This window comes from Tenrec ecaudatus, chromosome 2 (genome assembly GCF_050624435.1).
Source record: "Tenrec ecaudatus isolate mTenEca1 chromosome 2, mTenEca1.hap1, whole genome shotgun sequence".
Taxonomy (NCBI): Eukaryota; Metazoa; Chordata; class Mammalia; order Afrosoricida; family Tenrecidae; genus Tenrec; species Tenrec ecaudatus.
The window spans coordinates 118,157,290-118,445,647 of NC_134531.1; the positions used below are offsets into that span (position 1 = coordinate 118,157,290).

Below are 288,358 nucleotides of genomic sequence, written 5' to 3' on the forward strand. Positions count from 1 at the left end.
CTCAATAATGAGATAAAGTGAAATGTACACAAAAGTGAAAATGTGTGAATATAGTTCCTTGCATCATCATGGAAGGATCTCAAAGCAAATCTCCAAATGAAAAAGCACATTACAGAAGAGGAAACACAATGTGTGTAGGGATACATATGTGTGTGGCATAGATAGAAGATAAACAAGAACATGTTATAACATCAAGTGGCGCCTCCTCTCAGAGGGGAGGACACAGGGATACAGTGGGGAGTGGTGTGGTGAACACTTCAAAGCCGTCTTCCTTTTTTTTCTTTCTAAGTTGTACTGTAGGCCTACAGAGTTTGTTTTAGTCTTTTCTGTTGCATGTATGTTTTGTATACTTTTGAATGTATGGTAGTTCACAGTTTTATGTCATATGGCATGACACGGGTATTCCAAATCAACCAAGCCCATTGCCATCAAGTCTGGTCCAACTCATAGCAACCCTATAGGACTGAGTAGAACTCTCCCTTAGGAATCCTAAGACTTGTCATCTTTACAGCTCTTTCTTCTACAGAGCAACTGTGGCTTTGACCGTCAACCTGTCACTTAGCAGCTGAGCAATTCGTTCCTGCCCCAGAGCTCCTTCTTTGGTGTCTAGGACACATACACTCTGTGCCTCAGTGTCCTGGCTAAGGCACAGGACTGTTTGGTGAAGGCAAAGTGGGGAGCATCTGTACTTGTTCTGAATTACTTTCAGGACCACCCACTCTTATTCCCATAACCAAAAGCCAGTTGCCATCATTTGGATTTGTATTCATGTGGCCCCATGTGTGTCAGTGTAGCTCTGTACTCCTCGAGTGTGTTTTCAGAAGTAGATTGCAGGGCTTTCATCTGATGTGCCTCTGGGTGGGTTTGAACCTCTGACCTTTTGTTTAGTAGCCCAGTGTTTACACCACCCAGGGACTTGTCATTCCCATAAGAGATTTTAAATTTCCTCTCTCAGTGACTCTTGAATTTCCTGGTGGGGTAGGGGGTGGCGTGGCACTTTAAATGTGAATATTCCCTGATCAACACATTCAAAAGCACTCTAGCTAAGGTGTGATCATCCGACAGGAAGCGTGTTAATCGGATCATGAGCCTTAACCCCTCCCTTTTAATTAGGAAAGCCGAGAACATTGAAAGGCATTATGTAACTGAAGTAGAAAGAGAGGAGGTGTAATCTCTGGTTCGAGACCAAGAATAATTTCGCCATACTAGCATAGGCATCTTTTCTTTCAACTGATAATAATGGATAAAAGTTGTCAGAGGTGTTTTTGTCATTCTGAGCTTTTCAGACCGCTCATTTTTATGTGTTAATGATTAGCATGGAGAATACATATAATGGGACATTTGCCATCTTCACAGGTTCAATTCTGTGACTCTAATTAGGTTTACCACCTTGCGTAACCATCGCCATCACTTGTCTGTGAGAATGTTGCATCAAACCCCCAAGAGAAACTTGGTACAAGCGGCTCAGTTTTGAAGGGTTTATTTTAAATGGGTTGAGCTTGAGAGGTGACAGGTTTCTTGTGAGAGCTGTCTGTCCTCAGAGCTGCTGTCCAGCCCGAGCCCGTGAGCTCCTCTGCAGCAGGATAGCTCGCTTTTGATGTGTGACGGTCATTTGGTTTCTCACACCACATTGGGCAAAATCCACAACCTGAAAGTAATGGAAGGCAGACGCCCGAAGACTGTTAGCAAGGGAGATTAAAAGCTAGTACTTAGGAGTTCATGGCTCCAAGGCTTCTCTTGAATCATTAAATAACATAATTGTATACAGGATAGCACTTTTGAGAAAAGAGGGGGGGAAAGAGAGCAACTTATTAGGGAAAGAATCCACCAAGAATGTTTAAATTTGAAAGAGAAATCTGGGGCATTTGTAGGAGGAAAATTGCTCATTATTATTAACCTAGACAGAATATGACATTCTCCAGCAGGGCTGGGAGGATGGCGCGTTACTGCCCATGACAAGCCTGGCTGCGTCGGAAATGGTTTGCTTGTCTGAACTTCCCACGACCTCAATGTCACATACGATTCTGGAGTGTTGCGAGAAGGATTGGGTGTATGACATTGGGTGTATGACATTTGCTTCACACTCATTTCTTCTCCGTGTCAAGGAAAATTGCACCATCATGTCAGCGTCCTTCTTTTTCTTTGCAGGGTTCTGAAGAAGTATGACAGAAGTGGCAGGCTAATCTGCAACGACGTGGACCTGTGTGACTGCCTGGAGAAGAATTGCCTGGGCTGCTTCTACCCGTGTCCCAAGTGCAACTCCAACAAGTGTGGACCCGAGTGCCGCTGTAACCGCCGGTGGGTGTACGATGCCATTGTCACGGAAGCGGGCCAGGTTATCAGCACGCTGCCATTTGATGTTCCCGACTAGAAGCTGGTACACAGGGCCAAATCGTCTTCTTCTTCTTGGACATATAAGTTGACCTCCTTGTCTTGGGTGAATTTTAGGGCTCGGGGAAAATATCAAAAAAGCCAATATGTGACTGTTTTCTGAAGCAGTAGAATATCATGGAATGGCAGTAATTCTACAACTTTCTTGCTGTGTCTCCTCCTTGTGACTACAGAGTATGGCAGTGGATGCACTTCAGGATTTCTCATCGGCCTCTCCACCCCCAGGTCCTACTCTACCCTCAATAGGGGGGAAAAAAAAAACCTCCCACATCTTTTCTGCTGAGAAAATATAGTTTCAACATTTTCAGGCTTTTGTAACAGTCAGTAATTTCCATCAGGGCTTTGAACTGGTTTATGGTTCCTTCTGACTTTGCCTCCTGCTGAGAACTTCTCTTTTCCCTCCCAGAATCTACATATCAACAAGATTCTTTTGTGCACATAAGAATTACCTGTGGGCCTATAAAAATCACGTGGGGAATCTTGTTAAAATGTAGATTCTGGTTCAGTCTGTACCCTGGTGGGAGAGTGTCAGTCATGGTTCAAAATCGTCCCTTACCCTCATTTGCTTCAAGAGAGAAAGATTTCAATTTGGGATAGCTTTACTCTATCGTCAAAGACAGCTATGAGGTGGAATTGACTCCCTGGCATTGTGCTTGGTTATTGTTTTTGATTCAGTGCATCTGAGACAGATATTCAAATTCTCTGCAGGGATTCCGACAAGAAGGACCAGTTCAAAGCCCTGATTGCTCTTACACAGAACACAGAACCGTAGCATTTACAATGTTCAGCTACTGGTGGTATCTAAACAAACACCATCGTAAATCTGCATTGCATGTGGATCAAAAACACAACAGCAGCAACAACCCTTCTGGACGTGTACTGTGTGGTCTTAGCCTCACTTCTATTGTTAATGTCTTAATAGCATCAAAATCAGCTTGGGTAATATTCAGCAATACTTTGATGATTTGAAACTTGTGGTTTAGGTATGAGGTTGATAAATTAAAACTTGAATGTCCTCAAAGCCGGAGGTCTGCCTATTTTGAAATTTCAGGATCAGTATTTCAGAATTTTTTTTAAAGGGAGAAACTTGTTAGACAAAGGTGTGTTTACTGTACATTTGTGTGAGGGTAGTCATAAGCAGTTGATTAGACGCATGAGGTAGGTTTTTCAATTCTGACACATTGTAGGATGTTTCATGGAAAGCTGGCCTCCTGCCCTCCTTTGAATGTTTTTGTAACAGAATTTTGTTTACTTGAAGTCAGTAGTTCTCGTGCTTTAGTGCACATGAGAGGATTTGTTCAACAGGTTGGGGACCCACTCTCAGAGTTTCTGGTTCACTTGCATACTGCCACCACTGGTCTGGAAAAGACACTTGGGAGAACCACTAGCCTGCATGTAGGCTGTATTAGGTCTATAAGGAAGTATGTGAGTTTGATATTTTTTAATAAGTAGTAAGAGTGTTTTGGTTTCAAATAAAGTTGAAATGCCACCTAATGTCCAGTGTCTATTTTTCTCCACAATCAGATTCAAAGGCCACCATGGAGTGTGGGCACCAGCGTTTGCTTCCCTGTGGGGTCTAACTGCTGCTTTGGTCGGGATTTGTGGTGAATTAACTTGCCTTCACGATTTTCTTCTGAAAGTTAGAGATTCAAGTACCTTTTATTAAAGTGATTTCAATAAAAGAGAATTCAATAGTCATAAGAAAATAAAGAATGGGCTAAGAATGAAGATTTTTAAAAGACATACTTTTAAGTATCATGTGTTATCGTTTCCTTAGTAGTAAGATAAATAAATCAATAACAATGACACAAATGATTGATTCATTTGTAATTTTAAGCCAGAAGAACAAGAGTGTTTACTAAAGAAGAACTAGGCTGAAACGTTCTTTTGAGTTCCAGGGGGAAAAGCAAGATAACTCGTTCCACTGTATTGCCACTTCCAAAACATGGCAATTACTGGCCACCAGCGCCAAAAGCAGCACAGCAGAAAAGCCGGGATATTCATTACCACGTACCCTGGAATTTAGCTACAGGAGCACGACTGTTCCACCCCACCCACCTCTCCGAAAGTATATAATATCCCACCTTTTGTCCATTCGGGAGACAGTCCTTTGTCAGACTAGATCCCCTCTGCCTCCTGGACTAGCATATGCAAATAAACTCTCCCTCTATCCTCTCTGCCCAGCCGGCTTGTCAATTGGCTCACTTGTGGCAGGAAGCCCCAATCACAGTGTTGCAAGAACACTTGTGCCAGGAAAGCTTCCTGAGAATCCTGGAATTGCTACTCAGTTGTAAGTTTCAAGTCTTGAAAGTAACGCTATTACTAATCCTGTTGGTGTAGCAGAATCTTTCACAGGCTTCGGGTTCTTTCTTATCTAGAAGGTGCCTGAGGGCACTCAGTAGGGTGAGCGTTGGCTACTAATCCTAAAGTCCAGAACTGCGCCTCGGGAGAAAAATGAGGCTTTCCACTTCCAACAAGAGTCAGTCTTGAAAATCCACAAAGATCCTGCCCTATAGGGTCTGCAGGAGTCAGAATGGGATCAGTGGCAGTACATTTGGGTTTTATTTGATCCACAGAATCGACTGGGTTGCCAGATTCAGCACACGTTTACTGAGCATCTACTGAAACGTTGTGCTTAAAAAACAAAACAGCACCTCCCTGCCATGGAGTTGATGCCTACTGAGAGTGACTCTTTGGCACAGGGGAAAATAGCTCTGTGAGTGTCCGAGACTGTAACTCTTTAAGGGAGTCGAAAGTCCCAACGTTACCCCACTGCGCCACCCAGGCTCCTGACACATTGTGCTGAGTACTTCCAACTTATTACCTTTAATTGTCATATCCCAGGGAGGAAGGTGGGACCTCAAATTACCGCATCACATCTTTTGAAATATTTGCCAGGAATAGACAGCGCAAAAACAAGAAGTGGGGTCGTTTTTTGTTTGCGAATTATATTTTGTTTTGTTTTTGGAATAACACTGATCTTTTACACGAATTATTTTCTTATTTATGTGTTCATTTTAGTCACACAGTTCTGAGTCTGTGGGAGCCCTGGTGGTGTAATGGTTACACGTTGGCTTGTGATCTGCATGGTCAGCAGTTCAAAACCACCAGCAGCTCTGAAGGAGAAAGACTGGCTTTCTACTCCCATTAAAGGCTACCGTCTCAGAAACCCACCAGGGGTCACTATGAGCCAGCATTGCCTTGATGGCAGTGAGGATTTTGCATCTACAGAGCCTTTCAGGTTCTCTCAAAAATGAGTAATAACCATTTGCTGAGAGGCTGCTGCTCTGAGCCAGCCTCCAGGTTAGATGTGGAGGAGGATGTGCTGTTGCTGGATGTTATGGAGACAACTCGAATGAGTGGCGACCCCGTATTGAAGCCAAGGAAATCGTGTCCAGTTCTGCACCATCTGCATTATCACGTGTGCTGGAACCCACTGTTCCCACCAAAAGTGCTTATTCAGTCCCTGCCAGCCAGGGGCTCATCTTCCAACGTGAAGGGGTAACATTGGATCCATAAGGGTTTCACTGGATAATATTCGGAAGTCAATTGACAGCTCTTCTAGTCTGTGTTCATCTGAAAGCGCCTCTGAAGCTTGTCTACCATGAGTAACTGCTAGTATTTGAAATGCCATTGGCATAGCTTCTGGCCTTATAAGATTGTGTATGACAAACTGACAGACGGGATACGATAGCAGTGAGAAAGATGTAGCTGATGCTTGTCTTTGATGGAATTTAGGAATGAAAACCAAAGGTTTTGTGGTTTTTTAACGTGTTTTTTATTAGATTTTTTGTAGTAGTTGAGAAAATACACAGCAGAACATATACCGATTCAACCGGCAGCACAATTCAGTGGCATTGATTATGTCCTTCAGGTGATCGTTCCCAAACTCCTTTCCTGAGCTGTTCCTCCCCCACTCACACACATGCTGCCCCTTACATTTCCTGTCTGCTCTTTCCAGGTGCTGTTGTTAATTGGATCCCAATTTAAAACCTTGATAATTTGGTTTCTGTTGTTGAGAATGTACACAGCAAAACATAGACCAGTTTACCAGTTTCTGCACATACATTTCAGTGGCATTGATTACGTTCTTCACGTTTGGCAATCATGCTCCTTTTCTGACTTGTAACCTCCAGCATTAACATAAACTCGCTATGGCTCTGTCTGATCTTTCCGTTGCTGTTGTCAAGTTGAGCCCATTTAGACAGTTCTTAAAGCAGCATAATGCTCAAGGTAGACCTCCTTTGCTAGCACTAAATTATTTCCCATTTTAAGAAGTCTTCAGGGAATATTTTGGGTTTAAATTGTAAAGATTATACTAGGGCTATAGTTATAGGGTTTATCTGGTCCCCATGGCTCCTAAAAATGTAGATTCCAAAATATTTGAAATTGTGTTCTAGATTCTTATCCTTTTTCAATTGGGATCCTTCTAAAAAGTCTGTGGTGAAAATTGGGATCCTTCTATAAAGTCTGTGGTGCAGCCAGGCACCACCCAGTTCTTCTCTGTCTCCTGGTAAAGGAGACCGTTGTACATGAAGGCAATTAGCCACACATTCCATTTCCTCATTCTGTTTTGGAATCTCCTTCTGATCTTGGTCCAGGGGAATTGTTCCTGTTTTCCTTTGTTGCTTTGTGTTTTCACAACTGAGGCAACTTAAGACTCAGTGAAGAATAAAATAACTGAGTCAAGGACGCAAAAAAGAGTTGGGACACTGCTGTTTTGAACCCCAAGCTCAGGTCAGTGTTCTTTCCATTCTATTTCCTGAGTTTGCCTGAGCGTAACATGCAATAATGTACATTTGCTGAGCCCACCACAGAGCTGAGTCCTGTTTGCATTTTAAAGCAGCATCCCTGGTAAGTGTCAAGATGAGCTAAATTTGAGAAACATTATGTAACTAGTCCTAATTGTACACTATGAAACAATCTTCAACCCCCCAAATTCAGTACCATGGAGTCGATTCCAACTCATAGCCACCCTATGGGATCGAGCAGAACCTCCCTGTGGGCTTCGGAACTGGTACCTCTTTACTGAAGTAGAAACTTTCTCTTCCTCTGAGGTGTGGTTGGTGACTTTGGACTGCTGACACTCTGCTTAGCAGACAAATAAATATTAAAGTCCCCTTTCCTTCTCTCTCAGCAGTTAGTCTTAAACATTAGGTGAAATAAGAAGTAAGATCTCGGTTTTTAAATAACATGTTGGCAAGTCCTGGAGTACCTGTAGTGCAGAGGTTAATGTGCTTGGCTGCTAGTGCAAGGTTGAAAGTTCAAGCCATTGAAATGCACCCAGAGATAACTATGAAGAAAGGCCAAGTGGTCTACTTCTGAAAAACCCACAGCTCTAGTCTGAGCCACGCACTCTGCTCTATTTATGAGCCAGAATTGATTAGCAGTGTGGTGGTGGCGAGTTATGTTGGTCAATTCTCTAAATTCAAGGGAAGTTAAGTAAAAAATTGAATAATTACTAAGCAGACATTTCCTATCAGTTGATAGAAGTCTAATCAAACACTTGATAAGGTGCTTTTGTTGGAAATCAGATGATTTCAACTTGATCAAATGCCAATTTAATGCATTTTTTAAAAGCTTTCTGCACTAAATGATTATTGCAAAAGTACATGCATATGAATTGTCAAAAACGAATTTTGCAAGTGTCTAATTTTTAAACAATGTGAATAAAGCTCTTTAGCTATTTGAACTAAATTCGGATGAACAAGGAAGGCAGCTGTATTAATTGATTACATTAACCCAGGAAGTTGTCTTGTCGGTGTAATAGGATTTTCCTCTTTCTGCTTGGCTATCTTTCAATGCTGACAGTGAGTCTTTATGAATATGCATAGAATACATTTCACAGAAGGTCATTTTAGTATAAACTGGTACATATGGAAGAATTTAGACAAGTCCCCTATGCCTATTTATGCAAAGACTTCCAACTGGAAGGACATATCCCATCAATAGATATGATAAACCTGACTCTAAATTTAAATGTTAAACAACATCCACTTTGTATTTGATATAGTCATTCTTTATCCCCCTTCCTCAGTTTCTTGGATCCTACAACATCCTGAATCCATTAAAATTTTACAAAATATACTCTTCAAAATTTACAAAATATATTTGTATCTTTTTTAAAATTACAATTTCCCTAACTTTTATTTTGAACTTTTCGATCCTGTAGATCTTCAAGATTCACCCATTGCAACCCTTTGGTGCTGTTTGTCTCTCTATGTATACAGTTTCTATGAGTCAATAGACTTGATGGCAGTGAGTTTTATATATTTATTGAAGGGGGATCTGAACAAGGCAAAAAGTTTTATATATTTATTGAAGGGGGATCTGAACAAGGAAGCTGACCATGAGCCAAGGAACTTAGGCAGATGCTAGATGTTAAGAACATAACTCGGGAGATGGCCAGCAAGAAAATGAGGACTTAATTCTACCGCTGTAAGGCACTGAACGCTACAATCTGAATGGCTTGGAAGCAGATACATTCCCAGAGCCAGCAGAAAGGAAGGCAGTCCTATCAACTCCTTAATTTTAGCCTCGAAACCTGGATCTGAGAACAAGCTGAGCCAGGCCGGATCTGGACCAAAGAACCCTGCCACCTCCCATGTTTTTCTTGTTGTTCTGGTTTTTAGGCCTGTGCCTGCAGTTATTTGGGCTGATGATTCAGGAGCTGCAAAGATTTTCATCAGATAGACTGCATCAGCTCCAGTTTCTTAGATATGATGCCCCACTCTATTGTAAGCTGAGAATCTACACAGCAGAGCACACAGCAATTCAACAGTTTATACAATTCAGTGACACGGATGATACTCTGTGAGTTGGGTACCCATTCTCACCTTCATTTTCTGAGCAGTTCCTCCAAAATTGACATCAACTCACTGCCTCCTGTGTTTTCTATCTAATCTTCGCAGTTGCTGTGTCCATTGGATCCCAAATAGAGAGTTCTTTAAAGAGCATAATGCTCAAGGCAGACATTCTGTGGTAGTCAAACTAAATTGTTTTCCAGTTTTAAGAAGACTTCAGGAGATACTGGGTGATTAAGGTTTAACGATTTCTCTCAGGGCAGTTGTTTCAGGAGTTCATCCGTGCTCCTGAGAAGCCATGAAAACATGTAATTCTCTTCTGTCATTTATCTCTTTTGATCAGGATTCTTCTTTGGGATTTTTAATCAAAATAAGCAGTAAAGGTAGCAGGTTCAATCAGTTCTGTTCTTTTGGCAAGTGGTTCATGGCTGCAATTAGCCACACATGGCACACCCCCCTCCTATTCCTAACTCTTCTTCTTCCTCAGTTGCTCTGGGTGAAGAGAGACCAAGTCTGTATTGAATGACCTCTTGCAAGCTTTTAAGACCTCAGACTCAATGCAAAGTAGAGGTAGAACAGGACCTCTAAAAAGGGGATTTGGACAATTAACATGGCTGTCCCATGAAACCATGACCCCGAAACTCCAAACTAAGGAATCAAATCCCATGAGGGTGTTGGGTTTTACATAAGGAGCACTAATAGCTACTTTTTATTGTTATTTTTTTGCTTATCATTGTAAATGTAACACCATTTTTCCAAATCTATTTTCCACAGGGTATAAACGGATTGCCAGCAATTACTGTAATAAGCTGTACAATCCCAACCTCACTGTGCTTTTTCCACTGTGACTAGCCCTGTTTCTCCCTCTACCGCTGACCCTGGTAACCACTCATAAACTTTGGTTTAGATACATTTGCCTTTTCTTGGCTTTTTATATAGCAAGAGCGTACAATATTTGTCCTTGTGTGATTAGCTTATTTGGCGTAGCTTGTTGTCTTCAAGAGACCATTTTTTTCTGGGTGAAGATTATGTGTATGTTCTACATTTTATTTATCCATTGATGGGCACTTACATTGTCTCTGCCTTTTGACTATTGTGAATAGTTCTGCAATGACTATTTGTATAAATCTGTGTTCTTTTAGCTGCCAAGTGGTGGCAAATTGCCTGAAAGCAATAGAAAACTCATCTGGGAGATTGTGCACTGTAGCACAGAGGAACTTAAAAAAACCACTTTATTGGGGCTCATCACAATCCATACATCCATCCGTTGTGTCAAGTGCATTTGCACATTTGTTCCCACCATCATTCTCTAAACATCTGCTTTCCATTTGAGCCCCTGGCATCAGCTCCTCATTTCCCCCCTCCCTTCCTGCTCCCCCCGCCCTCAGGAATCCTTGATCATTTATAAGTCATTATTATTTTGTCATGTCTTACACTGTCCGATGTCTCCCTTCACCCACTTTTCTGTTGACCGACTCCCGGAGAGGGGGTCACATGCAGATCCTTGTCATCCACAGAGGAACTTTTTCAGGTGACAGAATTATTAAGATCTGGACTGAGAAGGTGGTTTCAGGTGTATGTATATGTTTTCAAAACTCATCCAACTGTTCACTTAAGATGAGTGCATTTTACTGAAGGAAAAGAAATACCTCAACAGTGCAAATTTACTCTAAAAGAATAAGCTAAAAAAAGAAAAAGCAGCTACCGTGACACTGTCCTTTCAGATGCTTCTGCAGGTACTGTCCACGAGCAGGTGTATGAGCATTCATCTACAGAGCCACCGTATTGTTATCATACCCAGTGAATTTAATAAGGATGCAATATTTAATATGAAGTCCCTATTCAGATTTCTTCAATTGTCCCCAAATAGGCCCATTGAAATATCATTCATTATTAAATCCCAGACATTGGACATTTGCTTATCCATGGATTTTGGTCCTCTAATTTAGGAGTCACATGATCTCCAGCAGGCCATAACCTCTCGATATCATTTTGCTAGGGAAGTGAAGCTCGAATCTTGAGCAAGTGGTCGAAGCTAAGCCGTGCCTGATGACTGCACAGGGACAAAACCACTAGGCGCTCCTATTGGGAACATCCTAGAATTCACAGGGATTTCTGAGTTGGCTGAGGCTGTAAGTCATGTCCCCAACATTTCTCTAAACAAACCAATGCCATTTCAATACACGCTCTTCTCCCTTAACTCAGAATTGTAGTCTCTTGTTTATAAACAAAACACTCTCACGAATGAAGGCATCACCCACAAAATCCAGGCATTTCTATTTAGCTGCAGCAATTAAAAAAATTCCCCCAAGAAATGAGCTCCTTCCTTCCAATTATGCATCGAAGGCTTGTTTTGGGAGTGATAAGCCACAGGCTCTTTTTAAAATTTTAATGCCCTAGGAAAGGAGAGCATATTGATATTCAACTCATAACATTTTCCAACTGAAATGGACTGCCAATTACCTGCTGTGGGGGGAGTTACTCTAAATAACTTCAGTGGAGTGGCAGCGAGAGAAGGAAGTAAAGAAGAATGGCTTTAAAACATTAAAACTAGATTCAAAATCCCATCTACTACATTTGATTAAAATTTTATTCTATACAGCATATGGTAGAATTATAGTATTTCCATAATTCTTGCATATTTTTGGAAGATACCAGTCATTTGAATGTTATAGTTTTAAAAATCCACTTCCCTAAATTCTCTCTCTCTCTGTATAAATACACATCTAAACTAAACTACTCCTCTGGATGAAACAAAATTAAATGTATGATTTGGGCTCCCTCTGCTGACCATTTGCATGTACTTTAAGCTTCACATGGAATAAAACCAAAACAAGTATTGTTAAAAATAGATTTGTTATTTTTTCCCATTATGATTATTTGTGAGTGATTTCAATGAGCTTTTCCTCCTTCTTGGACTAGACAATTATTTTCTCCAAAGTTCATTTTAATTTTTTAACTTCATGCTTTAAATTTATAACTGACTTTCAATCTGGATCATGTATTGTCATTTTGGTACTTTACACTTTTTGAAATTGTAATTTAAAATAAGGAAACTTAACAAAAAATAAAGTTTAGAAAAACATTTAATAGGCATGTTTTAGATAAAACATTTGGCTTCATGGTGTCTCTTTCAGGCTGAGAAAGGTAGCTAGTCACACAGACTGACACCTATTCAGTCAGATCCAATCTTGAACTTAACCCTCAGCGGGCTCTCAGGCTACCTGGCCATTGTTCCTTGGGCCCATTCAACTCTGTAGCCATTATCCCATAAACTGTCTAACTTAATCTCTTCAATTCACCTCCTCCTTCATCCTCTTGGCAGATTACCAGTATTGTGCCTTCTACAGTAAACACACTCAGTCACTTTTAAAGAAGGGACTTGACCATGACCACATGATGGTCTTCAAGTGAGGCAATAACCGAAGAGGACTGACAACGAAGAGCTGTCGTCTTCATCGTTTTTAGCAGCTGGAAGAAGACATCATTCCTCCCTGACTGGGGATAGAGGTTGTGCAAGACAGCAGCTAGAGAGTCCCCACGGTATACTTGTGCTGCTGTAGGAGAGCAGAAAGGTGATAATTATAAGGTCTATAAATATCGTTGTGAAAACAGTACTTCCTTTATGATGTAAAGATTTCCAAGTGTTAATCGATTTTAAGCTGAAGTTAAGCCCGAGATAAAATACTAAACAATTTCCTAGTTTACCATTTTTGCCTATTTACCTGTTTACCATTTACTGATTAACCAAGAACAAATTCTGCCTTAAAAAATAAAGAAATAGCCATGAGGGGATTAAAAGACTAATCTATAGACACATTTGGAAGGAGATATTTGAATATCACTCTTATTGGATGTGAACGCTTTGTGAAGTATTTTGAGCTTTGGAGAAACCACTATAGCACCATGAACGTGCAGAACATTTTGTGTGAGAAGAGGCTCCTTTGAGTTCAGTTACGTGTCAGCTTCCAACAAAGCTCACTTATGTAACAAGAGAGCAAACCAAAGGGGGGGACATTTTAAGAGCTACTTCTTTGTGGCTACACACTATTCCTCTGCGATTTTAGAATTCACAGATTTTTCATGTCCTTAGATATACCATCTATCAAGATTTACTTTTCCAGTCCCAAACTTTTTTTATAAATGATTATAGGTTAATTTAATTGTGGCATACTGGGTATACCACAAGACTTTGCATGATGAGGTCTGAGGAAGAAAAGGCTGTGTTTTAAAACGTGGCTAATGATTCACAATGAGGCGCCTGTTCAAATAGAAGGGAGGGATACTGCGTGGCTTCAATGAGGAAAGGTGTGTGGCAGCGTTATATCCTCTCATCAGACTTATTCAATCTGTATGCTGAGCAGAAACCTCTAAGAAACTGCAGTATAGGTAGAAAAAATAGGCATCAGGATTGGAAGAAGGCTTATTAACAATCTGCAATAAGCAAATGACACAACCTTGCTTGCAGAAATGAGGAGGACTTGAAGCACTTGGTGACGGAGATCCAGGACTGCAGCCTCAGTAGGGATCACAGCTCAATGGAAAGGTAACAAAATCTAACAACTGGACCAGTAGAGAACATCATGAAAAAACGGAAAGATTGGATTTGTCAAGGATTTCATTTCACTTGGATCACTGTTCACGGAAACAGTCAAGAATTCAAGCAACATGCAGCACTGGAAAAACCTGCTGTACAAGAGCTTTTTAAAATGTTAAAGATCAATGATGTCACGTTGAAGGCTTAAGGAGTGTCTACCCCAAGTCATGGTATTTTCAACTACCTTGTCTGCCTGTAAAATCTGGACAATGAATAAAGAGGGTCACAGAAGAATCAATGCATTTGAATTGTGTTGGTGAAGAACGTTGATTAAATCAGAGACTGTCAGAAGAACAAACAAATCTGTCTTGGAAGAAGTGCAGCCAGAATACTCCTTAGAGGCAAGGTTGGTGAGACGTCTTCTCACATACTGTGGACACGGTATCAGGAGAGATCTGTCCCTGGAGAAGGGCATCGTGCTTAGTAAAGTAGAAGGACAATGACAAAGAGGAAGACTCTCAACAAGATAGATTGACCCATAGCTCTAATGGGCTCAAACGACAATTTGAGGATGCACAGGACCGAGCAGTGGTTTGTTCTATTGAACATTGAGTTGCTATGAGTCAGAACTTAACAGTGACAATAACAATCATGAAACTAAGCATATATGATTAACTTGTAAATAATTTCTTCATATTATAAAACCTCTGAAAGTCTAGAGAAGAGGGTGATTCGGTGACTCGATTAGATGGCAGTTGGGGCTAAGTTGGCTCTAGAAGGTTAGACAAAGGTGTTTCTCTCCACAGACCCTGTTGACCTTTGGGGTGGACGACTCAACATTGTGTGAGGCTGTTGTGTGCATTCCAGACTACTTAATACCAAGAGTATTTAAAGCCCACTTGCCTGCCAATTTGTCCTGCTGCTGTGACTTGCATGTTGCTGTGATGCTGGAAGCTGTGTCACCTGCATTTAAAACCCACTGGGGTCACCCATGGTGAACTCTTTTCAGCAGTTTCCAGTTTAAGAACAGAGTAGAAAGAGGTCCATTCCCGAGGAACTAGTCCCAGAAAACCTTACGAGTAAGAACAGAATATTAGCTGACCTATTGCTGGAAGATGAGCACCTCGGGTTAGAGGTCACCCAAAATAGGACAGTGAAAAACTGACTCCTCAAAGTGGAGTCCACCTGGTGATGTGGATGAAGCCAAGTTTTCCGACTGTCCTTTGCTGATGGGCCACATCTCAAAATGAGAAACAGCTGCAAATATTCTTCAATATTCAGAATATGGAATGTATGAAGTGTGAATCTAGGAACACTGGAAGTTGTCAAAATGAATTATAATGAATAAAATTCCCTGTGCTAGGCTATTTCAGTGAGCTGAAATAGACTAGTATTGGCCATGTGAATCAGACAAACATATATGACTTACTATGCTAGAAACAGCAAATTCCAGAGAATTTGGCATTGCATTCGTTATTAAAAAGGATCTTTCAAGATCTGCCTTGAAGTATAATGCTCTCTGTGGCAGGATAATATCTATAAGCCTGCAAGGAAGAGAAGCTAATAGAAATATTACTCAAATTTGGGTACCAACCACTAAAGCAAATGATGAAGAAATTAAATAATTTTAACAACTTCTTAAGTCTGAAACAGATCCAACATACACCCAAGATGCATTGATAATTACTGGTGCTTAGAATGCAAAAGTTGGAAGCAGAGATGAAGGATTTGTAGTTGGAAAATACAGCATCGGTGATCGAAATGAACAGGAGATGGTATGATAGAAATTCGCAAGACCAATGGTTTCATTGCAGATCCATTTCTCAGCAAAACAAATGGTGATTACATGTGGTCCTCACCATATGGAATGCACAGCAATCAACTTGACTACCTCTGTGGGAAGAGAAAAGAGAGAAGCTCAATATCATGAGCCCAGAGTCTGACTGTGGCGCAGACCACCAATTGTTCATATGCAAGTTCAGGTTGAAGCTGAAAAAACATTAAAAACAAGTTCAAGATAGCCAAAAACCATCTTGAGCATATTCCTTCTGAATTTAGACACCATCTCAAGAACAGACCTGACATTAAGAACACACTGGTCCTTAATGACTGATGAACAGATGAGTTGTCACCACGAAGAAAGCAACAGATCATTACAAATGCAGAAAATAAAGGAAAGACCAAAGTGGATGTCAGAAGAGGCTCTGAAACTTTCATTTGAACATAGAGTAATTAAGCCAATGTGAAAAGTGATGACATGAAAGAACTGAACAGAAAATGTCAAAAGGCATCCTGAGAAAATTAAACATTATAATAAAATGTGCAAAGGACCTGGAGTTAGAAAACCAAGAGGAAAGAAGATTGTCAGCAAATCTCACAATGAAAGCCTTGAAGAAAAAAAATCAAGCCTAGAGTTGTAATCGTTAATGATTATGTAGGCAAATATTACACAATGTAGGAAATCAGACGGAAGAAACACAAAATCACTGTATCAGGAAGAATGAGTTGACACCCAACCCTATCAGATAGTAGCGCAAGATCAAGAATCAATAGCATTAAAGGCATAAATCCAAGCTGTACAGAAGGGAATAGCAAAAAATAAGGTTGCAGGATTTGATGGAATACCAATTGAAGTGTTTCGGCAAGCTGATGCAACACTGGAACCACTCACTAGAAAATTTTGAAGACAGCTACCTGGAAGAGACCCACATTTGTACTCATTCCAAAGAAAAGTGACCCGATGGAATGTGGAAAGTATTGAACAATATCATATGCAAGTTAAATTTTGCTAAAGATAGTTTTAAAACGGTTGAAGCAATCCATAGACCGGGAGCTGCCAGAAATTCAAGCCAGCTTCAGTGGAGAACATTTAACAAGATATAACTGCTGATTCTCATGGCTCTAGGCTGTAAGCAGAGAATACCAGAAAGATGTTTGTGGTTTCTTGACTGTGAAAAGGTACTCAACTGTGTGGGTCATAACACTAGAGATGCAAATTCCAGAATACTTCATTGTGCTCATGAGGAACTTGTACATGAATCAAGAGGCAGTTGTGAGAACAGAACAAGGGAATACTACATTGTGTAAAAACAAGCAGGAAAGGTGTGCATTAGGATTGTCCTCTCACCACACTTGTTTAATCCATATGCTAAGCAGATCATCAGAGAAACTAGATTATGTGACGAAAAGTGTGGCATCAGGATTGGAGGAAGGTTTATTGACAACCTGCAATATGACGATGATACAACTTTGCTCACTAAAAGTGAGGAGGATTGAAGCACTTGCTGATGGAGATCAAGGATTGTAGTCTTAATGTAAGGAAGACCAAATCCTCACAACTGGACCAATCGGTAACATCATGATAAATGGAGAATAGACTGAAGTTGTCAATTATTTTGTCTTACTTGGATCCACAATCAATGCTCATGGAAACAGCAGTCAAAAGACAAGCTGCATTAATTCAGCCTCTTTAGAATATTAAGGAGCAAGGATCTTACTTTGAGGACTAAGGTCCACCATCTCCAAGTAATGAAATTCTCCATTGCATTATTTGCATGTGAAAATTGGACATTGAGTGAGGAAGACCGTAGAAGAATAGATGTGTTTTAATTATGGTGCTGGAGAAGAATATTAAAAAATACCATGGACGGTTAGAAAAGGGCTCACAGATCTGTATTCGCAAAAGTATGGCCAGAGTGCTCCTTAGTGATAAGGATGGCAAGACTTGGTCTTACATATTTTGGACATATTGTCAGGACGGACCAGTCCCTGGAGAAGGACAGCATGGTTGGTACAGTGGAGGGGCAGTGAAAAGGAAGGAGGCCCTCAGCGACATGGATTGATAGTGGCCTTCTCCATGGGCTTAGGCAAAGGAACAATTAGGTATAGGATGGCGCAGGGCCATGCAGCGTTTCATTCTGTTGTGCACATGTGGGGCCACTATGGGTTGGAACAGTCTCAAGGAGCCTAACAACAAGAACTACCAGGAGAACAAATACATCTATCTTGGAAGAAGTGTGGGCAGATGGTACTTTGAGCCATGGGTGACCAAGCTTTGTCTCAAGTACTTTGAACATGCTATCAGGATAGAACAGGTCCTGGAAAATGATATTATGGTAAAGGGTCATCAAACAGGGGAATGATCCCCCCCCCCCTAGGAGATGGATTGCACAGCAATGGGCTCAAACATAACGGTTGTGAGGACAGCAAAGGACTGAGCAATGTTGTCTTCTGTTGTACACTGGCTCGCTGTGGGTGGGAGCTGATTGGATGGTGTCTAACAGCAACAAGAGTGTTTTCAGAGCACTGTAGTGATGAAAACAGCTGCAGATGAAAACCCTCCGAAGAACAGTCCACCCAGAAGGAATCGCCAGACTGCACTGGTGCCGTTTCCCAAACTTGTTTGACCTACCACTCCCTTTTCAGAAAAAAAAATGTACCCAGTGCCCCCCTGGAAATTAAAAAAAGTATAGGGATCTGCTTCTGTAACCCCTCTGGGTCACTCCAGTGCCCCTCACAGGACAGTCTCGCCCACTTTGGGAAACAGTGCTCTAGACCCAGAATAGAGAATGGCCATGGCGTGTTATTAGAGCAATGAGACTATTCAGATCGAGTGAAGGAGTCGAAGAAATTCTGTGCTTCTCATGAGGCAGGTCAGGACTGTGCAGCTCCGGCTTCTTAGAAAGTCCACTGTACTGCACTCATGCTTACTAATGGTGATCTTGAGGGGGAAAAGGAACTGTGTCGATCTAGTCCATTTACTAATCTAAAGCAAACAATAAAGAGAAAATCATTTTCAATTCTCCATAAATAAAATATGAACCATTTTAAAAGGGACTTCTCTCTTTTCAACTGTCGTATTATTAATAATTTACATTGAACTTTTCCCTTTAACACACACATCTGCAGGCAAAGCCTTTGTTTTCATGGTACCAATTAATGAATTTGTATTATTACCATTTGTCAACCATGAGAATGATGTTAATGTTTTGGGTCAAGCATGTTTATTGTTATGCGATATTTTAACAGTGAATATGAAGAAAGCTACACAAGCCTAACTCATTTTGTTTTCAGTATTTTTAAATAATAACTTCTTGTAAAAAGTATATGCTGGGCAGTGAGTTATTTCATGTGGCTCTTCTATGCACAGTCTCAAATGAGCGTCTACTGTGTGGGTATGGGAAAGAAGGTGGGGGAAGACCCTGACAGGATATGCTGTGGGCTATTGCTAACAGGATTTACTCTTTTGGCCATCCTGGTGGGTGTAAACTGAGCCCTCGAAGGAACAGGAGCGGGGACTTCACCACCTGCCAAAGCCAGGAGGGTGGTGCCTCCACTGGACCCTAAAGTCCCTGAGCAGTGAACCAGAAGACAGCTTTGACATCTGAGGAGTGGCACCAGAGCAGCATCAGAACTAGGAGTCAGGTCATGAGAAAGATGGGTGGGCTTCCTAGCTCCAGAGCAAGTACAGCTGAGTGGGGGAGCTGGGCTTACTGACCCACACAAGTGGAGCTGAATACGTTCCGGCGCAGGATTACTGGAGTTTGAGCTGAATGCCTTCAGGTTGAGGTGGACAATAGAGTGATGTGTTAGTCTGGGTAGACTAGAAAAACAAATCCACAGAAACTCATATGTATATAGAGAGAATTTTATATAAAGGGTAAGTGTACATTATACATATATGTGTAAATTTTATAAAGGGTAAGTTAGGAAAGCATCCTAACCCAGTGCTATTCAAGTCCATAAGTCCAACATTAACCCATATGTCCAACACCAATCTACAAAGTTCTCCTCCATCTCACAAAACACATGCAATGGCGCCAACTGCAGGAGGAAAGCTGAATCAGTGAGCGTGTAAGCATCTCAGCGCTGGTAAGGGTCTCCACATGGCTGCTCCACCACCCAGGGATGCATCAGGGTAGGTCCATGTGGCTTCTCCTCAGGGATGTCTTGCAGGAAGTGACCCTTGCCAGCTGAAGCAGGGAACTGGCTAAGGCAGCTGCACCCTGGTCCGATCATCACAAAGCAAGAGACCTGAGAACTTGAAAGGCCAGGCTCACCGAGCCATTTCTCTCTCGTCCCTTCAATTAATCCCACATGTGTTTATTGGCTAGGTTGGCACAATAAGCCTTAACTATCTCAAGTGGCATGCCCTTTTGGCATTCATTGATTAGTGGGTCTGAAGGACCTTTTAAATAACTGTATCCTGAGTATTTCTTGCCCTCGTTGTAACCTATTAACTTCCCTAATTAGTCCACTGATCATGAATATTGTCTGGTAGTTCTGTGTGGTCATTTCAATGAATTTTATAACCGATAATATAAAAGTACAGAGTGTAGTGTCTTGACAGGACACAGTAGGCCTTCTTTTTGTTGGCAATTTAAGCAAAACAGAGATGAACAAAGTAGGAGATTTAAAAAGTTACAGAAAATCTTAGCAACTCAGAATGGCATTGTGAATGTTAGCCAATCGTAATTCCAGATTTAGAAATGCATGTAAAATATTTAACATATGTTATACTTAGATAAGTAGAAAATAATTTATAAACATGGGTAAGAGAGAGAAACTGAAGAAAATTCTTTGTTCTTTATTCTTATAATTAATTTAGAGTTAAAAAATAAACAAAGGGATGATATTAATGTATAAAATATTCCTCTAAGGCAAAACGAGTAAACCGAGGTTTCTTCAGCAGTCAGTAACATAATGTGCTGCAGAAGGCTGATGCCACACACTGGCCCCAGCGTCTCCGGGGCTTCATGCACTTCATGTCTGTCTTTGATTTAATCTTGTTTTAGAATTTATGATAAATCACCACACCTTTGCTGTTTTCTCTTTGGACATTAGAAATTAGCCCACCGCCATTTAAAGAACAAAGCTCACTGACAATACCAGCAGTAGGAATGTGGACTTGATCCTTTAAGGAGTCAGCGGAGGCGTAGACAGCCTGTCTCAAGTCAAGTCAAGTCAAGTTGGATTGCTCCAGAAGATCCCTTCCCCAGCCTTAACCCTTGACCTGCAGCTTGAGGAAGCAGATTTTGATGGCCCAAGTCCACTCAACTTAACTCACTGCCACCAAGTAGATTCAGACTTCAAATGACCCCGCAGGGCAGGGCAGAATTGCCCCTTTGAGTTTCCAAGATTTTAAATTGTGACATGAGTAGACAGCCTCATCTTGCTCCTGCAGAGTGGCTTGTAGTTTCGAGCTTCTGAGCTTGAGGTTAACAGCCCAAAGTGTAACCCAGTATGCCACCTGGGCTCCCTTGCCACCAAGACCCAAACTCACTGCCATCGAGTTGAATCCGACTCATAGCCATCCTATAGAACAAACTGGAACTGTAGGTTTTCAAGAGTGTGACTCCTTTTGGACGTAGAAAGCCTCACCTTTCTCCCGTGGAGCGGCTGGCGGTTTGGAACTGCTGACCTTGTGGTTAGAAGCCCAACACATAACCGTCCGGGCTCCTCTGCCACTCAAGAAATAAGCTCACTTTCCCTTTCGCCACTGTGCCATGAATTGACTGCGGGAAGCACAAGCGCTATGCATTCTGTGAAAAGGGTTGGTTGGGTTTTTCGGGTCACTGGTTTCTCTTTCAGGGACCCTTTGGGGTCTTTCAGGCCCCTGCCTATCAGTAGTGGAGCAGTCACTCAGGGGAAAACTTTCCCTTAGCACCCAAATTGACAGGGGCCCCTATGGGCACCTATCCACCTAGTCTACTGACAAGGTAGAGCAAGACTGGTGATCCGGCTTTAAGTCCAGGGCCCAAATAGATAGGGCTGATTGGTTCAGGGCCCTCATGATTTAAGTCATATATGATTCTTGTTCCCTTGGCTGGGGTTCTTGACCCCAGAACTTGGCGTGTGAATGGGATTGTGTGTGTGTGTGTGTGTGTGTGTGTGTGTGTGTGTAGTGTTAAAATTGGTCTGTTTTATGTGTTGCTAATGAGCCCAAGAAGGGAACATATTTAACTGAGAAAACCTTTAGTTTGGAGGTGTTTTTTCTTTGCTACCGCAATTGTATTGTAAGTGTGCCTCATGACCTAGGACCATGCATGGAAAATAAAAAGTTCTCTAATCTGCTCGCCAAAGAGCCAGTTTACTGTGCGTTGAGGAAACATGGTGTGTGTAGAGCACATAGTCAGGTACTGGAGGACCGTGGTCTGTCGGGTTTGAATAACAGCCGTAAGTGCTTAGAAACGGGACGTTCCTAAAGGAGAGCTAGAGTAGTGTCAAGGGGGTCCTGACATGTTACCAGCCGATGTGGAAAACATAATTCAAATATTTTTGGCAAAATAAAGAGCAAAGCTTAAATGTACTTTTATTTGTGCTGTATGCTACATGGTTCATATTGTTTGATATCTGTAAACTTTCCTAAGCTCCCCCACCTTGTTTAGTGATTTCGGTGTGATTAAATGCTTTAGGGAAAAGTGGTTCAGTGACTGTGTTAGGCTAGAGTTTTCAAGAAAAACACAGCCAGTGATTTAAACATTCATGTACATATAAAAGAGACACTTCTTAAAAAAAAAGTGGCTCACACAGTTGTACAAGAGGTTAAGTTCTATGTAGTTCAAGTCTGTGTGTCAGATATTAAGCCGGCGGCTTTTCCTGACTTGCATGACTGTCTAAGCCTGAGAAGCCAGAAGATCATAGGACAGTGGAGGCAGTTCAGATGTTGTACAGACTACTGATAGCTCCTCAGATAGGCAGACAATATGGTGGGGCGTGGCCCAAGTTCTCTGAGCTGGAGATGGTTGAGACAGCTGCAGGATCCACAACAGGGAGAAGAGAGAATGCCCATCTCCCACAGTCTATTTTTAGATATGAAATAAGTCACTCCCCCAAGGAGACATCATCAAGCTTGGACCTGTACTTTATGAAGAAGCCCTTACTTAAGCCACACTCTGGAGGATCCTAGCCCAGCCAAATCGACACAAAGCCTAACTATCACACTGCTAAAGTATATTAATGTGTGCCTTAATGATTGGTCCAAGAACAAAAGTCAGATTTGAGTTATCTTAAGTCCTTTTAAATTTAAACACTTGATTTTAGAACAACCCTGAAGAGGAGCTGAGAACATGAAGAAGTTCTTAAAAAGTTCTAACAGGTTTCAGAGAATTATTAGGAAATTTGACAGAAGATAGAAGCAAAACAGCTAAGGAAAAACGGTTAGTTTAGGTTAAACCCTTTGCCATTTTGAGTTGATGGCAACTCAACCGGGTGGAGTGGAGCTACCCCTTGGGTTTCCAAGGCTCTGTTGGCTTTCCCGTTTCTTTCCCATAACTTGTAGCAGAACAGCCGTTTCCCATCTTTCATTTATGCCACTCCTTCAGATAAAGTAATTTGACACCCCATCCCAACTCCCACCCCACTCCACCCACCAAAGAAACCTGGTCGTGTATTTACTCAGTTTGGTCCGAAGGCAAACTTTGGGTGGGTGGGCAGTGCAACTCCCTCTAAGGGAGGTTCCTGTGAGTTTGAATGAAGATGAACAACCCCAAGGGATGATGTTTGTACACGCCACTTTTCTTCCTTTGATTTGTATATGGTTCCAGGAAAGACTGATCAAATTCCACCAAGGTTTTAAGTCATCAAGCAAAAAGGGAGTACAAGTTATAAGTTACAAGACTAGACCCTGTGGTGCACACAGCCCCTCCCAAATCTTGAAGGCAACTTTGAGACTTTTTAAGAAGGGCTAGATTCTGCTGAGTTTAAATACCTAAGTTTGGACAGATTGTCAGACCCCTTCATAAAGGTCTTTGAGGGTAGGAATCAGTCCCTTCTTGTGAACTCTGAAGTGCCAGAAGGCATTTGACCAAGTCAAAAGCAAGTCACTCACTGTCTCTGCTCGACACGTGACAACTTTTGGACTTTACTCATACATGGGAGGCAGAGACTGTGGATGGGAACCCTGAGTTTGAATGGACATACCCAGAAGACCAGTAGCTTACCTGAACAACCAGGTGGGACCGTCAAGGGATGGCTGTACACACTCCAAATTGTGTGTTACCCCCTCCTTGAACAAAAAGGTGGGCACTTGCTAACTGCAAAAAGGAAGGGAAAAGACCAGGTCATCCTTTTAGACAACCCAAAACTCTAAGTTGCAGGGAGTAAGCTCCCTTAACTCAGTCACTCTCCCTCCTGCAACTAAAGGGTCTGAGTTAGGCCAGATTGTCTAGAAACAAAGCCAGTGCCGCTCATCCTATATGTAAGACAGAGTTTTATATCAAGAAATAATTATATATCAAGAAGGCATCCCAGACTAGTCGAACTCAAACCATAAGTCTGAAGCGAGTCCGCAGGACCCTCTTAGAGCCACGCAGCTGAAGGCCTGTGGTGTAGAAAAGTGAAGCAGCAAGCAGGAAGAGCACAGGCCTGGGGGTGCAGCGTGTCAGGGATTCAGTGATGGTGGAAACGTGGCAGGGTGTGGACTGCTCGTAACCTTGGGCAGCCCGCATGGGCTGATGCTGGAGGCAGGCAGAATTCCAGCAGGCAGGAAGAGGGAGGCACAGAAGGAAAGGGAGGTTCTCAGTTTCCATGCTAATAAGAAGACAACACATCCAAGGAGTGTCATCACTGTGGGCCCTGATTGACAGGTTGGATCCCACCCCTACACTTTCATACATCTTCAAATTGACGGGAAGTCATCAAATTCCCACGGGGACTTATCCATCATCCTGTAATCATACCCATATTACTCACGAAGTTATCCCAGTAAGCCAGACTGTTATGCTGGGTTGTCTAGAGAAACAAATCCAGTAACACTCATCTGTGTAGCAGAAAGAGCTTTATACCAACAAGTGACTATGTGTGCAGATGTAACTATATAAGCAGATGTCCCAGCCCTGTCTGACTTAAGTTTATAAACCTGATGCTAGTCCATAAGTCCCACTTCAGACTCATGGAACTTCATGCCGGTGACACAGAATGAATGGTAAAGCAGGGAGATCACAGGCTGGTGGGCTCAGAGCCACTGGACCCAAGGCCAGTGGGCACATGGTAAGGCAGTGGCAGCTCTCAGTGTGGAGTGGCCCACATGAGGCCACCCCTCGAGGCAGGCAGAGTGCCAGAAAGCAGGAAGGCAAAGTAGCAGAAAGGGAATTCCAGGGTGCCTCACTCTTATACAAAAGGCCACCCCGCCACCACTATCAAGGAGGGGTCATCAAGCTACTACTTGATTTCTGGGTTTGACTCCCCCACTAGCCAGGAGTGTCTCGCTGACATAATCCCTAACTACCATGCAGACCTAATAGACAAGCGCCCCCAGTGACTCTAATGTGGTAATGTTCACTGATGGAAGTGGCTTCATGGACCAGGACATCGAGAAGCAAGTTATATATTGGCAATGCTGACTGAGATTTAGGAGGCTGCCACCTTACCTCCTTTTGACTTCTTCCCAAAAGCCCTAACAAGAACCTCACCTCTAGGTGAAAGTAAGTTTATGTATTCTCTGTACTGCATGCACACAAAACTATTCAGAAAGGTAAAGGGCTATGGATGATGGACCAAGAAGGAAATCGAGCACAGTCTGAAAAATCTTGCAACTGCTAGACACAGCCAAAGGGCCTGCCCAGTTAGTTGTCATACTCTTCCCAGGGTCTCAACAGCCGAGACGTTGAAGGCCCTGGGAACCGCTGAGCCCATTTGGCAGCAAAGACAGCTTCCGGATCCTATAGTTGATAAGCCTTGACTATGGCCCATGATTTAGAATTAGACTCTTTTGATCCCAATACACACCTGAGGACATAGAAAAAGTTGAGTGAATACTTAATGTCTGCCAAAAATATCAGGGATGATTTTCATTGAACCTCAGGAGAACATATTTGTAACTTGCAGGAAATAATTTCAGTCCCTAACCACCTGAAGACAGATACAATATTGGCTTTCCATCGTAGCACCCATTATAGAAGGGGTGGCACTTTTGCATAGCTCAGAAAGTAGTATATCATTGAGCCCAACATGACCAAGATATGTTTTAGTCTCTCTGGATACCTTCAGCAGATGAGTAGAGGCCTACCTGTGTAAAACTGTCATGGCCAAAAAAGTCATAGAAGTGTTGAAGTGCTTCTGAAGGGATTCATTCATAACTGTAGACTGTCTTTATCTATCCATAGTGATAATATGAGTGTTTATTGTGTAAGTTACCCAGGACATCAGACAATCATTAAAACTCACATGGAAATGCCACTCATCTTGAAGGATACAATCTATTGAAAAGACAAGGAAGATGAACCACAATTGGAAAAGACTCTGGCGAAGTTGTATTGGGAAACGAAGTGAACTTTGGAACATTATGGTCTTATTTCCATTGCTTCCTTCACCTGAACGATGTGTTTGTCTTGTCTTTGTCCTGTTCGGACGTAATAAAGGGACTTCCATAAGGAAAAAAAAAAACACACCTTTCTGTGTATGTTGTGTTTTATGTCAATTTGACTAGGGCAGGATTCGCAGTGGTTTCTCAGTTGAGGCCTCAATGTGCCCTATGACGTGACCTAACAATGTCTGTCATCAACTCACAAAGTGATGTGAGAAGCCAAGCAATTGTAAGAAGATTAGAGTGGAGTGAAACTCCCTTATTTTGGTCATACCCCTAACGCAACTGAAAGGAGATGGCCTAGAAAGTGAGATATACTCCCAATGTATAAGTAGATGCTGTGGAAAACCTGTTGGCTTTTTGCTGGGTCTAGATCCTGGATCTGATGCATCAACCTCTATTTCTTTGTACATGAAACTATATCCTGCCATATTGTCTCCATATCCTGGGAGGCATCTGACTGCCAAATAAGAACATCTTTCTGATATTCTATACTCTGAGCCAGACCCATCTGACATCAGCAAAACTAACCCACATTATACATCAGCAAAATACATCACAATGCCTACAGTTTTTAGAAGAGTTCATTATTCTAGCCAAGATGTGATTCAATTATGAAAGTTAAACTCAGATTATCTGAAACATGACTGCATTCATAGTTTTACTATGTTCTTTGTGGAAAATAGTTAGGTCAACTAAGGGATTAATAAGAAATAACCCAGGAATGGAGATACTGTGACAGATGGTAAGTTCTCTAAAACTAAGATTTATTTTTAAAAGAAATGATATTTGTGTACTTTAACAGGAATGTCATAAAGTTTGATACTATAATATTAATCTATAACTAAGGTATCTGATAAAAGGTGCACAGAGTAGGTAATGTGTTAGGCTGGGTTTTCTGGAGGAGCAAAAGCAGTGACATATATATGTTAAAAATATCATGCACTGCCCAAAGAAAAACCAAATCTGTCTTGGAAGAAGTACAGCAGGATGCTCCTGAGAAGCAAGGATGATGAGACTTGCTTTCAATTACGTTGGCCATGTTGTCAGGAGAGAACAGCTCTGGAGAAGGACATCATGCTTGGTAAAGTAGAGGGGCAGCAAAAAACAAGATGGATTGACAAAGTGGATAAAACCATGGGCGTAAACATAAGAACAATTGTGTTTTTATGGTGAAGGACTGGCCAGTGTTTTGTTTTGTTGTGTACGGTTGCTATGAGTTGGAACCAACTCGATGGCACCTAACAACAACAACAACAACCTGAATTGGAATGGACTCATTCACAGTGGGAGTAGATGCTTGACATATTTGGAGTTTAGTGATTTTACCAGAATTTGTCCCCATACCAGTATTTATTATTATATCTTCCTAGGAAGTAGTATGTTTTTTTAATTAATAAATCTTTTTATTGGGGCTCATACAACTCCTATCACAATCCATACATACATCAATTGAGCAAAGCACCCTTATACATTCGTTGCACTTGTCATTCTCAAAATTCACCTTCCACTTGGGTTCCTGGAATCAGCTCGGTTTCCCTTTTTTCTCCCCTCCCCCTCCCTCCCCGCTCCCCCCTTCCCCCTGGTCCCTTAATAGTTTATAAATAATTATTTTATCTTATCTTACACTGCCCGACGTCTCCCCTCACCCACCTCCCCATTGCCCATCTCCCAGAGAGGAGGTTACACATAGATCTCCAATATCGGTTCTCCCTTTCTACACCCCCTTCCATCCTGGTGTCCCCACTCCTACCGCGGGTGTTGAGGGGTTCGTCTGTCCTAGATTCCTTGTGTTTCTAGATCCCTACTGCACTGCTGTACATCCTCTGGTATAACCAGGTCCGCAAGGTAGAATTGGGATCATGACAATTGGGAGGGGAGGAAGCGTTCAGGAACTAGAGGAAGGTTTTGAGTTTCATTGTTGCTACACTGAACCCCGAGTGACTCGTCTCCCCACTACCCTTCTGCAAGGGATGTCCAGCTGTCTACAGATGGGCATTGGGTCCCCATCACGCACTCCCCCTCATTCACGGTGATGTGATTCCCACCACCACCCGGCCTTTGTTGTTTGAGACCTGGTCTCCTCTGCCCTTCGCGATCACCTATGTTGGTGTGCTGCTTCCATGTGGGCTTTGTTGTTTCTGGGCTAGATGGCAGCTAGATGGTTTGCTTTCAAGCCTTTAAGTCCCCAGATGCTACATCTCTCAGTAGCCGGGCACCATCAGCCTTCTTCACCACACTTGCTTATGCACACTTTCGTCTTCAGCGATTATGTGAGGAAGGTGATCACACAATGATTGTTTTTGTTCCTTGGTGTCTGCTACATGGTCCATTCAACACCTTGTATTCGCTTAGGCCGTGTGCTTCTTCTCTGTGGGCTTTGTTGCTTCTGAGCTAGATGGCTGCTTGTTTGCCTTCAAGCCTTTAAGACCCCAGACGCTATATCTTTTTCATAGCCGGGCACATGGCCCTACACGGGACAGCACCTGAGACACAGTGGGGGGTGTGCGACTGAGCTGACCCCACCACACTGAGGCAAACACTGGGGGCGTGCAATGGAGCAGCGGGGGAAGCAGAGTATGTTCTTTCATTCAGCTGCTGATTCAGTTTTTCCAGCACCTTAGGGAAATTACCTTCTGTGGTGGGATGAAGCCTCCGTCCAGTGTTTGGTTCAGATGTTGAAGTTGATGGTAAGCAGCATACACTAAAGAGGGTACAATAGGTTGGATATACACATGGTGGCTTTCTGGGGAGAATAGGGCAGTCTCCAAAGCAAGTCTAAAAGTACACGAGAAAGACCAGGGAGTTGAAAGATCAAGTGAGCTGGGGTTTTCTGATAGTTAAGGTGTGCGGTGAGCTGAGAGTGCCCTCAGGTGAGCTTGGACTTGCATAGTTTGAATTTCTTCCTGTTGCCTAGGAAGTTTCCCCGGGAATACCTGGGCTTTCTTTACGCTTTGTTTCTTTTAATTTGGCCAGATATGAAGCAGAAGCAGAAGAGGGAGTATTGGAGCTTGAAGGTTGCCAGCAAACATAAAAATTTAAGTCAAACTTTATTACAATATTTGAATGGATTTTCTGTGTATTAATTGGGTTATTTGCCTTGGGACACAATTTACCTTTAGGTTGGATCTGCTTTTCTAATATCTATTTTCTGTTTGCCTCTTTCTTTGCATTCATTACGGATATCCTTCAACTCTGTCAATATGTGCCTAGTCTGTTTCTTGCTAATTCTAATTTATGTATTAGTTACACACTGGTGTGATTTCACTCCTCAATTTCTTTCTTTGGCTTTCCAAACCATGTTATACATAATTATGTCTTTTATCAAGTTGTCTTTTAGTTCTTGTTTTACTGAATTATTTTCTTATTACGTTCCCTCTGAAGGAGCACTTATGGGGGATTTTTTTCTGTCTCTTAATTTATACTTTATTCCAGATTGAAATTTTATTTGTTTGTTTGTTTACATGCTTTGATAGTTGGATGCTCAGGGTTTGGCAGTTAGCACCTCGTAATCCTCCATGATTTGATTTAACACAATGTGATCAAAGCCAATCAGTTATAAGCCTCCCTAAGAGGATCAGATTAAAGTGGAATGCCACTCTTGCACTTTGGTCATGGCTTTGATGCATGTAGGTGTCCCTGAGGGTGGGGCTTAATTCTTTGTAAATGGACTCTTTAGGAAAGTTGGGTCTGGAGCCTACATCTGGCTCCTTGTCCTCCAGCTGTTGAGACTTGTGCATTTTGCCAGCTGCCCAGAGTCATCGAAGACACTTCCCTTCTAACCTGCCAATCTAGGATTTACTGGCCTCTGCAGCCACCAGCCTGTGGTCTTTCTGTCAATTCTGAGTTCCTCAGTCTTCATAGCTACTTGAGTCAGGGGATGCCTCTGACCCATTTGGAACCTAACTGGACGTGGACTTGGCCCGTTTCTACAACTATGTGACCATTTTCTTGATAAAATTTATTCTCTGTCTTGCGCATGTGCGTGTGTTTATTCCTAATCTTTGTGGTTTGTTCTGCCTCTCCCGCTATCTTTCTGTTAGAGTATTTGCCAAGTCTATTTGATTCCTTCACCTGTTGATGTGAGATCTGTTTATCTTTCTATCCAGGATGTCAGCTTGATTCCACAACGCTGCATCCTATCTATGTTTTTGCATAAGAATATTAATGGGAAGGATGGGGAGAAGCCAATTGAAGGGGAAGGTAGTTGGGTTGACCTTTACTTTCGCACCTCATATTCTAATCAGAACTCACTCCTCTTGGTAGGGACAAGTCCAGTCCCTGGTAGGGAGGCATCTTTAGGCTTCAGGTCAGCCCTTTATTTGTTGTGTTCTTCTAAATCAGTCCCGGTTGTTCACTCTCATATCCATTCCTCTAGCCCAGACTCAGCATTGGGAAAGAATTTGAGTGTCTGTGAGTTTCAGCCAGTGTTAATCATGGGGAGTGGGGAAGGTTGAGGGAAGGCAATTTTCACGGGGACATCAATGAATGTACTTTTTAGGGTTTTTGTTTTACCTCAAGGGGTCTTTTCTTCTTTCTCTTTTCTCTTCATATTTGCTCTCTATCCGTCCTTTGTGATCAATAGATGCAGTTTCATGTTTTAAGTTTCCCTTCTTGTCATAGGTTGAATTGTGTACCCCACAAATGTGTGTCAACTTGACTGTGATTCTCAGTATTATGCAGTTATCCTCCATTTCGTGATATGATGTAATTATCCTATCCTAACATTTCTCATGTTAACGAGGCAGGATTAGAGGAAGGCTGTATCTTCAGGATTAGATTGTATCTTGCAAGCCCTCCTGAGCTATAAAAGAGTGACTAAGCAAGTAGAGTTCAGATGGACCTACTGTCATCAAGAAAGAAGAGATGGGAGTAGAGTGCATTCTGTGGAACTAGGGTGTCTATTCAGAGAAGCATGAAGACCCAGGGGAAGACTGATGACAAGAACCTGCTCAGAAATGACAGAGAGAAAAAGCCTCTCCCTTAAAGGTTATGTTCTGAAGTTAGACTTTTGATCTCCTAAACTGAGTGGATACATTTGTTTGTTAAAGTTATTGACTTGTGGTATTTCTGTTAGTAGATAACCTAGACACTATTCCCCTTAGTTTTCTCCTCAGCCAGAAAGAGGAAGGGGACACGCGCCAGCGGTCCTCCAGTCACCAGAGTCCTGGTCTACAGGGACTTACATTCCCCAGCGTAGCCTAAGACCTTCTCTTGGCTAACTCTCTATCTCCCCATTCCACTCTTCTCCAAACTGGGGAATACGAAGAGAGTTCTCATGGTTTTGTAGACACCTTTTCCTCACAGTGTTTCAGCTTATTGGGGGCCTACATTTAGGCGGCAGACAGATGCTTCTATTTCTTCTCTTGGCAAATACTTTTTCTAAATGTGTGATTAAGCTTGGCTTCTTTCCTTGTTTGTTTGCTATTGGTGGGTGGATTATTCCCCCTTTTCTGTTTGTCTGTTTGAAGTTTTTCATTCCCTTTATTCTTGTCACTGCTGTTGGTTGACATCAAGTTGGCCCTGACTCCGGGTACCCTTATGTATAGCAGCAAGAAAGGCTGTTTGGTCCAGCATCATCCTCATAATCACCAGCACATCAAATCCATCATTCTCTTTATTAGTCATCTGGTGAAAGGGAACTGTAACCTGGCTTCACTCTCATAGATGTTCCCTCCATGGGAACATAGGGAACATATGGAAAAGTTCTTTTCCCACTCTATTCACTGATGGAAAGCACTAAAGAAACTAGTTAGTGTCTTACACAACCTATGCATAAATATCAATCCTGGGAATTAGAATGGAGGAAACTAGGCACAAATTCAAATGACTGGGTGATAATATGAGATGATTTCCTGCTCAAAATAATTGTGGTTAATGTAAAAGGAGTCTGCCCATAAATCATACATTTTTGATCTCAAACCAAACTCACTGCCACTGAGTGGATTTCAACTCATAACGCACAGAGAACAGAATAGAAGTGCCTCTGTGTTTCCAAGACTCTCATGCTTTAAGGGAATAGAGAGACTCATCTTCCTTGTACAGAGTGGCTTCTTGTTTTGAACTGCTGACCTAGTAGTCAGCAGCTTGGTATGTAACTCAGTATTCTGCCAGGAACCCTCTTCCTACTTCCTCCCAAGCCTCCATTTGGTTAAGAGTGGATAAGCGTAAATAATACTTATATGGGCAAACATGGCCTGTGACCTGGATACTGGGTTTTTGTTGTTGTTGTTTTAGAACATTGATGCTCTGATCTAACTTCTTGCTTCCTTTCTACATCACTGCCTGGTATGCCAATATTCAGAAAACAATTGTGTTCCAGCATTGTTTATTCCTCACGGATCAATGTTAAACAAGAACATTGACACATCCAATTCATTAAAAATTAGGTCATTTAAAAATTGTATCCCCCTGGGAATCTGGGGAGGATATATGGAACAAATGATTATGTTCTCCAGTTGATTCTTTCACACCTATGAGGCAAGCGTTGTCTACAGAGCTAAAAACAGGGTCAGAAACTGCGACTGAGAGATGGTGTGGCAAGAGGAGGAGGTGTGTGCACAGTATGGTGCTGAGAACAAGGGAAACTGGGCCAGTGGCTTCAGTAAGCGACTGTGACAAACCAAAAATGCGTCTTTTTGTATTTTATATTTGTCTGGGGGCAGGGCATGGTTAACAGAGCATCCTTTTGGCATCTGCCTTTTTTGACTCTAAACTACCCTTAGACATTGGAACCTGGCAGACTACAGATGTTGAAAACATTAAGGACATGGGCCAGACACTGAGTCCAAAGCACTGACGAAATAATCAGGGCTACAAAGGAATATTCTTGCACATGCAACTCAAGCTGACAAAAGTTTATAGAGGTTATGGGTCATTTGAGCCTGACTGGTGGATAGGAAGGTGCTCCCTTTTGTCCAGTAATAATTTCTATTGGGGGCTGGGATGTTTGAAAAGAGCGCCTTGATTTATTCAGAGTTTCCATAGCCGTGGAAACTTCAGGGGGGTGGGTGTGAAGCCAACCTCTGGCTCCTTTTCACTGAGTATGAAGTATAAATCATAGGTAGTGGGGAGATGGTGTGCCTAGCCTGCAGCTCTATTGGAGGGAAGAAACCCACCAGGAGAGGGGCTGGAAGGATACCAAACTAACACTCAGAAAGGAGGGTTAGCTTCCGAGCTCCCACGAGGAAGGTCACAGGACCGCACTCCAGACTTCGCCCGGTTACACTTTGGGACAACAACTAGATGTGTATGACCTGAAAAAGGGACAGCAATGAAGCGCTGAAGCTCCCATGCGCTGTCTCAGGTTGCTAGTGTCACTGTGATAAGACAAACCACAAGTGCTGGCTTTAGAGGATAGACATTTGTTGCATGCCCTCCTCCGAGTTCTGGAGGTCTTTTATGTCCTTTTATTAGAAATTATTCAACATTATTTAGGTTTAGGCCCACCTTAATGTACCAGGGCCTCATTAAGGTAACAGAACCCTTGTTCCAATCAGGGGCATCTTTACAAGGATAAGACTTTCATGTGTCTTTCTGAGGGCAGAGGCAATCCCCAGCAGGGCCCGGGCAACTGCCGTCCTGTGATCGCACTGAAGGGCCGTGACTGTCTACAACTTGTGCACCTCCCCACACAGGCCCCGCTCGACTACCCCTCCGGGCTTCATGGTGCTCGGCTTTCAAGGTAAAGCGCATCTTACAGACTCTGACCGGTTCCTGTGGTCTTAACATCCCTGCCACGTTCTTGCTCACCACCATCCTGCCTCTGAGAAGTGGGGCCAGGGGACGGTAGGAGCAGTGTTTGGAGCATGGCCTCCCTTCTACCTGTCGCTCCGGGGACCCATTTCCTATGATACCAAATCCATGGGCATTCTGCCTCTCCAGTGGCTGCCTGGCAACACACCAGACAACACACCTCAGGAAAGCAGCTGAGAGGATGTAACCATAGAGAAGAATTTTGACCAATAAGAGAAGATTGGAAGAGTCTGCAGATAAATGTTTTTTGTTCCCTACTCCCACCTCCAGGCTATTCAAAGACAGCAAAGCAAAACAAAACAAAACAACCCAACTAACTGCCCCTGAGACAGTTCTAACTCACAGTGACCCAATAGGGCACAGTAGAACTACTCCTTTGGGTTTCTGAGCCTGTACATATTGGCAGAAGCAAAAAACCTCATCCTTCCCCAACAAGGTGGCTGATGAGTTTGAACCACTGACCTTGTAGTTCATAGCCCAGGAGGACTCCTTATTCTTAGACAATAGTCTCTCTGGAAATACCTCACTGCTCCCCCCTTCCCTTCTGTTCCTTCTCTTTTTCTCTTATTCTGACTGGCAGTAGCAGGCAACTCAGTTTCAAACCCTTATATTCTGCTAAGAAAAACAAATAAACAAATGTGGAATTGGTGGAGGTCTGAAATTCGTGGGCTCTGAGTCTATCATGAAGATGGGTTTATAGGTTTTAGGGGAAAAGTGAAATGGAATGCTGTCTCCAGGGGTACACTTTTGTTTCATTTTTTTCTTTTCATTTTTTTGGGTTAGTTCAACTCATCACAATCCATACATACATCAACTGTGTCAAGCAGATTTGTACATTTGTTGCCATCATCATTCTCAAAATGTTTGCTTTCCACTTGAGTCCTTGGAATCAGCGCCTCATTTTCCTTCCCTCCTCCCTCCCCGCTCCCCCTTCCCTCATGAACCCTTGATAATTTATAATTATTATTTTATCATATCTTACACTGCCAAACGTCTCCCTTCACCCACTTTTCTGTTGTCCATTCCCTAGGGAGGAGGTTAAATGTAGTTCCTTATAACCGGTTGCCCCTTTCCAACCCACTCTTCCTCCATCCTCCCAGTATAGCCATTCGTACCACTCGTCCTGAAGGGATCATCTGTCCTGGATTCCCTGTGTTTCCAGTTCCTATCTGCACCAGTGTACATCCTCTGGTCTAGCCAGGTTTGTAAGGTATAATTGGGATCATGATAGTGGGGGTGGGGGTGAGGGTGGGATGAAGCATTTAAGAACTAGAGGAAAGTTGTGTTTCACCAATGCTTCACTGCACTGAGTGACTCCTCTCCTCCCCGCTACCCCTCTGCAAAGTGAAGTCCAGTTACCTGCAGATGGACCTTGGGTCTCCACCTTGCCCTCCCCCTCATTTATGATGATATGGTTTTTTTGTCCTTTGGTGCTTGATACCTGTTTCTCTAGTCAACCCGGACTAATACACACATCAAGTCTTTACAGTAACAAGTGGCAATAAGAAGTAATCCACTAGTGTTGAAGGGATCAGGGAGCATTCACCAAAGAACAAAAACCATCATTGTGTGATCACCTTCCCCACATAAACGCTGAAGACCAATGTGTGCATAAGTAAGTGTGGTGAAGAAGGCTGATGGTGCCTGGCTATTGAGAGATATAGCGTCTGGGGTCTTAAAGGCTTGAAAGCAAACAAGCAACCATCTAGCCTAGAAGCAACAAAGCCCACATGGAAGCAGCACACCAACATGTGTAATCATGAAGGGCCGAGGGGACCAGGTTTTAAGCACCAAAGGCTGGGGAAAAATCATATCATAAATGAGGGGAGCGTGTGATGGGGACCCAATGCCCATCTGTAGACAACTGGACCTCCCTTGCAGAGGGGTAGTGGGGAGGAGATTAGTCACTCAGGATAGCAATAATGAAACTCAAAACCTTCCTCTCGTTCTTAAACACTTTCTCCCTCTAACTATCATAATCCCAATTCTATCTTGCAAACCCGGTTAGACCAGAGGATGCATAGCGGTACAGATGGGAATATTGGAAACACAGGGAATCCAGGACAGAGGAGCCCCTCAGGACCAGCAATGAGAGTGGCGAAACCAGGAGGGAAGGGGGGGGGGGAGTAGAAAGGGGAACTGATCACAAGGATCTACATATAACCTCCTCTATGGGGGATGGACAACAGAAAGGTGGGTGAAGGGAGACACTGGGAAGTGTAAGATAAGATAAAATAATAATTTGTAAATTATTAAGGGTTCATGAGGGAGGAGGGGAGCAGGGAGGGAGGAGGAGGGAAAAAAGGAAAATGAGGAGCTGATTCCAGGAACCCAAGCGGACAGCTAATTTTGAGAATGATGAAGGCAACGAATGTGTAAATATGCTTTACACAATTGATGTATGTATGGATTGTGATAAGAAGTGTATGAACCCCAATAAAATGATTTTTTAAAAAAGAAGTAATCCTCTAGGCATGAAAATAAGAATAATTCTAGAGAGAGACCTCTGTATTCACTGGAGAATCTTTTGCTAAAGTGTCAGAAGTTTGTGCTTTGTTTTTGTTTAAAGGAGTGGGTCTTGTGTCTGTAAATGTCTTTTTAAAATTTTTAAATTGTCACCACGACTCAGAGGAGCCAGCATGGGGCTCACAGCACGTTATAGATCAGCAATGGAAGGCTCAGTGAGGTCCAGGGCTTTTCCCAAGGTTACAAAGACTCGGCACCCAAAGCACCTCCGTGTTCTTTTGCTCAAAAGCCCAGCTATGTCTTTGAAGGCAACAGGGAGAACTTCCTTAATGATTTGAACCAATCTTTGCTGGTTAATGGCTCTAAATCAGGCACTATATCTAAACAAAAGGAAAATGATTGAAAAATGGAGGGGAATGGGACCCTTTTAAAATTGTGCCAAGAAAGGTAATCTGTGTTTGGATCAAAGACTTATAATTTATGTAGATTCACACATCTTTTCAGATACTGCATACATTGGGGAGTGTGTGGAGTGTTGTAGAACTAAATGTATGTGTTCAACACACTGTATAATTGACTCAATTATCCATGTGGGGATTATTCACTTTTAATTTGCAATCTGGCTTCGCCTTTCAGTTAGGATGTTTTGGGCCTGCTCTAGGAATGCCAACTAATTTAAATAATAATTTAAGTAAAACATAATTAGGAAGGAAAATTAAATTCAATCTTTTGCCAACTCTTAAAGATTCTACCGCTGAAATGTAACTGTAACTAATCCACCATCCACTATCTTTGCTTTCCCCAGTGCCTTTTTACTTCCCCAGGATTGTACTGCTTTCTGCAGATGACTGCAGTAGGTGCCTGTCCAGCTCTCCTGCTTGCCTCTTTCCAACCCCATCATCATTCTGCAGACAGTCATTGAAAAAAACAGAAACCAACCCTCATCACAAAATTTCTTTGCTTAAAAACGTTTAATAGCATCCATTTCGCATCAGATTAAGTGAATATGCCACAGTCCACTACTCCAGGCTTCTTCTAGCCTCATTTCCCGACTCTTTTCCCAGTTCTGCTCAAAAGGTCCCATACACCCCAGCTTTGCTCACTCTCCTTCGGCACCTTGATACCTCCTTTTGCCCTCATCTCTGCAGGTCCGCTGCAGGTTTTCCTGAACCTACTTTCCAGGGAGGCCTATCATTGCTCCCACCTCTGAATCCCTATACATGCTATTCTCTAAATTCGACCAAGCAGTTGTGAACCATTGAGCAGTCCTGATGGCTGCATCACAGCTGGGCTATGATCTGAATGGTCGGCAGTTCGAAACCAAACACGAGGTTGCTACTCCCTTAAACAATTAGTCTTGGAAACCCACAGGGGTGGGGGTAACTATGAATCAACATTGACTCCATGGCAGGGAGTTTGGATTGGTTGTTCCTGTTACAGGATACTATAATTATAATCTCCTTGGCTATTCATCTGCCCGCTCATGCATTGCCTAGCTCTATAGTGTGTCCAAACCTGAGGTACACCCCCAGCACCTGCTATTGGAGAATGAATAGATGTACAAACTGTCAAGCCTGAGATGATATCCTGCTGAGCTCTGACCATGGCAGACCCACGCACAGTACCTGGGATGGAGCTGGTGACGCTATCTCCCCTGAGCCCTGGTGTTATAATGGTTTCCATAAGGGCTGTGATCCACACGGTCAGCAGTTCAAAACCACCAGCTGCTCTGTGGGAAACCCAGGGGGCTTTCTACTTCTGTAAAGAGTTACAGTCTTGGAAGCCTACTACACGATTGCTCATTGATCGATGGCAGTGAGTTAGGTTTTGGTTTGGACAATGCCAGATACTCTTGGCACACTGGAGGAAGTTCCATGCCTTTCCACCCTGGCCTTTCTGCAGGGGGTGGGGAGGGGCTTTTATAAACTCCCTCTCTTTTCTATTAAAGGAGCTTAGCTCTGCTCTGAAACTCATGGAATTCGCTCAGTAGCAACTGCTTTTTAAAAGTCCTTATTAAACAATGGCTCATGTTTACACACACACACACAATGTGCGAACATATATATGTGATATTATCAGGAAAGGCAGAGGTCTGTGTGCATGGGCACTCACTATGTGGTGCGAGTCGGAGTTACCAGGGGCCCGGGCGACCCCTTGGCTGCTCACTGGAAAGGAGCCCACTGGGGTCTGCCGGAGGCACGAGAAGCCCCGGGCAGTTCTGTTGTCTCACGGGGTCTCTGACTCACAGCCCAGTTGAGCACAGCCAACAAAACGACACCTAGTTCTAGGCCGTTACAGAGACTGGGCCCTCCCTAAACGCCCGTTAGTAGGGGCCCGGGCCCGTCAGGGCCGCCTCCCGTCGCGGCTTGAGCCTTCCGGCTTCCCGTCCGCCGGCGCTGCCATTGGCCGCGCCCCGCCAGCTGACAGTCGGGGCCGGCGGCCGGGCGGGGAGGATGGCGGCGTCCTCGGCGCTGACGCTGCGGGAGACCCCCAGGTGGGCGCCAGCGGGGACCCCCGGACCGGGCGGGCGCCCCGAAGCCCAGCCGCCCGACGTCTGCGCGGCGAGCGCGCGTGGCCGGGAGCGCGCGTCGCGGGTCCGGAGGGGCGTCGCGGGCGTCGCGGGCCGGGGGCGCGCGTCGCGGGGTCGGGAGCGCGCGTCGCGGGGTCGGGAGGGGCGTCGCGGGGTCGGGAGGGGCGTCGCGGGGTCGGGGGCCCGCGGGGCGGGGGTCGGGGCGGGGCGCGCGGGGCTCCCCCCGCCGTCGCGTCTGCTCTTCGCGGGGGGCTTCTCGCCGCGCCTGGCAGCTGAGCTCGCTGTGAGGGCGGTTGGTTGCAGGGTGCGAGCAAAGGTGCTCGGTTCCGACACTGGGCAACGCTGGATCCCCTAGGAAGGGACGTGCCTTCCCCTTGGACAGTCTTCCTTCCCTCGGTTTCCATAAAAACGGCCCCCAAGGCTGCCAGCGGGCCTTGAACACGGCAGCACGTGTCCACAACTTCTTTACGTCCACATGGAATTGGCCCCAGGCCCAGAATTTTCAGCTGGCAAGTATAAGTGGCCAGATTTTTGGTAATATTGGTTTTGCATCTATTGGGGTCATTTTCTATTTATGGTAGGACATGTTGGCCATGCAACAAAAAGCCCCCTTTAAAAATGAAACCAAGAAAAAATGAACTCAACTTAAGCATATTCATGGGTGTCTCGACTTAGTTCTGACTCATAGGAGCCCTATAGGACAACATAGAACTTCCCGGAAGGTTTCCAAGACTGTAAATCTTTTTGGAAAATAGACCACCAAAGTCGTTCTACTGGTGAATTCCAATCTTCAGTCTTTGGGTTAGTAACCAAATGCTTGACCACCGGGGAACTCTCTTAATGAAAATTCATTAAATAGTAATGTAGCTGGAGGAGCCCTAGTGGCATAGAGGTTAGGAGTTAGGCTGGGATCCCGAAGGTCACCAGATCAAAACCACCAGCTGCTCATTGAGAGAACGACGGGACTTTCTATTCCCATAAACAGTTACAGTTTTGGAAGTTCACACTATGGGTTAGCGTGGTTTGATGACAGGTTTCCCCCCTCCCCCCAACCCCCTTTGGAAAGTAGCTCATATTTGGTTATGGAACAGATACTAAAGCCTGTGGGTGAGTACTACATTGGAATTATTTACCCCCCCCCCTTTTGCATTTGGATTCAGCAGGAATCTTCCAGGGGAAGAGAGTTGTCCATTTCAAATTTTTCCTTTCTTCCAGGACTTCATGAGTTCTGACCTGCATCTTGGGTACCATACACTATGCCAGTAAATTATAACCAACATAGTGCAGTAGAATTGTAGACTGCATTATTTAAAGTTGATTATAACAACTCAAGCAGTGGGCTTTTTTTTACGTAAAAGAAAATATTAAAAAATTTAATTGATATGTAATCCACACATTATACAATTCAATGGTTAATCATATTAAAATCTTGCACTCATTATTATTAGGTCCCCATTTCCCCATAACCACCCCTGCCATAAGCCTAAGAAACTATTAATCCAGTTACTGCCTCCATAGCTTTACCTATCCAGGATTTCATCTGCAGATAAAAACACCCAACACAACAAAGTAAAACAGAGAATTCCCCCAATCAAAAAGAAAGCAGAAAATAATAAACACTAGAACAAATTAAAATTTGTCAAAAGGGAGACCAAATGATATGGTGTTAAATTTTAACCTAACCGCCAGCCGCTCTGCAGGAGAAACACAGGTCTTTCTAGTCCCATGAATATGTGCAGTCTCAGAAGCTCAGGGGCAGTTTACTCTGTCCTACAGGGTCATTAGAGTTGTCCTCAACTTGATGGCAGTGAGACATCTGCATCAATCCACTTGCGAACCCTGCAAATGGATTTTGGCCTTTCACTGCCATTCATGGCCTTCTGCAAACGGGCTCAGAATTTAGGCTCCAATACCGATTCACTCCTCCAAACTTGGATTTTGTTATGTACAGTCACATATACGCTTCTTCCTTGTGACTTAGCTGTCACCTTACTTAGATGACCTATTATTTTAAGACAACCATTAAGACCCCAGATTTCTGGTAGTTGGGGACCATCCGATTTCTTCACTACATTTTGCTGTAGCACCCGTATCCTCAGGATCTCTTCATGAGAGCAACTCTCCAGTAGGGTCACATCATAAAGACTAATTGTTCTTAGATTAGGGCTATGATTAAGTGTGAACTAAAAGTCCATTCCTATATTTATGGTTTATATATGTTCCTGGTTTACTTTAGTGACATTCTCAGCATTTTGTTTGGGAACATTAAAAATTATCCCATGGGACATATGGTAATTCTATTGATATTATTAATTCAGCCAACGATATAAAATTTAAAATATCATTGAGGGAAGGAAAGTATACATGCTGAATGCAGATATGTAGGCTAAAGTACATGGGCTGTTGACTTGTACAGATTATAAACTTAGGTGACTGGACAGTGCAAACAAGGCAGGCTGCAGCTAGGCAGAGCTTGTCATGACGCTCACTCACAAGGCAGACCCTGCCTGCCGGGCTACGGCGTGTCACAGAAAAGTAGAGTATGAAAAAGAAAGTCTGGAGTAGGTTTTCATTGCTTTCTTTTTAAGGCACCTTCAAAGAAATATATTTGAATCAAAGTCGAATGACTCCCAACTCCGTAAGGTTGAGAAGTATTTATCTAAGACACAGTTTTAAAACAACTCTGTACTTCGTGATCCCCAGTAATTTTGTGTGTAGTTGATGTATTTGTTTATTTATTTTTCATTATTTGCCAAGTTGTATTTTTGGGGGTGTAATTGTCCTCACATGCCCTTCCTCCCATACCTTTTAAAGTTCCATTGAGTTAAGTGGATACTTAACTACCCATTGATCAATTAATACCATTGTGTGAGAGATTTTATTGGTCCTTTGCTTTGCCTCAAAGAACGAAAAGTAGCCAACTGTATCTTTTCAACAGGAGTGCTTTGGGGGGATATCTTTTTTGGGAAATGTTTAAAATTGCCCACTTCCTTTGCTGTTAGAGTGATTGAAAGGAAAACTATCGCAAATAGAGTTTAACATGGAAAACTCATTTTGAAACTTGCTTCTATGAATTGTTTAGCATGAAAAAAGCCGTGTCTTTGATAAATGCAATGGATATGGGGAGATTTCCACGGCTGCTCACCCGGATTCTTCAAAAGCTTCACCTGAAGGTTAGTATCTGTGTACTTGGGCAGCTTGTAATGCTTTCTTCTGAGCCCACTGACACCTGGTTTCTTGTTGGGGAACGTTTTGTGAAGTGCATTACTCCCCAGTGTGTTCTCTGGACTATTTAGTCTCTGGAAATGTGATAAGGTTCTATGGTCAGATGTTTGGAAAACTGCCTAAGTAAAATGTTACGTGGAAAATTTCCGAGTATTTTGCAGGCTGGTGTTTGTAGTGGGAGGCCTGGTTATGTAGTAGGTCAGCCGTTTGGAATTCCCGATCTTTCCTTGGGAGAATGGCGGGGCTTTCTACTGCTGTAAGCAGGTGCAGTCTCGGACACTCACAGGGCAGTTCTACCCTGTCCTATGGGATCGCTATGAGTCGGCCATGACTTGACGGCAGTGAGTTTGTTTTTTGCCTAATGTTTCTAGATAATGCCTTAGAGTGAATGTGGCAGCAACATTTCTAAATGTATTTCACCCTGGCATTGTTTTTGTCATGACATATATTTTGGAACTGTTTTATGGAACCTGCTTTGGGAAAATTCTTATTTCATTGTTTTATTTTTCCTTTTAAAAGTGATTTTAAGATGATTCTGTGTATATATTATTAACCAGTGTTCGTCGTTCACTTAATTTTGTTTCTTCTCCACTGTAATTTCAAAGGTGTGGCTGCTGTGGACTTTTCCTATTTAGTAATTTACTGGTCATCTACCCAACTTACTTTTTTCAGATTATAGAAATGAAATATGATCCCACACATCTACCAGCTAGTCCGCTTGGTCGCAGGCATCACCCTCTAACAAAGTGGTTCTCAACCCAGGGGTCGCGGCCCCTTTGTGGGGGTCACCACAACATGAGGAACTGTATGAAAGGGCCGCGGCCTGAGGAAGGTGGAGACCCACCACTCCAACAAGAGGGGGTCGCTTATTCTTTCCCCTGCTTTTTCCTGGCCTAGAGCCAGTCTCATTGCTCTGCCATTTTCCTCTCTGAGATATCTCTTAAATCAAGTCCTAGTCACAGCCCTAGTTTAGATCTCCAATATATTTCCGTTGACCTACTGTCTACTTCCCTCTATTGCTTCTTCATAATCCCATTCTGATTATCTTTCTAAAGATTTTTAAATGTAAAAATGGGGGATTTGATCATATGACCTTTATGATATTCAAAAAACTATTAGTGACTATCGATTTCCTTTTGGAGAGGAGATCAATTATTTTGTGTGTCTGTTTATTGTCAAGTCCTTTTCACCTGACAGCAGTCTCACGTGGCAGTAGAAATGCCCCTAAAGGGTTTCTTGGCTGTAAACTTCTGTCCTGGAGGAAGTACACCTAGGATGCTCCTTAGAAGTGACGGTGGCAAGACTTCATCACACTTTGGACCTGATATCGGGAATATCAATCCCTGGGAAAGGACATTATGCTTAGTAACGTACAAGGTCAGCAAACAAGAAAAAGACCCGAAGGAGACGGATGGCCACGTTGGCTGCAGTATGGCCTCAAATGTGCACATGATGGTCAAGAGAGGGCAGTAGTTTGTTCAACATACTGCTTTAGGGTCTAAACCAACTGTGAGCCTGAACCAACTCAATGGCACCTAAAGTCAACCAACAATGGTTTGATGGGCTAGATCTTTCTTCTATAGAGTAGTTGGGTGGGTTCAAACTGCCAACTTTTTGGCTATCAGTTGAAGTGCTTAACGTATCACCAGGTCTCCTGATGTGAAAGAACTTCCAAAAGTGTGGGAAAATCCCATTATCTTTAAAGTCCATTTTTCCCCATGCGCTTTTTGAAGCCCTCTCATTGTGTGTACTGCCCACTGCAGTAGTATTTTGTGCATACTGTCCACTTATAGGAGTCCTGGTTGAATTGAATTGCTAACCACAAGGCCAGTAGTTTGAACCCAGCAACCACTCCACTGGAGAAAGACTTGGCTTTCTACTCTTGTAAAGAGCTACTGATTCAGAAACCCAAAGGGGCAGTTCTATCCTGCCCTACATGCTTGTTATGAGTCAGAATTGACTCAATGGCAGTGAGTGGTTTTTATAGAAATCAAAATTTTTCCCATCCCAAAGAACGGTGTCCAGTAGAAGTGGAAATGGTTGAACAATATTATTACTATCCTATGCAAATAAAATTTTGCTGAAGACAACTCAGAAATGATTGCAGCAGTATGTTGACAGGGAACTCCCAGGAAATTATATATTTTTTATATTGTTTTTTTTAATTGAAGGTTCCTAGTTGGCCCAAACAAGTGTCTCGCTGTGACCAAGCGGGCGTGGGGAGCAGCCGGCATGGGGAGGGTCGTCTTAGTTGCCCTTTAGACACAGTACTAATGAATAAGCACAGACTCACTCCTGCAGTTAGAAGTCAGAAGTCTGGAAAAGGGGGTGGGGAGTGGTTGTTAAAAAATGCAGCCCCCCACAACTGTGGTGCCTGAGGTGGGGGGTGCTCCCAGAAATTTAGGCTGGTTATTGCTTATGTCAGATGGATTGTGGCTGAAAGCAGAGAATACTGGATGTTTACTTGTGTTTCATTGACTGTGCAAAGACATTCCACTGTGTGGAGTATCACACACTGCGGGTAGCCTTGACATGAATGAGCATTCCAGAACATCCCATCGTGCTCAAGGGAAACCTGTAATGCATGCATCAAGAGGCAGTTGGGTGATCAGAGCAAGGGAATGCTGACTGATTTGAAATCTGGGACTGTGTGTGACAGGGTTGTACCCCTCACCCTATTTATTCAATCTATGTGCTGAGCAAATAATCAGAGAAGCCAGATTATATAAAGAAGAATGTGACCTCAGGATTGGAGAAGTCTTATTAACAAACAGTATGATGCAGATGACACAACCTTGCTTGTTGAAAGTGAGGAGGACTTGACGCACTTGCTGATGAAGGTCAAGGACGGCAGCTTTCAGGATGGACTACAACTCAGTGTTAAGAAAACCCAAATCCTCAAGCTGGCCGATAGACACCATCATGATAAATAGAGAAAAATATCCAGGATTTCATTTTGCCTGGATCTACAACCAGTGCTCATGAAGCAACAGGCAAGTAATGAAAGGACGTATTGCACCGGGCCGGGCTGCTGCACAAGGCGGGACAAAGGAACACCCGAGCCAAGCCATAGTATTTTTAGTAGTCTCAGATGCAGCACAACAAATAAGGAAAACGGCAGCGTAATTGGTGTGTTCGAATTGCTGTTAGCCAACAATATTGAAAGTACTGTGGACTGCCAGCAAAACAAGCAAATATGTCTTAGAAAAAGTACAGACAGAATTTTCTTTATAAGCAAGGATGGTGAGACTTCGCCTTGTGTACTTTGGACATGTTGTCAGGAAAGCCCAGTCCCTGGAAAAGGACCTCACACTTGGTAAAGGTCAGCTAAAAAGATGCAGGCACACAAAGCACTGGATTGACACAGTGACTGCAGTTTATTAAAAACTCCCTGTCGCTGAATTGATTTTGACTTACAGCAAGCCTATCAGATAGATTAGAACTACCTCTGTGGGTTTCCCGGGCTGTACCTCTTTCCAGGGATAGAAAGACTCTCTTTCTCTCAAGGAGAAACTGGTTGCTTCAAACTGCTGACCTTGTAGTTAACAGCCCGATGTGTAACCACTGTGCCACCAGGGCACCTTACAACATGATTGGTAAAATCTCACTAGTTTTGGTAAATGGTGTGGTCTTCACAGAAACTCTGAGACTCTTTAGATCAGTGGTTCTCAAACTTCCTAATACCGTGACCCTTTAATACAGTTCCTCATGTTGTGGTAACCCCCCAACTGTAAAATTATTTTCGTTGCTACTTCATTACTGTAATTTTGCTACTGTTATGAATTTGGTGACCCCTGTGAAAGGGTCTCTCGGCCCCCAAAGGGATCGCAACCCACAGGTTGAGAACTGCTGCATTAGATGCTCTTGAGTTAAAAGTGAACAGAACAAAGGACTTGGCTTTCCATTTTGGAGGAAGGAGCTACTGAAAATGTTATGCACAACTTTGAAACACTGTCATATGCTGAAGGCCCAATGAATGGGAGCAGGACATTGTCAGAGGTTGTACAGCAGGATGGGCCCTGCAGGTCCTAGAGCACTTGAGATGTAACTGCAGACGAGCTACTTTCTTATAGTGTAGTCAACCAGGCCACATGAATGGAACAAAGCATGTAGGAATGGTGCTTTCAGGATCTTCATTTGTGGATGGGGCACAACTTAAGGTAAGACAAAATAGCTGCAAAAATCTGCTAATGATCCAGACTTGGAATGTGTGCAATATGAAACTGGGAAAATTGGAAGTTGTCAAAAATGAAATGGAGCACATAAAATTGATATCCAAGGCACTAGTGAGCTGAAATGGATTGATGATTTTGAAGCAGAAGACCATTTACTATTTACTATCATTGACTATGCTGGGAATAACACAATCAAAGGAATGTCAAAAAAGATATTGCAAAATCAATCTTGAAATACATTGCTGTCTGTGTTAGGATTATGTCTATCTGCCTTCAAGGAAATCCAATCAATGTAACTACTATTCAAATACATGCATCAGCCACAAAAGTTAGTGAAGAAGAAATTGAAAAATTCTACCAATGCCTTCATCAGAAACATTAAATCAGAATGCATTGATAATTATTGCCTGCTGGAATGCAAAAGTTAGAAACAATGAGGAAAGAGCAGTAGTTAGAAAATAGGGGGTTGGTAAAAGAAGCAAAGCTGGAGAGTGCATGATAAGAATTTTGCAAGTCCCACGACTTATTCATAGCAAATATCTTTTATGAACAAAAATGCATGTAGACTTCTTCAAATGGAATACAGAGAAATCAAATTGACTTCATCTGTAGAAAGAGATGTTGTAGGAGCCCAATATCATTAGCTAAAACCAGGCCAGGGGCTGACTAGAACCGACCATCAATTGCTTATATGTAAGTTTAGGATAAAGTTAAAAAAAAATGAAATCAAGTTCACTAGAGGCAAAATACAACCTTTTGTCTATCCCACCTGAATTTCGAAAACATCTCAAAAGCAGATTTGATGCATTGCATACTAATTACAGACGCCTGATGAACTGTGGGAAGACATCAAGAACATCATTCTTGAAGAAAGCAAAAAGTTATTAAAAAGACAAGTAAGAAAGATAGGATCAAAGTCGATATCAGAAGAGACTCTGAAACTTGCTCTTAATCATAGAGTTGCTAAGGTAAATTGAAGAAATGATCAAGTCAAAAAGCTGAGTAGAAAATTTCAAAGGGCAGCTCAAGAAGACAAAGTCAACTTTTATAATGAGATGTTCAAAAGCCTAGAATTAGAAAACCAAAAAGGAAAAGCATGCTCAGCATGTCATAAACTAAAAGAACTCAAGGAAAAATTCAAGCTTTGAGTTGTATATTGAAAGTCTCGGGTAAAAATTGAATAAGGTAGAAACTGTCAGAAGAATATGGAAAGACTATGGAATCACTGTACCATAACGAACTAGTCCCCATTCCATGTTTCAGGAGGTCGCGTCTGAGCAAGAACCAACGGTGCCGAAGGAAGAAGTTCAAGCTGCACTGAAAGCATTAGCCAAAAACAAGGCTCCAGGAATTGATGGAATGCCAACTGGTATGTTTCAACAAGCCGATGAAGCCCTGGAGGCACTCACTTGTCTATGCCAGGAAATGTGGAAGACAGCTTCTTGGCCAACTGACCAGAGGAGATCTATAGTTGTACCCATTCCAAAGAAAGGTTGCCCAACAGAAGGCTCAATTTATACAACAATATCTTTGATATCAGATTCAAGGAAAATTTTACTGAAGAGCCTCTAACAATGGTTGCAGCAGTATATTGACAAGGAGCTACCAGCTATTCGGGCCAGATTCTGAAGAAGACGTGCAACAAGGGATACTATTGCTGATGTTGTGTGGATCTTGGCCGAAAGCAAGTAAAAGATTTACTGTGTTTCATCACTATGCCAAAGTATGTGACTGTGTGGATCATAACATACTATGGAAATCTTAAGAATGGGAATCTCAAACACTACATTGTGTTTATGTGGAATCTATACATGGATCAAGGGACAGTTGTGCAAACAGAACAAGGAAATATTGCATGGTTTAAAATCAGGAAAGGTGTAAATACAAAAGGGGCACAGGGAAAAAGCTATTGTATACAAACACTCTAGGGGTGAGGTCCAGGTAGTATGGCAGGGGCCAGACCAAATCCAGGGGAACATATGGTAGCCAACTAAAAAGGGGGTAGGGAGGAAGGAAAGAGGAAAGAAAAAAAAAGATGTGTGATGGGGGAATAGGGCACTGACCCACCCAAGGGGAGGGTATTGTTTGTGTCTCCACAGGGAAAGAGGGACCAGATATAAAGCCAGTGCCAGATGAATGCAGTCTGCCGGCAAGGAGTGGGGAGCCAGTGGAGGGGCCTGAGGGTTTGGCCCCCATACCAGCTATGTGGACCATTGCCTCTCACCCCAGAAGAATTTGCTGGAGAACACAGCACTGAAGCTGCAGCTAGGGGAGTGGGACATGTTCGATCAGAGCAAATGGGAACAAAGAAGGGGGAGGAAGAGAGAGTGGAGCACATCCTGGCCCATCAGGCCTGAAGGACGATATCCCTGCTCTAAGCAGCCAATGGACAGAGTGGACAATATGGCTGATCCCACTATGAGACACACCATCCCTTAATGGCCCAGGGCCCTAAGGGGGACAACACTGGAGATTTAGTGTTGGGACTGGCCCAGACTGACCCTGTGACACCGAGCAACCGTGGGAGCAGAGCAGGAAACCCCTAAGGGAGTACAAAGGACAGACTCTGGGGCCAGACCATGGTAGCCCATTGGACCTGACTGAAGGACACGCCTAGAGATCAAAAATCAGACCTAGATCTATTTATAGGTTTTTCTTTCTTTTTAAAAACTTTTATTTTAATTAAATTATTCTTCTATGAGTCATTGGGTTCCTTTTTTGTTGTCATCGCTGTGTTCTCACTCATCGCCTATCTTTCTATGGCTTGATTTTTGGTGCATATTGCCTCTACAGATCTATCTAGATAAGATAGACTGGATGAATAGTCTGGAGGAGAAAACAATGGGACCAATGTTCCCGGGGGGATACGGGAGAGGGGGAGTCAGGGGTAAGGAGGTGGTGCTGACCAACCCAAGAACAGGGGAGCAACAAGTGACAAAATCAGTGACAAGGAGGGTGAGAGGCCTGGTAGGGATTCAGCAAGGGCAAGGTAACCGAGAGAAATTACTGAAACCCAAATGAAGACTGAGCATGATAGTGGGACAAGAGGAAAGTAAATGGAAATAGAGGAATTAGGCAACAAAGGGTATTTATAGAGGTCTAAAGACTGGAATGTACATATGTAAATATATTTATGTAAGAATGTGGAGAAACAGATCTATGTGCATATATTTATAGGTTTAGTATTAAGGCAACAGATGGACATTGGGCCTCCACTCAAGCACTTACTCAATGTTAGAACACGTTCTATTAACTGGCATTCCAGGATGCACACCTTCCTGACACGATTGCTGAAGAAAAATGTGTGCATAAGCAAATGTGGTGAAGAAAGCTGACGGTGCCCAGCTATCAAAGGATGTAGCATTTGGGGTCTTAAAGGCTTGAAGATAAACAAGCGGCCATCTAGCTGAGAAGCATCAAAGCCCACATGGAAGAAACACCAGCCTGTGTGACCCACAAGCTATCTAAGGGATCAGGTTTCAAGCATCAAGGAACAAAAAAATCATATCATTGTAAATGTGGGTGAGTCAGAGTGGAGATTGAAAGCCCATTGGTAGCCAACCAGACACCCCCTTACCGAAGGGTTATGGGGAGGAGAGGAGCCAATCAGGGTGTTGGGTAGCAACGATGAAACATATAACTTTCCTCTAGTTCTTAAATGCTCCCCCCCCCCAACTATCATGATCCCAGTTCTGCCTTACAAATCTGGCTAGACCAGAGGATGTACATTGGTACAGATAGCAACTGGAAACACAGGGAATCCAGGACTTATGACGCCTTCTGGACCAGTGGTGAGAATGGCGATGCCTAGAGGGTGGAGGGAATGTGCATAGAAAGGGGGAACTGATTACAAGAATCTGAGTAGTATAGCCTTCTCCTTGGGGGATGGACAGCAGAGAAGATGGTGGGGGAAAATGTCTGACAGTGTAACATGACAAAATAATAATAATTTATGAATTATGATGGGTTCATGAGGTAGGGGGAGTGGGGAGAGAGGGGAAAACGAGCAGCTGATATTAAAGGCTCAAGTACAAGGCAAATGTTTTGAGAATGATGATGGCAACAAATGTACATATGTGCTTGACACAATGGATGTACGTTTGAATTGTGATAAGAATTGTACGAGACCCCAATAAAATGATTTAAAAATTTTTTAATAAAATCAGGAAAGGTGTGCATCAGGGTCGTAACCTTTGACCATACTTGTTCAATCTCTATGATGAGCAAATCACCAGAGAACTGGGTTATATGAAGAAGCATGTGGCATCAAGGTTGGAAGAAGTTTTATTAAGAACCTGCAATATACAGATTACAGACCTTGCTGGCTGAAAGTGAGCAGGACTTGAAGCACTTGCTGATGAAGATCAAACATTGCAGCCTTCAGTACAGATTAAGATTCAATGAAAGAAGACCAAATTCTTACAAATGGCCAATAGATAACATCATGATAAGTGGAGAAAAGATTGAAGGTGCCAAGGATTTTGTCTTGCTTGGATCCACAATTAACATAAGAGACCAAAAGACATGTTGCTTTGGATAAATCTGCTGCACAAGACCTCTTCGAGGAAGACTAATATGCACCTGACGTAAGGCATGGTGTTTTCAATTGTCTAATATGCATTTGAAAGTTGGACATTGAACAAGGAAGGGTGAAGAAGAATCACTGAATTTCAAATATGGAGCCGATGAAGAACATTGAAATTACCATGGACTGCTTAAAGAACAAAGTGGGCTGTCTTGTAAGAACTAGTGTCAGTGTGTGCAAAGATGGCAAAACTTCATCTTACAGACTTTGGACACATTGTCAGAAGAGACCAGTCCCTGGAGAAGAAGGCAAAGTGGAGGGGTAGTGAAAAAGAGAGAGGCCATGGACGAGATGGAGTGATTGACACAGTGGCTGCAATGATGGGCTCAGGCCTATAAACAGTTGTGATGATGGGGAGGGACCAGACCGTGTTTGTTCTGTGGCAGATAGGGTTGTTAGGAGTCAAAACTCACTTGATGGCACCTAACAGCAGCAAAAGCATTTTCTGACAATGAAATTTCTAAGATTTATCAGTTTTTTATTTTTCTAGGGTTACATACTCTGAACTCTCATTCCAGAGGAATCTTTTGTTGAGTATCTGAGTTTTGAATATTTGAGTATATGTTTATAGATTTCTGTTTACATTGTAGACTGAGAGCAGTTTCAGCGAAGAAGAAGAAGAAAAACTGCAAGCTGCATTTTCTCTAGAGAAACAAGATCTTCACCTTGTTCTTGAAACAATATCGTTCATTTTAGAACAGGTATTTTTATTGCTTTAACTCTTCCAACTTTGTTTACTACATATTTGTATTACTATAGCTTTCACATTCCTTTTTGTAGAAGAGGTACAACATAGAAATTTTGGCTATATTTTAGACAAGGATTTCAGTTCAGTTAAACATGTGAATGTACTCATGATTGTATACCTCTGCATGATACACAAGGTCCTTGGTGGTGCAAATAGTTAAGCAATTGGCTGCTAACCTGAAGGTTTCTTATTTGAATGCACTTAGCTACTCCTTGGGAGTAACCCTGTGATTTACTTCTGAGAGAGCTTCAAAAAGTTCTTGGAGGAATGGAGTGGAAAGATAATGGAAATTTTCCACAGACTTTTTTTAAGCCTATGCATGTGTGAAACAAAAGTGCAAAATAATGCTGTAGTTTGATGAACACTAGGTGAATGTATATTTAATAGGAGGACAGGGCACCTACTACACACAGCTGTAAGCAGATGACAGATCTTGAAGGTGGCTGCAGTTCTTACTGTTGGTGGGCCTTTAAAGGAAGGAAGGATCATTGATTAGGACAGGGTGAAACATTTTCTGGAATCATGTCCTAAGCATAACTTCAAGTATCACTGCTAAAAATATAAATTTTTAAGTAGCATCACTGAGGGAGAAAAATAGGTAGTAATCTATTAGGAACTTGGTAGATGAAAGTTGTTTCGAAAAGTATTGCCTAAAAAATATTGTTAATTGAGATAAAATAAACAATACCAAAAAAATCATTGTATATTTCCCTGAAAGTTTAATTTTAATTAGTATACAAGTAACATAGCCAAAGCAAAAGAGCTTTTCAGTTGTTAAGTAGATTAAGGATTATAGAGATCTCAGACAAAAAATGGAAAAAAATTAATGTGAATATTTTGTGATTATTAATGTGAATAATTCATAGAATCCTGAATCAGATCTTGGTTACCTGTGAGGGAACTTCAAAAAGTTTGTAGAAAAGGGGAATTAAAAAAAAAAAGAAAAGGGGAATTAAAATTAATGTAATTTTTCCTTATAATATTTGAAGCTCCCTTATATGTAAAACATTTTCTGCAATAAGAGTATGAAAGTCTCAATTTAATCATTTAAATATTTTTATATTTGATTATAGTTCTAAGTTTGTACACATTAGAGCTTCTAATTACATGTTAGGACTATATGTAATTTTTTCTTTCTGTTTAATAGGCAGTGTATCACAATGTGAAACCGGCAGCTTTGCAGCAGCAGCTAGAGAACATTCATCTCAGGCAAGACAAAGCTGACGCATTTGTCAGTACTTGGTCTACGATGGGTCAGGAAGCAGTTGAAAAGTTCAGGCAGAGGATTCTGGCTCCTCACAAGGTATAGAATATACTACTCTAAAGATATTTTCCAATAACATGAGATAAATTGTTATAGCTGAATATTTTTAAAGTGACAATATTTTATTGAGAGGTAGTGTCACAGTAAAGAAATCTCTATTGCAATATATGGCAGTGGTTCTCAAACTTCCTAATGCCTTGACCCCCTGAATACAGTTCCTCATGTGGTGGTGTCCCCATATGTGGGCATATCTGCATGTGGGTGGACCCTCTTGGAGTTAGATAGTGGAGTGGTGTATCCGTTCCTAAGACCATTGGAAATATGGTCTTAGGCGGCCCCTGTGTAAGGGTTGCTCAACCCCCCAAAAGGGGCCGCCACCCCCAGGTTGTGTGCCGTTGATATATAGACTATTCTACCTTTGACTGTTATTGAAGAATCTTGCTGTGAGCATTTGCATCTTTGCTTGAATACCTTTTAAGAATTTATGAAGCTATATTCCTAGGCATGGAATTGTTAGGTCATATGCTAATTCTACGGATCCCTGGTGGTGTAACGGTGTAGTGGTTATTTGTTGGGCTGCTAACTACAAGGTCCGCTGTCTGAAAACAGCAGCTGCTAGGTGGGAGGAAGCCTGGGCGTTCTGCACTTGTAAAGTGCTACAGTCTTAGAAACCCATGGGCAGTCCTCCCTTGTCCTGCCTGGGGATTATGAGTTGGCATTGACTCACTGGTTATGCTAATTCTCCTTTTAGGTTTTGAGGACCCACTAAAGTAACTACGCCCACAGTAGCTGCATCATTTTACATTCCTGCCAGCATGCGATGACGGCTCAGTTTCCCCACCTCTTTGCCACCACTTGCTATTTTGTCTTTTGATTCATACCCGTTCTACTTGGTGTGATTTGTGGGTTTAACTTGCTGTGATGCGGTGGAATTACTTGGAATGCTTCTTCTGTTCATGTCTTTGTAACCCCTACCACATGATTGGGTGGACCATTCAAATAGAATGTGGGAAACACTAATCGAGGGGATTATAGTGACTATAATATACAGCCACTCTCTTCTTATATATAAGAATGAGGCATTTCAGAAGCAGAAGGAGAGAATATGGGACCATCAAGAAAGAACAGCCATAAGCAGAGCAAATGAGAGATCCCTGTCTGAAGTAGCAGAGGCGGCAGCAATTGAGGCATGGGGACCATGAGAGAGAGCAAAGGCCCCATACCAAGAGAGCAGGCGAGCAGTGCCAAAGCAGCGAGGCAGAGCATCTGGTGGGCTTTCTGGTCTACGGAGGCAGAGGCAAGGCACTGTGTGATTGAGAGGCTGAGGACCAGTGAGAGACTTGACTGTTGGCTAACAAGAGGTGCTGCTGTGTACCAAAGACTATTCTTAACCCTTTCTGAGCCTGACTTGTGGTATGGGAACCTGTTAACTTGCTTAATAACTTCCATACTCGTGAGATTGTCTGTGAGTTTTGTGTGACCCTTGCAATGGTTTATTGAACTGAGTAGAGAAGCAGTGCTATGGAAGGAATGGCTGGGATGAAAAAGGTAAAAGAAGGGTGGAGGTATGTTTGACTTGTGCCTTGCGGCCATCGACCTTGGACTATTGTGGAACGGATTCTCCTCCATGCCCCATTCTCACTTGCATTCTTTAGTTTTAAAGTGCTTTAGTATCTCTTCATGGACATGCTGACCATGTTTGGACAAATACCTGTTCTGACTCGTCCCATTTTTAAATTGGGTTGTAAGAGCTCTTAATTTACTGAGTATTTTGAATACTCCATCCTTATCAAATATGTGATTTGCAAATATTTTCTCTCATGCTGTGAATTTTCTTTTTTCTCTGAAGTTTAAAATTTTGATGAAGTCTAATTTATGTAGTTTTTCTTTGGTGGTTTTGGTTTCATGTCTGAGAAGGGTTTGCCTAGCCCAAAGTCACAATGGCATTCCTCATATATTGTCTTTCTAAGAGTTTCATAATTTTGACTTTTAGATTTTTTTTTGAGATGCAAAAGTGGCAAAAGGAGTTTCTTAGTTAGCTCGCACTAGGGCTTCCTCCCTGTGCTGTCCGGCGTAGCGGGGATGCAGCGTCCAAAGGGAGTCGGCCATCCCTTTTGCTGCATTGTTTCCCTCATAAGGTCTATGACTCCAAGCAGCAGTCCACAATGTCTTTCTGTGCTGGTCAGTGTCTGCTTCTTCTGTGCATGGCATTAGGTTCAGGACATCTGCCATTGGCGTTTGTTTCTCCTGTGTACTTGTCCAGGTCGTTGGGGCTGATTGCTATTGGAGTTGTGTTGTTTTAGAGGAGCTGGGTGCCATTTTCCAGGGAGCCGAAGAGCACTGGCTCTCCCTGGGAGACCCATAGGAGTGCTTCTTCGAACTGCCTGCAGCTGATTTCACTATGGAATTAGCCTGACACTTTATTCTCCTGTGAAGGCTGGTGGGTTGCCTGCTTCGGTGTAGAATACCGCGAATGGTGGGCGGAATTGCCCTGGTCACGTAGATCGTGAAGTTGGGTAGACATATGTGCAGCAGCATGGAATGTTGGCAAGAGTTGACCCAGCTACCTTAGACTGGGTGAGGCACTACGGTAGGTGGGAGGAAGGTCCCTCACTCACATTGGCCCACAGTGGAAAAATAGGAGCTCCTCCAGCCACACAGGCAGGAATTCCCCTTGAAGAAGTTGGGGAGAGTATCCCCGAGTGAAGCCTGGGTGGGATTTCCCCAGCCTCAGGCTATGCTGCACAGGGTGGAGCTCACCTAACTGCTTGGAGTTCAGGTGTAAATGCCCTGGGCTAAGGGGAGTGGTCTGGAGTTGGGCAGTGCAATGCAGAGAACAGGGAATAGACAAAGATGAAAAAAAAACCCAACCCTGTGATTGGGGCAGGGAATGTATGGATGTGCTTTATACAATTGATGTATGTATATGTATGGATTGTGATAAGAGTTGTATGAGTCCCTAATAAAATGTAAAAAAAGAAAAGAGGAGAAAAAATGATTAGGGCAAAGACTGTACAGATGTGCTTTATACAATTGATGTATGTATATGTATGAACTGTGATAAGAATTGTATGAGCCCCAATAAATTGTTAAAAAAAAAAACCAACCCTGCTGAGACTGTTGGGGGATAGAGGGAAGAGGGAAACATAAGTAACAGTATAGCTGAGCTCCCCTCCCTCCCTGTGGGGCTGCAAGTGTTTAATCCAGGCCGGAGGGGGCAAGCTGTAGCTTTGTTGAGATAAAGGCCCGGCGCTGGTTCTAAATGGTCGCAGCTTCTGCAGAGACAGTGGCGGCCTATGATCCCACCCTAGCCGGCCTCCACTGTGGGAAGCAAAAGCCCCCAACCCCTCAAAACCTAGTGGATCTGTACCTACTTATCTATATGATGCTCCTCCTGCGACCCGGCAGTATTGAATTTCCCTCTTAGTAACTCTCCTGGGCTGATTTCTGCAGAGCCCCTCTGCTATGTGTAACTCAGTCGCCTTATAATAATAATATATTTATATATGTATATATATATATATATAGTATGACAAGACACACACAAAAAGAATAATATACAAATTTGTTTTAAACAGAGGGTGAATATATAGGTCTTAAAAATCACACAGCAAAATCAATACCAACAAATGAACAGCTAGACTTTTCCTGGGGGAAAATCAGGATTGTGTGGGACAGAGGTGTTTTGAGCAATTTGGGACAGCAAGATGTTTTACTGCTTTGCTGTCCTTTAGGATGGCAGGGTAGGGTTGAGATTAAAGCCAGAGGAATAATGTGCTTGGTAGGGTTAAAAGCCCTGTATTCTTGTGATTTAGTTTAATTATCTTAAAGGAATAGAATTCTGGTGGGCCAGAAGGGAGGGGATGGATTTGTTTTTCTAGGATCATGTAGGTGACCAAGTAGGGTTAGGAGAATGAGTCTATCAGTGCTGCCTATCTAAGTGGTCTGGGATGTATGGGTGAAGCACTAGCTTACTGAGAGGGCAGGTTGCTTATCTGAATGGGGTGTGCTTATCTGAATGGGGTGGGGTACCGACCTGGGTGTGTCATGGTACAGCTTGCTCAGTCTCCTCAGTACCTCAGCTTTGAGTGGCCTCTGGACCCTAGGGCTTATTTTGGTCCTTGTCTCACACTCAAATCCCTTGTTTGTGCTTTGTGAAACCAGTGGTGTAGTTTCTACATGCATTGTTATGCTAATGGGACAGGCGTGTTTTCTGCTAACAAAGGGGGTTTGATGTAAGGATCCAGAGTGTCTCAAGACAGGGCTGTGTGTAGCTGTATTAAAGGAGCCCAGGATTAGCTGGTCTGCGTGGCTGTGGAGCTTCCTGCGTTTGTGTGAGGAGTTAGCTTATTACGATTACACCTGTTCCTTGTAGCCTTATCCCTGCACCTTGGCTAGGTAGGCTGGGCTGCCCTGTTACCATGGTGGTACTGCTATGTGGGGTCTGAATGGATCTCCCCTGACTTGGGCTGAAACCCAGCCTAGTTTGCTTCTTTTGGCCCAAGCTATTCATGCAGAGCTATGACCTGGCAGCGTAGTTGGTCAACCACCCTGGCCAGCTCAGGGTCCGGGAAAAGGGGTAGGGAGAGTTGCTGAGCTGCGTGTCTCTGGCTTGTGCCGATGGCCAATGACAAAGGCAAATCTATTGGCAGATGTTGCTGTTCTTTTTTTTTTTAAGTGCATTTGTGTCTACGTATCTTTATGCTGAGCATCACACTGTCTGGAAGCATAGGGTATCCCTTCCGATGGCCCTTCTGTGCTGCTTTCTGCTCAGTCCCTGCTGCAGGTGTCACTTTGTTGCTCTCTTCTCCCAAGTTTGCTTTTAAGATATTCATTTTAGAGTTTTATGACATTTCAACTCTGTTCGATATTCTATATGGTTGCATACTTTGGGCCCTAAATGGGACATTTTCATTTTTATCATGTATTTGAAGGAATTGATGTTTCTTATTGCATGATTCTTTGTTGTGTGACTGTTAACTCATTATTATTTACACAATGCCATAAAGACCAATGAAAATTACAAATCTAAACGTATTCTACCACTCCTCAAACAGCTACTGTTCATACTGTAGTTATTAGGTTCTGTCGATTTGGTCAGGACTCGTAGCAACTCTGTCCAGCAGAAAGAAAGTCCTCCAGGTGTGTGCCACGCTTGTTCTTTTTTTAAAAAATTTTAATCATTTTATTAGGGGCTCATACAACTCTTATCACAATCCATACATATACATACTTCAATTTCATAAAGCACATCCATACATTCTTTGCCCTAATCATTTTCTTTTTTTTTTTAAACGTTTTATTAGGGGCTCATACAGCTCTTATCACAGTCCATACATATACATATATCAATTGTATAAAGCACATCTGTACATTCTTTGCCCTAATCATTTTCTTTTCTTTCTTTCTTTTTTTTCCCCCTTTTCTTTTTTTACATTTTATTAGGGACTCATACAACTCTTATCACAATCCATACATATACATACATCAATTGTATAAAGCACATCCATACATTCCCTGCCCCAATCATTCTCAAAGCCTTTGCTCTCCACTTAAGCCCTTTGCATCAGGTCCTCTTTTTTTTTCCCCTCCCTCCCTGTTCCCCCCTCCCTCATGTGCCCTTTGTAATTTATACATCGTTATTTTGTCATATCTTGCTCTATCCGGAGTCTCCCTTCCCCCCCTTCTCTGCTGTCCCTCTCCCAGGGAGGAGGTCACATGTGGATCCCTGTAATCAGTTCCCCCTTTCCAACCCACTCACCCTCCACTCTCCCAGCATCGCCCCTCACACCCTTGGTCCTAAAGGTATCGTCCACCCTGGATTCCCTGTGCCTCCAGCCCTCATATGTACCAGTGTACAACCTCTGCCCTATCCAGGCCTGCAAGGTAGAATTCGGATCATGGTAGTTGTGGGGAGGAAGCATCCAGGATCTGGGGGAAAGCTGTGCTCTTCGTCGGTACTACCTTGCACCCTGACTGACCCATCTCCTCTCCTAAACCCCTCTATGAGGGCATCTCCATTGGCCGACACTTGGGCCTTGGGTCTCCACTCTGCACTTCCCGCTTCATTCAATGTGGTATATACATATATATATATACACGCATACATACATATATATACATGTACACACATTCTTTTTTTTTTTTTTGCATGATGCCTTATACCTGGTCCCTTTGGCACCTCGTGATCGCACTGGCTGGTGTGCTTCTTCCATGTGGGCTTTTTTGCTTCTGAGCTAGATGGCCGCTTGTTTATCTTCAAGCCTTTAAGACCCCTGTCACTATCTCTTTTGATAGCCGGGCACCATCAGCTCTCTTCACCACATTTACTTGTTCACCCACTTTGGCTTCAGCAGTTGTGTCGGGAGAGTGAGCATCATAGAGTACCAATTTAATAAATGAAAGTATTCATGCATTGAGGGAGTGCTTGAGTAGAGGCCCAAGGTCCTTCCGCCACCTTAATATTAAACCTATAAATGTAGACAATTAGATCTATTTCCCCATCCTCGTATATATGTTTACATGTACACGTCTTTGTCTAGACCTCCATAAATGCCCCTTGACTCCAAGCTCCTTCCTCCCTCTCCCTTGACTTTCCTCCTGCCCCACCACCATGCTCCGTCCCCACCTGGGCTACAGCTATACTTCTTCTCTACGCAACCTTACCCTTGATCGTTCCCCATCAGGCCTGTCACTCCCCCCTCACTACCATTTTGGGTCCCATGTTGTTCCCTTGTCCCTGTGTTTATTAACACCACTTCCTTACCCTCCTCCCCCTCCCCCACCCAGATCTGTCTGTCCCCCCAGAACTGTCTGTCCTATTGTTTTTCCTCCAGATAGTTCATCCAGCCTGTCTTATTCAGACAGACCTGTGGAGACACTAACATGCACGAAAACAAGACAGAGGAAAACAAAGCAACAGTATACAACCAGACAATAAAACAACAAAAACAAACCACTGACAAAGAACAAAACAAAACACTTCACAAAAGAAAGGCTTGTAGTTTGTTCAAGGATCTTTTGCTGGCCCTTAGGAGCGTTTTCCAGTCCAGTCTGTTGGGGCACCACGCCCTGGCCCCAAAGTCCACTTTCAGCATTCCCTGGGGACCTTGCCACTCCATTCCCTTGCTGTTCCACTGCACTCCCCCAGTGCTTTGCCTCGGTGTGGTGGGATCAGGTCGCCACTGTTGTTCTTATGTTCGAACCCATTGCTGCAGCTACTGTGTCAGTCCGTCTTGGTGAAGGCCTTCCTTTTTTCACTGCCCCTCTGCTTTACCAAACAGGATGTTCTTTTTGATAATATATTGATAACAGATTCAAATCCTCTGAGGTGAAACAGAACCTTCCCTTCCAAGGAGCGTTCTGGCTGTACTTCCAAGCTTCCAAGGCAGGTTTTCTGTTTTGGCAGTTCACGGTACTTTCAACATCCTTTGGCAGTTCACGGCACTTTCAACATCCTTCATCAGCACCACACTGCAAACTCATGGTTTCTTCTTCGGTCTTCTGAAACACGGAAGCAACAGTCCATGGTTCAAGAGACACATGGCATTGAGTAAACCTGCTGTTCGAAACCTTAGCGTGTTAGAAAACAAGGATGTTACTCTGAGGACTACTTGTGCCTGACTCAAGCCATGCTCTTTTCAGTTGTCTTATATGCATGTGGTTTTTTCCCTCTAAATAGCCTCATAAACATGTGGCTTTAAAGGACAGGAATTTACTTTCTCTGGGTTCTGGAGGCTAAGAGTCCAAATCAGAGTGTCAGCGTAGTCAAATTTTTCCTTGTCAGTGTTTCTTGGTTCCTTGGATTTTAGATGACCCTCACATCGCATATGTCTTGCACAGTGTATATGCACATCTCTGCGTCTTTACTGCACTTTATACGAGGACAGGGGGATCAAAAACTTCATGGAAATTAGAATGAAAAGATAATGGAGTTTTTCTATAAACTTTTGAAGTCCCCTCAGAAATGCTTAGGATAAGGATCCTTCTGTGATGACATGAAATTTATTAAGGTGCCATTTCTATTCTTGTATTTGTAACAGTCAGTGATTGAGTGGAGCCGTGCAAATAAGGTGTGTGGTGGAACAGTGTAGACTAGTGGACATAAGACTGAAACGTCTCAGAAGCAGGAGAGAATTCTTGGGACTACCAGGGAAGAAGAATCAACAGCATAGCATGTTGAAAACTTTCTCTGAAGTAGAAGCAGCAGCAGAGACCCTCCCATCCTGAGAGCAGAGACCAAGGAAAGAATGCCATGAGGCAGAGCAGATGAGCATAAGACGGACTATGAGACTGTGAAGCCAGCAGGGCAGTGAGAGGCCAACGTTCTGTGTGGCTGGGAGCCTGAGGACCGGAAAGAGATACTTGGCAGCTGGCTAACGAAAGGTTTTATTGTGAACCAATGACTGTAACTTACCTAATGCATTTTTATCTGGGCTTGTGGTAACCTTTTAACTTTCCGAATGAACTTCCATAATTGTGAAGGTTGTGTGTGAGTTCTCTGTGACCATTGCAATGCATTTTTCAACTCACCAGAGAAGTAGTATCATGGGAGGAAAGGTTGGTGTCAGAATAAAATAAAGAAAGGTGGAGGCATGCAGATATTTGCCTTGTGTCAGTGTGGAGATAGGTTTTCCTCTCTACCGAAGCTTGAGGAGGTCACATGTGGCCTCACGCTATTTTTACACTGCTCTGTACTGTTCAATCTGTGTGCCAAGCAAGTCATCAGAGAAGCTGGGTTATATGAAGATGAGTATGGCACCAGGTTTGGAGGAAGGCTTATTAACAACCTGTGGTATGCAGATGACACAACCTCGCTTGCTGAAAAGGAGGAGGAATTGAAGCACTTGCTGGTGACGATCAAGGATTGTAGCCTTCAGTGTGCATTACCATTAAATGTAAGGAAGACTAGATCCTCACAACTGGACCAATAGGTAACATCATGATAAATGGAGAAAAGGTTGAAGATGTCAAGGATTTTGTCTTAATTGGATCAATAATCCATACTCATGGAAATAGCAGTCAAGAGATCAAAAGCTGTATTGGATTAGATAAATCTGCTGCCCAACACCACTTTAGAGTATTGAAGGGCAAGATATTACTTGGAGGACTAAGGTGCGCCTGACCCAAGCCTTGGTATTCACCATTGCATAATATGCATATGTGGTAGTTATATAATCATTTGTCAATTTGAGGACTAAGAATGTAGGGGTGGAGTCTAGCTTATCAATCAGATCATAGCCAATGAGGCCTCTGTGTGGACATGGCCTTCTGAGAATTCTGGGGGAATTTGGTATCTTCCTCCTAGGAGGCGGGAGACACTTCTCTCTGTCTGCCACTCCCTGGGAGACATTGCAGCTGATGAGAAACATGGAACTACCCTAGTGCCCTAAGTTGGAGAAGCCACATGAACCTACCCTGATGCAACCAGACCTCTGAAGCCAAAACCACATAGAGAGCCCTGCCAGCGCTGAGATGTTTCAATGCCACTGGATCCAAAGACTTTCTACCCACTGGCCCATGATCTTCACATTCGGCATCATTGCATGTTTCGTGAGTCTGAAGAGGACTTTATAGATTGGTATCGGACATATGGCCTAATATCGGACTTATGGACTTGACCTGGACTGGGCTGGGATGTTTTCTCAATGTTCAATTGCTCTTGTATATAAATCTTTTTCTTATACACCTCTGTGTGTCCACGGATTTGTTTCTTTAGTCTACCCAGACTAACACAGCACGTGAAAGTTGGGCATTGAATAAGGAAGACTGAGAAAGAAGTGATGCATTTGAATTGTGGTGCTAGAGAAGAACATTGAAAGTACCATGGACTGCTGAAAGGACAAACCCATCTCTTTTGGAAGAAGTAAGGCCAGAGTGATCCTTAAAGGCAAGGATGGCAAGACTTCATTTTACATCCTTGCGTCATGTTGTCAGGAGAGACAGTCCCTGGAGAAGGCCATCCTGTTTGGCAATGTGGAGGGCCATAACAAAGAGGAGGGCCCTGGGTGAGCTAGACGGACCCCGTGGCTGCATCGGGGAGCTTGAGAATAGGAACAGTGGTGCGGATGTGGTGAGGAGGAGACGTGTGGCGTTTCGTTCTGGTGTGCATGGGGATGCTGTGGGTTGGAGCGGACTCCATAGAAGCATTCTAGTTCCGTTTCTTCCTAGGAAGGATTTATTCATTCTTCTGGGAGTCCATGGTATATGAAAGATTCTTTGCTAACCATAATGAAAATACATCACTTCTTCTTTAGCCTTTCTTCTTCATTGTCCAGCTTTCCCATACTTATGAAGTGATTGAAAATAGCATGGCTTGGGTCCAATGTACCTTAGTTCTCAAAGTGACATCTTTGCTTTTTAACACTTTAAAGATAATATTTGCTGTGGATGTTCAGAGAAAGGAAAATATCGATATTTATGCAAAGTTGTTGTTAGGTGCTGTGAACTCAGTTCTGACTCATAGTGACCTTATGCGCAACAGAACAAACCACTGCACAGGCCGGCGCCATTGTTCTTGTGCGTGAGACCATTGTCGCCCCACTGTGCCCATCGATCTTGTTGAGGGGCTTCTACTTCTTTGCTGCCCCTGCACTTTTAGCAAACATGATGTCCTTCTCCAGGGATTGGAAAGTAAGAAACTAAAACTTTAGGAAGTTTCAGTAACATTACCATCTTGTCCTTAAGTAGTCCATGAAAGAGACAAGGTAGCAATTATCTCTGTTTATCTCTTAAAACATGTTATTTCTGTTTATTCCATTATTTGTAAAATGATGATCAAAATAGACACATGTGAAAATAGATTGCGTCTTTCAAATGGTAATAAAACATGTTCTTCACATGAGGAAAAAAGGTGTATATAATTGTTGTTAAATTGGTTATTTATGGGTTCACCCATGTGAACTCTGTGTAGTGCTTGCCATGAAACATGTGTGGGTAGTAGTTAGAAATTCAAAGAGTAATTTTTAATTAAATAGCAATTTAAAATTCAAATAGTACTTATTTTACTAATTCACACATTAAAAAAATACTTTTAACATCTGTTATTTGTTATTTAACAATCACTGGCCCAGTGGATCATAGCAAACTGTGGACAGCTTGGAGGAGAAAAGGAATTCCAGTCCACTTGGTTGTGCTCACGAAGACCCTGCACACGGATCAAGAAGAGGCAGTTGTGTGAACAGAACAAGGGAATACGCATGGTTTAAAATCAAGAAAGATGTGCATCAGGGTTGTATCCTCTCACCACACTTAATTCAGGCTGTATGCTGAGCAAATCATTAGAGAATCTGATTTATATGAAGACGAATACTGTAGCAGGATTGTAGGAAGGCTTATTAACAAGCTGAAATATGCAGATGACACACCTTGTTTGCTGAAAGTGAGGAGAAGTTGTATGCTATACCTGAGAGGAGAAAGATATCACTGTTTTGGAGTGGAAAAGGCATGGCTGATAGAGATTAGTAGGAGGCCAATGCCTACTGCGAACATCTTGTCCGAGACCCCATGTCATGTATGCATGTACGTAAGATACAGTGCAGGGGTGGAGAATAGATGATTATATTTGGGTGACATTTTAGTGTACCATGTAATTCCCACCAAATGACTTTTCCCTGCATGGATCTGGTAAGAAGGTGGGGTAAGATACTGATGGGATTTGCCTGTGTGTAATTGTGAACAGAATTCCCTGCATTGCCATCCTGCTGCCTATAAAATGAGCCCACTGAGAAGTGGGGTGTGTGATCTCATCACCAGCAAGGGCCAGGAGTGGTCACTGCATCTGGCTGAATCCTATCTGACCTTTGGATTTCAGACCGTGCAGCACCCATCACCACTAAGTGAGACGTTTTCTTGAGCTTTCATGAGTTCTGTGAGACACTGCAGTGATTCGCAACACCCAACGAGATGAGGGAATACACTCCAGGGAGGAACTGGGGGAAATGGAGTAGACTATCATCTTGCAAGAGTTGGACTTGTGGGACTTTTTCAATCTCCAACTAGTTGGGACTAGTTTGGTATTATTTCTTACAGAAGTAATTATTACCATGTTACTATTTCTCGTAATTGAATGTCAAGTTCATTTTTACTCATAAAATTCAGTTTAGAGTTCATTTACCTATAATTCTGTCTTAAATATAAAACAGAACCACCAGTATATCAGTAGGGGAAAGGAAACTTGTTAGCAGGGGATCAGACCAGAACTGATTCAAAGTCCTCAAATGCTTTTGACACACACACACACTCATTCACACGCGCACGTGCATGCAGATCATGCTTATTTCTGAAATCTCAGGAATTGTGTTCTCTTAATATTTTACTTTTTCTAATTTTTTTTATATTTTCACCCTCACTATATTCTTCATTTAACAAGAGATAAGACAGTGGGAGTCTATGAAAAGCATATTAAAGTGCTTCTGAATAGCTGCTGCTTTAACGGAAAATGGCAGTGATTAAAAAAATGAACTTCGATGTTTGTAGACAATTTTCAAATATAAAACATACTTATATTTGTGTAAAATATATTTAATATGATTTTTCTGTTAAACAAATTTTTAACTTTGCAAATTACATGACAAATTTATTCATAAAACTAATTTTATAACAATCAAATTTCATCTATGTACCCTTGGGTTGTTGGAAAACCTACATTTAAAAATGGATTCCACTATCTTTAAGCCATTTATGTCCCTTTAGTATTAAAAAAATATAAAGGTAAATTCTGTTGAAGCCATATTGGAAGGTTTTGCTAAGCATAGCAACTAATTACTTTAGTTGTTAAGCTCATGTCTTTAATACGGATTATATGAAATGATAGAAATTTGAATTTAGCATCTGATAAACTTACTGTGTTTGTTTGCTTTATTATTGCCTTAATGTTTGTATTTCATTTCTCTGGGTTTCTAAGGATGAGTGAATGATTGCTTAGTGTAGAGATGATGGAGAAAGCATGCTTCATGCTGGTGAACCATGAAACACAAGTGTATAACTCAGTTAAAATCTGAGTACTTCTTCAAAATTTATTTGGTTCTAAACATTATGGTTTATATTTATAGAAATGGTATTTTGGGAGCCATTTTCACAATAAAAATATAACATCGTAAAAAAAAAAGAAATGGTATTTTGTTGCAGTCCTATCTGCATACAACTCAAATTTCTGCGTTCTTTTCCACTTTTTAAAAATCATTTTACTGGGGGCTTGTACAATTCTTATTACAATCCATACATATATCCATTGTGTCAAGCACATATGTACATTTGTTGCCATCATCATTCTCAAAACATTTGCCTTTCACTTGAGCCCTTAATATCAGCTCCTCACTTCCCCCCTCTCTTTCAACTCCCCCCACCCTCATGAACCCTTCATAATTCATAAATTATTATTTTGTCATACCTTCACTGTCTGACGTCTCCCTTTACCCACTTTTCTGTTGTCCATCCCCAGGGAGGAGTTTATATGTAGATTCTTGTAATCGGTTCCCCCTTTGTACCCCACCTTCCCTCTACCCTCCAGGTATTGCCACTCTCACCACTGATCCTGAAGAGATCATCTGTCCTGGATTCTCTGTGTTTCCAGTTCCTATCTGTACCAGTGTACATGCTCTGGTCTAGCCAGATTTGTAAGGTAGAATTGGGATCATAATAGTGGGGGAAGAAGCATGTAAGCACTAGAGAAAAGTTATGTTTCATCATTGTTACACTGCACCCTGACTGGCTCATCTCCTCCCCACAACCCTTCAGTAAGGGGGTGTCCAGAGTCTCCACTCTGCACTCACCCATATTTTCAATGATATGATTTTTTGTTCTTTGATGCCTGATCCCTGATCCCTTCTACACCCCGTGGTCATACAGGCTGGTGTGCTTCTTCCATGTGGGCTTTGTTGCTTCTGAGCTAGATGGCCACTTGTTTACCTTCAAGCCTTTAAGACCCCAGAAACTATATCTTTTGATAGCCTGGCACCATGAGCTTTCTTCACTACATTTGCTTATGCATACATTTGTCTTCAGTGATCATATCGGGAAGGTGGGCACCCACTGATATGATTTTTGTTCTTTGATGTCTGATACCTGGTCCCTTCTACACCTCATGGTCACACAGGTGTTGTGCTTCTTCCATGTAGGCTTTGATGCTTCTGAGCTAAATGGCTGCTTTATGTAGGATGGTGGGGAAATAGATCTACGTGCATATATTTATAGGTTTAGTATTATGGCAGCAGATGGACATTGGACCTCCACTCAAGTACTTACTCAGTGCAAGAACATGTTCTATTAAATTGGCATTCCATGATATACCCCTTCCTCACATGACCGCTGAAGACAAATGTATGCATAAGCAAATGTGGTGAAGAAAGCCGATGGTGCCTGGCTGTCAAAAGAGATAGCGTCTGAGGTCTTTTCCACTTTTAACTGTTGGTGTGGTATGAATCAAATGTAGAGACTTTCTGTGTGCCAGAATTAAATGGTTGTGAGGTTTACATGCTTCTCTGTCGTACTTTTAAAATCTTTTTTATTGAGATATTTCTTACCTGAAGTCAAATGCAGAGATTTAAAATACTAGGTTTGATGATGTTGGAAAATTGCAAGCACTTTTAAAATAATTCCTCATTGGAAAATAGAGAAAATTTTCATTACTCTCCAAAGTACTCAATTTCAGTCAGTTCCCTGTACCCTTACAGAGGCAACCACTTTCTGATTTCATTATTTCCATGGATTAATTTAGTCTATTCTCAGACTTAATATGAATGAATGCATAAACCATGTATCTGAATTCTATTACTCAATTGAATGTTCTTTTGAATTCATTCATATTGTTATATGCCAATAATTCTTTTATTGCTAGCAGTTATATGAAATATAAGTGAAATAGAAGTATAGACATATGAAAATATATTTTATCCATTTTGCCGATGGACATTTGAGATATTTCTAGTTTCTAGCTATTATGAATAAGATAATCCTGAACATTTATTTACGTGTCTCTGTGTGTTAATGTCCATGTATGTTTTCATTTCTTTTAGGCAAATACCTAGAGTTTGACATATGCTTAATTTTATAGAAACTGCCCCAAAACTCTCAGAAAATGATTGTTCTATTTTTCCTTTTACCAGAAATGTATTACTGTTTAGTCACTCCACATTCTTGCTAGTATTTGCTATTGTCAGTCTGATTTATCTTAGCCATAGTATGAAATGCTATCTCTTCAGATTTTATTGGTATTTTCTTGATGACAGTGATGTACTTATTGGCTACTTGTATGAAACTCGGCTATTTTCTTATGTGGCCATTTATAGATCATTCTTTTTGAAATGTTCAACTATTATGTCCTTTTCTTATTGTGGTATAATGTCTTTTTGAGTAGGAGTTACTTACTTATTGTGGGCATATATCCATTGCGTTTTATATATAAACCTACCAACAAGTGACATGACGTGTTTGTTCATAATAAATTCATGGGATTTGAAAATAAAAGTACTAAATCAAATTAATTTAATTAGTCAGGTTGAAGAATACATCATAAATCAACTGTTTTCTATAAGTCAACAGCAATCAACAGTATTCATTCTGTGAGATGGTCTCTGTGTATTTCAGTTTGACTAATTTCTATTAATCTGTCTTCAAGTTCACTGGTCCTTTACTATTTTCAAGTCATTGTTGAGCTTATCAAATGTGCTATTAATTAGAATTAAATACATAAACATTTTTACCCAAAATATTCTGAATTATATTATACTTGTACTCCTCATAAAATTGTATATAAAAATTCAGATGAGAGGATCCAAACTAACCAAAATGAAACCAGAGAGATATACTTAGTGGGAATGAAATAGGGAAATTAATAAAGGACATCTTTAAAAATGTGAACTATAAAACTTTCTGGATCCCTAAAAACTTACATGCATTCAATTTTATAATGAGACAATGTTAAAAGTTAAAATAAAAAAAGCCCTGAAAGTGATAATGAATTTGCTGCCCTCTGTGAGTAAGAGGTAGTGCCTTTTGGAGGCTCTCTGGCCTTCCTTCTAAAAGAGAGATTTTATGACTTCAAGGAAAATAGAATACATACGTTCAAAAAGTCCGAAGTGTTCCATTTGGTTGTTGTGAGGTGCTGTCAAATCAGCTCCGACCCTAGTGACCCTCAGTCCAACAGCAGGAACCCTGCCGGGGCCTTTCTCCCAGGTGTTGTGCTGGAGGCCCTTGCCTCAGCCTCTGTGCCAGCCAGCCCCCTTCATCAGAGGGCCTCCTCCTTCAGGGTGCCTTTGCTTTTGTCCAGGATGGTGTCTTTTTCTAGGGCGGGCCTCTCTGGTTATGTGACAGAATCGCATTATCCTCCCCTTTAAGGAGCAGATTTGACCTTGTGAAGCTGTTAAAATCCCTGCCTCTGGCTCTAGGGTCAATGTCAGAGAGTATTCCCTGTCAACATGGCAGTAGCCCTAGCTTTAAGCTGCCTCTTTGTTTTGGGCATCTCGGTATTTCCTTTTCTTCTAATTGAACTCAGTTATATGTTTAAATTATTTTGTTGTATTATATCCATGTACTCGTAGAAGGGGTGCTACACAAACGTAGGTGCAATGTGACTATGCAGCCTGTATGTATGACTATGTCTAGTTGGCACTGTGGGTTAGGCATTGACTGGCGAGTTTCACCCGCCTCTTCAGTGGAGAAATAGGTGGCTGACTGCTCCTGTGAAGATTTACAGAACCCTAAATTGTTTAGAAGAGAGAGAAAGATGACTTGCAGAACAAGCAGCTGTAAGGCAATACATTTCCCAGTTACGTTTTTAAAGCTTTGATAAGAAAAGTATGGTCACGAGATTAAGAATACTCATTAACTGCTGCCTCTGCTGCCGGGTTCCTCTTGCTGTTTTTCTCCTTCTGTTCATCTTCCGGTCTCACCATTACTTGCATTACTCCTGTGTAGGTCTTAATACTTCACGAGGAAGAGCTTGCATGTATAGTACACAGAGAGTTAAGACAAAGAAAGGTGTGAATATTCCATTTGCCTGGAGGTAAAAAAAAAAAATCTACTTTAGAAGGAAGTTCAGAGAGCCTCTGAATGGCACTATCTCTTTCTTACTCACCGAGGACAACACATTCGTCATTGCTTTCATGTCCCCCCACCCCCTTTAAAAATTGACTGGTATCATTATAAGATTGAATGCATATAAAGTTTTTAGGGTATAGTTCACATTTTTCATAAAAGAGGTCCTTTCTTATTTTTTCTAGCTCATTCCTAGTTCCAAGTGCTTTGCTGTAGTTTTCATTTTGGCTGTTTTGGATTTTCTCAAATGTAGAATGACATCTCAGCCGATTCCCTTGCTTTCTACTTCACTGTAAAAATAAGAATCTATCAGAAAGGAACCTTTTTTTCTTTCCTTAACCACATCTGCTACTAATCTGCATTTGTGATTTTTACTGTCTTTCCTGTTCCTAAAGAGGAATATTTTTTCTTTCTTTCTTCTTTTTAAATAATTCATTTTATTGGGGGCTCTTACAACTCTTTTTAAAAATTTTATTGGGGGATCGGGCAAACTCTTATCACAATCCATACATCCATCCATTGTGTCAAGCCCATTTGTATATTTGTTGCCATCATCATTTTCAAAACATTTTCTTTCTACTTGAGCCCTTGGTATCAGCTCCTCACTTTTTCCCCTTCCTTCCCCACTCCCTCATGAACCCTTAATAATTTATAAATTATTACTTTTTTTATATCTTACACTGACCATTGTCTCCCTTTACCCACTTTTCTGTTGTCCATTCCCCTGGGAGGGGGTTATTTGTAGATCATTGTGATCGGTTCCTCCTTTCTCCCCCCACCTTTCCTGTACCCTCCTGGTATTGCTACTTTCAGTATTGGTCCTGAGGGGTTTAATCTGTCCTGGAACACCCCTCCCTGTGTTTCCAGCTCTTACCGGTACTTGTGTAAATGCTATGGTCTAGCCAGATTTGTAAGGTAGAATTGGGGTCATGATAGTTGGGGTGAAGAAGCATTAAAGAACTAGAGGAAAGTTGTATGCTTCATTGCTGATATACTGCACCCTGACTGGCTTGTGACCTTGTGACCCTTCTGTAAGGGGATGTACAATTATCTACAGATGGGTTTGCATTTCTACTCCACACTCCCCCTCATTCACATTGATATGATGTTTTGTTCTTTGATGCCTGATACCTGATCCCATTGACACATCATGATCACAGACTCGTGCTTCTTCCATGTGGATTTTGTTGCTTCTCAGCTAGATGGCTGCTTGTATATCTTCAAAGTTTTAAGACCCAAGATGCTATACCTTTTGCTAGCTGGGCACCATCAGCTTTCTTCACAACATTTGCCTATGTACCCATTTTGTCTTCAGCAATCGTGTTGGGAAGGTGAGCATCACAGAATGCCAGGTTGTTAGAACAAAGTGTTCTTGCATTGAGGGAGTACTTGAGTAGAAGCCCAATGTCCTTCTGCTACCTTAATACTAAACCTATAAATATACGTACATAGATCTACTGTATATACTCAAGTATAAGCCGAGTTTTTAGCACTTTTTTTTGAGTTTGAGCTTTTTACTTTTTCCCCCTATTTTTTCTTTTTTAACATTTTATTTGGGACTCATACAACTCATCACAATTCATACATACATCAATTGTATAAAGCATATCTGTACATGCTTTGCCCTAATCATTTTCAAAGCATTTGCTCTCCACTTAAGCCCTTTGCATCAAGTCCTCTTTTTTCCCCCTCCCTCCCTGCTCCCCCTCCCTCATGAGCCCTTGATAATATATAAATTATTATTTTGTCATATCTTGCCCTATCCGGCGTCTCCCTTCACCCCCTTTTCTGTTGTCCATCCCCCAGGGAGGAGGTCACATGTAGATCCTTGTAATCTGTTCCCTCTTTCCAACCCACTCACCCTTTACCCTCTCAGTATCGCCCCTCACAGCACTGGTCCGAAGGTATCATCCGTCCTGGATTCCCTGTTTCCAATTCCTATCTGTACCAGTGTACATCCTCTGGTCTAGCCAGACTTGCAAGGTAGAATTCAGATCATGGTAGTTGGGGGAGGAAACATTTAGGAACTGGAGGAAAGCTGTATTCTTCATCGGTGCCACATTGCACCCTGACTGACTCATCTCCTCCCCTAGACCCCTCTGCAAGGGGATCTCCAGGGGCTGACAAATGGGCTTTGGGTCTCCACGCTGCACTTCACCCTTCATTCACTATGGTAAGTTTTTTTTCCTGATGATGCCTGCTACGGTATCACTACTCATTGTTAGTCATCAGGGGTTTCTCTATCCTGGATTCTGTGTGTCCAGAGCTTTTATCTGTATCAGTGTACCTGCTCTGGTCTAGCCTGATTTGTAAGGTAGAACTGGGATCATGATAGCGAGGGTGAGGAAGCATTAAAGAACTAGAGGAATGTTGTGTGTTTTGTTGATAACATTCTGCACCGTGGCTTGCTCTTCCTTGTGACCCTTCTTTGAGGGAATGTCCAATTATCTACAGATGGGCTTTGAGTCTCCCTCCCGACCCCTCTCATTTGCATTAAATGTTTGTTTTGATGCCTCATACCTGATCCCCATCTATGCCTCGTGACCACAAGGGTTGGTGTGGTTCTTCCATATGGGCTTTGTTGCGTCCATGCTAGACGGTCACTTGTTTAACATCAAGCCTTCAAGACTCCGGACTCTTTATCTTTTAATATCTGGGAACCATCAGCTTTCTTCACATTAGCTTATTGCACCCATTTTGTTATCAGCGATTGTGTCAGGAAGGTGAGCATCACAGAATGCCAGGTTATTAGAACAAAGTGTTCTGGCATTGAGGGAGCAGTTGAGTAGATGCCCAATGTCCATTTGCTACCTTAATACTTAACCTTTAAATGTATGTACGTAGACCTATATCCCTATCGTTATGTAGTAATATAGTTACATATGTGCATGCCTATGTTTATACCTCTTTAAATGTCTTTTGCCTCCTAGTCCTTTCCCTTACTTTCCTCTGTCCCTCTGTAAATGTACGGCCTTCATCCGGCTCTCTGCTTCCAAAGAGGAAGATCTTGAGCTCTTCCTAAAGTGTTCTCTCTGTTCATTGGCCCCTCCCTTCCAATCCACTTTAGGGAGCTCTCACTTCCTTGCATCTTCTGCTACTCCCTCATCATTTGTATGACTGTGCTTTAAATTTTTCCTGAAAGAAAGATGCTTTCAATTCATGATTAGCATTCTTCTCATTCATCCTGAAATAAAGAATTTCTTTATTCTGACGCCACAGTCGTCTCCCATTTATCATCTCATTTCTGCTATGTGCCACCCAGTTGATCCCGACCTGAAGTGTCCCCATGTGACAGTGGAAGTGGCCCGAGGAGTTTTCTAGTCTGTAGTTTAGGGGAGCAGATTGCCTGGGGTTTTCTCCTGTAGAATTGCTGGCATGTGGTTAGCAGCCATAACTTAACCTTTATGCCACTAGGGAACTTTTCTTCATTTCTGGACCTCCCGACAGAAAACTCTTTAACAGAAGAGACTGCAGTGATTGTCCAATTCCTTTTCCATTTTCTCCTGATCCCCTCTACATTTGTTTTTTTTTTTTTTAATCTCAACTCTATACTTAAAACCATTCTTGTTAAGGTCACCAGTACTTCAATCCTATTAAATAGAATGGTGAATTGTTGCTTCTCATTTGACTTAACCCATTTCCAGCATTTAATATTATGGATTGTTACTCATGGGAGCACGTCTTTACCTATGTCTCGGTGGCTGAGCTTTTCCGTGCTCTGAAGAGTATCGAATTTTTGACTTGTTGGGTGCTGTTGAATCAGTTCTGACTTATCGAAACCCTATGTATAATAGAACGTAACAGTGGTCTGTGCCATCCTCTTACTTGTTCATATGTTTGGGCCCCTTTGTTTGCAGCCACTCTGTCAGTCCATCTTGTTGAGGTTCTTCTGCTTTTCTGCTGACTTACTTGCTCAAGCATGATGTCCTATTCTAGGGACTGGTTCCTCCTAATTTCACGAAAAAGTACCTAAAATGAAACCTCGCCATCCTTGCTCTTAAACCACCTTGTGACCACACTTCTCCCAACACAGGCTCGTGTGTTCACCTGGTGGCCCATTGTATACTTAATTTGCCAACAACCATAATTTATAGGCATACATTTTTCTTTGGCTCTTCTTATTCATTGTTCAACTTTCACATGCATAGAAGGCTTTTGAAAATATCATGGCTCAGGTCAGCTTTATCTTAGCTTTCAAAGTGACATCTTTGCCTTTTCACACTTTAAAGAGAGATTTTTGCCTCAGAGTTTCCAATACAGTATATTGATTGATTTCCTGATTGATGCTTTTGGAGCTGTGGATTGTGGATCTCCAAAATTGAAATCCTTGACAACTTTAGTTTATAATGATGTTGCTTTTACAGGCACAGTTACGAGTGTTTTGTTTTCTTCAGTTTCTAAAGTTATTCTCCATATTGAAGGCATTCCTTGATTTTCATCAATAAGTGCATAAAATGCTCTTTCCTTTAGCAATCCAAGTTGTGACACCTGGATATTGATAATTGTTGACAAGTCTTATTCCAGTTGTTGTGTTCTGTTCATTTTAATATATGAGGGGATAACCCCCCTCCCCCCCCATTGGAATTGTGCTGGGCGGAGCGGAGCACAATTTCCTGCTAGGCAAGCATCCAGCAACTTGCTCTGAGTGAGTGCACCCGTTTGCTTTGCTTTGGATGATTTTCTCTGGTCACAGTGGATTTTTTCATAAAAGCAGTTTCGCTCAAGCCTTGTGTGTGCGTGCGCGCGTGCGCGTGCGCACGCTGGCCAATTTAAGTGAACATCATGTGGCTTTGAAATTTTGTTTCCTGCTCAGGAAAAATGCTTCAGAAACTGTTGTGATGTTGAACACAGCTTACAAGGACAGCACTATGGGAAAAACTCACGTATAGGAGTGGTTTTCTTTTTTCTCAAAGGTGAAATATTGAGTACACTTGTTCTGGACGTCCATCAACTTCCTGAATAGAAAAAAAAATGTTACTCCTAGTGCGTTTGGAGTTCATTCCACCAGCCAGACTGTTCATCGAGCCTTCCCTTGAGAGGTTCTGAGAAGACTGGTTTTTGCCACCATGACAATGCACATGGTCACATAGCCCTCTCGGTGCACCAGTTTTTGGCAAAAAACGATGTGCCTCTCTTGCCCCTTGCACTTTACTCACCTGACCTCTTTCTGTGCGACTTCTTTTTGTTTCCATGAATGACGAGAGACATGAAAGGGCAGTGATTTGAAGATGCACAAGAGGCGACGAAAACACACAAGGGAACCATCAAACAGATGAGCTTGAAAAATGTTTCCAAGAATGGAATAGCAGATTTGACCAATATTTAAGTGTAATGGAGAGTATTTTGTAGTGATGAGGTGGTTTAATAAAATATTAAAATACATAGCTTTGAAAAAAATTATTTTATAAAAAAATGTTGTGTGGGTTAGGGTTACCCTCATATAGTCCAGCTTTTCAAGTTTTTGCGTAGTAGGTAGTGAAATTACTAGCATCACCTTAAGTGTGAGGAATCCTGGGTTTAGATTTTCTAGTGTAGGTCTGTTTTGGGTTTTTTTTTCCTTTTAGTCTTAAAAAGACAGTCTCTAGTCCTATGGCAAGCTCTTTTGGGTTTAATAGTAAGCTGGAGATGTTTACTAAGTATCATGGTTGAACAAAGTTTCAAATACTTTTTTCTAGGAACAGCTGCTGAAATGTCTTGTTTTCTACCTAGCTTTCCATTGGCTTTTGCATCCCCTCAACATTGTGTATTTTAGGGTGGCTGGTTGAAGGGTATCTTACCTGTAGATTCACCTTTCTCTTCTATGTGACCCTTGGGTTCACGATCTCTCTCCTTCCTTTTTAGTTTCTCTAGCAGGCCTTTCTCCTTTTGACTCATAAGTACTTTAAAAAGTCATCTACAACAAACAGGAACAGGCTTCAGAAGTTCAAAAATAATCTCATCGAGGTGAAGGAGAGGGGTAAAAGTATAGACCCAGAGTCCATCCGGGGAGAATTGGATATTCCCACTCAGAGGGGCTTGCAAAGTACGAAATTCAGGGTAGACAAGCCCCCTTAAAAACAGTAAAGGGAGTAATGATTCTGGGAAAGTAAGGGAAAGGACCAGTGTGGAAGAGGAGGAAAGGAAACAGATAGCAGTGATGTCAGATTAACCCCCCTTGAGAGGGATGAATAGCAGTAGAGTAGGTGAAAGGATAGAATGGGTAGTGGAGGCTATGTATAAATAATAATAACAATACTTAATATACAGGGTTCAAGGGGTGGTAGGTTGGAGAAGAGGGGGAAATAAAGAGGAGCTAATATCAAAAGGCTCAAAAAGAAAGATGTTTTGAAATTGTTGATGCCCAAATTTGTACATCTCTGCTTGATATAATGGATGTATGGAGTGTTATAGTGGATGTAAGAACCCCCAATAAAATTATTTATTATTTAAAAAAAAATTCATCTACAAGATCAAATGGTCTACAACTACTTTACAACAAAGATGGCAGTGTGATGGAACAGGGAAATGAGATCAGAATGAAATTAATTAAAAGTTCAGATATTTTTCAATATGTAACCAAGGTCACTGAGCAATAGGTGTAGAAATTGTTGAATAGGAACCTAAACTGCTCACTGAAAACACAATATAATACTATCGTAATTAGAAGATATGGAGAAGAGTGTAGTGAAAGGTTGACTATGAACTTGAGGACACACAGATAGTGCTCTTACAATTGGCAATGTCTGACAAAGTAAATGAACTCTCTTTTAGCAAGTACCCTTCTTGAATAGTATAAGAATAATGTTGCTAACAGCACGACTTTGGCGGTAGCAAAATCTGTTTTCAATGGTTCTGATTTTGTGCAATTAGTTCCGAAACAAAGAATGTTTACCTGTTTCATACAAGACTGATCAAGGCTCTTCTGATCTAAAGAGCTTTTAAATACTTGATTGCTACATCAACAACTAAATTTATCACTATTTTTCTTAGCGAATTTTCAGCTGCTTCAAACAAAACCAAAATTTCCTGTCAAAATTCCCACTTTCAAAAAGAAAAAAAAAATCAATGATTGAAATCTATTACTCCAGCCAACTCAAGAGTCATAAAATAAATGAACCACAAAAGGCTTAAAGTACAGTCTAAAAGAAAACCACAAAAGGAAATACAAAATATAATCTATACCGTTTTCACTTTTACGTTTTTTTTTCTCCATCAATAAAATATATTCCTCTTTATTAAAAAATATAGATTGAACTTCAAACAACACAATTTTTAAAGCAGAAATATTGGCCATTTATTCATTCATCAACTATTGAGAAACCACAATCTGCCAATGGCCATTTAATGTAGTGAAAATGCAGCAATGAACAAAACAAAGATTTCTGCCCCTGTATAGCTTATATTCTAGTTGCAGAGATAGAGAACACAGCAGTAAATGAAGAAAATATATAATCAAACCCGAGCCATACCCTCTGCTGTTGAGGTGATTCCTATGCATAACAAGCCTGTAGGACAGAGTAGAATGGTCTGATCGGGTTTCTGAGGCCATCTGTCTTAAAGGAGACCGTCACACCTTTCTCTGAAGAGCGGTTGGTGGTTTGGATCATTGACCCTTTGGTTAGCAGGCAAGCACTTAACCAGTGTCACCAGGAGATTTTATACACCTACAAATGCATACATATGCTCAAAGTGCATATTATGGAGGAAATTCTGTAAAAATGTGCCTCCCCCATGGTATTTTTAATGAAGACGCGCAGGGAACGATGAATCCCAGATAATGCGGTGTTTTAGCAAAGATCTGAAGAGGGTAAGGGAACCAGCTATGTGGATACATAGTAGAAAGGTTTTGCGGTACACAGATTTGAAGGATTTGGAGCATAGGAAGGATAGAATAAGATCAGGACTTCATACCATTTCCTAACACAGTCATGGCCAACAGTCTGTACATGTTGCATAGCCAACATTCCTCTTTACATGTAGGATTTTGACTTTAATAGTAAACAAGGAAGTGGTGCCCCACTCAAAAATGACAGGTAACGCGCATTCAAAGCAGCACCGCCAGACGCCATCTATTTCCTAATCCACTCCCACTGCCACCAAGTTGATTCTGAAGCTGTGAATTTTCCCAAGAAACCAAGGCTCTTTGTCCAAAAACCAAACCAAACTCACTGCCATCTAGTCAATTCTGACTTATAGCCAGCCCTGTAGGCCAGGGTAGAATGGCACCTGTAGGTATCCAAAGCTATAAATCTTTAGAGGAGCATTGAGCCTCACCTTTGTCTACCAGAATGTCTAGTGGTTCTGAACTACAGACCTTGTGGTTAGCAGGCCTGTGTGTAATGCACTGTGCCACCAGGGCTCTATCTACTGGAATCGAAATCCCACATCCAGGAGATTTGGTTGCTATGCAATCACTGAAGCGTTGGGGATGGTTTCAGAGACCTAACTAAAGCTTATAATTTAAAGGATTACTTTTGGAATTCTTAAACTAGTAATGATAGGAAGTAGTTTACATTAAATATTTTCACCCTGATATTTAGCTTCCAGGTGACTTACGGGGTTATTTTCAGTTCAAGATTTGAAGAGTACCTTATGGCAGTAGTCTCAGGGAGTTTTTCATTTTCAACCAATCCAGTAAGTCTGGTTTTGTTTTTGCTTGCTTGTTTGGTTTTAGTACATTTGGAACATTTCTCTCTCATTCTGCTAGTTTCCATGTTTTGTGGCCCTGAATAGAATGATTGGTACCGATAGTGACCACCATATAGTTTTTCTGATCTCCAGGTCGATGAGGCCCCTTGCATGTTTGTATCCTGGCATGCCATTAGCGTTTTATACATATATATACATACTTGGGCATGCCACTAGCGTTTTTTATACACACATACACACACACACATATAATTTATGTGGGTGAGTCCTGTGTGACAGTGACAGCAGTTGCTTATTTTTGGCTTTAAGGAATATGAATCTGCTTTCTAACATGCGGAGGCCCTGTAAGAATCAGGGTGTAGCCTGTGCTGAATCCTTGCGTGGGCTTTTCTTTCCTCTGGTGCCCACCAGCACGCCATAGTGTTTCTTTGCTTAGGCGAGGTCCTCACATGGCATCTCTATTCCCCTTGTGTCTGTGACTTTGTCTGTTTTACTCTTTTAATAAAACACCACTTAGACGTGACTAGGGTTAGGAACCACTCTACTCTGGCTGACTTCATTAAGTTAATAAAAGAAAACTGCTATTTCCCAACAGGGTCATATTCATAGGTAAAAGGGTTAGCACTTCAACGCTTTTTGGGGGAGTGGGAGGTGGGGAGAGACACACAATTTATAATATATAATTATGATTATGAATGCTATTTTAGATTGCTGTTTATCTCAACATTGTTAATTTCTCTTTGCTGAGGAAAAGTTTAATATTTATAAAACTAATCTCCTGTAAGACCTTTGGTCCTACTTATTTGTGCCTTACTGCATTATGTTTTGATTATCCTCTAAAATCTGCTTTTGCGCATGTTAAGGCTTCATGTTGTAGTTTTGTTGAGGTTTCATAGCTGCCTGTGGAAGAATTGCCTATGCCGTCACTTATGACTTGATAAAGGAGCCCTGGTGGTGCAGTGGTTAAGCTCCGCAGAGATAGATGTGGCAATCTGTTTTTCTTAGGTTTGCAATTGTGTTTCTTACAGCCTTGGAAGCAATATAGGTCATTTTACTTTGTCCGATAGCAGTAGTTCTCGACCTTCCTAATCCTGTGGCTCTTTAATTCAGTTCCTCATGTTGTGGTGCCCCCAACAATAAAATTATTTTTGTTGCTATTTCATAACTGTAATTTTTCTACTGTTATGAATCATGATGTAAATATCTGATATGCAGGGTGTATTTTCATTTTTACAAATTGAACATAATCAGGGCATAGTGATTAATCACAAAAACAGTATGTAATTTTATATTGTGAAATATTTATTTCTGATTACAAATAAGTGAAATTTTGTCTTGAAGCATTGTGTAGCATGGGTAACAGTCTTAATATAACAATAGTAAACTACATTGCTATATTTTGCGACAGTGTGCTTTTAAAAGTCAATGTCAGTGGGAAGGTTGAGATCGCTTCTTTCTCACCAGATCAGAAATTTTCAGGGCAGTCTTTGCAGGAGCACAGCGAAGATCATCTTCCACAACACGTCTACTGCCGTATTTAGACTTGATAACCAACAAGCTGGAAAGCCCTGTTTCACAAAGATGTTGTTGGAAATGGAAGAAGGCGCAATGCAGTCTCAGACAGAACAGGATATGACTGCCAACACTCGATCCAGGATTTTGTAACTGACATTGGGTCAGTTCTCACTGCATCGCTGTTAATAAGTTCAATGAACCCCTTTTGTGCTGTCTCAGGAACATCTTCAACTTTCTCTGTGAATGTGCTTCTGGCAAGTGCAAATGGGGTGTCAGGTCGATTTGGAAAGTCCCATGAAATTTCATCTGCAAGCATGTGCACGTGTTCTTTTCAGAGAAATTTTCATCGTAATCCTTTTATCTGGTTCAATGTCATGTTCCTCTAAGAAAGCAGATGAGGTAAGCAACATGTAAACTTTATTTTCATCCAATTTTTTTTTTGCCAAAGCTGAAGTTTCATTTAGAATGATTGGATCTTTTCAGACAAATCGAGGCATGTTGCATTTGGTCCTTGCAGTGATAAATTTAACTAATTCAAGATGGCAAAGATGTTGAGTAAGTAAGGTTTTTTTTGCAGTTTACTTGTATCACTGAAAAGTGCTTTGAACTGAAGTCTTGCTTTTTGATGAAAAAACGTTTTGAGTTCATCACGAAGCTCCAAAACACCCTTTAAAACTTTTCTTCTCAACAACCGTCTCACTTCAGTGTGAAATAGCAGAGCATTATTTGGCGCATCCAACTTGGTGCACAGTTGTGAAAGCAGTGCTCGCCTTTACAAAATGGCAGAACTTACGATGCTTTTCATTACTTCTTGTAACTCTTGTGGCAGCATCTTCATTGCTAATATTTGCCAGTGAATCATACATTGAGTTCTGATCACTTTTGGTGACTCATTCAGTACCAAATGTTGAAATCCAGATCAACATCCCAGCATAGCTGGAGCACCATCTGTGCAAATACAACAAACCTTTTCCAAAGAGATCTTGTGCTCTTTCAGAAATGAACCAACTGTCAAATACATCACGTGCAGTAGTTTACATTTCAAGAGGTTTGCAAAAGAGAAACTCATCTTTAAGGTCACCATCATTAATATACCTCACATAAACCAGTCACTGAACAGTTTGCAACGTCTGTAGATTCATCAGATTTAATATCCTGGATTACTTGATCAAGAATATCAGCAGACATGTCATCTATTCTTCTGCTGACAGTGTCATTAGATAAGGAAACTGTACTCAATTTCGTAACAAATTTGTCTTTGATCATAACTCGAACAATGTCTTTGGCCACTGGCAACAGTAAATCCTCAGCAATTGTGTGAGGTTTCATAGCTCTGGCGATTCTGAGTGCCACCAAATATGATGCTTCAACGGCTGCTACGTTTTGTTTGTGGGACTTGCCACCAGTGTCAAGTCTGACTTTCTTGAGTCCATCAGCTTTGCTTCTAAAATAGTATCCTTGTCGGCAAAGCTAGGCTGCCTCCTATCAAAATGGCATTTTAGTTTGTTTGGCTTCATAGATTCTGCTGATAGAACTTCACAACAAATATCACATTGCGGTTTCTCAATTCCTGCTGTAGTTATTTAGGTAAAACTATACTGTAAAAAAAAAATCCTCACTGTATTTTCTTAACTCTCTTCTCTACACAATCCATTGTCATGTGTGCTAATGAAAATAACATATAACAATAGCTATAATAATACCAAAGACGATACATGGCATAGTTCAGTCAATACAGTTCATTAAAGTTTCCCATGATTTACCATTCTGTGTTGTTTTCCTTTACATACCTGTTACTGTCTCAAGGGGGCAGTATTCACAGCAACCACTGCTGAATATAAAAAGACTCATGGTACAGATATATATATATATATATATATATATATATATTTCAGTAGTTGATGATTTTACAGTGCATGAGCTTACATTTACCCAGTAATTACAATTCATGAAGTGTCGTTTTACCTCCAATACTGCTGCTTTCCACACCCTCGTTGCTTTCTACACATGTGTGACTGGTCTGCATGAGTACATTATAGTGCCAACCCCGTCACATACACCTGTATTTGTACGGGGTGTATGTGATGGGGTTGGCGCGATGATGTCATCATGCTAGGTACTCGTATGTGGGTGTTTCTGCATGTGGGCAGACCCTCCTGGAGACAGGTAGAACAGTAGTGTCTTGGTTCCTAAGATCATCAGAAATATGTGTTTTCCGGTGGTCTTAGGCGACCCCTGTGAAATGGTTGTTTGACCACCAAAGGGGTTGTGATCCACAGGTTGAAAAACCACTGTCCTAGAGGATTGCTATGAGTCAAAATTGACTTGGTGACGAGGGGTTTTGGTTTTCATCTCTTACTAAGATGAGAATCCAACTTCACATCTACTCAAGCACGATTCCTATGAGGCTGAGGTCAGAAATGCCTCCAAGCACCATCCTTTTTTATCCTATACTGATACCAACTGTTCCTCCTGTAACATTATTTTTCTGGTAAGTTTGATAATTTGTTGCAGTGGCCACACAGAATGCATAGATAGTACACACAATTATGGAGTTTATTAGAGAAGGAATCAGGTTACCATAAGTCAGAAATAGAAAATATTAAGTATCAGTCTTTATTTTTTCTGGGATAAAAGGGTAATTTTATTATTATTATTTTTTGTCTGAACCTAATTTAATTTGGTTATATTCAATCTTATTTTTTTAATTAATAAATCTTTTTATTGGGGCTCATACAGCTCTTACCACAATCCGTACATACATCAATTGAGCAAAGCACCCTTATACATTCATTGCACTCGTCATTCTCATAATTCACCTTCCACTTGGGTTCCTGGAATCAGTTCGATTTCCCTTTTTTCCCCCCTCCCCCTCCCTCCCTGCTCCCCCCTTCCCCCTGGTCCCTTGATAGTTTATAAATAATTATTATATCTTATCTTACACTCCCCGGCGTCTCCCCTTACCCACCTCCTCATTGCCCATCTCCCAGAGAGAAGGTTACACATAGATCTCCAAGATCGGTTCTCTCTTTCTACACCCCCTTCCATCCTGGTGTCGCCACTCCTACCGCGGTGTTGAGGGGTTCATCTGTCCTAGATTCCTTGTGTTTCCAGATCCCTACTGCACCGCTGTGCATCCTCTGGTGTAACCAGGTCCGCAAGGTAGAATTGGGGTCATGATAATTGGGAGAGGTGGAAGCGTTCAGGAACTAGAGGAAGATTTTGAGTTTCATTGTTGCTACACTGAATGACTCATCTCCTCCCCACTACCCCTCTGGAAGGGATGTCCAGCTGTCTACAGATGGGCATTGGGTCTCCATCACACACTCCCCCTCATTCTCGGTGATGTTATTCTCACTACCACCCGGCCTTTGTTGTTTGAGACCTGGTCTCCTCTGCCCTTCGCGATCACCTATGTTGGTGTGCTGCTTCCGTGTGGGCTTTGTTGCTTCTGGGCTAGATGGCTGCTTGTTTGCTTTCAAGCCTTTAAGTCCCCAGATGCTATATCTCTCAGTAGCCGGGCACCATCAGCCTTCTTCACCATACTTGCTTATGTACACTTTCATCTTCAGCGATTATGTGAGGAAGGTGATCACACAGTGATTGTTTTTGTTCCTTGGTGTCTGCTACATGGTCCATTCAACACCTTGCATTCGCTTAGGCCGTGTGCTTCTTCTCTGTGGGCCTTGTTGCTTCTGAGCTAGATGGCCGCTTGTTTGTCTTCAAGTCTTTAAGACCCCAGACGCTATATCTTTTTGATAGCCGGGCACCATCAGCTTTCTTCACCACGTTTGCTTACACACATGTCTGTCTTCCATGATCATGTCGGGAAGGTGGGTATCATGCAGTGACCGTTTAGTAGGGCGAAGTGCTATTGTATTAGGTGATTATGCATGAGGAGGCCCAATGTCCATGTGCTACCCTACTACTGAACCTATAAATATATGCACATAGATCTATTTCCCCCATAATCATAAATATATTTACAGATGTACATGTCTGTAATTAGGCTTCTCTGTATGCACTTTGCCTCCTACTCCTTTCCGCTATTTCCTTTCGCTTTCCTCCCGTCCCACTACCATGTTTAGCCTTCATTCTGGTTTCAGTAATTCCTAAGTATCAGTCTTAAGGCATGCGACCAGATTTGCCTCTTTCAGTTTCTCTGTCTCTTTCTTGTTCTCGCCACTCAACCGTGAGAACCCTTGGCCTCTGCCTTACTGGGGCAAGGACTGCATAGCTGGGAGATGCCCAAAGGGCATCCCATCCTGTCAGCTAGCCTCCTGCTCAGAGGCATTCAAGTTTACCTGTGGGCCAGCAGCTTTGCCTCAGGGTTCTTCCACACAATTGTGATGTTCCGCTGCTCTGTCTCATGGTCTTGATGCTCTTCCTTTGCTCTGTATCATGGTCGCAATGCTAATGGCCTATTGTTTTATAACATGTTGTTCAATTTGTGTTTTTTGTTTGTTTCTCTATGATCATATTAGGTTATACATTTTTTATAAGATTGTTACATAAGTGTGTGACCTTTAGTGTATCATGTCTGGAGGCATGTGATACTGATTTGCCAATTGTTGGTGATGCAATTTTGATATCTTGATTAGGTGCTTGTTTTTCTATTATAATTATTATTTTTCATTTTATAATTAAAAAACTGTGCATAGATACATAGAGACTATGTAATTATCCCATTCCTCCTCATACTTTCTCCACTTAAATTTAGTGTTTATAATTACACCTGAATCAATTTTTATGACTTTTCATTTTGATACAATTGCAAATTTAGAAAATTTAAAGAATAAATCATGAAACTTGTATTTAGCTTTACCCAATTAACCAATTTTCACATTTGCCTCATTTACTGTGTTATTCTTTCTCATCCTTATGTTTTCCTTTTATTCCTCTCTCTTCACACGTATGTACATTTTTACGTTCCATTTTTTTCCTGATCATTTTGAGAGTAATTTGGAAACATTGTAACTCGTTCCTACTAAGTAATCTAATGTATTTTTCATAAGAACAAGATCATATTGTTTTGTAACTAGCACCATTATCAAAATTAGGAAATTAAACACAGATGTAAAATAATTGTATAATTTATGGTGTATATTCAAATTTCAGTAATTATTCCAATAATCTTTATATAATTTTTCTTTTATTAGGATCAAATATGTCTTTAAATATCTTTAAGAAGCTATTGTAGTTCCTCAGTGTCCTGTGTTTGTTGACACTGACATTTTTGACATTTATTTTGTATAATTCTTCTTAGTTTGGCTGAGGTCTCCCTTTTTAGGGGGACAGCAAGGTCCTTAAGTTGATAAATTTAAAAAAATTATTAGCTCTTTATGCCATATTGTTTTAATATTAGTAACAAAGGGTCTGCTGACATTGATAAGGTGTTGGTTAGGTTTGTTCATTGTAGAGTTAGTCTTTATCTTTTTGTAAATAATTTGGGGGATACACTTTGAAATTATAAAAGCACTGTTAATTTTCAATCATTTATCTACCAGCTTTGGCATACATTGATAATTTTTCTGACTCATATATCTATACATACATATTGAGAATCTATCAGGAAGGAATTTTACTTCTTCATTTGTTTACTTATTCATTTAACTTTTTATGGCAATGTGGACTAACAATCTTATTTTAGCCAATATGTTATACTATTAATAATTACTGTATATACTTGAGTATAAGCTGAGTTTTTCTGCACATTTTTAAATGCAGTTTTTATGGTAAAATTAGGTGCCTCTGCTGATACTCGGGTTGGCTTATACTTGAGTACATACGGTATCTCTGTCCATCTCATACAGCAGGTTTATTGAGTTTTAATCTATGTACAGTAAAGTCCACCCATTTTTGATGTGTAGTATGATGAGTTTCAACAAATGTGTATATTTGTCTAGTCATTTATCCATCACTGCCCACAAGGGCAGTTCTACCCTGTCCTATCGGGTGACTGTGAGTCAGCAACCACTCAATAGTTAGAAGGCTTCTTTTATTCTTTTGGGTCTGTTTGTTGTAAAGATAAGGAGCCCTGTTGAAGCAGTGGTTAAATTACTTGACTGCTAACCAATAAGCTGGCAGTTCAAGTGCACCTGCCTCTGTGTATGAGAAAAATGTGGTGCGTAAAGGTTTACGGCTTCGGAAACACTTTAGGGCAGTTCTGTGCTGCCCAATGAGAGCCTGATTGCTTCGTGGGTTACATGTTGGGCTAGTAATCTCAAAGTCGGAAGTTCAAAATACCTGTTGATCCGCAGGAGAAAGATGAATCTTTCCTTTTTCTTCAAGATGGACAGTCTTGGAACCTGCTGGGGCCGGTCTACTCCATCGCACAGGGCTGCTGTGATTCAGAAGCAAGTTGATGGCAGTGACTACAGAGCAGTGTACTCTAATAAAATTGCTAAAACTTGGAGTTAATTTGGTCTAAGTGGATCTGGTCTTAATCATATTTGTGCTGCTAACATGAGTACTTAAATTATTTTTACTGAACATTGAACAAATATAAAAAAACCATACCCAAATCACTGCCATTGAGTCAGTCTCAATTCATCTTGACCCTACAGGACAGTTTAGAACTTTCTCCTGAGGGCTTCTAAACCTGTAAATCTTTACAGGAGTAGAAATCTTCATCTTCCTCCCATGGACTGGCTGGTGGTTTCGAACTGCTGACCTTGTGGTTAGCATCCCAACTCGCAACCAACTTTGCCACTAGTTAAATGTGTTAATGATCAGTACATCAAGGATCCTTACTTAACATGCCCCATTAAATTGATTTTTTACTTTTGGCATTATGGATCATGTCTCCACAACATCTTCTCCCTTTATACTCATAACCTCTAAAAGGCTCAATGCTACAGCGAACAGAGTTCTGTCTTTATTTTCTCATTTCATCCTTTCTTGAACAGATACTACTTTCATTGCTCTCTTTCCAACTTGGCCGTGAGTCATTGCCATGATTCTAGCTGTTGAAAGTCTTTCAAGTTAAGCAATTAGTATTCTGGTCCAGTACAAATTGTGCGGCTGCCATTCTCATGCAGTCTAGCTAAGGTGGCTTTACTAAATTCATTATTAAGGTCATGTTGTTAGAGTCATATGACAATTGCATTTCACAGAATTTCCTTAAATATTGACCGTTCCAATTCACAGGAAACTAAATCTGGAAACATATTCTCAAATATTTCTGAGGTTGAGTAAACAATCAGCTGTCAAGTACAATCAAACCACATTTATATTTCTTGATTTTTTAAGAGAAAACTTAAACTGTTTTAATTTTTCTTTACCCTTACCTGATTTAATTTTGCCATTGTGTTCATTATTAAGTTCAAACTTGTAATTAGTTTCTGTCATACTGGGAACCGTAGTCAGTCAGTCAGTGCTTTGGAAAGATTGATAGTCTATTGGGTACCACCTGCTCACTAGAAGATACCAGTTCACTGCCTGGCTCTGTTCCAGTCACACTCAGTGTGTTGAGCTGTGTGAGCCTTTTGCCATCTGGGTACTTTAGTTCCTTTCAAAAAACTGTTTTTAAAGAAAAATTGTTACCTGTGCTCCACATAATGCAGCAATTTTTGAAAGACACATCAGAGTAATTAAAATGCTTTGCATCAACAGATGTGATTTAGTAGTTGAAGAATATAATGTTTTAAAATAATTTTCTTTAAAACACTGTATTTCACCACAGTAATTTGCCTTGCAAAACTACTGGCTCTTATGGTGTGCTTCATTGCTTGATTCCTTAATTTTTGTGTTTAGAATTGAGTATATTTAAAGACAACTTTTATTGTTTGACTTGACAGATGTGGCAAGAGACCAATCTAATGGACCCAAGGGATAATTTACCCTGTATGCAGGTTAAAGGAACTTGTAAGATCAAGTTTTCTTGAAGTCCAAGCTACCTTTGTTTATCCCTGTTGAGTGGAAATTTGTGTCAAGGTGCCTGTTTTTTGTGCTTCTGTACCATCTGATTTCTGTTTGCACTTGTCTTTTATAGCTAGAAACTGTTGAATGGCAGCTGAACCTTCAGATGGCTCATTCTGCTCAAGCAAAACTGAAATCTCCTCAAGCGGTGTTACAACTGGGGGTGCGCAATGAGGACTCAAAGGTAAGAATGGCAGCACGGTGGCATGATGCATTTTATTTGTTAGGTCTTCTACTTCATTGTTTGGGCATTTCAACCAATTAGGTGGCTAATCACTAGCCCAAAGGTTGGGTGTTCAAACCCACTGAGAAGCACTTTGTAGGACAGGCCTGGGATCTGCTTCTGAAAGTTTACAACCTTGCGAAGACCGTGGTGCAGTTCTCCTCTGTACATGTGGGCCACCATGAGCCCATTCGTGGTTGCACTTCTTTAAATGTTGGTCATTAACTTGGGTATTTTCATATCTAACTTATTTAAATCTATCATTTCATGTACATTTTTGCTAGAAATTTAGGGATTTAAAGCCAAGCTAGCAAGTATATTGATTCAACTTGACAGCAATTAACAACGAATCCTCTTTTATTGTTAGTAGAGTTCTTGCTTTCTGGTTTGAACATTTAAACATGATTCATTTAATTTAAGAAAAAAGTATTACCAAAATGACAGATCTTTATTTATGACAGGTTTTGGTCTCAGATTTAAATATCACTTTGTGGTGTACCTGGAGAAGTAGCTAGTCTTGCAGGAGATTTCATGTCTTCTTTTATGTTCTGTAATGGGAAAAATTGGTGGGGTTCTTAGAAAATATACTTTAAAGGCTTTATATATTTGTGGATGTTTTGTTTTTAAAGGTACATTGAGGTATTATTGTTTGTTGTCCAAGCAATGCCAAGAATATGATGAGGATATGAATTGTGTTCATGTATGTGATAGTATGTACATATGTGTTTAAATATCATCTCTTGGAAAACAAAGTTTTTTTGGTATTAATTTCAGAACATCTTGAAAATGGTTTTCAAAGATCACAGAGTTGCCTTAGAACAGTTTTTCTTACTGTGATAGAGAAATGTGTACTTTAGGTATCACTGAGAACAATTTATTATATACGTGTCATTAGTTATATCTCTATAGAAGAGAAAAGTGGGAAGCAACCTTTCTCGTCTCATAAGACAGAGTTTTGAGTGAGGCTTTATGAAGATCTGGGAAAGAACGATTACTCTGTCTGAATACATTTTGAGAAATCATGCAATCAATGTTACTTATACCGGCCATGAAGGAGGGTACTTTTACTTCTGAGCACTGTCATTAGTGCTCATGTTCCCATGTGCATCTCTGTTCTCCTGAACAAAGTGGCACTTCTTGAGGGCTGGGGCCAATGCCCATCCATGGTTACATGTCTTAAATGTCATGTCATTAACTTGGGTATTTTCATATATAAGTTATTTAAATTTATCATTTAATATACATTGTTGTTAGAAAATAATAATTTTTAGGGATTTAAGCCAAGCTAGGAAGTATATTTTCTCTTCCCTGAAAATTTAGTAGCTAACCTTGTGCAAGTTACCTAATCTTTGTGAAATTTTCTTTGTCTGCAAAATTAGGTAATAGTATCTATCTTACAGAATTGTTAGGAAGATTAAATAATTCAAATTACTATATGAAATGCTTAGTCCAGTGCCCATTATTAAGGTAAATGTGCAGTAAATGCTAACTACTGTCACTATTATAATGATCAGTGATGTGGGTTTTTTTTTAATTGAATGAAAAGGTAAACTCTTTTATTTTATGCTGACATACTGCCATTGAGTTGATTCCGACTCATAGCAACTCCCAAAGACAGTGCCACTGCCCTTGTGGCTCTCCTGGACTACAGCTCTTCATGGGAGTAGAAAACCTGTTTCCTTGCAGAGCAGCCGTGGTTTCAAGCTTGTAGGCAGCAGCCCAGTGCATCATAACTGTTCGGCCACTATGGCTCCTATAGTTTATGTCAGAGCCGTCATTGAATTTATTGCTTGATAAAACTGGCCCTTTTTTCTTTGCCTTTATTCCTTCCATTTATTTCTTGCTCATATTTTCCATACTCTTACTGACGAGGAATTGGGAAAGGAAAGGGCAGCTTGGAAAGCCCCCTTTTCTCCTATGGCCTAGAGAAGCATTCCTTAAGGTGTAGATATGGAATATACAAGATTACTTCACAAATGAAAATACATATATGCATATACACTACAATTAGTGTTACCTCATCTCTTTTGTGTTTCTCACGTATTTATTTCCAAGTTTATTTCTAATTGCTTGTTTCCCAGCTTACCTTTGTGAAAAATGACTGCAGGTCTGTTACACTTTTCAAAAATTCACTCACTGCCGGTCCGATGAGTAGATTCTGACTCATCTCGCCCCTCTAGAACAGGGAACAACTGGCCCTGTGGGTTTCCTGGACTTTAACTCTTTACGGGAGTAGAAAGCCTTGTCTTTCTCTTGAGGAGAGACTTGTGGTTTCCAACTGCTGACCTTATGGTTAGCAGCCCAAAGTAACCACTCTGCCACCAGGGCTCTTGGTTTACACGTCTGTCTAGGTGTGGAATGAGTAACAGCTCTACTAGACCAGCCATGTTGTTCGTTCATACTTTACTGCACAAAGGCAGTGGACATGTAACACTCAGCCCATCGGAGTCATGGACTTTGTGTTTGCATGCTGCTGTCTTGATAGTTTGAATAAATTGGTAGATGGATTGATCAGCACATTGGTTTGGTTTATAATTTATAGAGAGCTGGAACATAATTTTCATTGCCAAACAAGCAGGAATATTTTCTTTTCATGTTGTATACAGAGTTAAGTCAGCTTCTTTCTCTGTACTTCCTGTGTCATCTATAGCATAATGTGGATTCAGTCTCTCAATTTCTATTACCTCCTAATAAGTAGCTCCATGATGGTGTCTGAGTATACAACGACCAGAAGCCCGAACAGAAGCATGCCATCCCCAAGTGGTATGAGCCCCAGCTGTGCCAGAGAAGATTCCTACCCCTCTCTCTGGAATCAGTGACAGGCTGCAAACACGACTACCTGAAAAGGATTTTTCTTTTGTTTACATTCTCCCAGGTTTTTAAAATCTACTCTTTATAATGTTACTTCATATGATCCTTTGATGAGAATTTTTAAAATTAACTCTTGTTATTAACGACCAGAGACTACTTTTACATCATATATTTGCTCTATTCTGAAATGAGAATTGAGAAGAATTCTAGACAGGTTTAAGTATTATTAAAACATTTGAAGAATATTTTAAAAACCAAATTTGTTAAAGAGCTTTTATTCAAAGGATGCTTAGGAATTGTTCAGTTTACAATGCAAAATACTATAAAGTACCAAGCTGTGATACTTAGGTAAAATTGGCATTTAAGACAAGAAAATTGGTGTTCATTTCTTAAGTGTATGTCATAGTAGAGTTGCCTTTAAACACACGTATATTACAATTTATTCTGCAAGGATTAGAAGTTGCATAATTTGTGAGAGAATGCTTTGATGATACGCAATCTTGGGCTGCTGACCTGAAAACTTACTGTAAATTCACTGAAAAGTCTGGTTTGTGAAAGCTTTTTCTTCTTTTAGTTCCAACATCCACATAAAAAGTGCAGCTTGCAGCGAAGTTTTAATTGCTATCGCCTTAGATAACATTGTTTTACTTTGGTCTCCTCTCTCTTAAAACATTTGTCTCAAGGCTTTCCTGTTTTGCTACTAAGTGTATCATGAAAACGGGCGATTCTAGCTTTTCCTTCTGTATTTTGATATGTGTTCTAGGTGTTTCCAGTGAATTTCCAGTGTGTTGGTGTTTGTCTATTGCATTAGGAAAGTAAGAGTATTTTCCTGTTTCACAGAACTCACAAGGACTTTTTGAGCTATTTTCATGATTTATTTTGCTTGATTTCATTAGGGGGCAGTAGAGCTCTTTGCTTTCTCTGGCATTCACAGTGTTGTTTGAAATAACATTGAAAATAATTTGTGAAGTCAGTAGCTGTGGGAAATGCTAAGTGTTTATATTTCTAATCTGTATATAACAATAGAGTCCTCTTGTTTCCATCAACAAAATTAATGCTTATTAATCTGATATGTATAGAACAAATAAATGAAATCATCATGATTTCCGCATTTGTTAATTTGTGTATGTTCAATTGCCAACATGAGATTTATTAAACAGTCTTCCACACTATGGGCTTTTTTGGGGTTTTATTCTGTTACTCATATTAATCTCTATATGAGAAACAAGGGTTATATTATCCCCAAGAATTTCATGGATCTATTAGGTTATAGTGCAACTGTTTCTAGTCTAAACACAGAATCTGTTGCACTAATTTATTTAAAAGGAATAGCAATGTCATATGTAACAAATATGAATCATTCGATAATGACAGTACCATTGGAATTTCAAAATATTTTAAAAGCTTAAATACCTTACTTAAAAAAATCATTTTATTGGGGCTCTTACAATTCTTATCACAATCCATATAATACATCCATGTGTCAAGCACATTTGTACATTTGTTGCCCTCATCATTCTCAAAACATTTGCTTTCTACTTGAGCCCTTGGTATTAAGTTCCTCATTCCCCCCCCCTCCCTGCTCTGCCCTCCCTCATGAACCCTTGATAATTTATAAATTATTATTTTGTCATATCTTACACCATCCAACGTCTCCCTTCACCCACTTCTCCACTGTCCATCCCCCAGGGAGGAGGTTATATGTAGATCCTTGTCATCGGTTCCCCCCTTTCTACCCCACCCTCTCTCCACCCTCCCGGTATCACTACTCTCACCACAGGTCCTGAAGGGCTCATCTGTCCTGGATTCCCTGTGTTTTGTTCTTCATCTTGTATTATTGTATTTTCTCCAATAAATTTGATCTTCCAGGAACATATGAGGTGAGTTCAAAATATTCATGGAAAAATTCTTTTTAAAAAAAACTTATTTTACTAGGAGCTCATACAATTCCTGTCACAATCCATGCATACATCAGTTGTGTAAAGCACATTTGTACATTAATTGCCCTCATGATTCTCAAAACATTTGCTCTCCACTTAAGCCCCTGGCATCAGCTCCTCATTTTTCTTAGCTTTAAAAAAAATCATTTTATTAGGAGCTCATACAACTCGTATCACAATCCATACATACATCAATTGTCTCCCATGTCCCCACAGAACTATCGGACCCGTTGTTGTTTTCTCCTCCAATTATTCATCCCGCTTATCTTATTTAGACAAGACCTGTGGAGATAATAACATGCACAAAAACAAGACAGAGCACAACCAAGCAACAATATAGAACAAAACAGCAAACCAATGACAAAAACAAAAAGCAAAACAAAGCACAACAAGAAAGAGAAGCTTGTAGTTCGTTCAAGGACTGTTGGCCTTTAGGAGTATTTTCCAGTCCAGTCTGTTGGGGCACCACACTCTGGCCCCAAATCACACCTTCAGCATTCCTTGGGGACCTCACTGCTCCATTCCCTTGCTCTTTTGTTGCACCCCCTTAATGTTTTTCCTCAGTGTGGTGGGGTCCGATCAGGTGCAATTCCCTCACTGTGGCTGTGGTGGGACCAAGCCGCCCTACAGGCTCCAAATGGTCCCTGCTCCAATAGAGACAGTGGTGGGGCCACGGTCAAGCCCCAGCTAGCCTCCACTGAGGTAAGCCAAAAGTCCCCATCCCCTCAAAACCCCTTGGGTCTGTGCCTACTTATCTTTATGATGCTCCTCCTGCGTTCCAGCAGTGTTGAATTTCCCTCTAAGCAGCTCTCCTGGGCTGAATTCTTGGGAGTTCCTCTGGTATGTGTTACTCCATCGCCATCTTGCTGAATGTCCGAAAAATTCTTTAAAAAAATATATCATTCTTCTTTAAACTTTTTGAAGCCCCTTTATAGACAGTCACCTGGTTACTAACATCTGATTTACTAATAGCTCTTCCAAAATAGCAAACACACTACCATCAAGTCAATTCCGACTCATAGTGACCCTATAGGACAGCCAGAACTGCCCCTGTAGGTTTCCGAGATGAGACTGTGACTCTTTCAGGAGTAGAAAGCATATCTTCGTGTGCCTAGTTGTTTCACACTGTTGACCTTGTGGTTAGCAGTCAAGCTCCTTACCCGCTATGCCACCAGGGCGCCTCTTATTACTTTCCCTTTAATGTTGTATTAAAGCAGCCCAGGGGCCATAGTGGTTATCGCCGGGCTGTTAGCCACAAGATCCGCCATTCTAAATCACCCCTTAAACCTCAGTTTAAAGCTACCGTCTCAGCCTCATAACCCACAGGAGAAGCTGTATATATTTATTTATTGGGGTGGGGGTGCCCTATAGGGTTACTATGAGTTGGAATCAATTTGATGGCAGTGAGTTTAGTTTTTTTTTGAAAGGACCATCCAGAAGACTTGAAGTATTTCCTGATTAAGATCAAAGAATACCATCTTCAATCTGGATTACAACTCAATTTAAAGTAAACAAAAATTCTCATATGTGAACCAATCAACACCATGATAAACAAAGAGAAGCATTGGAGTGGTGTCAAGTATTTGATTTTATTTGGTTTGAAACCATTGTCCATGGAAGCAGCCATTAGGAAAATAACTTATTGCAAAAGTGTTAAAGAACAAATATGTCACTTTGAGGGCTCAGGTGTGTCTCCACCTGTGCATGTGAAAGCTAGATGGTGAAGAAGGAAAATTGAAGAATTGATGCATTTGCATTACAGTGTGAGTAAAGAGTATTGAGTATACCATGAACTGCCAGAAGAAACATAGGCAGAATGCTCCTTAGAAGCAAGGATGAGGAGACTTTGTCTCATGTACGTTGGGCATGACAGGGGACACAAATTGTTGGAGAAGGATATCGTGCTTGGGAAAGCAGAGTGGCATCAAGAAAGAGGAAGGGTCTTAAGAGGTATCGAAACGGATGCTGCAATAATAGACTCACACACAACACTTGTGAGGATGGTGCACGTCTAGGCATGGCTTCATTCTGTGATACATAGGGTCGCTGTGAATCAGAATGGACTTAACTGCACCTGACAGTGGGATTGAGTAAAACTAACCCAGAGGGCTTCTTAAGCTGCTCTTTTTCCACTTTGAGAAGAAACAGCTGCAGATATTCATTAATAATTGAAATGTGGAACTTAGGATATATGAATCCAAGGAAAAGTGGAAGTTGTCAAAATAGATGTAATGCTTGACAATCTATATCCTAGGAATTGCTGTGCTGAAATGGACTAGTATTGGCCCTTTTGAATTGAGCAGTCATAAGATTTACTGTGCCAGGAAAGGCACAGTGAAGAGGAAATATCACATTCATCAACACAAAGGACATTTCAAGATCACTTTTCAAATACAAAGCTGTCAGATAGGATAATATCCAGATGCCTACAGGGAAGACCAGGTAATACAAATATTATTCCAATTTGTACACTACCCCTAGTGACAAATATCATTAAATTTACTTTTGTACCCACTTTGGCAGTCTAAAGGTGATCAAAAGTGCGATTAAGATGCATTGATTATTTCCTACTGATTACAGTAGTGAAAGTTAGAAACAGAGAGAAGGGATTTGGAATATATGACTTTGGTGATACCACCTGATAGATAATTTTACAAAACCCGTGGTTCTTAATTGAAAATCCATATTTTGAACAACATAAATAGCAACTATGCACCTGAGTCCCACCAGACAGAATACGTAGGAATCAAATCGACTGTATCTATGCAAGGAGAAGCCTGTTACCTTGGTCAGAATGAGGTGAGGAGCTGAACATGGTACAGACCATCAGGTTTCATGTATAAGTTCCATTTGAATATACCAATTCCATGAGAGCCATTATATAACCTTGAGTGTATGTCCTTTGAGGTTAGAGGTCATCACAAGAATAGATTTGACACATTGAGCAGTTATTACTGACAACCAGAGAGTTGTGGGATGACATTAGGAACATCATATATGAAGGAAGCAAAAGATTATAAACAGACAAAACAGCTTAAATACCAGAAGAGACTGTACACGTTTCTTTTGAATATGGGATAGCTAAACGTGAACAGAAAAAACCCCTGAAAATAACTGAACAGAAGATTTCAACAGGAAGCTTGAAAAAAGGTGATGCAATATTTTCAAGTTGAAAGAGTCGAAGAAAAAACTGAAGCCCATCTTTGGAATATCGAAGAATTATGTGGGCAAAGCAAAATTGAACAACACAGGAAACATCAAAAGAAGAAGGAAGAAATAGTCACTTTTCCAAAAAGAACTGGTAAATACTCAAACACTTTAGGAAATAATGTATGATTAAAACCAAACGGTCTTGAAGGAAGAAACTCAGTCTGTTTTGAGCCATTGATGGAAAACCAAGTGAGAAGTTTCAACAAGTTGATGCCACACTGGCAGTTCTCAGTTGTCCGTGCCAAGACATTTGGAAGGAAGACACCTGGCTAACAGATTTGTACCCATTTCAAAGAAAGGTGATCCAATGGAGTGAGGAAATGATCACACCATTTCATTAAAACACACATGAGGAATATTCTGTTGGAGATACTTAAATATGACTGTAGCGTAACTATTTGACAGGACATTTTAAGAAATTAAGCTGAATTCATAAGAGGACTAAGCCTATCATTGTTGATATCTGGTGAATCTTGGCTGAAGTGAATATTAAAAAGATCTATGTTTTATTGACTAATTAAAGACATTTGATTATGTGGACCATACCAAATTATAGATTATGTTGCAAAGAATGAGAATTACAGAACATATATCCAGTTGCCTTATGTTTATGTGATGGGTGGACAATGAATAAGAAAGACTGAAGAAGAACTGATTCTTTTGAATTATGGTGTTGGTGAAGAATATTGAAAGTGCCGTGAATTGCTAGCAGAACATATAAATCCGCCTTGCAAGAAGTACAGACAGAACGCTCTTTAGCAGGGAGGAAGGCAAGACCTGGTGTCATGTACTTTGGACTGGTTACTAGCAGAGACCAGCCCCTGGAGAGGAGACAGCATGGTTGCTGTAGCAGCGGGTCAGGGGAAAAGAGGAAGACCATCAGTGAGATGGACCGACACATTGGCTCTGACAAATTTGTTTAAACATAACAACAGTTACAAGGATGGGTAATGCTTGCTTTTGTAATAGGCTTGCTATGACTTTGAACCAACTGTATGGCACCTAACCACCACCATTTTGGACATCATTTAAGAGAGAAACCTGGGTGCTTTTTTTTTCTCTCACAAATAGAGTAAAACCACCTCGCCAACAGAAATTTCATTTATTTTAATGTTCAGTTGGGTCTTACCTATGCTGTTTGCTGTTGTTAGGAATATTGAGGCTGTTCAGATGTGCAGTAGAACAAAACGCTGGTCATGTGCTGTCCTCACAATTGTTGCTGTGTTCGAGGCCATTGTTGCAGACACTGTGTCAATTCTTGTTGAGAGTCTTCTTTTCCATCTACCTTCTACCAACGATGATAGTGTCCTTATTTATTGTTCAGCTTTCACACGCATATGAGGCCATTGGAAATACCATGGCTTGGATCTGGCGTACCTTAGTCCTAAAAAAGACGTCTTTACCCTTTAACACGTTAGAGTGAGTCCTTGTACAGCAGCGTTGTCCAGTATAATACAACATCTGATTTCTTGACTACTGCTCCCACAAATCTTGATTGTGGATTTGAGGACAATGAGATTCTTCACAACTTCAGTCCTTTCTCCATTTGTCACGGACATGCTGGGATGCGGAATGAAAGGTCAGCATTTCAAAACCACCACCCACCCTAAGACGGGCTTTCTATTCTCATCAAGAGTCACAGTCTTAGGAGCATACGAGGGCTTTTCTACCCTGGCCTAGAGGGTCACTGTGAGCTGGCATTGGCTAATGGTAATGTGTTTGGTGTTGTTTTTGGAGTTACAGCCCCGTAACCCCAGAGTGGCAGTTGTATTCCGCCCTGTAGGGTTGCTGTGGGTCAGAACCGACTCAATGGCAGTGAGCTATTAGTTACTTATTATGTTGTTAATGCATCCTGTGTGCTGTAAAAGGGACTTTATGGACAAGTAATTATGTTTTGGAGTGACTTTAGGTGGTTTTAAGTTAAATTTGATTTGATATCTTTATTTTTTTAATTTTTGAAAAATTGTATATTTGGAAAAAGTAAAAGAATTTTAAAGAGATTTTTAAAACATCCTCTCCATGTATTTATTATTATTATTTTATAGGGAAGCAGAGAACTAGGACATGTAGAAGTTAAACTGTTTTCCCAGGTTATGTAACTAATAAACAGTAGAGCCGGGGTTTGAAACTAGCCAGTTTTATTTGAGTTCTCTGCAACATTCATCGGTAAGATATTGTTTTATTTTATCTATTTAATAATTGAATAGTTGATTCTCTAATATGTGTATGATAGGAACCTGAAAGCTATTCTAAAATTCAGTAACTTATTTTTATTAAGAATTTTTTCTTCCTTCAGAGAGTGGATCTGCTGAGGACGAATTCTTTGGGATTTGGAAAAGAAGTGGGCCCTTGGCTAGTCTAAAAGACCTGGGAAAAACGTGGAGCTAGACTTTATATTCTGGACTTCATGTTCTGTTAGTGGCATACCCCCCCCCCCCCGACGCCCCGCATAGGCTGGCTTTCTGGAAGGTCTTCTATGGACTGGGCTTCTGTACTATCCCCTCCTCCTTTCGGGTACATAGCTTCTGGTATCCCAGCCCTCCAGCACCTCAGACTTCACGTTGTGCTCTTGTCTCAGACTCAAAACTCAAGAGGCTGTTCAGTCATTGTGAGGCATTGTGTGAACATCTTGTCTTTCTTTCCCCGGCTGGCCGTTTCATTATCTCCATTAAGCAGTCTCATCTATTGACAAGGACATGTGCTTTATTCTGCCCTTCCCCTTCCTTTGTGCTAGAGAGGTATGTGCAGAAGCATGTCTCCATCTCTCTTTTGTGTTTAAGATTCTTGCCAGTTTCCTTCTTTCTATCACCCTTTTTCCTCTTGCCGGTTTCTGACTAGCCAATATCACCAGGCATGACACACTTTTTCAGGGACTGGTGGCTAATGACAGCAGGTCCAAAGTATGTGAGCTGCAGTCTTGTCGTCCTTGCTGCCAAGGAGCCTTCTGGTTGCAATGCCTCCAAGGCGGATTTGCTCATTCTTTCGACAGCCGACGGTGCTGTCAGTATCCTTCACCAGCAGCACCGTGATTCAGATGCACCGATTCTTCACAGCCATCCTTACATGCACGTGGGAGGTGGACATTGACGGAGCCATTGAAAACACTATGGCTTGGGCCAGGTGCACCTTAGTCTTGAAAATGACACCCTTGCTTTTCAACACTTTAAAGGAAACTCTTGTCTAGAAGAAGAGGCGCATCATGTCCTTGTGATAGTGAAGAGACACACGGTCCACAGTACACATGGCCGGGTTGGATTTTGTTGGGAGGGGACATGCTGGTTTGTCATAGTAGGACACAAGGAAGCGTGTGGGGGAAAGCTGTAAATGTCTGATTGCTTCTGTCTTCTCAGTGTAGTCATCAGCTTGGGGGAGTGGAAAGGCCTAGGAGGTCGGAGAAGAGACAAGAGAGTGTGGAATAGTCATTTGGAGATTGGGAAAATCAACAAGCTACTTATTTTAGGGTATTTAGCACTGTTATTGAACCGTGCTGATTGCCCATTTGAGATTTGTTACCATGAATCTGAAATGAGCTGTGAGGAGCTTGTTCATTTTCTTCATCCATTTTTGCGGTACTGTGCAGATGTGGAGTAGGTGGATAATTGAGTTTAATCAGGGTTTTTTCTTTGCCAGGTGTGAAGGGTGAGAGGGACAAGGGTGTGGACTACATTATAGAAGGGGATGATTTTGGTAAACTAACTTCAGAATCTAAATTGAGCCTGGTGCAAAGTGAGGACATGCTGACTGTAGAAGTGGAGTTTGCTAGTGAGTGAGACTCTGGCTAGAGGGAGAATTGGAACTCTAGGCAGAGTCTCACTCGAGTAATTTCTGGCATAGAAGAGGTCCCAGTGGTTCTAGTCCAAGATCACTCAAGGATTTAAAAGGTTTTAATCCTCAGAGTTCTGATGTGTGTATTATATTTTTTTAAGTGGAGGAAGTAGATACACAAAAATCTGCTATCAGATCTGCTTTGAACCCTTTCAGGAAACTTGCAGCCAGAAATGGTGTAACTATATTTGAGATTGGTTACCATGAATCCTCATAGACTCACTGCCATCGAGTTGATTCTGACTCACAGTCATCATATGGGCCAGGGTAGAATTGCCCCTGTTGGTTTCCGAGACGAATTCTGTACAGGAGTGGAAAGCCTCCTCTTTCTTCCTTGGAGCAGCTGGTGGTTTCAAACTGCTAATCTTGTTAGTAGCCCAACACCTAACACACTACACTTCCAGGGCTCCTATGTCTAGATCTTAGGAGTATGTAGCCAGTGGCTACTCACTGATCTGAAATAGAATTGGCAGAGCAATGAATATGTACTTTATTTTATGATTTATCCTGCCCCCCTGCTATTAGCAAAAAGAAGAAATAGATTAATCAATTTTTTACCAGAAAATTAGGTTATATTAATCTGCTCTCTTCTTTTTGCTAGTAGCCAAAAGGAGGAATGCCCTCAATGAGGTGGGCTCACACAGTGTCTGCATCAATGGGCTCCAACAAAGGAACACTAGTCAGAAAGGCTCAGGACCGGGCAATATTTCATTCTGTTGTGCAGAAGGTCGCTGTTGCTTGGAACCAACACGATGGCACCTGACAATAACAATTTTTACAAAGTTGGATACCTTGTTTCAGAGAAATTTTTATTCCTATGTATAACCAAAGGAGAAAAATACATTATGTGCATTTTTAGATGTCATATTTTGTGTGTGAGTATGTTTTGCTGTGGTTGAGAATATCCACAGCAAAGCATGCCAGTTTCTTCATGTAGAGTTTAGTGGCATTGGTTACGTTTTTCGAGTAGGGCTACCACTGTCACCTTTTCTTCCCCATTCAACATAAACTCACAGCCCTCTAAAGTTCCTGTCTCATCTTTAAAGTTGCTATTAGTAATTCGACCCCATATAAATTTTAAAAGCGTACAATGCTGAAGACAGAGTTTTTTGTTTATTAGTTACATTTTGTTTGGTTTTAAAAAGACTTCGGGGAACGTTGATGGCTTAAAGTTTAATTAAAGATGATCGGAGGCAGTAGTTTCAGGGGCACTACTAGTCTCTATGGTTCCAGAACATCTGACTTCCAGGAAACATTGAAAATGTTTTCTACAGTATCCCACCTTTGGTCAAGATTCTTTTGTAGAATCTTTCATCAGTATTCAGTAGTGGTAGCCACAAAATACCCAGTTCTTTGGGTCTCATGGCAAAGGAGAGAGTTGTTCATGGAAGTGGCTAGCCACACACTTCCTTCTATTCTGGACTCCAGAGAAGACCTGGTATGTAGTGGTTATGCTTTGGGCTGCTAACTGCAGATCAGCAGTTCAAAACCACCAGCCGCCCCTTAGGAGACAGAAGAGGCTTTCTATTCCTGTAAAGAATAGCAATCCTTGAAAGCCACAGGAGTAGTTCTACCAGTTCCGTTGTGTCACTATGAGTCAGAATCGACTCGATGTCCGTGAGTTTTAAAATTTTTCATTCTTTTAAAAAATTTTATTCTCCTCCTTTCTCTGTTGCGTTAGGTGAATACAAACCAATTGGTGTCCTTTGTATGGCCTCTTGCCAGTATATACCACCCCGGCACTATGAACTAGGTGATAGAACAGACATGAAGTGTGTGATTAGGTCAGTGAAATCATGACTGTGAGCCTCCAGCTTCAGGAATCAAATACTATGAGTCTTTGGTTGTACATCAATAATAGCTTCGGTAGCTATTTCATTTTTCATCTCTGGTATAAATACATATATCACACAATTTTGCCAATTCAATTTCTCACAGGTGTACTACTTACTGACAGCATCTAACAGTAATCAGCTGGGCAACCTTGCCCTTAATATGATTTTTCTAATGCCATAAACTAAAATTTAGTACTCTATAAACATATTTAAAAATTATTTGTTGATATTATCTATAGTTTATATAGGTTATTTTCTTGTGCTTAACCTTGCTGTGTGATTGTCTCTACATGTACTTTTAGGGGACAAATTACATGTACATTAACATATTATATACTGTGGACAAAGAAGAAATAAAATGCTAAATCAATTTTCATAAATGTAATTTTTAAGAAATCTTGGTTTTATCTTTTATCTTGTTCTAATATAATTATCTAAAATTATAAAAATAGTTTACATAATAGAAAATAGAAGCGAATAAAATCCCCTGCTGTTTCCCTACAAAGAGAAAATAATTTTGAAAGGCATATTTAATTGCTATAGCATCTTTCCAAATCTAGTTACTGTAGTTCAGTGGTTGTTGCTTTATCCCCCCACATAGAGCATTAAATGAGAGGCCTTTGAAAAGTTTTGGGGAAAATGGAATGAAAAGAAAATGGAATATTTTCCATGGAATTTGAGAAACTCCATTGAGTTGTCAACATCTTTCATCGTCATTAAATGCACTTCCACTCGGCAAAATCCTTTTAAGTTGTTACAGAGTGTTCTATTACTTGTATGTTCCATCTTCACTTATTTCTCTTTTGGTAAATATATTTTTGTGTTTCCTGCTAGTAATTCTGTAGCAATACATTAGCTTTAAAATCATACTTAAATTACTTGATAGATACTAACATATTAACTACAGTATGGGAAATAAATCTAGGATATACTATTCAAATAACTTCTGTTAGAAGTCTAGTAACTGCTAAGATAGATATTACTTATTTCAGGGTTCACAACCTTTCCTAGGAATTGCCATGGTTGAACATATGATTTCAAGTGTATTTTTAAAACTGTATGTATGTTTATTAAGGATCCCTGTTCCCAATGGGAGATACGTATTGGGATGCTAACCAAAGGTCTGTCATTCAAATCCAGCAGCCTTAGGGAAACGATGAGTCAAGTCTCCTTCTGTAAAGATGAACAGCTTCAGAAACTGTGGAGCAGGGGGCTGGTGGTTTTGCTTGTTTTGTTTTTGTTGTGTTCAAGAATTCACGGAGTTCGCAAACCAAGAGGTTTAAGCCCTTCCCTTCTAGCCCTTCTCTTCCTTTTTCTTCTCTTTCTTCCTTCTCTATAATGGAGTAGAAATGCGTCTTCTTTTGGACACGAGGGGCATCTGCTCTTCTAAAGATTTTCAGTCTCTGAAACCTTATATGAGTCACTAAGAGTCAGAACCTACTGGATGGCAGTGCGCTTGGTTTTGGTTTTTATGTGAAGAAGCTAGTCCACACAACTTAAAAGAGTTCTTTTATCTAAATTTAAAGTGCTGCCTGCCACTTGCTTGGTAGAAGGCAACACCATAATTATCCCCCCAAATCTCTTCTTGCATTTCTGGTCTTTAAGAAAGAATAGAATTGGACAGGTACAACTGCTGTATGGAATGAACATTTTCTGGCCGAAAGAGACTTTAGAAATTCTCTCTCCCTCTATGTTTACAGATGAGAAAATGGAGCCAAGTTCGATTCAGTGCTTTGTTAGTTCGCCGCCAGATGAGATACATGGAGGGGATATGGGGCTTGGTGTGTGTGAGGCTGAGTCCACATTCTGGGCCGGATTTGTTCTGAGGCACATTTCCTAATTTGAAAATGTGGCTGGAAATACCTTTCTCATAGAATTTTAAATAGTTATCTGTTTAGCATCTACTTTAACAGTCTCATATAGTGGGCACTTAATGTTAATATTAATTGAATTTAAATTTATCCTGTTATAGTTTTAAGATTATGTTAGGAACATAAATTATTCTGGAAAATTATTTTTTTTCAGAATTGCACAAAAACTCTGTGTGTGTGTGTGTGTGTGTGGTGTTCATATATGACCTCCCCTGGCTTCCCTATTGCCATTAGGCTGAGGTCAGAAATGCCTCTCTCCTCCATCCTTCTTTCCCTGTTCTAACAGCAGTCACTCTCCCCACGACGTGCTGGCTTTGATAATTCATTTCTCACAACAATACTAGAAGTTAAGGGAGTTTTTTTTTTTTTTAGGGAAGTTAGGTTAGCACAAGCTAGGATCAGACACATCAAGTCATTGATTCACACAACACCTCTCCTCAAGCAGCAGCTAAGTCTCTGTCTAGTTATCAGTCCCCATAGTCTCTTGACCTCTGCCTTTATGAGTCAAGAAGCTGTCCTGCTGCTCTTTCTCACAGTCGCATGGTCTTAGTGCAGTTCCTCTCTACTGTTCTGTCTCATGGTCTCCTTTTTTGCTATTTGGTGCTTCTGGTCTCCATCATTTCAGTTGGAGATCTCAAACATGCTCACCTGATGGTCCTGCCATTTCTCTCTCTTCTTTATGAGATGGCTCATAATGATAGCAGGGGAGTAGCAACAAAAACTGACCAGCATTATTGATGCTATACATGCCCTCAGCATAGTGCCACCCAATCATTTGATGTTAAGTCAGACACATGTATCCAAAATTCCAAACTCACTACCATCAAGTTGATGCTGACTCATCCCTAATGTTTAGGACAGAGTAGACCGGCCTTCTGGGTTTCTATGATTGTTACTCTAAGAGAAGTAGAAAGCCTCCTTTTTCTTCCTTGGAGCAACTGGTGGTTTCGAACTGCTGACTTCGCAGTTACCAGCCCAATGCATAATCATTATAACTATTGGTGTCCTAGAGATACGGATAGAAGAGTTATATTAAGAAAACACTGGCATGGTGATTTATGCAATAGTTTATACTTTAAAAAATATCGTTCACTAGAACAACGACCCACTAATTCTACTCGTAGGCATACATCTGAAAGACCTGGAAGCAGTGGCACGGGCAGACATCTCTACGGCAGCGCACACTGCTCTGCCCTTCACAATTGCCGAATGATGCAAACAACTACAATGTCCATCAGCTGATGAGTGGATAAACTCAATATGGGATACACTGAGCCAGAAAGAGAAATGAAGTCCTCATGCCTACATGACATCATGCTGAGTGAAATGCATTAGTCACCAAGGGATACATACTACATGTTCTTACTTTACTTATAGCAAGACCGGGCAGTGTTTCCTTCTGTTGCACATAGGGTCACTGTGGGTCAGCACTGGCATGATGACACCTAATCACATCACATATGTAAGGTGAACAAATAGAGAGAGACAGACCATTGGTGTCTTTGCCTACCAGAAGCAGTAGGAGGCAAGAAATTGGGGATTGTGCAGGTGGGTTGCTTAAAGCTCATTGGGTATGTATTAATGATGGTGCGATAATTTGAAAATGGTTGTACAACTTGAATATAATCACCATCACTGAATTGTACATGTAGAATTGATGAACTGCTATTGTGTTTTGGTGTGTGTATCTTTGTAATAAAAAATGTTCAGTGGTACGTTATTCTGCCTTTGTAACTAGGCTACTAGAGTTAAGACTGAACTGTCTGCAACCATCACTTTTAACAAATGAATGCTTTTCTCCTAATTAATAGAAATGGTTCCCAAATGAATATCAAGGAAGAATACTACTTCCTTAATTACTGATTTTGCATTGTAGGCTACTTGAACTCCCTTTGGGACTTTTGGCCTCTGTTTCACCCACAGTGACCTTTCATAGAATATGTGCTCTGAAAAAAGAGGCCTGCCAAGCTTATATGACAATATATAAATTTTAGATGTAATGTTCTTTTAGAATCATCTTGCTTTCATATCAGTGGCTTCAATTATAGTACTTAGTATTTACTTAGCAGCTTTCAGCTACAGAAATGAAAATTCTTAACAAATAATAAAATCTTGTAACATTCCTTTGAAGAACATTACTGTAATCAGTTGTTAAGAGATTCTGCTACAAAACAAATATAAAATACCATTTAAAATGGATCCTAGTCATGAGACTAATGAGGGCAATGAATGCACAAATGTGCTTTACACAACTGATGTATGTATGTATTGTTATAAGAGTTGTATGAGCCCCCAATAAACGATCTATCTATCAATCAATCAATAAAATGGATCCTAGTTAATAGTAATTCCTGATAAAGATATTCTTCAAGTCATTTCCGGTGACATTTTATTTATGCCACACAGCAAACAAATATTGTTCTTGGCTGTTATTGAGTTGGCTCGGACCCATGATGACTTGATGTAGAACAGAAGGAAACACTGTCCAGCCCTGCACCATCCTCACAATAGTTCCTAGGCCTGAGCCCATTGATGCAGCCACTGCGTCGAGCCGTCTCATCCAGGAACATCCTCTTTTTTGCTGCCCCCACTCCCACCCCCACATTACCAAACATGATGCCCTCCAGCAGGGATTGGTCTCTTCTGACAATATGTCCAGAGTCTTGCTATCCATGCTCAAAGGAACACTCTGGCCTTATTTCTTCCAGTACAGACAGGTTTGTTCTTTGGCAATCCATGGTACTTTCGACATTCTTCTCCAGCACTACAATTCAAATGTTCTTTTAGAATCATCTTGCTTGCATATCAATAGCTTCAATTATAGTTTTCCTGTGGTCTTCCTTGTTCAACCTCCAAGCAAATATCTAGTTGTCTTATGTCAGTTAATGTGCATGAGGGCCCATATGGAGGCTGAGGGGCCATCTGATATCTTTCTAATAGTACATACAGTTTGGAGGTGGTTGACACACCTCCTTGTCTGCTCTACAAGTGCCACTGTCTCTGTACTTGCGTTCTAGTCAGCCTCACTGAGTGGGCCAAGCAAAGCTGACGGTATGTCCGTGGACCACATATGGGCTTCCTTATTTTGTATGCTTTTATCTTCTATGTCTTTGGACCCTTGGCTTTAGTAAGTGGTGAGCTCCTTCTTTTATTGGCCCAGAAGGAGGTTTGGAATAAGATACTAACTGAATAAAATGGCTACTATGCTGCTATCGTGATTATTTTGCCACCTATCTAAGTGCGATCCATGGCTTGTTCAGAAGGCCGGTTCTCATTCTCTGCATGTATATTGCTCATAATCATTTTGTTGTAATAGCCCTGGAACTCTCCTGAGGGTGGGTGATTTATTTCCATTTGCCAAATGTGAGGCCCAAGACAATAATCTGATAAAGGATGGGGTGGAGAATACTTCTGCTTTCCTTTATTGGTCTTTATAATAGTTTCGAGCTGGATAAAAAAAAATCAGGAGTAAAAATAGAATCAGTATCAGATATTTCTAAAACTGTTACTCAATTGAGGAGTACATAGGTAACATATCAGCTGGGTTATTGATTGTCCTTTTTAAACCTTGAGGCCGCCAGGCTGTATCTAGGGCAAAAGGAATTCCTAGTCTCAAGCTAAGTACAGAATACAACCAGTATAATTACATAGCCCAATACCGTACTTTTTTCTTCATTGAGTTTTGGTTTTTTAGGCCTGTTCATGGGCTTATTTGGGCACTGATTCAGAAATTTCCCATGGATAGACCGCGTCAGCTCTAGTTTCTTAGATATGGTGTTCCATTATATTTTCAGCTATTATGTTATGCTAATTCATTAGCTTATCATCCTAGTTTTAAATATGAGAAGAATTTAGACCCACAAATTACAGGATAAGACAAAAATAAGAAATACTTGAAAATGAATTAGATATTAAGAATCTTCAAGGGAAGCTGTATATGGATCCATGGTGGCTAGTTGGTTACACATTGAGCTATTCATCATAAGGTCAGTGGTTCAAACCCACCAATCACTCTTCAGCCTTAAAAAGAGTTAAAGGTTTAGAAACTCAAGGGACAGGCTTCTCTGTCATGCAGAGTCACTGTGAGTTAGACTCAATTAGGTTGCAATGATGTTTTCTTTTTGGTCTGGGAGGCTGTGTAGGATGTACAGAGACTATAAGCTAGGCACTGCAAAGCCAGAGCACAGCTTGAGAAGAGTGGGAAATGTAAAAGAACATTGAAAAGGCACATCCACGGAAGACAAGAGGGCAGATTAGAGTGCCAAAAATGTAAGACTTCATAGCAATTTGCATAAATATGTTGAAGATCTAAAGTTTTCTTCAAGTTATACAATAAATATTTCAGAATACATTTTAATATATTGAAGTCAATGGATAATTTGTGTTAAATATTTCGGAGGTAAGGTTGACTCCAAGCTTCTTTATAAGAAAAAGTCTAACTTCTACGAGTTTCTGGCACAGGTAGAGAAATTGCTGTCTTATAGCCAGGCTAGAACATTTTAATTATAATAAAGGAGTTTGAACTCTAACAAACCCTTCTCATGTGTCAGAACATTTGAATCTCGATTTATTGTGCCAGACTCACTACTGTCAGTTGAATAAGACTCCTAGTGACCCTAAAGGACAGGATAGAACAGCCCCTGTGGATTTCCAAGACTATTCATGGGAATGGAAAGCCTTTTTCCCCTGAGGACCAGCTAGGTATTTTGAACTGCTGAGATAGTTAGCAGCAACAATGAGGAACCAATATGCCACTAGGGCCCATTGGAAGCTTATTGTTAGTGATCTCAAACTTTAACTGCTGTGATTTGCTTATTCATAGACTACTTTTGTGTAAAAATATAAGCAGTTCCTGATGAGTATGTCTCTGTTAATTGTGTTGATTGACAGGCAACTGACATTGATTGGAGGAGAAACATGACTTATTATATGAAGCACTTTTTGCTTGCCTTTGAATCTTTTCATCATACTTATTCAATGTCTATGTTGAGCAAATAATCCAGGAAGTTGGGAGATATGTTGAAGAATGCAGCATCAAGATCGAAGAATCTGTAACCACCTGTGATTTGTCTTAACACACTCTTGCTTATTGAAAGCAAAGAAGACTGGAAGACACCAAAGATCAAAGACTACCACCCTCCATATGGATTACACCTTAAGATAAAGAAAACAAATATCTTCACCTTTGGACCAGTAATCACCATTATGATCAATAGAGGCAACATTGAAGCTAGGAAGGTTTTCATTTTAGTTGGATCTATAGTCAGCACTCATGGAAGCAGTAGTCAAGAAATCAAATAGTGTATACCATGGGCAAATTTGCTGCAAAATAACGCTTTAAAGTATTAAAGAACAAAATGTCACTTTGAGAATTAAGGTGCACTTGACTTAAGCCATAGTATTTTCTTTTTTTAAAAACTTTATTGTGATTTAGATGAAGGTTTACAGAGCACATCAGTTTTTTCTATTCAAGATTTCATACACACTTTGTTTCATGTTATTGTTTGCAGCCCCACAATGTAACCACTTACTCTACCCACTCCCTGTGTTTTCTGTTTCCATTATTTTTCTTTTTGAATCCTTCTGAACTGTATCCTTTGGCAAATAATGCCCTTTTGATCTCAAATGGTTAATAAGCTGTAAGTTATGTGTGTCTGTCCAGTGTTGTTTTACCCCTTATGGACCAGTCTTTTATTTCCAAGCCATGGCGTTTTCGATCATCTCATATGCATGTGAAAGGTAGACAGTGAATAAAGAAGACTGAAAAATAATTGATGTCTAGATTATGGTAATTTGCAAGACTATTGAATATAGCATTACCATGGCTTGCCAGAAGAATGAACAAAATATGTCCTGGAAGAAGAACAGTCAGAATGCTCCTTAGAAGCAATAGCGAGACTTCATCTCGCATACTGTGCTATCAGGAGGGAGCGATCCCTGGAAAAGAACATCATGCTTGGTAGAGGGTCAGAGGAAAAGAGGAAGCCCTTCAACAATATGGGTTGACCCAGTGATACAACAGCGGCTTCGATTGTAGTAGTGACTGTGAGGAATGGTGCAGGGCCGGGTAGTATTTCTTTCTCTTGTACTTAGAGTCGCTATGGGTTGGAACAGATTCAAAGGAAACAAGCACAATGAGTAGACTGCAGCAGAGCTTAATTACGTGCATTGGCTCATCTGTCCATAGTCTTTGTAACTGCCACTCAGTGACTAGGTTTCAAACTCATTCCAAACTAATCGTCATCGATTTGATTCTGACTCATAGCGACCCAATGGCACAGAGTACAACTCCCCTGTGTGTTGCCGAGACTGTAACTGTTTACAGGAGTAGAGCGCTTCATCTCTTGCCAGCGGAGTGCCTGGTGGTTTTGAATTGCTGACCTTGTGATTAGCAGTCTACGGATAACCACTATGGAAAGTGGCTGACTAGCAGTTTCAGATACTTTAGGCAACACATCATTTGTAACTTATTAAGTGATTCATATAGCAATTTCACCCAAATTTACATGAAAATGTACCTATTTAGTCCCAAATAGTCCTAATCTTCACTTCTGCCAACTTCGTCCACAAATTATTTCTCTTTTTACACCTTAATAGTAAAAAATTAAAACCTCTTTACATGCAGTCAAATCTCATCTTTTGGAGGTATGTGATTTAGGGTCTAACACCAAGTGGATAGTGGTAAGGTCACAGTGACAAGAATATCCTTGGGTGTAAGACTCCTGGGACGTACCACATTGGATCCCAATGTAGCATTTCTAAGTATGTCCAATGCAGCCTTACTTATACTATTTTTCTTCGGCAAAGAGCCTGCATGTATACAAAAGGACTTCAAGAAGTGTATGGAAAAGTTTCATTGGATTTTTAAAATAAAAATCAATTTTCCAAGAGATTTTAGAAGTCCTTACCAGGGGCTGAATTGGCATCAATTGGATGGCAGAGTTTGGTTTGAAGGTATCTTTTAACTATACTCCCGTGAAGAGTTATAGTCTTGAAAACGCACAGGGGCAGTTCTACATTTTCTGTGGGGTCGCTCTAAATTGGCATTGTCTCGATGGCAGTGAGTTGTATTTTTGGGGACCATTAGCATACACCAGAGCTAGCACCGACTAAGGAAACAACAGATTCACATTTTCTACAGCTCTAGGGCCGACACTCAGGGACATGTGTACTTTTAAAAAAAATTAATTTAATTTAATTTTTTTTAACAATTTATTGGGGCTCATACAATTCTTATCACAGTTCATACATATACATACATCAATTGTATAAAGCACATCTGTACAGTCTTTGCCCTAATCATTTTTTCTCCTCTTTTCTTTTTTTACATTTTATTAAGGACTCATACAACTCTTATCACAATCCATACATATACATACATCAATTGTATAAAGCACCTCCATACATTCCCTGCCCCAATCATTCTCAAAGCATTTGACATGGTGTACTTGTTCACATAGTTCAATTGTTCTGTCTCTGCTTGCAATATGTAGAGTTAATATCATGTTACTCTGCAGTATTAACTGATGACTTGGCTGTGCTTTGTTCTTCTGGTGTTTTACTTATTTTTGATTTCAGAATTTTAAAATGTTCTCTTGTTTCTTACAATTTAAAAAATCTCCTGCCTATTGCTCTTTCCTACTTATTTATAGGATCAGAACCTGCTAGGGGATAGAAAAGGTTCTGAAATGTATATTCACTGATAGTTCTGTATTTGTTACATGTCTATTCTTATAATTTTTTGTTGAAAAACAGGTATCCTGTGTGATATAGTGAAAAAAGGAAGAGATAAATTAGTGTAGATTGTAGGTGCTAATTTTTAAATAGGGAGCAAGAGGAAGGTTAAGTAAATTCACCTAATTTGAAGAATTACAGTTCTAAAATTAGTGTTATTTTCCTCCCAATATACTGAATCAGTTCTGTTGATACCAGCCACAGAACTTGATTTAGATCAGATGTGACTGTCTCTTATGGTTTACATTCCTGTAGACTTTACTTACAGTTGGGTTTGCCATTAATTATGTTAATGGTATTAATCATCCATTAATTTTTCATTTCAAATCATGAAAATGTGATCACATTTATTAGTACAGGAATAAATGATGAAACTCAGTTAGCTTAAATTAAGATCCTTAAAATTGTGAGAATGCTCACATTTATTATATTTTAAGAAGACCTGACTAGATTTAAAAAAAATTTTATTTTAGTGTTAATAGTTTCATTGTAGAGGGTGTTTACAGAGGGCTCTGTGCCAGGGACAAAGCATTTCACCTCTCTGATCTTAGTGCTTTCATGTACAGATAGAGGCTTTGAGCTAAAGCGATCTCTGTAATCCAACTCAAACATAACTGTTACATTTTGACAGATAAGAGAGAGTAAAGTGAAAGACTGTGAAGGCGGGTTGGTCTGTCGTAAAAACTACATCGGCGTTCCCCTTCACGCAGCTGACTGTCTGAGCTTGGCTCATCGTGGCTGGGCTTGTACGTTTGCTGTAGTTTGCTGGGAGCAAGTTGGCTTAAACGGGCTTCGCTCGATGACTGTTGGCTAGGGTGGCTGTGCTACATGTCCCTCATCATCCAGCAGGCTAGCCTGAGCTTGCTCACCTAGTAGGCACCATTCAAAGGGAGGGTTAAAGCATGCAAGGTCTCCTGAGGCCTACCCTCAGAACAGGCACCCTGTCACTTCTGTCACATTCTATTAGTGAAAATGCCAGCTAAGCCACTGCCACTGAGGCAGTGCTAACTCACTGTGATAGCGTTTCCATGACTACATCTGTAGGGGGCAAGCAGCCTCAGCTTTGCCCCATAGAGGGACCTGTAGCAGCCCAGTGCTGACCCCATTACACACCACGCCTCCTGCTTACTGGTTAAAGTAATTAAAAAACCTGGGCTGGATTTTAAAAGTCGGGAAGTAGTTTCTAATTGTTGATGGGAAATGCTTCAAAGTTATATTTTAAAGGTTGTGTGTATTAGGAGGTGTGGGCTGAAACACACAGTTTTACCCTAAGTAATGTGGCCTTTATGTTTGATTCCAGATAAATAAAATTACAGTAATCAGAGTGCTTAGGTCTGGGTTCAGGCCACATTGCTGTATTTTATTTAGCTCTTAAATATTTTTCCTTAATGATATTATATTGCATTTTGCCCATAGGTCTTTTATCTATTTACTCATACATTTTCTGATATTATCAATTGAATATTTAAAAAAAAACATTTTGTTTTCTCACCATTTGCTTTTGGTATATAGAACTGCAACCGATATTTCCATATTGATCTTATATCCAGCAACCTTGCTAGCCTTACTTATTTCAGTAATTTACAGATTCTTTTGAATTTTTGCGTGTACAATTTAATCTACCTATTTTATTCCTATGCTCCACCTACTTCCTTGTTTTCTTCATTTTCTATCTTTCGTGAGTGGTCAAGGACATCTAATACAATATCAAATAGCTGTGTTGATAGTGGGTGTCTTTATAATATTTCCAGCCTCAAAGGGAACATTTTTGATATGTCAACATTAAGTATGATATAAATCATTTCCATGTTAATTTACTGTTTTAATCGTGCACTAATACTCAATTATATTCTTTTGCTGATTATTATTTTTGTGTGCGTGTGTGTTTATTGCCAAATTCTAGAAACTAAGGCCTTGCATTAATGATACTCTTTTCCAGAGAAAATCCACCTTTGCCTGCCTTTGCTGTATGTCTGTGGGAATTGGCATTCATGGAACTGAGATAATTCAAAATTGAACTTGACTTCTTCGTAGGGTGCAGCCTTTTGGGGTAACTAACCAGTGCAAGAGGGCTTCACCATGGCTAATAACCCTTTGTGATCACTGAACTCCATTTTTTTATCATAGTCCTTCTATTTACATTTTATTTGCATCTAGTTTACATATCATAGAATTCAGTAGTTCAGTCACCCAATCATATTACGGAGAATTGTGTAATCACCCCAACATCAGTTTTAGAGCATTCCCCATCCCCCACGGTCAAATCACCTTTAAGATGATCCATGCAAACACAATCCATTCTAGCGCTCCCTCACCCCTCCTGTCTCCTTTGTTACCCCAGAAATACCCTTTTCCTCCCTATCTCCGCCCCCCCCCCACAACTTGTATGCCCTCTATATCCCGTGTATGCGTTATTATCATTATTTATCCACTCCTCCTGTGCTCCACAGCTGGGAAACCCAACAGCAAACAATAGAAAACAAAATCACACTAAAGTATTAAGGGTAGAAACATACAGACAAAAATATTAATAATGAATAAGAAGGCAAGGAGTGGATCTGCCAGTGGCTCAGTCTGACTAGATACTCTGTCGATGGGTTTGGGGCTCTCTGTCCCCCAGAGCCCTCCACAAATTGGGTGTTCATAGTTTTGGCTCTGATACTTTTCTACTCACCATATTCGAGTTTTGTATTTGTCATCTTTGGAATCACACAAGCTGGTGCGCTTCTTCCATGTGGACTTATTAGACTCTTTGGTCTTTTAAGACTGTCAAAAATACGTGTCAGCGTCCCAGCTTCCCAGCCTCCCAGTCTCCCAGTCTCCCAGACTCTTTTCCTTCCAAAGTTAGCACGCCACGGAGACTGTAGGGTGAAGTGGAAGAGAAGGCAGAAAAGCAGCGCCACAGGCTGAGTTTATCCCTGCTGACGTGCGATAGCTCCTAGGGTCGCTGTGAGTCGGAACTGACTCAGTGGCAGTGAGTTTCATGTTTGTATGTTTTTAACATGGCTCTGAGATCCTCGCCATAAACAGTGTTTCTGCTGTTAGCACTCTAGTACTTTCAAACAAGTGATTTTAATTATATTTCATCAAGTTTTTCTAGTTAATCCTCAGCTGATATTAGTCTTTCAGTTTTTGAAGTCATTAATTCATTTCTGTCTTTGCTGTTTAATTCTCATAAATTTGACAGATTTGGAGATCTGCATCTAAAGCTTTAAGAATTAATCCGATGGAAAGGCCTTTGAAAATAAAATGCTGTTTGCCTTGTAAGCAAGTGTTTTCCTCCCTGAGGTTTTGATTAATTTGTTGATAACAGTTTTATTTGACAGGTAACAGGTGCTAACATCTTTGGCAGTCTTGTCACAGGGGATAGGAGGTCTAGGTCACTAGGTCACTATGTTTGCTGATTAAGTCCTGTAAATTTTATTTCTCCTGTGGCCAAGTGTTTACGTTTGATATGAATCTGTACTCTGTGCCTCTGGTTTTCCAGCTTCCACTTCCTTCACTCTAGCCCATTTTTCTTATAACAGTCCTGATTTTACACGCAATTCAGATTGTGTTATTTCTCTGCTCAGTTTTACTCTGAGGACGTTACCTCTGACTCAAAGTATCCAAAGCCCTCAGCGTAGCCTGTAAGATCCTTCATAATACAACCCCATTGTGATGTTAGATGTATTGTGCCAACGAGGTCTCCATAAGAACATGTGGGTGAGTTTGATCAGGTCACAGCTTGATTGGAGGGCAACTGAGATAAAGAAGGCCAGCATCCCATCTCTCTCTCTTCCTCCCTTGGGATTGGACCAGCTTGCTGCTGCTTGAGCTAGGGTGCTACACTACCTGTAGGCCAAGCCTCGTGGATCCTGTCGCTTGAGCCTGAGACTCCTTGGAGACTTGCTTCACCAGCTGCTATTGCATGCCTCACTTGAGTTCAAGATCCCATTGAGGCCTGCTTTGCTAAGCTACTGTGCTGCTGACTGCTAGTGACCCACCCTGCTGCCTATGGGCAGACTCTGCCTCTCTTGCCTGAGGGAAGACTCTGCTGTCTGCTTCCTTGACCTTGGGCCAGCAGCTGACTTGAGTTGAAGGACTTCCAGTACATTAACTGTTCCACAAAAGTTCGTTCAACTGAGCCCTCTGTACTGCTGTGTGGACTAATTAGCTGTTGTATTCCTTCTCGCTGTATAAACATCTCTCTCTCTCTCTCTCTCTCTCTTTCTCTCTCTCTGTGTGTGTCTGTCTGTCTATCTGTCTATCTATCTAATCATAGGTATTCCAGTTTTGTTTCTCTAGAGAACCCTGCCCAGCACACCCATGCTGCCTGTTTGATGACATCTCTTAACCAGTGCGTCCCTGTGAACTCTGCCCTTAAAGTAGAAGTCATCCGATTCTCCTTGGGATGCTACACACGTGCTTCTGCTTCTTGCCCTTTGTCATCACTCTCCCAGGAATGCTTTTTCTCCTGGGATCCAGGTGGTTAGCTATTTCACCTCCTTAGCCTTGTACTCATGTGCCACCTTAGAGAGAAGCTTTCCGTGAACAACTTACAAAGAATTGCAGCATCCTTTTTGTCATCGCGCCTTATCTTTCATCTCATTTTCTTTTTGTTTATAACCCTGTCATATCCTACCGTATTACGTGAGTGTTTTTGTTTACCTTCTGTTTCCTTTTCCTAGAATATTAAGTCCATGAGAGCAGATACTTTTGCATCTTTTAGGCCCCACTAGAGCTCTATACTTGGCATGTGGGAGGCCCTAAGTTATTTCTGTTATTTAATGAATGAACCTTAGCTACTGAAACATTTTTATTTCACTACTATAAGCTGTTCTAAAATACTTATTTAAGTAGCTAAGTTGGACAGTAAGCTTTTACCAGCAGAAATGATTAAGATTTTTTTTTGACGTACATTTGAGCCCTCCACACATCTGGCCCTGGAGGTAATGGTAAAGATAGTTTTATTCATGCAATAGCAGTGATGACTAGGCAGTACCTTATTAAAGCAATATTTTAAATACCAAGACCAATTATGCATTGATTTTAAGGGGAAAAAGTTGGCCACATAGAAAAATACTTTGGTTCATAAAGTGGGTATTTTAACGAGATAGAGAATTTGAACTTGACATTTAACCAGTTCAGCATATGACTTTTTTTTTCAGCATATGACTTTTAATAAGATTTAAAAATAGACGTTTCTACATATAAGATTTAATATTTTTAAAATCATTTTATTGGGGGCTCATACAATTCTTATCACAATCTATATATTCATCCATTGTGTCAAGCACATTTGTACATTTGTTGCCATCATCATTCTCAAAACCTTTGCTTTCTACTTGAGCCCTTGACATCAGCTCCTCATTTCCCCCCCCTCTCTACTTCCCCCTCCCTTATGAACCCTTCATAATTCATAAATTATTATATTGTCATATCTTGCACTGTCTGACTTCTCCCTTCACGGTAGCAATTTCTGTTGGAAGACAGAATATCATAGTCATCTAGGGATATTTTCCCAAATCTGTAGGCTTGTCCCTTATTTTCCTTGCTCTTCAATCAGTTTAAAAGAAGCCATCAGAGTGGCGCATGAGGTATAAGTTAGTTTTAAGAGGTGTACAGTTTTATGCACAATTCCATAAACACATTTTGTTGAGCAGCGCCTGCATCCCAGAGAGAATAGTTTTCCATTTCCTGATTGTTTAGTATGCACTGATGCTTAAAATATGTAATTTAGTCTTCCCAGTAGCTCTATCAAATGTTGCTGTTAGGTGCCTTCTAGTGAGTTCCAACTCATAGTGACCCTGTGCACAACAGAGCAAAACACAGCCCATTCCCGGGCCATCCCCACAATTGTTGTTAGGTGTCTAGCCAGAGTTGCCGGCACTGTATCAACCCATTTTGTCAGAGAGGCTTCCTCTGTTTTGCTGCCCTGAGTCTGTACCAATTACGACATCTTTTTCCAAGAACTGGTCTCTCCTGTGGGAGAAAGATGCTAGGCATTCTACTCCCCAAAAGACCTAGAATCTTGGAAACTCGCAAGAGCAGTTCTGCTCTGTCCTGTAGGGTTGCTATGAAATGGAATCAACTTGATAGTGAGCTTGGAGTTTTGGTGGTTTGTTTTTGTCTCCCCTGATAGCACGTCTGAAGTATGTGGGGTAAAGTCTGGCCATCCATGCACCTAAGAGGCATGTTGACAGTAGACATGATCTATTATCCCTCATCCAAGGAGCCCTGCTGGGGCTTGCCGTCAGGGAAGTACTGGATGGCTTACCACAGCTCAGCAGTTCAAACTCACGCCAGTTCAGCTGCACGTCAGGAGAAAAATGAAGTTGCCTGCTCCGTAAGGATTGACAAAGCTTGGGAAACTCTGTGTTGAGTCAGGACGAGTCCGAATTGATCCAGTGGCAGTGGATTTGGTTTTTAAAAAAATTTTATCCCTCTTCTACACATGAAGAAACTGGTCAAAACCATACTCTTAGCAGTAGCTTAACTGGAGTTTGAACACAGGACTGTTTGATTCACGTAGTACATAAATTGTTTAGTGAGTATCTTTTCTGACTGAAAGACACAATTATTTTCAACAATTGATTGTTTTTCTATAAATTAGCATGGAAAAGTCAGGGTTGAAGAGATGACATATGGAAAACATTAGTGCTAATCAATAATTTAATACCTTTTATCTGTAGAAGAGAATCAAGAATTACTTTTCTCTTTAGCATAATAAAATTTGAGGATGCTGATCAAGGTGTAGTTTTTGTATTTGGGGCAAATATAATGGAAAATACTGTGTGCTCTTTTTTTTCTCTTTTTTTTACATTTTATTAGGGACTCTTACAACTCTTATCACAATCCACACATATACATACATCAACTGTATAAAGCACATCCGCACATTCTTTGCCCTAATCACTCTCAAAGCATTTGCTCTCCACTTATGCCCTCTGCATCAGGTCCTCTTTTTTTCCCCCTCTCTCCACCCAGTCAAGGAGTATTTGTAATTCCTGCATTTAACATTTGAATGCTTACTTTCTTCCTGTGTGCTCATAATAAAGTATGAACATTGTTTTAACACCTGTGTACCACTCTGTGCTATGCTCAGAGCCAAGTGGATAAAAATGGATATTAAGTTTCCTGTTCTAGACAGACTCACATTGATGTGGGAGATAAAGGCTTAGAAACCGTGCAACTAGCTGGCAATATGTGAAGCCCCTAAAGAAATGCCTGACACAATAGATGCTTCTAATGGTAACGAGATCAAGAGGTTTGCTCAGAGTGCAGGGTGAGCACACATCTGCATGGAAATACATCATCCAGAAAGACATATTTGAGGGAAGTCTTATAAGGGTTTACCCCCCTCCCCCAAAATGCAATTTTTTTCAAAGCTATGTATGTATATAAACTTTTTTTTTTTTTTTAACAAAACAGCCTTGTCACTTTCAAAGAACACTCCATTACACTTGTCAAATCTTTGATCCATTCTTGGAAACATTTTTCAAACTCATCCATTTGGATAACTGCCTCCCTCATTTTTCTTCACTTCTTCTACATCATCAAATCACGGTCCTCTTCATTCACAGAAACAAAAAGAAGTAGCACAGAGTGAGGTCAGGTGAGTAAGGTATGTGGGGAAAGAGAGGTATGCTGTTTTTTGCCCAACACTGAGATGGCTACATGAGCAGGTGCATTGTCGTGGTGGCAAAACCAGTTCCTATCTGCTACAAATTAAACCTTTTTTTGTCATACACTGTTATTCAGATTTTTTAGAACCTCTAAATAAAAAGCTTGATTAACCCCGTGCATTGAACTCCAAATAAACTACATGTTGACATTTTTGTTCATTCAAGAAGTTAATAGATGTTCAGAACAAGGTTTGTAATCAATCAACAATTCACATTTTTTGAAATGAGAAAACCACACCTACACTTGAGTTTTTCCCTTGATGCTGCCCTTGTAAGCTGTGTTCACCATCACAACAGTTTCTGCGGCACGTTTCCTGAGCAGGAAACAAAATTTCACAGCCACACATTGTTCTCTTAAATTGGCCATCACAAAAACGAGGATCCAGGGAAACTGCTATTAGGAAAAAATTCACTATAATTGGAGAGAACCTTCCCAGGCAATGCCACTAGGTGCACTAATGCAGAGAGAACTGCTTGATGCTCACCTAGTGGGAAAAATGTGTACTATGAGAAAGCTCAAGTTTTTTTTTATTTGTAGGGGGTGGGGGTACCCCTTCGTACAAAACAAGTGTAAAAGGAATGAATAGTCCTGGACAGGGGAAGAATATATGGACTAAATTCAGAAAGATTGAAGGCTAAATACATTGCCCAGAATAACGTTTAGTTCATCTTTCTTGAGCTTTTAAAAAAAATTTATTGGGGGCTTGCACCCCACTTATCACAATCCATCCATCCATCCATTGTGTCAAGCACATTTGTGCATGTGTTGCCATCATCATTCTCAAACGTTTTCTTTCTACTTGAGCCCTAGGTATCAGCTCCTCATTTTTCTTAAATCCAAGGAATAATTTCATTTGCAATAGTCTATCCAAAGAACATTATAAATAATCTGACCTCAAGAGGAATCAGTTACAAAATCTAAAGTATCTGTTTATTTTGCCATTTGAATTGACCTTAAAATGATAAACACATATACCATGTATAATATCGTGTAATACTCGTGTATAAGCTGCGTTTTTCAGCACATTTAAAATGCAGTTTTCGTGGTAAATTTAGGTGCCTCAGCTGATAATCGGGTCAGTTTATACTCAAGTATATATGGTAGATCAGTTAGGATACTGTTTAGTCTTTAACAGAAATAATTTGTTAAGTATGTTGGTCAGAAATATTTTATAAAGCCATGAAGTTTATTTCCAGGTGACCTTTATAAGCTCTGGGTATCTAGTAAATTTGTTTTAGACTGATAAAAACTGAAGAAGGAATACGTGATATGCCAGGAATCGGAGACTAAAAGTCCTTAAAGGGGTACCCGATACACTATTAAAAACAAACAAACTGAAACAAACACCAAACTTGGTGCCATCAGGTCAATTGTGACTCATTTTGGGCCTCTAGCACAGAATAGAATTGCCCCTTTTGCTTTCCCAGACTGTAAATTTTCATCGGAGTAGAGCGCCTCATTTTTCTGGAGTAGTGGCTGGTGGTTTTGAACTGCTCACCTTGAGGTTAGCCATTATGATGCTCACAAATGGTAAGGAGTTTGGTTCCAAGTTTTAGTCTGCTGGTTTGTTTCCTCCGGTAAACCCTTGGTTTTATCCTTTACCTAGAAAGTAGTTGAAACTAAAGCTAGATAGAGATACAGAAGAAACTACGGTATTTAGCGATATATACTTCGGAATTCACATGAATTTTGCTGCTGTTTACTCTTATGAGGACAGGATATGGTTTTTAGAAAGTAAAATTTCTGAAAATTTAGCTCATATTTATTTATTAATAGTGAACATCTGTCCTGTGAAATCCAGTTGTCTATTGGTCCTCACTCAGTTGCTGCATTAGAACACGAGGAAGGCAGTGTCCTTACTCTTCTTAATTAAATGTGAGAGACACGGCTAGAAGGACAGGACAGCGACGGAAGATGAAGGTGTCTCTTAGGCACAAGGTAATAAATAGATGGACACTTTGCAGCAGCTGTTTCGATTACACCAGATATAGCTTTTACTTGAAGGAAAAGCTTAAGGAAGGATTTCTATTTGTGAAAAGACACGGCCGTACTGAAATGAACACAACTGTGGACACTGTAAGCTTCCTTCACTGATGGTTTTGTCTTTATAAATTTCCTACCTTTAGAATCTTGGCATGTGAATTTTCATATAACCCATGGCTTTCATCAAGGCAGTACACATCACTTCAAGTCAGGTGTTATGTTCTGCTTCTCTTCTGGGAAACAGTATGATTCAGGCCCAGGATCTGTTTTGTTTCTGTCATGAAAATGCTAGTATAAGGTTGTCAACCTATCCCCCCTTCTCCCCTCCCCACCCACCCCTAGGTTCATTTCTTTTTCATATTAATTCCCTTTAGTTAATGGTAGCAAATGAAGTCTTCACTCCATGAGATCCACTGGTGTGTGTGTGTTTGTGTGTGTGTGGGGGGGTGGTATAGATCCATGAAATCTGTACATTTGGTACTCTGGATCTAGTGGAAAGATCATAGGCTGTGGATTTAGCCAACCTAGTTTATAGTCTTGCTCTGCTATGGTTCTTTGAGGTCTCAGCTCTAAAGTGGGGATTGGGATCCCTATCTCCCAGGGTTGTGAGGATTGAGTGAGACAATATATACAGTTAGCCTTTGAACAACATGGACTTTGAACTACGTGGGTCTACTTATCTGAGGATTATTTTTTAACCTCATGTGATGCTACTCATTTACACATAGCAGTTTGTTTTTCCAGTTAATAGCCTATCACAACATAAAGTGATCTCATGGTTCTGGCATATTTTTCCAAGTGCTCAGTGGACTATTGTAAGCCTTAATTAGTGTCATGTGACCCAGATGAACTGCTACTAGTTAGTGATGGCAGAAGTGCTCCCAAGAAGCAGAGAAAAGTTATAACCTTGCGGGAGAAATTGGAATGCAGATACATACCACAGGGTGAGGTCTGCAGCCGCAGTTGTCAGCCATTTCAGGATCAATGAATTAGTGTTAAGGATGATTGTTTTTGAAGGAGAGGAAGTTTGTGAAGTTGTTGCTGTTCCTGTGCTAGTAGGAAAAACAACCTTACACTTTTTGCAAAATATCTTTTTATCTTATATTGAACATGCAGTTTTTATGAGTGCTCACTGCCATTGAGTCAATTCTGATTATACCAAAATATGTGTTAATTGACTATTATATTAGCAGTTAACACTTAGCTATTAGTAGTTAAGTTTTGAGGAAGTCAAAAATTATATGTAGATTTTTCAATTATGTGGGATCTGTACCCACTCATAACTCCTGCATTGCCCAGTGGTCAAATCTAAATAATGAGCTAGCACCAGCCATGCAATAAAAAGTTGACTAAATTAAGTTTTTTTTTGTTGTATGCTAATGATACAGTAGTGGTTTGGGCAAAGAAGGACACTCAGGTATCTCAAAGTGTAAATTCCAAGAAAGAAAAAAAAATGAAAGAAAGAATTTAACAATTTACCATTTTTATAAACCTTCTAAGTAAGGGATTATGTATGGTGAACTGTGCATATTTTGAACTTAATAAAAATTGATTTTAAATTATTTAAAATTGTATAAGGGAGTTAATATGAGAGTCATATAATAGAAATATAAGTTCAATATAGAGAAAAAATTTAAGATTTTAAAGTATAGTGTTACAGCAAAGTGAATCAGGCAATGAATAAATATTGTGATGGTGAATCAGCATTATTTTATGCTAAAAATCACTTTAACCAAATACTAAATGTATGTTTCCTAATCTCATTATTTATACTTATAATTTTAATATATGCTAACCCAAATGAGTCTCACTATGAGTAGTATATAGAATGCATGGGAATTTTTGAAAATTCTTGTCATTTTGCAGATTAGAAGAAAGTGAAGTGAAGATGATTTAAGTGGCTAGTCTAGTGACTGACTGGTTTATAAGACCCAAATCTTGATAACTGTGGTAGATACACAATCTGTTGTCAATTTGAGACTTAAAAGAGCAAAGGGGTGGAGATTGTTCTGTCTATTAGGTCACAGCTTGATGACCTCATTTGGAGGCACTAAGGAGATAAATAGATCGCTGGGGGCGGGACACATGCTCACTCCCTGAGAGACATTGCAGCTGACAAGACACTTGTGCCCTGAGCTGAAGGAGCCATGTGGAGACCCCTGCAGTGCTGAGATGTCTACAATGCCACTGGATCCACAAGACTTCCCACTCACTGGCCTGTGATCTTCCTGCGTTCAGTATCATTGCTTGTGTTTTGTAAGTGTGAAGAGGACTTTATAGATTGGTAGCAGATATCTGAACTAATATCGGACTTATGGACTTGATCTAGCCTTGGATGTTTTCTTAATATACAATTGCTCTTTGATATGAAGCTCTTTCTTATACACAATGAATTTGTTTCTCTAGTCAACCCAGACTAACACATTGTGGTACCTTGGGAGTAGGGTGCTAGAGAAGCAAATCATAAACAAATCATCATGACCTCTGCCTCATGGTAGTTTTTCTTCTTTGGCTAGCCAGAGGTCAGATATGTTCATGCAATTCACTGTGTTGCTTTCTGGAAAGAATATGGAGATTTAAAGTTTCAATTCCTAGAAATTGTCTTTGGTTAATCCTGTCTGAAATGGTGACAATGATTGTGATAAATGCGCATCTCGAGCTTAGTGGCAAAATAGCCGCTTGAATTTCTCAGAGCTGCTTTGGGAAAATGGCTGACAGAAGGTCACAGTGGCTGGCAGAAAGCCTGGCTCTGGCTTGATGCTGTAAGAGACCTAATCCCATATTTTTGTATCAATAGAATAGTTTAGATAAGGGTTAAATATGCTAAATAAGGATTGAATTTAACTGTTTTAAGAATTGAGATTAGTATCTGATTCTACATTGTTTATACTGATACCTCCTGCTTATTGTTTATATAGTGCTTGATAGAAATAATCATTGGGAAGTATGAAAATAGAGAGTTTTTAAACCCACTTGGCTTGAGCCATTAACATTTGCATCTTTAAATGGGTTAGGACTCACCTGCAAAGAAGGCTCTGAAAAGATAAGCCCCACCCAATGCTTTGGAGTACTCAGGATGTTTGTATTCCAAGAGATCTGCCCAGGGGATTGCTGACAGAATGAAGATAAAAGAAACTCTTGGGCTTTTTAAATTTTGAACTAGTGGTTTTTGTCAGGAACTGGAAAAAATATGGAACCACGAAGAAAACTCTTTTCTAGAACTGTCCATTAAAGGGCGCACAGCAGGCTGAAATGCTTGCTAGTTGACCATTTGGATCCACTTGTTGAGTGGAAGTGGGAGAAAAACAGCAATAGAGAGACAGGATGAGTCTGACCAATCACACCTGTGGACCTGGTTTACAGGTACTGTGAGAAGATGAGAGTGAATTGACTGGTTTGAAGTTCATGAGTTAACCAAAGGGGGCTGGGCTTGTTGAGAATCTGTGACGAGCCCATGGTCTAAAGGCGAGATGACCAGTGGCCATCCTGGTATGGCTATGTGAGGCAGCCCACATTGAGTTGACCAGAACCTGACCAGATGAAGAGAAGACTTTTCAGCCTGTGAACTGGTACGTATTGCTGCAGACTTTATGGATGACCTGTCCTGATTTGACTTTGCTTATGGATGTGGGTTTCACAAGGTTCCTACTGGAATGAAGATTTTTCACGTCAAAGAATATGATTGTCTTCTCAGAGTACTGGGTTGATGTCAGTGGGCAGTATAGAAATGGGATACCCAAAATTGGGAGCATAAAGGCATGAAGTGGTTGGCTTACAAACTTCCATAGGTAGGGGAATATATTCATAGGCTTATAGGATTAAGGTGTAGGTGTTACTTAACTGCAGTTGTTAGGCATAGGATATTTTTGTTTGTTCACTTATAGAATGTTTTGTTTAATGAGGGTGGCACATACTGAATTGTATGCATTTTAGTTTCATCCTGTTAGGTACAGATATGATTTTGTTATTGTTTGGGAATTATATATGGCTACAAAGTTGTGTGAAAGTGTCAAGTTGACAAAGGGTGGTCTGTGGTAGTTACATAATCTGTTGTCGGTTTGAGATTTATGAGTGAAAGGATGGAGTTTGTTGTGTCAGTTAGGTCGCAGCTTGATGACCTCATTAGAAGACACTAAGAACATAAATAGCTCACTGGAGGTGGGGCACATGCTCACTCCCTGTGAGACATTGCTGCTGACAAGACACATGGAGCTAAGCTAGTACCCTGAGCTGATGGAGCCACGTGAAATCCCCTGCCAGCGTTGAGATGCTTACAACACCACTGGATCCACAAGACTTCCCACCCATTGGCCTGTGATCCTCCTGCATTTGGCATCATTACTTGTGTTTTGTGAGTCCGAAGAGGACTTTATAGATTGGTATCAGACATATGAGCTAATATCGGATTTATAGCCTTGATCTGGACTGGGCTGGGATTTTTCTTAATATACAATTGCTCTTTTATATAAAGCTCTTTCTTCTACACATATGAGTGTCTATGAATTTGTTTCTCTAGTCTACCCAGACTAACACAATGACTATTTTAAAGAAGCTAAAAATTTTCTTGGAAAAATTCCATTATCTTTTAATTTCATTTTTTCCCATGAACTTTTTGATGCCCTTCATGGGTCTTTTGTTTTGTTGGGTTTTTTTGTGTGCTGATATTTGCAATGAAGACAACTTTTTATTAGGACAGAGTATATTTTAAACATGTTACTTTTCTCTTTTGCTTCCCATAAAACACTTTAATTTGTATTCTTATAGGTGGGAGTTTTATAAAAGAAAAAATGATTTCTCCAAGGTCACATTGACCTTTTAATTCTGAAACAGAATATAGCTAATCAAGAATCTCCCTTGTTTGCACTGCAATCCAGTGACAAGAATTGTTGCCATGGCAGTTAGATAGAGTCATGCAAATGAAATCTTCCTTAGTGTAGACAGAGTAGAAGACCCAGATTTTTCCAGGTTTGTGAACAACTGGGTTTTGAATTTATTTTAGAGAGTCTTTATCAAGCTGATTTATGATGGTTTGGAAATTTCCATATAAATTAATTAAAATAGTCAAATGCAAAACAGCTCCCATTTAATGTATATATGTGAATTTATATATACATACACATAGATATATATTTACCTATATATGACTTCATGATTCCTATATATACTTTATTATAAAACTATATAAACTCCCCCCAAATATATATTATGACACATGCATATATCTTTACATAATATTAAAATATCATATTTATGTATTATAAACATGATCTATGAGGGCTCATCAAAAATTTAATGGAAAATTTGTAACATGAAAAAATATTCATACATTAAAATTTCTTTTGCACCCTAAACTCATCTAACTTGCTATCACATATCTGAACAGGATTTAGACTGAGGTTCTTGGTAGAATAAATCATCAATTTGAAAAGAACACCTATCAGAGCAACATGAATTCCACTCTTTAAGCAAGAACAAACACGAAATCTTTGGTGACTCGTGGACGGAAAAATTCTTGGTGAGATCTTTGATGCTTTACAAACAATATATGGGGCCAGTGCTCCAAAGACATCAGCAGTTTCTATATGGATCAAACGTAGCAATTGTGAGCATAATGCAGGAATGGGAAGGATTGCATTCTGTTGTCCATGGGTCACTCTGAGTCAAAATTCACTTGATAGCACCAAACAACAACAATATATGGATAACTCACTTTAAGAAAGGACAATAGTGTTGAAGGGGAAGTTCACTAGACACCATCCACACCAGTTTTTGAGAAAACAGTCTCGTTCATGCCTAATTAAAGAGGACCAGTGATTAACAGCAGAAATAATGGCCGACACTATAAACATTTCAACCGGTCAGCTTCCCCAATTATGACTGAAAAATTATAATTGAGCAGACTTTCAGCTGCAGACAAGAGCATAGATTTCAATTGAAACTTTATAGAAGGGAGATCAAGATGGCAAAGCCGTTCTTGGAAAAATTGTAACAGGAGTTGAAACAAGGCTTTTTACCACTATGATTCTGAAGACACAGCAAGTTGAAGAAATGGCTAACAACAGGTTGAAGTTGTCTAGTCAAGGAAAAGGTGAATTGGTCAAGGGCAAAGCTCATGGCAACATTTTTTTTTACATCACTTTATTGGGACCTCTTACAGGTCTTATAGCATTCCATACATCAGTCGCAGCAGGCACATTTGTACCTGTGTTGCCATCACTATTTTCTAAACATTTACTTTCTGTTTGGGCCCTTGGTATCGGCTCCTCTTTTTTCCCTCGCCTCCATCCTTGTGACCCGTTGATAAATTTATAAATTATTGTTGTTTTGATATCTTACAACATTGTTTGCTGTCTCCCTCCACCCATGTTTCTGTTGTTCATCCCCCTGGGCGGGTGGTGGGGGGGATGGGAAATGCGTTCATCAGTATGGCAACATTTTTTTTGATGTTTGAGTAGTTTTACTTGATTTTCTGGAAGACAAAAGAAAGATAACATGTTTATGAGAGTTGTTTTGAGAAAGTCGGCCAATGCTTTATCAGAAAAATGCCCAAGACGGGTTCACCAGAGCACTCTTCGCCCTAACAGTGCTCCTAATTATTCCACTTTGTACTTCCATGGGCTTATTCAAAGCTCAGTAGGTTTAAACATGTCTCTGCAGTGAGGAGTATACTTGTCTTAGGCTCGTTAGGGAGCTTTCCGAGAAGAGGGCCAATCCAAAGTGACTAAAGTTTAGCTCAGAAAATTATAAGAACTGTTTTTTGAAGGTGTTTAAAAGGTGTAATCCTGTTGGATTTTCTCGAGGGACTCAGGACAATCATGAAGAGCTTCTCGTGAAGATTAAAGAGACACTGATGTTCTACACCACTTCTTGTACGTTTACATAGAAAAGGAAGAGTATTCATTTAAATACATGCTAAAGGAAAACCAATCTTTTACCTTAGTGAAGACTTAAAATAAATTCAGCAGTGAAATAGATATGATAATGCTTTTCAGAATAAAACAAAACTATTTTAGTACCTAAATTTGCTTAAATCCTTTTAAATTATCTTCCTAAAGTTTATGTGAAAGATGTTGGTTTCTTTTTCTGCTTTTGGAGAATTTTATACATAACCCCCCAAAAGCACAGAAGGAAAGATTTCTTACCGTTTTGTGACTAGTTCATAGTGTATGGTTGGGTTTGTCTTATGGCCTTCCATTCTTAAGTTTCTTATTATTGTAGTATTAAACACCAAACTATAATTAAAAAATTTTTTTTCATCTAGACAATTTCTTTTTAAAAAGTGATATGTCTAATTCATTTAGAAAACTAAATTCTGTGAAATAAAACCCTACCCAGTTTCTATTTCAGTGAAATTTAGGTGGATTTAAAAAATATTTTGTAATAAGAAATGGACATAGTTTCTTTCCTTTACCCCCTTAGTTTAACTACAGTGGGGTGACCATGCTTAGTGTAACTATATTTTTTTCTAACCAGTGGAAACAAACTCTGAATTAATCTCTATTTTGGATTACTGGTTAACTTCTTCCCTACCATGAAGTAAGTCTGGGTAATCAGATATAAGTCAATAGCACAGAAAAACAATTGATAATTGCACAAAGCTTTGGATTGATCCATGATGACACTTTTATCAATGTAGCATAAATCCTCCTGGAAAACATGTCTATGTTGTCAAGTCTTCATGGCCTTACTGCTAATGAAAAACAGATGTTAAGCTAAAGTAATTATTGTCTTGACTTTCAGCACTTATTATAAAAGCTAGCTATCATGGTTTACAAATGACCATATATATTTGTTTCAAAGACATACTAAGATACATTATTTACTTAATATAATAGGTGAAGTAGTGAAAACAGATTTTGAAATCTCGATTTTCAACACTCAAGATTGGACTTCCTATTTTTTTAAGTGTATGTATTTTTTCCTCAGGAGGCTGTACTACCCACACAGATCAAATACAGTGTTCTAATCTATTATGTACTTTTGGCAAAGTAAATGAAGAGAGATTATAGTCAGAATCCTGGCATCTGTTCTAAGTTCTTGGAATCTGGAATAAAACTCCCCCCAAAGACTTGAAAGTTTGGCCGAAAGGGCCAGCACATGTAAACTACTTCTACAGGCTCATTTCTTGACTCTGGCACTTCTAACTTTGTGGACTTCAGTATTTTTCGGAGGCCGTATTAGACCTCTTCCGGTTCCTCTCATGGGAAGGAGAACCCAACTCTATATCTGCCCAAGGATGATCCCTCTGAGGAAACAGCCATGAAGACCTCAGCCTTCTTAATTTTTTCTGTTCTAACGCCTGTCGTTCTCTTCCATGCCTTCTTTGCTGGCCTTGGTAATCCATGAAGTGGCCACAGAAATCACAGACTGTACTAACAATTATGGGATTTATTAAGGAGGCTAACAGGTGATAAAATGTTAAGGATAGAGATTTTTTATATTTTGCCCACAGCATCTGTTCTCAGCCATGCTGGTAGGCCTGGCCTCTCAGCTATGTGGCCTTTGGCCTCTGTGGGTCAGAAGACCCGCCTGCCTTTCTGCCCCATGTGGAACGGTAGCCCTACTGCATCTGCTGCTGTCACCGCTTCACACAAGGCTCTCACAGGAATCCTTCATTGTTTGTAGTCCACTGGTGGCTTTTTTTTTTTTTTTTGCGTGATCATGAGACTCCTTTTTCTGCTTCTGTAATGGCTCACAGTATAATGCCCAAACTGACCACTCCTTGAGTTAGACTTTTCTAAATTTTAAACCTGCTTATTTATGTTACAAAGAATATGAATAGACATGTCACAATAAGAAATTTTACTTTACTTCAGTGTAAGAAGACAGAGGTAGTAATTGCTCCAGAAAGTTTTTAGTGGTGGTGATTCTTAAAGGGAAAATATATTGTAAAATACAAAGTAAGTTATAAAGGTTATTTTCTTATAATGTAGAGTATTATTTTACTGTTATTTGAAAAAAATTAAGGTTTTTTTAAGTCCAAGCTTAGGACTCCATAAACAGCCAAACATGTCTATTCCCTATGATGATTATAATTTTATATGGGGAAGACTCTGGGCCATGTCCCAGCATGTTTATGTGTGCCATTGTAGTGCACATAAGCGGTTGTGTGAATTGTCACACCTGAATTCAGCTGTTGCTGGTTGACATCCCAGATAAAATATTTTGCTTAATTCTATGTCTAGAGATTATAGAAGGATGACTCAAGACTGGAAAATTGCGTCTTCAGCCAGCGAGTTTATATATTGCATACTAAGGAGTATGTAAATGGTTAAGACATCCTCTATTTGCTGTTGGGTTCTTGTTAATATCAAAGACTAGGTGGAAGAGGCTAGGGAAATAGAAGAGCTTTAGAATAGTGCAGGAGAGGTGAGGATCCAGTGTGCACTGCCTCAGGGATCGGAATGATGGAAGAGTGTGGAAGGGTCGGGAGAGTGGGAGCAAATAAATAACTGCTTTATGTTAATATCAGTTGTATTTTACAACAGTTGTGATGCTGCTGCTATTTCCTCCTCTAAATGTGTTGCCCTGGATTAATGGCACCTTTAATCTTCTTTTTTTTATATATGTAGAGAAGTGTAAAGCATCCCAAACTCGGACTATTTCCTCAGGCGTTATGGTATTACTTATTGTATCTTCCTTTGGTATGAGGAGCCCTGTTAGCCTAATGGGTTATGTGTTGGGTTGTTAATTGAAAGGTCACCAGTTGGAAACCTCCAGCCACTCTATGGGAGAAAGATAAATCTTTCTACTCCTGTAAACAAGGTCTCAGAAACCCACAGGTGCAGTCCCACCCTGCCCTATCGGGTCACTGTGAGTCAGAATCAATGAGGTAGCAGTGAGTTATTTTTGGTTTTGCCTTTGGTAGTGTTTTGGGCTGAGACAAATCCAAAGGCATTTTTTTTATGTATAAGATAGAATTTTATATCAAGAAGTAATTATATACCAAGAAGGCATCCCAGCCTAGTCCAAATCAAGTTCATGAGTCCAATACGAGTCCATAAGCCCCTCCTCAGACTCAAATAGCTACATGCAATGATGCAGCATGCCGATGGGTACAGAATCATATGGATCCAAGGTTCATGGAAACATGGCTGGGCACCAGCGGCTCTCAGGGTCAGCGCAGACTCCCTGTAAGCAGGAAGGCAGTGGCAGGGGGAGGTTGTCACTTTCCCCTGGGTGATCAGAAGGCCATGCTCAGGCATCATCAGGCTGTGACTTGATTGACAGATTGGATTCCACCCCTACTCTTTTATATTCTTCAAGTTGATATAAAATCATTTAACGACTACAGGTAGGAAATATTTATATGTTTGTCTTCAATCCTACAGCGTTTTAGTTTAACACCTTAGAAAACAGGCTTGAATTCCAGGTTGAGGGAAGATTTATACAGTCTTGTGGTGACATACCTTTAGGGTGTCCTACCCCCGCCCCCCCCCGGCCCCCCCGCCGGGCAATAGCTTGAACAAGGCCAGGAAACTCGGGGGGAAATAGCACAGAGATCTGTGGTCCTGAGTCATGACCATCCATATCTATATGGGTTAAAATGAAAATATACTTTCCTAACTTCAATATAATATTGAGTTTTGTTCCCCCAAATATGTGTTAACTTAGCTAGGCCCATGATGTGATCTGATCTGATTAGCTAACCAGTTATAATATTAAGGTGGGATGAAACAGAATGAATCAGGGCCTTAAACAGATCATGGCCCTGATCCAAAGTAAATGGAATCTCTCTCAGGCGTGGCTTGTGTCGGTTTTTAATCTTTAAGAGTTAAGGGAGAAAGGAGCAGGAGAGAGCCTTCAGCAACACCGAGAAAGCATCTTTGGGAGCAGCGCATGTCCTTTAGATCAGGGTCCCTGTGCTGTGACCCTCCTAGACCCAGTGAAGACTGATGTGAGAGACACACAGGAACCTCCAAGGGATACCAAGCCCGCAGATGTTGAGAGACACACACGGACCTCCGAGGGATGCCAAGCCCACGGATGTTGAGAGACACACAGGGACCTCCGAGGGGTGCCAAGCCCGCGGATGTTGAGAGATACACAGGGACCTCCGAGGGGTGCCAAGCCCGCGGATGTTGAGAGACACACAGGGACCTCCGAGGGGTGCCAAGCCCGCGGATGTTGAGAGACACACAGGGACCTCCGAGGGGTGCCAAGCCCGCGGATGTTGAGAGACACACAGGGACCTCCGAGGGGTGCCAAGCCCACAGATGTTGAGAGACACACAGGGATCTCCGAGGGATGCCAAGCCCACAGATGTTCAGAGGACGCAGGGCTTTCCTCCAGAGCTGGCAGAATTTGGTATCCTGAATTTACACTTCCAGCCTCCTAAACTGTGAGGTAATATTTGTTAAAGCTGCCCAGCTGTGGTATTTCTGTTTTAAGCAGCACTAGATCACTGAGACACTGAGTCACTCTTCGCATTAGTGATGAAAGTGACTTTGGGGTTTAAAGAGTAGTCATTTGTTGTGATGATGCTATTGCTCTTGTAAATACTTGAGTAATGCAAGGATTGAATTCATATGAAAGGACATCTTGAACAGTTTGATGATATAATCAGGTGTTTTACTTTTACTCCTGTGAGCTTTGTAAATTTTAAACTACATAAAATTATAGCAGTATTGTCATCTTCCTTTAGGTTTAAATAATGTAAATTAAGATATATAACTCTTTTGCGTCTAATAAATTTTGTTTTTTCCTAATATTCAATAAAATTATTTAGATAATGAGTTATGGTTAAAGTAAAGCCATGAAATCTGAATTCATTTACGAGTTGCTTTCCTATTCCTCATTTACTCTATTTTTACAGTAGTTTGCAAGTGAAAAAGCCAGATTAATGCCTTGGCATTAAACTCTATTTCTTTGAAATTAGGAAATCCATAATTATTATAGTTCCTATAGCAAGTATATCAGCATTATTTCTATGTGTGTAGCAGTGATTCCCCTTCCCCTGTTTTATACATGTCTTTAAAATGCTATATATGCCGAGTTAAGCAAGCATTTATTACGGTACAACCATTTACCTTGGAATTTCCTGACTCTTAACATTTTAACTTCCTATTTTACTTTGGTGCCTAGATAATGCAATTTAATTTATATAGTTAGTGTAACTATATTTACATTTAAGGAGCGAGTGGAGATTTTCAACCAACACACTGTGAATGTCTTAGAGGGAAAAAAGACTAATTTGCTTACTCTGAGTAATTTTATTTCATTCCACTTTTCCAAGCCACCCAAAGCTACTATTGACTATCATTAAAGATCTCCTAACACGATCTTCTGCTTCTTTTCCTATGTTGTCCCCTCCGCTGTCCCGGTTCACTTTCCTGCTGGGACATGATTTGTTTTTCACAGTTGTCGTGCTTTCTCCCTGCTGTCCAATTCTTCCTCGTGGCGGTGCTGCTGTCACGTGGAGGGCACGTCAGTGTGTCCATCTCTCTTATGGCACAGAGGGACAGTCTGGTCAGGCTGTTTACCCTTCCCCCAGTAGTGTTTAATGTTCCACACACCACGAAGTGGGGGCTCAGTAAATGTGAGGTAAAATAGATAAAATTCATTTATGCACGTTTGGCTTAATGTATTATTCAGGTAACATGAGCATCTGCCACAGCTAAAAAAAGATAGGGTTTAGGTCAATAAGAGCTACTGAAACTCTGTAAGTTCTATGTCTATAAAAGAAATAATATTTTAATTTAAAATAGTATCAGTCTCTCAAGTTCTATTTTCCTAACTCTATAATTTATATTGATCAGTAGAGCAAGGTAGAGATAAGGAAAGTGATTTGAAAATGAGCCAGCTCCTTAATTACAAGTCTTGCAAATGAGTGGTGGCAGCTGAAGTGAGACACCACTTATTTATTTTTCAAATAGAGTCCTCGTGGTGCTGCGGCTAAGTGGTCGGTTGCTGACCACAGGTCAGCTGTCTGCACCACCTGCTGCTCTGGGAGGAAAGTATGGCACCGACTCTGGAACGATGGCAGTATGGGTGATGCCCCTTTTGTGAGTTACTGTCCCTTCAAATTGTATCATTCTAATATCTAAATTTGCTTAAAATTATGATATAGATAAGATAGTTTTACTATACATATTAAATAAAACTTTTCTTTAAAAGCTAAGCTCTTTGTTTGGCACATGCCACAACAAACAAACAAACATACAAACTGACTGCCGTGGAATCAATTCTGACTCATGGTGGGTGGCTCTGTAGAATAGGGCAGAACTACTCCGTAGGGTTTCCAAGGCTGTAAAACTTTATAGGAGCAAACAGCCGCACTGTTTTCCTATGGGGTGGCTGATGGATTTGAACAACTAGCCTGTGATAAGCATCCCAACAATTACCCCACAGCATCGCAAGGACTCCTTTGGTACCCTCAGTAAATGGTATGTGATATTTAGTACCATAGAATCTATAAACAAAAAGATGTTGTGTATTCTGTAAATCAAAATAAAAACTATTTGGCAACATCTAAAAGATACTCAGTTTAAAAAAAGAGGTTCAGTTGAATTCAATAAACAATTTTAGAAAATTCATTCTTTTGAAAATTCTCTAATTCCAATGCTGCTGATTGAGGGACCATTTGAGAACCACTGTTCTATAATACGGGAGAACCATACGATATCAAGGTGAGTACAGGAAGCAAGATTTTTAATTTTTAAATGTGATCTTCTGGGATCCCTGGTCTGCTTATCACGGTAGATACGTGTTATGAAACTAAGTAAACTCTTGGCATTTCTTCATGGGAACATTCTAGTATATTTATTCTTCTATCCTGTGCTCATTAAACATCGAACGGGCTCGGTATGTTGAAGGAGCCCCTGTGTGGCACAAATGGCTAAGTGCTTGACTACTGGCTGCAAGGTTGCTATTTGAACCTGCCCACATGCGCCTTGGAAAGCAGGTGGCTGGAAACAGGACCTAGCCCTGGACATCCAATGCAGCAGTTCTGGGCTCATGGGCTCGCCGTGTCTCAGATGGATGCAAAGGCAGTTGGTAACAACAACAGCCAGGAATAGATTGTAAAATAGACCCAGGTCCTGAACTCAAGGAACTCACGTTCTCTTAGGGGAGATATGAACAAATACAGGTAAAATGTTGTGATAAGTCACATTATGCATACAGAAAATGGAGGAAAAAAATCACGGAAGATCAGAGAGGATGCTGTTAGATTAGATTTGGTGTACTCTGAGGAGATGGCATCTACTTACGACCCGAAGAAGACAAGGAATGAGAGGAGACAAGAGGAGTATTATTTTAGTAGAGGCAATTGAACAGGTACTCAGGAAAAAAAGATTAAACAAAACATTTTAGAAAGGGAAATGATTATGGTTGGGGGAGAAGAAAGAGGTGAGGAGAGGATGGAGCGGATAATCATTAGATTGTTTCAACTGGATGGACATTAGAATTTAGTTGAAAGGGGTAGAAAGTGTGTGTGTGTGTGTGTATGTGTGTGTGTGTGTGTGTTTTGTGTTTAAAAACGCTTGTGTTTTGAGAGTGTGTGGCCAAAGAAAAGGATAGATGAGATGATTAAAAATGTTATATTAAGATAAGAATCCACAGAGAAGAAGCTTTTTTTAACCTCTCGTTTTATTTATTTATTATTTTATATCATTTTCTTAGGAGCTCATACAACTCTATCACACTCCATGTATACATCATTTGTGTAAAGCACATTTGTACGTTCATTGCTCTCATCATTCTCAAAACATTTGCTCTTCACCTAACCCCCTGGCATCAGCTCCTCATTTTTTCCCCTCCCTCCCTGCTCCCCCCTTCCCTCATGAACCATTGATAATTTATAAATTATTATTTTGTCATATATTTCCCTGTCTGACGTCTCCCTTCACCCACTTTTCTGTTGTCCGTCCCCCAGGGAGGTTATATGTGGATCGGTTCCCCCTTTCCAACCCACCCTCCTTCTACCCTCCCAGTATCACCACTTTCACCACTGGTCCTGAAGGGATCATCCATCCTGGATTGCCTCTGTTTCCATTTCCTATCTGTACCAGTGTACATCCTCTGTTCTAACCAGACTTGCAAGGTAGAATTCAGATCATGGTTGTTGGAGGGGGTGCGGAGGAAGTATTTAGGAACTAGAGGAAAGTTGTATTTTTTATCGTTGCTACATCGCACCATGACTGGCTTGTCTCCTCCCCGAGACCCTTCTGTAAGGGGATGTCCAGTGGCCTTTGGGTCTCCACTCCGCACTCCCCCACTCATTCACAATTATATTATTTTTTTTGTTCTGATGATGCCTGATACCTGATCCTTTCTACACCTGGTGATCGCACAAGCTGGTGTGCTTCTTCCATGTGGGCTTTGTTGCTTCTGAGTTAGATGGCCACTTGTTTACCTTCAAGCCTTTAAGACCCCAGACGCTATATCTTTTGATAACTGGGCACCATCAACTTTCTTCACTACATTTGCTTATGCACCCATTTGTCTTCAGCAATCGTATCAAGGAGGTGAGCACACAATAATATGATTTTTTTGTTCTTTGATGCCTGATAACTGATCCCTTGGGCACCTCATGATTACGCAGGCTGGTGTGCTTCTTCCATGTGGGCTTTGTTGCTTCTGAGCTAGATGGCCTCTTGTTTACCTTCAAGCCTTTAAGACCCCAGATGCTGTATCTTTTGATAGCCGGGCACCATCAGCTTTCTTCACCACATTTGCTTATTCTCCTGCTTTGTCTTCAGCGATTGTGTCAGGAAGGTGAGCATCATAGAATGCCAATGTAATAGAACAAAGTATTCTTGCATTGAGGGAGTACTTGCATGGAGACCCAATGTTCATCTGCTACCTTAATACTGAACGTATAAACATATGCACATAGATCTATATCCCCATCCTCGTATATAAATATATTTACATATGTACCTGCCTTTGTTTAGACCTCTATAAATGCTCTTTGCCTCCTAGCTCTTTACACTATTTCCTTTCACTTTCCTCTTGTCCCACTGTCATGCTCAGTCTTCATTTGGGTTTCAGTAATTCCTCTTGGTTACATTACCCTTGATCAAACCCTACCAGGCATCCTACACCCTCCTCACCACCGATTTGAATCACCTGTTGTTTCCTTGTCCCTGGGTTTGTTAACACCACTACATTTCCCCCGACCTCTCCCATGTCCCCCTAGAACCATCAGTCCTGTTGTTTTCGCCTCCTGATTGTTCATCCAGCCTATCTTATTTAGACAGACCTGTGGAGATAATAACATGTACAAAAACAACATTGAGCAAAACCAAGCAACAATATACAACAAAACAACAAGAAACCAATGACAAAAAAATAAAACAAAACACAAGAAAGAAAAGCTTGTAGTTAGTTCAAGGACTGTTTGTTGGCCTTTAGGAGTGTTTTCCAGTCCAGTCTTTTGGGGCACAAAGCCCTAGCCCCAAAGTCCACCTGCAGCATTCCCTGGGGCCCTCCCCGCTCCATTCCCTTGCTGTTCTGTTGCACACCCTTAGTGTTTTGTCTCGGTGTGGTGGGATCAGATTGGGCGCAATTCCCAACTGTATTTCTGGTGTTGTCCCCTGTAGGGCTATGGGTCAGCGAGGGATGTCGTGTCTCATAGTGGAGAAGAAGTTTTTTAGTAATTAATTTAGGAGATTTCTCAGATGAGTTATAGAATTAGTGAAGTAAACAGTGTTGTGGAGAAAACATCACACATTTTCTGGACATTCAAAGAAAGTGCTTTATTTGGGGGAATTTAAAGGGATAGTAACATCCACAAACATTAAAACATAAGAAAGCCAAGTTAAAAAATGATTGAAATTCTAGCTAAATGCAAAAAATGCAAAAAAGGGGGGAGTGAAAATGATAATTATTTAACATATGTAATCATGAATATATTATTCAGGAAAGCTACCAATGGCTCACTAGAAAATAAATTACTGTGCATGTAGAACAGCTACATTATAGGGGACATATAAATAAATTGTTAGTATTCATGGGGAAGACTTGACAGACGTACCAGAATTAAAAGAAAAGCAGTTTCTAGAAGATCTAGAAGATCTTAGCAAATTTCTTCAAAATAAAATTAAAATTCCTGTCATGGGTTTGAAATTTTGGGCTTAGCTAGCCCCCAAATTTTAATGATTACTTATCATATTAAAGTGAAAATAAATCTTTTTATTTTAATGTGAATTTTTGCACTCTCCATGGAACTATTGAAAGGAATTAAATAATCCATATCTTTATGAAAGTGAATTATAGCCTAGTTTGATATTAATAAGGGTAAAGACTTTCCAAGTAGTATTTGACTTAAACATAGGATTTTTCTTTATGTTTTCAGAGAATGCTGTTTCTTTACAATTGAAAAATATTCTTTTTTTAAAAAAACATTTTATTAGGGGCTCATACAACTCTTATCACAATCCATACATATACATACATCAATTGTATAAAACACATCTGTACATTCTTTTCCCTAATTATTTTCAAAGCATTTGCTCTCCACTTAAGCCCTTTGCATCAAGTCCTCTTTTTTCCCCTCCCTCCCCGCTACTCCCTCCCTCATGAGCCCTTGATAATTTATAGATTATTATTTTGTCACATCTTGCCCTATCCAGCGTCTCCCTTCACCCCCTTCTCTGTTGTCCGTCCCCCAGGGAGGAGGTCACATGTAGATCCTTGTAATCGGTTCCCCCTTTACAACCCACTCACCCTCTACTCTCCCAGTATCGCCCCTCACATCCCTCGTCCTAAAGGTATCATCCACCCTGGATTCCCTGTGCCTCCAGCTCCTATATGCACCAGTGAACAACCTCTGCTCTATCCAGTCTTGCAAGGTAGAATTCAGATCATGGTAGTTGGGGGAGGAAGCATCCAGGAGCTGGGGGAAAGCTGTATTCTTCATCGGTGCTACATCGCACCCTGACTGACTCATCTCCTCCCCTAGACCCCTCTGTGAGGGGATCTCCAGTGGCCAACAAATGGGCTTTGGGTCTCCACTCTGCACTCCCCCCTTCATTCATTATGGTAATTTTTTTGATGATGCCTTATACCTGATCCCTTTGACACCTCGTGATCACACAGGCTGGTGTGTTTCTTCCATGTGGGCTTGGTTGCTTCTGAGCTAGATGGCCGCTTGTTCACCTTCAAGCCTTTAAGACCCCAGACACTATCTCTTTTTATAGCCGGGCACCATCAGCTTTCTTCGCCACATTTGCTTATGCACCCGTTTGTCCTCCTCGATTGTATCATGGAGGTGTGCAGCCCATGATAAGACTTTTTGTTCTTTGATGCCTGATAACTGATCCCTTCGGGACCACGTGATCACACAGGCTGGTGTGTTCTTCCATGTGGTCTTTGTTGCTTCTGAGCTAGATGGCAGCTTGTTTATCTTCAAGCCTATAAGACCCCAGATACTATCTCTTTTGATAGCTGGGCACCATCAGCTTTCTTCACCACATTTACTTGTTCACCCTCTTTGGCTTTAGCAGTTGTTCTGGGAGGGTGAGCATCATAGAATGCCAATTTAATAGAAGAAAGTGTTCATGCATTGAGGGAGTTCTTGAGTAGAGGCCCAAGGTCCTTCTGCCACCTTAATACTAAACGTATAAATATAGACAAATAGATCTATTGCCCCATCCTCATATATATATAAAATGTATATATTTACATGTACATGTCTTTGTCTAGACCTCTATAAATGCCCTTTGCCTCCTAGCTCTTTCCTCTGTTTCCCTTGACTTTCTTCCTGCCCTATTATGCTCCGACCCCACCTGGGTTACAGCTATACCTCTTCTTTACATAACCTTACCCTTGATCATTCCCTACCAGGCCTACCACTCCCCCCTCACCACCAATTTGGGTCCCATGTTGTTCCCTTGTCCCTGGGTTTGTTAACACCACTTCCTTACCCCCCACCGCCCCCTATCCCACGTCCCCCCGGAACTGTCAGTCCCATTGTTTTTCCTCCAGATAGTTCATCCAGCCTGTCTTACTTAGACCTGTGGAGATAATAACATGCACAAAAACAAGACAGAGGAAGACAAAGAAACAATATACAACCAGACAACAAAACAACAACAACAAACCACTGACAAAGAACAAAACAAAACACATCAAGAAAGAAAAGCTTGTAGTTCGTTCAAGGATCATTTGTTGCCCTTTAGGAGCGTTTTCCAGTCCAGTCTGTTGGGGCACCACGCCCTGCCCCCAAAGTCCACTTTCAACATTCCCTGGGGACCTTGCCACTCCATTCCCTTGCTGTTCCGCTGCACTCCCCCAGTGCTTTGCCTCGGTGTGGTGGGATCAGGTCAGGTGCAATTCCCACACTGTGTCTCCGGTGCTGTCCCCTATAGCGCCATTGGTCACTGAGGGGCATCATGCCTCATAGTGGGGCCAGCCATGTTGTCCTCTCTGTGGACTGGCTGCTCTAATCAGGAACATCATGTTTTTTCACTGATTAATTCACCATGCTTATTTCAATACTAGACACGGATAGCGAAGTGGCATGGAATACTTGGTCTTTTACTATCCTCATAACCACTGGCATGGTTCAGAGTGCAGTTGATCCATAAACAACATGGCTTGCAACTGTGTAGGTCCATGAATATGTGGATATTTTTTAAGCCATGTGTTGCTAATAATCTCTGCATGAGCAGTTAGTCTCTCCAGTTAATTAAGGATAGCAGGAAAAAGCGATCTCTGACAGTTCTTCTTTATTCTGCATCGTATTTGGAGGAACACCGTACACCCTGAATAACACTCTAAGATCCATATAAAATGCCACTAGTTATGTGCTCCCCCAAAACAGAAAGGTCAAGACATTACAAGATTGTAATCATTTGTTATTGGATAGACATAATCATTGACAAATAATCATTTGTTATTGTTATTGATCAAGTGTGGACTATTAGTAATTCAGTTTGGGGGAGTCAAAAAATTCATGGATTTTTAACTTTGCATTCTACCTCTGCGTTGTTCAAAGGCCAACTGTAGATTCACCAAATCTTGTGTCGAGTCTGTGTTCATCGGTGGCTGAGCACATTACATGCTGCTCTGCCATCTGCACGGTCAGCTCACCAGCAGCTCTGTGGGAGAAATATAAGGCTCTCAGCTCCTGTAAAGATAACAGTCTCCAAACCACAAGGGCAATTCTGTTCTGTCCCATAAGGCTGATGAGTCAGATTTAAGGCAGTGGAAGTGGTTTTAGGGTTTTTTTCTTGTTTATCGCTTTTTTTGGGGGGGGGGCAGCTCTTATCTGGAAGATCTAAAATTATCTACCATGGGTGACATTGCTGATATTTGAAATAAAATATCTACCATGGGTGATATTGCTGATATTTGAAATAGTGGTGGCATTGCTTCCAGCATCACACAGCAACACACAAACGACAACCTGATGAACCAGTAGTGAACAAGACATACAGTACTAACAGTAACTTCAGCTTCATGTTGGCGTGGACATGAATTTTATTATTGGTGGGGTAGCTGATATTCTGCAAAGCAGTTCATTTCAGTACTATAGATGATTTCTGTGTCATTTCTGGATTTGAGTAACAGAGAGTAGTAGGACCACACCAGAATAGTGCTGATCAAAAAAGAGCCAGGCTATTTTTGTTATATTTTATTTTACGCTGTCTATTGCTTTTAGTTTCTGTATGGGAATCGGTAAGAATCATATGGTTAAAAAAAAGAATCACCTGGTATACATTCAAAACACTTGGTGATTCATAAGAATGGCCTTGAATATGTCAGAATCAGTCTAAAGCCAAAGCCACTGCCATTAAGTCCATTTTGATTCATATCAACCTTACATAAGGTCTGAACCCATAATTTATTTTTTTTTCCTGTTGTTCAACACCTGACTCATATTCACACCAGTACTAGGCACTTAGCCCATACAGTCACCAATTAGGTAGAAATGAAAATTTGCAGCGTTGAACTAGAATGACTGGTATGCAGTCCAAGTCATGGCTTTATTTATTTACTCTCTAAATATGTATCAAATCTTTCTTTTAATTTTTTCTTAGTTATTGGTCATCTTTTCCTTAAACTCTTGATTCATTCTTTAGAATAATTGGGACTTACTGGGGTTCCTGTTTCTCATGATCCTGTTACTGAGTAATTAGTTTGTCAAATATTTGTTTCCATGATCATTTATTATTTATAGAAAGACGTGTTTTCATGGTTATCATTTTCACTTCCAGCCAACTTTGTGGCTAGCTGATTGATGCTGGCTAAGCCGTCCCGCTTAGGCTAACACTGGCTAACTAGCCTTGATTCCATCAGATGGAAGTAGATTAAGGGTATAATGAACACCAACTCTTAAGGCACAGCATCAACCTTTTCTCCTCTTTCAGGTTTTACAACTTATTGTATGATTTTTTAAAAATGTGCATTTCAATAATTAAAAGCATTTGAACAACAAAAATATGGCTGCTCCATTAAATACCCCAAAGAAACTGGCTTTTATGCTTTTGGTACAACTTGGAGACGCTCTGGCCTCGTTCTAGTGTTTATTCTTGTAGCCCCACCGGCTCTTTCCTTCACCAGCATGTAAACGTCTTTTCCTTCCTTGCCAGCCTGACAGGCTGATGGGAGCAGCAGGTGCTTTTGTTGTCAGTAGTTACGGTTCTTTGATGTGAACGGGGCAGCACAGTCATTGAAACCTTAATCCAGTGTCTTTGCACCTCACCAAGTTGACGAGCTCCAAGAAGAAGAAGGCAGTGCTTGTGGAGCTCGCAGTGCATGCTGGCAGTGCTGGCTCATTATGGTTCGCCTGCTTGCTTCTCCTGGGGCATCTTTCTTTGGAAGACAGTGGACTTTTCTGTGAGTTTTCTCATGACCTCGGGACGTTCTCCACCGCAGCCATATTGGATTTGTTGCCGAGAGGCAGCTCGTAAGATGCATGTGAGCAGAGGCAGAGCGCCTAGCGGCAGCATCAACTTTCTGCCCAGCAGAAGAGAGGGAGTCAGGATTTACCACAGGAAAACAGAGTCAGCACTAATCCGCTGGAGTGCCTGTGCTATGCACTGTTATTGTGAAACGGCTTTATGATAATTCTCAAGGGCCGAGCTGCTTTTAATTTTATATGTGAGCAAACATTGTGTGGGCTTTTGGCCAGAGAATTTTATACAGAAATTATAATGGAGAAACTGTGCACGTAGGAACTTAAAGGCAAAGACTCTGGGGCTTTCAGCTTAGGTGACAGAGAGTTAGGCAGCTTTGTGAGTGGGCAAGCTGGTTGCCCTTCCTGGGACTCAGCATCCTGTTTTGTTAAGTTGAGATTGTATAACTTATGGACAAGAATTTTGAGAGGATTCAATGCAGTTACAGACACACAAAGCTTAATGAAACTTTTGGCAACTAGCCTTTTTTCTCTTTAAAGAAGGAATATGGTTGTTGGGCACCGTGAGGTTGGTTCCAATCCACATAGGTGCTGAGTGTCTCAGCATGCCGCTGCCCGGTCTTGCGCCAGCCTCACGATCATCATTGAGCCATTGTTGCAGCCACTCTGTCAACCCAGCTCTGCTACCTTGCCACACATGCTGTCCCTTTCCAAGGCCTGGTCTCCTGAAATACAGCAGGGATCTTAATAGCATCACGACCAAGGAACATTCTGCCAGTATCTTTTCCAGGCCAGGCTTTTTCGCAGACCCTGGTATATTCAGTATTTGTCAATTCTTCAGTTTTCTTCATTCATGATCCTGCTTTCAAATGCATGTAAGGTGGTTGGAAGTACCATGGCTTGCGTTAGGTGCACTTTCGTCTTCAATGTGACATCTTTGCTCTTTAATATCCTAGAGAGGCAGGGTGTGATAGGCTTGCCCACTGTAATTCGCCATTTGACTTCTTGACTGCTGCTTCCATGTATGTTGATTCCTAAGTAACTGAAATTCTTGACGTCAGTCTTCTCCATTGACTGTGACGTGCGTTTGGGACAGCTGTGAGGATTTTTGTTTTCTGTATGTTGAGCTGAAAGGTGTAGCCTTGATCTCCATCTGTAAACATGGCAAGGCCGTTTCACTTTTAGCGAACAAGGTTCTATCATCTACATATTGCCGGTTGTTAATGAGCCTTCCTCCAAGCCTGATGCCTCAGTGTTCTACATATGATCCATTTTTTCTGATTATACTGGTCAACACACATTTTGGTCCCTTATGCTTATTTCTGGATGTATTTGACCTGCTGATTCCAAAATAGTACTATTCCCATCACCCCCCCCAAGCTCTAGTTTTTGAGATACATAACACATGCCATATACTTCTCTTCATTGCTCATAAACGCTCGGAGTTGCACTGGGCAGAGTGGCGCTTTCATGGTATGCATTTTTCCTGTTGGTGAGCACCGAGCAACTTGCTCTGAGTTAGTGCACCCTGTGGCGTTGCCTGGAAAGGTTCACTCTGGTTACAGTGAATTTTTTGTAAAATTCAGTTTTGCTGGAAACTTTTTTTTTTGGTGATGGCTGATTTTTTTGGCGCAGCTGTGAAATGTTGTTTCCTGCTTGGGCAAAGTGTTACAGAAACTGTTGTGGCGTTGAACATAGCACAAAGACAGCACTATGGGAACAACTCAAGTGTAGAAGTGTTTTTCTCATTTCAAAAAAGGTGAAATGTCGATTGATGGCAATCCAATTCTGGGCGTCCATCTACTTCCCAAACAGACAAAAATGTTGACTCACAGTGCATTTGGAGTTTGTGCCACCAGATCAGACTGTTAATCACTATTTCTATTTAGAGCAGTGGTTCTCAACCTTCCTAATGCTGCGACCCTTTAATGCAGTTCCTCATGTTGTGGTGACCCCAACCATAAAATTATTTTCATTGCTACTTCATAACTGTAATCTTGCTACTGTTAGGAATCAGGCAACCCCTGTGAAAGGGTCGTTTGATTCCCAAAGGAGTCGTGACCCACAGATTGAGAACTGCTGATTTAGAGATTCTGAGAAGATTGAGTAACTGTGTTTGACAAAAAAAAGGCTTGATTTGTGGCAGATGGGGGGCTGATTTGGTCACCACGACAATGCACCTGGTCACGCAGCCATCTCAGTGCACCAGCTTGGGCAAAAACCAGCATGCCTCTCTTGCCCCATGCACCTTGCTCACCTGACCTCCGTGCCACTTACTTTTGTTTTTGTGACCGAACAGGGACATGAAAGGACAGCAATATGACATCATAGAAGAGATAAAGGAAAAAATGAGGATACCATCCAAACAGATGAGTTTGAACAATGTTGTCAAGAAGGGATTTGCAGATTTGACAAATGTATTAACTATAATGGAGTACTTTGAGGGTGAAAAGGTTCTTTTGTAAAAACAACTGAAATACATAGCTTTGGGGTAAAAAATTCTGTTTTGGGGGGGTTCCCCCTCACACATCTTTCCTCTTTTAAACTATGATATCTCTACTAGTTCTGTTTGAACAACTGCTGCTTTTTTGGTCTAGGCAGAGGTTCTAGAATGATCATAATTCACATTATTATCCACAATTTGTTATAATCCATACAGTCAAATGTCTTTGTATAGTCAATAAAGTACATAAACATCTTTCTGGTATTCTGTGCTTTTAGTCAAAGTCTGACGTCAGCAATGATGTATCTTGCTTTACATCCTCTTCTGAATCCAGCTTGAATATCTCCAGTTTCCTGGTGATGAATGGCTACAAGTGTTTTTGAATTATCTTCAAAAATTTCCATGTGATATTAATTATATTTTCCAGTCATTACCACATTCTGTCTGTCTGTCTTTGGAATGGACACACATATGGATCGCATACAGTCAGTTGACCAGGTGGCTAGTTTCCATATTTCTTAGCATAGCTGAATAGTATTTCCAGGATTTCATCCATTTGTTGAAACTTCTCAAGTAGTATTCCATAATTTCCTGAAAACTCCCCCCCCCCGATGCTTTCAGTGCAGCTTCATTACCCTCAGAATTTTATCATAAACAACTTCATGAAATAGTTGAAAGTTGAATCTGTTTTTTTGTACAATGACTGTATTTTACCTACTTTGAAGCTTCCTTTGTCATATATTTTGCCTGTAGACTTCTGCTAAGTATAGGAACAGAGATTGTCTTAGGTTGGGTTCTCTAGTGATTGAATACATATATATTTAGAGAGACATTTCTATAAAGAATATGGACACATAGTTGTAGAAGCAGACAAGTCAAGTCCAGGCAGGTTCAGAGTTGGTGGGTCAGATGTTAGATTGAAGGCTTCTCTAGATTCATGTAGTTGTGAAAGTTATAAACCCAAGATCAGCAGAAAGATCACAGGCTGTTGGCTGCAAAGTGAGTGAATGTATTTTTTTATGGTCAACAGGCAATATGACAGACTCAAGTCCAAAGAACAGGGTTGATGAGTCAGATACAGGGTACAGTCCCAGTCAGAAGCAAACAACCTTTTCCATAGCATCCATTTCTGTTGAAGCATGCAACACCCCAGAGGAAAGAAACATCCTTTCATTCGATTGCATGAAGACCATGATCTAAGTAAGGATGTTGTATTCCACCCAAATTTCATCCCTTTATGGAGGCTTATCACTGATTTGCTGTGAATATTGAGGATTACTGGGTCTTAACTGCCAAACTATGGAGACTCCTGGCCCAACCATCGTGGCACAAAACCTAATGATGACAGAGGCACAAAGTTTTTTGTTACTTAGTAGAATTTGTACCTCTACTTTCCTATATTCTCTTAAACAGTGATTCGAATATAGTCTTTTAAGAAGGCCTAGAACTTCTACATCTTTGTTCATCTTGAACACGGTTCCCGTATGCTCTGAGATCTTGGGCTGAGGTGAGAACTGGCATGGAGGAGGAGCTAAAGGAGCTGAACTACCTGCCGAATCTGTTTTCTGCACAGTGGTGACATCGTCTACTGTACCGTTCCCATTTCCCTGTAAGATACCGATTGAATAAAGGTAGCTGTATCACCGAAAACGTTTGGAAAACTCCTTAGCAGATTAAAAGCAGAGCCGGTGTACCCCAGGACTTCCTTTTCCCTCAGCTCCCGCCTAGCGTCCTGGCCTTTTGAAGTCTGTGTGATTGGCTGGGAGATGAGATCCTCCTCAGTGTGAAGAGTTCCCGACTGTTTTAATGCCTAGAGTTCTCCGAGGACAAAACAAGGAAAAGGGTAAGCATCAGATGCAAGATGCTTGGTCTTAGCCGGAGCATCGATGTCCCCTTTGCAGAAACACGTCTTAAGCCATCAGCCGAAAACCTCACCCTGTGAAATAGCAAATATAAACCTGTTGTCAGATGACGCTACCTTCTATCTGTTTATATTGAGATCCTTTTATTTTCATTTCCTCTTTATTTATCTTGGGCTTTGTGACCAGTTACTTTAAAAACTTTCTTTTCAGTAAGAACTCTGACCCTGGATGACTCTCGTTGACTTCACTCTGCCGTTAAGCATCATTGGAGAATTACCAACTGAGATGGTGGGGGTTGTTTTGTTAGCTGCCCCCTGACACCTCCACATCTACTAGAAGGAAAGTTTGCCTCATTCTGTGCACCTTCATGATCACTGATATATTTGAATTTATTCTTCATAGCCATGTGTCCATTCATCTCTTCAGGGTTTCCCATGCCTTTACTGGCCCTTAACATTATCAAACATGACATCCTTCTGTCACAGTCCCTCCTGGTAATGTGTCCCAAGTAAGCAAGCTTCACCGTCAGACATTAGTCTGTGATCTGTGGCGTTTGCAATAGCACCTCTTCTCTTCCAGTTTGTCATACTGTGTGGCTTGTGTGTTGCTATCTTATCAGAAGGTAGACTACCATAGGGTCCCCCAATGTGGACAGGTTTCTGTAGATCTTCCAGACTAAGACAGACGAGGAGGAAAAGCCTTTTTCCTTAAAAAAATTAGCCACTGAGAACTGGACTGATTCAAACTCACTGCAGTCAATCAATACTGACTCATAGCCCCTATGGGTTTCTGAGGCTGTAAATCTTTATGGGAGTAGAAAGGTTCATATGTCTCCTGCTCTGAGGCTGGGTGGTTTCAAACTTCTGACTTTAGTTAGCAGCCCAACTTCTAACCCATTCTGCCAGCCTATAAATGTGTGGGCCTGGAAATCCTCCCTCCAGCTATCTGAGTGACCTTTTCCTTCTTCATCTTTAATTTCTTTCTCCATTGGCCTATGACCATTAACATATTCAAACGGATTTTATCTTGGAAAATAAAACATCCAACGAAAGTAGCAAACAAATAGATCTTCTCTTTTGATCGACAACTGCTTCTTTTTCCTCCTCACAATCAATTAAAACAAGCTATCTTACTGTCTCAGACCTCTCCAGTACAGCTCTGCTTCCCTAATTGAGGCCAACTGCTTTTGTAATCACGCATATCCCCTCTCCACCTTACAGAGTTTCCTATCAGTGCGCGCACATTCCGCCCACTCTACCCCCCTTTCTATACTCTACCCTTCCAAATTCCTTATTTTCTCAAATACCTACATTTAATTCTTCTCTAATTCTCTGGGATTTTACAAAGTCCATACATTTTGTCAGAAAACACTCTCCGCTTTCCCTAATTCTTAGTCATCTCCTGGGGGTGGTTTCCCGGACCTGACGAGGTCTGACTTTGTGGTCCCTCAGCATGGTTTATGTGATGTTTTCTTTCCACATCCTTTGATGTTACTGAGCATCTTGAGAGTAGAGCACTCGCTGGTGACTGAGCCTGAAACTTGTAAGAGCTCAGGAAACATTTCTTGAAGATGAATGGGTAAACGAAGAAAGGCGTTGTCCTTCCCAACTCAGTAGGTCAGTTATACCAAAGTGTTTTTTCACTTGCAGCGAGTTCTAAGTTCATAAAATCTTGGTTTCTCTAGTGTAGCCAATCATGCATAATACCTACTCAGCATACGTTTCTTCTTCTTGTCCTCTGCCATTTGCTTTTCAGAAAATATGTAATGCTTTTAAGCTTTTAATAAGGGTGAATATATTGTTATAGCATCTTGAACTAATCAGCTTACATATTTAATGAATACCATTTAGTATATGTCCCTGCAGTGAAAAATTATATTTATCGCATAAGTGATTTATTTCTTGACAGAAAAAGTATACTTTAAAAACTGTAAGAATGCATATACATATAAGGACCCATAAATTCTGTTTTCTGTTTAAATATGACACTTAGCTACTTATTTCTTAATGCTCTAGCAAGTAAAATGTGACAAAACTTGTAGAAGTAGTAACTATTTGAAAGATAGATGTATAGCTGAAAATACACTAAGTTATTATATAACAGCATAAGTCAGTGACAATGTATTTGTTTTATAGAACTCTACACATAAGATGGTGTCATATTGAAATACAATGGAATGTTACACATATGTACAGATATATCTACCGTATTTAATAGATTGACAAATAATCTTAGAATTGAATTCCAAAATAACCTTTTTACTTATTTGCACAGCTACTTTATTGTTTAAAAGTATTTCTTAACCTGTCTATATCTGTATCTGACAAAGAAGAGTGGTGACATTTTGGCTACCAGTACAAAGTAGCTTAAATTATCTCTTTCATTATTTCATATATGAACATTTATATGTAAATATATTCCTAGCACTCACACACAACAGAAATGTGGAAACGAATGTAGCTTTTATTTAACTGAGTTCAGAAAGCACATTGTAGCAATTGAATTCTTTTTTTTTTTTACAAAACATTTCTTATAACTACAATTGCTGGATTCCAAGTACTTAGACTTTAATTAAAACAACTGGTTATTTTAGCAAAAATCTCCTCTGAAATACTTTCTTTCTGTCTTGCATATTATTTTCCTTAGATTGGAGTTCTGTACCTTGGATAGAATTCTAAGTGAATAATGGACTTTATCCTGTAATTTCAGGGGCACTTTTGTAATGTCAAAGACAAATAACAGCGCTTTCCTTCCAAGTTTGGGTCTATAATTTGGACAAGAATAATCTTTTGGGGTGAGCTAACACTTGACTCTTTCAGCTTGCGGACACATTGCTGGTTCAGTTCGCTTCCAGCAGCTGTCCTGGGAGCTAACCAGGTGACTGATGTAGCTTCTTTTCAGGAAATGACTGACTTGACTTGCCAATTCCTGCTTAAGGTAGAAGGGAGATAACATGACCATGGTCTGCCAGTCTGTTCCAGAGGCCAGATTCTGATCGCCTCAGAGGGTCAGTGTCACTGCCCTGTGGAACTCAATTAACACTTGCTCATCAGAAAGAGTACATTTGAAAGAGTAAAGTGTGTTTGTAAGGAATTCTTTCTGTTAGGTTTAGAATTGAAGGGTTGATTTAGAGAATTCATTTTTTGCCTATATTTTACCACCATTTATGTGGTTTTGGAAATACCTTTCTGATGAAGATAATATTGCCAATCAATAATATCAATAGTTGCCACTATCCTATAGTGTTCTTTCATGAGAAGGCCAGCTCCCCTGCTGAGGTGGCAGTTACAGTAGGGCCGAGTTTTGCCTCAGCTATTATGGCAATTAGAGTTGGGTCACATGACCCAGTCTCAGCCAATTGGAAAACCCGGCGTGGATGCCAGCGGGAAAGCACGGGGCTAGTTTGTAAAGACTGTCCGAAAGGACCGTGGGTGCTCCCGTGTGTCCTGGCAGTGGCGAGAACACCGCAGCAGTGGCCTTGCTGCCGCTTTCTCAGCAGGGACATCTCGCCAGACTTTGTGTCCCTGCGGTTTTGCTTGCTTTCTGACTTCCTCGCCTTTCTCAGTTCCAGTGTCTTTCCCCAGTTTGTTTCTTCAGCGTCATTTTTGCATTATTTCTTTGGTAGTTTTCTTCTTTTGCTTAAGTTAACAAGATTTGGCTTCTACTCTGAGTGGTTATTCTGGAGGAAAAATTATTTTTAAATAATTTCTAGCCATTTGTTAATATATCCTATCTTTTTATAGCCAGTAGTGACAATACTCAATTTTGATTAATAGTATAAAATGAATTTGAGGATAAAAAATGTAAACTTTAATAACTTAAGTAGTGGTATGAGAAGGAAACAAAGAATACAATTTTAAGAAATTGTACCTATATTCAGCAAAAAAAATACCCAAATTTGAAACCCTTGAAACACTTTATGTGGCTGTTACTTATTGTTTAGCCACGTTATATTCGTTATGGAAAGATGTAATTTGTATTGGACATGTATTCCCACTTACCTGAAAACATCTTTTGAGGAACTCACCCCTTCCCTACTTTGGGAGTGAGGAGGCCACATCCAGCGACTTCGACATGGCTGTGTGAGCAGTACCGGTGCAACCAGCACATTGTGCAGTCTTGGATACAGTGATAGGTTCAGCTGGAAGGAGAGCACATCAGCTTCCTGTCGAGTTAAAGGTGATTGTAGCACTATAGCCTCACCTGGCACATGGAAACTGAGATGGAGCCAGCACATTAGAAAGTAGAATAGAAAAATAGGGGAGAAAAACTGGAGTCCTGATGAGAACATATTTTGAGATCTAAACTAGCTAAGCCCGAAGCCCTCCCTATTGCTATACTTTTAGTCTTTGTGATCGAGTACGTTACTTTTTCTTTTTCTTATGCCCATTTGAGACAGGCTTTTTGTCATCAACCAAGACACACACACACACACACACACACACACACACACTCCCTGAGAGTAAGTAAAAAAATATTGAAACAAAACCATAAAAATGTTTATTTTTTAAAATATCAAAATGTGAATCTATTATTTCTTGACATATTCTCTAAATCTGCATACTTAGGTATTTATATCTCTCTAACCCTTCCCTAAGGAATTCTGTGCACTTGGTTGACCATATGCCAAAACATTTCTTTAGTACATAGGGTCACACCAGATTTTACAAGCTAGCATGGAACTCTATCTACCTGTCATACACTAGCTGTATGGGAAAACAGATTTCACATTTTCCTCAACTTAAAGAAAATACAGTTTTGTAATATGACTTATCCTTCCATGGGATTTGCTTTGTTTGCTATCTGTTTATTACTGTTTTGTGGGGCAGGCATTAGAGTACATATTGGCCACAGTCCATTAAAATATTTTGCTTTACAAAATGCTAGAATTAAATACTATCTTCTATAAAATTAAAGTATACTTACAGAGCCTATAAAATGATCATGTGGCTTTCTCTTCAGACTGCTCAACTTGGAGCTTAAGAAATATGTGAATGGACATTTATTTTTTTTTAATTCATATGCTTAATATTGTACTTAAGAGGCCTGTGTAACTTGTACCCCTTCAGAGCGATGGCTGATTGGCTCAGTTTGGGGAAAAAAAACCAACTGGCTATGATGAGTATACAAAGAATTTTCCTGAACTTGAGACTACCCATTCTTATGACAGTTGATATCAATGAAAGACACAGGGATCTTTTAGAATAAATATAACACAGGGACATCGTAGATGGATAAGTGAGTCTGTTGTCCACAGTTTTATCAATAATATATATTAGAAGTGAATATTTTACATGCTATTTATAGCAGATAATTTAGAATAAATATTCTTATATATGTGTGTGAAAACAAATATACTACTTTTATGCATTTTGTTGTTACTGAAAATAAATTTATGAATGCATGATTTTAAACACACAGAAGTATAATGATGACTTTCTACTAAGTATAAAAAAAAATCCCAAACAGAAAACTCAATAGCTAAACCTGTTAAGATTACTGTGCCTGCTTTGGCTAATGTAGCTGATTATCATGTGATACTAAAGAGTCAGGATTCAAATATTGATACTGTGCTGGCTTTAAAAGGGACATTTACTATTTATTCCTATAAATAGTACATACATATAGTCATGCATCTTGGATGCCCTTATTAATCTCACTTTCCTTTTCCACCCACCCAAACCCACTGCAGTCAAGGTGATTCAGAGTCTTACTGGTCCTATATAGAACTTCCAAGACTGTAAATCTTGGCAGGAACAGAGCAGCCTCGTCTTTCTTCCTAAGAGCCTCCTGGAGGGTGTGAACCCCTGACTTTGCACTTAGGAGCTCAGTGCTTGACCCATTGTGTCTCTAAAGTTCATGCCTCTCAGTAACCAGAGAAAACATTTTCTTTTGGTGATTATTGACCCCACAGGATGGCTTGTTACACTCTAATAAATTGATTGAAGAAATTACTAGCTAAATTTGTTCTGTACTATGATCTTTACCTTCATACATAAAAGATAGCTTAATACTAATTTTCCAATTTATCAAGAAAAGAAGAAACGACCCAAACCTAAAAATAATGGATATTGTTTTCGTATGACAGATGATTTACTAAATAAAGCTTAGGAGGATTGCTATACCTATATTCCTGCCTTTCAACATGTGCTTATTTGAAAATAACATCTTGATAACAAGTGTTTTTTTCTTATAAAATTAACATTATATAAATCGTCAGTAATTTATACCCAAAGTATATGATAATGAATGTTTAGTTACTGCCAAATAGATATCCTTTGGACTATTTTCCATAGAAAACTCTTTTGACATTTTAAAATGTGGGCTTATTTTCACATTTCATAGCATCTAACTCACAATCATAGAATCTCCAGTTTTGGAAGAGACCATAAAGGTCATTTCATTCATTTCATGATGGTATGCTTTGCAGTCTTAATATGAAATTAACATATAAGGCAACCGTTTTGGCTTTAACTTTCCAAAAAGAGCTCACTCTATGTCATACATTAAAATAATGAAACATGTATATAAAGTTATTCTTCATATTAGAATAGGGAGATGTATGAGCACCTGAAATCAGAGGGACTTAGTGTGTATAAACAGAGCAGTCTAAAAGTGGAGACTTACCTCCGTTATAAAGTCTTGATGAGTCCAGAATCCATATTGAATTTTAAAATTGCTTTTCTAATTGCAATTCCCCTATACTTGATGTTGGCCTAATCATACAAGGAAGTACCCCACAAAAAACAATGCTCATTTGTTTGTTTTTGATGTGAGGGGATAGTGCATTTGGAGTTCAGTCCACCAGATCAGACTAGTAATCACACTTTCTATTTAAAGATTTCTGAAAAGATTGTGTAACCGTGTACAACAAAAAAGCCTGATTTGTGGCAGATGGGGGATAATTCACCTGTTCATCCAACCACCTCAGTGCGCCAGGCCAGCTTGTGGCAAAAAACAGCATTCCTCTCTCACCCCAAGTTTCGTACTCACCTGACTTTGCTTTTGTTTCTGCTAATGAAGAGGGACATGAAAGGAGAGCAATTCAATGATATAGAACAGGTGAAGGAAGAAGAACAAGCGAGATGCTGTCAGCCATCAAATAGATGAATTTGAAAAATGTTTCCAAGAATGAAATTGCAGATTTGACAAATGTATTAAGTGCAATAGAGAATACTTTGAAGGTGATAAGGTGGTTGGTTTTGTTCTTTTTATCGTTTTATTGGGGGCTTCTCCAACTCCTACCACAGTCCATCCATCCATCCATCCATTGTGTGTCAAACACATTTGTATATTTGTTGCCCTCATCATTCTCAAAACATTTGCTTTCTACTTGAGTCATTGGTATCAGCTCTTCATTCCCTCCTCCTTCCCCACTCCCCTTTCCCTCATGAACCCTTGATAATTTATTAAGTATTATTTTGTCATATCTTACATTGTCCAACGTCTCCCGTCACCCAATTTTCTGTTGTCCGTCCCCCAAGGAGGAGGTTATATGTAGATCCTTGTAATCGGTTCCCCTTTTCTACCCCAACCTCCCTCCACCCTCCCGGTATCACCACTCTCACCACTGGTCCTGAAGGGATCATCTGTCCTGGATTCCCTGTGTTTCCAGTTCCTATCTATACCAGTGTACATCCTCTGGTCTAGCCAGATTTGTAAGGTAGAATTGGGATCATGATAGTGGGTGGGGGGAAGCATTTAAGAACTACAGGAAAGTTGTATGTTTCATTGCTGCTACACTGCACCCTGAATGGCTTGTCTTCTCCCCATGATCCTTCTGTAAGGGGATGTTCAGTTGCCTACAGATGGGCTTTGGGTCTCCAATCTGTACTTCCCCTCATTCACAATGCTATGATAAGGTTGTTTTTTTTAAGATCAATTTTGGACGCATACCTCCTTGTAAACCCTAAAGGAAACATTCTTTTCCTGAGGCCTAGCTGGTGTAGGGTAGATACCTCAAATATTAATGTAAGATGTGATCATTTATAGTGGAAAGACTTGATGCACAGCATTATCAAGAAATCTTTACAGTAGACCAAGAAATAGGCATATTTAAGAAAGCAATTTTAATAGCCAGTTATCAGAAAAACCTCTCCTGTCCAAGTTGTATAACCATCTCGTGATAAACTGAATAGCACTGTGCTTGCAATTACATCCCCTTAATTACTGAGGTCCACAGGCAAGCTCATGGAAACAGCAGCAAAACATCAAATAACCCATTGCATTGGATCAATCTGCTGCCTAAGACCTCTTTAAAGTGTGTCAAATCAGAGATACCGTTTTGACTAAGGTGCGTCTGACCAAGCGTGGTATTCTCAGTCACCCCAGTGTATGAGAATGCAAGACACTGAGTAAGGGAGACCACAGGCGAGTGGATGTATTTGAATAAGGTGTTGGCAAAGAACATCGGAGTCCCATGGGCTACCAAAAGAACCAACAAACCTGTCTGAAAAGAAGTCCAGCCCAAATACTCATTATGAAGAAGGTGGGATTGCATCTCACATACTCGGGTCAAGCTTGCAAGAAGTGACTCATCTCTGAAAAAGGGCATCGTGCTTGATGAACAGAAGGTCAGTGAGTCAGTGAAAAAGAGCCCTGGACCGGAAGGATTTTTACCCAGAGGCTGGCACGATGAGGTCAGGCGTACCAAGGACTGCGAGGATGGCATAGGGCCAGGTAGTGCTTTGTTTCTGTTGCATAGAGGGTTGTGACGAGCCAGAACTGACTCAGTGATATCTAACAACAACAACTAATCATATAACCTTACATATATGTTAATCCACCTCGCTCTTCTAAGTCCCCACTTGTACACATTCAGTCTTTAAGTATCTTTCAACCAGTTAAAGGGTATAACTTTTAGTTTCTGCTTCAACTGTACAGAAATGTTTTCTTCCTCATTAACCCATGTAACAGCCATGTTCATTCTGTAACTGTGAACATCTTCCACGTCTGACCATGTTTTTTGTGACTTTTACTTTGAGCAAATTCCATGATTTTGCCATATAAGAGGAAACCATTCCTTTTCAATTATTATTTCAGGAAAAGCAAATGGCTCAAAGGGAAAAATACAGAAGAGAAATCATTGGTGACATAGTATGTTACACAGTTGGCTGACACCTGCAAGGTTGACAGCTCAAACCCCCCCAACCCCCCCAAGAGAGACTGATGAAGCTTCCTGCTCTTGCAGTGACTTACAAGATACCTCGGAGGAACACTGGGGCAGTTTCACTCTGTTCTGTGGGGTCGCTATAGGTCAGAATCAAATTAGTGGCAGTGAGATTTTAATTTTAACATGACTAATATGTAGCTGATATCGGCTTGCTTGGTGAAAGTGCAGAAGACTTTACACAATTACTGAGCAAAGACTATATAATTTCATGCCAACTTGATAAATCGAGTGACAGGGTAGAGTTTAGCTCGTCAATCAGGTTATATCCTGATGATGCCTGCTGGTGGGCGGGACCTTCTCATGCGGATTCTGGTACTTCCTCTCTTTATCCCTGGAGGAGGACCACACTCTCTGCTTCGTTTTCCTGTTGACAAGCCACATGGAGCCATGCTGATGGCAGCCAGAGACCTGAGATCCTTCACCACCATTGGATCCCGAAGACTTCACCCACTGGCCTGTGATCTTCCTGCACTCAGCATCGTTGCATGTGTTGTGTGAGTCTGAAGAGGAATCTATGGACTAGTGTCAGACATATGGACTAATATTGGACATATAGACTTGATCTGGACTGGGCTGGGATGTTTTCGTAATATACAATTACACTTTGATATGAAACTCTTTTTATACATATATGAGTGCCTCTGCATTCGTTTCTCTAGTCAACCTGGCCTAACACAACCAAGTTATACTTTCCTAAAAAGTAATGTGGATTGTTCACATAGGAAATTGTTGAAATGGATTTTACTCATTGCCCTCCTTTTCTGTACATTCAGTGTTTTTCCTTTTATTGGGGTTCCTGGTTGTATTAAATATTTTTTGTATGAAATATTTTGAAGAACACCTGCTGCTCTGGAGGAAAATTTTCCCAACAACCTATTCCTCTTTCCATATATTAGTGCCAGAAGAAGAGCTAGAACACAGATTGGCCTTTTGGGGACTGCTGTTTTCTCTATAGTCATATGAATTACCCAAAATTAAAAAACAAATCCCAGCCATCAAATTGATTCGACTCATACTAACCCTGTGGGACAGGGTAGAACTAACCCAGTGGGTTTCTGCACTGTAACTCCTACAGAGCAGAAAGCGTTTTCTTTCTCTGGTGTGACTGACTGCTGCTGCTGGTGAACTGTGAACCACTTCCAAGTGGTTAGCAGCCCCGCACGTAATCACAATGCCACCAGAGCGCCTTCATTTGAATTTGGGATTTGTTAAAATCAATTGTAATAGCATGCAGTGACTACTTGCATGCCTACTAATAATTCAGCATCACAATTAAATTGCAAAGTTCAATATTCTATTCAGTTTTAATGTTAGCATTTGATATTATAATGAATGCCTACATGGAAACCTTTTGCTTACTTGGAGGCCATGATATAGGATATTGAAGAAGACACTTAACTTGAACTTGATTTTCCTGATGAGCTTCCAGGTTCCCACAGCAGTTTTAGATAGCATATGCTGTTTTACTGGAAGAGTAGCTTAGGAGATATAGTCTGATTCGTCTCTACCTCCCATGGTAAACCTTTTGTTTGTCTTATGAATTTGGTTGCTGTAGGTGCATGATGAAGCTTGCCATCTCTGTTTCGATGCTGTTACATCCGACAGTGATAAAATATGAGTCGTTTCCAAGCTCCAGCAATTATTCTTCTTATTCCATTAAGCAGAGAGCTCCTAGATGGTCGAGACATCTGCTTTGCCCAAAACACTCTTCCTCGAAGTCATTTAAATAGACAGCATGAATTTTAAAGACCAAATGAAATAGAGGGAAGGGACCGGACCCCTCCATAGGAGAAAACAGTTCTAAGATAAATGAAATCAAGTGGAATTTTTCATAGCAATTTGTTTTCACTTTTCTGACCATTATATGTTTTCCCAGCAATATAAAATAATTCCCTGTGGTCCCTCTCCATTTAATTCTTGAAGCTGTAAAGTACATTCAATCTTAATTTACTACACTACCAGTCGAAGCATCTGGTGTTACTGATTTTTTTATTTTTGGGCTGGCATTTAAGAGCAATGCAGGAATCTTTTTTTTTTACCTGGATAAAAAGATGTCAGCATTCTGTAGCGCTCAATGGCTTTTCTAGTCTCCCTTTCAACTCTGTGATTTGTTAAAATTGTATCATTTATGAGAGGAGTTCAAAAGGTTTTCAGAAAAATGGAATTGAGCAATAATGGATATTATTCATTATTTTCAAGCCCTTTGTGTGTATATATTTTATATATGTGTGTGCATGTGTATACACATACCCATAATATACGTTTATGTGTATACATGCACACATATGAAAACTTGTGCATTATGTATTTTTATGTGTGTTAATATATTCTTTTAAAATAGATAATATTTTATTTCATACCTCGGAAAATATAAAATGACAGGAGGTAAAAACGGCTCCTGTCAGAAATGAAGTCGCTTTAGGTTCTTTCAGCTTCCTATCGTGGGTTGTAAGAAAACTAGGGATTTTTAACTTGGCTTACATAATTTTTAGCATCCCCTTTTTAAAAAATTATACTTGCTTCTCGTGATTTTCGCTGAAACGTCTTGACTTTCACCTTGCCCGATTCTTTTCCTTCGCATAGTCTGCATATTGCACTTATTTTTATTTGAAAATAGTCATATAGAAACAAACTGAGTAAACTTTTATCATTCTTCATTATGAAAATCGTTTTCTGAAATAATTGGCTCATTATGAAAGTTATCTCAAGAAAGCAAGCATTCCGAAGACCAGCCAGTGGAGGCTTCAGTTCAGCTGTGCGGGAGGAATGGCTGTAGACTGAGCAGCCTGACGGCGTGACACCTTGGCTTCTTACCTCAAGGTCAACAGCGTGAAACAGCCAGCCGCTCCGTGGGGGCAAGAGCAGGCTTTCTGGTACTGTAGCGAGAGACAGTGTCATCTGCCTGCCCTTTTGGGTCTCTGTAAGTCACCAGGCGCTCTGCGGCCGTGAGTTTGGTTCGTTTTATGAGGATGAAAGGCGAGGGCCATGTGCGTCGCTTGGATGTTAGCTGCATTTACAGTTAGAAAGAGGTGACAAAACAAGATGAAATTTTAACATCTGGAAACTTGGACCGAGTATAGAAATGTTTTCGTTTATTCTTTTCTATAAACTGAAATATTGCATAATTAAATCTTTTTAAAAGACCGGTCAGCCATGAGAAGGAAAATAATCTAACCGATCTCACGTTTTTATTTAATTATTCCTTCCTAGACATCTGTCTAATGAAACACAGACATGTAGGGATAGTATATTGTAGTCAAACAACTATATTTAGAAAAAATTCAGTAGATCAAGCTCATACTCTCAACCTGATAAAGAACTTGAGGCAGGGTTAAGAATATGTTTACCCAAGTAAATAATAATACTGTGTTTAAAAAGCATATATATTCACTTGAATCACAATAAAAAGTTAAAGAAAGAATAACCCCCTTTCCTTCAACCCCCCAAAAGAGTAATTCTTTTTAAATATAGTCATAGAGTGAAAGTAAGAACACAAATAGTTTATAAGCGCTCCCTGGACTCTCATAATTCATCGATTCTATATCTGTGACTTTGAATGGAGGTCAAGCATTTTAATACAAGGAAATTCTATACAATACATAAATTTTTAGAAGAAGTATTCTGCCAACATTTTAAAATAGCACTTTTCAATGCATCTTTAAGCATGGGAAAATAATGTAATATATATCTTTACTTAAGTTCATTGTTCTATAAAAGTTATTAAATCAGGAAGGAAAACATTTCATAGTATAACTGTGTTTTTAGTTTTTAGTACCTCATCAATCAAACGCTCTATTTAATCAAAGGCTAACTCTCAACTCTGTGTAAAAAATAACTTACACAAAACAGAGAGAGATTTTTCTGTTAATCAAGAAACTATGTATTCTTTCTAGAAGCCCTGATAGTGCTGTGGGCCAAGATAACTGCAAGATCAGTGGTTCAAACCCACCCATTACTCTGTGGCTGCTCTTGTGAAGAGTCAGTGTCAGAAGCCATAGGAAGCAGATCTACTCTCCTTGATAGAGTCAAACTGAATCAGAAATGACGGGAAGGCAGTGGATTTAATTTATACCTCCTTTATTACTTGGTGCATCTCAGTTTCAAGTGACTGTAGCTGTGTCCTAATTAACTATTCTATTTAAATAATTTTGTTGAATCAAATTAAGCCATGGTTATCTCTGTAAACATATTGTGTCAACCCAGCCAAACTTATTTATTAGCATTTTTGGCCAAATGCTTATAATAGAATTTTCTTACCACATTCATTCATTATAGATAAAGGACTCTTTGTCATCCACTTACATGGTATGTAAAAAATATACACGAGCACTTCTTTTTTCTTCTTAATGTTATTTCTATGCCTGTAGGAACAGTAATAGTGATGTGTGGGCCTAAGACCAGACTAGTGAAGGGAGACACTGTGTGGAGTCACTGTTTATATTTCACACGGGTCCAGCTGCTTTTGGATGCTTTGTATATAATGTTAAGCATTCTAACAATTCTAAACATTACAAAAGTATAATAAAATACTATGTCAAATACTTAGAGAACTAAGAACTCATTATCGTTCAGACTTTTAACAGCACTTTTTTGTCAGTTTTCCTTCTCCAGCTGTTTTTTGCTTACCTATTTCTGCTTTTGCAATCTTCTCCTTTCAGAAATTTACTGGAAATCGTTTAGTTATATTTAAATGTGACCCAAATTTACTTACCAGTAAGATTTAGGAAAGCTTCCATTGTACCTATTGAAAACAACTATAACAACAGCAGCAGTTAGATTTTTAACCTACTAAATCATGGAGTTAATTTTTACTTTTAATAATTTGGGTCAAAAACCAAATTATCAAGGCTAACACAACCCCGTAACTTATAAAGTACATATATCTCTACAGTAGGGAGAAAGGGGGGGGGGAATCAAAACTTTCATTTGCAGAGGTTTTAAAAATACTCCTGGGAATTATCTCTGTTTTGCTGGCACATACACCACCAAGAGGTCACATTGAATTATGATGCTGAGCGAAGCCAACCCCATGCCCATTTTTGTCTCATTGATTGCAATGCTAGACCGAGTGAGAGCTGTAGTTTGACAGGAGCAGACTGCCACACCTTTCTCTTACAGACTCACCCGTGGACTTGAACTGCAGGTCTTTTGGTCCACAACTAAGCACTTGACCACTGCATCGTCAGTAGTCCTTAAGCAAAATCAAAATAAAGCACAACTAAACTAAGCAGTAATTATTATCGTGGTTACTCTTTTTACTCATTCATATGTTACTGTGCAGTTATTTACAGAGGTTTCTGAGAACTCATAAAGCAAACAGAGAACTTTTCCAGTTGCTTTTCAAATATACGAAAGAATTTCTAATTTGTAGATTTCAAAGATGAAAAGGAATGTAATGTTTGCACAAGCCTCTCTAACTACACTGTGCGTATGCGCACAGTCAACAATGGACGAAATCTGATTGTATTACACAAAATCCATAGTTTCAATACCAACAAAAAGACAAATCAAACTCACTCCATCAAAGTGATTCTTCCAGCAACCCTATTGGATAGAGTAGAGCTCCCCCTTTGTGTTTCCAAGGGTGTACATCTTCAATCGAGGGGGTGGTGTAAAGCAGATGCCTATATTTTAGTCTGGACTTGGGTCTCTAGTACAAAAATTAATTGCCAGGAGGCACCGAGTAATGTATTTTCTGAAAAGGCAATGGTAGACCAAATAAGTTTGGGAGCCTATATTCTGGATGGACTAAAGGAACTCAAACTTCACTCACTGCCATCGACTCACTGCTGACTCACAGTGGCACTGTGGGTTTCCAAGGCTGTAACTGTTTACAGGAATCAAAGCTCAGTCTTTCCCCCGAGGAGCTGCTGGTGGCTTTGAACTGCCCACCATGTGGTTCACAGCCCAATGTGTAACCACTACATAGACTGTCCCCTTCTGAGGGATTAGCCACTGAAAACTTGATGAATGGCAGAAGAACACTGTCTAATGCTAAGTACCAGAAAAAAGCCCCTTGGCTGGAAGACACTCAAAATATGATTAGGGAAGAATGACCTCCTCGAGTGTAGCGTTGACCTTAATGAGGAAATAGCCACTGCTGTTGTATTGATGCAAGATAGTAGGGTAATGTCATAGCCTTGTATAACGTTTCTAAGACTGTATATTTTTATTCTCCCATGGAGTGGCCGGTGCATTTGAACTGGTTACCTTGTGGTTAGCAGGCAAACACATAACCTATTGTGCCACAGGGCTGAATTGCTAACTAGTTTGCAGACCATTTCTTAACCCACAGTCCCACAAAGCTCCTGAACATACAGTAAAATCAGACATAAAGCAGTAATTACACAGCCTGCATAAATAAGCATAGCATATGTATAATGTAGTTCCCAGGGAAGAAGCTTGGCAAAGCTACTCCTGCTGATGAGGGTATACAGCCTTTTCAATAAACCCATCGGCTGTCAAGTCAATTCCAATTCATAGTGACTCTATAGGACAGGGTAGAACTGCCCCTATGCGTGTCCCAGACTATAACTCTTTACACTAGTAGAAAGCTTCATCTTTCTCCCGAAGAGCAGCTAGTGGGTTTCAACTGCCGACCTTGTGGTGAGCAGCCCAATACATAGACCCACTGTGCAAACAGGGCTCTTTTAATCGCTCTCTGCAAACCAATGCGGAACACGAATTTCACATATGATAACGGTTAAAATCTTTTGAGTTCTTCGTCTTAGCCTAAAATAGGTACGAATGTATGGTTTCAGAAAAATTTTATTGGCATATATCATACAACTCAATAGTTCAATCTCATCACTTTGTGTGTGACAGCCAACCTAGGTCCATCTACAGAGCTAGTACCTGGATTAAGGGTTCGTTGGGGGCCTGAGGAAATCATCCCAATGAGCGCAAGAAGGAAGGATGTTGTACAGCTGACTGAGGTGATGACTGAAAACCTTGGTTTCATGTGATTGAGCTGTTGCATCGTATGATATGTAGAGTATATGTCAATAGATTATTGGAAACAAAAAAGAATACTTGTACAATCATCACTACAATCAATTTTAGAACATTTTCTTCCTTCTTGGGCTCATTATTATTATCTCCCCATTGCCCCACACCTCCTTTGCTATACCCCCAAGGAACCATCAATTCCCTAAGGAGCCATTAATCTAGCCGCTGTCTCCATAGACTTACCTATACTAGATGTTATATACAGAAAAACATTTTAAAACAACAATAGCAAAGCAAAACAGATGAAAAACTTCAATGGAAAAGAAAGCAGACAATATTATAACCTAGAACAAATTTAAAATGGACCAAAAGGGAGATCAAATGATAAAGTATTTAATTTAACCTAAATATATCTGCAGTAATCTACTTTCCCATGCATTCTGTTGAATGTGTGTGGTTTTTGTTTTTTGTTTGTAAATGTGAAGTGAACTTTCACAAAGTGAGGGATACCTGTATCAGGTTAATAGCCAGTAAGTGTTACACATGTCCCACATAGGAATTCTACCAAATATAAACAAAAGAAGACCTATTGCCATCAAGCCAATTGCAGCTCACAGCAGCCTTATAGGAACTTCCAAAGCTCGCTACCCTAGTGAAGCAACTGTCTTATTCTCTTTGGCAGGGCATTGATGGGTTTTCCTAAACTGCCAACCTTTGGGTTAGTAAACAACTCATTTTAACCACTTTGCCACTAGGACTCCTGAAATTTTCTGTACTGGGTACAAATGAAACTAAAATTTAAAAAAGCCAAGCCAAAATAACCTCATTGTCCTTGAGTTGATTTTGACTCATAGCGACTATAGAACAACGGAGAACTGCCTTTTGGTTCTCTGACACGGCAAATCCTCATGCGAGCAGACAACCTCCTCTTGCTCCTGCAGAGTGGCTGATGGCTTTCAACTGCTAACCTTGTCCTGAGCTGACGTCACAGCCCACTATGCCAACAGGACCCCTAGATAAAACAGCAGTTCTAAATTGTAGTTTAAAGGTTTTCGTCTTTTTTTATAATTCATATACTTTATTTTCAATATGAAAGATGTTTTAAAATTCTTTAGGATCATAAGATTCAGAAGGATTTGGGGAGTGAGGCCTAGGATTCAGTGGAGCCTTTTGAAGATACTTTATTTGAATTGTTTAACATCAGTAAGTATGCAGGTATGGTTTTCCTAACAATGAAGAAATTATTTTAAGCCTAAGTTTTTATTTTAGAGCATTTGTATTTTATGTCAGTTGTCTCTAAATATGTCAGTGTAATTGTAAACTCGGGAGATGGGCAGATAGTTAATAAGATTCAGTTTATGTGGAAGGTATCATACTTTATATAGTGTGACAATATAAGCTTGAAGTACCATGTACTCCCAGTAATATCAAGAATTCTCTTTCTTTGTTCCTTTGATATTTATATATATATATATATTTTTTTGATCTCCTTAACTTTATTTTAGGGACAAAGGAGACCTGGTGGTGTGAGTTACTTATTGAACTTCTACAAGGTCCGCAATTTGAACCCAAAACATTCCATAGAGAAAGATGCCGCTTTATTTTCTGGTAAAGATTTAAATTCCCAGGAGCCCAAAGTGAGCCCTATCCCGTCCTATAGGGTGCGATGAGTCATGAGCTGTAAGATGGTAGTGAATTTTACTTACTTTTCCTTTTTCACCTTTCATCTTTGAAGTCCTCTTTTCTTTACATCTTTAATTTGGTTTAACCTGCAAGGAATTTTTATTTGAGTCCTACTTTCTGTCACTTTCATATAGAATAATAAACCAAAAGCCAAGCCCATTGTTATTTATTTAATTCTGACTCAGAGTGATTCCGTGTGTTAGAAGAGGCTTCTTGGTTATAATCTTTATAGGAGCAGATCACCATGCCTTCTTTGCATACATAATTTAATATTGTTGATGCCATTGAGTCACTTCTGGCTCAACAATACTGTTACAGCATAACTCAAAACCGCTGTCCCTGTATCATATTCAAAATTGTTGTATTTGAGCCCATTGTGTAGCTATTGTATTAATCCATCTCCAGGGTCTTCTGCTTTCTCATTGACCCGCCACCAGAAGTGGTGTCATTTTTCAGACACTGGTCCTTGGCTCAGGAGCTCTGGTGGAATAGTTGGTTATGAGTTGGTTTGCCATCCCAATGTCAAGTGTACGTCAGTAGGAGGTCTGTGGGAGAAAGGGGAGGCTTTCTCCTCCCTTTAAGGTTTACGCTCTCAGAAACCCACAGGGGCAGTTTTCCCCATCCTAAAGGGTTGCAATGAGTTGGAACTGACTGAAAGACAGTGAGCTTGGCTGTCCCGTATGGTAATGTATCCAAAGTACATGACACTGGTCATGTAAATAATCCTATCTTTGAAAGTCAATTCTGATTCCCAGTTAAAATATAATCTGGTCTACCAATATGTATTGGGAGTAGAGAACATGACCATAAATATAGGGCCACCCTCTGTATTGATTTTATTTCTATTATATTTATTCCCCAAGGTATTGGCTTCAGGATGTATATTTTATTCGTGTCATTATAAGGATCGGTTTTCTGACTTGATTGGAGATGCTGATCATTCAAAGCTTTTCAATTTCTCAGTTTAGAAGCGAGGAATTTTTAAAAATTACTATCAATGCCATTTATCATGAAAAAGATGAGTAGAACAGATTAGTCTCTTTCACCCAAGGAGACCTGTGCTTGCATGCACGTGGGAACCAGACACAATGTCTAGCTATGATCACTTATCTCACTGCACCTACGTTTTCACTGTGGTCATTTTAGCCGAACTAGGTCACATTGTAAATGTCAGCAAGGCATGAAAGGTAATAAAATGTCCTCAGAAGAATTCACATTTGCTTCTATTTCAGGGGAGTTTGGAATCTTGCATTAGACATATTTTCTGATTTTTTCTTTCTCTCTGTTCTTCATCGCAGTGGTAACTCTGGCTATGGTGGAATGGTGACGCCTTCTTAAGTCTTCACTGTAGCCTCACCTCTGCTCTGTCCATGAGGAAAGGCCTCACTTTGCTATTGGAGGGTAGTGCAGATCATAGTTTTCAGCCAAAGAGCTAACCGTTATTGTGGTGGTTTATTTAAAAAAATGCTTCCAAGTCACCTTTAAAAACCTGCTTAGGAGAAATGAAGTATAATGTAATATCAGTCACAAAAAGCACCTTTTTGATAGCGAATATTATTCATTTTCTAGCTAAAGTTTTAAGACTAAAATAATATATAAAAACAAATTATTTAAGAAAGATAATTAAAGTAAGTAATTTGATCTCTTATATGATAACATTTTCTCATTTAAGAAAAAGATTTATTTTAGGTTTTTAAAGGTAGATGAAAATTTGTTTTAAATAATAAAGTAATATGCCAAAGAACCTTTAATAGGCCATTGCTTTGTTGGTCCCCTTCCCCCAGTTTCACTGGAACATCAAGAGATAATATAATCTTGTTGTGTTTTAAAGCAAATGCTTACATAGTTTCATAAAATGGAGATCATAATGGACGGTAAATGACAAGTATGTGTGGCTTCTGATCCTTTTCTTCCCAGGTGGATTCTGGCAGGCCACTTTTTAATCTCCTTGTTAGTCCCAGACCATACTTTAGCTGTGATTCTGACCAAGCTTGCACTGTTGCTTTTTAATTCAGTAGTATTTCTACCTTGATAAGAAAAATTCCTTAACTGCAGGAAATAAGCATTGAGACATATTCTTGAATTTGGAAATTTATTGTAAGAGTAATATTTTTTATCTTGACTCCTAATGGTATAGGATTGTTCTGCTTAAATTATGATGATACCTACTTATCTTCTTATAAAATAAACTGAAGAAAAATGGTATAGACTAAACATCTGCCTTTAGAAATTAATGATTTAGAGAAGGGGACTTTCACTGTAGAAAAAACATTTATAGTATTCTCATATTTAGTATATAGAGAGTGTTTATGATTTATTTATTTACATGTTTGTTTTACTCCATTTCCTTATCATTATTTTAATTCTTACCTATAGATTGAAAGATACAGACAGTGAATTTATTTAAGATTGATGATTTGTTTTGAGTGAGGTGCAGAATAAGAATGACTAAGTGTGATATAGGTATTTGGGGCTCAATCTCTAGGCGACAGGTATTGGTGTGTAATGAAACTCACCACTTAAACTGGCATTGATTGTCATTGTTGTTTGTCATCCTGGCAGGAGTAGCATTGATTGAATAAATGTAAAGATTGAATTTGCCACCTTCTAGCAAGGTGGCCACAGAAGCAGGAACAATGTCTAAAAGCTGACAGCATCACAGCACTAAATCTGTTCTACTGGACTTCAGAGAAAAGAACTGGCAATGATTAAGGGTACTATTGAATTCAACAAGCGTTTATTGAGTGGTTCTAAAGCTCAGCACTGCGTTAGCTGCTCAAAGGATACAAACGGAGACGGCAGTGTGGCTTTACCCCAGACATTTATCCTCTCATTTGGGAGATAAATCATATATACGAAATAGCTAGAAAATAAAATATAGTGGTATATAATCAAGTGTGCAATTGTCTGTCCAACAGAACATAATACACAAAAGTTTATTTCTCCAGCAAGTGAAAAGATATTATCTGTATGATGTTCAGACCTATGTGAAGGTATAAAGTTACATAGTCTGGGATAATTGACTTCTTTGGTTGTTTAAATTTTAAAAAATCCTTTTTAAAAAGATGTTTGTTTGAAATATCCTTTATTACATTTGTTCTCAACCTTCCTCATGCCATGACCCTTGAATACAGTTCCTCATGTTGTGGTGACCCCCCCCCAACCATAAAATTATTTTTGTTGCTACTTCATAAGTGTAATTTTGCTACTGTTATGAATCAGGCGACCCCTGTGAAAGGCTCGTTCGACCCCTAAAGGGGTTGTGACCCACAGGCTGAGAACTGCTGCTTTAGCACAACCTAAACATTAATGAGACACTGACTAGAAATAAAATAAAGAATAATGCACATCATTTTTAACAATGCAATTCCCTGGGCATAAACTTGATCAGGTTTTATCTAGTATTTTTTTCTTTATGGTCAATTTTCCCGAAATGTCCTCTCACCTTATTTAGCAGCAAGTTTACCATATGTTCTACATACAATTCATTTTTCCAGTGTCCAGGGATGCTGAGCTTTGTTTACTGCAAAGCACACTTCCAAACACACAGTGATCGCCTTAGCTTTGTGTAGAAAGGCTACAGGGCAGCCTCGCTACCTTAGGGACGGGTTTTGTTACATGTTTCTTTTTTTTTTCTTCCCCTTCATTACTTGTCAAGTGACGATGGTTTCCTAGATTCTTAAAGTACTTTGATGATGCCGCTTTCTCTGGGAAACGTTCTCCCGTTTTGGCTTTCTTTAGGTGTTCCCTGGGTACTCCCATCCATTGCTTCTAGTATCTCTCTATCATGGCTTATATTACTGAGTTGTGTGTTATTTTAATGAATTTTTGTATCTGATTCACTGGATTGAATTTGCCCCGCTATCAGCCAAGCCTCACATAGTTCGGTGTGTAATACATTCTTATTTACCACTTATCGAGTGAATAAAATATATGAATTTATGTTGTAGGTTGCAGTGTTAGTAAAAATTTGTGCTGCGTTTGGTTCTCACCATACCTATGGGATCATACTCCTGCTGAGTGGCTCCTAATATGGACCTTTTGGATAACTGCTGTAGACAGGGTGGTAAATTAACAAACAAACAAAACTCATCCTTCTTCATCAGTCCCCACTTCTAAGACCGTCCAATTTCTTTAAGCAAGCTGATCTGGAAAGTTATTGCGTCCATTTCCCTACACCAGAGAGAGAAGAGTTCTCAGAATCTCTGTGATGGGCACATGGACTCCTTGCATCACTGCAGACATTTGTGTGGCCGTGTCCAAGCACTGACCCTTGGTTGGTCACTGACACGGAAACATCAGTCTTTTAATATGAGACACAGATGTGGATGCACTCACACGTACACAACCCACTGCCATGGACTTAATTCTGATTCACAGGGATCCTGTGTGAGAGGTCCAAGGCTGTAAGTCTTTATGGGAGCAGCCAGCCCCATCTTTCCCTCACCTGGCGGGTTCAGACTGCTGACCCAGTGGTTAGCATCCCAGTGCATCCCTCTCAGTGTCTCCAGGGTTACTGAACAGACATCTTGTTAGGTCGGCCAAACGGGTTCTGATTCATAGCAACCCATGTGCAGTAGAACTCTCCACTGCCCAGTCCGGAGCCATCCTCGCAGTGCCTGTGCTGGGCTGGAGCCCGTTGCTGCAGCAGGGCGGGCCATCTTTCTCACCCAGGGCCTCCTCTCTGTCACTGTCCTGCCAAGTGTCCATCAGCAGATGAATGAACAAAATGTGCTATGTACATAAAATAGAGTATTATCCTACCACAGAGAGACACGAAGTGGCTTGATATATGCCACGACATAGATGGAATCTGAAAGCATTCTGCTGAGCGAAGTAAATCAATCTTAAAGAGCCAAGCATTAGGCAAGTACTCCAGTATTCAAAGGACTAGAACTAGAATCTGAGAGTGACTGCTAGGTATGGGAGGGAAGGGAAGGGGGGAGATGATTGTGTAGGTGGCATTGCATTTTTGTTTATGAGGCGTTTGTTGTCTCTGTTCGGAGTCAAAGAGTATCATCTCCGGGTGTTAGGGTTGCCTACCCGGGAGACACCCCAGGACTCGACCCCTGTAGGTCTCAGAGAGTTGCCTCTTTTCTTGGATGACAGAAGTTAGCAAGGATCTTTGCATATAGATTGAGTTGGCACTGGAAGAGGTTAAATTTATTCCTGCTCATTTAGAGACAGACTAAATAAAATCAGGGTGGGGGAAGAAGAGCATTCACAGTATTAGAAATAACTTTATATCTTGTATTTTATTTCTTCCTAAATACAACTTTCCGAACATACGGTCTGTGACACAGCCTTGTGATGGCTGTGTCAATAACATATGAGGTGTTGCTTTTGCCTCTTTGGTGTAGTGCATGCACATTTGTGGTGGCTTGCCAAGTTACAGATGTTTAGGAATCTGCACTTTCCCATTTACTCTTAATCAGGTCTTAGATTAAACGAGCTGTTTTCATTTTACTCTAGGTTATAACCTAGTCCTGATTCTTATAGTCTCTTAAGAGTAAACAATGTTCTGTTGTGTTTCTTTCAGAAGTCTACTCGTGATAAACTGGTTTTCACTGATGTAAAGAGGCAGTGACTGTGTCTTTTACTAAATGCAGCACTCAATTTCATGTGACCTCATCTTTCTGATTAGCTCAAGTACTAGTCCCAAGGGGCCTAGAAGTTGGGAACTCTGATCTAATGCCTTCGCTGCCCATGGGCAAGTCACGTAACCTTACTGGGTGTCAGATTTCTTGTTTTCAACATGAAGAAATTCAACTACATATATAAGGTCTCTTCTAACACAATTGTAACCTATCTCAGATTAAAGAAGCAGAAGAAAATTAATCTTACCATGTAAAATCCACCACCACCCCTGTTACATTTTGGTGAGTTAAAATGTTCTAACAATTTCATCATGCCCAGTATTATATGCTTAAAATAGTTACTTAGGTTTTAAAATCTTAGCCAACATTTTCCGTTCATGTTAAATTAACCCGAGTTGATCTCCGTCTTACCCAGATTGACTCAAACTTGACGCATCAGTTTTTGCCAGTGATCTCTTGTACCCGTTCCGCTGTCCTGAGTGTTTTATGTAGAAGCCTGGAGAAGGCGAAACTCTGGAACTTAGTACCAAGCTCTGCATGAGGTGCTCCAAACGGTAAAGGCCGGGGCATGGTTGTGCTGAAGAATTTCTAACCACTGTATCAGGCTGGTTATCTGGTGGTGGTGGTGGTGGGACATGAGGATCCCCTAAATGTTGAACCAGAAAATGTTTTAAGTATTTAAGTTGCATAAATTTATAAAAATTCTATTTTGTTGTTCAGTTTACCATCCTGTATCCATTTTTCCTCCCAGCCTTTTTTTCTTTTCCCATATTTTATCAATTATCTTTCCTCTTTTCTCCCATGTTATTTCTATCATTTCTTTCTTTATTTTTCCACATGGGTCTGCAAATATTTATATTTATATATTATATTCTCACCGTTTTGTGCCTCATTCACTTGCCTTTCTTTCAAGTAGAAAAGGACTCAACCTGGCCTCATATGAAAAAAAACGAATTCACTGTCATCGAGTCTGTTCTAGCTCATAGTGACTCACTTTTGGGTTTCTGAGACTGTAGCTGTTTACGGGAGTAGAAAGCCCAATCTTTTCCCATGGAGCACTGGTGGCTTCCAACTGTTGACCATGTGGATCGCAGCCCAACATGGAGCTACAGGGCAACCCGGGCTCCTTGGCCCCACACAGTGACTTCCCAGCGCTTTCCTGTATTTCCTTGTGCTCATTTTATGTAAGACAGAAATTCAAGCCTGAGTCACCTCTGCATGCCTCAGTTCTTCCCCTGTGGTGACTCCACGGGCTCTCCAAGATCTGACTTTGCTTCTGAGGGAGTGAAAGAGAAGCAGAGCAATTCGCAGTAGATAGTGCAAGATCCATGTGCCTTAAGGAAAATGACAGACCTCCTGAACCAGGCTGGAGCAAGCCTACTAGCAGGCACGGAAGACAAATGTATCACTCATCACATTGGACTGTCATTGTTTCCTTGTCTAGTTCCTTACTGACCGCACAGTCAAGATCACCTAATGTAAGCACCCTGCTCATATAGCTAGAAAGCATTAATCGATGGCAGGTCTGTGACGGTAGGACACTTTTTAACAGTTATTATCACAGGGCCTGCAAGATCTGCTCAAAAGCCATTTGTTGTCACCTGCGTTGTTCTGATGTTTATGAATCTTCAAAGCACAGTGGATGGGGCAGCACCACCGAAGACCCCGCAGCATACTGCTCAGTGCTGCACTGGCCAGTCCTTACTGGATTCCTGACTGTTGCAATGTATTGATCGGGGAAAGCCAAAGCGGGGAAATTATGAGCGCTCAACTACCTTTGTGAATTGCTTTTAGCTCCAGACCCGCCGTTACTTCCGAAGAAAAAGGAAGCAAGGAGGAAAACCAAACCAACTTCGTTTTGTTCCTCCAGTGTCCATTGGTTGTGTTCATCCACTTGGAGTCTTTTGTGAAGAAAGTTATTTTAATGTAGCACTCATGGTTGAAAGCCATGATTTAAATTAAGTATAAACTCATGACTGGCTTTAAAGAAGCATTGTTGTTCCCTCATCTCTGTAATTAAAAAGACAATAGTTGAAAGTTTCATTGATCTTTTTAATAGAGAAAAGGTAAATACTTTTTGAAAATCAGCTTGTTGCAATGTGTTGCTAGTAGGATGCGAGCATTCTAGCATTACCTAAGCCTGAAGCAACAAACAAACAAATAAATAAATAGATAAATATTTGGAAGTTTATGTGCAAAGGCTTTAAAGCAGTTTGGAATTATCCAACTGGTTAGTCTAAAAATTGAAGATGCTAAACAGATTCATACTTGTAAATGACAGACGTGACTCATAATTTAAGTACTAGCTTGCGGTGCGAGGTCGAAGCCTGGTTCTGCGCTTTGCTGGGCTCGTGCCAGGGGAGTTTGCCCTGCGCGGGAAGTGTGCGTGGCTTTTTCTTACAGCTGCCAGTAGAAATGGACGTTCATGGCTTATGTGGAACTGATGGTGCTCGTTTGAATGTGAACTCCTGGGGAACCTATACATTTTCTCATTTTCAAAACCAACTGTAAAATGAAAGTTGAAATCCACTATGAAGCCTGCTGTAGGATAGAAAGTGCTTGCTTATGACTTTTTCCGAGCAAAACTTGAGATTTGTCCCATAGAACTTCATGAGAATTTAATCTGGTTTCTAACTATTAACAGGTGTAATATTTAGGGAAACATTTTAAAATTACATTAAACTAGTTAAAAGTGGCCACAACAATATATAATAAAACCATTAGAGATTTAAAACTTGCCCATCCTCAGTTCATTGAAGACTCTAGCCTTTTAACCAATTAATCATGGAATTGTTCGCATCTTAATTGTCATGCGGTCTAGTAAGGAGGAGTGCTTTTTCTGTCGGTAATGCTGTGAGCAACCAGACTGATAATATTTTATTACAGTGGCTAGAAGTAATTCTGGAAATAGTAGCTCAAAAGTCGTCTTGCTAAGAAGTGGCATTTCTTCCAGGAAATAGCCTTTCATATTGGTCTACGGCATCAAAGGATATGGCCTCCCGGTGGCGTTCTGGGCCGTTACTGTTTTTAGCCCTAGTTTGTGTGCAACATGGACCATATTAATGTCTAGATAATATAAATTTACTTAGAAAAGGAGATTGTAACATTCTAGGAGCAGATTGCTTTTTGCTTGGTTCAATTTACCTTCATTACAACTAAGAAAATCACTTGGGAATAATAATGACACTATATTTTGATCCCCTGGTTTTGCTGTCATGTCCTTCCTTTCTTGAGGTTCTACTGTTTATGCTAGTCTGCTCCATTGGAGAGCATCAGGGAATGTAATATTTAAGGAGACTGTTAACTTGTTAGAAAGATAAAGTTAATTTACTGTGTTCTTTTCTTTAATAAACATAGCCATAACCAAATGAATTTTAAGTAATTATTTTGACTATATAATTAAAAATATTAGCGATAAGAACTATTGCTGAGTAAATTATTTTCTGAAGTTGCTTCAGCTTACAAATCTTGCATAGGTCATTTATTCTTAAACCTTATCTACATTTTAGAATAAAAGCCTGGTTGTTGCTATTGATTTTTTTTCCTCCTATAATTTCTGAATTTAGGACCGAAAATGAAAATAAATCCTGTGATTTTTAAAATGAACATAACATCTGTTTTAATAATACTGCCAGTCAAAGAGAACAAGTTTAACCCTCATTATCTCCCCTGTAAAGACTTCCATTTCTTTCAGATGGAGACCCCTCTCCTGTAGCCTACAAAGTCAAACACCTACATGCCTCATGACTTCCTCTCCGATTTCCCCGCAGGCTCTCTTGCAGTCATTGTGCTGCAGCTGCTCCAGCCTGCTTACTGTGTGCACAGTCTTTTTACTGGTTCTGCCCTTTACTGGAATGTCCTTCCCTCGGAGAATTCGTTATCTTTGAGCACCAAGGCCAGTGCCTACACTGACTAGCCTGTCCAAAACTTGCAGTCTGTACTCCACACCCCACTGCAAATTCCTGAGCTCCATTACTCTACCCTGCCTTTTCTTTTTCCATAGCATGTGTCAATTTTCCACAACTGTATAATATTCTTGTCATTTAACGTCAGAGCCTGGTGCTGCTGCTGGTTAGGCATTGAGATGCCAGCAGCGAAGTTAGCAGTCCAAACCCACCTGTCTGCCCCTGAAAAGATTTACAGTCTTGGAAACCTGATATAGGGCCACTGTGAGTCTGAATCAACTCAACAGAAGTGGAAATCTTTTAAGAACGCCATGTGGGGAACGCTATATATAAGAGTATAGTCAAAGATGATGGGTAGGACCAACTAATGTATGCCTCATTTAGAAAATATTTTTAAATCCCAAGACCCGAAGAAAGCTACTAATCTGATGGAAGCAGATATCAAGCAGAATATCAAGCAGAATGAGTGAAACACTCATGTCTGAGCATGTGCTCTTGAAGGTACAAATACACTTCAAGAAGTTTGCTTCAAATAGAAAATCCTAAGTGATAACAAAAGGAGAAAGACAAAAACAGAAGCAAACAAGCAAGATTAGCAACAAAAGAATATAAACCAAACTGGTATTAGGTGTTTTCAGTAATCTTGCATTCTAGGGCCCAATGGGAAAAAAAGACTTCAGAGTGCTGGAGGACAGTGCTTGTGAAGGCAGAAACGCCCACTTTTATTCAGTTACGCTATCCTCAAAGTGGGAAAGCAAATGGCAGAGACTTTAGACGTGCAAGCACTCTGGCAGTGTCTCTGCAGTGGGCTTTTCTTTAGGACATCCCTGAGTGTACACTCCAGGTAAGCAAGGAGAGAGTCAAGTTAAAGAGGTGCAAGCCAAGGTAAAGTGAGGGTCACAGGCCCAGGAGAGATCGTTTCTGTAGCTCTAGCAAGAAGCAACGGATCCAGCTTGGGTCCAAAAATCTAACAAGGGGCATTCCTGCAATTGAAGGATTACCAAATTCCTCAGCAGAACTGAAAAATATTCATTATCAACTTGTTCTTCACTTACCGGTAACCTCTTTTTGATTGAAGGTAAAACTTACTAGCCCAGCAAAACAGAAAACCACTGCCATAAAGTTGATTCTTAATCCTTGCTCACTTGCTCGCTCACTCACTCTCATGGAGTCCCTACTGACTCAGACCAGATCTGTAGGTCAGGGTAGAATGCCCCGTGAGTTTCTGGGTCTGTAACATTGTAAGGCACCCGAAGTTCTCTTCTTTCTCCCACAAGGCAGCTTGTATTTTCGAACTGCTGACCTAGTAGCCTAACGTGTAACCATTACTCCACCAGAGTTCCTGTTCTTAGCAGCCCTATATCGGGTTTCTGAGGTTTTACTCTACGCTTCCATTTGTCTGTTGTTCTCTGGTGGCTATTCTGATACTGGAGGCTATGTCACTAGTATTTCAGATACCAACAGGGTACCTAAAGTGAACCTTGTGCCAAGACCTAGAGTTAGGAAATCAAAAAGTAAGAACACACTCAGCATAGTTCAAACTGAAAGATCTCAAGAAAAAATTCAAGACTCAGATTACAATATCGAAAGAGTCTCTGGACGAAAGAATGATGCCAGACGCATGAGAAGAAGATGAGAACTCACAGGTGCTGTACCACAGAGAACTAGTTGGTAGGCCACCATTTTTTAATTATTAATTTATTATTAATTTTATTTTTACATTTTATTAGGGGCTCATACAACTCATCACAAATCAATTTATACTGTGGTGTTGGTGAAGAATATTGGAAGTACTGTAGATGGCCAGAAAAGCAAACATCCATCTTGGAAGAAGTACAGTCAAAAAATTCTCTCTAGGCAAGGATGGTGAAACTTTATCTCATGTGCTTTGAACATGTTATTGCGAGACACCAACTCCTGGAAAAGGACATCATGCTTGGAAAAGTGGAGGGATGATGAAATCGAGGAAGGTCCTAGACAGTCCCTGGACACGGTGGATCAGCACACTGGCTGAAAGAATGGGCTCAAACAAGAACAATTGAAATGGCACTGAACTGAGTAATGTTTTGTTCATTTGTACAGAGGGTTCTTATGAGTTGGAACTGACTCAAAAGCACCCAAAAACAACAGCAAAATCTTTACTGGTTCAGGTAGCCTCATGTTTCTCCTGAAGCGTGGCCTGGGTTTGAACCCCTGAGCTTATGGTTAGCACTCTGAGAATTACTGAACAGTGGGCTCTGTTAGCCCACATGCTCATTTATAATTGCATTAATGTTCCTTGTTACTATTTTCTTTTTTGGGTCTTTTTATTGAAGTTAGAAGTTGTGGTAGTTGCATAATCTGTTGTCAATTTGAGACTTAAGAGTAGAGGGGTGGAGTCTAGCCTGTCAATCAGGTTGCAGCTTGATGACCTCATTTGAAGGCACTAAGGAGATAAATAGCTTGTTGGAGGTGGGATACACACACGCTCGCTATCTGTGAGGCATGCTTGCTGACAAGACACATGGAGCTATCCTAGAGCCCTGGCGCTGAAGGAGCCACGTAGAGACCCTGCTAGTGCTAAGATATCTCTACCCCCACTGGATCCACAGACTCTCCACATACTGACCTGTGATCATCCTGTATTCAGTGTCATTGAATGTGTTTTGTGAGTCTGAAGAGGAATTTATAGATTGGTATTGAACATATGGGCTAATATTGGACTTATGGACTTGACCTGGACGGGGCTGGGATGTTTTCTCAATGTTCAATTGCTCTTGTATATAAAGCTCTTTCTTATACATATTTGAGTGTCCATGAATTTGTTTTTCTGGTCCACCCAGACTAACCCAGAAGTGCTGGAGCTTTTCACAAATAGAAAACTTAATAGGGAAAGGTGTGCAAAAGACACAGAGTGGAAATTATTATAGAACAGATCGATTTGCATGCCCTCTAACAAATAATCCCGTCAAGGATGAATGGGTTCACTGATGGGATGCAGTTACCCTGTCCAGCGCAAGGAAAAGTCTGTTGTCCGCAGAGACTGCTCTGAGCAGGGCTCGTCCCTGTGTGCTGGTTAAGGGAGCTGTCCCTGTCTTTCCTCCATGCTCCTGAAGCTCAGAACTATCCAGGCATTGATACATATTTAAAGGAACTCTGCCCAAAAGGGCCCCTAAAACCCTTTGTAAATCAGCAGTTTTTAGTCTTCAAGACAAAATTACCCTATTGGGTATGTTTTTAGAACTCATACTATTTTTTATCTAGGTTGTAACTCAACCTGTATGTAAATTATTTACAGATGAATGGAGCTCTTGCAGAATTGCCTTATTTAAATGCATCATTACTGGACACTTCAGTAGCTTCTCCATTTGTGTACTGCATTTTGCTTTATTTCAAATATATTTGCATAACTAGCCTGTACCACTCCTGATTCATCAGTTTTACTGTATTAGAGTAATAATTTTGCCCATCTCCAAAGCTATATGCATTAGATTATTGCTACTGTGGGACTTTATATGTGAACTATGGACATTGAAAAAAGTTTTTGTGACCTCGGTTTAACAATTATTACAACACTGAAATTATTTACTTTCCAGTACAATCTAGAACTATGTTTGCTTGTTTTAAAAGTCTTTAAATCCCTCATTTAAGAGTGTTTGTTAGCAAATGTGCCCTAGGTAATTGGCATGGCTGTCCCAGTGGCATTGTCTGTCCTTTCCTGCTATTATTGCCACAAGGAGTCCCCTTATAGTATTCTAACACTGGTGATACTGTCCCTACCTTCTTTGTGACTTCCTGCCTCCTCCAAGCCCATTGCCATCAAATTGATTCTGAGTCTAGTAACCCACCCTGTAAGGACAGCGTAGAACTGCCCCTTAGGATCTAAGCGTGTACATCACAGGGACTGCCACGTTTCTCTTCCCCAGAGCAGCTGGTGGGTTTGAACTGCCAGCACCTTTTGATCTGCAGCTAAGCACTTTCATCACTACACTGCCAGAACTTATTCCCACTTCCACACCCCTCCACCGGTGGATTCTAGCTCACAGTGATGTTATTGGGCAGAGAGACCTGCCCCTCTGGGTTTCTCAGACTGCACATCATTCTGGGAGCGGACAGCCTTATCTTGTTCCCACAGAGCAGCTGGCAGGTCTGAATCTCCAACCATGTAGCTAGCAACCCAACAACTATCCACAGCACCGCCAGGCTTCCTTTATAGCAGGTGTCATTTCAGACTCTAATGTCCCCAGCCACAGAAACCAGCAAAAAGCTTGACCTTGCTAATTTCTGTCAATGAGGCTCTGATCCTCCAAACTTGTTAGCATCACTGATAAGAGTTACGTTGGTTTTAATGGGAAATAATCACTTTTCCAGTTACCAAGGACTCTTGTGGAATTTTAAAAGCCCCAGTATTAAAAAAAACAACAACAACCACACCTTCCTCAATTTTTTAAATATTTAGAAACAATAGAAAGTCTAATGATGACCTAATATAATCTCTCGCACAGCTCTCTCTCTTCCCTCAGCATCCACTAATCTCCCTCTCATGCTTACTGTGCACCACTACAGTGTGTCCTGATTGATCCTCCTCAGAGAATTTGTGCATGCTGATTGCTCTGTCTGGTGGTGTAGTGGTTATGAGTTGGGCTGTGATCTGCATGGTTGGCAATTCAAAGCCACCAGCAACTCTACCAGAGGAAGAATGGGCTTTCTATTCCTGTAAACACCTACAGTCTCAGAAACCCAAAGGGGGTGGCTATGAGTCAGCATTGACTTGATGGCAGTGAGTTGTTTTTTTTTTAAATCTTGCATCTGGAATGCTCTACTCCTTGATCTCCTCATGATTTAATCTCTCACTTCTTCCAGAACTTCGCTCCAATGTCACTTTCTCAATGAGGACTTTAGAACTGACCACCTTATGGGAAATAGCCTTTCCTATTCCGAGTATACTTCAAACCCTGTAACATTTATCATTTAGAAAATCTATGTATTTTATATATTGGTTTCTCACCTGTCTCCCTTCACTCTAAATAGCAAACTCCATAAGTACAAGAGGCCTGAGTTTTTATAAATTGTTATATTCTGAGTATTTAGAAGAATGCCTGGCTCATCATAAGCACTCCAAAAATATTAGTTGAGTGAACAAATAAATATTATAAATGTTACTGTGCTCCATGTTTATACAGATAGATTGTTTAGCAAGAATTTACCAATCCATTCACATAGAGTGTGAATTACAGTGAGACCGCACAGCTTCCGATGGCACCTATGTGACCGTGCACAAGTTACTTCTCTGTGTCTCATTCTGCATCACCTCTTTGGTGGCTTGATGGTTAAATGAGTTAATACACATATGTAAAGATACGAGAGCGGTATATGGCATACATTAATACTCCATACATTTAATGCTTAAGGAAATACTCAACATTATCCAGTTTGCTTTATAATTTTTCCCCAGTTTACTGAGCGGTGATATTTGTGTACATATAATGCAAGTTTTTAAAAAAATCATTTTATTGGGGGCTCTTACAGCTCTTATAACATTCCATACATCAATTGTATCAGCATATTTATACATATGTTGCCATCATCATTTCCAAACATTTTCTACTTGAGCTCTTTGTATAAGCTCCTCTTTTTTCCCCTCCTTCCCACCCTTATGAATCCTTGGTCAATTATATATTATCATTTCATATCTTACATTGTCCATTGTCTCCCTTTATCCATATTTCTGTTATTCGTCCCTTTGGGGGATGGAGGCTATGTCTCCAATCTTGTGACAGGCTGCCCCTTTCTCACCTTCCCTCTCCCTGACCATCCCCCTCCCTTCAAGATATTGCTACTCCCACTTCTGTTCATGAGGGGTTTATTGTTTGTTTTTTGAGGTGAAGAATCTAGAGTACAAATTTCATAGGTTGAATTTGCCCTGTCACTAGTTTACTGTTTTTTTAATGTTGCTTAAATAATAATAATAATAATAATTAGCTTTCTTTGGTGCAATGATATCAGCCTTTCTAGAATGTTATACCCACTTTTGAAGCCTCACTGTAACATCTTAAAACCTTCCATTTCTAAGAATAGCTGCTCGATCCCACCACCCACTTCCATGTGCTTTATGCCAGCGAGTAAACCACAGAAGTATCTTACTTGCTGGTTATAACATGCAGAAATAGCCTGCACTTTTGAAATACCACGAAAGCCTATTGGTGTCCAGAGCAGGGTTTCTGCCCCTCGGTCCCCTGCAGCTCTCATGTCACATGCAGGTCCGTGGGGAGTGACTCTTCGGTGTGACATGGCTACGTTTAACTGATTTGGGTGCTTTCTCTGCTGTGGGGAGAGTGTAGTGTCATTCAGTTCAGAATGAGCTGTTTGCACACTTAAACAGGTTTTCAAGCACATGTAGAATTTTCCATTAAGAGCATTGTTTTATACTCCTTACCAATTAATTTCTGTATTGCCTTGAAGTAATTATTCCAGCCTTTTCTGCTGTTATTTCTTAAGAGGTTTCTTTGAACACTGTTAAGTTGCCACTGATAGTTAAATAAAACTTTAAAAAATATACTCGGCGATGGTGATTTTAAAAATAGAGAATTTTACATCATACACTAAGGTAGTTTTACCTTTCCCTGTTGTCAGTTGTTGCTGCCGCTAGGTGCTGTCAAGCTGACTCCGGACTCCTAAGAACTCTCTCTCTATACGAGAGAACAAAATACTGCCCAGGCCTGGCGATCCTCACAACTAGTCTCAAGTGGGAGCCCATTGTTGCAGGTTGCCAGGAGTCGTCTGTGAAAATTCCGAAGACAAATTTACCCATTGTTTATGAAAATAATACATTTGTCCTCAGCATCAATCTGCTAAAGTTGGTCTTTGGTCTCCATGTACTCTAATAAAGTATAACAAGTATGTATCTTTAGCTCAGTGAGTATCACAAAATGAACATATCTCTGCTATCACCAGCCATTTAAAAATAAAATAATAATCTATAAATTATCAAGGGCTCATGAGGGAGGGAGGAGTGGGGAAGGAGGGGAAAAAAGAGGACCTGATGCAAAGGGCTTAAGTGGAGAGCAAATGCTTTGAAAATGATTAGGGCAAAGAATGTACAGATGTGCTTTATACAATTGATGTATGTATGGATTGTGATGAGTTGTATGAGGCCCTAATAAAATGTTTAAAAATAAATAAATAAAATAAAACATCACCCACACCCTCAGAAGTCCTCCTCCTGAGCCCCCACCACCATCACCCTTTCTCTGCTCTCCAAAGTTAGCTAGGTCTCGACTCTTCTGAGTCATAGATTCATTTACCTGAATGTGTATATACATGTTTGACTTGGAGTAAATAGAATCATTTGGAATTCGCTCTTTCGTCTCTGGGTTCTTTTGCCTAAATGTTTGTGAAGTTCATCTATGTTTTTCTAAACACGTGTCACATGTGCTCCTATCTGGATGCCATCCCTTCCTGTGACTGCAATACATTGTATTTAGCTATTTTTTGTACTCCAGCAAAATTGACTGGGTGTTGTGATTGGTACATTCTTGAATGTATTTCTGTTGGGTTTATGAGAGGTACCCAGAAAACAGTGGAAAACTCCGCTGGGTGGGGCTTTTGTGGTACTCATTTTTCCTGCTAGGTGAGCATCAAGCAACCCACTCTGAATTAGTGCACCCAGCGGTATCACCTGGAAACGTTCTCTGTGGTCACAGTGAATTTTTTCAGAAAAGTGTCACTTGAACCTCTTTGTGATGGCCGATTTCAGGGAACAGCGTGTGACTGTGAGATTTTGTTTCCTGCTCAGGAAAAACGCCACAGAAGCTCTTGTGATGTTGAACACAGCTTACAAGAACATCACTATGGGAAACACTCAAGTGTATGAGTGGTTTTCTCATTTCAGAAAGGTGAACCGTCAATTGATGATAAACCTGTGGAATTTGTTAACTTCCTAAACCGATGAAAATGTCTACAAAATTCGTGCACTTGTGCTTGAAGACTACCAGTGGACCCTTGGATAGATGGGGAAGTTAGCTAGACTATCTTGGAGCTTGGTTCAGCGAATTTTTGCAGAAGATTTGGGAATAAGGGTCGCTGTGATATTTGTGACTTGGATTCTGACTGACCAGGAAAAAGAGCATCACGTGGAAACATGCCTTCCTTCAAAAGAGCAGCTACAAATTGACCCTGACTTTTTTCCCAAGGTCATTACTGGTGATGAGACATGGTGCTATTCTTATAAACCCGAAAGCAAACATGAATCAAGCCAGTGGAAGACGCCATTGTCACCTCACACAAAATAAAGCTGGGCAAGTGAAATCAAAGATCCAGATGATGCTCGTTTTCTTGTTTGAGACAGTGCCTTTGTTTGGAATTGGGTCTACCACATGAGACTGTTAATCAAGCTTTCTATTTAGAGGTTCTGAAAATATTAAGTAACAGTGTGCAATAAAAATTGCCTGATTTATGGCATACAGGGGACTGGATTTCCCACCATGACAGTGCACTTGCTCACACAGCCATCTCAGTGTACCAGTTTGGGGCAAAAAACAGCATGCCTCTCTTGCCCCATGAGCATTACTCACCTGACCTCATCCGTGCAACTTCCGTTTGTTTCTGTAAAAGAAAGGAACATGAAAACATAAAAGAGGTGAAGAAAACAAACGAGGGGGGTGCTGTCAGTCATCCAAAGAGATGCATTTGAAAAAAGTTTCCACGAATGGAATCACAGATTGGGCAAATATGTTAAGTGTAAAGGAGAGTGCTTTGAAGGTGATACAGTTGTTTGGTAAAATAATGAAATACATAGCTTGGAAAATAAAGCCCATGTTTTGGGGAGGTGCCCCTTCTGTACTTAAAGATGAACTGCTGCATCACAGGTTCTACTCTCACTGATAATGTCCAGCTGTTTTCCCAAGTGCTTACGTCATCAGCTGTGTTGTGAGGGCTGTGGTTGTTTCTTCTCCAACACTAAATATTGTCACTGCAGCCGTCCTGATGAGTGTGTAGGAGCTATTGTTTGGCCTTTCTCTGACTAGGGATGCACTTAGCATCTCTTCAACATGTTTGCTGGCCAGTTAGAAGTCTATGTAAAGTGTTTTTTCAGGTCTCTTTGGTTCATTAAACTTTTAAAATTGGTTCGTAGAATGTGAACTGATTATGTGTTGCAGTTATCTTCCTGCTCTGTGGCTTGTCTCCTCCCCTCTTCAAGGTTTCTCTTTTTGCGTCTAAACTTTATCAATTTGTTGCTATTATTGAGAATACATGGAGCAAAACAGACAGCAACCCAACGGTTCCTACAAGTGCAAGTTTTGTTCTTTGGGTTACAGTAGTCCCCACTCACCCTCCTCTGAGCTCCCCTGTTCATTATGATTGCTCCATCTCTCCTGACGCTCTCAGTCTTTGAGGTGCTGGGTCAATTTGATCTCAGGCTTCTTGTGATGAAGGGAAATTCTTTGTTTTCATGTAATCTTATTTCTTTCATGATTTCTGGCTTCTATTCTCTGTTTAATAAGTAACTTCACACCAAAGCCATGAAATACTTTTCCGTTTTATTGTTTGAATCTCTTGCTTCACTCCAACCTTCTAGGTTGTTTATACCATGAATAATTTTTTTCTGATTATGCACCCTCTATATATGTATCACGTATATAAACAGAAAAGCCAGTGAAAGCGAGACCTCCATGGGACTGCTTTGTTTTCCGTCTTACAAGTTTTCTACCTTTGACTGAATCAATTCTTGCTATTTAAAAAAAATTATTATGACTTTTCCATGGTTGTTTTAGTGGAAAGTTTCTGAATTTACTTTCCTGACCAGTTTCTGCTTATAGTGATCCTAGTTCTCAAGTTTTATTGCATTTTTATGTATGCATTGTACTAATTTTTATATAAAGCAAAGAACAGAAAAATAGGTAAATGCATACGTGTTCAATATTTTCAACGCCTTGGTATTGTCAAGGCCTTTGTCTTGCTTAGCTCCACAGTCAGTCTCGGATGGAAGTAGCAGTCAAGAGATCTACTTTGACTTTGCTTTAGGTAAATTAGATCGGAAGACCGGTTGCTGTCCCAGACCTCTTCAGAGTTTAGAAATCAAGGATGCTACTTTGATGACGAAACTGCGCCCGACACAAACCCGGTACTTCCCATTGCCTCGTGCATGTGAAAGTTGGTCATTGCATAAGGAAGACTAAAGAAGAATGAGTCAACGATTTGAACTGTGGTTTTGGTGAAGAATATCGAAAGTACCATGGACTGATAAAAGATCAAACAGATCTGTCTTGGAAGAAGTACAGCCAGAATGCTCCATAGAGACAAAGATGTCAACACTTTGTCTTACATACTTAGAACTTGTTGTCAGGAGAAACCAGTCCCTGGAGAGGGACATCATTTTTGGTAAAGTGGAGGGACAGTGCAAATGAGGAAGGCCCTCAATGAGATGGATTAGCTACCTGGCTGGCTGCAATAAGGGGCTCAGATGCAGGAACAGTTGTGAGGATGGAGTAGGACCTCACAGTTTCATTGTAATTAGGCATCTCTTACATACCCGCCAGATGCTTGGTTTTTAAAAAATACAGATCTGATTACTTAATTTCTCTACTGCCCTCAGGACACTTACCAAGTAGCACCTTACATTATATGTGAATATTTGTCTTAGGATATTTTTCATTTTCATAATACATGCTGAAAAACCAGTACGCTTGACCTAATAAGCATAAAAAGATAAGGGGGAAATGGCCAAGGTTTTCTTCTTCTTTCTTATTAACAACAACAACAAAAAAGATAGCAAGGTCTGATTTTTAGAGAACTCTCCTACTTTCCAGCATATACATCTGTGGTTACTTACTTGCCGAGTTGAATAAATTTCCTCTAAATCTTTCTTTCAGGAAATTTCTTGTATGTAGGCTCATCATACTAATGGTGTTTTGGAATAAAAGCAAGGTTATTGGCTGCAGAGGTTGACATAAAATAATTTTTCCCCTCAGCTGAAAGCAAACTCAAGTTTGTCTGGCCGTCTGACCTTCTAATTTACTAATATCATGGACAACTTAATTTGGAGTCTTTAAAAGATAGAAAATCTGGGTTGCTTCTGTCTCTTAAGTATATCTTCTAGTGTTTAGAGTTTTTGCTGTCTTAATAATAAGCCTTTAACTTAAAAACACATCTGTGTGCAAGGGTAAGGTGAAAAGAATAATAGTTCAAAGAATATATTAGCATTAATTAGGTTTCCATAAAGAAGGAGGCAGGTTTTCTGGAATTACTTAAGCATCTGGTTTTCCAATAAATTCCACAATGTACCCATCCATTTTTAAAGGTGATTGATTATGTAGTTAACCAAAAGAAAAAGAAATTCCGGTGAGATATAGTTTTAAATCATTTGTGCAACATTAAAATATTTTAATTTTGGGTACAAAGAGGGAGAAATTTTGAAGTCTGATGTGGTTGAAATGTATTGCTCTCAGGACACCTCCTGACAGCTGCTGAATGGCTTTAGCATCGTAGTTTGCATGTTTCTAATGTGAATGCATAAGCATGAGCCTAAAAACCAGTAGTTGTTATTATGATATTCATATGTACTCACTAATTACAAATCAAGAAAGAAATTAGAGATTCCTTTTAGCAAATTGAAATCTGCCAGAAAAGCACTAACGCATTTTCAAAAATGTAAAACACAAAGAGATTGGAGACATGGATTTAAATCCTAACCACCATGTGTGCAGCCCTGTCTTGGTGCAGTGCAGTGCAGTGCAGCCCTGTCTTGGTGCAGTGCAGTGCAGTGCAGCCCTGTCTTGGTGCAGTGCAGCCCTGTCTTGGTGCAGTGCAGTGCAGCCCTGTCTTGGTGCAGTGCAGCCCTGTCTTGGTGCAGTACAGTGCAGCCCTGTCTTGGTGCAGTGCAGCCCTGTCTTGGTGCAGTGCAGTGCAGCCCTGTCTTGGTGCAGTGGAGTGCAGCCCTGTCTTGGTGCAGTGCATTCCTGTCTTGGTGCAGTGTAGTGCAGCCCTGTCTTGGTGCAGTGCAGTGCAGTGGACTATTTACTATGGCCAGTCTACCGTAGTCTTTGAATTTTTCTTGATGGGTCTGGCCAAGAAGAGGAGGGATGGAGGGGTGACAAGATACTGATAGGATTCACTTGTGAGTGATTGTTAACAGGGCTAATTATGATTGCCATCCTGCTGACTATAAAATAAGCCATCTCAAAATCAGTAAGAGAGGAATCCTCATGGTGCAGTGGTTCCTGAGTTGTGATTGGGCTGTGAGGTCAGCAATCTGAAACCACCAGTCATTCTGCAGGAGAAAGATGGGACTTTCTACTCTCATAGAGTTAAGATCTTGGAAACACAACAGGGGCAGTCTACCCTGCGCCATAGGGTCACTGTGAATTGCCAGCGACTCTATGCCTGTGAGTTTTTATTTGAGAAGCAGGAAAGGAGCATCTCACTACCATCAAAAGAGAAAAGAGTGGGATGTGTCCTTTGGATCCCAAGATCCTTGCGCATTGTACCTACTTGACCCAAGAGACAGCTGCGACACCAGAGGAAGGTAGAGGAGCAGCAGCAGAGCCAAATATCAGAGTGTGAGACAGAGCAGAAGGGCTCCTGGCCCACAGAGCAAGTAAAGCTGAGGCTGGCTTGTGGAGTAGAGGTGCCTCTCTGGACTTAATTGAGGATTTTGAGTTTGCAGATCCACAGAGTAGCGTTGAATACCCTCCGGTTGGCGCTTACATTAAAGTGGTATGCCCTTCAGCCCTACAAGGACTTTGCTAGCAACATGGCTGAGCTGGACAGGGTCCAGGCCAAGAGCATGAGGATCAGAGAGAGGCCTGCCTGTGGGCACAGCAGAGGGAAAACTGCCCCAACTGAATGGCTGTATTCCGAATATTTCTGGACTAAATCGCAATCTGTTGACTTTCATAGTAAACCCCACAATCATGAGTTCTATGTGGCCATTACAATGAATTCTCAAACCCAGTCACAGAAGGGGGAAGTTGGTATCAGAGTAGGGTAAAAAGAGAGGCAGAGTGGTGGCATGTTTGAATTCTTCCTTGCCACAATCAGGGAGAGCTGGAAGAAGTCAGTTTGGGGGCCCCCTACCCCCACCCCAGTTTTCTCACTAAGTCATATCATGTAAAAATCAGCTGCTATTGAGTGAAGATTGAGTAATGCTGACCCTCATGTGTATCAGAGTAAAGCTGTGCTCCATGATGATTTTCAGTGATTAAATTTTTGGAAATACATCACCAGACTACTATTAAAAATCTCCTAACAGTTAGTACCTAATGAAGACTTCCTTATCACCAGGAAATTGCTTTTGACCAAATGATTAGCACAACACCGCCCACCCCACCCCCTGACGTTGCTGTGTTCCCGACCAATATCTATTAGGATTCTGAAATCTTCCAGGTAGAAACCCAATACAGTTACCTGGACTGCTTTAAAAAAGAAACTCTTGCTCGCTGTCACAAACCACTTTACTTAAGTGCATGACGGTGCAAAACCTGATCAGTGGCACTGAATTCTCCATGTAGAAGTGGAACTGGAGAATTTTGTTCTGTGTATTTTTACCACAGTTGAAAAAAAATAATTAAATAAGTACAATGAGTACAAGGAAGAAGAAAATGTTCTAAAATTGATTGTGGTGGTGATTGAACAACTCTTCCTGATAATATTGAACTAGTGAATTAAATGATATGTAAATGCAATACCGATAAGACTGTTAAAAATAAGAAAGACTGAAAGCCTGAGCATCTTTTCATTAAATTCCACCGGACCATGTATTTGCATCAGAATTGCATTGAACAGTCAGTGTCATCTGACCTTAACTAAAACCTTAAGGTGGATAAATTGACTTCCATGCAGCTCTTGGACAACACTGAAAGTTTCAGCTGTAACGTAGATGAACTGGTAGGCAGGACTAAGAGAGAAGTTGAAAAAGTATAATGTAAGTGTTAAGCGTGTGTAAAGCAGGTCACTGGATGACAGAGAGAAAGAAGGAGTTGAAAAGGAAGACATGAGAAGGCAGAGCCCTGGGTGCCAGTCTGTGCCGGATCCTGTGAGGTAGACCAAGAGCCTAGGTAGATTTGTTTCTCTGGCTTTGTTTTATTGTCATTCAGCTGAAGACCAGCACAGTCTCGGCTCCAAAGGCTTCCAGAAGCTGTAGAGGTCGCTCTGAACATACTGATTTTCAATGGAAGTTCCTGTTCTGTTAGAATCAAAGATGAGAACGATAGTAGCCAACTAGGTAGATACTCTTGTGTTAACTATGTTGATAATCTTCCTTTTCTACCACTTGCCTTTCAAAACCAAACTAATAAAGAAGAATCTGCTGTTTGAAGCAACTTGTAGATGGCTTGGATTCTGAGTGCACTAACAAAGTTGAAAAAAAGAGCCGCAAAGAGAACACAACAGTTTCACAGTCATACAGATTATTGAAATAGACAATGTACTGACATCTTTTTTAAGCATCCTAATGATTTTTGAAACTGAGGAATAATCCATAGCAATATATAATACAATACCCATAGCTACAGTTTTAAGCTATGTTAAGTATCAGTGATATTGTCTTTACTTAGTGTGTAAGCTTTATTTTTAATGAAAGATAAATACTTATCAGGATATGTCACTGGTTCACTGCAAAGCATGGTTATCAGCCATTTTCTTCCATTAAAGTCAACGCTTGCATCATACATTCCATTTACTTTGGCAAATTGTGGACCCTGTGGTTGGGACTATTTTAAATAACTAAATGATTGCAAATAAAGATATGTTTATCAAAAAAAAGACAGTACTTTATGTTTGTTTCATAGGTAGGTTCCCAAGACTTTATTCTAGTGATCACTGTGGATTAGCACTTGACTGCCTGACATCTCCCTCACTGCCATCAAGTCCCTGCTGACTCATAGAGCACCCCCTGTGGGTTTCCAAGATTAACTGTTTATGAAAGTAGAAAGCCCAGTCTTTCTCCCGCAGAGCAGCTTGTGGTTCCAAACAGCCAGCCATGCAGATCGAAGCCCAACAAGGGAGTCCCCTTGTCTGACATAGCTGACATCAGGAGACATCAAATAACCCGGCTATAGCAAAACTAAACTTGCTGCCATCAGTTGATTCTGACACATAGTGACTCTATAGGACAGGGTGGAACTGGCCCTGTGAGTTTCTGACACTGTAATTCTTTATGGGAAAAAAAAGTCTTTTCCTGCTGAGCAGCTGAAGTTTGGAACTGCTAACCTTGTGGTTAGCAGCTCACCACAAAACCACTACACCACCATGACTTATTTTGTTACGCTTGTTGCCTTAATGGGAAATTTTTTATTATAAAAATATTTGTTATATTACCATAATTTCAGAGTTACTGTTATAGTGAAGAGAAAATTGCTTGTCATAGTGGTATTAAAATGCTAGTCGAGTCGTTGTTAGGCGCCACCACGGTGACTCACTTACAGTGACGCTGTGTACAGTGCACTGCCTGGTCCCGCGCCATGCTCGCAGTTGTTCTTCGTGTGAGGTCACGTGGCCGCACTGGTCTGTGGAGGGTGTCCCTCTTTTTCACTGACTTTCCACTTTACCTAGCATGATGCCCTCTTCCAGGGCATCTTTCATGCTTGCTTGTTCAAAGTATGCCAGACGAAATCTTGCCGTTCCTGCTTCTACGGAGTAATCTGGTTACACAGTTTCCATTGCTCTAAAGTAGTTGGAAGATAAAATTGACTAGAGAATTTAGAAGGAAGAGAGTCAGGATCAATGTTCCCACCCCCTGGATTGAGATGTTCAATAGATTTATAGCAAAGTAAGTTATTTTGTAATATTTTAAAACATGTTTTTCTCTTCCTATAGTTAAGATCTTAGAGAATTCTACACAGTGCTACATTTTTGACTAGTGCATCTTGCTTTATTTCTAATTTGAGGGCAATGGTTGGCCAGAGATCAGTTCTGCATCTGATTTTATGTAGTGAACCAACAGTGAGACAGTGGCAATAAAGTAATAAATCAACATAATGGTTCAATTAGCTATGGTTCACATAAGTCAGTTAAAAATCTTTTGTTAATCCGTGGTGTGTTTGTTATAAGGTTAGTATGTGTTTCCATGGTTTTTGAGGATAATGTTGCGGTTTTTAAAAGTATGGGATAATGAGTGATCATTTGTAGATGATAATGGCGCAAGGCCGAGCCACGCTTCACGCTGATGCACGGAAAGGGACTCTAGTCGGTGGCACTAACAGCAGCGGCAACATGTGTCCTCCGATTTCTGCATTCCATCATCGTTCATCCTTTTTAGTCATTACCTAATAGTTTTATTCTGAAATTTTACTTTTATATATCTAGTTTTTATTATCTTTCAGCTAATTTGATAAATATTCAATTTCTAAATTAACTGGGGGAAATCACATTTTTTTAGTTCATAACCTTTAAATTTGAAACGAAATCAAAATTTTCTTGAGATTCACCAGATTGATTGTTCCTGTTGAGTGGGTTCTGACTTGATAGATTTGGGTTTCTAATTATAATTGTGTAGACTAGTAATATGCTATGCTTCTAATAGGAAAATAACTGCTAGCTTCTCATCCATTAAAATTTTTATTTGCTTCGCTCTTAGAAAAGTAAGCTACAATTCACGTGAATAGACAAGACTTTGAGACACAGTTAAAAGGGTCAGATAGAGGTAGTGTGGTATCAACTTAACCCTGGCTCATACCCCCCCATATGCATTCCAGAAGGAAAACTGCCTGACCTGTATTTTAAGGTACAAAAGAGACCCCATCTGAAATATAATGTAAAGAGAACCTTTAGTAAGTCTTCAAAGAGACATAGACAACACAAAGACAGGGGCACATGGCTTGTATCTGGGAGAGCATTAGCACGGACTTGAAATGTCGTCTGAGGGGTTCCACTTGAGATGCTAGATAAATGGGGGAGGGGAAAAGGAAATAGTCACAAAACCATGATTGGTAGCAGATCAATAGATCTACGTTACAGGTGGGACTATAGAAGCAGGAACAAGATCATGATTGGGATACATATATTGTTAGACAGAAGGGTTTACAAGATTGGTCTAGAGCAGGGGTTCTCAGCCTTCCTCATGCCGCGACCCTTTCATACAGTCCCTCATGTTGTGGTGACATCCCCTCCCAACCATAAAATTATTTTTGTTGCTACTTCATACCTATAATTTTGCTACTGTTATGAATCGGGTGACCCCTGTGAAAGGTTCATTCGACCCCCCAAAGGGGTCACAACACATAGGTTGAGAACCTCTGGTCTAGAGCCTCTGACCACGGAAGTCAGGGCCAGATTGATAGGGCATGCCTCATGATTACAGAGTCCGTGTGCCGTCCCAGCGTGGCGTCCTCCTTCAAGAGCACACCTAGGCAAGCCCCTAAGAAAGAGACTGTCCCTCCCTTGGGCTGGAGGAGAGGAATGGGGGCAATCCATTCTCCAAGGCATTCTGTCTGAGGACAAAATCATCTACAACCTTGGTTAGTGATCAGAAAGTGTTCCGTGGAGGCTTAATCTAAGTGGGGAAACTGCAAATAGACTTGGAGCTGTCACTGCCATTAGCCTTTTGCAAACAGAGTGCTCAGGATTTAAGCTCTAGTATTACCCTGCACATGCTCACAATTGTTATGTGTGAACCGATTGCTGTAGTCACTACCTCAGTTTATCTCCTTAGATATACACCCGCTACTTTTTACACACCCGCTACTTGGTACCTTCTAGTAACAAGTCTAAAGTACATGGCCCAGAGTCTCACTGGTTTCTAAGGATTAGTCTGTCTGTACTTCCTCCAAAACAGCCTATTTATTTGGCAGTTCATGGTATTTAGTATTCTCATCAATACCGAACAAATACTTCAATTGTTTGGTCTTCTTTACTTGTGGTCCAGCTTTTACATACATGTGAAACTATTAAAAATACAATGGCCTGGGTCAAGCACACCTCAAAGTGACATCAGCTTTGCATTTGAACACCTTACACGGATTTGTGTAGCAGACTTGCCCAGTGTAATGCATGGTTTGACTTCTGGACTGCTGCTTCCCAGTGTTGATTGTAAGTCCACGTAAAATGAAATCCCGGACAAGGTCTGTGTTCTCTTCATTTATCATGATGTTTATAGGCCTGCTTTTGAGAGTTTTGATTTTCTTTACATTGACACATTTATTTACGTTCTCTTTACATTTTTAAAGTCCATACTGAAGATGTATTCTTTTATCTTAATTAGTAAATGTTTCCAGCCCTCTTTGTTTTCAGCAAGCGTGGCTCTCTCGTCTGCATATCACAGGTTGTTTATAAGCCTTCCTCTAAGCCTGATACTACATTCTTCTTAATGTAGTTCGGCTCCTCAGATTATTCGTTCACCGTACAGATCGAATACGTTTAGTGAAAGGAAGCAACACTGACACACACACATTTTGGAATTTTAAACCATTCAGTATTCTTTGATCCGTTTGAATGGCTGCCTCTTGATCTATGTACAGGTTTCTCATGAACAAAATTATGTGGTTGGGAATTCCCCTTCTTCACAGTATGATCCAATTTGTTATGATCCACAGAGTCATATGCCTATGCACAGTCAGTAAAATACCAGTAAATATATTTCTGGTATTATCTCTGTTCAGTCAAGATCCATCTGACATCAGCAGTAATATTTCTTATTCCATGTCCTGTTCTTCATCTGGCTTGAATTGCTTATAGCTCCCCATTGATACACTGTTGAAACAGTTTTTGAATTATCTATCCAAATTTTACTGGCATGCTTATTCATGATCATTGTTTGAAAGTTTCTCCATCCTGTTGGGTCGCCTTTCTCTGCAATGGCACTAACCGAGGTTCTCTTCCACTTGATTGGCCAGCTGGCTCTCTCCCAGTATCTTGGCACGGAATAGTGAAGCGCTTCAGCACGGTATCTGTCTGTTTAGACGGGGTAGTGCATGCAGTTAGAGAGGGGAAAATACAGTTCTTCCCGATTTGAAATAGAAGAACTAATGAGCATACACATTGACCTCATGTCCTTCCTAAGACCTCACTGAAATGAAAGCATCCAAAAGTCACTGCCATACAGTCAATTTTGACTAATAGTGACCTTGAAGTAGAACTGCTGTATAGGGTTTCCAAATACCGTTAATTTCTACAGAAGCATACAATCTCATATTTCCCTCACAGAGCAGCTACTGGTTTCACACCACCAACCTTCACATTAACAACCTTCAATGCTTAACTGAGTCCACCATTCAAAAACAGAGAAACAAAACCATCACCATCAAGTCAACTCCAACCCATTGAACCCCTATGTAGGGTTTTAGAGACAAAATCTTTCTCCCACGGAGTTGCAAGTGGATTTGAACCACCAGCCTCACAGTTAACAGCCTAACACGTAACCCACCCTGCCACCAGGGCACCTTACTATGGCGCCAGGACTACTTAAATAAAGCACATTAAAAGTTGATATATTCAGCAAAGAAAATTGGAGAGTCTCACTAGCACTTATGAGTTTTTAAGGATTTACCTGGAAGAAGGGAGACAGTAGTGAGTTGAATTGTAAGGTGAAGCAACTGTGAGGAGGCTGCAGAACATAAGGGAAGGAAATGACCAGTCTTCCTGAACTCCGGACAGGTTCTAGTCTTAGAATCTTCAGGTAGGAAGAAGGGCAGAAGGAAGAAGTATCATTAATTAAAGGTCTGCATAGGAAACTAGGACATTGGCTCCCTTACCCCACTTCTCTGAAACTATAGGAAAGGATTGCTCCTCTGGGTTTTCAAGAGTAGAAAGCCTCATCTATAACCCATGGTGCAGCTAGTGGTTTTGAACCCTTAACCTTGCAGTCGGTTTGGTGACCTAACATGTAACCCACTACGCTACCAACGCTCATTAGATCAATCCACTACTACTAAAGTCCTCTTTAAAGTCTTAAAAAGGAAGCTTGTTACTTGGAGGACTAGGGTATGCCTGACTCAAGGCATGGTATTTTCAATGCATGTGGAACTTGGACATTGAATAAGGAAGACCAAATAAAAAGCAATGTACTTGAACTGTGTTTTTGGCAAAAATTATTGAAAGTTCCATGGACGACCCAAAGAACAAACATCTTTCTTGGAAGAAGTACAGCTGGGATATTTCTCAGAGGTAAGGATGTGGATGGAGACTTCATCACATGTACTTTGGACATGTTATCAGGAGACACCAATCCCTGGAGAAGGAAATGAGACTTGATAAAGTGGAGGGACAGCAAAAAAAAAAAAAAGGCCCTCATTGACAGGGATTGGCACAGTGGCTGTACCCATGGGTCAGAAATAAGAACAATTGTAAGGATTGCACAAAACCAGGCAGTGTTTCGTTATGGTGTGCATAAGGTTGCTGTGAGTTGGAGCCTTCTCAAAAGCACCTGATAGCAATCATCACCACTCTTCTACAAACCGGAGTCCAGGACCCAGAGCCTCATCTCAGAAGAAGCCAGATGAGCCATATGGGAGGAACAAGGATTCTCTTCTTCAATTTTGCAATCCACGAGTCAGACCACATAATTCCTACTTTGTGACAGTTGCAGCTGTCAGCTGATTTTCTACCTGTTTAATAACCCTCCTCCCTAATGTCAAGCCAGCTAGAGCTTGGCATCCTGTGAACACAACTCTCGATGCTGGCACGTCTACCACACAGCTCGATCGATTACCCGCTAAAATGAGAGGCAAGCATGCTTCATTGTGTTCCTCTCTCCAGATTTATTGTTTATTCTCCACCATACAGAATTTTCACTAATGGAAGCACACACAGTTTTTAAGAGTTCATTTTTGGTAGCTCCATCTCAGGCACCTCTAACAGAAAGAGTTTAAAAAAATTTTTGGCCCTCCTAGAGACATTTTGATTTGCTACTGAAACACTGGGATATGATTTAGGAATAATTAGTCTTTAGATTTTATAAACCTACTTTGAATTTAATGATAGCATAAGATAGCACTAACATAATAATACTCATATATGAAAAAACTGATTTATTTACTTTGGTTGCTGTTATTTTTTATTTTTGCCTATAAGAGATGTATTTTTAAAACCATTGAGAAATCTTGATCTCATTAAGCAGAAGATAAAAACATATTTCTTGTCTCCAAAACATTTAGTAATGTGAATTGAATATAGTTTTCAGAAGCACTGCAGTTAGACACAATCTTAATTTTTCTCATTTCCTTAAATTTTCATGGATATGAATATTGAGCTATTTTGGTATTCAATCTCAGCTAAATAAATTAACCTAAATATGCATGACTGAAATTATCTTCTACAAAAAAATTCCAAATGCATTTGAAAAATATCCCAAGGGTGGCAAGGCCATAATATTTCACTTTATTAAAATGCAGTGCCTTGCTTCTGGATGGATATATGATCCAGAGAAAAGGATCTAAAATGTAATGAAAGTTAGCTGTGCTGTTGTAAAATCCCAAATGGTCTTGTATCACTGAATTTGGACCGACCTTGGAGACTAGTGGAGACTTGCATTGATAAAGCTTTCGGTTACTATTGTTTTAGGGCTTAGTGAGAATGTGTAGAATATTACATGTGTTCCTAAGAGTTAGTAGCATCAGCATAATTATGAATCAGTATAATTTTTATATTGATTTTAATAATAGATTTTATGTTTTATACTTTGGGCACCTTAGAAAATTTCCCCCTATCACCCATATAAAGAACTCTGTACTGCACTAGTTAAGTGTTCAGCTGCTTATCAGGTCAGAAGTCCGAACGTACCATTTGCTCCACAGGAGAAAACACTTGGTGATCGGTTTCCACAAAGAAAGCAATCTTGTAAACCCAGTGACATGTAGAGACATGTAGAGTAAAAATATACTCAAGAGTAAGCTCACCTGTAAGAAAGTTGAGATCAATTTAAATGTTTTGATTAATGGTCCTTTATATAGGCATTTTTAGGGGCCTGCTAACCTAAAGGTCAACAATTTGAAACCACCAGCAGCTCCAAGGGAAAAAGATGTGGCTTTCTACTCCTGTGAAGGTTTAGAGTCTCCCATAGGAGGCAGTTCTACAGTGTCTTATAAGGTTGCTGTGAGTCAGCATTGACTTGATGGCCATTTGGACAGATATTTTTAATATATAACCTGTTGTCTATTGAGTAGAAAGATGGACTCGTTATTCTCCCATGTAATATTTTAAATTTCTCTAATAACCAATTCCAGATATTCTTTGTTGTAAAAATATTTTTTGTATCTGAAATTTATTAATGTATAAGAAGCCATGTTAGCAAGATAAAACAAAGGCCCTTCTGATAGTTGATTTTGCTTTTAATGTACTAAATTGAGGGCTTATTTAGACCATCAAAATGATTAGTTCTCATTTGTTTACTTAGCATAGGCCCTTTGCTTGAAGTCATAACACTTCGGTGAAACATTAGCAATTTTAGGATTTTTATATAAAGAACCTAATTTGGATAGTGTGGCTCCAAGTTAAAGATTCTGTGGTCATCTGAATTTTGGGTAAATTAATTTAACTTCTAAGAACTAGTATTAATCCTTGAGAGCCCTAATGTTGCACTGGCTATGTGTTAGGCTGCTAACCATAAAGTAAGCAGTTTGAAACCATCAGTAGCTCGGCAGGAAAAAGACGAGGTTCATCTACTCCCAAGAAAACTCCCAGTCTCAGAAACTCGCCAGCAGAGTTCCTCCCAGTCCGTGAATGGCAGGGAGTTGAGGGTGAAAGCTCACTGAATCATAGCCTGGTGTCTTCGATTCCCATTTGGTCCTAGTGGGGAAACTGCACATGATGAAAGCTCACGGAGAGAAGAGGAGCTTCTTTCCGGTTGTTTGTTTTGTGGGGGAGGGGGTTAACTCCCTCGTACCACTCATGTCCAGTGCTATTAAAATCTGTTTGAGATCTTCAATTAGAAGGATAATAATGAACAATAATAAACCAAAGGAGAGCTGCTTTCTGTTTAAAAGAACCATTAATGGCTCATGAATATACGTGTGATTATACAATGTCAAATGGACACTTTTATGAGGGGGCACCCCTCGCCCCCCCCCACCAGCAAACGGGGAAAAGCTCCAGGGGGTGGTGCTTTTGTAGTATGCATCTGTCCCTCTAGACCAGCATCCAGCAACTTACCCAGAGTTAGAGCACCCAATGACATCGCTTGGGAAGGTCCTCTGGTCACAGAATTTTTCCACAAAAGCTGTTTTGCTTGAACCTTATTTTTTGTGATGGCCAATTTAACAGAACAGCGTGTGGCTGTGAAATTTTGTTTCTTGCTGGGAAAAATGCTGCACGAACTGTTGTGATGTTGAACACAGCTTACAAGGACAGTGCTATGGGAAAAACTCAAATGTATGAGTGGTTTTTTCATTTCAAAAAAGGTGAAATGTTGATTGATGACAAACCTTATTCTGGACGCCCTTCAACTTCCCGAAAGGATGAAAATGCCAACAAAATTTGTGTACTTGTGCGTGAAGACGGACGGACGGACCACTGAAGAGATGGGGAAGTTATCTGGATTATCTTGGATAGTCAGATGAGTTTGAAAAATGTTTCCAAGAATGGAATTGCAGATTTGACAAGTACTTTGAAGGTGATGAGGTTGTTTTATAAAAAAATGTAAATACATAGCTTTGAAACAAAATTCTGGGATTTCCTGGGTACCTCCTCGCACATAAACAGTTGCTGCAGCGAGCATGGCTCCCAGGCTTTGTCCTGGGAGCAGGCAGGCAGCTGGGGCTGGGTGCTGTCTACTTCCACTCTCTGTGAATGCTCCTGAGCCACTCCCCCCACTGCTACCGTACTGCCACCCTTTCTTCTGGTCTCCCGGAGCTCCGGCCACGGGAGGACTGCACAGAGGTGATGAGGATGACCTCAAGCAGGCTCTTCGAAGGGCTTCATATAAGGATCTCACACTACCCTAACCACGTGGCATTCTAGCGCCTTCATGGACACATGCCTGTCTATACTAAGAAGAGGCCATTCCTGCGTCTCCGGGCAGCTCTGCGTTTAGTTTCCGAAGCATTGCCGTGCTCTTTTCCACGATCGCTGTAGCACATTGTACTCACACCCGCAGTGAATAAGAGTTCCAGTTCTCTGACCTCCTCACCAACACTTTTAATTTTCTGCTTTATTTTGATCTTAGCCAACGTAGTAGGAGTGAGTGGTATCTCATTGTGGTTTTGATTTGCAAATCGAATAGTTAATGACACTGAGCATCTTTTAATGTATTTGGTGGCTATTTGAATGTCCTCTTTGGTAAAATACTCATTAAATTCTTTGCCTGCTTTATGATTTGGTTATTTGCCTTTTTTAGGATTTTAGGTTGTTTAAATTTTATATATACTTGGGTCTTTAATTCTTCAAAATTTGTTTTTGTCTGTAGTGGGAGACGTGTATTCTGTTTTAGTTTTATTCATGATGAAACCCACTTTCTCATCACCATTTATTATAGTGACTTCTCTTTTCCATTGAACAGAATTAGCACCCTTTTAAAAGAAATCAGTTGTCCATAGATGTGTGGATTTATTTGTTGACTCCGTGTTATTCCATTGGCCTATGTGTCTGTTACCATACCATTGCCGGCCTCTTTTGAATACCGTGACTGTTTTAAATCAGGAAATGTGAATCTGCTTACTTTGTTCTTCTCTTGTAGCTCTGCTTTAGCTGCTCAGAGCCTTTTGCCATTTCATATGAATTTGAGGACTGGCTTTTCTATTTCTGTAAAGAAGACTATTAGAATTTTGCTCAGGATTGAATTGAATCTATAGATCACTTTGGGTAGTATTGGCATCTTAACAATATTAAGTTTCTAATCCATGAGCATAGAGTATCCTTTCATATGATTCTTTAATCTCTCAGCAGCATTTTATAGTTCTCATTTCACTTTCATGTAAACATGCCCGGGCAGCTTTATTTATAGGTATTTTGTTCTCTTAGATGCTAGTGTAATTGGAATTGTTTTCCCAATTTCCTGTTCAGATTTTTCATTGCTAGTATATAGACATCCAACTGAGTTTCGTTTGTTGAACTAATAGCCTGCAGCTTTGCTGAATTCCTCTCTTAACTATAAAAGTTTTCTTATGGACTCCTTGGGATGTTCTTTAATAGATCTATTTGTTTTTATTAGCTGAAGTTGTTAGAAATGTATATCAGTATAGTTTTCCTGCTTTACCTTTCTCCCTCCCTGTCTTTAGTCACTCATTCGCTTACTCTTGTGTCAAAAGTTTCACGATTGTTCTTGAAGTACACATGTGAAGGATATGACTAAGTGTCCATTATCATTATCAGGGCTCTTGCCTTAGTTGGTTCTCTTTTTATCTGAAAGTTTGAATCTATCACGTAGAGAAAATTTCTTCTATTATTTCTGATTACTTTTTCCATTTTATTCTCTCCTGTTACATCCTTCTGTTAGGTAGCTACTAGAGCATCTAAATCATAGGTTCCCAAACTTGTTGGACATACCGCCTCCTTTTCATTTAAAAAAGATTACTCCTCTCCCACCACCCCCAGGAAAGCACATTTGTATTATTGCTCATAATCCAGTATAAAGTGTAGGTATCTGCTTTTGCAGGCCACTGGATCTTTCCAGTACCCTCAGGAGGGGTATCACCCACTTGGGGGAGCACTTCTAAATCTACCCTCAAATTCTCATTATCTATAGTACATTTTCAGTAGACTGAAGAATTTCTTAGCTTTATTTCTATTGCAAAAATTTGATCATTGTATCCATTAATTTTTCAGTGGTTTTTTGGAGGGGAGGGGCATATTTTGTAGCTGTCTGCCTTTTTTTCCCTTTTGTAGAGTTGTGTGGTGGTCTTTTCAGAGAACTCATGGAGTGGTTCAGGTAGTTTATACACTTGGTTGCTAACTTGGTGGTTCGTGACCACCCAGAGTCTCCTTAGAAGAAAGCTCTGGTGATCTACCTGTGAAATATTAACCACTGGAAACTTTACTGCCCTACTCTGACACAAATAAGTTCACCTTGAGTAGGAATTGACGCCATGACAACTATCTGGGCACCCCCTTTTTATCATAGCCTATTCTTTTTGTGTGCATGATGTGCTATGTTCAAATCGAAGCACGTCAAGTATATTCATTTTAAAGTTTTCTTTTGCTTCTGTTATGTCTGAATGTTAGTTTTTCTACCTGTTAAGTGTTGGTAACTTTCTTGTCAGCTTTACCAGAAATAAGAAGCTGATTCTTGGTTGTTTGTTAATATTTCTAATTGATAGTCTAGATTGAACAATTTTCAAGATTGAGAGTATTAATGGGACAACCCAAATGAGAATCCTTCTTAGCATCCTAGTAGATGTGCATTCTCATTATAGAACCTTCTCCCCCAAGTTGCAGAGTAAAAGCCCGAGGTATGCCACAAGGTGTTCATGACTTGGGAGAGTTTGTCAGCTGACTCAGCGCTTCCATTCCCACGAGTTACTTGCTACCTTGCTCTGTTGATTTAATCCCATTGCCTATTCAAGAACTCTCCACAGTCACATATTTGAGATATGTACTCCTGCTCTTGGTAAGTATTGACCACAAATAGTGAGTTTCTCAGAGTTTCTGCAGTAGCCTCTCTGTCTCACTTGGCATCTTGGTCCATTCTAGCTTAAAGAGCAAAAGAACAGATTTTGAAGCTGAGAAAAACTAAGCCGATGATACAACCATGTTAATGGAGACTTATGAGCATATTTTATGAGGAGCCTGTAGACTGTCTAGAGTGCTTAATGAGTTGGGTTTTTTCAATCTGTTCATTTATCATCAATGTTCTTCATTTCCTCCTAAGAAAACAAACTGAAACTACTCCTGATTTTGGAGTTTTTTGGGCTAGGTTTATCCCATTTAAGACGAATTTGTTTTCTTTTGGGTCTCCCAGATGTGAAGCGCAGGAGGAATGGATGTATAATGATAATAACTGATAGGAGATGTTATAGGGATGCGGGGGCGGGGGTGGGTGTAGGGAGGGAAAGGGGATTGGAGCATAAGTAATGAAGGCAGGAAAGGAGAGGGGCACCGGATTTGATTGTGATTGCAAACTCAGTTCAAAGGAGATTTAACCATGGGGGGTGGGGGGTGGGGAGGCTCTAAGACAGAGGTTCTCAGCTTGTGGGCCTCAACCCCTCTGAGGATGGAATGGCCCTTTTACAGGGGTCACCCAATTCATAACAGTAGCAAAATGACGGTGATGAAGTAGCAACGAAAATAATTTTATGGTTGGGGGTCACCACCACAACATGAGGAACTGTATGAAAGGGTCGCGGCATGAGGAAGGGTGCTCTAAGATGTGGTGCTGATTGTACAACTCTCCTTGATATGACTTAACGATTGAACTATTCACTTGTATAATATGTAAATTATGTGCCAATAAAAATGTTGGAGAAAAAGAGAATTTGCTTGTATAGTGTTTTATTTCTGATAAAAATTAATTAATTTAGTATGTTCAGTACTCTTATTAACTTATTTTCTTAATAAATAGGCATGGGATTTTTTAAAATGCTGTCAGCATTTTGGTAATTTTCAGCCTACTAACTCTAGAACAACTAAACCTTACTCATGTGTTTGGGGAAGTATAAAAGAATTTACATGATCTTTCCCTAGGCAACCTTCAGAAAAAGAGAATATTAGGTGTCATTCAAACAATAGTAATCTGCATTGGAAAATTAGCTGTCTGCTAAAGTGGTCAAGTTGATTTATTTGTAACCTCATTTTAATTAATTACATTTTTGGGGAAATGAATGCAATTTAAAATTTAACCCCTGGCTTGAATTTGCCATTTTTTAAATAATTACATTTGAAACAAATTGTGCTTATAGGTGTTTTGAAGAAAATAAGGAAATATTTTTATTGTATGCTTTAGGTTTATAAAATATATTTTATAAAATATGAGTATTATGTTTTTCTTGAGACTGTTCAAAACTGAAAAGGTGATGAATCAACATGGTTCCATTTAAAGTTCTCTGTGAATGTTAGAAACTATTAACAAATCAATAGATTAATTTTGAGCACCTAATGCTTCAGACTTGCAAAATTTTATTCCATTTTTCTTCTAATATTTTCTAGTAAAGTCAGTTCCTTTTTTGAACACATCTATAGCCTGTGGAAATGTTTTGGTTTTCTTTTAAAAGTGCACCTGCATCCAAAAGTGATTAAAACCACACTTACAAGAAAACTACCATAATGAATTGCATTTCTCAGTGCTACCTAATTTGCCAAGATGACTAGTTTTGATTAAAAAGAAGTTGATTATAATGTTCAAAAATGTTTATTGAACAAAAAAGTTGTATGCAATCAGAAATCAGAGGGGTACCCATGGAGATACTGTATCTGAAAATCTTGATAGAGCAATTGCTATTTGAAGTTTCATAAATCTTTCCAGGGGACAACTCTGTAATTACCAGGGGCAGGCTGGGGGTGGGGGTAGGGGTTAAAATTAGTCATTGAGATGTGTATTCTGTCTGTACACTTTTTGGATCTAATACAGTTGGGTACCTCTAAGAGCATGTTACCATGTCTAAAAGTTTCCTTTTCAATGTATTTATTTGGTTATTATTGAATAAAACACCTGACTTGCCTTTTCTTTCTTCCCATCCATTTACTCATTTTTTGTCCCTGCCAACAGCACTAATATTCAGTGGTTGGATGCTTATCCCTCTTCTGCATGAACTTAAGTTACTCTTGTTTCAAGGTTGCCACTGGATTGTGTGCTTCCGTTTCTGTTCTTCATCTCTGTGCCTAGCTCTATGCCTCGCTCTGTCTTCACTCTCTGGTACCACTGTCTAGCCATTGTAATGATTTTGAGTCAAACATGTTGTTTCCACTTTTGTTGTATTATGTTGCTGTTAGGTACCAGTGAGCCAATTCTGACTTATAGTGATCTCATGTGCCACAGAGCGAGCACCGCCCCACCCGGTGCCATCTTCACAGTTGTTCTTATGTGGGAGCCCTTATTGTCGCTCCAGCTGGGGTTCGCCATCTTTTTGCTGCCCCACTGCTTTACCAAGCATGGTGTTCTTAGGGACTACATACACTCTGATGATAGCATGTCCAAAATACACGGAATGAAGTTTAGCCATCCATGCATGCTAGGTGTACTTCTTCCAAATAGATCTGTTTGTTCTTCTGACAGTCCATAGTACTTTCAATATTCTTCGCCAACACCGTGGTTTAAATGCATCAGTTTTTCTTAGTCAATGTCCAACTTTCATATGCATTTGAAGCAACTGAAAATAACATGACTAGAGTCAGTCTGCAAAGTAATATCCTTTCTCTTCAGCACTTTAAAGAGGTCCTATGCAACATATTTACTTAATGCCATGTGTCTTGAGCTCTGAACTGTTGTTTCCGTGAACATTAACTGCAGAACCAAGCAAGACGAAGTACTTGAGCTGCAACCCATACTGAAGTCGCAGTCCTTGATCTTCATCAGCAAGCGCGTCAAGCCCTCCTCTCTTGCAGCCAGCAAGGTCGTGTCATCTGCATTGTGCAGCTTGATAAGCCTTCGTCCAATCCTGATGCAGCGTTCTTCCTCAGATCCTCCAGCTCCTCGGATTATTTGCTCAGTGTAGAGATTGAGTAGGTATGATAACAGGATACAACCCCAACATACACTTTTCCTGATTGTAAATGATGCCACAAAACAAGAAGCTCACTGCCATCGCCAGTGATGACTCATAGTGACCCATTACGAGTTTCCGAGACTGTAACTGCTAACGGGAGTAGAAAGCCCAGCCTTTCTCCTTCAGCACTGCTAGTGGTTGGAACTGCCAACCATGCGAATTGCAGCCCAACGTGTAACCACTACACCACTAGTATCCCCTTATTCGAGTCACACCAGCTGCCTCTTGTATAGGTTCTGTCTGAGCATAATTAAGTGGTCTGGAATTCCCGTTCTCAAGACTCTCCATGGTGGGTTGTCAAAGGCCTTTGCATCGTCGGGGGAACACAAGCAAACATCTTCCTGGTGTTCTCTGCTCTCAGCCACGATCCATCTAAGTCAGCAGTGCTGTCCTGTGTTCCACGTCCTCTTCCGAATCTGGCCCAACCCCCTGGAAGCACCCTGTCAATGCACTGCGGCAATCATTGTGGGGGATCTTGAGCACAATTTTACTTGCTTGTGCTATCAGTGATATTCTGTAATTTGAACATTCTGTTCAAATGGGTCATGTATCTTTTGCAGGAGTGCAAATATGGATCTCTTCCAGTCAGTTGGCCAGTATCTGGCATCTATGAGTGAATGCTTGCGTTGCTTCATTAGCTTGTTAAAACGTTTCAGTTGGTATTCTCCGATTCTTAAAGCCATGTTTTCGGCGAATGCATTCAGTGCAGCTTGAACTCCTTGTTAAGTGCCGCTGGTTCTGGATCGTGTGCTACCTCTTGAGCTGACTGAGTGTTCAGTAGTTGTTTGGTGCAGCGACTCTGTGCATTCTTTCTGCCTTCTTTTGATGCTTCCTGCCCCATTCGGTATTTTGCCCAATATTGTAACTTGAGGCTTGAAATTTTCTCTTTAGTTCGCTCAGTTTAAGATATACTGAGTGTATTATTCCTTTTTGGTTTTCTAACTATAGGTCTTTGCACATTTTATTATAATGCTTACGTTTGTATTCGTGAGCTGCCCTTTGAAATTTTCTGTTTGACTCTGACCACATCATTTCTTTCCTTTGCCTCAGCTGTTCTAAGATTAAAAGTAAGTTTCAGGATCTCTTCGGACTTTGATCTTGTCTTTCTTTCCTGTTTTTTTAATAAACACTTACTTTCTTCATGTGTGATGTTCTCGATGTCATCCTACAGCCAATCAGGTCTTCTCTCATTACTGTGTAATGTATCAAATCTGTTCTTGAGATGTACTCAAACTGTGGTGGGATAGACTCAAGGTCATCTTTTGGTTCTCATTTTCACCAACTTCAACCTGAACTTAGAAATGAACAACTGATGGTCTGTCATCCCCTGGTCTGGTTTTAGTAATACATGGTTTTCTCTTGTGAAATGTATTAATAAGAAATATTATTAGCTAATATTTATAACCACCATGCATCATTTACTCAACCTAGAGCACTTTACACATTAACGAGCCTTACCACAATCCTATGAGATAAAGTACTTCATCATCCCCATTTACTGATAAGGGCAATGAGACACAGAGTAGTAATAATATTCTTTCAGGCCACATAGCTAGTCAGTGTTATAACCAGGAATCAAACACAGGAATCTGACTCAAGAATCTTTCCTCTTAACCTTTAGATTCTGCACTTTTTAAATCAGCATTTCTCTCATCTCTTTGTTTTTGGTTAGGATATTTTATTTTCACTTTGCCTGTTATGTTAAATATTTCTGTATTTCTCAAAACTACCCAGACATTAATGTAGTATTCAGCATAGTAAGAATTTTGTGTATGTATGAAAATAATTATTTGATTGTTATTTGAAATTAAATATAAAAGTAATTATTACAAGATTAAAAGTTAAAACAGGTTTCTTCAAAGAAATAATGTATATATTTTTGTTTCATTCATAATGGTTCTTTTTTAATGGCACTACTGTACAATGGCATTATAATTATAGTACAATTAAGCACTCAGTTGTTAATAGAAACTTTGGTAGTTCAAACCCACCCAGAGAAGCATCGTCCACGAAAGGCTTGGCGATCTGTGCTGTAACATTACCATCTAGAAAGTCATATGGGATCGTTCTCCTCTGTCATGTGTGGTCACTAAGCTTTGAAAATTGACTTGATAGCCCCTAAAAGACTGAATTGAGAGTTTACTTTTAGAATATATAACTCTACTCATTAATAAAGGAATTATTCACTAAGTATTATTTTTAATTCTATGCATTCTCATACTTCTTACTGTGAATTGAGCTAAAGCCACTCATATATGAGCATTTGTTCATTGCATTTTATATCAGAAAATAATTTTTCTTAACTTCAGCTTATTTTTTCAATAATCTAAGCTCCTAAGAAGTCTCATTTGTACAATATCTGACAGTGGTCCTATGTGAAGTGTTTATAATGGCCAGTATAAATGAGTATTATCAGATACTATTGTCTCATTAACTAGAGTGTGAAATGTTTCAATAGTGTGTTGGAAATTATATTTTTAAATCAGTGTAATAGAAATAGTTCATCTAGCTTAGGAAGCAAAAAAAACCCCAATATGAGGCCATTTGGTTGTTATGACTAAAATGCTGATTGTGTATTAGAAGCTCAATAGTACATGTTTTGTCCTTGTAAACAAGTATTGAACACTAAAGATGGTTCAGATTGATGCAGCTCATCCTTCTTGAGAAGAATATAGGTTAGAGAGAACTGGACAGGATCCTAAGGATGGCCCTTGTAGCCTAATGTTTACAAAATCAGAACATCGGGGTCTTTAACTAATGGCATGGTTCCCAAATCAACTCATGCTCCTCTGGGTCCTGAATACCTCTTACTGGGTTGGATCCATCAGGCTCTAGTTTCCTTAAAGTACAAGCCCTAGGGCATAGTTTTCCAACCTTATTTAGTTTATCCCCCTCTTTCAGGAAAAAAGAAAATCTCAGTGCCCATCTGGCAATTAAAAACTTTTATAATATCCAGGGCTCACACAGAAAGAAAAAGTTTTGAAAACGATGATGGCAACATATGTACAAATGTATTTGGTACAGTTGATTTATGGATTATGATGAGTTGTAAGAGCCCCCAATAATTAATTTTTAAAAACACCTATTGTAATATAACCCATAATTCTGGATGAAGTATAGGTATCTGTTTTTCAGCCCCTCTGCCCCCCTCCCTCCATTGTTCTAACACTTCCCTGGGACACTAGAACTTGGGTACATTGTCCTAGAGGAAGAAGAAGGGGGTTTTGCATATCTGTTTAACTCTAATTCAGGTTCAATTTATATATATATATATATATATATCCCTAGTAATGTTAAATAATCTAGTTCTTTCAGTGTTTATAAAATACCTTTGGTGGTTATAAAAGTTGCACATAGTGAAAGTTCAACTAGTCAGGATCTCCCTTCACAAAAATCTACAATTAAAATTTAACAATATATTTCTTAGCACCTAGCTATGGATTACAACTCAATGTAAAGAAGACCAAAATCCTCACAACTTGACCAATAGGTAACATTATTGATAAATGGAGAAAAGGTTGAAATTGTCGAGGATCTTGCCTTGCTTGGATCTGTAATCAATGCTCATGGAAGCAGCAATCAAGAGATCAAAAATGCCTTGGAATAGGTAAATCTGCTGCATAAGACCACTGTAAGAATATTGAAAATCAAGGATGCTACTTTTTAGACTAAGGTGTACCTGACCCAAGCCATGCTATTTTTCAATTGCCTCATGTGCATGTGAAAACTGGGCACTGAATAAAGACTGAAGAAGTGTCTGTACATTTGACTCGTGGTGCTGGCAGAGAATATCCAGAGGACGCCCAGAAGAACAAGCAGGTTGGGCTTGGAGGAAGTAAGGCGAGCGCTCCCTAGAGGCAAGGGTAGTGGGAACTTTGTTGTAGAGAACTTTGAACATCTCCTTAGGAGAGACCAGTCCCTGGTGAAGGACATCGTGCTTTATAAAGTGGAGGGGCAGCAGAAACAGGAAGTCCCCCAAGGAAACCAATGGACACACTGGCTACAACAATGGGCTCGAGCCTAGGAGCACCTGCGAGGATGGCCCAGACAGACAGTGTTTCCTTCTGTTGTGCATAGGTTCACTGTGAGTCTGGGTGCACTAGAGAAGCAAATCTAGGGAGAGACTCGTGTGTACACGAAAGAGCTTTACGTACAGAGGAATTGTATATTAAGAAAACATCCCAGCCCCGTCCGGATCGAGTCCAGAAGTCCAATATTAACCCATATGCCCATTTTAGCACGTAAAGCAAATGTCCGTGACTGGTCTCTAAATTCCTCATCAGACTAACGCAACACATGCAGTGACACCAAATACAGCAAGATCACAGGCCATGGGGTGGAAAGTCTTGTGGATCCAGTGGCAGAAGCATCTCAACACTGGTGTGGGTCTCCACATGGCTCCTCCAGCTCAGGGCTCTGGCTCCATCAGCATAGCTCCATGTGGCTTGTCAACAGGAAAGTCTTGCAGGGAGACAAGCATAGAGAGAAAGAGTATCTGGCCTCCAGTGAGCTATTTATCTCCAACTGAAGTCATCAAGCTGTGACCTGATTGACAGACTACACTCCACCCCTTCACTCTGAATAGTCTCAAGTCGACATCAGGTTCTGTAATTACCACAGAGTGGAACTCATTCCATGGCTCCTGACAACAACCAGACAGCATTAATATGATCTTCATCATAGAGCTTTCCATGTGTAGAGATTTCTTATTCTGTAGCTCTCCGTGTCCTCTCTTCAAAAGCTGAGAGCGCTAACTACAATGCCAGGTAAAATCAATTCTAAATTAGAAAATACTCAAAAATGCCTACAGTAATGAGGCTCGATGTTTACATAGCAGGCTCACAACTGTACTCTCTTTTATCACTGTCTGAGCTCTGCACCATTTTACAAACGTTCCCATTGCTTCTCTTAACATATATTTTCCTAGTTCAGAGTTTGGTGGAAGGAGATAACCATTTCTGTCAATTTTTTCCAAGTGTTTTAAGTTTCATGATATTTTCCAAGTAAGCTAGGTATCATCTAAATATAAAATAGTCAACTTCTCCAGTTTTGACATTATTGATTTATTTGTCAAGCCAATAAGGATATTCATTTCTTTTTATCAACTCCATAGTACTATATAAATGTCATCCTGTGCTCGTTATGGCTAAATTGTGCCCTGAAAATCTCAAATATTGTATTAAGAGTAGTTGATATTTCATTTTGTTTTCCTGTGTTCGTTAAAAAGAGTAGCTAAGCGCAGCGCCTAGGAGTGGGCTGCCCACTCCTCTGCGGTTGCTTCAGTATTTTTCTCTCGCTCCTCCCCAACCACCCACTCTTCAGCGGCGCTTGCACAAAGGACTCAGAGCTGAGATCGTCTAAAGCCACAGGGAAGATGGTGGAAAATACACCGTCGCCATTGCCAGAAAGAGCAATTATGGCTTTATTCTTTTCTTAAGCTCCCAATTTGGCTTCATGCTGTATCTTGTATGGCCTTTTGTTCTGGAATCTTGGCTAAATTTCTTAGGCTTAACCTACTGGCCCCAAAACTGTTGGGCAGTGGCGTTACCGGTATACCTCCTTATTACAGTAGTAATCGGGTATGTCCCTTATTTGGCATTAACGTGACGAGCACCTCGCAGCGGGACTCCATTCACGCAATCACAGATGGCTATGCTAAAAGCCAACAGCAGAAGAAGTACCAAGAAGCAGCCATTTCAGCATGAAGAGAGATTGCTGTCAGTGAAGTAAATCACATGTTCTTCCTCGCAGCCAAAGAACTTTATACCAAAATTGAACCATATGAAAATATACGAACACCAAGTGTTTATTAATAAACTTTTGACATCATAAAAAGTCGGTCAAATATTTTATATTAATATTAAAGCTTTGTATACGCATGAGGTTGCCGGTAGAAATTCCTTGCATGGACTCATTCTATTGCATACAGACATTTAGTCTACTTCACAGAGCAGTACTACTATGTGCGTTTTTGGCAGTCTGTGTTCAAAAGCCATTATGTCCATTATGTGAGTTGCTATTTTCACATGAAGCAGAGTTCTGTGGCCAGACCTTTACATGTGCTTTGCCTCCACCATCTCAAATCATATTTTACATATTGTCTTTTTAGTGTTTTACTTTTCCCAAAAAGGATATTTTCATGCCATCCTGAGAATACTTCTGTAAATGACCTTACTATACATGTGAAAGCGCTCTAGTAAGACAACCTATAAATGTATTGCTGCTTACTTGAAACTGTATATTTATGAGCTTTGCTTTCTCTGCTAAGAATTCTCCACAGAGCTTTATTTTTTCTGATATGAAGAGCCAAAAAGTCAATTCTATTCAGTCAGCAATAATTTATTAAGCACCTATGATATTAACGTCCTTCATCTTGAGATCTGGGAGACGTGAAAGGTAGTGATGCTGGTGATGAAGATTACTCTGCATACGTACTGATATCGATTGACACCTCCTGTTTACATGTAGTACCTATGAGATTTATTCTTTTGTCATGGGGATGTTTTTATTATGCCATGTTACTTATGAGGAAACTGAGACACAGATTATTTCATACTTGGTGGACTGGTTTAAAACATTATGCTATGCTAAAAGAAGACAAGCTCATGCCCTCAAGAAATTTCCATCATGCCAAGAAAGCGATGACATAGATTCAGCACGAAATTCAGTGCAGGGTAGGGTGCATCAGATGCTGCACTGCTGGCTCAGACCTGGAAGGCAGTGAGACTTAGTAAGGGAGGTGCGTGCCTGGTTGGACCTATGGGGAGAGCTCACGGAGGAAGGGTGGTAGCTGCTGCCTGAGTGATTTGAAGGCGCCCTGCTGGTGCTTGTCCATAAGCACTGGGCTGCTAACCACCAGGTCCACAGCTCAAACCCCTCAGCTGCTCCAGGGGAGAACGATGAGGCTTTCTGCGCCCGTAAAGATTCACAGCCTGGGCGCTTCTAGATAGGAGTTGCTATCAGTTGGGGTCAACTCAGTGGCCGTGCATTTTGGGGTTTTGGAGAATTGGAATGATTTTGTCATATGTAAACCAAAGGGGGAAGAGTAAACAAAAGCATTGTTTAGGAAAGTGTCGCTGTGTTTGAGAAGAATAATGAGCAGTTTTTAATAGTATTTTTGGAGAGCTAGTGGGAAAGACAGCTGGGCTTGAACTGTAGCAGGTTGAAGTGGTAACCTAAAGCGTTTGGATTTCTTGTTGCCATACCAAAGAAGGTTTCGGTTGATAGAAAAAGAAGTTTGTGATCAGAGATGGATAGAGACCCCAAAACTTAAAATCTGGACACAGCATATTTGGGAATTACATCAAACATTTCAAATACACTTACTCTGTAAGTAAATGAAAAACTACGATAGACATAGTTTAGTATATTCAACAGAAAATTTTTTCTGCTTACCCATAACCTCAGATAGAGTGTGTATACTTTTAATGAAAATGGAAGCTGTATATACTCGTGTATAAGCCGAGTTTTTCAGCACAACAGATGTGCTGAAAAACTGGGATTTGGCTTATATATAGGTCAGTGGTGTAACTCACTGCCCCCCCTCTCCCTCCTGAGGTAACAGGATGAGCGCCCGTTATCTCGCGGGTGATTGCCATTTCTCTACTGTTCATTCAAAGCCCGCTGACACTATAGGGCTTTGAATGTTTATTTACTCACACCTAACCAATCAGAGCCGTCCTATGACGTGTATCTTTGAATAAGCCTTTCAAAGACTGTGTGCAAAGGATGTGGCATGAATGGATGTCATCTGGTCTAGCCCGACTAACAAAAGGAGGAAATCTCATGAAGCCTGACATAGAGTTAATAGCAAAGTGGGTTCGAGATGCATGGGAAGACCTTCCAGACGACATGGTGCAACGTGCCTTCCAGAAATGTAGTATTAGTAATGCTATGGGTGGCAGTGAAGACTGTGCTTTGTATGAAAATGACAGCAGTGATGGTGATTATGGCGATCTCAGTGAGGACAGCATCTATGATGACCTCACACCAGCTGAAGCTCTGCACTGGGATATGGATGATGATGAGGAATCCAGTTTTGAAGAATTTTGACTCTTTTAGCTTGGTTGCTGATTGAGCTCAGGAAATAGTACTCTTAAGGTATCATTATCGATACCTTATTGTTTTGTTGAACCTATGTTCCACTTACTATGTTGGTTTACTAATGCTAAATGACTTGTCCTTTTATTTATGTTTTTATTTAAAATAAATATTTAAATACATTACTGATGTCTCAATTTTTAGTAATTTTATTTTCACTTGTTTTGATTATTGAAACTCACCAATAGCTTGTGAATTCTCCACCCTAGGCTTATACTCAAGTTAATCAGTTTTTCTTGTTTCCCAGGTAATAATTAGGTACCTTGGCTTATACTTGAGTCAGCTTATATTCGAGTATATATGGTAATTTTATTATTAGCCATTATAGATACAAAATTTACATTTCAAAAATATTATTACATTTTATTTTTTATCTATTAAGGAATATTTCCATGGAAAGCTGTGATCTAATTAAAAAGCAGTCCATACTAAGGATTAACATTTTTTTATATAAAAGTGTTATAAAATATTGCAGACTTTGATGTTGGCTCATATCTGATTTTAGAAGACATTGTTTTTATAGCCAAACTTATAGGTCTACATTGAGAGAGAAAGCTGTTTTCTAAAGGAACCATTCCTACCCCCTGAGTCCATCAAATCAATTCTGACTCATAGCAACACTGTTGGGCTAAGGGGAACTGCCCCAGAGGATTTTCAAGACTGTCAGTCTTCATAGACTGCAGTTTTCTCCCAGAGGCCCTGATGGGTTCAAATCACTGACCTTTCAGTTAGCAATCCAGTGCTTAACCCAGCACACTACCAGGATTCCTATGACACTGTTGAATAGGCCTCTCCAGCCAATATTTTAAGTAAAATATGAAAGAGAGTTACATTCACAAAAGTTCGTTTTTTGCTGTCGTGTTACATGTTGTGTTACCTTATCTCAACTACTGAAATAGAATTTTTGGAAACATTGAATTTCTAGATGAAAGATTTTTAGTATGTTTGCTAGGAGAAAGCTGATACAAAATTGGAGTAATCTTGGGTTACCCACCAAATTGGTGATTTCCTGACCCAGTTCATCAGCCAAGTTCTCCTGCAGTCCTCGTGCACTCTGATTTCTCTTATGACATTCGCATTGTACTTCATGAATTATATTGGCTTTTAGATTTAAGTAACTAAAATTAATAATCTTATTAATTTCAAGTTAGAAAAATATTGAATTTGTGTGAGTCATATTGTTATCTGGTGTCTTTCTTAATAATAATTCATGTTACCTTTGGAATTTTTTAATATATTAAAAATTACACTAACATTTTATAATTAACCCTTTTATCTCTTCTTAAAAATACTATTCAAATGTTACATTGATCCTTTTCAGATATTTTAGGAAAGAGTCATCTAGGACAAGGACTTTTTTGGTTTTAATAAAGAGTTTATTGAAAGCTTTGACTTATAAGGAAAAGGATAAACGTCTGGCTGTTGTTGCTCTGGGCAAGACGGTGAGCACTTTTACTAGAAGGGCGGTCTAATGAAGGTGACCTTAGAGCAAACTAAACAGCATTGTGTTTCAAATTATGCAAAGAATGAAGTGCTCAGCAGAGAAGGAATTTAAACAAAGTCAGTGCTACACTGGTTTAGAATAAGTGCCTGGGTCAGCCGTGAAGAGGGAGAAGAAATGGGGTAGTGGTGCCTCTTTACATAATCCCTTTAGAGTCATTCATTACCAAGTAGAAGTTTGGGTGTATTCCTAGCCCTTTTAACTTGCATTTTGTCTATTTAAAAACCGATTTTAATTTACTTCCACTATAAATGATGTCAATATTCCAATATCTAGAAATGGTATTAATATTCCAAAGCAAGACCCAACTGAGAGCACAGCCAGAAATGTGGTTTGTTACTTCTGGAACACTCGTGTGAAAGGGCATCTTTGAAGAAGGACATCAGATTGCTTGGTTAATCAGAATACTGCTTTCACTTGAGTCTGGCCCAACTTGAAGGAGTCCTTATCTATGTGGAAGAACTCTGATTGTATCATTGTCCTTGGCTTTTCCAAATTTCTGCAAAAAAGATCACTTTTTTTATGTCGAAAAAGCTAACCTTTAACCATAATTTTATCCCACCTAAATAACACTGTTCCATTAAAAGCATTCTGATTTATTAAATCGATTATTTTCCAGTTTCATGACAGAAATGAATAATTTCTTCAAAACGATTTAGATAAGTCCCACCAACCTTTCAATTTTATGTTTGTTAACTTGGGTCTGACTTGAAAGTAAGAATTACTTATAATCACTCCAGGGTTAAACAGATTGAACCTGTTCCCATATTATATTCCAGTCATTTGTGGAATAATCAATACCTTAATTCCCTATTCCATTAATCAATGATTTTGAAGCAGCTCTGTGTGACCTGTAATCAAAGGCTGTTTGTTTTGTAGATACTCTCACCATTCTGTCTCTTTCAAAAAAAGTGTTATTTGAAAGTTTCATTTCTTTCCCAGCACTATAAAAGAATTCTAAAAAGCAATTTCAAACTCACCGTTATTATTGAGAACTTCTTAACAGGATATGTAAATGTTTGCTTTATTAACTTGGCCTAGGTCACAAAACTCATTAATATTAATGACCTAGCTAGAGAGAATTTAGCCTCTCTAATCATAAGCAGATACAAAGCATTAAACTAAATTGTTTAACTTTGTTATGTTATGAGTCATTCCAGGCAAGGACCACATATAAGACGCAGGAGCTGAACAATTCCGTTTGTAATGTTTTTGATCCAAATCCTTGACTTCTTAATTCTCTCTTTGTGTGTGTGTGTGTGTGTGTGTGTGTGTGTGTGTGTTCCTTTTATTTTAACTTTGTGCTGTGGAAGTTTACAGAGCAAATTGGTTTTCCATTCACCAATTCATATCATTTCATTTGGTGCCGTGAACTGCAGCCTTTCTCCCTTCCTCCCATGCTTACTGTGGCCATTGTCCCTTCCTCCCATGCTTACTGTGGCCATTGTCCTGTCCCTTCCACCCATGCTTACCCCCTGCTGTTACTGTTCACCTTGTTGTCCCTTTTAATGTGTGGCTGAAAGTTAGGCTGTGGGGTCTCCTTCTTTTTGTTGGTAGATAATCTAGAGGTTTGAAGCCAACTCCCAATTTTTTAATTGTTTATATATTAATATCTGACTCATCAATGCAAAAGACTTGCAACTAACCATAGTTGCTATTTTAAAACATATTTATTAATAAATTGGAGAGCCAAGGTAAAACTTAGGTTGATTTTACTCCTTTTAAAGTATCACTCTTAAATTTCATTAACTTTCTTTTATAGAAGTGTATATGATATAAATCATACTTAAAGCATTGTTAAATTTGAGCAACTAAGCGATGCGTTCTTCTTTATCCCGTAGACAGGATCTCTTGCAGGTTCTGCAACTGCTATCAGCCTTCTCTGTGGACCAGCAGTGGGTTAGCTAATAGTGAGGAGGCCCTGAAATTTCAGCCATGAATTTAGCAATGACACCAAACTAATTTAGATACAGCTGGTTTAACTTATATTTCATAATCCATACAAACACCAGGTCCTTTTTAGCTGACAATGATAGATATAATGTGGCATATGAGATCACTTTTGGTAAATAAAACTAATATTTTGACAGTTATTGTGAAAAAATATGTGGAGGCCAGATCTGACCTCTCCTGACTCTACAAGGGAGAAGAATCTACCTGCACACTGGCTCAAGAACAATTACCACAAGGCAGAAGTCAGACAAGTCTCCGTCCTCCGTCCTTCTTTAGCTATTCAAAGACCAACCATTCTTCTCGAGACACAGTTTTTCTGTTGAGTGGGATAATTCATTGCAGTGGTCATACAGAACTCACAGACACAACTCCCAACCATGGGGTTCTTGAGGAAAGTTGCGATGACTCAGGATTAGGGAGCAGTAAATCATTGTCATTGGCTCATGGGAGCGCTTCTCCACATTGGCTCATAGGAGCGCTTCTCCACATTGGCTCATAGGAGCGCTTCTCCACATTGGCTCATAGGAGCGCTTCTCCACATTGGCGCATAGGAGCGCTTCTCCACATTGGCTCATAGGAGCGCTTCTCCACATTGGCTCATAGGAGCGCTTCTCCACATTGGCTCATAGGAGCGCTTCTCCACATTGGCTCATAGGAGCGCTTCTCCACATTGGCGCATAGGAGCGCTTCTCCACATTGGCTCATAGGAGCGCTTCTCCACATTGGCTCATAGGAGCGCTTCTCCACATTGGCGCATAGGAGCGCTTCTCCACATTGGCGCATAGGAGCGCTTCTCCACCAGCAGCTGTGCCTTTCTTTGCTTCTCAGCCTCTTGGCCACATGGTCCTTTGGCTTCTACACTGTGAGCCAGAAAGCCCACCTGCCATGCCACCTCACAATTTCAGGGACACAGCCCTGCTGCTCTGTCTCAGCCTGGATCCTTTGCTCGCCCCGTGGTCTATGCTGCGCCCTCTGATACCTCTAGTCTCTGGCTCTGCCGCTGTCAGCTAGGAGTTCAAACACAGGTGCTGGTTCTTCCTTGATGGTCCCAGGATTTCTCTCATCCTGTTTTTGAGATAGCTCTTGGATAGCTAGGCCAATGGCAACTAAAAGTGACCCCGCTATTAGTGTTTCACATGCCCTGTTCCCATGGTCAGGACCGTGGTGGCATAGTGGTTATACATTGGGCTATTAACTAGAAGGTCAGCAGTTCAAAACCAGTAGCTGTGCCAAGGGAAAAACAAAGGGCCTTTTACTCCCTTAAAGTTACTGTCTCTGAAACGCACAAGGACAGCTCTTCCCCGTTGATATGAGTTGGCATCAACTTGATGGCAGTGAGTTTGGTTTTTTGCTTTTATATTTCCGTAATCCCACCCAAGCATTTGGTTTGAGTTACGGCAATGTGGATAGAAGAAACGTACTAAGACATTTCACTTCACTTTTTTCCCTGTAAAGAATGAAATAGTAAAATATATTTTAGGTTTGCGGTCATACATTTCTGTTGTACATAGATAATAAATAACTGATTGAATGTAGCTTTGTTCCAATAAGCCTGCATTGACAAAAGCTGACAGCTGAGCAGATGTGGCTTGCAGACAGTAGTTTTCCAACACCCTGAGGCACAGTGGATTAACCACCGAGCTGCTCACCACAGGGTGAATGATGCGAACCTGGCAGCCACTCCACAGGAGAAAGATGAGGCTGGTTGTCCCTGTGACGATTTCACAGACGTGGACAACCTGTGGAACAGCGCCACTCTATCCTACAGGGTCTCTCGGTGCCTTTAGCTGACTTGTGGCAGTGGGTTTGTTTGAGTTTGATATGCATTTATTTCCTCACCTTATACTACTTCCTGGAACGCTTTGGAGTTGGATTCTCCCTGCCATTCCTCCAAAATTACTTTTTCTAAAATCTGCAGCATTCTCCTTTTCATGGAATCTAAAGTAAGAATTATCCGTCCAGTGGACTACTTAAGAGAATTTAACAGTTTTAGAACTCTTTTCCTCTGAAAACCTTTCCTTTATGGTCCGTTATAATACATTTCTAATTTTTATGTTACCCATCAAAGCCTTTCTCTGTTTTTGTCTTTGGCCTATATTTTAAATATTTGTGTTTATCTTAGGCTGGAGTCTCTAGAGAAACAAAGTCAGTGACACTTATACATGTATGCACAGAGAGGAAATTATTCCAAGAGAATGGTCAAACCCTAGTAGAAGCATGTAAATTCCAAGTCCGAGAAAGTTCCAACTCTGGATCAGATGGTGGCTAGTGGCTTCTCCTGACTCACAGACTTGCAGGGACTGGGTGAGCCCAAAACTGGCCAGAAGGTAACAGGCTAAGGGCTGCAGAGGAAAATGAGGCCAAGGTTGGCAGTTAGGGTGGTACTGCTGATGACTCTTAGGATCAGCAGGCAATATAGCTCAGGTCCGAAGAGCCAGGGGTCAATGAGCCAGATGCAGGATCCAGACCTAACATACAGCAAGCAGGCTTGTCTACAGTGTCCACTTGTACTGAAAGCAGGTGGCACATCGGAAGCTTCCTTCCAATTAGAGCAGGACTGTGTTCTGAGGAAGGGTGTGGTGGTGCACCCTGATCTTCCGACAACTCACTGGCTGCTCATAGCACATCCCATTGTGGAGGTGCTTACACTGTCTTAGATCACATCATGGGGAATGGTATTGCTCAGTGTCATTGGGTTGGTTTCCAGGAGCATTTTGGCTATACTTCTTCCTAGACAGATTTGTGTCCATGATACTTTCAGTGTTCTCCTCCAGCACCATCATTCAAATGCATGGATTCTCCTTCAGTCTTCCTTATTTAGTGTCTAATTTTCATATGCGTATGAGGTGATTGAAAATGCCATGGCTGGAGTCAGACACGCGTTAGTCTTCACAGTCACATGCTTTCCAACCCTTCAAGGAAGCTTTGTGCAGCAGTTTACCCAGTGCGGTGTGTTATTCCATCTCTCGACGGCTGCTTCCATGAGCAGTGAGTGTGTATCGAATCCGTACACTATGCCGTCAAGCACTAAATCAAGCCATTTGGGTGTGTGAGGCAAGGGGTAAGTTTCACAGAAGAGATGGCATCTCAGGAACATCTTAAAGTATACATCTATGACTTACAGAAGGAAATAGAAAAGACTAATTCTCAGTCAATAAAACATATAAAAACATGAATCAGAATTTTCTTAATCACCAAAGGAAATTCAAAGTGCATCAGTAGCATCATGTTAAGCATTTTTTGTGCCATACGTAATTGTTTATTCTGCAATGCAGCTGCACCTTGAAAACATTGTGCTAAGTGAAAGAAGCCAGTCACCAAAGTTCATACATTACATGGTCTTTTAGAGTGAGTAATTTTATCTGTATTAAATGTAAAGAATGCAGATTTACCTGGACAGAAAATAGGCTAGTAGTTACTTAGGGAAGTGTTGGGGAAGCAGTGAGTGTTGGTGAGAGTTAAAAGGTTGGTTTTCTCTTTTTTTGGAGTGATGAAATGTTCTAAAATCAATTTTGGTTACAGTTGTATAACTCTGAATTTTTTAAGAATGAATTGTGGATTTTTAATTTGAGTTGTATACTTTAAATAGTGAATTTTATGAATATGAATTCATAACAGTAAAGATGTTTCTCTCTTCCATCAGTTAATACGGTACAGACTAAACTATTTGCCATACCTCTTTATGTAGAATTCACAATAATGTGTCCCAGACACTACGTAAAACGTAAAATGGAAACCACATTGGGGAGTAGCAGAAACATCAGCTTGATTGAACCATTTAATGTTTAGAATACACATCACTGATGATTTCCAGTAAGTTATTACAACCCATAATCAAGTTATTAGATAGCACACAGCTAATGTGGTTGGGGAAATGATCTCAGTTTTCATCTATCATATTTGAAAGAAAAACCTTTACAAGTTTTTGTCCACTGGGTGGTTACTGCCATGAGTTCAATCCATACCTGAGCAAATTAGTTCTTGGCCCTGCATGTCTTTAGCACTTCGGTCCCAGGTTCTGGGAGAAGAATGGGGGTTTCTGTTTCTGACTCGGTCAGTGAGCATGGACTTTCAGATACTTGTTGTCTGATGAGTACAGTGCCCTTTACAACATGAAGCAAGTGCTGAACTTGCTCCTTTTATTTTCTAGAAACAGGGTTCCCAATTAGCTTATAAGAAGTGTAAATTACAACTAAATTGTGAAATTAACACTCATTTAGATGCGCGCATTGGTCATCTTTTCCTTGAAGACTGACATGACAGCACAAGATAGAAAAAATTAAGCCAGCATATGTTTTTAATTACCTTTTCGTACACTGTGAATTACATTAGCGTGTTTAATTAGCATGTCAACTAGTAGCTCTTGAAAACACACACACATCATCCAGATTTCTTTCTGCAATGACAATAAGGTGATTTTATGAAAAAAGATAACCCAAATTTGGTTATTAAGCTCATAGTCATTAACACTTATTTTGAGAAGTTAAGTAATACAGCTATTACAAATCAGCAATGATAATTCTTTAGTAATCAGAGAACTATTTAATATTTATAACTAGAACCAAGTATTATCTCCATAAAAATATGGCATCACCTGTAACATTTATTTCAGCAAAAACTTCATTTTGTAGCTGACAGCAATCTAAAATAATTTCTCATTACTTTTAAGGAAGATATGTAGCCATATTCAAAACCTCTTATCTTACTGATTATATTCAGCAACTGGAGTTAAATATTTCTGTGCCAAAGCTGAAAATTTTAATGACATATCAGCACACACTTAATACATTACAGTTAATGAATGCTATCGGAAGTGCATTTTAATTGGTTCCCACGTTTGTGGCCTGCTGTCAATTGATGCCAACTCGGCGACCCTACAGACAGCCTAAGGCTGCGCGTGCTCCTGGAAGCCAGCTACACATCTTTCTCCTGCAGCGTTGCTGGCGGGGTTGAACCTACGGCCGCTAGTTAGCCACTGAGAGCTTAACCTCTGCACCGCCCGGGCTCTGGTTCACGCACAATGCTTTGTCTACCCAGGCGCAAGCTCATGTTTTAGGTAAATGAAAATGCCATATGCAAATAATGATTTGAAAGTCCTAACCACCAAAATAATTAATAATTTGGGTCACCAAAACAAAAAAGGAAGACCCTTCACCTGATGAATTGATACATTGCTGCAACAGTGGCTCAAGCATAATTACCACTCAAAGATGGTGCTGATTCATTCTGTTTAATACTGGCTGGCACCTAAGAAGGACATTCCTATACAATATTTACATTGAGTGAAAGTTTCAGACCTAAAGTGGTGTATTGTCATGTCAATAGCCCAAATTATTGTGCTGTCCCCCCCACCCCCCACCCAAAAAAAGCAGATGAATGCTCTGCTGGGTGGAGCTTTTATCATACTAATGTTTCCTATTAGACAAGGATGAAGCAACTCACTCTGAGTTAGTGCGCATAGTGGCATGGCCTGGGAATGTGCTCTGTGGTTACAGTGAAATTTTTTCTGAAAGCAGTTTCACTCGAATCTTGTTTGTTTGTTTTTTTGTGTGTGATGACCAATTTAAGAGAATGGTGTGCAGCGGTAAAATGTTATTTCCTGCTCAGGGAAAATGCCACAGAAGCTGTTGTGATGTGGAACACAGATGATTAGGACAGCGCTATGGGAAACTCAAGTGCATGAGTGGTTTTCTCGTTTCAAAAAGGGTAAACTATCCATTGATGATAAACCTCTTGCTGGACGTCCAGCAACTTCCCGAAGGGATGAAAATGTTGACTCCTGTGCATTTGGAGTCCATTCCAGCAGGCCAGGCTGTTAGTCAAGCCTTCGATTAGAGATTCTGAAAAGATTGCCTAACAGTGAGTGACAAAAAGGCCTGATATGCATCTGCTCACACAGCCCTCTCAGTGCACCAGTTTTGAACAAAACACAGCATGCCTATCTCTTTTTAAAAAATCATTTTATTGGGGCTTGTACAGCTCTTATCACAATATGTATATATATACATTGTGTCAAGCACATATGTTTCCATTGTTATTTTCAAAACATTTTCTTTCTACTTGAGCCCTTGGTATCAGCTCCTCATTTTACCCCGCTCCCCCCATCCTCCCTCCCTCATGAACCCTTAACAATTTATAAATTATCATTTTTTTCATGTCTTACACTGACCAATGTCTCCCTTTACCCACTTTTCTGTTGTCTGTCTCCCTGGGAGGGGGTTATATGTAGATCATTGTGATCTGTTCTCCCCCTCTCCCCCCACCTTCCCCTTACCCTCCTGGTATTGATATTCTTATTATTGGTCCTCAGGGGTTTATCTGTCCTTGATTCCCTGTGTTTCCAGCTCTTAATCTGTACCAGTGTACATGCTCTGGTCTAACCAGATTTGTAAAGTAGACTTGGGGTCATGATAGTGGTGGGAAGGAAGCATTAAAGAACTAGAGGAAAGATGTATGTTTCATCAGTGCTATACTGTACCCTGATTGGCTTGTGTCTTCCTTGTGACCCTTCCTTAAGGGGATGTCCAATTGTCTACGGAAGGGCTTTGGGTCTCCACTCCACACTCCCCCTCATTCACACTGATAAGATTTTTTTTTTTGTTCTGGGTTTGTGATGCCTGATACCCAATCCCATTGACAGCTCACGGCATGCTTTGCTTGCACCTTACCCACCTACCTCTTTCCACACATTTGTTTCCACAAATGATGAAGAACATGAAAGGACAGTGATTTGATGATGTAGATGAGGTGAAGGAAAAACAAAAATCCAGGTTTTTTGGTGCCTCCTCATATGTATAAAATCTAAAATTTCATCATGTTGGGGGTGAGTCCTTCAAGTAAGAGAAGCCATTTCTCAAGCAGACTAAGAAGTCAGTATTTAGGTTTTAATTGCATTTCTCTTTACCCCATTGCATATATTGTGAGTAAACCAGAGTTATGTAAGTTAATAAGAAAGCTTTCAGAACCTCCAAATAGAAAGCTTGATTAATAGTCTGACCCGGTGTAACAAACTCCAAATGCACTGCGAGTCTACATTTTCGTCTGGTCAGGAAGTTGATGGACATCCAGAGTGAAGGTTGTTATCAATCGACATTTCATCATTTTGAAATGAGGAGACTACTCATATACTTGAGTTTTTCACATGGTGTTCTTGTAAGCCATGTTCAACATCACAGCAGATTCTGCAGCAGTTTTCTTGAGCAGGAAACAAAATCTCACAGCTGCACACTGTTCTCTTAAATTGGCCATCACAAAAAAATGTGAGGCTTGAGCAAAACTGCTTTTATGAACAAATTCACTGATCAGAGAGCACGTTCCCTGGCTACTCCACTGTGTGCACTATCTCAGAGTGGGTTGCTTGATCCTTGCCTAGTGGGGAAAATGCATACTACGAAAGCTTTGCACAGTGGAGACTTTTTTTTCATTTTCTTTTGGGGGGTACCCCATGTGTGAAGTGTGTGTGTGTGTGTGTGTGTGTGTGTGTCTTTGAAGACGTATAGCCAGAGTGCCCATTAGAAGTCAGGATGACATACAACTTTAGACATGTTATCAGCGAGACCAGTCCCTGGAAAAGGACATCGTGGTTGGTAAACTAGAAAGTCATAGAAAATGAGCATGAGCCTCAAGGAGATGGGGTAACACCGTAGCTCCCCCAGTGTTTCGTTCTATTGTATGCAGGGTTGCTGAGAGTCCAAATTGACTTGGCAGTACCTAACAACTGATCATTTTCAATCATTCTAATAATCTCCATTTCCCTATAGAAGGGAGTGTGTAAAAAAGAGAAAGGAAGTATTTAACATTTTATATTCCTTTTTTCCTAAAACTAATCTAAATAGAGATGTGTTAAGTATGATGGGGCACCTTATTGTAGCTGCTGGACTATAATAAAGAAAGCAAAAACTAGCATAGCTTCTGCCTTTGAGGAGTTTACTGTCTGTGCTTCAGCTGTACGCAGCATAGTAGTTAAAGGCAAGGATAGTGATGTGCATGGATTCTATAATGACAACGGAACTGAATCTTAACACCAACTGAAATGACTGAGGGTGTGTGTGTGCATGCGCGTGTGTGTGTACACATATGTATGCATGAGATTGAGAGTGCTTCTGTGAGAGCAGAGGAAACCACATGAACAAAGACCCCAGGTACATGAGTACTACTGGAGCATGCAGGGCATCAAGAAAATGCTGCTTAAAGAGACCGTAGAAGGATACATCAGCCGGATCCTGAAAGTTTGGAATGCCCCACGAATGGGCTTGAGAGGTGCTTTTGCTGTTTATGTGCTGCTTACGTTCTTAAATGGATACATATTTTGCCCCACAATTTACTGTTAAAGATTGAATAAAAGGAAAGTTTTCATTTTGTGTACTAAACTTTGAGAGAATGCCTTCAGTGGTTTATATTCCATGTGCTTGTTGGGTTGTAGTTTTATAACTTTTATTTAACTTGGATATAGGCTCAGAGTTTTCAGTTTGTCTGCTGCTCTCCTCAAAAGCCAGGGCCTTCCCTGTAAGTTTTTGGAGCATGCTAGACTGGGCAATATCTTAATGATGTGCTTGTGGAATCACAAGTCCCCCCCATTCAAGGTCAGGTGGTTATTTCTCTTGCCCTGTTTCTGGAAGGTGTGCTATTCATTGGACTAACACTGGTTGCTTGCAATTAGAATTTTAAACTTGGCTATGGTGTTGTTGACGTTTGTAAAATGTTCACAGTAACAGTGCTTTGCTTTTAACTAATATAACAAAGATGGATATCTGGGTGTTCCTTATCTGAATATTTTTGAGCAATTGAAAATGTATACCTTATTATTATTTAAAACTTCATCAGCCATTATTCAAAATATACACCTTTTGAATAACAAAAGCATGGGAGTGATTGTGCAAATTCATGGGGATAACTTTTCCCATAAGTTATGTTTATAGTCGGATGAAAATATTTTGAGTTACCACCATATTGCACAATGAACAGAGTGATTCCCCAATCCTTGTTCTTTATGTGCGATATTGCTCCTTGGGGTACACCGTTTTGTTTCCTCTCCTTCTAAATAAAAAGGCTGAACGAGGTTTTTGCTGACGCTTTATCATGGTAGATGGCGGTTCACTCGATTTGCCAGTTAATTTATTAACTATAGACTAATCTTTCAATGGTTATCATTTAATAAAACTGCCTCGAAGAAAAGTGTAAATTTGCTCTCTCGCTGACCCCTTTAAATAAGAGTTGGTTTTATTCATTTTGTTACCTGGATTGATTCCATGGATCCGAAAAGTAGGATCCTTTCCTCCTTCTCTGCCCCATAGCTATTCTTTCCATTGGGAAAGCTTCGTTGTGAAGAACAATCTGCTACAAAGAGTGGGCTATTTTTTATCCAGAGTATACCCCTCACCATGGCTTATTCATCTTTGTATCATGAGCCCCTAGCATAATGCCTTTTACTCTTTCAGTGCTTTATCAAATTATTGAATATTGTGATAGAAATGACTAAAGCTTGTACATCTGAATATATGGTGGTTTGTTTTCTTTTTACTATGTATAATTGAAATTAAAATTCCATTCCAATGTTTTAAAACAAAATAGTAAAATCGATAATAGGTCATTCTATTTATCACACGAATGGCTTATAAAAAGGAAATGAAAAGATAATGGAATTTGCACATGACCCTCACGTTTGAAGCCCCCTCGAGTATGTACATGGGAAAACTGCTTCAAAGGACCTCTTTAGAGTGTTTGAAGCACCTGCCACACACCGTGGCATTTTCCATCTCCTCATTTTCAGTGAGAACTGGAGAGCCGAGTAAGGAAGGTGGGGGAATTGATGCTTTGAATTGTGGTGTTGGAGAATCACATTGAAAACATCATGGATTGTCAGTAGAACAAGCAAATCTGTCTTGGAAGAAGTACAGCCAGCATGTTGCTAAGAAGCAAGATGGTGAGACTCTGCTTCATGCACTTGGACATGTTATCAGGAGAAGTGCCCCCGCGTTATGGCCGAGAGTCATGAAAGGAAAAGAAGACTGGTGCGGAGATGGGTTGGCACAGTGGCCGCAACAAGCAATGAGTTTACTCGTAAGCAGTGGGTATGAGAGTGGTGTAGGACAGTAGTGTCGTTCTTCTGTACGTGAGATAATTATGACAGAACTGAGTCAAAGGCATCCCACACCACCAACAATAACAATGTAGGTACAGTCAGAGATAACGTAATCTATAACCCAATGCCACTGCATCCATTCTGAGCCATAGCGACCCTGGACAGGGTTTCCAAGGTGTTTTCAATCGATCCAGGAGCAAATAACCCCATCTTTCTCCCGTGGAGCAACTGAGGGTTTGAGCTGCCAACTTGCTCATAAGGAGCCAAACTCTTGCTTACCTGACACCACCACCAGGCCTTCTTATATACAGAAAGTGGTGCCTGTAATCATTCATTAGTTAGTTAATCAATAACTAGTGGATTTTTTAATCCATTCGGCAGGACTTGAAATATTATTTAAATTTTTGCCTCTGTACTTCACTTCCACAACTGAAAAAGAGAAATTCTTTTTCTGATACCTAGAAGAGTATTTTTAGATTTAACTGCGATTCCTTTCTTGTACTGGACTCATAGACCTCCAGATTTTCTAAATGAAAGGATAATTGGATAATTTCTCATTTTAAGCTGCAACTTTCGTTTAAAAGCCAAGCAATGTAAATTTGCTTTGCTTCTCATCCAGTTTACATCTGTATTATTTACAGGATACTCTTGTTTGGATAATTTGTGAAAGAAGTTAATGCATTTTATTCTTGGAAAATGTTTATGTGATCCTAATTCCTAACTAATGGGAAAGCAGAGGATATTTTTAGTGTCAGCTTCCATCACGTCAGACCTTTCAGAAGACCTTACTAAATTCTGTTTCCAGGGGAATTTTACTAATGGGCATGTGCAACATTATCCAGGCAGTGATAGACAGGATTACAAATTCCAAATAAAAGTGAATGAGTGAACAAATAGTTTTTCTTTTCTTTTAAGAAATCGGCAGAATGAAATTTTCTACTTTTGTTTTCACTTTACAGTGTTTTCAGATCCAAGTGCAGAAAGTTTGGTATAATACATGAGCCCAGCCTAAATAATATAAGTCATGGGTTTTCTATGTGGGTCTTGGTTGTCATCTTACATGTACGAGGCGCAGGAGAAAGAGGGTAAGTTTTCCAGTGTGTGTATCTTAACAGTATTAGTGACTTTAATGGGTTTTACTGGAAAATGAAGATTGAAGGAATATTTAATATTTAAGACTAAAATACCCAGTTTAATTGACTACATGTTAACTTACAAATTATTTTGATTCCTGTAATAAATTTCGGCCACACATTTCAAAATACCATACTGAAAACATTTGTGAGCCTGATAATAAGCAATATATATTGAATACCTTACCGTAAATACATAAGTTCCTTAGATCTTAGGCCCAGATTTCCTCTCTTCCTATATTGCATTCTTTTCCTGGGCAATTTCATCCATTTTTAGGGTTTTAAGAATCATTATTATATTAGTGATTCCAAAATGTGTATCTCTTACATGATTACTTTTCTGGCTTTCAAGACTTATTTCATGTAGTTCCACAGACCTATCAACTGTCTGAAGCAAGACTTATGCTTATCTCGTTCTCATTCAAATATTGCTGTCTTTAATCCAGTTGACCATATACAGCTGGTCTTCATAGAAATTTGGAAGTCATTCTTCATGCTGTGTATTCCTTCCCCCTTTCTTCCCCTCCCCCTGTTCAAACCTGTCACCAAGTGCCATCTCTTCTATCTCTGACGTGTGTCTCATTTCCCCCACTGTTTCTGTTGTTTCTACGCCACATTAGAGCAAGCCACTACCTGTCGCTGGCCTGAATAGTGCCCTCGCCACCTAACTGTTTTTTTCACATGCAGTTTTGAATCTCCCAAATAAAAGCTAAAGTGAATTGTTAAATGTTAGAATATAATTGTAACTGTAAATATGTAAATACAATTATATCATTCTAAAACTTAACTCTCCAAAGACTTTCCATTGCTCTTAAAATAAACAGTATCATGATAAAAAGAGAAAATGTTGAAATTGTAATGGATTTCAGTTTGCTCGGAGTCACAGCTAATGCCTGGGGAAGCAGCAGTCAGGAATTCAAGTGATGGTTTGCTTTGGCTAAATCTGCTACAAGAGACTCCTGCAGTGTTCAGAAGCCGCGAGGGGGTCGCTTTGAAGATGAAGGTGTATCTGACCATGCTATGGTGTTTTCAAGCACCTCGTGTACATTCAAGCACCTCGTGTACATGTGAAACTGTATATGCATAAAGAGGACTGGATACGATTTGATTCATTTGAACTATGGTTTTGGTGAATAATGCTGCACTTACACAAGAGCGGACAAATGTATCTTGGAAGAAGTCCAACCAGAGTGCTCCTTAGACGTGAGCCTGTTGAGCTTTTGTCTCCTGTTGCAGTGCATTGAATTGCCTGTGTGATTGTTTTACCCAGAGCCTCTGTTCCGCTCACCAAATGACCTTTGTTCTCCTGATTGGTCAGGGTTGGAGAAAGTGAAGGAAGCAGCTGGCAGGATTATAAGAATCAGCCGTGAAGGAGTAGTAACTGCATGCGATTGCCATTCTACCGGGTATAAAATGAGACATCTCAGAAGCAAGAAAGGGAAATCTCACTGCCAGCAAAAGGGCACAGGAGTGGAGCATGCCGCATGGATCTTGAGATCCCTGCATAGGGAACCTCCTTGATCCTGCATAGGGACAGCTTGACACCAGGGGAGCAGCAGAGGAACAGGAGGAGCAAGAAACCCAGGAACCAGAACATGAGACAGAGTGATGGACTTCTAATCCCACAGAGCAAGTAAAGTGCTGTAGGACAGGAAGCTGGCTTGTGGAATATGTGCCACCATGCACTTAATTGGAGGAGTTGAGTCTGGTATCTAACAGAGCTGGAACTGAGGCCTATGGCAGAGTGGTTTGCCCTTTGGGTATCTGTTGGCAGCCCCCAGAAAGCTTTGTAATACTGTGCACGAAGGACAGAGACCAGCTCAAGAGGCTGACGGCACAAGGGTCTGCCTATGGGCACAGCAGAGTCTACCCTGATTGAACAATTGTATCCCAGGCTTTCCTGATATACCAAGCCACTATTTAGCCCTTTCTTAAATTAATGCACTAGCCACTTAACAGATTTTTTCACATTCAGTTTTGAATCTTTCCCAAATAAAAGCCAAAATGAATTGTTAAATGTGTAAATGTAATTGTAAGCATAATTTTAACTTACTGATTTTAAATGAAGCATTATTCCTTTATTCTCTTTTTTATGACTGTCTTTTGGCCCATGTGCATATTCTGCCTAAGCGCAATTAAAGTGTTCTGGAATTGCCTGTCTTCCCAGTGTTATCCATTGTTTGTTATAATCTATACAGTTAAATGCCTTTACTTGGTCAATAAAACAGAAGATAACTATCTTTCTGGGATTCCCTGATTTGAGCCAAGAACCATCTGAGGTCAATCGTGATGTTCCACATACTCTGGAATCCAACTTGAATTTTTGGCAGTTCCCTATCAATGTACCGCTGCAAGCCTTTAACATTTGTCTTCAGCAAAATGTTACTTACATATAAGTTATTCTTTGGAATCACATCTTCGCAATGGTGACAATTTCCATCTTATCCAGTCTGACTACCAGGTAGCTCTCTTCAACTTTCTTGTCATAAGCTAGAGAGTGACTTTCGTGCTGCCCTAGTTTGTTGAAGCATTTTACTTGTTGATTCTGTCCATTTCTGGCTTGAACGTCTATCAGTTCTCTTTGTTACATTGATTGATTCTGTACTCCATCCATCCTCCTTGATTTTTCCTGCATTTTCCAATGTTTTGCCCAGAGAATCCTTCACTATTGAAACTCAAGGCTAAAGTTTTTCCTTTTCTTTTCTTTCAACTTGAGATATGCTGAACATGGCCTTTTTAAAATCACAATCTATACATACATCAATTGTGTAAAGCACATTTGTACATCCGTTGCCTTAATCATTCTCAAAACATTTGCTTTCCACTTGGGCTCTTGGAATCAGCTCCTCATTTTTCATTTTTTTTCTCTCCCTCACCACTACCCCGTCCCTCATGAACCCTTGAAAATTTATAAATTATTATTTTATCCTATCTGACACTGCCCAACATCTCCCTTCACCCACTTTACTGTTGTCCATCCCCCAGGGAGGAGGTCACATGTAGATCCTTGTCATCGATTCCCCCTTTCCACCCCACTCTCCCTCTACCTTCCAGGCATCGCCACTCTCACTGCTGGTCCTGAAGGGATCATCTGTCCTGGATTCCTCCAGTTCCTATCTGTACCAGTGTACATCCTCTGGTCTTTCTTTTTCAGTTTCTAACTCTGGGTTTTGCATATTAAATTTTAATACGTTGTCTTCTTTAGCTGCCCTTTGTTGTGAGAGCTTCCCCACCCCCCATAAATTCCTGACTTAAAAAAAAATCAAGATACAAAACAAACAAACTCAAATTCAGTATCAGTCGATTCTCCCTCATAGTGATCCTATAGCACAGAGTAGAACTGCTCCCCTAGAGCAAATGGTGAGTGTTTATTGCTGACCTTTCAGTCAGCTGCTGCGTGCTTGGACCGCTATAGTGCCAACGTTCCCATTGTACTGTGTGTGTGCGTCAACCAGAATATATGCATATAGTTAGAAGCATATGCTTCTTTTGGTTCATTTAATGGTTATATTTATGTAGTTTGAGCTAAAGATAGTTTTGATATACCTGAGACATTGTGATAACCCATTACCCTAGTTTTATGCCCATGCTTGAGTCTCTCTGACACCCAAGGGTTCTCCTGTGCATATTGACACATCTAAGCTCTGTCTTCCACAAAGCAGCTTCTGCCCTGGATTATCCATTGGCTTAGGAATGTGCACACTGCTTCTAGTTTCTACTGGAAATGAACCCCGAGCAGAGGCCTAGAATTACCTCTTCAGAAAGGTAATTCCAATGCCCTAGTTGTTTTTTTCTGAAAGATCTTGTATTAGACAGGGTTCTCTAGAGAGACAAACCAGATTGCTAGTAATTTTCTCTTTTTTTTTGCTAGTAATTTTCTATATATATTTATAAAGATAGATATATAACACAAGAAATGAACAGTCAAATTATAAAGCAGTACAAATGGCTCAGTGCAACTCACTCCCCTGAGAGACTTGTGAGAGACACTAGCAGTCCTTTTATTCTTGAGGGCCACCAGTTCCTCCTCTGTAGAGAGAGCTGGGCTATCTATACCCAGGCAGCAAACAGCAAGGCAGGTCACCAACTGTCATTTCCCAGCTCCAGATTTGTACATTCCAATCGTGTGGGCTTAAAGGGACCTCAACTTACAGCAACACAGTCCACAGGCTAGGCATCCCACAGGTAGTGTAGCCTGTAAATTGAGGCACAGAACAAGCAAGGCAGCCGCATACTGGTCAGATGATTAAAGAGCGAGAGACAAGAAAGGCAAGGCTCACCGAGCCATTTATCTCACTGCCCTTCAGTTAATCCCATTTATGTTTATCGGCCAGGCTGGCACAATAAACTATCATAATCCACCCCCTGCCAACCTGGCACCTATACACAATTCTTTAGCCATATATACTTATATAATTTCCAAACATTGAATGAAATCACACTTATACTTATCATCAATCATCTATCATACATATAAATGAAAACACACTGAGTCAAACTGTATCTGATATATCATACCTGAACAAAGGAAAGATATGCAATAATCACATCAAAAGAAAATACATTGACAATTACAAACCTCGCTTTTGCAATTGATCACGTGGTCGTAATTGATAGGCAGGACTACCTTCTACTGCTACCCATTTTGTATTACCTTTGCCCTCAGCAAGCACCTCAGCTGGATGTGGTTTTTGGCCTGGTGGGGTGACTCAGACCTTCATTCCTGAGGGGTCTGGGTTATTATAAGTCCTGTCAGGATTGGGTTGCTGTAACTTAACATTTACTTTACTAACAGGGCATGGTAGCACTGAGTCGGCCTATGGGATTTCCTGATTTCAGACATATTCTTTCTTCTTTACCTCCATTACGTAACACCAGTCCAATTTCTCCTTGGTAATCAGGATCAATCACACCACTTAGTACAGTGATACCCTTCCTGACCTGTTGATCCAAAGGCATGAAAAGCCCAAAGTGACCAGGGGGCATTCTCAGCTTCCAGTTCAGTGGAGAATGTGCTGCATTTTCAGGTGGGAGAGTTTCTTCCTCCGGGACCAGGACCTCCAGGCCTGAGGAACACAGGGTTGCTGGGACAGGAAGCAAAAATGCTGCAAGGGGATCTCTAGGAGTAATAGTGAGTGGTGCCACTCCAGCTTCCACCCCTTGGTTCCTGAACCCGTGAATTCTGGCTATTGGAGACACAGCACCATATATTGGCTGCTGGTTTAGAGCATATACAGCTTCCTGGAGAACATCGCCCCAGCCCCGCAAGTTGTTGCCACCTAGTTTGCGCCGTAATTGTGTCTTTAGGAGCCCATTCCATTGTTCTATCAAGCCGGCAGCTTCAGGATGATGAGGAACATGATATGACCAGTGGATTCCATGGGAATGGGCCCATTGCCGCACTGTATTTGCTGTAAAGTGAGTTCCTTGATCTGAAGCAATGCTATGTGGGATGCCATGCTGGTGGATGAGGCATTCTGTAAATCCATGGATAGTAGTTTTGGCAGAAGCATCACGTGCAGGGAAGGCAAAACCATACCCAGAGTAGGTGTCTATTCCAGTAAGAAAAAAACGCTGTCCCCTCCATGATGGAAGTGGTCCTATATAATCAACCTGCCACCAAGTTGCTGGTTGATCTCCCTGAGGAATGGTCCCATATCTTGGACTTAATGTTGGTTTCTGCTCCTGGCAAATGGGGCACTCAGCAGTGGCAGTGGCCAAGTCAGCCTTGGTGAGTGGAAGTCCATGTTGCTGTGCCCATGCATAACCTCCATCCCTGCCGCCATGTCCACTTTGTTCATGTGCCCATTGGGCGATAACAGGGGTGGCAGAGGAAAGAGGAGGACCTGTCTCCACAGCGCGTGTCATCTTATCCACTTGATTAGTAAAGTCCTCTTCTTCAGAGGTAATCCTTTGGTAAGCGTTCACGTGAGATACAATTTACTTTCTTGGCCCATTCAGCGAGGTCTATCCACATACCTCTTCCACACACCTCCTTGTCACCAATTTTCCAATCATGGTCCTTCCAATTCCCTGACCATCCAGCCAAGCCATTAGCCACAGCCCATGAATCAGTATCACATCTGGCCATTTTTCCTTACATGCAAACTGAACGGCTAGGTGCACTGCTCGAAGTTCTGCCCATTGGGAAGAATTCCCTTCACCACTGTCCTTTAGGGAGATCCCAGAAAGGGGCTGTAGTGCTGCTGCTGTCCACTTACGAGTGGCATCTGCATATCATGCAGAGCCATCCATAAACCAAGCATGGCTTTTTTGGTCTTCACTTAAAGTATGGTAAGGAACTCCCCAGGAGGCCATAGGTGCAGACTGAGAGAAAGAATAAACTATCGCAGATCTTCAGAAGCAAGTGGTAACGTTTAGACTCCCTGTTCCCTTGTATAATTTATTCAAAAGGTGATGTTTGAATTTGTATTAATTTTGACCCAATTCTACACACGATTTAGAGTTAATTTATTAAAACTGATTGGCATTTGACCACAGGCCCAGGGCTTAAAAGAAATTATTAAGGCAAAGCTTCTTTTAAAAATAAATAGTCATGGTAAGAATTCAAATTCTGAAAAGTTTTAAAATAATCTTATACTAAATTCCAGTTTCTCCCTTAAGTTCCTATTTAGGACATTCCCTGTGAAGGGGAAAGTGGGTGAATGGTGACCAAAAACAAATGGGGTAGGTAGCAATAAATTCAAATCATAGACCTAAAAGACCTTTAAAATGTTTGAATTCTTCATTTGCATAAACTAAGAGGGAGGGAGGTCGTGCAATTTTAAGTAGTTTAATTGATCTTTCTTTCTTACCCAGCTATCCTGAAGGAAGGTGCCTCTGTAGTAAGACCTCTTTCTAGAGTCATTACGTTGAAGGGCAAGAAGTTAATTTGCTCTTTTATTGAGATGGCAGCAGATGGCTGAACTGAGGAGATTAGTTACCCGGAGGGGAAAGAAAGTTGCTCAATAGTTAAGAGGCCTGTGATACTTATCTCTTTTCTCTGGCCATCTCAACCACATTATTTGATTTTTAAGCTAGGAATTTGCAAAGGGAGGGAGGGGATTAAATGACTGTCTGAATTATAAAATTGTAATTTAGAGTAGTGAAGCATTACATATGGTTGGATAAGGTTCTTGTTTTACACATTCCAAAAAAAGATTTTTCATAGTCTTAATGTTGTAGTATTCTTATTTCATTGTTATTTTTATTTTTATGAATTAATTTTTAATAATTCTCAAATCCTCCAAATTCCCCCAAAGTGACAATGCTATACAAGTAAGCTGTGAAGCATGAGAGCAGATGCTGGCAGACTGCCTCGTTTGTTTGGGTCTCACACGTTTTCATCTTTGCCAGAGACTGACCAGAGACTGACTCTGTTTCATGTTTCTGCCTTACACAGGTTCCCACTCTCACAGGTTTTACAGTCTTCATGGTATCCTTATTCAAGGCAGGGCACTATAAACTTTGCTCAACCCCCTGCCATCATCAATCCCATCCCCAGTGATCCCTGTCTGGCATTTCTGAGGCTATAAATCTTCACAGGATCAGATAGCACATCTTTCTCCTGTGGAGAGGCTGGTGGGTTTGAATTGCTGACTTTGTAGGTCAGCAGTCTAGCATGTACCTGACAGCGCCCCAGCTACCAATGAAATAATGTCAGCAGTCCTGTGAGGCTGCCTCCCAGGAGGAAGTGAACCAATGATAGTCTACTGGCTAATCAAACTAAATGCAAGTTAAACTCTGGCTATCCAAGTCTCAAAAGTTGTAGATATACCAGGAAGTATGCTAATGTTTCATACATGTTATTTTCATGTGTTTCTTATACTAGTTTATCAGGCCATTTTGGACATGAGATAATCTATAGACATTTGGTAATCTCAGTCTTACAGCTAAGATTTGCATCCAGATCTCTGTCTGACTTCAGCTTCTGTGGTTATAAATCTCGACAATCCACTGTCTGTCTTCTTGCTAACCATGTTTTTCTCGTCTCATGTGTACAAAGTTATTTTAACAGACAAACAACCTTTCATGTACATACACAATACTAATAACTTACTTAGCCGTCTGAGAGTTGTACCAGATTCTCAAGAGAGGCTTCCTTTGTCCTGGTCTCTTCCTATCCAAGACCAGTGCACTCGATAAAACATGTCACCGTAAGGTATTAGTGCTTCCAGCTGTTACCTACTGTATCTCTGTTTCTCCTTCGTAAGAGAACTAGATTAGGGGAGAGAATAGAACTAGAGGAGAAATAAATGAAATAAGGAACGTAATAGGCTTCAATATACACTGCCCCCTGGATAAACATGGATTTTCAAACCCTCAGGGTACACTCTTTATACAGACATTTGTTGGAATCGACATTTGTTTTGTTTTTAAGAATTAATTTTCCTGAATTCTTAACGTCTCAAGTAACTGTATAACCTCACTCGATGGGATTAGACAACAGAATTGTATGTGAATGGATGTAATGGATCCTGTAAGATATGGACACACACACACACACACACACACACATAATGGGGAAATAATAAAGGTTCCTGGGAGTAGGAGGGGGAGGGGACAAAGGGGAACTGATATCAAGGAGTTCAAGAAGAAAGAAAATACATTGAAACTGAGTGTGGTAGCAATTGTACAATACTGCTTGATGTGATTGAACTAAGGATTTTTATGAGATCTGTAAGAGCTCCCAATAAAATGATTGGGAAACAATTTAAGGAAAATTGTTATTTAAGTAAGACTGTGCGGCCTGTTCTCTGTGTTCTCAAGCCATTGTGGGCACAGACTTTTGGGCATATTTTACCCCAGGTATCAGTATTTTTCCTTCTTACACTAAGTATCCTACTAAAGCATGACACTAAATTACATACACACATGTGTAATCTCTGTCACGGGGCGGGGCAGGGGGCACGGGGGACAGCACAGATCGTACATTTACCCTAAGTAAAGTAGCTTTTGTCCTGGTGGTACAAGTTAAATGCTCAGCTCCTAACCTAGAGATTGACAGTTCAAACACACCAGCCCCTCTGTAGGGACAAAGACCTGGCCGCCTAGTCCTGAAAAGGTGACAGTGTAGGAAACCCACCGGGACAGTTCCACTCTGTCCTGTAGGCTTGCTGTAAGGCAAACTGGCCTGCCAGCACATAACAACCCCAAATATCGTGGGGGTTGTGGAGCTAGTGATTACTCATTCGGCTAAGATTCACATGGTAGGCCGTTCAAAACCACCAGCGGCTCTGCATGAGAAAGACTGGGCTTTCTACTCTCGTAACAGTTACAGTCTCGGAAGCCCACCAGGGTCGCTATGAGTCAGGATTGGCTCCATGGCAGAGAGTTTGGGATTTTGTTTTTATTTTCTTTTTGGTATTATTCTCTGTAATTGTTAAGAAGGATTTTTCCAGGATTACTAAAATTTTTATGGTTTTAAATCTTTCCTACAGGATGAGACTTAAAAGCATGTATGTTTTCTCATTTATTTTTTGTCTTTTCCCCACTAATATTTAAGTTGAAGGTCTTTGGTAGGCCTAGGAGAGAAAATGAAGTGTGAACTTGGATCCTATGAGCTTAGGCTTTGTGAGGAGGGATATGCCCTTCCTTCCATCACCCCCATTGCTATCCTGGAGTGAACAGAGATAACTCACTATGGAGATGTAGGCGTTATAAATAAAAACCAAAATCTTAAAAGCGGATCCAACAAGCACAGTAAGAGAACATGGGAACTAGAATTTGATGGCATGTTAGAAATGACCACAAGTGATGAAGTGCCTGGGTCAGTGCACGTGTTGCAGCATCTCTCTACTTACTCAATTCAGGGACCCGTTTCATGTCATGTCATGTTCTACGGCGACAGGTAGTGGATTAAGCACTGGGCTGCTATCCACAAGGTCAGCAGTTCAAATCCATCAGCTGAGCCTTGGGGGAAAGGTTTGCCTCTTTGCTCCGAGAAAGCCTTGCCGTCTTGGAAACCCTGAGGAACAGTTCTGCTCTCCCTGTTGGGTAGATGTAGCCTCAATGGCAAGGAGTTGATTTGGGTTTTAAGTAAATGGCAGCGAGGTCAGAGCAGCTAGCTTATTCTCATTAAATGCCATGTTCCCTGGGGGCCTTGAGCAAAATAAATATGCTCTTAGCAATCATCAGTGATGACTTCTATGTCTCCTCAACTTACCGGATCAACTGAAAGTAAGATCAGAATAATTTAGTTTAAGGTGGCGCTGTATCGCTCTCTCACGTGAGTGCTCCAGAGCTCATGGGGGCTCAGCGTGACCACGGGGCAAAGTGGCACTACCCCTGGGTTTTCTTGGCTGGCATTTGTTTCAGAGTTGATCACCAGGTCTTCCCCACAGTTCCCTGCTTGCAGTTCCCTGCTTGCCATCAGCAAACACACACGGTGTTACGTAGCCTCTGTCGCGTCCACAGAGGCCCAGCAAACGGGAGCAGAAAGGATGGAGCGGGCGTGTGCATGGTGAAGTCCAGCTCTGAAGCTCCTGTGTTGCTTGTTAACTTTTGCTGAATCCGTAGCTTTAAAAGACAGCACTGTCGGCGTGCGAAGCCCATAGCATGAGATTTGTGCTTGACGCCCGGAGCTGTGCTGATGTGAAGACTTGCTGGCTGCTTGGGTTCAGTCTGGCCCATGCCACCTCCAGTGTCTTTGTGTGATCATATTTACTAGATTTCAAGTGGGCTGCTGAGAAAGATGTAATAAAATCTCATGTATTAGCTCTGTGTTAAAAATAGATAATGAAGTCGTTCTCTTGTGGCATATATTTTTTTAACCTTTGTGGAATCAATTTACAAGAGATGTCCCTGTCGAGTTGAGACCTTTGCTCCCGTGGAGTGTACTGTGAGCTGGAAGAGCGAGCAGCCATTACTTTCCCATAGCTCAGGAAGGAATAGCATGGCGTGTGCTGGCGCGAGCTGCAGGGCAAACAGAGCCATGTAAATCGTATGCGACTAAATTCTTATGGTGTCCTTCTTCTTCTTCTTCGTAGAGCCTGCAGAAAGTTCTTATGGAGTTCAGTCACAAGGAGTTGTTTGAGTTCTATAACAAGGTATATATTTTTAAAATAGTTTTCTGATATGTGGGTTCTTTCAGAATGGTTTTTCTATAAGCTCTTATTTTCAAATACCCCGTTAAGGAGCTAAGTTCTTTAAACTTCCCTTTGAGTACCCATGTTTTACAGTAGGAAACAGTGAGGACACTCTGTGAGGACACTCTGCCAGGAAAAATGGAAATGGCTTTAATTGAAGCAGTAAAGCCATTGCTTTAACATAAAGCAGTAAATAATAATAAACTCCCTGGCCACGCTGACACTTTAGATAGAGCCAGTGTTCAATACGTTAATTTCTAGGCCTAAGGGTGAAGGAAACATGGAAAGGGAGATGCCAAGCTCCTAAAGGTCTATCGTGAGATGAATAATAGGGAGCTTCAAAAAGTTCGTGGAAAAATTCTATTATTTTTCAATTTCTTTTCTCTCGAACTCTTTTTAAGATTCTGTAATCTATCTTTTGATTTTTTATCAACATATATACTTGGCATATCGTTTACATAATGTACAATTCAGTAGTTCAGTCATGTTAGAAAGGGTTGTACAATCCTGACTACATTCAACTTTTAGACATTTCCTTGCCTCTTGTACTCACTGTTTATGGCTCCCTGTTTCCCCACAGCCTCCCGCTATTCTTCCCAGAAGGGTTACTGTTCCCATGGGCTTCCTCTCCTGGATTTCATATACAGAAAATACACCAAACACAGAAATAACGAAGTACAGAAAAGCCTCAATAAAAAAGAGCATAAAATATTAAAAGCAAGGACAAATTTAAAATGGGTAGAAAGGGAGATCAAATGATATGGTGTTCTATTTTAACACAACTGTATCAGCAAAAACTTGCTTTTCAGTGAATTATTGCAAATACAGTTAGGTTAAAGTTTAGCAAGACTATCCACATCCTGGTCTGTGTTCAGAGAGGGCTCACCAAAGGTTTAATCCACAGGTTTTTCTCCTTCACTTTTTTTTTAACTGAAACAACTTCAAAATGGTCAAAGGGGGGAGATCAAATTATAAGATAATAAATTTCAGCCTAACTAACTCTTCCATAATCGACTTTACAATGTTCCCTCTCTGATCCTAAGGCTGCTCACATCCTCTGACTGCTGTCGGGGGATTCACCAGAGGCTTAATCCCTGCGTGGACCTTGCAAATGAACTGTGGACTTCCACTCTCATCCACAGCCTTTTGTAAACTGAGTGTTCACAATTTAAGCTCGGATGCCATTTGGATTTTATTATTTGAAGCATTACGCAGGCTGGTGTGCTTCTTCTTTGAACACTTAGCTGGCACCTTAGCCTTTCAGACCCGTGCGTTATTCTTTCTGATAGCCAGGCCCCATCTGGTTTCTTCATGACACTTTGCTATAGCAACCATATCTTCAGTGAGCTCTTCATGAGGGCGAGTATTGAGTCAGGCCATTGTCATATGAACTAATTGTTCTAAGGTTGAGGGTAGAAACCAGTGTGAGCCCCAGATCCGTTTACGTATCTGAATGGTGTCTGTAGCTCTGGTTCACTTTAGAAACATCGTTTTATGATAGTGAACAATTAGCAATCACCCCCCTGGGGCATAAAGTGATTGTGTCGATTGTGTCATTAATGCAGTGACAGTGACGGTATCGAGTTTAAAACGTTGTTGAGAAAAGGAACGTATGCAAGTATGGGCCCGCTGCAAACTGTAACACCTGAATTGACGGTTTGTACAGATTAAGTGCCTGGACACTATTCACACATTGAGGGTTGGTGATACGGCACAACTTTCAATAACACTCCTTCCCATAGGCAGAACCTTGCTTCTAATATTAAGATATGTCATAGTAAAGTAAGGAGGGCACTAAAATAATAAATGGATGTTAGTCCCAGACCCCACACACACATTTTTGAAGCCCCCTCTTAATTCAGTATAGTCTACCTTCCTCACCCACTTTCAAAATCTTACTGTGTAATACAATTGTAAATGAAACAGCTGGGTGTACTTAAAACAGTAGTATTCAGAAAACCTTCTTTACACATTTGAAAACTTAAATTGCAAGCATGAATTCTAATATCGTCGCGTAAAAGGAAAAATATTCAAAGTGGTATTTTTATTGCTATGTGAGTGAATTGAATATGCATAGTTACCCATGTCATTTTTTCCTTCTATTTACATGTTTCTAAATAGCATTTCATATGAACATCTCTTCCTTCACCAACTGTCTCTCTTTTCTTTGTCTTTTAAATAGCTAGAGACCATACAAGCCCAGCTGGATTCCCTTACATGAGGTTTTCGAAGACTGGTTTCTCCATCACACTCCTGCCACCTGATTATTTAACATTGAAGACAGATTGCCAGGTTGTGCTTTCTGAAAGGATTCGGTGTGTTTTCTTTCTTATAAATTACATGGCTTATTGCTTTTTAGACAAATAGCAGCCCGCGGAGATCGTTGTTAAGAATGTCGAGATTCTAATAGGCTTTCCCTTGGCCTGTGAACCAACAGCAGTTGTTGAGGACACCGGTTACAAAGGAAATGAAAGTGAATGCCACGGTGTTTTGCTTTCTGAATGTTGGTTTGACTGGCTGGCTTGTTTAAGTTTTACATGCTTGGTGACACTGTATGTGTCAAATGGAGTCCGCAGTGTAATGTGTCCCTCAGCAGAATACAGGACTTCAGTAATTAGTCAGAGAAACAAAGCAGCTTCACACAGTCCAATACATTGTAGCATGTTTCCTTGAATTTAGTGAATTCGGTTTGCTTTCAAAATATACATCAAATAAATTTAAAATAGAGCTAGTAATAACATTTAATATCAGCATGGGCTTGTTTCTCTTTCCATTCTGCTCCCCCCGCCCCTTGAAGTTTTTATTTGCTTATCTTTATACTGCAAATTAATAATGGTTTCACTTGACTGTATGGGAGACAGAGTCAGATCATGAATAAACCACAGTTGGCATGAATGTTAAATAGATATTCTTAATGTTTTTAAACAAATAACTTTTATATTCTCTTCCTGTAAATATGTTCGTTGATTTTGCTCAGTAAAATTTCTATGTTTTAGGACTTGTTGATTTGAAGTTCACAAGTATCTTACGCTATGAATGTATTTGATTGATACGTGATTGTTGAAAAAATAACACCAATTGATTTTTTTAATGAATAATATGTCTTACCTGCTTCCAGAGAGATTGATTCAAAATGACTGGCTTCAAATGTTGGACTTTTGATTTCATAAATGTTCCATAATTAAATAAGCAGCCATTGAAATAGATTCGCATTCTTTAAGCATTCAGTGGTTTCCAAATAAATGTTCACTATATGGAATGTGTGCCTATAGTTGTGTATATTTCTATTACTGTTGTTATTTGGAAGGATTAGACATTTGATTATTTCAGAAAGTATGTGTTGTACCTGTCCATAGTTGATTTTAAAAAGTCCTTAAACTCCAATTGATAGGATATCTATAAGGCATAATTATGATGTAATAAAATCTGACCTCAGTCTTCAAGCTCCATTCTATCACTCCTCAGAACCACTTATCTGACTACTATCAACATTTTGGCAAATATCCTTCACACACACACACACACACACACACACATACACACCACTCATATTGATAGGCCTTTCTGACATTGATGGATGTGGAGGTAGAAATGTTCATCGTTTCAGTAGCCAGACTTAACTCCTAGTATGTGGACCTAAGTTAAATATGCTCCTTAGAAATGCAATTTCCAAAAAGTAGCTCACTCTATTAAAATAATTGTTTTTAAACCTTTAAAGAGTATATCTAAACCTAAACAGAATTGTGATATTTCTGAAATATATTTAATTGAAAATAATTTTATCCTTAAGGTATCCCCATTCTATGTTATGCAAGTTATAGAAACTATGACAATCTTCTATAGTGTTAAATGTATGTTGTGTTTTCATAAAAATGAGATAGGGTTTAGAAGTTAGTAGGGATTGGAGCATGCTGTTTTAGCAAATAAATATATGCGTTGTATTAGTCTGGGTAGACTAGAGAAACAAATTCATAGACACTCATGTGTATAAGAAAGAGCTTTATATCAAAGAGCAATTGTACATTAAGGAAACATCCCATCCCAACCTAGTTCAGATCAAGTCCATAAGTCCAATATTAGCCCATTTGTCCAATACCAGTCTGTGAATTCTTCTTCAAAGCAGGAAGGTCACAGGCCACTAGGTAGAAAGCCTTGTGGATCCAATGGTGGTGGAAGCATCTCAGTGCTGGCTGGGTTTCCTTGTGGCTCGTCCAGCTCTCTCCAAGGTTCTAGCTTAGCTCCATGGTTCTTGTCAACAGGAAGACAAAGCAGAGACTGTGTGTATCTGGTCTCCGGTGAGCATAGAATATTTATTTATAAATATTCTTCTTATCTTTGTGGCACCTCCAAATGAGGCCATCAAGGTGCAACCTGAGTGACAGGCTAGACTCCATCCCTTCACAAGTTGACAGGAGAGGATGTAACTGCCACGTGTGTTTTATGTGTCTTTGACATGAGTACTGAATAGAAATGTAACAACTTGTTAGCAAGAGGAAGTACCAGACTTTTTTTGCTACTAAATCATATATTGGAATTATGTGATTATAAAATGTCATGATGATTTTTAATTAAGAAATACCTGGAAAGAGCGTAATGATGTAAAATTGAGTCCATTATCCAGAAATGACCATCATGACATTCTGATGGATTTTATTGCACTTTTCTCCCTACTATATATTTTTCTAACTTTTTTTAACAAATTGAGATCATATTCTTTTTTTATAATAACAAATACTTTTCATGTCCCTAAGTATTTTCCACAACATATTTTAAAGATTATTAAATCATCCATTATTCGAAACAGCTCATTTTATTCATTACTCCCCTTTTGTTGTACACTTTGATTATTTCCTATTTTGGGTAAATAAAAAGTGGTGAGTGTCATTATATATAAGCCTTTGACTACATCTCTATTTTATAAATATAGGTTTTTATCATACTTAATTAGTATAAACATTTTCACTTAGGTAATTTTGGAAATCATCTTACGCAAAATACATACATGATACCACATACTTTCAAGGTCTTTGAAGCATATTGCTGATGCATATTCCTGAGAGAATCGAGCCATATTTTCCTTCCAGCAACAGTGAGAACTCGCCTGCTTCAGGCAGCCATGTCCAACCCCCACCTTTTGCTCTACATTTCAGCCTCAACATTATTTTTTACCTTGGCTTGGGGTTGAGAAGCGTGTACAGCAGAGGTTCTCAAAATTACCTGACCCGTGTTGACCCCTTTTGAGAAAGAAAATTACGTGATACCCCTTGGAAACTACAAGCATTTGTGCTAAAGCTATCGATAGTCCCGAATAAAGTGTAGGGAACTATCTCCTATCCCCCTTTGAAATCACCCACTTTGGAGACAGGGGTATGGAGTCAGAACCCGTTGCAGATTGAAACATCATTAATGACTTCGAATATGTCATGTTGAAGGGTTCAGAAGAAACTATTCTAAATTTACAACATGGTAGGTAGTACAATAAAGAATTTAAAGTATAAGGGCATTGAAGTCAACCATTATCTTCTCAGAAAATTGCCTGTGTTGCCAAAAAGTACATATGCCAGGCAGCATGATGGAGGGTCGCCGTGAGTACTAATTGACTCGGTGAGTTTGGTTTGGGCTTTTAAGGCACCGTGATGATGACTAATGAATAAGACAAGCCGTTCCATTGGCTAGTGGGGGCTTCTGGTGCTGGAGTGGCTGCACATGGAAACCACCAGGCGCTCTGCAGGAGACTGACAGGACTTTCTCCCCCTGGGAAGAGTTATGATCTGGGAAACTCAGGGGCGGTGCTGCCCTGTCCTACAGGTCACTGTGAGTCGGCATGGATTGAATAATAGGGAGTTTGGTTTGCATTTGGCTTGGTGAATGATAATATCTAGATGGTCAATTTTTCAAAAAGGCAAATATATAAAGCATTGTAGTGAGCAATGGGATGAAAAATAATTTGCTTTCGTCCCCTTTACACATGGGGTGGCCATGAACGAGGATCTGTTTAAGAAACAAGAGAACAGCCCTCAGAAGAAGGGAAAACAAAAGTTGGAGACAAACATTCTGGGGCAGCAAGGATGGATTCTCTGAGGAAATGACTTCTGAGTTGTGTCTTAGGATGAGTTAGAATAGAATAAAAGAAAGATAGGCTGCAAAGCATGTGGGCAGAGGACACAGCCCACACACTCTCCGGAGCTTCGTGCATTCTAGGGCCCTAAAGAAGATCAGTTCATTGAGTCGAATGAACTAAGGCAGTGGCAAAGTATGTCACCATTACATAGACAAGGAGCCCTCTCGCCGTGTGCTGTCAATTCTGTTATCGAACTATATTTCAACTATGAAAATAAGTAAACAGTTGTTGCTACCTGGGCCATACTTCATATATGCATGTGTTTATTCAAACGAAATGTGTTTAGCCATGTCTCTGATCAGTGGAAACGTGTTCTCAATAGCATACATGTGTAAATCTGTTAGGAGGCCTTCAGGGAAAGGGGGGAGGGGGAGGACACATTTATGCTGTGTGGCAAAGTAATTGTGAAGCCAAGGCTAATATTAGATTGTTAAAATATAAATAAGCGGGCTACCTCCTAAATCACTGGAGCTCTGCAGCAAGATTAGGAGGCCGCTGCCCAACATAAATTAGTGGCACTGAGTATTTTAAGGAAAGGCAGAAAGAGCATCAATCTTGATAAACAGAGAAAGTCTGACCAAAGTCCAGACGCTGGTGGAAACAGGCCTGATAGAATGACCGTTGATGTGGAAGTTACTGAATATGGGGTCCAACATGCTCCCCCTTTGCAATTTAAAGGACCATCTTGGCCTTGACAAGCTTGCGGCTTGCTGAGAGCCAACATTATTGCATAGAGATCATCGAGTGGGGAGCAACAGGGTGGCTGAGCACAAGCCCACGTTGTCCGAGGACCTGCTGCGCAGGAAGTTCATGCAAAGGGGACGAAGACTCGGAAAACCACGAAGCATCTGGAAAAGGAGGCAGAGGAGATGGCCAGCGAGGAGCACCGGGAGCTGGATCTGCAGGAGCTGAAAGAGAAAGAGCTGGTAATGGAAGAGCAGAAGTTTTTGTTAGGCGGCCCTTCGCTCTGGAAGAAAGACCTTCAGAGGACTCAATCCCGAGGTTGAGACATTAATGCTCCAGATGAACTCCAAGAAGCTGAAGATGAAATAGTTGGTCGCCGTGTCTGGTGAAGAAAGGGCTTCTGGTGCAGAAGCACCGCAGGGACAACCGGCAAGCTGTTTGCCAAGAAGAGAGACCGGGCCAGTGCAGAAGAAGACAGAAATGGGAGCATGGAACTGGTTCAAACTATGAAGAGGTTCTAACACCCCAAGTTAAAAGGGGCCCCTAGCAAGAGACGCCTCGGGGAGAGCAGTGTGTAGGGAGAGGGGTCTCCGCTGGGTGCGCTCACTGTTCCATGCTCTTGTGTGTATCTGTAAACAAGTACATGCTTTAGAAAAGCCTGACCCGCAAACAGGTAGGTGTGTGGTGGTTGTGACACAGCCTTTTGCCTCATGGCAGGTCCTGAAGACGGAGTTCCCTCCCCCGAGCTTCAGCTGTGCACAGTGACATGGTAGTGTTCATAAAGACATTTGTGCCCTTGGGTGTTTTCAAATAGAGCTCTGTGAACGCTGCCCTGCCCTAAATTAATCTCACTGTAAAAATAAAAAGCCATACAAAGGTTTGCTCTTCCCATTAGTCTTTAAACGCGATCAGAACAAATGAAGACCATTTTATGGAACCAGTAGTAACGGGATGAGTGTTGGATTCACCAATAAGACCCAGAGCGCAGGGTCCCAGCACAACAGTGACTTCTAAGGAAATCTGCTGGGCTGCTCAGTTTAAGGCACAGACATCAGCTCAGAAGGTTCTGGGAACTATTTGGGGGACTTCAAAGAATAATCTTGACAGATTTTCCTGAAGGACGCAGGACTGTCTTGGGTGGCTTGTTAGGAAGAATTTTTAAGAAAATTGAAAACTGCATTGGAGAACAAAAATGCAAGGAAGTTGTGCCAAGAAGTTTTTCTGCATCACAACTGCATGCGTGCATTCTTCCCGGGCAGTCATCACACCAACAACTCAATTTTGTAACAATACTTTCTGACTGTCTGCTGCTATTGGTGCCGTCTCGGCCGTTGTGAAGCATAGCGACCCTGTGCAAACAGAACGAAGGCCGGCCTCGTCCTGCCATCATGGGTGTTCCTTGGCTTGATCCCATTGTTGCAGCCACTGTCAACCCATCTCGGTGAGAGCCTTCCTCTTTTCCACTGCCCCGTACTTCTTCAAGCATCACGTCCTCTTCCAGGGAGACGCAAGAAGCCTTTCTATCAAGCCAGGCTTTGAGATTCCTTCCAGGAATCAAGGGAGCCAAAGCTGTAGGCTGAGGGATTCCACCGGGCTCTTCTATCTAACCAGTAAGCCTGGTCTTTTTTATGATTTTGAGTTTCGATCCACAGTTTTTGCCCACTCCATCCTGGACCTCTTTTGTTATCCCTTTCAGACTGGCCTTCCACCGTTGTAGCCAGGCACCATCTAGTTCTGGAATCAGGGTGATGGAGACTAGGGTTCACATGATCCATCACTCCTTTGGAAAAGTCATTTGTTTTCTGTTATTTCTTTGCTTCAGACATGGAGACACCAATTGATGAGAGGTTAGATGGTCACTCACAAGCTTTAAGATCCCAATCACTACCAAAATAGGATATATTGTATTTATGGTTTATGTTGTACCAGTTGGCCCAAGTAGTCCCTGAGACTATGGTCCTAAACTACTTGGGGTCTTTTCAATACAGTTGTTCAGTTGATAACCTAGCGAACATGGAGGCAATATAATTTAATTGGCCAGTAATTGATAGCATTTTTATTTTTAAATGAAGATGAATGTTTTATGGCCTATGGCTCAAAAATATATAAATAAATGTTCAAAAAAATGGGCATCTTCAATGAAGATTTGTGCTTGTAGCCTGAAACTTTCAGAGCTCTAAACTTTCAGGGCTATTGGGAGCATAGATTCATGCTTTCCCTTCACCAGGACTCCTTTGAAGAGTGCAGGTGTACATTATAAAATTGCCCCAGAGTCCTGCCATAACCCTCTTTTCCACTGTGGACGAAGATTGGAACCAATGTGGCTTGATCGGGCTCATAAGTCAAGGGCTGCTCAGGAATTAGAATTCAAGTTTCAGATCAAACAGTTTTGCTCTCATTATGCAAATAGTTCTACTCAATTGGCCAGCCTCATTTAGTGCTAAAATTAGGGCCACATTAATTTAAAGTATTTTATGGTAAAGTTTAAAGCCATTTATAACTTTGGAGCATTTCAAGGATTTCTGTCATTGCCCCCTGACTCTGCCCCTCACCCCGACATGTAAACATAGCACACACATACACTTAAACCTTTTTGAAGTTCTTGTGTCTGTGTGGGAGTTATTTTAGCTGACCTGAGTCCTATAATCCAAATCTGAGTAATGAAATTTTCATAGCCACTTTATTTGTTTTTTTCAAATAGAAAGCTATTATTTTTATGTCAAAAGAAACCGTCTACAAAGACAAGAAAGGTGAAAGAGGTCGAGCCTGTAAAGAGAGTGCAACAGGATTAGAGATTGTTTTAATCTCCAAGCATAAAAAATATAATAATGTTCCCTTCATGAAATCAGAGTTCAGTCATTTTAAACATCTTTTAATGAGAATCTGAGAATCTCATTTTTTAAGTGACTGATTTTTTAAATAATTTTTTTCAAATGGATCTAGGTAGAGGAAAATATGGGAAAGCAGTGGATAGTAAATTTAATAGTTTCACTTACTTTTTAAATGGATTTCTAAAGAACATAATGCTCTCTATTTGAATTATTTAAGGAAATGTCAATAGTAAACTCTTTCTCATCTGGAAGAAAGGTAGATACTGTGCAGAGCACAGAGCTCAGTGGCTGCCCAAGATCTCTGCCCCTATTTCCTTGCTGCTGAGCTTTCTTGCCTGATGTCTTTTGTGCTCACCCCCCAGTCGCTTTTTCTGATGCTTCCTGCAGGCTCGACTAGACTACCCCTGGATAAAGCCTAAAACTGTTCATCCAAGAATGTGTCCTATGTGGGCAGGGGCACACAGTAATGAATTCCAGACCTTAAGCTCTGCGTGGCAATCAAGCCTGTCATTCCATTACATGCCGATGTCAGTAGTCCTATGAATAATGGGATACTCTGACCCCGTTGGCTGAATGAATTAATGGAATACATAAATCGTGCTTCCCTTACCACTATTTGCACAGGACCAACTAAAGTTTTAAATAAAACCACTGTGCACTTCAAATTGTACAAAAGTGGGTTTCAAATGGCTTAAGTCAAATACACTTTAATTTCATAAGGGACTAGCACATCTCTCTGGGTTGGGTCTCCTGAAATCCCTCTTCCCTACATTCGTAGGGGAGGAGATGTGTGATGATAACAAAAGCCTGGCCTCAGCATTGTGCCTGCTTCCTCCTGTCCAGAGGCTAGAGGAAGTGCGGCCCTGCTGTGAGGAGATGAATGATAGTTGTGGAGTTGACTGGACATGCTCCTGGTCCTGATGCTGCGGAGACTGAAAAGCGATTACATTTCAACCAAAGACACAGGTGATTTATGTGACGGGATGGAACGAAGTGCTCCAGAGAAACCCACCAGCATTGTTATATGGCGATGTAGATTAGGGATGTGTGGATTTTTGTGAGCTCGTTGCCTAGATTTTAATTTCCTCCTGTAAAGTGTAGTACTTGATTAAAGACTTCTATACCCACACTGACTGCGAAGAGGTTTCCTCGCTGGCGTGGTGTGATTCAATGCAAAAAAACCCAAAAAACCCAAAAGTTGTTTTTGTAAGTCTCTCTGTACATGATACAAATTATATTCCAAGTCATCAGAAATGCACAGGCTAGGCAAGAAACTAAAGATGTTCACATAAATCCTGCAGAATGCAGATGAGACGCAGAGGCCCCTTTGATGGCATTTAAGTTAGAATATTTCCTGTGGAACCAAGATACTGCTCTAAGATGCAGCCGTTTCATGGAATCCGTTTTTTATTGATAGAAAATGTATTTATTTCATCGAGCTTTTCTGTGTCATGGCAGAACATGCTTAAAACTCTCCTAGGACCTCCCTCGCCCCATAGACTGTTGCTTGATACAGTCTATTCTGTTCTCTCCTTGCAATATGGAAGGTGTCTAGAAGACTGTGTGTGTGCCCAGTTAGATGCTTTGGGTGCAGCCGCTTTCTGGAGTTGCAAATCACTCGATCCAAGTGATTTCTCATATGCGGCTTGGAGCGCTCCAGAGGGAGCCGCATTTGCTAGAGGTACCATAAACCTTCTGTCTGTGTTTGGGTCAGCGTGCTTGTACAGTTCTGCTCAGAAGACTGACATGTTAATAGGTTCCCTGAGCTGGTGGGCCAGGAGAACCTGAGCACTAGCAATAGGGTTATTCCTGCAGGCTCTTCATGAGAATTTGCCCCAATGCACCAAATTTAGAGGGCAGAGGCGTAATGGTTATACATTGAGCTGCTAACTGCAAGGTCAGCAGTTAGCTGACCAGCAGCTCCTCAAGAAAAAAAAGGCTTTCTACTCCCTTTATAGCCCAGGGAGAGTGGCGGCTCTGTCCAGACCACACAGATGTGAATGAGAAGGGCAGAGAGAGGGAACCTCATCATGGCCACCAAGCCCCAGGGACGACGTCCCTGCTCAGAGCAGCCAGTGCGCAGACAGTGCCATAGGGCCAGCCCCACCATAAGGCATGAAATTTCTCATTGACCTGTTGTGCTGCGGTGGGGGGTTGGGGGGGCAGCTCTGGAGACACTGCAGAAAGTGTGCCTGGTCTGCCCTGTGTACAGGGGGGTGAAACGCAAAGGGAGTGCAATAGGGCAGCAAGGGGAACAAAGTAACCAAGTCCCCAAGGAATCCTGAAAGTAGACTTCTGATTTGGGGGACAGGGCTTGGCACCTCATCAGAACCAACTGGAAAATATCATAAGGGTCAGCACAGACCTGGAACTACCTATTGTTTTTTTATTGTTGTTCGTTCGCCCTATGCCTAGCTATATAAGATAAGTGGGACAAATAACACAGAGGAGAAAACAATGGAACATGGTCCCGGGGGACATGGCAGTGGAGGAGTCAGGGAGCAGGGGTGGGGAGCCAACAAACTCAGGCATACAGGTACAACAAGAGATCTAAAATTGAAACTGCATTCCATGATGCTCACCTTCCTGACACAATCGCTGAAGACAAAGCAGGTGCATAAGCAAATGTGGTGAAGAAAGCTGATGGTGCCTGGCTATCAAAAGAGATAGTTTCTGGGGTCTTAAAGGCTTGAAGATAAACAAGCGGCCATCTAGCTGAGAAGCAACAAAGCCCACATGGAAGAAGCACTGCAGCCTGTGTGATCATGAGATGTTGATGGGATCAGGTATCAGGCATCAAAGAACAAAAAAATCAAGTCATTGTGAACAAGGAGGAGTGCAGAGTGGGGACCCAAGACCCATCTGTAGGCAACTGGACATCCCCTTGTAGAAGGGCCGCAGGTCAATCAGGGTGCAGTGTAGTAACGATGAAACATACAGCTTCCTCTAGTGTTTAAATGCGCCCTCCTACCCCTCACCCCCGCCCCCATCATGATCCCAATTCTACCTTATAAATCTGGCTAGACCAGAGGATGTACAGTGGTACAGATAGGAACTAGAAACACAGGGCATCCAGGGCAGATGAACCCCTCAGGACCAGTGGTGAGAGTGGCGATACCGGGAGGGTAGAGGGAAAGTGGGATAGAAAGGGGGAACCAATTACAAGGATCTACATATAATCCCCTCCCTGGGGGACGGACAACACAAAAAGTGGGTAAAGGGAGATGTCAAACAGTGTAAGACATGATAATAATTGATATATTATCAAGGATTCATGGAGGGAGGGCGGGGAAGGAGTGGGGAAATGAGCTGATACCAAGGGCTCAAGTAGAAAGCAAGTGTTTTGAGAATGATGATGGCAAAAAATGTACAAATGTGCTTGACACAATGGATGGATGTACGGATTGTGATAAAAGTTGTTCGAGCCCCCAATACAATGAATAAAATGAAACAAAAAGGTCTAAACTTGATGGCAAGGAGTGGGTATAAAGCCTGGTGGGGTTTGAGCAAGTGCAGTGTGTCCAAGAGGAATTACTGAGAGCCAAATGGAGGGTGAGCATGATAGTGGGACAGTAGGAAGGTGAAAGGAAATAGAGGAAAGAAGTCGTATGTAAAAGCTATTTATAGAGGTATAGTTATAGGCAAGTTTATATGTAATTATATTTATAATGAAAGGGGTAGAGGTCAATGTACATATATTTATATGTTAAGTATTAAGATAGCAGACAGACATTGGCCTCTACTCAAGGCCTCCCTTAGCACAAGAACACTTTTTTTCTAATAACCTGGCACCTTTTGATACCTTCCCAACATGATGGCTGAAGATAAAATGGGTGCATAAGCAAATGTGAAGAGAGAGGATGGTGCCTGGCTATTATAAGATATAGCATCTGGGGTCTTGAAAGCTTGAAGTTAAACAAGCAGCCATCTAGCAGGGAAGCAAATATAAACCCACATGGAAGAAGCACACCAGCCTATGGGATCATGAGGTGTCAATGGGATCAGGTATCAGGTATCAAAAGATGCAAAACAAACAATTATATTGGTGTGAAAGGGGTTTGAAGTGGAGACCCAAAGCCCATCTGTAGACAATTGGATATTCTGTCACAGAAGGGTTACAAGAAAGGGATGATTCAACCAGGGTGCAGTATAGAACCAATGAAACACACATCATTCCTCTAGTTCCTAAATGCTCCCTCCTCCACCCCCACCCCACTACCGTAACCCAGTTCTACCTTACAAATCTGGCTAGAACGGAGTACCCAGATTGGTACAGATAAGAGCTTTTGACACATGGAATTCAGGACAGATAGAACCCTCAGGCACAGTAGTGGGGTTATCAATGTCATGAGGGTAGGGGATGGAGGGGGGAGAAAGGGCGACCCGTCACAAGGTTGGATATATAGCCCACTTCCCAGGGGACAAACAGAAATGTGGGTGAAGGGAAACAACAGACAGTGTAAGACATGAAATAACAATGATATATAATTGGTCAAGGACTCATGAGGGTGGGGGAGGGAAGGGGAAAAGGAGGAGCTGATACTGAGGGCTCAAGTAGAAAGAAAATATTTTAGAAATATGTAAAAGTGCACTTAATACAATTAAAAATGGATTGTTATAAGATTTATAAGAGCTCCCCAATAAAATGATTAGTAATAATGCAAATAAAGAATGATGGTCTTGAAAACCCACAGGGGCAGTTCTACCCTGTCATATAGGGTCACTGTGAGCTAGCATCAACTCAATGGCAGCGAGTGAGTCTCCATATCGGGTTCAAATAGAACCCTAGAAGAGAGGATGGATGCTTTGAAGGGGAAGAAATGCTCCTGCCTGCGTACTTCCCTGGTTTTCCGCATTCCACATTCCTCAAAGAAGAATGGCCAGTCATACAGCATTGCATTTCCACAGCTGGGGGCGGAGGGGGGGGTTGTTTGTTTGTTTACGATAGACTGTCAGGTCTCTCTGCCAACAACCCTCGGGGGGTCATAAATCACCACCATCTCAGTGAATAGCCAACCACATGCGCACATTAGCCATGCACACCTTTCAGGGAGTCCACAGTGAGGACAGCAGCTACTGGTTCTTGAAGGCCTTCTATGCATTATGCCTACATCCTGCAGTTCTCACAAGGTAAGTTCCTCTTGTTCCATTTTGTAGCTGAGACCCAGGTAAGCGAGCTAACCTGGTTGTGAGATCGTGCTGGTAAGCAGCAGGAATCAACACAGGTGCTCTTGCCTGTGGCGCCTGCACTCTCTCCACACCCTGAGCCCCACCCTTTCCGGAGGGTTTCCCTTCCGCTTATGATAAGCTCCATCGGGAAGCTGTGGTTAGGCACCTTTGTCTGCAGACTGAGTTTTATGAGACTGGTTGGGAATCTAGTCAAATTCTGAGGCTGAGCCAGATCCTGGCCTTCCAGTAAAATATAACCAGGTACCTTTGTCATGGAAACATCCAGATCACCAGACTCAGTAACCTCCCTTGGTAAAATTTTCCAGTATTTGTTCTCTTGCATAGATGATTCCTTTGCTTTAATTCTTCCCAATAGAAGCTTGTCCTCAAATGATCTTCCTGGTTTTAGCAGGTCCTACTTTCCCCCACTGGGAGAAGTGCTAGACCTGGGCCCTTAAGATTCCCCTGAGTCGAACATGCACACTGCTAAAACCCCTCAGGGCTACAATAAGAGTAGAGATACCAAGAGGATTAGGGGAGGGTGGGGAGAGAAAAGGGGAATCGATCACAAGGATAAACCTATACCCCTCCCAGGGGGCCAAACAACAGAAAAGTGGGTGAGGGGCTACCAAGGATGATATAAAATATGAAAATAATCTATAACCTATCCAGGGTGTGTTGGGGAGGGCAGAGGAGGAGGGAGGGGAAAGAAATGTGGAACGGATATCAGGGGCTCATGTGGGAAGAGAATGCTTTGAAAATCATGATGGCAGCATATGTGCAAATGTGCTTGACACACTGAAGGAATGTATGGATTGTGATGAGTGATGTAAGAACCCCTAATAAAAGTATTTAAATAAATAAATCATACAATTTTTTAAAAGAATCTCGAGTTATCCAAGTGCAATATCCAAAGAAAGACTATTGTGATCTAATGTGCTATTCAGTGGTGTATCGTTCAAACAGATACCTTCTGAAAGGTCTGCTGGATTCCTACACGTTACGCCCAGTGCAGGGCAGCAGTTGAGACCTGCTTAGATCAGTGGTTCTCAACCTTCCTAATGCAGCGGCTCTCCAACACAGTTCATGTGTGGTCCCCCCTCAACCATAAAGTTATTTTCGTCGCTACTTCATAACTGTAATGAGAAGTTTTGTTTGCTACTGTTATGAATCGGGAGACCCCTGTGAAAGGGTTTTTTGACCCCCAACGGGGTTGTGACCCACAGGTTGAAAACTGCTGATTTAGAAGCACCTGAAAACTATTCTCAGAGGAGGAAATAGGTCCAGGGAGCTTTGACGGGACCAGAGTAAGAATGAAATCAAACCCAAGTCTTGGCAATTCTTTTGTGGATGATTATCTTTGTGTCATCTTGGTCACAAAGAAAAACACCAAGACCATCCAAAGAGCATGTCTGTGCTGTGTGTCAGAAGCGGCGGAGGCTGAGACTGTGACACGGTGGCTATAAACAGACAAAGGAGCCAGGCTGAGACCAGAAGCTGATGCACAGAAACCATGAGACAGAGCAGGGGAGCAGTGACAAAACGGTGGGGCTATGAGGCAAAGCCATTGAACTTCCTGTGAGACTGAAGCCTGCAGAGACGTGGCTAAAGAGAGGTGTTATTGTGGACCAATGGCTATCGGCTCTGACCCATAGCAACCTGCGCACCCCAGAACAAACCACTGGCCAGTTCTGCAGCATCTTCACAATTGTTCCTATGCCTGAGCCCATTGTTGCAGCCACTGGGTCAGTCCATCAACTTGAGGGCCTTCCTCCTTTTTTCTGCCCGTCCGCCCAATCAAAAGTTATGTCCTTCAGAGACTGGTCTCTCCTGATAACAAGTCCAATAAATGACATGAAGGCTCACCATCCTTGCCTCTAAGGAGCTTTCTGACTGTATTTCTTCCAAGACAGATTGCTTTATCCTTTTAGCAGTTCATGGTACTTTGAATATTCTTCTCCAGCACCACAATGCAAATGCATCGATTCTTCTTTGGCTGCCTATATTCAGTGTCCAACTTTCACATGTATATGAGGCAATTGAAAATGCCATGGCTTGGGACAGGCACACTTAAGTCCTCAAAGTAACACCTTGCTTTTCCATTCTTACCCGATGCAATGAGTCCATTGACATCTTCACTGTTGCTTCCATGACTATTGATTATGAATCCAAGTAAGACAAAATCCTGAACACGTCAACTTTTCTCCATTTATTGTGATGTTACCTATTGGGCCAGTTATGAGGATTTTGGTCTTCTTTACAGTGAGTTACAATCCATACGGAAGGCTTCAGTCTTTGATCTTCATCAGCAAGTGCTTCAAGTCCTCCTCGGTTTCAGCAAGCAGGGTTGTGTCATCTGCAGAGCGCTGGTTAATAAGTCTTCCTCCAATCCCGATGCTGTGTTCGTCTTCATTCAATGCAGCATCTCTGACGATTTGCTCAGCATAGAGACTGAATGAGGGTGGCGATCAAATACAGCCCTGACGCACACCTTCCCTGATGTTAAACCAGGCAGCATCCCTTTGTTCTGGTCCCACAACTGCTTCTTGATCCATGGACAAGTTCCACATGAGCCCAGCGAAGTGTTCTGGAGTCCCCATCCTTCTCGAAGTTACCCATAGTTTGTTGTGATACACAGAGCTCAATGCCTTTGCACAGTTAATGAAACACAAGTAGACATATTTCTGGTATTCTCTGCTTTCCGTCAAGACCCACCCTCTTCTGAATCCAGCCTGAACTTCCCGTAGCTCCCTGCAAATGTACTGCTGCAACCATTTTGGAAAATCTTCAGCAAAATTTTACAGCACGTGATATCATTGATATTGTTCTATAACTTGAGCATTCTTTTGGGTCACCTTTCTTTGGAAGGGGTACAAATATGGATTTCTTCCAGGCAGTTGGCCAACTAGCTGACTTCCAAATTTCCTGGCTTAGACAAGTAAGTGCTTCCAGAGCTTCACCGGCTTGTTAAAACAGTTCACTTGGTATTCCATCAATTCCTGGATCTTTGCTTTGGCTAATCCTTTCATTGCAATTTGAATGCATTCCTTCAGTAACATTGGTTCTTGCTCATATGCTATCTCCTGACATGGTGCAATGTCAACTAGTTCTTTTTGGTGCAGTGACTCTGGATAGTCTCTCCATCTTCTTTTGATGGTCAATATTTTGCCCATAGCATCTTTCAATATTTCAACTGGTGGCTTGAATTTTTTCTTGACTTCTTTTGGTTTAAAATATGATTGACTTGTTACTTTTTGGTTTTGTAACTAACTTTTTTCATGTTTCATTCTAATATTAACTTTGTCTTCTCAAGTTGCCCTTTGAAATGTTCTATTCAGCTCCTTGACTTCATCATTTCTTCCATTTGCTTTAACTACTAACAAGTAAGAGCAAGTTTCAGAGGCTCTTCTGACATTCACTTTCTTTCCTGTGTTCTTAATGGCCTTTTGCTTTCTTCGTGAATGATGGTCCTCATGTTCTCCCATAGCCCATCAGGCCTTTTGTCGTTAGTGTTCAATGTGTCAAATCTGTTCTTTGAATGTTCCCTAAATTCAGGTGGGGTAGAACCAAGGTTGTGTTTTGACATGTTTTCATTTTCCTCACCTTTTACCCAAACTTACATAGGGCCAATCAGTGGTCTCTACCTAAGTCAGCCCCTGGCCTGGTTTTAGTTGCTGAAACTGAGCTTCTCCATGGTCTCTTTCTACAAATGTAGTCAATTTGATTTCTGTGAATTCTATCTGGAGAAGACTATGTGCGTAGTCAATTTTTGTGTTTTTGAAAAGGGTATTTGCTATGAACACGTTTTTGGTCTGCAAAATCGTATTATATAATCTCCAACTTTGCTTCTATCGCCAAGTGAATATTCCCCAAGTACTGTTCATTCCTTTGTTTTCAACTTTTGCATTCCAGTCAGCTATAATTATTCATTCCTCTTGATTGCATGTTTGATCACTTTCTGACCAAAGTCATTTATTGATCCTAACGTGTTTTGTATATTTATTTTTTTTTTGTTTTATTTTTTAAATCTATTAACTCCCTAATAAGCCCTATAATTGTAAGAGAAAGGAAAAATCAAAGCACAGTAGTCGTTCCCAGGGAAACCAGATAAAAGGGGCATATCCTCCCTGACAATGACTCTGCCCAAGCCTGGGTCATGAAAAAGAGGAACTCGGCACTAGTGGGGAGGTTCCTGGATGAGCCAGGGGCTCCTCGGGGACCCCTTCCTGAAATGCAGCCTGGGAGAGAGAAGCACGAAGTCATCGGTTCTCAAACTGTGGGGCACGACCCCTTTGGGCGTCAAATGAACCTTTCACAGGGGTTGTCTAAGACCATCAGAAAACACATATTTCCGATGGTCTTAAGAACCCAGACACCACTCTATCTCCAGGTGGGTCTGCCCACATGTAGATATGCCCATATATGAGCACCTGGCGTGAAGACTGTTACCCATGCTACACCATGCTTCAAGACAAGGTTTCATTTGTATGTCATTAGAAATAAATTTGTAATTAGAATTTCATTTATTTGTAATTCACAATATATAATTGCATAGTTTTATGATTAATCACTGTTTTAATTCTGTTCAATTTGAGACAATGAAAAGACATCCTGCATGTCAGATATTTACATCATGATTCATAACAGTAGCAAAATGACCGTTATGAAGTAGCTACGAACCTAACTTGAGGCTTGGGGTCACCACCACATGAGGCACCGTATGATAGAGTCACGGCATCAGGAAGGTGGAGAACCACTGCCTTAAGCAGAGGCCGGGTGGGGGGAGGAGAGCCGAGCAAAGCCATTTTGTGACAAGCTTCCAGGAAGCTGTGTCTGGGAGATTCTTCAAACTGGTTCGAGATATTAGTTAGACCCAGGGTTCCTCTAAACAAACAGCACACCCAAAAGGCTTCTTTAGGTGAAAATCAATGACTTTGAGATGAACAAGAGGATTAAGTACCAATTTTTCATCTGACGCTCATCACCATGCTGGAAACGAAACTGCGTGTCTCCCTCGCGCTCTCCAGCTGGGTGCATCGGGAGCCGGAGGTGCCCCAACCAAATGTTTGGCTGCCACTGGTTCTTGGAGGCATCTTCACCAGGGAACTATTTGCTACACAATGAAATTCAGGCTCTTTTAAAATTTGTATGTCATTTTATTTTAAAAAAATTTTTTTTTTCCAGAAGGGAGGCTACTGGGTTACCGGGAAGAGAACCTAGCACCTCTGTTCTTGAGCTCCATGTGCCGGGGGCGTTCGTCAATGGTGTCTGGACCTCTTCCTAGGGAAGCCTCCAAGAACTGGAAGAACCCCTGTAGGAAAACAAACAAACCTACAAACCCAGGACATCATTGGGACATTAAAAAAAATCTCTCTAATATTATCCAGAGAGAGCTGTTCTGAATTCACTGAAGGTGATCGGCTGTGGAATAAGCAGGGTGCCTGACTCATCGCTGAACACCACTGTAGAGAAAACCAACCTCCCCAAACACAGCCTGGTGCTGAGACCCGAGTGGACTCGTGAAGATCAGGAGGGCACCTGGCCATCACCCAAGGAGTGGGAGGCAGCTCCCGCGTGCCATCGCCCTGGGCCGCGACCCTGCCCCTTGGCTTCAGTAGGTTGCGAGCGCTCAGTGGTTGCAGTCCTGCAGCCTGCGGTCAGACCACTCGCCTTGGCTCTATCCGGGCGCCAGTTCAGCCTCGGAGCCTCAGCTGCTTTTTGGGTAAAATGGGAATCCCGACTGGCCGTGCTTAGCCCACTCTTATCTCCAAGTCAACGTCAAGTCAGGCCCAATAGGGGTCGTCCTTATAACCCCCTCCATTCACGGGGCCAGAGATTCTTCTGGAGCCCCTTTCCCTTTCCTCCCCATCACTCACCTCTTACTTACTGGCCTAGCTCCCTGGTTTACAAGGACAGCCAGCAACCAGGCACGGAACCCCTGAGAACTGGGGGCAACATTTTGTGAATGGAGATTAGCTTTTTTTTTAAAAAAAAAATTTTTTAGAGACAATCTGCATTTTTTAACATTCTCAGAAGTGTCAGGGAAACCATCTTGTTCTTCCCCCGACATACGCTCCTCTCCATTTGTCCCCGCAGTGAATTCAAATACTCTCGCAGCTTTCTGCATTGAAGGCGCTCGTGACTCCACCCTCCCGCTCTAGAGACCCTGTACGTGGGGTAGTGCCATCCTCGAGATGCAGGTGCTGCGCATGGCTGGGGGGGGGGGGGTATGCTCTGAGATCATGGCAAACCAGGGCCTGACCATCAACACTGGCATTTCAAAACCAAAGCATCAGCAACAACTTCGCCGTTGACCTTCTCTGGTGCTCCTCTGTAAGCCTCGCGGAGGAATGATGGTCGTTCTCGTGGGTCAGTTAGAAAGTGTTGGTTGGCCACGTTTAGGAGCGGGCAGAGCTGCTGAGAAAGCCCGGCCCCTCCTACTGCTTCTGCTGTGCCCTGCTTGCTCCCACGCCACGGTGGCAATTGCCAGGCGGCTCAGCATCTGACCAACTTTCTCTGCCTCAGCAAAGCAGTATTGCTTCAGCTTTGTGCCACACGGCGGCAACAGCTCGTGGCCCACCAAAATTTGAGGTAGAGGTAGCAGGGGTGGCAGCGGGAATTGGGATGCATCCTTCTTGGGCCTTAAGAGTGAACCAAATGTTCTAACCCGACCTTACCACCAAGCTCTGAAAGGCAATGACAAGACGTCACTGGGTTTGCCATTTGCGATCCATCTTTTTCATATGAAGCTCTCTTGGGAATGTCAAGTTGAAAGGAGTGTGACAGAACAGATTTGGGCAGTCGGAGGTTCTCCAGTCAAGTGCTATTAAATGTAATCAACATTTCACTTATGTCCCTGAGAGCTCTGCCTTGCAGATCTGTCTTAGTTTTCAGTGGTAAATGTGTAGAAATTAGGGACAAAAATATCAAAGGCATGCTACCTTTCAATTCCTTAGTGGGTATTGAGTAAGGGAAAAAGCAACACCCACTTCCTCCCAAGAAGACTAGCTTGCCACTCCCAGTCTTCCACTTAAAGTCAGCAGAATATCCGCTTCTTTGACAACGGAGGGAGACATGGCTGGGTTAATTTCAAAGGCTCATTGGCTAGCCACCTGTCACAATAAACCAGGGAAAAACATCACTTCGAGTTCTTGGCAGGATTGAAATCGACCTCACACTCACCTTCCTCTGCACTTCTGAGAGACAACTTGAACTTCAATCTCTCCTTCCAGCTCCCTGGGAAGTTTGGGAGGTACGGAATGTGCCCTGGCTGGCCTGCCATGATTCTGTCTTTGCACCATTTGCTGGATTTGTGGAAGGAGATCTATCGAGAGACGGCTCTTCTTTTTCCAGACTGGTTGTATACAGGGCAGCACAGCTACAGAGGAAACAGAAAGAGGATGGGGATTTAACTGGAGGATCAAGTGACCTTCAGCTGCTCTGGTTACACATGTCCAGGCCACTTAAAGGCTACCTTTGTGCCTCCTCTTCTAAATGTGTTCCTTCATCTGCAAGCAGGGCTGATTCGCATCCTATGAAACCCACAGAATTTGTTTCAGACAGGGAAATGAATGAATTAGAAGCTTCTTCCATATGTTACTTTACCCTGAAGTGTTTACCCCCTCCTGGTGTGTATCAGAAGCAGAGGGACCTTTCTGCAATGCCATATTGTTTCTGTCTCCAACAATTAACCACTACCGTGTCTGAATCTGCGTAAGTGCTTATTGGCTGAACTTCATCGACAAAATGTGTCATAGGCAGGACAAAATAAATTTGTAATTAGTAATGTTGAGCTCTAAAGAGCATGCAACATTTCAGCTCCCTGCAGGGGGCTCTGATTTGTCCCAGGAACCATTTCAGAGTAATTAAACCTGCTTGATTCGTTCTGCTTCCCTCCTCTGGGGCTGCCAGTGTGGGGAAGGAGAGCCAGATGGCAAGAGGTTCCTCCCCAAGACCAATCAGCATGTCCTCAGTGTTTTGCCCCCTCCAGCCACAGCTTGTTCCCAGATTCCTCCCTACATGCTTCATCAGCAGTCCCAAGACAGGTGGCCTGGGAGCCAGGGACCACCAGGAACTTGCCCATCATGTGGAGAGACACTCTGCAGACCCCATGGCTATGTTAGATGGAGATTTTGTTCCATTGTCTTCATTTACTAAAAACCAATGAAAAAAAGGAAGAATGGAGAGAGGAAACATCATTGTGGCCACCATCCCAGCTTGTCTGTCAAAGTACAGCGTGACTTTACATTTTTAAGGGGTTTTATTTAAGAAAAAACAGTTTGGGGTAACCTTTGAGCAGTATATTCAAATAGGATATTGGACAAGGCTTTAGCTGGGTAACTTCATTTGCTTATTCATCCATTCCTTTACACGTTTATTTATCCACCAACTATTTAATAGGTCAAAGGACAGACCAATCTGTCTTGGGAAAAGTTTGGCCAGAGTGCTCTTCGAAGCAAGGCTGGCAAGACTTCTCACATCCTTTGGAAATATTGTCAGGAGAGACTAGTCTCTGGAGAAGAACATCATGTTTGGTAGAGAGGAAGGTCCTCAGCGATATGGACTGACACCGTGGCTGCAACAATGGGCTCAAACACAGAACAATTGTGGGGATGGCTCAGGGCTGGGCAATGCTTTCTTCTGTGGTGCCCAGCGTCACTAGGGGTCAGAACGGATGCTGGCACCTAGTAACAGCACAACATTTAAGAGACTAGCAAGTGAGATCCTGCCGGGAACCTCTTGTTCTGCTTGAGTATCAGGATCTGCAGTGAGTGTTGGCCATGGTCCTCCGGAAGAGGCCGATCACAGACGACTCCTGCACTTGGATTGCCGTAGGAAGAAATATGAGCGCGCATGAGTGTGGGACTCCTCTGAAGCACTATAGTTGGTCCTTGATAGATCAGGCACCACGTTGCTTTCAGCTTCAGCTCTTAGCTAATGAGGTGATCAATCAGCGAATTGGTTCAACAGCATCTGGGAACAAAGACTGATGAACTGTTTTGTGCAGGCTGGTATGCTAGGGACCAGGGGGGTCAAAGTAAAGATGCAGGATCTTGTCATCGTGGTCACCGTACCAGCTTGTCCATAACCCAGCTGAATGCACTCAATGCTGAATCTAACTATACGGCAATGGCCCACCAGAAATGTCTAGTACGTTACAGTTTGCAAATCCCTGTCACACCCCTGCAATGGCCACTGTGCACATCTGGAGACTGGCTGCGGTTCAGCGGCTTTGCAGAGGGCTTCTCCTGCTTGCTCTCATGCCCATGGAGCAGCTCAGGCCCAGGTAAACCAGTAAGCCTACGTCTAACGGGCTGCAGCGAGGCCTTCTCACACAGAGTAGGGGTGCCAGCTTTTCTTCTTTGGGTAGGCTTCCTCAGCCCTTAGGGGACCCTTTAGAGCTTGTGCACATTTTCTAGGTATGGCTTTAGCATAGCTTAAACATTTTTATATTGACCTTCCACTACTGAAATCACTGTGGTCTGCCTCAGACTGACACCCTTAGCAACTCATGATGCGCACTCGTAGACAAGATAAAGGGAAAAGTTAAAATTCCTTTTCTTTCTCCTTTTCTCATTTGTTTCCAAAATAATTGCTTCGTGTTCATTTTCTCCCCCCAAGAAAAGTTTTTATTGTGAATTAGGTGGAGGGTACAGAGGGGCTCATCAGGATTACGTTCAGTAATTCAGACACATTTTGTTTCAACCCATTCCCTGCACTGCCCTCAATGTACCATCACATATCCCACTTTTCCCCTGTTTCCATTTCTCCTTCTGCCTGATCTGCTGAACCTTGGCCTTGGGTAAACTCTGCACTGCTGGCCTTAAATGTTGATTATTCTAATACGGTGGTGAGTTTAGCTCCAGAGAGGAAGGGTCCCTAAGGACCACAGTCTAGGGGGTATTACCTGTCTCTATCTGACCAGTAAACTTCGTCTCTTATATTTGACATTGTGTTCCATATTTCTCTCCCACTCTGTCCAGACCTCTGAATGTGATCCTTTTCAGAGGTGCTGGGAGCTGGGCAGCATGTATTTCTTCTGGTCTCAGGGTTATGAAATCTTAAAGTCAACATGTAATAAGAATGAAAAAAGATGAGTCGGTTGGGATTCGAGACCTAGAGCCCTGGACGTGGAACAAGTGGAACACAGTGAGCACATTGACACAATGTGAAAGTTGTTAACTAATGCCACTGATTAATTTGTACTCAAATTAATTTATCCCAAAGGAATTTAACTTGTTGTGTGTGTTTCCACCCAAAACACAATTTAAAAATGTTAATGCTAAATAAGGTAGTAAATTCGAACAGCCCACTGGGAGGCCGAGCAATATGGTTGCTGAAAAGGACAAGCTAAGGGGATAGACTGGGGGACCAGACAAATACTACACGGAAAGACTGGGAAGGAGTCAGGCAAATAGGAACCACTTTTGAGTCTCAGAGAATGTAAGTGACCCTTTTTTGGTAGAGCCTGGACCAAAAGGCAGAACCATGATCCTCAGTTCCAACCTTTGCCATTACATCACATTGCCTCTAGATGGGGCAGGAAGAGGTAGTGATGCACATCCTCTGAGAAAGTGGGGAGAAATATCCCCAAACATGACCATCTCTTACCTAGTAGTCTTAAAGCAGTCTGCTTCATAGATCCAAAAATTCTCCTGCCAATCCAGTTACCTTGGGAACACAGCTCTCGTTTAACTCGCAACGTCATTGGTCACCTATACCCAAGCATCCCAGCCTTTCCTAGCAAAACAAAATGCTCCCAGCCTGCTCTCATCCAAGCATCTATGTTCCTCTGAGGTGGTCTCACACACCCACATGAAGTCTCTCCATCACTTTGGTCCAACATCTGTAGCTTAATTATGCGAATGACTTTCCTTTATCATGCTGGTTTACTTAGTGAGACATTTTGCTATTTCTGATCAGATGTTTTTTTCCAGAAAGCCAAGGCATGGAATTCTTTACTGAATGGAGGAGAGCCAACAGAGCTGCTTGCACATACTTCTGTGAAGTCCCCACAGCACAGCTGCTAGCTGGAATCTTATGGGCACAGGGAAGGCACTGTGTGCATTAATTTTTCACCCACAGATGGGCCACATGTGAGCCAAGAAGGAGAGTAGATGTAGGAAAAGCCATCTGAGCTATGTTAGGTCTTGTTTAGAAAGTCTTCATTGACTGTCAATGGGAAGGTGCCTGCACCGATTAATTGATTTGGGATGTGCATACAGCCCCCACATTGCGAAGCGAGAGGCCCGCGACCCGTGCACCCAGAGAAATGGGCTTTCCTGTTAGCAGCCTGGGAGAGGCCAGAGCTCGGCAAGGATTTCTGTGCCAGAAGGGCTGCACTCCGCGAAAAGGCAGCATTTGTCCGAAGGAGAAAATTGCAGAAAACAGGAAGGGGGTACGTAAAGGTGAGCAAATGGAAATAGGGAACTCAAGGAGAAAGTGGAAAGATTGCTGCTAAATTGAGGAGAATTGCAACTAATGTCACGAAACAAAATATAAAGTTGTCGAATGAAAAATGTATTTGCTCTATAAACTTTTACCGAGACCACGCTAAAATGTTCAAAAAATGAAACAGGGGCTTAAGGAAAGCAGAAAGCAACACACACACGCGCGCACGCACACACACACACACACGACACTTTGCAGCAAGTCTTGACCAAACCTGGGTCTCATGGGAAGTAGCAGGTGCATGGGAAATAAAATTCCCTGGGAAATCTGCTCTAGTGAGGATGACTCCTCTTTACTCTGATGAAATCAGCAAGGCAGGACACTGCCGGGATTGGAAATGAATGTATTTCAAGCCTGGGCTTATTCTGAGGCATTTCCTGGTCTGATGGTTTTCCTCAAAGCTTTTTTCCTTTTTTTTTCTTTTGTCTCTCCTCCCCCAATTTTCTGAGTCTTTGCATATGTAATGTCTAGAGAGAGGCTTCCTCTGGGAATACCCCTATTTTATTCTTATCCATTCATTTAAGAGACACTTTACTTGAACAAATAAACACGCCCACTGCAGTCAACTCCATTTCAACTCAGAGCAACCCCGCAGAGTTCAGCGAAACGTCCTGTAAGGTTTCCAAGACCATGCCTCTCTATAGCGCTATGGACGGCCACGGTTTCCTCCTGCAGCGCACCTGATGGCTTGAACTTTCTGACCAGTTAGCTGTCAGACTTTTACATTTGGCACAACTGAGGATCCTGCTCTCTCTCTCTCTCTCTCTCTCTCACACACACACACACACACACACACACACAAACACACACACACACACACCTCTATCACCTATCTATACATCTACATCTGAAAGAAATTGACTAGGGGCAGCCTTACTGAGATCTAACCTGTCTGATATAGCCCCTCAGGTTGTTTCTTTGCTTCTGTAGAGGAGTGAAACCTATATATGTATATATAGAAAAAGGTTTATATCAAGAAAATTGCTCACATAATTGTCGAGGCAAGCAAGTTCCAACCCATGGGTAAGATGTCAGGCTGGAGGCTTCTCTTACATTGAATAGCTGCAGGGACTAATGATCCCATGATCGGCAGGTCAGATGACAGGCTTCTGGCTACAGAGGTGAATTAATTCAAGGTGTCCAGACTGCTGACTCAAGCCTGAGGAGTCAGAGGTCAGAGGATGAGTTTGACGGAGCAGCCAGAGCAGCAAAAAGAAAGCAAGCTTCTTCAGTGTTCGTTTCCATCGGAAACATGTCATGCCCCTCAGGAAAATTCCCTTTGTTTGATTGGATCAGGATACGGTCTTCAGAAGTGTGCTGGATGCACCCTAGTTCTCTGACAACTGATTGGCTGCTCATAGCAGATCTTGTATGGAGGTTATTCCATCGTGTTAGATCATATCATAAAGGAGTACTAGGTCTCAATTGCCAACCCACTAAGAATTTTGGTCCAGGCAAGTTGACACAAAACCCTATCACTTAGCCTAGGACTGGGGCAAAACTACCGTCTCCAGGTAGAATCCACTTTAATGATGTGTATGGAGTAAAGCGCTCAAGACCTTCAGTTCCCGATAATTCAATTGATAAGAAACAGCCGTAACCGTCCAATAATAATTAGGATGTGTGATTATGAAGTATGACTCAAGAAAAGCTGGAAGCTGTTTTAAAAAGTGGAATGCTTGAAGATTACTATGCTAGGCATTAGTGGCCTGAAATGGACTGGTATTGGCCATTTAGAATCTGACAATCATCTAGTCTGCTGTGACAAGAGAATGACAAGCGGAAGAGGAACTTTGTCACGTTCATTGTCAAAAATGACATTTCAGGATCTATCCTGAAGCATAATGCTCTCAATGAGATGATAATATGCATAAACCTAATAGAAAGAGCAGTTAATATGACTGTTATTCACATTTAAACCACAACCCCTAATCTGAAGACATTGAAGATTTTACGAACTTCTATCTAAAATTGATCAAACATGCAATCAAGATGCATTGATAATTATTGATGATTAGAATGCAAAGGCTGGAAACAAACCCATTTGTAATAAATATCAACAGTTGAAAATAATTCCTACTCCTCACATATCAACTGTATCATTATCCAAATTTCCTCACTTTTGGCAACAATTTGTTAAAAATGAACTGGTTGAGTGTTTTGCCCATGTCTGTCAGGCTTGAGGAGAGAGCTGCCAGCTCCGTAGGCCACTTGCTGGTCGCAGCATCGCCACCACAGCGCCTGTGGCCAGTCGTCTTGAGGGTTTTGAGGGACTCCATTCAAGTTGGGGCTTCCAGTGGCCAGGAGGGTACACACGAGGTGGGTAGGGGAAATTGCTGCTCTTGGTCCCCTCCACTAAAATGTCCTGGAGAGACCAGGACATTAGTGGGAAGGATACCAGAGGAACTCGGAGCCTGGAGGCTGTCAGAGACACTGACCGTGCTTGCTTCTGCAGCCGAGCAGGGTAGCTCCTCTCCAAGAAGCATTAGCATTGGATTTCAAGCCTCTCGAGACTAGCAGATTGCTTGTTTCTCTGGGCTTCTCCCGGGGTAGTGTGTTAGGCCAGGTTGTCCAGAGAAACAAATCCAGTGACATTTATATATGTATAAGAAACAGGCTTATATCAAGAAGTAATTACATATCGCGAAGGCATTGCAGCCCAGTCCAAATCAAATCAAAAGTCCGGTGCTAGTCCTTAAGGCCTCCAGAATCCCGTAACCACATGCTCGTGCTGCAGAGTGGTGAACTGGACAGCAGGAAGACCATAGGCCAGTGGGTGCAGACTTGTGGATCCAAGGTCGGCAGGAACATGGCAGAGTGTGGACAGCTCTCAGAGTTGGGGCCCCCAGGGGGGCACCCTGCAAGGCAGGCAGAGTTCCAACAGGAAAGAAGGTAGAGGAACAGAGAGCAGTCCCCAGAGGCCCTCACTCTTATATAAGAGGCCACACTCCCAAAGAGATGTCACCAAGGTATCACTTAATTAACAGGTCTGGTTTCACCCCTAGCCAGGAGTGTCTAGTTGCTAAAGCCCCCAACTACCACAGTGGGTGATAACACGCAGCTGGGGCTGCCAAGAGGACACCTGTGAAACACTGTGCATGGGTATGCAGAAATCCCCACCGACCTCAGTCCTGCTAGTTGCTTAACCTCGGAGCTATCAACTAAGGCCACGGGTCCATCCAAACAGCAAGTCAACAGTGGGACCTGGGGTCCCAAAACACAGTGCAGCTAAAGACAAAGCAGCTCCAAGGCCTTGGATCCTGGCCGCCTCCTCAGCCTCCTCCTCTTCCTCAGATTCTGCAGATTTTGCATAATGCTAATGTCCAGAAATGAGGCATGTGTGTGTGGCCAAGAAGAGTAATGTATCAGGATTAGAGGAAGGCTTATAAACAGTTTGTGATGTGCAGTTGAGCCAACCTTGCTTGCTGAAAATGAGAAGGACTTGAAGCTGACGGAGATAAAGGATTGCAGTTTTCAGTATGGATTATAACTCAATATAAAGAAAACAGAAATCTTCACAACTGGATCAATAGTTAACATAATAAATGAAGAAAAGGTTGAAGTTGTCAAGGATTTCATCTTGCTTGGATCCACAGTCAAGAGATCAAACAATTCATTGCTTAGGTTAAATCTACTGCACAAGACCCGTAAACATGTTAAAAAGCAAGGATGTTACCTTTAGGACAAAGGTGTGCTTGACCCAAGCCATGGTATATATATATATATATATATATATATATATATATATATATATATATATATATATATATATATATATATATATATATATATATATATATAAATCTTTTGGGGGGGGCTCTTACAGTGCTTATACCTTCCAAACATCAATTGTATCATGCATATTTGTACATATGCTGCCATAATCATTTCTTAAACATTTATTTTCTATTTGAACCCTAGGTATCAGCTCCTCTTTTTTTCCCACCCTACACCCCTCCCACCCTTGTGACCCCTTGATAAATTATAAAGTGTTATTGTTTTCATATCTTTCATGAACTGATGTCTCCCTTCACCTATGTTTCTGTTGTTTCATCCCCTTGGAGGGGGGTGGTTATGCATCCATTACTGTGATCAGTTCCCCCTCCACCCCTCCACTCCCACTTCCCTCTACCCACCTGGTATTGTTACTCCCATTTCTGTTCCTGAGGGTTCCGTGTGTCATGAGCTCTTATCTGTACTAGTGTACAGGCTCCAGTCTAGCCAGATCTGAGAGGCAGGACTGAGGTCATGATAGTGGGAGGTGAGGAAGCCTCAAAGTAGCAGAGGAATATTGTGTGTTGCATCGATGCTATACTGTGCCCTGGTTGGCTCATCCCTTCCTTGTGACCCTTCTGTGAGGGTATGTCCTATTGTCCACAGATGGGTTTGGAGGTCTCTGCTCCAACCCCCTCATTCTTAAAGCCATTGTATTTTCAATTGTCTCATATATGTGTGAAAGTTGGACATTAAATAAGGAAGACCAAAGGAGAATTGATATATTTGAATTACAGCGATGAGGAGAAATATTGAAAGGACTGTGGATTCCCAAAAGAACAAATAACTGTGTCTTGGAAGAAGTACAGCTGGAATGCTCCTTAGAGGCAAGAATGGTGAGGCTTTTCTGGGTCACTTTGGACATGTGATCAGGAGACACCAGGAGGACATCATGCTTGATAAAGTAGAGGGTCTGCAACAAGGGGCTGAACGATAACTTAAGAATGGCCCAGAACTGGGTGGTGATATTTCATTCTGTTGTACACGAGGCTTACTGTGAGCTGTAACAGTCTAAGACGGCTCCTAACAACAATGAAGTCTGGTGCTAGAAATGACACAGGAATCACATGATATGATTGTGAAAAACAATTGGAAATATTTTTTTTCTGTAACAGAAATCACAATACTATATGCATGGACCTCACAGGATGAAGTATACAAAACTCAAATCCACTATATTGGGGGAAATGGATAATAGAGTAGCTCACTATCATCCGTCAGTACAAATCCAGGGGTTAACTACAGAACAGACCATCAATTACACATATACAAGTTAAAGTTTAAGGTAAAGGAAAAAATTTAAGTCCATGAAAAAGTTTAAACAAGTCCAAGCACAAACTTGAATATAGCAAACCTAAGGTTAGAGACTGTCCCAAGATTAGATTTGATGCATTGAAAATCAGTGACCAAAGACTGATGAATGGTTAGCTGGCATCAAATACATCGTACCTGAAGCAGCCAGAAGGTCATTAAAAAAATAAAGGAAGAGGAAACCAAAGTGGATGTCAGAAGACTGCCCATTAGAAAGGAGGATGAGGAGAGTTCAACTCAGGTACTTCAGGCATCTTTGCAGGCGAGTTCATTCCCTGACTAAGGAAGTCGTGCTTAATAAAGCAGAGGGTAGGGAAAAAGGGGAGCCCCCTCACTGCGCTAAACTGACAGAATGGCTGTGAGCAAGGGGTCAAACAGCAAAGGCTGAGGAGAGCCCCGGGGCTGCCAGTGTTTCACTCTGCTGACCAGTTGGACAGCACCTAACAATAGAATTTTAAAATGACAAGGTTGATCTCCTTTCACTTGCTTATTTTCTGTCCACCTGTTGTCATTTGTGAAGTAGCTATTAAGATCCTTTTCCCACTTTGTAATTGAAGTGTTTATGTCTTTATTGGTCAGTTTCAAGGGTTCTTTTGTATTCTTAGTACTAGTCCTTAATTGGATATATTATGTTGCAAATAATTTCTCAGAATCTGCGGGCTTCCCTTTCATTCTCTTAGTAATGTGTTTTACGGAGCATGACATTTTAAAAATTTTGATGAGGTCTTTAAAATTTTTGTCTTTTAAAAAATTAAGGCTCACGTTTTGTTTTATATCTAAAACCTCATCAGCCAATGCAAGATTGTGCAGATTTTCTCCTATGTTCTCTTGGAAACATTCTATCACTTTGCATTATATATTTACATTCATTTGAAGTTATTTTGCTCTGTAAGATGTGAGACACCTACTGAGGTTTATACTGTTCACATCTTAGTTTCTCTGGCACCGATTTTTGGGAAGACTAGTTTCTTCAACGCGTTACTTCTATGCCTTTGTGGATAACAGTTGATTGACCATTTGCACTGGTCACTTTTGGAGAGCTTTCTTGTCTTCCATTGAACTGGGAGTATCCTTTTCTTTCATCCATCCCACTCTCTTGATTACTAAATGCTGCCACGGGGCAATTTGAATTGATCACTTTTGCACTTTTTCTAAATGATTCGGACCATTTCGTTCCTTTATGTTTGCATTTAAAATTTAGAATCAGCTTGCTGAAATTTTACAATCTTACTAGGATTTTTTACTGGGTTGGCACTGACTCTCTAGATTAAATTGGGGGCAAACTTGACCTCTCAAAGATATTGAGTCTTCTAAACTATAAACACTACAGATCTCTCCATGGAGGGAATCCCATGGAGGGGTGCAAAGGGCTGTGTAGCTGTCTCCCTGCAGACCCCAAGAGACCATGTTTTGAACGGGAGGGTGTGAAGCCTTATGTTCTTTTGCTATCTTGCTTTCACACTGTGGTCTTTCCCCCCTGCTCCCCTCTCATTCCCTGTGTCAGAGAAGGCTCAACAAGGGGGAAAAACCAACCAAACAAAAACACCTTTTATCTGTCAATGTTGGTGAGATAAGTGAGATGAAGCTCAAAACTGAAGCACCTTCCTAGAGACCCAGGGAGGGAATTCTAGGACAAGAAGGACAAAAGTCTGTTGATGATTAGATCATAGACTTCCTAAACTACTGTGGTTCCAGGCACTCTTTGGGGAGCCTCGGAGATAAAAAGGACTCTCCTGCTGTCTGGTCTCCTGGTCAAAGTGCCAAAACATTTTGGGTACCAAACACAGAGCTGCACAACTAGGATGGTTTTAGGGTGTATCTTAAGAAATCCCTGTTCGTCATGTTACAGCCTACATCATTAAGGGTTTTAAAAATGGGTAAGCTTTGCAGTCTGATGAACTCTTCCTAGGCACTAGGATTAAACGTTGACAGCTGCTCCCAGTTGAACAGTGATGTCCGTGATGAACTAATAGGCACGGCTGGCCCCTTCCTCAGGAAGAGGCGAAGTAGTGTCGGGGACCCGGCAGAGTCTAGCAGGACTTGTGCTCTCTCTACCAGCCTGGAGAGTTGCTTTGATGAGGCTTTTCAGATTTGGGGGCTACTGTTTTGAACAGGCAACTGTTTTCATTTGAGCCCTGGTGGATTTGGGGCACAAGGCCCTAGAATCTAGTGACTAGATGAATGCTGTGAGCCACTCCGCATGGCTGCTCTCTGCCCTTGCTGTGATGTTGGCTGAGCCCCAAAGCATTCCTTTATTGGATGAAAGTGTTGTTTATGAGACCTGAGCCTACCACAGGCATTAGGCTTTGTGGGAAATTCCCCATGACTTAAAGAGAAAAAGTTAACATGTATGCCTACTTGCAGATTAATCATACATGTTACATCGACAACTCCAGCTGCAGCATTATGGCTCCAATGAAGGGGTCTTGGAAAAGGATATGGTAGGAAAATCCTCCCAGTGAGTAGAACTTTCATCAGTACCTATTGTTGTCCAGAAAATGGAAATGACTTGAGCTTGTGAATACAATCGACCTAATTCTAGCAGTTCAGTCTGGATGGACAGGAATGGGTTGAGAGTCATATGGGTTTGTGGTAGTTCCATAATCAAGGGGTGGAGTTTAACCTGTCAATCAGGTTGCGGCTTGATGAGCTCATTAGAGACACAAAGGAGATAAAGAACTCTCTTGAGGCAGGGCACAGATACACTCTCTGTGAGACATTCCTCTTGACAAGATACATGGAGCTACATGACCCTTGTCAGCACTGAGATGCTTCCAATGCCATTGGATCCACAAGACTTTCCACCTATTGGCCTGTCATCTTCCTGCACTTGGTGATGTTATATGTGTTGTGTGAGTGTGAGGAATTTATAGATTGGTATCGGACATATGGGCTAATATCATATGCATGGACTTGATCTGAACTGGCCTGGGATGTTTTCTCAATATTCAATTGCTCTTTTATATGAAGTTCTTCCTTTCATTTTTTCCCCTTTTAAAAATTAAATACTTTTATTGGGGGCTCTTACAGCTCTTATTAAAATCCATACATTCATCCATTATGTCAAGCACATTTGTACATATGTTTCCATTATCGTTTTCAAAGCATTTTCTTTCAATTTTAGCCCTTATTATCAGCTCCTCATTTTTCCCTCCTTCCCCCACCCTCTTTCTCTCATGAAACTCTTGATAATTTATAGATTGTTATTTTCATATATTACATCAGCCGCTGTTTCCCTTCACCCACTTTTCTGTTCTTCGTCTCCCTAGGAGGGGGTTATATATTGATCCTTGTGATTGATACCCCCTACCTTCCCCTTATCCTCCTGGTATCTCTGTTCTCATTATTGGTCCTAAGGGGTTTATCTGTCCTGGATTCCCTGTGTTGTGGGCTCTTATCTGTAGCAGTGTATATTTTCTGGTCTAGTCAGATTTGTCAGGTAGAATTGAGGTCATGTTAGTTGGGGGTGAGGAGGTGGACAGGAAGAAGCCTTAAAGAACTAGAGGAAAGTTATATGTTTCATTGGTGCTACACTGCAACCTGACTGGCTTGTCTCCTCCCCACGACCCTTCTGTAAGGGGATGTACAATTGCCTATAGATGGGCTTTGAGTCTCCATTCGGCCCTCTCCCTCTGCCCCCCGCCCCGCCCCTGCCCCATTCACATTGGTATGATTTTGTTCTGGGTCTTAGATGCCTGATACCTGCTCCCCTCGACACCTCATGATCTTACAAACTGGAGTGCCTCTTCCATGTGGGCTTGTTGCTTCTCAGCTAGATGGCTGCTTGTTTATCTTCAAGCCTTTAAGACCCTACACTCTATATCTTTTGATAGCCAGGTACCATCAGCTCTCTTCACATTTGTTTATGCATCTATTTTGTCTTCAGTGATCGTGTTGGGAAGGTGAGCATCACAGAAGGCTGGATTATTAGAACAAAATGTTCTTGTGTTGAAGGAGTACTTGAGTCGAGGCCCAATGTCTGTCTATTAACTTAATGCTTAACATAAATATATGTAATAGATCTAGTTCCCCATCATCATATATAAATCTATTTACATATGTCCATGCCTGTATTTAGACCTCTATAAATGTCCTTTGCCTCCTAGTTCTTTCCTCTGTTTCCCTTTACTTTCCTCTTGTCCCACTATCATGCTTGGCCTTCATTCAGGTTTTAGTAATTCCTCTCAACTACATTGTTAAATGTATTTTTTAAAGATAAAAAGGAGACTGTCACTCAGAAAAAAATAAATGGATTTTAACAAGATAAAAAGATTTGGGATTACCACTTTTTAAGGAAGTAGAAATATGTTTCAGTACATGAAAATATTGTCTTATGTTGGGGTGACATTTCAAGTACTGTGCATATCAGAAGAAGAATGTTTGTGGTTGTGTAGCCATCAAAGTGGTCAAGGGGGAAAGTACTTGCTACCTCTCTTAGTCTATCCTTTTCTTTTCCAGGTGAAAAAAAAACCAACATTGAATTCTAAGGCCTCAAAAGTCCCAGGACTTATATCCCTATCCTAACCTTCTAGGAATAATTTTAGCTCCTTAAAAATCTGATGCCATCTCAGGACTCTCTGTCTGTTTATCTAATGTTCTCTCATCTGGAAATACTCTAATACTTAACCAACACGCCACGAGCACAAGCAGTAAGAATTGCCATGTATCTAGGATCGTGATGGACAAGTCCATTGGGGAACATGTGCCTTTGGAGAGAGGAGGGTGAAGCACCATCTGGGCCCATTTTTCTTTTCCCCTTCCTTCTACCAGGTATGCGAAAAAGGCACATTCCATCTTGGACAGAGAAAGCCACCTAGGATTTCAGTACTGATTATGCATCACATATGTGTTGAGCCTCTGCTTTGTGTTCAGCAATGCACCCAGAACGATGGACAAAAGATTGTAATTAATCATAAACCTCTACGCTAAAGGAGGTCTCAACTTATCAAAGTTTTTCCTCCAGTTTTGAAGGTCTAATAACTGTTGAAAAGATTATTAATTGCTCATATGAAAGTTCAGGTTAAGTTGAAGAAAATTAAAACAAGTTATAAGAGTCCAAATACAACCTTGAGTCTTGTGGTGCTAGCAAGTTGGTAACCACCCACGGTGACTCTACGTCCCAGAGAAAGAAACACTGCCCGGTCTTGCACCAGTCCCACAATTGTTCCTATGCTTGAGCCTGTGTTGCAGCCACTGTGTCCATCCATCTCCTTGAGGCCTTCCTCTCTTTTGCTGCCCCTCTCCTTTATCAAGCATGATGTCATTGTACAGAGCCTACTCTCTCCTGAAAGCATCTCCAAATTCCAGTGAATATCATCCATCTGAACTTAGAGACCATCTCAAGAGTGGATGCGACACACTGAGCACTTGGGTGACCCAAGACCAGATAAGTGGTGGAGTGACATGAAGAACATCACACATGAAGAAAGCAAAAGGTCATTAAAAAGACAGGAAAGAAAGAAAATGCCTAACTGAGTGTCAGAAGTGATTCTGAAACTTGCTCTTGCAAACGGAGTAGCTAAAGTGAACCGGAGAAATGATGGAAAGAACTGAATAGAAATACTCCAAGGACAACTTGAGAAGACAAAGCCAAGTCGGATCTAGAAAGGTGCAAAGACCTGGAGTTAGAAAACCAGAAGGCACGAACATGCTCAGCATTTCCCGAACTGACAGATCTAAAGGGAAAAAATTCAAAATTGAGTTGAAATACTGAAGAATTCTGTGGCCAAATTGTGGACTGATTCAGGAAACATCAAAAGAAGATGGATGAACCAATTGCTGTGAAATTGATTACATTAGATAGGGAAAAACTGTGGAGCAGAACTCAAAATTACAAAAGAGGTCAGGGTTACTAGTTGGGCAGAGACTGCTGGAGCCATATGACTAGACCCTTACCTTCAAGCTTGGAACTGAACTCAGTTCCATGTTGTTGTTCTTGTTGTTAGGGGGCCATTGAGTTGGTTCCAACCCATAACAACCCTACGCACAACAGACTGAAATAAACACTTGAAGGTCCTGCGACATCTTCACAATTGTTCCTAAGCCTAAACCCATTGTTGCAGCCACTGTTTCAATTCATTCATTTGCAGGCCTTCCTTTTGCCACTGCCCCCTACTTTACCAAGCCTGATGTCCTTGTCCAAGGCCTGGTCTCTCCTGATAATATGTCAATTCTATGTTAGAATAATCAAATGTTTAAGATAAAAAGAGCAACATATACTTAAGAATAAAATTCAGTGGTCTAGGAAAGGAGGAATGGACAAAGGTAACTTAGGGAGGAAGTGAGATGCAAGCGTATATTGAAGGGATTGCAATGGGTGAGTTGAGTTGAATCAGCATGTATATGAATTGATGAGTGTAAAACTATGATCTGCATGTAAACCATCACCTAATTCCCAATCAAGTTTTTTTAGTTGAGTGAAATGCAGAGTCCCTATACCAAAAAGAATGGTAGATGTTTAATCATTCCAAGAAGTAGCAAATTAACAAGAATCAATCTGCACTGAAAGTACTGGTGAAAAACAAGGCTCCAGGAATTGATGGAATACCAACCGAAATGTTTCCAAAAGAGATGCAGCACTGGAAGCACTCAGTAGTCTATACCAAGAAAACAGGAAGACAGCAACCTGGGAAGCTGGCTGGCAGAGATCCATAGTGGTGCTTATCCCAAAGAAAGATGATCCAAGAATGCAGAAAATTTCAAACAATGTCATAACTATTACATGCAAATAAAAAATTGCTGATGATAACTCAAAAACAGTTGAAGCAGTACAGAGACAGGGAGCTTCCAGAAATTCAAGCAGGATTCAGAAAACCAAACCAAATTCACTGCCATTGAGTCAATGCTGACTCATAGCAACATGATAGGACAGAGTAGAATTGTCCCTGTGAACATGATCACTGAAGACAAAATGGGTGCATAAGCTGATATGGTAAAGAAAGTCAATGGTGCCCTGCTATTACAAAGCATAGCATCTGGCGTCTTAAAGGCTTGGTTAAACAAGTGGCCACTTAGCAGGGAAGCAACAAAGCCCACATGGAAGAAGCACACCAGCTTATGTGATCATGAGGTGTCAATGGGATTAGGTATCAGGCATCAAAAACCCAAACAAACAACCATTTTGATGCAAATAAGGGGGGTCTGAATGGAGACCCAAATCACATCTGTAGACAATTGGACATCCCCTCAAAGAAGATAAAATGGAGGGTCAGCAAAAAAAAAGAAAAGAAAAAGGAAGACCCTCAGAAGGATGGCTTGGCAGAGTGGCTTCAAACATAACGATGATAAACATGGTGCAGGGCTGGTGGTGCTTCATCGTACGTGCAGTTAACACGGATTGGACCCAATGCACCAGCCCCAACACCAGCAATGGCAGCTCCTTGCTAAGGAACGTGCTCTAATAATGCCCTTTGCTTCCGTCCTGTCTGTATCTTCTGCCAGTTTATCTTTGCGGCGAATGTCAATCAGGCTGGGTATTGTAAGCAAGAAAATTAAGGAAGTTCTTCTTGGTGCTTGAAACGGACCCTGAAGGCTCCTATCCTCTGCAAATACATTATTATATTGTAAGAGTTTTTTCAATGTGCTAAAAATGGGGGGGGGATCTTTTATGGGGAGTATTAAATCAACTCGATCGATCAGTTGTGGCTTTAAAAACATATGAAAAGGTGAGATGGCTATCTATTGGTTTCCAGGCCGAAGTTGTTAAAGCAATATGTGTCTGAATAAAGTGCTAATCCTGCTGGTGTGCAGAGATTTTAGAAACATACATTTTATTATAAGAAAGAATGTCAGCTGTGCAGCTTATAGAACACGCAAACGTTTTACTTGCAATCCTGCCAGCAACCCGTTTGATTCCCTAGAAGAGCTGATCCGTCAGAACGGCTCCTTCCATTACGTGCTCATCCAAGATTATTCAGCTGATTGTAATCCCTTCAAAATTCACAGAATTCCACCATGGGAGTTAACCCGGGTTCTTTCTCCAGCTCTGCGGATACCAACACTTAAAGTTATTATGTGTAATCTATTTCCATTTAATCTCGGAAAAATAATTTATTTCAATTTCTCTGTTTTCTGTGGAAAGGAAATCGGAAGGGGTTGAGCTACCAGAATTCTGTCCTGTGCTATTTGGTAAAGTGTGCCGAGGGCTTTGTGGCCCTGGCATTGCTTTCCAAAATCCTCATGTGCCCTTGTCAGAGGTGTTCATAGGTCAGGGAAGAATGGGCTGTTGGGCAGTTAACAGAAGAGTCTGATACTCTAGTGGATATTTGGGAATCTAGTCGGAGATCTTTGTACTGGTAGAATGATTAGGAGGCAAAGGGAGAAGGGCAGTTTGCTTTATTGTCTTAAGTAGGAATTGGTTCAGTTACACTATGGAGGTTAGTCTAGACTCTGTTCAGAACGGCATGAAGAAAACAATAGATATCACTTCACTTTTGCAAAGATGAGCCGTTTATTGTGTTGTTGGTGGTGGTAGGTGATATTGGGTGGTGTGAACACATAGCCACCTCCTGTACTTTGGATATGCCATCAGGAGAGACTAGTCCCTGGCAGAAGACATGACGCTTGGTAAAGTGAACGGGTGCAACAAACAAAGACCTTTGATGCTTTGATGAGATGAATTGACCAGTGACTGCAATAGTGGGTTCAAACATACCAATGGCAAGGATGGCACAGGCCTGGGTGACGTCTCCCTCTCCTGTAGCATAATATCCTTTCCCTGATGGCATTCCATGCTTTCGCTCCTGATAGCATGTCCAAAGTACCTGAGACGAAATCTCTGCCATCTTCCCTTTGAAGAAGTGTTCTGTCGTAGCTCTTCCCAAACATCTGCTTGCTCTTTAGGCAGTCCATGGTATTTTCAATATTGTTCACCAGCACCACAATTCAAATACATCAATTCTTCTTCAGTCTTCCTTATTCATTATCCAGCATTTACATGTGACAGAGGCAATTGAAAATACAACTTGAGTCAGACGCACCTTAGTCCTCAAAGTAACATCCTGGCTTTTCAACATTTTAAGGGGTTTTCTTCAGTAGATTTACCAATGCAATATGTTCTTTGATCTCTTGACTGCTGCTTCCATGAGCATTGATTATGGGTCCAAGAAAGATAAAGTCCTTGACAACTTTAATCTCCTCTCCATTTAGCATGATGTTGCCTATTTGTCCAGTTGTGAGGATTTGGGCTTTATATATATATATTGTGTTGAGTTGTAATTTATACTGAAAGCTGCAACTCTTGATCTTCATCAGCAAGTACTTCAAGTCAACCTCCCTTTCAGCAAACAAGGTGGTGTGTCTGCACACTCCGATCCTGATGCTGCTTCATTCCTTATAGAGTCCAGTTTCTCTGAGTATTTTCTCAGCATACAGATTAAATACATATGATGAGAGTATGCAACCCTAATGCACACTGTTAGTGATTTTAAAGCATGTAGTATTCCCTTGTTCTGTTCACACAACTGCCTTTTGATCCATGTACATATTCTGCATGAGAACATGAAAATACTCTAGAAATGGCAGTCTTCTCAATGCTATCCATAATTGGTTACGGTTCACACATATAATTGTAATGCTTTTGAATATCAATAAAACACAAGAAAACATTTTTTTCCTGGCATTCCTTGCTTTAAGGCAAGATCTATCTGACATCAGCAATGATATCCCTTGTTTCATGTCCCCGTCTGAATCTGGCCTTAATTTCTGGCAGCTCCCAGTCAATGCACTGCTGCAACTATGACTGAATGATCTTCTGCAAAATTTTATTTGCATGTAAGATTATGATATTCTTGGATAATTCCCACATTCTGTTGGGTCACCTTTCTTTGGAATGAGTACAAATTTGGATCTCTTCCAGTTACTTGGCCAGGTAGCTGTTTTCCAAAATGTTTTGACATAGACAAATAAGTGCTTCCAGCATTTCATCATCTTGTTGAAACATTTCAATCGATAGTTCATCAATTCCTGAAGGTTGGTTTTTCTTTTTATTTATGTTATAATTTTGTTAGAGGCTCGTACACCTCTTATCACAAGCCATATATACATCAATTGTGTAAAGCACATTTGTACATTCATTTCCCTCATTGTTCTCAAAGCATTTGCTCTCCACGTAAGCTCCTGGCATCTGCTCCTCATTTCCCCCCTCTCTCCCCACTCTGCCCTCCCTCATGAACCCTTGATAATTTATAAATTATTAGTTTGTCATATCTTGCACTATGCAAGGTCTCTCTTCAGCCACTTTTCTGTAATCCGTCCCCCAGGGAGGAGGTTATATATAGATCCTTGTAATCGGTCCCCCCTTTTCACCCCACCCTCCCTCCACCTTCCTGGTATCACCTCTCTCACCACTTGTCCTGAAGGGATCATCCACCCTGGATTCCCTGTGTTTCCAGTTCCTATCTGTACCAGTGTACATCCTCTGGTCCAACCAGATTTGTAAGGTAGAATTTGGATCATGATAGTGGATGGGGAGGAAGAACTAGAGTAAAGTTGTATGTTTCATCATTGCTACACTTCACCCAGACTGGCTCATCACCCCCCCTCAACCCTTCCGTAAGGGGATGTCCACTTGTCCACAGATGGGCTTTGGGTTCCCACTCCGCACTGCCCCTCATTCACAAGATATGATTTTTTTGTTCTTTGATGCCTGATAACTCATTCCTTCGACACCTCATGATCACACAGGCTGGTGTGCTTCTTCCAGGTGGGCTTTGTTGCTTCTGAGCTAGATGGCCACTTGTTTACCTTCAAGCCTTTAAGACCCCAACTGCTTTATTTTTTGATAGCCAGGCTCCATCAGCTTTCTTCATCACATTTGCTTATGTACCCATTTGTCTTCAGTGATCGTATTGAGAAGGTGAGCACACAATGATATGATTTTTTGTTTTTTGGTGCCTGATAACTGATCACTTTGGCGCCACATGATCACACAGGCTGGTGTGCTTCTTCCATGTGGGCTTTGTTGCTTCTGAGCTAGATGGCCTCTTGTTTACCTTCAAGCCTTTTTAAGACCTGGACGTTATATCTTTTGATAGCTGAGCTCCATCAGCTTTCTTCACCACATTTGCTTATGCACCTGCTTTATCTTCAGTGACCATGTCAGGAAGGTGAGCATCATGGAATTCCAGTTTAATAGAACAAAGTATTCTTGCACTGAGCATTGAGGGAGTACTTGGATGGAGGCCCAATGTTCATCTGCTACCTTAATACTAAACCTATAAATATATGCATATAAATCTATTTCCCCATCCTCATATATAAATATATTTACATATGTACGTGCCTTTATTTAGACCTCTGTAAATGCCCTTTGCCTCCAAGCTCTTTCCTCATTTCCCTTTACTTTCCTCTTATCCTACTATCATGCTCAGCCTTCATTTGGGTTATAGTAATTCCTCTCGGTTACATTACCCTTGATCACACCCTACCAGGCTTCCTACACCCTCCTCACCACCACTTTGGATCACTTGTTGTTCCCTTCTCCCTAGGTTTGTTAGCACCATTTCCTTTTCCCCCACCTCCCCGTCTCCCATGTCCCCTCAGAACTGTCGGTCCTATTGTTTACTCCTCCAGATTGTTCATCCAGCCTATCTTATTTAGACAGATCTGAGGAGATAATAACATGCACAAAAACAAGACAGAGCAAAACCAAGCAACAAAAAAAACCAAACAACTACAAGCCAATGACAGAAAGAACAACAACAGAAAAACACAACACAACAACAACAAAAAGAAAAGCTTGTAGTTAGTTCAAGGATTGTTTGTTGGCATTTAGGAGTGTTTTCTGGCCGAGTCTGATGGGGTACCAAGCCCTGGCCCCAAATCTACTTTTGGTATTCCCTGGGGATTTCGCCGCTCTGTTTCCCTTGTTGTTCTGTTGCACGTCCTTAGTGTTTTCCCCCGGAGTGGTGGGATCAGATCTGGAGGAATTCCTGCACAATGTCTCCAGTGTTGTCTCCTGTAGAGCTATGGGTCAATGAGGGATGTTGTATCTCATAGTAGGGCCGGCCATGTGGTCCCCTCTGTGGATTGGCTGCTCTGAGCAGGAATATTGTCCTCAAGTCTTGGTGGGTCAGCATGTGCTCCACTCTCTCTTTCACCCCATTCATTTGCTCTTGTGTGCTCTGATCAGACATTCCCCTCTCCCTGAGCTGTAGCTTCAGTGTTGCCATTTGAAGTACATTCTTCTGTGGGGAGCGGAACCTGTCCATGTATTTGGGATTGGGGCCAGCCCCTCAGTCCTCTCCACTGGTTCCCTACTCCATGTCCGCATGTTGCATTCACATCTTGGAGCACCGGGAATCTTGGTTTTTCACTAGCAACTTTAATGTAGCGTGGACTTCTTCCTTCAGTACTGTTGGTTCTTGATCATATACTATGCTATCTCTTGAAGTAGTTGAATGTCAACTAGTTCTTTTTAATGTAGTGACTCTGTATATCCCTTCCATCTTCTTTTGAAGCTTCCTGCATCATTCATTATTTTGCCCATAGAGCATTTTAATATTGCAATTCCAGGCTTAATTTTTCTTCAGTTCTCTCCTCTTGATATAATCTGAATGTGTCCTTCCATTTTGATTTTCTAACTTCAGTTTTTCTCATATTTCATTATAATACATCACTTTATTTTCTTGAGCTGCCTTTTGAAATTTTGTTTCAGCTCATTGACTCCATCATTTCTTCTATTTGCTTTAGCTATTCTCTGATCAAGAGCAAGTGTCAGAGTCTCTTCTGACATATCTACTGTGATCTTTTCTTTCTTTCCTCTCTTTTTAATTATCTTGCATTTTCTCCATGTATTATGTTTTTAATGTCATCCCATAATTCACCAGGTGTTCTGTCACCAGTGTTTGATGATTTAAGTCTATTCTTGAGATGTTCTCCAAATTCAGGTGAAATATACTCAAGGTAGCATTTGACTCTCGTGGACTTGTTTTAATTTTTTTCAACTTCAATTTGAACTTCAAACAAACAAACAAACTCTCTGCCACTGATCAATGCTGACTCAACGACTGCAACTGTTTAGGGGAGTAGAATGCCCAGTCTTTCTCCTGCAAAGCTGCTGGTGGTTTCGAACTGCCATTCATGTGGCTTGCAGCACAATGCATAGCCACGACACCACCAAGGCTTCTTCACTCACATATGAATAATTGATGATCTGTACCCCAGTCACTCCCTAGCCTCATTTTGGCTATCTCATTCCACAAATGTAGTCAATTTGATTTCTGTGTATGCCATCTGGAGGGTTTGAGTATGTAGTCAATGTTTATGTTGTTGAAAAAAGGCATTTGTGATGAAGAAGTTATTGGTCTCAGAATTCTATCATGCAATCTTCAGTTTCATTTCCATTGCCAAGTTTGTATTTTCTAAATACTGTTCTTTCCTCTTTGTTTCTAACATTTTCATTCCAATTGCCAATAATTATCAATGCATCTTGAGTGCATGTTTTATCAGTTTCTGACTGAAGGTGTTAGTAGAATTATTCTATTTCTTCATCACTAACTTTAGTGGTCGGGACATAAGTTTGGATAATGGTTGTATTGACTGGACTTATTGTGACCTGGTATTAATCCTCTATGTCCTATATATTCACTGATATCGTAGTGAAGTAAAATGGCTTACTTATGGTTCTTCTAGCTATGTGTTTGTAAGTCCAAGAAAATGGTGAGGTGGGACCAGGAAAATGGGGCACATAGAGCACGAAAAGCGAGTCTTGCCATGATGCTGGATACAAGAAGGAACCATCTCAGAAATAGGAGGAAGGAAACCCCACGATCATAAAGAAAGGAGAACCACCAGAGGAGCACATAGAGATCCTGTCATGCAGTGACCGAGGCAACAGAGGCCATGCCACACCAAGACCACAAGACAGTGCAGAGATGCCCCACACTAAAGGCAGAGCAAGGGGAGAGGAAGAATTCAATGTAATGTCAAACAATGAAAACTACAATCTCTGAAAAGAAAACTGTACTGAGTAGGCTTAAGGTCAGACTAGACACTGCCAAAGGAAAGGTCGGTGAATTTGAAGTATTGACATGTAAACCATCCAGAATGAAAAATAAACAGATTATTAGTGAGTTGTGGGACGATCTAAAAAATCAAAATATATGTGTAATTAGAACATGAGAAGAAAGGAAGATCAAAATGAAAAATATTTAAATAAATAATAGACACATATTTTTTTCAAATTTGATATAAACATCAAAGATGCAGATGCAAGTCAACCTCAACAGAATAAATATAAGAACAACAGCAACGCAAACCAGGGCACATTTTATTCAAATTACTACAAACCCACGATAAGAGATTTTTTAAAGCATGAAAAATATCACACATTACATATGTATAAGTAAAAATGACAAGTGTGTTCTCAAAACACACTTGAATAATATCTTAGAGTGCAGAGCAGGAATGCAGTTAAATGAGAATTCTAATCATGATTTTAAAATCATTGGAATAAAAAAGAAAACTAAGTGAAGATCCTTCAAAAGAGCTCTGGAAATTTATTGCTAACATATCTGTCCTGCACACAAATATTAAAAGAAAGCCTTCAGATGAAACAAAATGGTATCTGACGGAGATCTGAAACTACACACACGCACTAATGAACATCATTGGAGATGGAAAATATGGGTAAATATAAGAGAAATACTTTTCCTCATTTTTAGTGTCTTATAAATCTAATGAACTGTTTAACATCAGGAATAGTAACAATGTTCTGTTGGGTTTGCAACATAAGTCATATTAAAATTGACAGCCACATGGTACAAAAATGAGGAGAGATATATAAGAGCACAGTTTCCTTTGTCCTTTGTCACTTTATATCATATGTGAAAGCAGGTTGTGGCAAATTAGAGCTACCACTAAGATATGAGAAGGAGATAGAATTAATTAGAACAGAAATAAAAAAGGATATTGAAAAAGTAATTGAAAAGAAGGCAGGAAAGAAGGCAAGAGATCAAATGTACAAAAACACAGCAAAAATGGAACTTGGTAGTTCTAATAATATTGTTAATTACATTAACAATAGCCTATGAATCCCTGTTAAGAAAGGAGATGGTTTGGATAAAATATAAGAATGAGCCTCACCAGAGTTTATAAGAGACTCCCTTTTTAAAAATATAAGTAGGTTAAAAGTAAAGTGCTGGGGAAATGATAAGCTATATAAATACTTATCAGAAGAAAGCTAGAGCAGCTATATTGATATAAGACAATGTAGACATCAACAAGGGATATTTTGAATCTGAATAGCAATACTACAGAATGTTAAAGGGAAAAAAATATATAATTAAGACATAATAGCCCTTCAAAGACATAAAACAAAAACTAATAGAATGAGAAGGGGAATAAGACAAATTTACAGCTGTAACTTCAAATTTCAATGTATAAAATCAGTGGCCAAATGTGTGTGTATGTATATATATGTGTGTGTATGTATGTGTATATGTATATGTATATATATATATATATATATATATATATATACCATATTAAATGAAGGGAGAAGTGCAGAGTGGAGACCCAAGACCCAAGTGTCGGCCAATGGAGATCCCCTCATAGAGGGGTTTAGGAGAGGATATGGGTTAATTAGGGTGCGAGGTAGTACCGATGAAGAACACAGCTTTCCCCCAGATCCTGGATGCTTCCTCCCCCCCAACTACCATGATCCGAATTCTACCTTGCAGGGCTGGATAGGACAGAGGCTGTACACTGGTACAGATGAGGGCTGGAGGCACAGTAAATCCAGGGTGGATGATACCTTCAGGACCAGGGGTGTGAGGGGCGATGCTGGGAGAGTGGAGGGTGAGTGGGTTGGAAAGGGGGAACTGATTACAAGGATCCACATGTGACCTCTTCCCTGGGAGAGGGACAGCAGAGAAGGGGGGAAGGGAGACTCCGGATAGGGCAAGATATGACAAAATAACGATGTATAAATTACCAAGGGCACATGAGGGAGGGGGGAATGGGGAGGGAGGGGGGAAAAAAAGAGGACCTGATGCAAAGGGCTTAAGTGGAGAGCAAATGCTTTGAGAATGATTGGGGCAGGGAATGTATGGATGTGCTTTATACAATTGATGTATGTATATGTGTGGATTGTGATAAGAGTTGTATGAGTCCCTAATAAAATGTAAAAGGAGAAAAAAATGATTAGGGCAAAGAATGTACAGATGTGCTTTATACAATTGATGTATGTATATGTATGAACTGTGATAAGAGTTGTATGAGCCCCTAATAAATTGTTTTAAAAAAAGAAAAATATCATTAGTATCACACATAAGTAAAAATTTGCTGAAGATAATTTTAAAATGTTTGCAACAGTGTATCAACTGGAAACTGGCAGAAAATCAAACCTACTTAAGCAGTGGGAGGGGAACAGTTGCAATATGGATTTGAGCTGAAATGGGATAATATCAGAAAGGTGTTTACTTGTGTTTTATTGACTATGCAAAGGCAATCAAAAGTGTAGATCATAACAAATTATGGATAACTGTGTGAAGAATGGGAATTCCACAATACTTAATTGTCCTCATGAAGAACCTGTACATCAAGTAGAAGCAATCACTCAAACCAAACCAGAGGATAATGAATAGTTTAAAATCAGGGAAGATGTACATCAGGTTGTAGCCTTTCACTATATGTGGTAGTCTGGGTACATTAGAGAAACAAATCTACAGAAACTCATATGTATGAGAGAGAGTTGTATGTAAAGGGTGAATGCACATCAAGAAAACACCCCAATCCAGTGCTGCCCAAGCCCACAAGTCCAACATTAACCCATTAACCCATATGTCCGACACCAATCCATAAAGTCCTCCTCCATCTCACAAAATACACAAATGGCACCAACTGCATGAAAGCCAAATCAGTGAGCGTGTAAGCATCTCAGTGCTGGCAGGGGTCTCCACATGGCTGTTCCAGCATCCAGGGCTGCATAAGGGTAGGTCCATGAGTCTTCTCCTAGAGGATGTCATACAGGAAGTGAGCCTTGCCAGCTGAAGCAGGGAACTGGCTAAGCCAACTGCACCCGGGTTCGATCATCAGAAAACAAGAGACCCGAGAAATAGAAAGGCGAGGCTCACCGAGCCATTTATCCCTCCGCCCTTCAGTTAACCCCACATGTGTTTATTGTCCAGGTTGGCACAATAAACTTTAACTATCTCACTATACTTATTCAAGTTCTGTATGCAGAGCTAATAATCTGAGAATCTGGACTATAAAACGAAGAAAGAGGAATGCACAACCTGTGATATGCAGGTGACACAAACTTGCTTGCTGAAAATGAAGAGGACTTAAAATACTTCCTGATGGTCAAAGACTATCGTCTCCAATATGGACTATGCAAGAACCAACCCCGAGTCAATGGCCTTTGTCACCCTTCCCATCTGGACTTGACCGCACACCTGCATTAGAATAATCAACATTTTCAGACCAAAAGAGCAGCATTTACCCAAAGACCAAGTGCAGAGGGTTTGGAAAGAAAGAGAAATACAAACAGAAAGCATAAGGAGAATGGGGGTTCAGTGAGGACACATGGAAGGAATTGCAATCATGAGTTAAAGAAAATTTATATGAATTGTTGGATGTCAAACTTGTGATCTGCTCTGCATACCTTCACCTAATGCCCAACATAAAGGTTGATAAAGAAAAGAAAATGAAGTAAAAATCCTCATAACAAGATCAGTGAGTAACGTCATGATCAATGAAGAAGAGACCGAAGTTGTCCAAATATCATGCTACTTACATCCACAACCAATGCCTATGGAAATTATATCAAATGTATTTATATTAGTCATTATATCAAAGGATGCATTGCATTTGGCAGATCTGGTACATAAAGTTTTAAAAACAAAGACATCACTTGTGCCTGACCCAAGTCCTGGTGTTTTTAATCACTTCATAGGCAGGTGAATACTGGACAACGTCCTACCTAGACTGGAACACAAAACCAGAAAGTTTTAAAGATTTTAATTGTCAAAATGAAATTATAAGAACACAAGAAATGTTTGCTTTTGATCATGGATTTGGTACTAACTATAACACATTATAGAGCCTAAAGTAAAATGTAAATGCAGCTATATGAAGGTAAACATTTTTATGACAAAAAATCATGATAAAAGGTCAAAATGGAAAGAAAATAAGGGAAATATATGCTATTTTAATCCTAAAAGAAACAGCTAATCTTATATGAAGTACTTGTCCATATTAGTGCCAAGCCATGATATTTCCAATCGCCTCATAAGCATGTGAAAACTGGACAATGAATGAAGAAGACCAGAGGAGAACTGAGGTCTCTGAATGTTGGTCTTAGTGGATATTACTGCATAGTTTATGGACTGACAGAAGCACAATTGATCTATCTAGGAAGAAGTACAGTCAGATGCTCCTTGACGAAGAGAATGGTGAGACTGCATGTCACATCTTTGGGGATTTTTGTGAAGGAAGACGTCATGCTTGTTAAAGGAGAGTCCCAGTGAGGCAAGTGAACACCTTCAACAATGTGAATCCACACCATGACTGCAACGATGGGTTCGAACATAGGAATGATTGTGTGGATGGCTCAGCGCCATTCTGTTGTAAATAGTCACTCAGTGCCTCATGACATGATGTGATAGGTTTTTTTTTTTATACCAACATGGCTTCCATAGGAACATGAGTGTGAGTTTTGCCTGTCAATCAGATCGCAGCTTGATTGGCGGGGGACTGAGATAAATGGCTCACTGCAGACTGGCCCCTCTCTGCTTCACCTTCCTGTTAATGAGCCACACTGATGGCAGCCAGAGCCCTGGAGATGCATGCACTGTTATTGAATCTAAAAGACCGTGCATCACTGGCCTGTGATCCTTCTGCATTCTGCATCATTTCATGTGGCTGCGTGAGTCTGAAGATAGATTTATGGTCTAGTGTCAGACTTATGGGCTAATATCGGCTTATGGATTTGATCTGTGCTGGCCTGGGCTGTTTCCTTTAACATACAATTGTTCTTTGATATAAAGCTCTTTTTTACGCATATATGAGTTGTCCCTGGATTTGTTTCTCTAGTCAACTCCAACTAACACACAAGAATAAATGAGTAAGAAAAGGACTTTCAGCCCAACAGAAAAATTCAACAAAGGTCACATACACGTAGTTTCTAGGAAAGAAAACAAAGTGTTTTAAGCATGTGAGCAGATGCTTGATCTCACAGTTACATTTTTCATGTGGCAGGTAGACGAAGATTAAAAAGTTCCCCAA

At 40.8% G+C, this 288,358-nt stretch overlaps 2 protein-coding genes and 1 pseudogene across 2 annotated transcripts in view; all 3 read left to right on the forward strand.

Annotated features, from left to right (window-relative positions):
* ARL14EPL (ARF like GTPase 14 effector protein like) overlaps window positions 1-2,371 on the forward strand; it is an 8,002-nt gene extending 5,631 nt beyond the window's left edge. Inside the window, exon 3 of the mRNA XM_075543087.1 lies at window positions 2,149-2,371. Coding sequence (XP_075399202.1) covers window positions 2,149-2,371 — 223 coding nt within the window. The remainder of the gene's footprint in view (window positions 1-2,148) is intronic.
* Window positions 2,372-38,638: 36,267 nt separating this feature from the next.
* Window positions 38,639-241,052, forward strand: COMMD10 (COMM domain containing 10). Its single transcript, XM_075541418.1, has 7 exons — window positions 38,639-38,750; window positions 41,869-41,959; window positions 51,362-51,472; window positions 52,667-52,822; window positions 87,954-88,064; window positions 237,692-237,751; window positions 239,973-241,052. The coding sequence occupies exons 1-7, from the start codon at window positions 38,710-38,712 to the stop codon at window positions 240,009-240,011; spliced, it is 609 nt and encodes a 202-aa protein (XP_075397533.1). The 5' UTR covers window positions 38,639-38,709; the 3' UTR covers window positions 240,012-241,052.
* On the forward strand, window positions 209,310-209,748 carry LOC142438807 (phosphatidylinositol N-acetylglucosaminyltransferase subunit P pseudogene; annotated as a pseudogene).
* Window positions 241,053-288,358: the final 47,306 nt, after the last annotated feature.

Excerpts from the sequence above, each read along its gene's own strand:
- COMMD10 (XM_075541418.1), top strand. The coding sequence starts at position 38,710 with ATGGCGGCGTCCTCGGCGCTGACGCTGCGGGAGACCCCCAG. Across the intron at positions 41,960-51,361 it reads TTCAAAAGCTTCACCTGAAG|ACTGAGAGCAGTTTCAGCGA; the intron begins GTTAGTATCTGT and ends TTTACATTGTAG. Across the intron at positions 88,065-237,691 it reads TGCGCAATGAGGACTCAAAG|AGCCTGCAGAAAGTTCTTAT; the intron begins GTAAGAATGGCA and ends TCTTCTTCGTAG.